Source organism: Anabas testudineus, chromosome 12 (genome assembly GCF_900324465.2).
Source record: "Anabas testudineus chromosome 12, fAnaTes1.2, whole genome shotgun sequence".
Taxonomy (NCBI): Eukaryota; Metazoa; Chordata; class Actinopteri; order Anabantiformes; family Anabantidae; genus Anabas; species Anabas testudineus.
The window spans coordinates 5,005,439-5,293,796 of NC_046621.1; the positions used below are offsets into that span (position 1 = coordinate 5,005,439).

General features: G+C 38.8%; 11 protein-coding genes across 14 annotated transcripts; 10 read left to right on the forward strand and 1 right to left on the reverse strand.

The window, feature by feature from the left end:
* Positions 1–322: 322 nt before the first annotated feature.
* lamc3 (laminin, gamma 3) lies at positions 323–90,029 on the forward strand. 2 transcript variants are annotated; one of them, XM_026356470.1, is made up of 29 exons: positions 323–412; positions 506–895; positions 7,409–7,716; positions 20,779–20,909; positions 23,229–23,395; positions 38,289–38,477; positions 39,512–39,629; positions 42,440–42,538; positions 43,235–43,371; positions 44,057–44,176; positions 50,845–51,043; positions 59,492–59,601; positions 62,503–62,730; positions 74,850–75,038; positions 75,342–75,587; positions 76,721–76,874; positions 76,971–77,113; positions 77,250–77,428; positions 80,717–80,897; positions 81,960–82,198; positions 83,248–83,324; positions 83,614–83,748; positions 85,182–85,386; positions 85,841–85,984; positions 86,278–86,380; positions 86,921–87,120; positions 87,420–87,560; positions 87,673–87,772; positions 88,152–90,029. In XM_026356470.1, the coding sequence occupies exons 2-29, from the start codon at positions 508–510 to the stop codon at positions 88,376–88,378; spliced, it is 4,857 nt and encodes a 1,618-aa protein (XP_026212255.1). In that variant the 5' UTR covers positions 323–412; positions 506–507; the 3' UTR covers positions 88,379–90,029. The 2 variants fall into 2 exon arrangements, with proteins under 2 accessions (XP_026212255.1, XP_026212256.1); XM_026356471.1 differs by lacking the exon at positions 323–412 and having other exon boundaries at positions 422–895.
* A 14,897-nt stretch (positions 90,030–104,926) lies between these two features.
* Positions 104,927–116,351, forward strand: aif1l (allograft inflammatory factor 1-like). Its single transcript, XM_026356034.1, has 6 exons — positions 104,927–105,076; positions 105,258–105,319; positions 107,154–107,220; positions 111,013–111,054; positions 111,749–111,911; positions 114,886–116,351. The coding sequence occupies exons 1-6, from the start codon at positions 105,052–105,054 to the stop codon at positions 114,971–114,973; spliced, it is 447 nt and encodes a 148-aa protein (XP_026211819.1). The 5' UTR covers positions 104,927–105,051; the 3' UTR covers positions 114,974–116,351.
* Positions 116,352–119,639: 3,288 nt separating this feature from the next.
* Positions 119,640–129,743, forward strand: LOC113158635 (5'-AMP-activated protein kinase catalytic subunit alpha-1). Its single transcript, XM_026354682.1, has 9 exons — positions 119,640–119,736; positions 121,572–121,713; positions 123,871–123,964; positions 124,258–124,402; positions 125,223–125,310; positions 125,443–125,667; positions 125,782–126,301; positions 126,454–126,580; positions 127,444–129,743. Exons 1-9 carry the CDS (start codon positions 119,640–119,642, stop codon positions 127,725–127,727), a joined length of 1,722 nt encoding a protein of 573 aa, XP_026210467.1. The 3' UTR covers positions 127,728–129,743.
* A 1,263-nt stretch (positions 129,744–131,006) lies between these two features.
* Positions 131,007–140,328, forward strand: LOC113158636 (tetratricopeptide repeat protein 33-like). Of its 2 annotated transcripts, none has more exons than XM_026354683.1 (5): positions 131,007–131,110; positions 131,544–131,771; positions 135,168–135,249; positions 137,835–137,966; positions 139,957–140,328. In XM_026354683.1, exons 2-5 carry the CDS (start codon positions 131,545–131,547, stop codon positions 140,326–140,328), a joined length of 813 nt encoding a protein of 270 aa, XP_026210468.1. In that variant the 5' UTR covers positions 131,007–131,110; position 131,544. The 2 variants fall into 2 exon arrangements, with proteins under 2 accessions (XP_026210468.1, XP_026210469.1); XM_026354684.1 differs by having other exon boundaries at positions 131,011–131,106.
* A 15,184-nt stretch (positions 140,329–155,512) lies between these two features.
* LOC113159493 (5'-AMP-activated protein kinase catalytic subunit alpha-1-like) lies at positions 155,513–158,962 on the forward strand. Its single transcript, XM_026356215.1, has 5 exons — positions 155,513–155,620; positions 155,753–155,977; positions 156,092–156,611; positions 156,764–156,890; positions 157,761–158,962. The coding sequence occupies exons 1-5, from the start codon at positions 155,544–155,546 to the stop codon at positions 158,042–158,044; spliced, it is 1,233 nt and encodes a 410-aa protein (XP_026212000.1). The 5' UTR covers positions 155,513–155,543; the 3' UTR covers positions 158,045–158,962.
* A 2,383-nt stretch (positions 158,963–161,345) lies between these two features.
* LOC113159746 (tetratricopeptide repeat protein 33-like) lies at positions 161,346–170,999 on the forward strand. 2 transcript variants are annotated; one of them, XM_026356623.1, is made up of 5 exons: positions 161,346–161,423; positions 161,860–162,087; positions 165,486–165,567; positions 168,066–168,197; positions 170,190–170,999. In XM_026356623.1, exons 2-5 carry the CDS (start codon positions 161,861–161,863, stop codon positions 170,559–170,561), a joined length of 813 nt encoding a protein of 270 aa, XP_026212408.1. In that variant the 5' UTR covers positions 161,346–161,423; position 161,860; the 3' UTR covers positions 170,562–170,999. The 2 variants fall into 2 exon arrangements, with proteins under 2 accessions (XP_026212408.1, XP_026212409.1); XM_026356624.1 differs by having other exon boundaries at positions 161,352–161,419.
* A 2,450-nt stretch (positions 171,000–173,449) lies between these two features.
* On the reverse strand, positions 173,450–177,711 carry LOC113159391 (prostaglandin E2 receptor EP4 subtype-like). The gene is made up of 2 exons (XM_026356051.1): positions 176,540–177,711; positions 173,450–175,815 (listed from the first exon to the last, which is right to left on the reverse strand). Exons 1-2 carry the CDS (start codon positions 177,311–177,313, stop codon positions 175,240–175,242), a joined length of 1,350 nt encoding a protein of 449 aa, XP_026211836.1. The 5' UTR covers positions 177,314–177,711; the 3' UTR covers positions 173,450–175,239.
* Positions 177,712–204,468: 26,757 nt separating this feature from the next.
* map1b (microtubule-associated protein 1B) lies at positions 204,469–222,055 on the forward strand. The gene is made up of 7 exons (XM_026356441.1): positions 204,469–204,845; positions 206,774–206,875; positions 212,775–212,857; positions 213,453–213,593; positions 213,838–219,097; positions 219,193–219,431; positions 219,699–222,055. Exons 1-7 carry the CDS (start codon positions 204,662–204,664, stop codon positions 219,852–219,854), a joined length of 6,165 nt encoding a protein of 2,054 aa, XP_026212226.1. The 5' UTR covers positions 204,469–204,661; the 3' UTR covers positions 219,855–222,055.
* Positions 222,056–225,068: 3,013 nt separating this feature from the next.
* Positions 225,069–228,390, forward strand: ptcd2 (pentatricopeptide repeat domain 2). Its single transcript, XM_026353926.1, has 10 exons — positions 225,069–225,198; positions 225,655–225,747; positions 226,388–226,517; positions 226,615–226,732; positions 226,831–226,909; positions 227,000–227,091; positions 227,188–227,301; positions 227,385–227,459; positions 227,550–227,663; positions 227,743–228,390. Exons 1-10 carry the CDS (start codon positions 225,069–225,071, stop codon positions 227,965–227,967), a joined length of 1,170 nt encoding a protein of 389 aa, XP_026209711.1. The 3' UTR covers positions 227,968–228,390.
* A 363-nt stretch (positions 228,391–228,753) lies between these two features.
* Positions 228,754–235,779, forward strand: cacfd1 (calcium channel flower domain containing 1). Its single transcript, XM_026356571.1, has 5 exons — positions 228,754–229,279; positions 231,275–231,347; positions 232,371–232,496; positions 232,720–232,827; positions 233,236–235,779. Exons 1-5 carry the CDS (start codon positions 229,171–229,173, stop codon positions 233,324–233,326), a joined length of 507 nt encoding a protein of 168 aa, XP_026212356.1. The 5' UTR covers positions 228,754–229,170; the 3' UTR covers positions 233,327–235,779.
* Positions 235,780–237,715: 1,936 nt separating this feature from the next.
* Positions 237,716–275,300, forward strand: si:dkey-34e4.1 (carboxyl-terminal PDZ ligand of neuronal nitric oxide synthase protein). The gene is made up of 11 exons (XM_026356722.1): positions 237,716–238,319; positions 239,110–239,181; positions 254,958–255,050; positions 255,252–255,310; positions 256,415–256,523; positions 257,413–257,554; positions 258,736–258,905; positions 261,223–261,384; positions 262,432–262,636; positions 263,932–264,238; positions 273,542–275,300. Exons 1-11 carry the CDS (start codon positions 238,215–238,217, stop codon positions 274,104–274,106), a joined length of 1,989 nt encoding a protein of 662 aa, XP_026212507.1. The 5' UTR covers positions 237,716–238,214; the 3' UTR covers positions 274,107–275,300.
* Positions 275,301–288,358: the final 13,058 nt, after the last annotated feature.

Below are 288,358 nucleotides of genomic sequence, written 5' to 3' on the forward strand. Positions count from 1 at the left end.
GCTGTGGGGCCTACTGCCATGTACATTCATCATTATATCGATGATTTTGTGTATTTCTATTAATGGTGAATGCGGGTGCTTTAGTTGTCACTACCTCATGCCCAGATGTGTAACAGTCTCACAGGAGTTTATTTTACCCAGTTCTGTTGTACAGCTGAAGCTAATGGTGGTGTGGTGCTTCTATTGACCAGCAGGTGGAGAAGTTTTATGGACTGTTGATCTTCCAGCCCCCACCCCTGTCCCTCCTCTGTCTGTGTCATGCTGCCCCTGATGAAAGGAATTCCTGCACAAACTTCATTCTACTCCACAGAGGGAGAACATATGTTGGAGACCTAGCAGAAGCAGAACAGATAGGGTAGAGAAACAAAGCTCTGAGCCTGGACGTATTCTGTTGCTGGATTATTTCTCTCAAGTCAGTGTCTTCATGTGTTTGCATCTGCCCATCAAAGTACACGACTGTGAAAGTTTGTATTTGATGTGTAAATGTGATTGTAACCGCTTGTAGGCATGGATACACCATTTGCTGTGAGCCCTCTTCTCTTCGCCCTTCTACTCTCCCTCCATCTGCACCACCACCTCCTTGTTTGGGCCGCAATGGACTCCTGCTATGATGATGAGGGAGCCCCAAGCCGTTGCATGCCCAAGTTTGAGAACATTGCCTTCAATCGTACTGTGGAGGTATCAAATGTGTGCGGTTCCCCACCTGAGGACTACTGCATGCAGACTGGCTCAACACGCTCTTGCCACTACTGTGATGCATCAGACACTGATCTGAGCCATAATGCCAGCCTCCTGACAGACTTCCACAGGAATGAGGAACCCACATGGTGGCAGAGCCAATCCATGTACTACGGTATCCAGCATCCTAATTCTGTCAACCTCACCCTCCACTTGGGTAAGAGCACATCAGAACATCCTTTGTTCAGTCTGAATCCCACAGTTCTTGAATTTGACTTTGTGCACAGGGTCTCTGTTCCTATGGTGTTGAATATGATGTCCTATTTCATTTTAAAGTGCCTAAAAGCTTGTCATGTGCACTGCATTTGCTGTGTCCGGGATTGGAATATGAATACCAGTAATAGATTTAGCATCCTGATTGTAGATGGATCCCACTGTTAAGAACCTGGTGATGAGATTTCACAGCTATAACTTGCTATGCTTTTGTCACACCAGAGCGATTTAAGAATCGTCTTTTTTTACTTATATTCTGTGCCATCTATATCCTGATAGATTCCTCTGTGTACTGCAGGTCCATTGATGTGGAGCTCTTTAATAGAAAACAGCTGTCCCTAACAACACATGATTTGTATTACTCAGTTGTAACTGTGAGTTATCTTACTACAATACGGCCCAGGCATGGCTTGAAGATGTGTGTGAGTGCATAGCCACAAGGGCATGTCTGGGAATTTGGTTGGATTTAAAGTGGATAAGAAGGACACACAGTTGCATCTGACATGCCTAGATAGCAACTGAGTGATGGCAGAGTGCTGGCCCACATTTATTTTCATGCAGCCCACATAGTGCCATGGAGTATTGGTAATGAACCCATCCAATCCAGTCACAACTCAAGCCGATGAGGCTTTTTATAGCCTGATTTGGGCCAGAACTTGACTAGAGAACAGCCATGACACACAGCAACATAGCAACATGGCTCCAGCATGATTTGAGCCCGACCATGGCCACAAATCAACCTATATGTGTAAATTTAGCTAAAACATCTACATTCCACATCACATCACATCATAAATTGAATAATATTTTCTAATTTACATTCAGTGTTTTCGTTTCAGCAAATGACAAGTGGAGGTTACTTCAACAGTCCTGTAGAACTGACTCGAAATAAACAGAGGCAACTTAATATTTTCAGAGAAATTCAGATAATGAGAAACCTGCAGAAGGGCCCCAAGTTTGGTAAGAGTTAGTCTAGGACCAGGAAACGAGGCCCAGCTGTCCTTAGCTAAGCATTTACATAAAATGCATTTGGAATTCAAACGATACACTTCTTTTCCAGGGAGGTAAATTTCATTACCCTCCTAGCCAGAGTCAGTTTTGCATAGCCAGGGACTTGGTCAGCAGGTCTTCTGCCACGTGAAATTATTAAGATTTTTCCTTCACCTTGGTGAAACTTCACCTCACATAACTTTTGCCAAGAAATCCCTCTGAAACAACACTCTGCACAGCTTTGGGAGATTTTCAAATGTGTTATTACAAATTCTGTCAAAGTCACACAAAAGATTACAGCTGCATTTTCTAAAACACACACACACACACACACACACCTACACACACAAAATAGCACTTGACAAACATGGCTAAATGTTAGTTTTGTGTCTACTATCACAAACTGGGTTACGATTATGGAAAATAAATGTCTGTCATTTATGTTTAGTAGCAAAATAACACTCACCACATGATACAGTACTGTATTTAACTGTGCAGGACTTTTCCAATGCTAGTACAGTAGCATTAGGACTCCCTCATTCACACACTTTTCCTCTGAGAAAATGCATTTAGCTTACTTTGTGTTCACTGCAAACTTTTCTGTATTTGAAAACACTGTTCACTTTATAAAATGTTATAAAAACCAGCTTGAGACCCATGACCATCCAGCGAAAAACTGCTGAAATAAGCAACAGGCTGCATTTGTCATAATTAACGAATTAAACTGTGGCGATTAATGTTACGAAGCATTAAGACAAAACTTTCTATGAAATCACCTCCCACACTATCCACTTATTTACTGAGCTGTGTTTGGTTGAGTATATTGTAGTTTGTGTGTGTTATGTCGTTACAGAGGGTTGTTGTCAACTATGTGCATGAAGAATTTGTGGCCCACTGAAGAAAATGCCTATGGCTTCCTCTCATTTTTGAAAAAAATTAATAAATATTTTAATAGCTTTTGTAGGTACATCAAATAAATCAATCTTATTCTCAATTTTAATATACAACTGGAAAACCATTTAGTCCATCTTCTCTTTGCCTTGAATCACAATACTCTGTCTGTCTCTGCAAATGACAAATAGCATAATGTCTAAATACAAGTATCAAATCAACATAACCCATCAGTGCCAGGTGGGTTCTTTTTTTTTTACCAAGCTAGCACACCCACAACAAATTAAGAAGGAAAAGGAGAATAGAAGGTCATCTTGAATTATAAATTGACCTCTATCCGGTTTAAAAATGAATATGTACCTAGTGATTGAGAGATGTACAGCGACAGTGTGAAACTCTCCAGAGAGCTGACACTTCCCAGAGTGGAGGTAATCCATCACAGTGTGCACTATTAATTTTTCATTTTTCTTGCAGTTATGTTACTGTGTGGCAATGGGGTTGAAATTTAGTTGATTATAAACTGCTGAAGTAGTTTATTCATGTGCTGGTGGGATCTAAGGAATCAGACCTATGGAGGCCTTTGATTAACAAATCAAATTCACACCCATGGGTGTGTGAACCTGGTGACTTGACACTGTACCTGACAAGTCACCAGGTTCACTGATGTGTGCTATGATGTACTCCAATATGATAGTAGAGTATGAAGTCACCAAAATACTGTACAATGGCAAATCCTGTGAGCATTCGTTTAGAGTGGAGTTTCTGGCCACATTTCTAAATTAAGTGCAATATTTAGTGTGCTTTTAGCTCTGTTTTTGCCTCCACACACTGAGGGAAACACCTGAGCTAAGCTTAGTCATTTCCTCAGGGTTTCCGTTGTTTGAATGGATTGAAACACCAAATTGAAAACGAAAGCAATAAACTTAAAGGTCAGTTAAAGGAAACTTCAGAGTCAGGTGGATATTTATGTGTTTGCCATTAGTGTTAGCTAGTTTTATCAACAGCTAGGCTCATGTTTATATGGGCTTCAACTCAGATTACCCACTCTAACTATTTATTCTATGGATGTACAGCATCGTGCAAACACTGAGCAATGTGAGAATGCTTTTAAATATGGTTACATGAACTGTTTTTATTCAGCAATTAGTTTCTTGCAAAGTGCAGTCAAAGGAAAGAGACATGATCAAATCAGTGTTTGGTGTGAAGTGTCCTGGGTACAACTGGGCACAATCTCCCAGGATACAAGTAGCTCGATTCGAGCATCTTTTGGCCACAGTTCTTTGCACTTCTTTGGTCTGAATGGCTTCTTTCTTTTTATGTAATTCCAGACTGACTCCATGATACTAATGGGCTCTGTGGGGGGCATACCATCTGTTGCAGGACCGCTTGATCTTCTCGTGGCTAAAGTTAGTTCGTTATGACACTGGCTGTATGTTTGAGGTCCTTGTCATCCTCGGGATGGTATTTCATGATGGATAAGAATCCACTGTAAACATCTGAAATGCCTAAAATGCAGAGTTCTGTGTGTGTCGCTGTGTGTCTGTGTTGTCTTTCAGCAGTCAGTCAGGGAAGGCCGCTTGTTCAACATTAGAAATTTTCTTGACAGGTCAGATCTCCTCCCTCGTTCTCGGGAGGAGGAAAGTGGGTGCTCCCCATCAGTAAGCTCTGCTTCAAAGGAACAAGACACAGTGACGAAATGATAACAGAAGTTGAGAATGTCAGAACTTTGACCGTAGACAAATTGTTATATCACATGCTCTGAAAGCAGGAAGTGTTTTCATCAAATGGTGAACACTGATTTTCAAAAGCAACTGGATTTGGCTGAGTTTTGAGCCTTTGTTGTTTATAATCTCTGGCTATTTTTTTATGCTGCTGCAGATAAATGTGTAGTGTTGTCTGGATGGTTTGTTATTTCTCAAACAATACCAACATCCACAAGTCTCCCTCAGACTAAACTGACCTTTGCTTCTTTCTGCACTACTCTCAAACATGTTTGTCTGTGCCTCATGCTTTCGGTTTTCCTTTCTGGGCTCGGTCTTCTTCAAAGACTATGTATTCATGACATACAATTTTATGTAAGTAAATATCCTTAAATCCTGCATGCGTGACATCCCTTTGGTCCATATGAAAGCTCTGTGATCCATCTGGGTTGCCTGTGGGGGGTGTCTTCGACATTACTATTTTCTTTTGCCTCTCCAAACAAAACAAGCGCTCTCTGAAGGGAATACAGGCAAATGCTGGGATGATAAACACAGCGGTAGGATGCAGGAACACACATTGCAGCCAGGTCAGAGTGGGTCTGTGGAAGAGCAGCAAGAAAAGGGGGACTCGGGCTGCTTCAAGGGGAGTAAACAAAACATAATAAGGAAGAGGGGGGAGAAAAAAGAAAATGCTGGGTGGTTTGCTGGTATGGAATTGAGGTCAGGTTGTTCCCACAAAGACTTGGTGAGAAACACACACACACACAAATTCAAACAGCACACATTGATGTCTACATCTGGTTCTCATTCAGTGCTGTCAAAGAAAAGCAACATCCTGCCTCAGATGTAAAACAATGATAAAAGTCTGCCACAGTTGGCATGGCACTCTCGCAGCCAGATTACCGCTGCGCACACAAGACACAATTTTCTGTAAAAGAGTAATTCCTTTTATTTATTTATTTATTTTAAGATGAGGCGGAATTGGGAGATAAATCCAGTCATCCGTGTATTTGCTGATCTCAGAAATGCTCAGCTTGGAGTAAACTGATTGTAAATATTGAGTCTACAGTACTTGTGCTGAGTTTAGTCTCAGTCTGGGCACACAAGAGCAGCTGTGTTAAGTTAAGATGCATGACTCAGAATAGGTCAGACACTGTGGTTCTGCAGCTACTTGCTTTTACTCTTAAAGTCGTCTGTGTCCCAAAGACTCAGACAAAGTATTAAATACATCAAGTGTGTACTCCTGAAAGAGGATGAATCACGATTCATTAAACATTATGCATTAAAAAGATACAAATATCCTTTGCAATTAGTCTTTATTTCATCACAGGGGATATCGGCGAATGTTTCATCTTCTGCCTCTTTTATGCTTTTTGCCTCAGTCCCAGCAGGGCTGATTTCACCTCATGCAGCGAGTAAATGAAAGCTAAATGATCTTAGGGCTCTTAAAGGAAAGATACCATTAGAGATTGTTGCAGAGACAAGAGACCAAGATGCCTGGTTCTGATTTGGCAGAGAAAAGCAACAGATGTCATTATTGCTCTGCTAGAGGATGGCATCCTTCTATGAATCTGCAGAGTGGCTGAGGCTTGGTATCTAATGATGTAGAAAAAAATCCCCAAGAGCGCAATGAAGAAGCCTGTTAGGAGAGTTTCTACATGTTACTTCGTCCTCTGGTCTCAGTATGACTTCAGTTTGTGTCTGCCCAGTTAATCCCCCTTCAAGTTGCACACAATTTGGCAGATTCTGACTGTGTGTTCAGACTCAGGAAGTATAACTGTGCAAGTCTCCCTGATATGGCTCCGAGATTATTGATTGTAGAGTTCACAGTGACTAGACAATAGAAAGAATGACACCACTCAAAAAGAAGCACAGAATTTCCATTTGCTTTGAGATTAAAAAAGAAGTTGTAAACTTTCCTACAAAACCAAAGAAATGCACCTGAGTTCTCCACACAGGATAAAATATGAAGAACAAGTAATTTTTGCTCATTAATTCAAAGCATCTGAGGATGCAAAATGCAAAAATGAATGTGCAATATGCAAAAGTGCATTCTTCCCTAACCTTTCCTCTCATTTAATTAAACATGTACTTTAGAGACTCCTGCCTCAACTTATTATGCACCTTCAGAAAGTACTTTACAGAAATGTCTTCTGTTAAAGTGCAACATCTATTACAGCACAACTTGGTTGGATCTGCTTAATCCTCCAACTCAAATGTAAATCTGGGTATATCTCCATATTTGTTCTGGATCCTCAAGGTGCACAGATTGTGCTCTGAAACCTGTTTGCCTTTATTATAGATTGAAGTCGAATCACTGTTTTAGGGTGAATACAACTCTATGAAACGTTTTACTTATGTTCTCTCTTTCTCCTTACAACATCATCATATATCTATGGCTCAGTTATTAAAAACTTTGTCATACTTTGACCTCATTTTACTCATTCACTTTCTTTTGATCACGTTGCTTTTGTGCGATATACTAGACACGTTTTATTTTTTTATTTCTGTGAGTGTGCATCCACTGGCCTATTCTATTGTACAATAAATTAGAAAAAAAACATGTTTGTCTCTTTTCCTTTGACCTGTGTTTCACTTCTTAGGGCCCCATTATGATCTGAATAATGAGAAAATAATCCTGGGTATTCTTTTACTTCTGCAGGAATGACCTAGAGGCCCAGGATATTAAGATCATCCTCCATTGTTTTTGTACTCTGTATAATGCAATTATGTCATTTTTTATTTGCTCTCAGGCTGTAAAATATCACCCCTTGTTATTTGTCTCTTACATAATCTGTGTAACTACAGTGGATCTCATTTTAACAGCAATTCTTTCAACTATTCCATTCAAAGCTAATAATACATGTTTTCCATAGGGAAGGCCTTTGAGATAACCTATATACGGCTGAAATTCTACACCAGTCGGCCAGAGAGCTTCGCCATCTACAAGCGTACAGAGGAGGATGGGCCCTGGGTCCCTTACCAGTATTACAGTGCCTCTTGTAAAAAGACCTATAGGAAGGAAGCTAAGGGCTACATTCGCCCAGGAGATGATGATGAGAGGACAGCTTTATGTACAGATGAGTTCAGCGATATCTCCCCCCTCACCGGGGGAAACGTGGCTTTCTCCACCCTGGAGGGACGACCCAGTGCGTACAACTTTGACCAAAGTGTTTTATTACAGGTGAGAGTGCATTTTGTTTTGTGTACATTAGCTGTTTTTTTTTCAAATCCTGGTTGACACGTTTATTCCTGGCTTCACCTTTTGTCTTCTACTTCTCGAATTGAAGATCCCAACTAGAAAAACAACATCACGATAAACTAAAAAACTTAAAGAAAAAAAATGTTTCTTGAAGAGACAAATGTTTCAAATACATTATACATGAAAAAAACTTGTTTACTTGTTTGATGCCTGTAGTTTGCTTCTCTTAACTGCATTAATCTCAAAGGCATGATGACAATCCATAATGGATGGCAGATCCTGCTAGTTTTGACTTTGCCAAGATTTATTTTTCCATTTTTAACAAAAGGGCATATTACTCTCTTCTGTACATTTCATTTCATAGATGACGACTGTAACAGCGCTATGTAAACCTACGTTTATAACACAATGTGATGCTCCTAGTCACCAACTCAAACATCAAAACTCCTCCGTTCCCCTAGACTTTCACACAATCAAACATACCATACAGTAGCTCTACGCATATATATGCATGCTTTCAAGCCTTTTTCAAAGCATCTGAGGGAAATGTTGATTAACATTAATGAAGCCTTGAGAGGGCTGTGCTGAATTAATGGCAGCCTCTTGAGGGGAAGTCTAGGGGTGGGCACAGTAGAGAATGGCTAAAAATAAGCAAATTAAGTACTTAACGCAGCCACTCCTTTCTTTTGACAAGTGTGTGAGCGTGCACATGCACATGTACCATACACTATTGACTCGTCAGTGCTATTTAAGCTGAAAAGCCATTAGACACTTGTCATGTGTCATTATTAATTACTGAGGATCTTAACTGTCATGTGCGTACACTAGTGGTTTTAGTTGCCATTATGGGAAATCAAGAAGTTTTGTATGCAACAGTATTTCTAGGTCTCAGCGTTGCTTCTGGCAACATATTAATAACGTAAAGGCATCCTGTCTTGTGCTTCAAGTCACTGTCACATTAAGGCAAATTTACAGTCCTTCCTTATACTTTACTTGTGTACTTTGAGTGCCTAAAATATTACAATAGAGGATATTGTTGGATAAAGAAATTGAAAACATAGTAAATGACCAATTTTCGGTATTGTGATCTGTTTTATAACATTCTGCAACTTGGCTGATGTGTTTGTTCAAAGCAATTTGAGAAATGTCATTAATGTGGAACTGTGTTTCTCTCAAAAAATTAATATAAATTAGTAGCACAAATACAATTTCTATTAAACATGGTTGCCAGTATTGTGCAAGTTCACAATCCCGAACAAAGAGCTAGCTCAAAGTTTAGTTTAAGCATTAGCAGTTTCTGTGATTGATACAGACCATTCCCAATACACTGTATGGTTGCTGAACTCCTCCTACACTCGGCACACATCAAGTGAATGGTGGTAGAGCAGTAGGAGGAGGAAGCTCTGGCGGGCTGATGGGATTGTAGGGGCGCACAGTGAGTAACGAAGCCTTTGCCGCTCATTCTCACCCTGCAAGTGAATGACATTCATATTCTGATAACTGATTAATTCAGTTCACTGAAAAATTTTAAATGTTCAATGAACAGCAGTCTTTTAGCACATTCATGCTCAACGCTGATGCTTAACTAACTGCAGCCTATCAGGGGGAACTGCGTTGCCAAGCAGATGCATCAGCGATAATACAGAAAAGTCTTTCTGTCAGTCTGATTGAAGAAACGGCAAATATAATTGAACCTATACCGAAAGGACATGATAAACAAATCCAACTCAAATTCTGATGTGTTGCTAATTAGTAAAAGTCTATCACCTTTATTCACACATGTGAATAACATATGAACCCTCTCACTGGTCGAGTACAATTCTGCTGTCTCTCATATTTTCTATTTTTATTCACCGTCTCTACAACAACACCAACGACAACAACGTTCCTACACTGGAACTGGACGTATCGCCAACAATAATGTTCAGTTATTTCAAGGGGAGGTTTATGTTGCTGAGATCAGGGCGCAGTCATCTCCCCACCGTAAGCAAAATGCTCCTGAAGACAATGATAATGATAACATATTCTTCTGTCTGAGCTTTCTCTTAAAATGTAGTGTGGAAATAGGACTCAAGACTACCACCTCTGTAAGGAAAGCTGTCCTCCTCCACATCATTAAATAAGAAGAGTAAGGGTGTCTTTTGGAGGATATGTGGAGGATATGTAGTGTAACCCTGCATAATCATAACCTCTCCCACCTTGCAAACTTAATAGAGTAAGAATAAGGGAATTTTGGGGAGAATGTGATGCTCAGCATGCCGGTGTATTTGCTTTTTACTATATATGACAGTTGTAAATCAGTTTAAAGATAGCAAACCCATACCCATTATTCCTTTCCAACTCATGCTTGATGTTTTGTATCTCATCTATGAGATCAGTAAAAAGATGCTGAAACCTGACTCTAGGCAAAGACGTGTTTTTTACTGGTGTATTTGAATAATATTTCATTCATTTCACTAAACAAAACATCTCATTTGTGGATAAAAGTCGTTTTATAAGGGTAAGGTTTAAAATAAAATGCTGGCATTTTGAATGAAATAAATTAAAAGAAATATAGAGTACATCGGCTGATTCTAATGGTTTATTTAATAGAAATTAGAATTTGTAGTGACACCATCATGTTTAAGAATAATTCACACAGGATTAGATTTGTCTCCTAAGATTTAGAAGTCCAAAGAAACTACTCCATCTGTACTGCAAGGACAACACGAAAAGGAAAGTGCATGAAAACACAAATTTCGGAGGTTTAGCAGTAACCATTTAAAACGCCTTCAAGAATGGCTTCTTGGATATTTCAAGGATCTTCTCTCTCCACCCCATTATTTCGTGATTCATCCCTTTTCTTCCTGCTCAGTGTGTATTACATTGCTTTACCTCCTACGCTGGTAGTCTACATTTTATTATTATTTTTTTTCTGCATGAGAGCAGTTTTAAAGTGCTTACAAGAAGGGGTAGCTGCAGTCTGGTTTTCTGGTTCAGATATTATTAAACTGTCCTTTTCTGATTAATCCCTCCACCCTACCCTGTTACCACTGTTGCTATTTCATCCTCTCCATCCATCTGTTATATAATTCTGGACTGTAGCAGACTGGGATAATAGCAAGCTAAGAGTCTAGGTTTGTACAACACTTGGGATTGAGTCTAGTCTCCTGAAATTTTATGCAGTGAACATTATTATTTTTAGTTGGATATGTGTGCCCCATGCATTAACAGAAAGAGAGAAAAAAACTCTTTCCGTGAAAGGATTGTGCGGCATTAAGGAATTAAGGGTCTAAGGATTATATGAAGCATTTATGGCAAGACACAGGTAGTCTGAGAGTCCACAATGGTGTGGTTGAAAGAAAGGGCATTGTGGTTGAGGTGGTGCACATTTTAATCTCCAGTGGCCTGGGTTCAGTTCATGTAAGAGAAACTATTCTGTTGGCAAACTTATTTTATTATGTTTTTTGTCAGAAATTGTACCTATTATTCATAAACACCAAGCTTAACTTAAGTTGCAGTATTTTATTGCTCAAACTCACATAATTCAGTGGAGGTCACATGTTTTCCTGTGCTCTCAGCATAATGAATTCATTCCAGTGCATCTGTATCCTGGAAAGGTGTTAAACAAGAGAGACATGTTTGATCTTTAAGCATCTGGATCAGGGAGTCATATAATCTCATTATGAGGTTAAATCACCTTGTGCCGTGCAGTGTATTTTTATTCTGCCTTGTAAGGTGTTATCACACCTTGCTTGTGAGTTAAAATTACAATAATAAAAAAAAGTTATTAATGTTCTGTATACTAATTATCAAAGTGTTTCAGCCACACTAATGGAGTAGCTCTTGGGATGGCAGTGTTGGTCATTTGTTCCACTTCAATGGGTCAGAAATATTTTAACAGCTAGTGTGGATATTGCTAAGAAATGTGGTACAGACATTCATGGTTCAGAGAATGAGAATGAATTCCAAACTGTTTTCTTAGATGAACTCCAGAAAATATTTAGGGGAATTAGGACCAGACATAGTTCTTTCAAACATGTAGCACAAAACTACAGAGATTTATCATGTGGGTGAGCTGCTGCAGACATTTGCATTCTTTCATTAAGCACTGCTACAGTATGTAATGTCTAGAAACAGCTGTACAGACTTTAGCTTTCCCCTAACTATTCAGTTGTGGGCTTTAGGTTTCATCATGATGCATAGCTTAGATTGTATTGATCAACTGACTTTTCTTCTAGTGCCACCAAAAGGGTACAAGAATGGTTTTGAGTGAAATGTTTGTTGTTTGATTGATTGAAAATTTGTCTAACTCTTAGTTAGTTATCGACTAAATATGTGCAAAAATATCATTCCATCAACGGTGCTTCTGCTTAGTGCTACTTAATAAATGTTAATGTGCTAAGCGAACATTATACATAGTAATCCTGCTTAACAGCAAGTTGGTATTGTAATAGTTAACATGTAAACATGTTGCTGCTGACACCAACAGTGAACTTTTCACTAGACGGTTGGTTTTACTTTTAATTAATACTTTTATTAATACATAACCTTTATTTATTTATAAAATATTGAACTCAAGAATCAGACAGACACCAACAGTCCATCCATAACAATTATAACAATAACCATAACACAGATTTTCATAAGGTTTTATGGTTGTGCAGATTCAGATTAGAGTTTTCTGTTTTTCTGTTGTTCCAATATAACACCCTTTTGACTCAATTTATCGAACCGCCTTTGTTTTCTTAACTTAAGAAGACTGGTGTGTGTTTGTTTAAGACTCTGATTCCCAGGTGTGTCCGCCCACAGCTCCAGTTTGTACCTGCCTCTCCTTAGTCCAGGTCACCATCACAGTTTTCGTACTGAATAAGGAACAGAGTGCGTTTTATTTTGGCATCTGTTCTCAGACAATTTCACTGTAATCATTGCTGCTGACCAACTAAAGAGAAAAACCTACAGTATCAATTAATGCATTAGTCAGTGAGAATGAGAAAAGCTTAATCGTCTTTTTAAAAATGCCTTGTATGCATGTATCGGTCAATGCTAGCCTAATGTATTCAGTTCTGCCCTTAAATACCATGGCAAAGTGTAAGTTATTATTAACCTATTGAACCTATTGAACTTTTCCATGCTTTGTTTTTATGGGTAAGGCCATGTAAAGACATGAGGGCTTTGTATGTGAGGGTGTTAGGCATTATTTACACTAAAACATGACTACTAATGGTGTTGCTGGCTGTATTTCAGTATGCTGTGGATGATATCGACCCGCTGATTATAAAGCTGTGGGGGATCAATATAAGCCAAGAATACATAGATTGGGTGGCAAATCTCTCAACAGACTTGCCAAATGCCCTCTCTCTTCCACTCCACTTCTCCCTCTCTCTTTCCTCTTAAACATCAAGATGAGTAGACCCATAATTGAGTGTGATCTGTTCTCCCATTAGAATAAAAGGCAGATCAATTGTGCCATTTCTTTCTTTAAATCTCTCATTCCCCCTCTATTTTAAGGGTGATGGCACAGATGGGTATAGTGAGCAGAGACAAAAACACACTGGCTATCCTCTTTGATGCAAAAACAAAGCCGTGAGAAAGCAAAAGAGAAGTATTTTCCACACAGTGCATCATCTAAATAAATAGGGCATACACTTCTTTAATAGTGACATACTGGTTCCCACTCGAGCTACAAAACTGGAAAACAAGAAGAAAACATGGAGCTCAATTCAAAAGGGAAGAGGATGAGATCAACACAAATATAATCCCCACAACAGCACTATAAGATGAAGGGCATAAAAGTGGGGGTGAAAGGGCAACAGGGAGGGAAGTAAATTTGTTTTAAATTAAACCTTTTACACAAATCAAAAAATCCTCATACTGTAGTGGATAGTTTAGTTCTTTTCACAACAATAATCACCTGAGAAACAGTACTACTGTATTGTGGAGTGAGTGCAGGTTAGACAAACAATAAAATAGTTAAAACATATCAAACAGATGGTACAGTCCCTTGATCAAGTATATTGGTGTCCAGGATTTATTTTCCATTTGAAAGACTGGAATACATCAGCCACTGTTGATACAGTTAGTTTATCTCTTTCTATAGTGCTGTAAATTGCACCTGTTTGAAGAAGTTTAGTTTATCAGTCTATATGTGGTCATGCTGCTCTATCCATCACTCATTGAAACTGCTCTAGCTCTGTCCTATTACACTTTGGTAGTTTAGAGAGCCAGGACTTTCAACAATAATTTTAAAAAAAGGACAAGAGCATTTTACATTGGAATGAGGACTTTACAAATGCCTTTGTTCTGCTTATTGCACTTAAAACAGCAACATTTATTTTTAAACCCAGCTTCTTAGCAAAGATCCAGCGTCACACTAACACTAATGTAAGCAAAAAGTATTGCTTTAAGATATTACTTCCTTTGTGAAATGTCAAGGGGTTGTTAATGCTTCTAAGTTTTTTTTGGAGAGCATCTAGGACATAGAACTGGGTTCTGGGTATTGGGGGTTTGGCAACAGTTTATTAACACAAAACCTGAGGTTCCCACATCATGCACTAGAGCTAGCTCACATTTGGCTTAACATTTTTGCTGAGTAGCATCAGTAGACATATAGACTCTACATAAATAATAGACTTTAAATTAGTCAACTTACTAGATGTATTGGAATGTCATTCATATAAATATACAGAAAAATAAGGGTTCAAGTACTTTTCCCTGTGGCATGCCACAACTGCAATTAGCATTTTTTAAAAGTGAACATACTGACTCCTTCCATGGTGATAGGATTCAAACTATTACAATAAAACTGAGCTTTTGTAGTTTTCAAAGTAAGATTTGAAAAGCAAAAAATGAATGAAAAGCATTTTTTATACTTCTTTAATGTCATCTCTGTGAGAAATGCCGTTTCTGAACAATTCCTAGAAAACACATGATGGTAATAAATGCAGGGGGATATAAGTGTCACATTTTAGCACCTTTTAGCAACTGTCTTCTCTGTCCACTCTTGCTGTTGCTGTTATGAGTTGACCTTTTCCCATGTTGAATTCAGGTAAAGGAGCGGAAGCACTCTGATTCCCTGGGGTTAGATTATTCCTCAGAATGCAAACCCTGTAGTGCTCTTGCTTAAGTGGAGGAGATGCAGGAAAAGAATCAGTGTTACAAATTTAATCACTGATTGATTTCTATGAAAACACATCTATAAAACAAGCTTTAGTGTCTGACTTTGTGAATGCCATTGCTCAGGCAGAATGTGTTTTTGATAAGGTTGATGTAATCAGAGTAAATGCCCCAAGCAATTACTGCTCAGTTTCTTCTAAATTGTTTGTAACAGTATTGCATTGCATTGCATTTCTATAGACATAAGCATTGAACCAGCTAATGCAGAAAGTCATAGTATCATAGGTAGAAATGAGGCCATGGCTTACTGTACACTGTACTAGAAAGGACATAGGATGTGCCAAAGTCATAGGCTGTTAATGTAATATTAATACAATCACATAACATACAATCAATATAATGTGTTCTTCTTCTTCTACATTAGGCTATATTTATTTTTACTATGCATATTGATTGTCTTTAGCAAACTCAGATTAAGTAGTAGTGGCAACACTGTAGTGTGTTGTCAAGTCCACCAGGTTGAAACTGGACCACCACCACAGGTAAAATCTAATTCTCTGGGAAACACTGGAAAATATTCATTGGCAGGCAGTGATGAGTTACTTAGAACTTAGAACTCTATCCCTAGAAATCACATTTATCAATTGGCTTTTCTTGTGGGAACATAACGATTGGCCATTTGTGTCAAGGGTTAAAACCCACTTACACAGAGATTGTCAGCAGAGCATGAAATGATACCTGTTCCTCTCTGTGGCATGTCAGTGTGCCAGTTCCTCTGCATATGGTTCATACCGGGCTATGCATATTTCATGAGGCTTAAACCATGAATTGCATCTTGCCTGTTTTATTAGCATTTTAATCCCTTTACAGATTTGCCGCTCGTGCCTCAGCTGAGGCAGTGTGACGTTTCAATATAGAGACTTCACACTTTTCATTTGCTGCTTTTAAAGTACATTTATCTTCATGTCAATTTTGAGAGGTAAAGCAAAATTGCTCCGAAAAAAGAAAAACATGAATCCACAGACATTTTTTTTTTCTCATGTACTGTACATTTCAGCTGCATGAATATTATTTAGTTATAGTAGTGATGCGTTGTGTTCATTGGCAAATCATATTTGTTTGCAATAAACAACACTTACCTTGTAACACAGCATTTAGATGTTTTCTCTAAAGTAATGGCTTACTTCAAAGGGGGTTCTGTTGTCAAGTTTGTAAAGCTTTCTTTTTTCAATAATCACACAGAAGATGAAAGCTGCTGTATGAATTCAAATTTAATTTGTTCAGTCATCCATTAAAAGGGTTTGTGTGTCTCCCCTGCCACCAGTCCATCCTCACTCTCTCTCTTTCTCCCTCTCTTTGTCGCTCTCTCTCTAGAAAGCTGTGTGGCAAATTGAAGCTCCAGCACTGAATGACAATAAGTAAAAGGGGAAAAATACATATTGAGGGCACAGTGAACTTAAGCAATTAAATTAAAAAGTTATTAACTTTGGAATGAGGGACACTGCTCTCTCTGCTGCCACTGCCTGCAGCCAGAAGCTTCAGAGTTCAAGGAAACTTACTGAAACAGAAACAGGAAAGGGGAGAAGGGAAGACGACAGACAGACGTGTAGGGAAAAAAGAGGTAGAGACAGACAGCGGGAAACAGATGAAAGATTGTAGATTGAGAGTAAAGGTTATAAGCCCCTAAGCAAAGATGTCCTCTAAAACGATGTTTGATATCATCCAAATGGTGTGGGCTGATACATGTCTAATTGTGAACCTGCTTATTTGATCATTGATCATTACCACAGTATTGTCTTAAGCAAAGGACTGGCTAGTTGCCACTCTCAACGCCTTGGCCAATACCTAAGTCAGCATAATTGTACCATTGTAAGCCCATATTCCAAGGGAGTGAGAATCAAAGTTAATTAAGCTTTTGCTGTGGTTTGCACAAATAGTAAGTAATGGGCTGACTGCTAATTAACCCTAAGAAACTGCTTCCTTTCAATGCAGTAAGTGATATTTGGAACTATGTCTCCTTTTCCTTACACAATTAGCACTGTTTCACCAAGCATAACTAATAACTCTTCCATATGATAATGGTCTTGTACTGTATGATAAATGGAAGTGAGTATTTGCTTTTATGATGTGCAAGAATTTTGAAATGCTTACAATGCAGTAAAACATTTGATCATCTGTGTCTTTAATGGCATAAGCGGTGCTAGCTGAAACAATCGCTTGTCAATGTCAGTACCAGTGTCTCTAATAAGTAGAGATATGAATCCCAAGCATTTTGTTAGTAATTATCATCTGTTTATGCTAATAATTTATTTGATAATTTAAATTATTTCCATGTTGCATATTGGTAACACTGAATTTTATTTGAAATATGGTGACATAAAAAACAAAACAAGTCTTTAATAGACTAGAAAAACACATAGCAATAAATAGCAGACCAAATGTAACTACTGCACAGTTGGACATTTTACTTTTATAAATACAGACCTACAGAGAATACAAAAAATATAATTCTCTGTACTTTACCTTTGTTTCTAAAACGCTTTTGTAATTGTTCTGCACAAAGCAATCTTGCTGTTTTGGCAAACTTTATTTGGCAGGCATAATGTCTACTGAGGACACAGTTTAGTCATGATAAATAAATCCATCACTCACCATACAGAAGGAGAAATTGTCAACATACTGTAAACTGGTTATTCTACAACACGGCAAAGGTCAACGACATCTGCACGAAAACAGCTGCTAGGTGTTTCCATTTATGTAATTTGATAGACCAGATTTTGTCCACAGGAGCATGAATTTTAATTATCAAGAGATTTTTAAAGTAGGCTTTGAGGTAACATTACACTAGATAGGATAAGTGTAGATGTACATCATGGATTATAACGCAGCAGCAAGGACTGACAAATCGTAATGAAAGGGAATATATGAATGAATGAATATGAGGACATTTAGTTAGCGTGGCCCCATGGATCAGCTCCATTATCCAGCCTTTCAGGCAATATCAAGGCCGATATCTGCTAATAATATTGAATTAGTGCATACCCAGTTAAAAGATAACTTAATGTATCTATTGTCATACTAGATCATACTGTTATCCCTCATTTTCAACATTCATTTTCTACCTTGCTGAGTTTTTGTAGGTTTTTCATCTTAAACCTCGCAGCCCCTCTCATAAACCATGGATGAAAATCATGTCATGTCCAGTTAGTGTAGCGCAAAATGAAAAATGGGCATCGGTTTTCACTGGCAACTGCAGTGCATCAGGGTCATTCATTGTCGTCCAAACCCCATTAGCCAGTAGGGCCATGTCAAGCAGGGGCAGAGTCGATAAGGAAGCGCTGGAACAATAGCGTGCCAGCCAACTGCACTCTATTGTTGAACACTGTGGAAACACTTAGAAGAAAATAGCAGTTCTACAGCTTTTAGTGGGCTGGGAATGTACAGAACAGTATAATAACGGCATCCTTTTTAAAAGGGCAGAGGGAGAAAAGGCAACGTAAAGTCGGAGCACATTTGATTTGAAAGGAAGTGGGATGAGTTGATGAGCATCTTCTCTCTTTAAAAACATTTTAATTAGCAAAATCTTATACACACTGCCAATGATTGCTCACTGTGCTCTGATCTTCTTATTAGGCTTACTTACAAAGCTAACCTGCTGAAATCCAGTAGTCACGCTGACACTACCCTTGCAAGAGTTAAACCAATCGGGAACACGTGTGCAGCATATTCACACCAGATGTTTCAAAAAGGGTTACGACCTCTTGATACCTCAGCAGTGTGTCTGACCACACACAGGTGGTCTGAATCCCCAAAACCTTGTGATGGTCACATTGACAGAGCAGGAAAGCCCCTAAGAAGCACCTCTTTTAAAAGATTTTTCAGTTCTAAACTTTTGCTGCACTTCTGCTTAACATATTTTAGAGAGATGTGTCATCCTAGTTATACAGTATTTTTTACTACTAACCCATTTAGTAATTTTTCTCACTTACAAAGCAAAGAGGTAAAGTGACTGTTCTGAAAAGACTTAAATCAGCTACAAAACAGTGACCTTTTTATTCATGTTTTTTTTTCTCCCTCACTCTTTCTCACATTCTTGTTTGCTTATTGCTTGGTAATGGAAAAAAAAACAATATGTGAGCATAGCAAAATAGCAGTATTCCTAAATGGGTTCCCTGGTTTTGATTTCCACATTAACAGCAGTAACTTTTACAAAAACATAAACATGACTGTTTGTACACTGTGATTGAAAATCTGCCTCAACCAAGGTACCTGCCTGGGGGAGGGAAATCAATCTCTATCAGGACTACAGTATGAACCTAACTCAAAGTTAGACTCTGTGAGGCTGTGTTCAGGCCCATCTAATTGCTTTCATGCTCACATTTTTAATGTTTATTTCATTTTTAATTTTGACCCTGTGGTGTTGAGAGATGAAAAGTGAAGAAATCACCACACATCACTGCAATCCATCCAAACGCAGTAGAGATACTGATATGAAACCAATACCCTCACCTCATACAGGTGCTAAAAGAAAAGTCAGTGAGCAGGATTCTTCCTCTGGGGAACTGAAATGTCTGTATGATGTAGTAAATATGTTATGCTTTAGAAAATACTAAGATATGATATGTTAGAGTATACACGGCTTGTTCTTAATGGACTGAAGAAGGCTAAATCTGGTTTTATCTGATAGATGTTATCTTATTTACTAGAGAGACTCGGGCTTTGTCCAGAGAGACATTGTAACACAGCCATTTGCAGTACAACAAGGCAGGTGCTACAGGCAGGAGTTGGTTTACAGAGACATCTTTGGTCATGACAATGTCAAGGGAGACAGCTGAAACATGGAATTGACATAACAAAATAGTCTGAATGAGCGTTTGCATGCACTGGATTGGCCAACGCAGTGGTTTGCTAGATGACAAAATGTCTCTTTGCATTCCCCACATGATGTGCTTCTCTGTTATAATGAATGAGATAGGCTGTATTTTCTTCTCACATGTAAACATGAAAATCTGTGTGAATTAGTCGTAACTGGAGCACCTGAGAAAGACATGAATGAATGAAATCATCACACTTTTTTAGTCTGAAGCCCATCCGATCTTTTTCTTTCCCATTGCCACACTTCAAAGATACCTCTAGAGAGAAGCTTCAAAATGTACAGCATTACAGGCTTTGTCAGGACTGCCACAGAGTCCCAGACTCGCCAAGAAAGTTTATCTCTTGCTATTTGTTTTAAAGTTGGTTCTGTTCACGGGTAACAGATTCCACATGTCATGTGTTCTCCTTTTACCTGGCCTCACTTTTATCTTCCACCCCCTATTGCACTTCCCGTTTGCTTTTCCTCTATCTGTGTTGTCCCTCTTCACTTTCCTTTCTCACTCTTGCTTCATCGTTGGCTTTACCTCTGCAGTGGGCTCAAACAGAAGAGTTTAAATCATATCAGGCATGGGAGCTTTGCAAGGTGCTATCCGTTATACAGAAGGGGTGCTGCAGTATTGTCTCTTCTCTTATGTTTTGTTTGTTCGTTTCATATCGTGACTTTTATCTCCATTCACACCTTTAATTCTTTAACCCTCCATCTGATATTAACTCAGCTTTCTTACACCGTTCTCATCATTCCCCCATTAGCTCTGATCTCTCCCCTACTGTTACACCATCACCCTGGTATCCTTTCGTTAATCAACCAACTCACTGTTCAAACTTTTTCTTTTCTCTGCTCTGTCAACTTTTGCTGTCTTACAAATTCTTTCTGCACTTGTCTCTCTTAACTAAAGCCCAGTTTCTGCTCTTTTCTTTCTTGCTTCCTGCCTGCTCCCTTCAGCCAACAGACTGCCCCACTCTGGTTCTCTTTCATTACACTTTTCAAAAGTGAGTGATATCAAAATGTGTTATCTAACATCTCTCTCACCCTGTTGGTTCTTTCGTCTTACCTACTTTTTTTTTCTTTTCCAGGAATGGGTGACAGCCACTGACCTGCTCATCTCTTTGGACAGGCTTAACACCTTTGGAGATGAGTTCTTCAAGGACGCTAAAGTGTTGCGCTCGTACTTCTATGCCATCTCTGATTTCTCTGTGGGTGGCAGGTAAGAGACACCTGAAAATGTGTCCTCCAGAATAATGTCACCTTGGATAGTCTTGTATAGCTAACAGCCTTTCTGAAATGTTAAAAAAAAAAAAAGATGAAAAAGATTCACTTTGGAGTTTAACCTTGAGCTTTGTCCCCTGAAACTCTGGCAGAAATGTAAGCTTAAAATGTCTTAAAATCTCTGTGGTGTCTAATGTTTTTGCGCTTTTTTGGTGTTTTTCATTAAATAAATCTATAATGTCCTCTCCCAAACATGACAGAAGCCCAGTCCTGCCTCCTACAAGATGTATTTATATTATACTAACTGGCTCTGCCTAATATGTGTTGGAGGAAACACAATAACTGCCTGAGGAAGTAGGGGTGGGAGGTGGTTGACTGGGCTTAGAAAGCACAGATTTTAGAACCCATAGCTTTTAACACTGTTTTGGTTAGAGAAAGATCATGGCTTTGATTAAATGTTAGAAAAATATATTGTGTCATATCGGTTGTCTCCAGGCAACATAGTAGATACTCTGGCCCTTATTATGTTAAATGATAGAAACATCCAGACACTTTCTTAGAAAGTATAATGTACATTTGTTGTTGTATGTCTGTGTGTGTCAGCCCTGAAATACAGTGGCGATCTGTCCAAGGGGATTGACTTGGGCACCTGAAGGAGGAGAAGCTGTTAAGATAATGAATGGATGTACATTTGTTGCATATGTTTTTGCACCATATAAAACATAGAAAGGTCATAAAACTCTTTCTAACAAGTTCAAGTCATGATTGCATTTACATAGAAGAAGCATCCACCAAAGGTTCAGTCTTTATAAACAGAGATAGGTGACGGTTCTAACTATCTTCCTCTCTCATACTAGACCAAAAAAAAAAAACTTTAAAAACTTTAAAAACTGATAAATATCAGTGTGTCAAGATGCTATCAGATGAAAATAAACCATGAAAATAAACTAAAATCCCCTCATCCTCCTTGCACTTTTGGTTTATTACTCACAGTAATGAGAGAGGACATGGCGCCTAGGACCAGGCTGCACCTTGGCACTGCATCGAGAAGTGGACGATTAGGTGGTTGAGATGAAGCTTTCAAAGGAATATAAACTTGATCTGACACCTGTCATAAACACTTAGGATCACTGCAGCAGCATGACAAATTATCCACCAATGTCACAACACCTGAGGGAGAGACCCACATGACAGCATGTTAGCCTTGTACCAGCTTTCTCTTCAAGTACACATGCCTTTACACCTCAGTGCTACACCTCAGCAAGTTGGCCAGATTTTAGTCACTGATGCTATGAAAGACTCGTAGTAATTTTTCCACAGCGTGTCAACGTAAATGCAAGGTAAACTGTGATGTGCTAGAACTGCGGTAGCAACAATCCACATACTCATTTTACACATCTTTTCATTCTGGTGTATCATGAAGCCTCTGTATATTGAACATCACCTCTTGAACTCCACATATGCCCTGTGCAGTCACTCCCCACTCCAACATATTCAGTTAGAATTATCTCTAAGCAGCTCACGTCTGCTCCAGCGGAGAGTTCTGATATGTGGATTTGGAGCTACCAGATTGTTGTCGTCTCAACAACAACAGAAATAACTGTGTCTGAGCCTCCAGCAAGCATACGACTGGATGCAGGACAGCTGGCTAAATTTGACAGAGCATGCCACTCAGCGACAACTCCCTATCCCCTATCATAGCCCCCTGACAAAACTAGCTACATTGCTGTATCTGCCAATCTGCCTTTGTGGGAAATTATAGACTTTCCACATGCAGGGAGAAAGGAAATTGGCAGATATTAACAATCCTGTCATGAAAGTTTAATTAATAAGTTCTGTTTATCTAACAAATATTGAGGGGAGTATTTTGCCTTACAAATTGCATACATGCAAACATTTGGAGATGATCTGCACACATGAACAGATATTGTATTAACAGTATAGGCATATGATGATCAGATTTATTACATTTGCTCATACTAACACTGTACTTATTGATACTATACATGCTGGTTATTGTTTCTCATGGTCTGGGGCAGTGTAAACATTTTATCAGAGTGCAGTTACTCAGGAGGAATGAAAACTCCACCTAATTTCAGTCTATGTTTAAAACCATGAAAGATAATAGAAAGTGACAACTCCTTACGGTGAAAATACCTTCTCACTTTCCCTCTTCTCAGCCTTCAACTCCATTCACTCTGTGCATAACTACCTCCACAGTTGAGTCAGCAAGGAAAAACAGAGAGAGAGAGAGAGAGAGTAGAGGAGAAGTTGTACTTGCAGCCTTTACATAACTATCTGTCTATGTTTCCCTCAGATGTAAGTGTAACGGTCACGCCAGTGAGTGTGTTGAAGGGGAACATGGTGGCCTGGTCTGTTCCTGCCAACATCACACAGTGGGAGCCGACTGCCAGAGATGTCACCCCTTTTACCAGGACAGACCCTGGGCCAGGGCCACTGGGGATTCTGCCAACGAATGTCTGAGTGAGTAGCTGGGCTTTGGGCCGCTGTCACAAATCTACTGAGTGCAGCTTTCTGCAAAACCCACAGGGCAGTTCCAAATTCAAGTGACAACCTCAGGTTGTCAATGATCAGTGTACCACCTTTCATCATGTGCAGATTTTGGAAAAAAAAAGTTTTTACAATCTGAATCAGCACAGCAGCGAATTTCACTGCTTCTCATTATGCTGAGAATTTAATTGTGCTGAACTCAGCTTCACACAGCATTTAAATATTTTTCTGCCACCACTCTTTGGGTTTCACTTTTTGAACAAAAACTCAATTATTTTATGGCTTCATTACACAAGCTAATGATTTAAAATGCCCAATTTGAAAATAATAATGCTCACAGGTATGATAATCACAGCTCCCTGGCCCATCTGTGGATATTTAAACCTTCTCATATGTTCATAGGCACCCCCTCTTTAGTGCGTCAGTATTAGTACAATTGTTATCATGTTTGGCTCATCACACTTCACATTTATTTAATGCTGTGTCTCAGATGATTGTAATTGGTTGAGGGATAAAAAGCATAAAGGAGAGTGATTATCCCAATTATTTTTTAGTTTTTTTGAATTCTATTAAGCAGCTAGCTTGTTTTAATTACTCTTACTCGTGGTTCCAAGCAGATGGTGTCTTAAATAGATTACTGCACCCAACTTGAAAATGAATACAAATGAATGTTCACTGTAATTGCCACAGTTTTATTTACAGGTAAATACAATAAATTTATTTGGAACCAAAAAAACTGCAAAATCAGTCTCTGCACTGTATGTAATGTATTTATACTGTTACTTTATCCATGTTTCTTAACTCTCAAGAGATAAAACAATGTTAAGATCCCACCTCTGTGCTGTCTTCATGCCAACAAACAGAGTTGTCTAAGACGTGAAACATTTGTGGACTTGAAGGGGCTGACTGCCTTTTTTATACACGCAAAATCAAAGTTGGTTCAAGAAGCAGCAGCAGCACCATTTGCAGTTGCGAGTCTGCTTTGGCTGTATGTAATTTTAGACTACACCGAAGTAAGGTAAGATGAGTAAGATACATTTTGATAATATACAGGCCTATGTAGATCTAATCGAATAGAGAGAACACGATCTGTGACTTTGCAGGAACTAAGGAAAAAAGCAAAAATGATGTGTGTTGTTATTTATATCACACCATTACTTGCATTATTACTTATTTTCTTGCACAATCTGGGGCATTTTTGATGACTTATAAAACTATGTCACCTGTTTTTGAACAATTTAAATTGCCTATATCAAAACAAACCAGACACAGAAATAGGCATTTTGAGAGAGAGAGAGAGAGATGAGTATGAAAGTATTGTCTGGCCACATGTTTACTGTACTGCTGTATTAATGATTGGTTACCAGGGTAACACGTTCTACTCTTTTTTGTAGTCTCAACCCTCCTAGTAATCTCAAGGATCAAAAGGTGTGAGATTAGTATTTGTGTAACCAGCATCTGCTGCGTATTGCTTCTGACCTTGTATTATGAAAAAAAGCTGAAAAAGTATGGATTTGTGTAACTTGGTCACAGCAATGTTCAAAACACCTTTCAGCAAAAGAGTTTTATTTTAGACTTATAGGCTTATTTTATTTTGATCAATAAATCAGCATTATGGAAATGAAAGTGTGTAAAACACTAAAAATTATAGAAATCTTTGGCTTTTATAGTAGAAACAGTAAAAATTAAATTATTAGTGAATAGAGCTTTTAAAGCAGCAGTATAGTCAGTGCTATGTCATTTTCATAATGGATGTGGTTAGCATTGAGACACTTACACTTACACTTTCAATCTGATGAAAACTGACATTTCAGTTGGACATGACTAAGTCCTGCTCACAGCGCTGCACATATGCTCTGTATATACTAGGCTTGGCTTAAAAGAGTCCCCACTCTGGGGAGGAGTGGAGCAGAGTGGTTCTGTACGGCTTGAAGACTTAAGCACATCTTTTTGTCTTTGCTATAATATTTAACAGACCTATTTTTCAGGGTGCATTAGAAAATGTTTTCAGCAACAAATCCCACCCCCAACCCCTTCTGCTCTCTCACTCCTAGTGTCTGCTAAGGCTAATGAAAAATCCTACTTGCCTACACTGATTGTTACTGACGTAAAAAGAAAAACATATTTTGCAGAACATGCTCACAGAAAAGATAAAAATCGTAATTGCTGTATTAAAGAATGTAATGAGTTAAATAAAAAAGAATTTTAACCTTTAAAATTAACCACAGTACAGAACCAGACAGAGATACTGTAGTAATGTAAGACGACATACGTACATACATCATTTACAAACACTTCAACCATCAACTCTAACTATTGTGGCACCAAAGAGACATTTTGAAATGTGGTGCTCAGTCAATATGTGGGCAGTGGAGTAATGTTGGCTGTTCACTGTGACTGCTACCACTGCTCATAGAAGCTGACAATTTCAGCAAATCTGGCAAAAATGTCAAGTGTCTCTTTCAAGCAATATCGTAGTAAATGATCTCTTAGAAGAATAAATTGTAACAGACTCATGACCTTTTAAGGCTTCGGAAACCATGAAACCAACTCTAAGAAAACAATTAAGATAAAACCTGAACTTTAGAAAATAAAAACAAAATCACATACAGTTAATAAACATCTTATTTTTGCACACAAAGATTTAGAAGAGACATAAACGTGATTCTTTCAGTATTCATTATTTTTGCTATGACTAGAGCTTTTAATTTATCTTGATGTTGGAAATCTTTTTTTTTTTTTTTTTCAGTTTCCCATATGATCCTAAAATAGGTATGTAAAAATATGCAAAGGATTGTGCAAGAGTTTGCAGTTTGTGTGTGTATGTGTGAGTATCAGAGGTGCAATAGGATGTCACTGTTGTCATGATTCTCCCCCTCTGAGACTGATATCATTAGTTGTTGGTTTGATGTTGTCATGAGCTTAGCTTGAGGCTGTTCCAGTAGATAGACACTTTAAATCCTTTAAATCCACTGATTTAATGTTGAAGGCTACCAGGAGACTGTGATCATTTTTGTGAATATCAATAGCATGCTTCGTAATACTGTAGATGTCAGATATGAGATATTTATCATCTAAACCTCCTGATGTAGTACTCAGACTGATATAGGAAGATATATAAGTGGAATTAAGCCTTAAATCTCTTTAAGCCCTTTTTGTAGTGTTTTGTTTTCTTCACATTCTTGTTAGTAATTTAGGACAATACACTTGATCTAGTACTGCTCCGGCTACTCCAGCTCTCTCCCACAAATCCAATGGCATGAATGTGTTAAGCTGATGGATGGACGACCTACCACTGAACCCTAATTGCCAAACCTGCCAGCCACCTTATTGCAAAACCTTATATTAGGCAAAACCTAACTAATAAGAAACAGTCAATACAGAATGTCATTTAGTGTCATTAATCAGCTGTTCAAGATTATGAAATAACAGGTTTTGTGCCAGATCATTCTCTAACTTATTGCTCTGACAAGATTGCTAATATTTCTGCACGGTGGACTAACACTGCACATGTCTTGGGGAATTGAATATTTTCCCTGCATTATTTTTTGGGTGATTTGTGAAGTTTATGACATAAAAAAACATCTTTTCCTGTTGATCTCTCTCTAAGCTCTGTCAGTTTTCTACTCTCAGCATGCACTGCAATTATGATGTTTCTCCAGAAATCCATTTGTGTATAAAGATATGTGGAATATATTGAACATAGTTGTCAGTGAGGTGCAAAGTAGCATTTACTCATTTCTTTATTTTTCAACCTGTACATATTTTTAGTTTAAAACTGGAATGATAGAATTAGACACCACTTCATCATCGGTTCATTCAAACCATAACCACTGAAGTATGCACATTGTGTACTATACTGATCATCTGCTACCACACTGCATTTCCATCTTGAGCAGTGATATAAATCTGAAATCTTCTGTTTTCTTCCAAAAATGCTAATTGGCACCTGTCAACATCATCCCACTTCATTTCCTGCTGAGCCCTTTTCCACCTCAACTGTCACATGGTTGAGTCCACATGATCTGCATTATAATTGCACTCCATGTATTGAAGTGCAATTTTGTGTGAACTCAGCTACCTGTGAGTCACAAGAAGTCAAGATAGAAAGTACACTGTGGGGGATAAGGCCTTTACTTAGACAAGAGTATATTCAGTGAAACACCGGTCACTTTATCAGACACACCGTATCATCTAATGCAATCCAAAACAGCAGCTCTGTCATGATTTCCACTATTAAAAGATTATAATTTATTATTTATTTAAATAAGTTGAAAATATTAGACACCTTATAGAAAAATTATCACCTTTATGACAACTTCAACAAAAACTGATGAAATTAGTGTGCCTAATTAATTGGTCAGAGTATATGGAGTTGGTAAATGGTTTGCACCCAAGCAGATAAAGCACCGAGCATTGCACTACAAGATCCAAAACCCACAGTAACAACCTTGCTACAGCTCACCTGTTTGTACATTTAATATATTCTCTGGTAGAAAATGAAGGAAATTGGGATTAGAAATCTTCTGTGTAATATAAGGTTTTAACTGCAAGATAATAAGGAAATTGACCAAAACCATTTGCACATTGTATACACTATAAAACAGATACTGCACTAGACTTTAAATCATTATCTAATCTGTTATCATTAGTGGAAAAAGGCCTAGTTACAAAGTTCAGGCTGTTTTAAAGCTTATAATCATTTGTTCTTGAGGTTTTGTGGCTTAAATAATAAGCTGAATTAATGGCCTGCTAAGCATAAATCAAATGTGTTAAATCAGTTAATGAGGAATTAAGAATTAATTAAGAAAATGTGTTATCATGTTAGCATTCTTCCCATCGTGGACTGTATTTGAATTAAAATGCTTCATATACACTTTGAGTTTAATCAGTGTTAAATAGTAGTATCTTATCTCTTTTTATACTCATGATGAAGACAATACATCATTACTTGGTTAGTTATCACTGGTACGTCTGCAGCAAAAGCTGCCATGATGCTGTTACGTGAGTAAACTATCCTAACACTTCCACAAACCAGATCAATGAAAGTAACTATTCTTCTGAAGTGGACAACACTGTTGATGGACATTTGGCTTTTTGGAAGTCCTATTTTCAAAACAATCTAAATGGCTAAATAGAGAGAGGTCTTGTCTGTAACAGTCTGCAAAAGGTCATATAAATATATATATGCAACATGATTCCTCATAGCGGCTGGTGTTCTGCTCGTTTGGCTGGACCGACATCTCATTCATCCAGCAATTTAGATATAAAAATTAGTAAAATTATTGTGCCTGCAGGAATTGTGGGCCATCTCTGCAGTGTGTTCTGCAAAAGCACTAAGAAACTGGTCATAGTCATGAGACAATAGAATGGTGCATTGCATCATCTCTCACACAGGTGAGGTGCAGTGGCAACCTCCTTTGGCCTGATGCAGAGTTTGCTAAATTTATTGTCTGACTAATTAAATCAAGAAAGGTTAGTGTAACTTGATAGGTTCATAATTTTCAAAGGTCTTAAACAGGTCATGAGTTTAATAATTTAAAAGACAATGTCATTTGGGGTGTATACTCACATGAAAACGGGGCTCTTGTTTGCACAGTTGCTCTCCAACACTGTTGTGGGCACTGTGGTTCAATCTACAGTCAAACCAGGCAAACACTGTGTGGTCATCACGGCTGAATGCCAGACCTGCACAGTGTTTATTATTGTTTATACCCATATTTTTTAAATAACAATATGTGTCAATGCACTGTAAAATAGACCATTTATTCTCAATAAAACAAAAATGACTTATGTATTTTTAAAAATAATAAAGTGAAAAGCTTAATAAGCAGACACTAAACTGTATGTTTATTTGTAGTTAAACAGTAGCAGAAGTGGTGCTACTTTTAATTATTCTACTCATTGGATACTCGTGTGTAATGAGGAGAGGTTTGCCTTCCTTCCCTTTCTTCTTAATGTAATCAACGTTCCCTCCATCATCGGAAGTAACATCTGCAGACAGACAGACAGCCAGATCACCTATCAAGAGCATGGTATTGGAGGTGTTGAAGTTGTAAGATACAGTAGTGTCCAAATTATAAGATAACCAGTTATTGCTACAGCCAGCACAGTGGTGTAAATGTGAAATATCTCTGCACAGATCCATTACTGCGACGGCAGCCATAAACATGTATACATACATATAACATATTAATTTGTCTGTCGGCCTCAGTGCCTGTTGGGGATCTTTGGGAGTGACTTCCGTTTCCGCTTCTCGGAGGACGCGCGTGTGTTTTTTCGTCTGAGAACAACAGCGGGATTTTTAAACTCTACACAACATTTCTTCTACATTTCTACAACTCAGGTACGTTTAAGATGACTAATATTCAGCTTGTTCAGTGTGTGGAGTGCAGGATGTTTAGACCGTCTTCCTCCGTCGTTAGCGATAATTTTACCTGTGACAGGTGTGTGCTAGTTAGCACTCTGACGGAGAAGATATCAGCGTTAGAGGAGCGCATCCAGACTTTAGAGAGGGTTAGAGAGAGTGAGAGTAGTCGTATTTCTTTAGAAGACAGTCTGGGTGCCGCGGGCGGAGATAGCCAGTCCCCGACTCCGGCATTAGAGCCCTCACAGCGGGGCGAGTGGGTGACGACTCGGCGGCATACTCGCGCAGCCAAAGCTAAGGCTAAGGCTAAAGCTAGCCCACCGGAGCACACCACCCCCGCGCTTCACGTGTCCAACAGGTTTGCCCCCCTCAGTGATCCACCCGCTGAGAAACCTGGAAGAACTCTGGTTATAGGAGACTCGATCATGAGACACGTGAAATTAGCCAGACCTTTAGGGGCTCCAGCGGCTGTGGTCAGGTGTATCCCGGGGGCCAGGGTACCGGACATTGAAGGCAATCTTAGGGCCTTAGGACAGCATAGCTTTTCAAAGATAGTGATACATGCCGGAGCTAACGATATACGCCTTCGTCAGTCTGAGGTTACCAAGAATAACTTTAAAGAGGTGTTTAAATTAGCGAAGGCGATGTCCGAAGTGGTAATCTTCTCTGGCCCCCTCCCAATGAGACGAGGTGACATAACCTACAGCAGGTTATGGTCGCTGAACCGCTGGATGTCCAGGTGGTGCTCCGAAAACAACGTGGGCTTCATAGATAATTGGAGTACTTTTGAGGGCAAACCTGGCCTGTTAGGGCGGGACGGTGTCCATCCCACTCGGGAAGGTGCTGCTCTCATTTCTTGCAGTATAGCTCATAGTCTAAGATCAGGCCTAGCTAGTCGCTGACTACCCAGAGTCCAGGCCAGGGAGCAGACAAACAGGCTAAACCAAGTGTCTGCTAGCTGCACAGAGTCGTCACTCAGGGTTCAACATATTGAGACTGTGTCTGTTCCTCGAGCTAAACAAAAAGCTAGAAAAACCCAGAAAGTATGTTTTAATAATTTAATTAACATACAGACCTCAAATTCAGAGCACACTGATTGTGCAGCCAGCACCTCTGATCTGAAGTTAGGACTGTTAAATATTAGATCTCTTACATCTAAAGCTCTTACTGTTAATGAAACTATCACAGATCAGGAGTTTGATATACTCTGTTTAACAGAAACCTGGATTAAACAGGACGAGTATGTAGCTTTAAATGAAGCAACTCCTCCTGGATACAGCTACATTCACCAGCCTCGTCTGACTGGTAGAGGAGGAGGTGTCGCAGTTATTTACAATGATAATCTGACTATCGTACAAAAACATGTACACAAATTTAAAGCTTTTGAATGTCTTTATAGTAACATAACAAGTATAGATACAAATATAAAGTCTGCTCAGCCGATCCCGCTAATTATCATTTACAGACCCCCAGGGCCCTACTCTGAATTTCTTTGTGAATTTGCAGATTTCCTTTCTAACCTAGTTGTTTCTGTAGACAAAGCGTTAATTGCTGGAGATTTTAATATTCACTTTGAGAATCCAGAAGACCCTCTGAGAACAGCATTTATGTCCATATTGGACTCGCTAGGAGTAGATCAGTGTGTAGTAGGACCCACTCATAAAGCGGGTCACACCTTAGATTTAATAATATCATTCGGTTTAAGTATAAGAAATTTACTTACGCTCCCACTGTCTGAAGTTATCTCAGACCACTATCTTGTTTCAACTACAGTGTGTCATATTAACAATGTATACTCAGCGCCGCGCTATCGCATTAAACGTACATTTACATCAACTACCGCACAGAGCTTTATTAGTAATCTTCCAGAGTTATCAACTTTGATTGGATCACCGTCTGACACCACAGAACTAGACCAGGCGACTGAATATCTCGAGTCGTCATTACGTTATACCTTAGATAAAGTAGCTCCAGTTAAAAGAAAAGTCATTAGAGATAAGAAACTTGCTCCTTGGTATAACGATGACACGCGCGTCTTAAAACAGACTACTCGAAAGTTAGAACGTAAATGGCGCCAAACTAAACTGTTAGTATTCCAGATAGCGTGGAAGGAGAGCATCCTGAACTATAAAAAAGCTCTTAGTGCAGCTAGATCAACGTATCTCTCCACTCTCATAGAAAACAACAAAAACAACCCTAGATTTTTATTTAATACAGTAGCCAAATTAACTAGAAAGAAAACTACTGCAGATATCTCCACAACAACGTTGTGCAGTAGTGAGGACTTCATGAACTTTTTCAATAACAAAATTGTAAATATAAGGCAGAAAATTCAAGCTTTAAAACCAGACAATTTAGTTGACGCAGGTGACGAGCTAACCTCAGCAGATCAGTACCTAGATTACTTTACTCCTCTTGAAGAGAATGAACTAATTTCACTCATCTCTTCTGCAAAATCTTCAACCTGTACATTAGACCCTATACCGACACACTTTCTAAAACAGATAGTGCCAGAAATAATAGAACCCCTGCTGACAATCATAAATTCCTCACTCAGCTGTGGGTATGTCCCAAAGTGTTTTAAATTAGCAGTTATTAAACCGCTAATCAAGAAACCTGATCTCGACCCTTGTCAGCTGTCAAATTACAGGCCGATATCAAACCTCCCCTTTATCTCAAAGATTCTCGAAAAGATAGTAGCTGGGCAGCTATCCTCGTATCTTCATAGAAATAACATACATGAACTCTATCAGTCAGGATTTAGGCCTCATCACAGCACAGAGACGGCCCTTGTTAAAGTAGTAAATGACCTCCTATTGGCCTCTGATCAGGGTAGTGTCTCTTTGCTTGTGCTACTCGACCTCAGTGCAGCTTTTGACACCATTGACCATAGTATTCTCCTTCACAGACTAGAAAATGTTGTTGGAATTAGGGGAACGGCCCTCTCCTGGCTTAGGTCCTATTTGACTGATCGTTATCAGTATGTAGATCTAAATGGCGATTACTCCACATGCTCTCCAGTGGAGTTTGGTGTTCCACAGGGTTCAGTTTTAGGCCCCCTGCTTTTTTCCCTCTACATGCTTCCTCTGGGCAACATTATCCGTAAACATGGTATTAACTTTCATTGTTATGCTGACGACACACAGTTATATGTTTCATCAAAACCAGATGAGATCAAACTGCTTAATAAAGTTGAGCAATGTGTAAAGGATATACGAGACTGGATGCTAATTAACTTCCTTCTGCTAAATCCTGATAAGACAGAAGTACTAGTTATAGGATCATCTGCAGCTAGAAGCAAGATGTTAGACCACACCGTAACTCTAGATGGCCTTTCCGTTACATCTAGTGCAACAGTCAAAGACCTTGGTGTGATTCTAGATTCCAGTCTTTCATTTGAAGCTCATGTAGATAATGTCACCAGGACAGCTTTCTTTCACCTCAGAAATATTGCCAAGATAAGGAATATTTTGTCACTAAATGATGCAGAAAAATTAGTCCATGCTTTCATCACCTCTAGGTTGGACTACTGTAATGCCTTACTGTCTGGCTGTTCAACCAGGTGCATAAACAAGCTTCAGTTAGTTCAGAATGCAGCAGCGAGAGTCCTCACTCGAACCAGAAGATACGATCACATCACGCCTATCTTATCTACACTTCATTGGCTCCCCGTGAAATTTCGCATTGATTTTAAAATACTACTTTTGACATTTAAAGCATTAAATGGTCTTGCGCCGCATTATCTAAGTGAACTGCTAGTGTCTTATGATCCACCACGCCTACTTCGCTCAAAGGATGCTGGCTGCCTGTCAGTACCTCGTATCCTAAAAACTACAGCTGGGGGCAGAGCTTTTTCTTACAAAGCCCCAAAGTTATGGAATAGCCTTCCAAATAGCGTTCGGGACTCAGACACAGTCTCAGTGTTTAAGTCTAGGCTGAAAACCTACCTATTTAGTCAAGCATTTGAGTAAATAGATCTGGGAAGGACTCATGGACGTAGAGCATTATGGTGAACTGGTATGTTTAGATGCTGTCTTCCCAACTCTCACTGATCACTCGGGTTTGTTGATGGTGAAGTGTTTGGTTGCTCTACATCCCAGTGCGCCCTCATGTCTGTGTTTCCTTCTGGCCCACCCGTTTAGTTAGGCTGTCATAATTAGTCCTGCCGGAGTCCCTGCTGCACTACACTAAATATACATTCACCTCAAACTTTATCTGACTGTGAATACAACTAACTGCAATCTCTCCTCTTCTCTCTCTGTCCCTCTCCCTCTCTCTTTTCCCTCTTCCTGTCTCTCTGTCGAGCTACACGTCATTCCACCCTTTGCCCTCTGGACCTGTCTGACTCGTCCTGATGCCCAACTTCTGGCTGGAGATCTCGTCGCCTGGATCCACCGTTTGCCCTTTGGGATGCGTTTGGAGACTGGATTGGTCACAAGCTACTATGATGTCGGTCCCGGCCTCGGCGGACGTCGGAAGCTGTTTCTTGGAGCTCTCGACTCAACGCTCGATAGTCCAAGAATGGAACTAGTCTGCCTGCAATAACTAACTGGACTCCATATTAACTTAAAAGACTTTAACTGTTATACTGGACTGCTGCCTACACAGCATGTAATCACCCATATGAGGATGGGTTCCCTGTTGAGTCTGGTTCCTCTCAAGGTTTCTTCCTGTTGCCTTCTCAGGGAGTTTTTCCTTGCCACTGTCGCCCTCGGCTTGCTCATCAGGGACAATCACATTATTATGACTCATACACATACACTGTTCATGTACTGTTCTTTGGTTGTGTAAAGCTGCTTTGTGACAATGTCAATTGTAAAAAGCGCTCTACAAATAAAATTGAATTGAATTGAATTGAATTGTTTAAGTGGCCTTACTGACCTTTGAAAATGACCAAATGGCCTTGCCCTTCAAATGATTAAATGTATGGTTTGTTTAGGACATACTTCACATAAAACAGTGTACTTATCCCTTAGTTAATGTAGCTTGTTTTATTCAGAGGGTTTCATTGACCCCTAGTCCAGAACGCTCAGATACATTAACATGCATTACAACCATACATTAAGCTTTGATTTTGCATATCACTGCCATAACATACTGCAATAAGATTTTAGTCAAGGCTTTGAGGGGCTGTGCCATTAAAAGCACTGTAGACAAAGAACATGGATTTCACTGTGTGTCCGGGCTAATCATTATTAAACAAAGCCCCAAGGAACAATATGGGGGCAACGTCCATGTCTGTGTGGGCATGATATGCAAATTTAAGAGTCCTTGGAAGCCCTCGGCAGGAGTCTGAAATGCAGCACCAGCCTTTCAAGAAAGGTTAGTGCAGCCAGCTCATAGTCACTGAAAGCACTGGGGCATCCCTTTTCTGCACAGAGACAATGTAAGGGGATTTTTTTCGGTAGTGGAGTCGTCCAATTAGAGTTCAATTGTACTGAATCTCTAGTAAAGGGTAATTCAGGATCCTTGGTTTCCTGACAATTGTTACCAAACAACCCACATGTGACACAGGATCATGCATTTGTGATTGTTCATACCAGGCTGATGTGACAAGTTGTTGCCATAAGCACCACCTCCATCTCCTAGAAAAGGCTTTACTGACACAATTTTTATTTGCATAATAATTTATGAGAGAAAGGTTCCTATGCTCTCAAAAAGTACCTGTGAGCGGAAGTATGGCCACCTTGCTGTATCGTGTTAGAGACTGCTGAAGTGGCTAGAGGATGTACAATTACACCATCTTTGCTCCTGTAGTGCTGTAGCTCGGCTTAAGACTAAAATTAAAACTGCAATTCCATTCACATCATACTTACCTCTACCAGACACTGTATAAAGCAATGCAGTAAAATCTTTTTTTATATATATTTCAACCCTGTGCTCCATTAGCTTGCATTTTACAAAAACCATTGCTTTCTAATTTGAGGAACATTAAATTTATGACTGAAAAGGCTGCAAATCATCACCAAAATACTATTTCATGTTTTATTATAAATGATATGTATTGAAATTCTGTAGCTTCTTCTCCAAGGTAGAAATTCATGATGAATAGCATCTGAGTAGGTATCTTCATCAATCAAAGGAAAGAGGTATTTGTGCACTCATACTCAATGTGCAGCTAGTGTAGTTCTACCTCCACAATGGCAGTGATGCACAGCCTGTGTGGTCCCCAGGACAGGACTGAGGAACGCAGTCTGTGGAAGAGGAGTTTGTGGGCGGGCAGATCCATAAATGTAGTCAAGATGGCCAGACACAAGCTGTGCAGAGGTCTTTGTGGTGGAGCAGTTGAAAAACAGCTTTAAGTGATTTGTTCTGTCTCACTTCCCCTCTGCCATACTGTATGCGAGCACTGCTTGTAGCAATCTTCATCCCACAAACACAACCTTCTGAACTGTTGCACACTCTTACCTAGATAGAAAACATGCTGCAGCATTTTAACATGCTTATCTTAATGTGTTTAATGGCTTCATGCCTTTCTTTCAAGACATGTGGTTGACACAGCCAATGTGGCATCAACATCAAAGACTGCAAATGTAAAACATTTAAAAAATATATGTAGCTATAAAAAAACACATTTGGGGCTTGAGCTAAAATAATTATACTCCTATTAACTATACCTACTTTTTAGAGTAGGTTAGGAAATGGAAAAACTAAATAAAAAGCAGAAAAACAAAACATGATGAAGATAATGAAATGGGAGAAAAAAGCTATTAAAACATTAGCAAATACTTTTGAACTTGCTGAGAGGGATAAACAGCCAGATGTTCATTTAGCCCTGCAGCTTATTTCAAAATAAGAACCATAAAAATCATAATTAAGCCAACCCATTTTCCTTCACTTCATGCATGAAGTAGCTTTTGACATAATCTATTGAAAGACCTGAATATATCATTTTGAGATAATTATTAATTGAACAATTATAGATTTCTCAAGTAAACCAGTATACATAATGGATTACATCAAATTTGTAAGATACTGTTAGAGTCAGCATTGATTTGTACTAAAAAAAAAACAAAAGGGGGACACGTCAGAGGCTCAGGCTGTTGTTGACAGTGCTGCCACCTGGCTATCAGCTAGCCTGACCAGCAGTGGCAGCACCACTAGCTGGCACAATAAAGTGGATGGGAGCTGACAAGTGGAGCTGACTGGTCGTGTTTAAGCTCTGGTTGCCCAACAGTGCCAATCAGGACTGAGTCATGCTGCAGCGACTTTCTATATGGAGTGTCAGTTTTTGTCAGATTCTATTGCCCCATGGGCAGAGAGATTGCAGATGTGATAACAAGTGGCTTACCATTTATCAAACAATGCGTGCTGTATTGAAAAGGCCAGTCTTAGCAGTTCAGAGGCTGTTGTTCAGGATCTTCTCATTCCGGCCCTTGAACCATCAATTTCAATACAAATGCTTAAAGCCCCACTAATCAATATTTTTGTATCAACACTGGATGAAATGACTGAGTGTAAGATTTCAGAGAATACTCACCCGTCACTGCAGCTCTCTTCAGCTCATAGTTTTAGTTTCTGCTTAGCAGTTTAGTGTTTTGATTTACTGTCACTGCTTCTGTCCACATAAAATTTCTACTGAAAGGTTCTGACAAAGCCACTTTACATAAAAACTAATGAATTATTTTATAACATAGCACCAGTACAGTAGGTAAAACTATTGACATTGCATTAGCCCTAGACCAGATGCCTCACACAGACAGTAAACTGGCTGTCCAAGAAAACTAATTACAAGTTATACCTTATTATACATTATTCGTAAGTATGTTCTGTGAGAAGTAAAACTCAAACTATAATGTGCAGGACCACACAAGATAATATAAGGGGAGTCTCAGTTGTAAAGGATGCAGGTTTTGTTAAGACTGTGTGAACCCAGATTTACTTACAGCAAATATTTTTATGCAACATTAGACGTTGGAGCAGAATCAAAAGTTTGTACAATGTTGAATTTTAACTGTTGTCTATTTTCGTATCCTTGAAATAAGTAACACTGCGGAGACTCCTTATTAACAAGAAAAAATAATCATATAGTCATTGCCAACACAACAGAGAGCTTGATTCATAATAAAATGGGCAATTTCACCTAAATCCCCCCTCAGGGCAACTGGTAAACTAAGGAGGGATTTGATGTGAGGGGTATGAGAGCTGTGATGGTGTGTTATCAGCTGAGTAATTTGCTCTTGTATAAACATGAATTACTGTTATCTAAGTGCCCCCTGACAGCTGACTGGCTCCTCATTAGGCCTGTGTGAAATGAGATTAGTAAAGAACCTCTAAATTATGATCCAATCCCATAACACATAATCTCTCATATATATATACCCTCCCCTTGTCTCTCTGCTTTTACTTCGGGCCTTCCCTCTTTTTACCTTGTTGCCTCCTCTGCCTACTTCCTCCCCTGTGGCTGCTCGTTTCTCGTTCTCCGTATGTCTCCTTGTCTCCTACTTGACCTCTCGCTCTTTCTCTTTCTTGTTTTTTTTTTTTTTTTCTCACTTGCAGAGTGTAACTGTAGTGGGAGATCAGACGAGTGTGTGTTTGACATGGAGCAGTACCGGAGCACCGGCAGTGGGGGGCGCTGTGTGAGCTGCAGAGACAACACTGATGGGCCCCATTGTGAGCGCTGCAGAGAAAATCACTACAGGAGATCTCCTGAAGAGCCCTGCCTGCCCTGCAACTGTAATATCTATGGTAAATCCTTAATTGTTTTGCTAATAACTTAAGAACCCTAATTATAATCCATGTCAATATAATTACTCACCACTTTTATTTTCCATGGTAAGAACAAATTTAATTATGGTTAAATTAGAAGGCTGTATTGGCACAATAAAGCACCATAAGCAAGATTTAGCTACAGACAAAAAATGATTCAAAGGATTAATTGTTGCAAATTTTATGGCCAAATGTTTTTAAATCATTAATAACACTGCATTAATATTTAGTCCAACCCATCAACTACTCAGCTGCAAAACCTTGCCTAAGAGTGTGATCTTCTGCGATTTATAATACATACTGTACAGTCTTGTTCATCTCATGTCTTGCACACCTCATCAGATTTAAACTTGCCTTAGTTTCCCAAATGACCATTAAAGAAATCCATGACTTTACTCATCCCTGCTGTTGTAAATTGATCCAGTTGACTCACTGAGCGCTATCAATGGAATGACTCATTAAACACAGTCTGCTTTCTGGTGATGGGACGTTCAGTGTTTGGGCTCCTAATTAAACCATCGTGTGGGTAAAGAGAGAGAACCAGAGGGAGAGATGAGCAAATACATCAGCTATCGTTTCTTTATGTTCCCTAAATAGCATAAGGTGGTTGCAAAGAGCTATTGGAGTCCATTATATTGATCAAAGGTCAAAGCAGAATCCATCAGCCTTCATTTTTCTCTTTTGTCCACAATACCTCAGATGGTCTTTTCTCTCCATTAACTAAAGCTACAGTATGTCAGCTACAGTGTGGTTACAAGGTTATATCCCACTCTTCCTGGCTCATCTCTGGAGTTTTTGAACAACAGTCCAGTAATAGGTATTCAGTTATCCCCTTCATGACAAATTATTGATCCATTTCATGTAATAACTCATAATCTTCATTGAAAAACTTTTTCCCCCCAACTTTTCTTGAAAATACTCCCTTTTTTCTACTTCTTTCTGTCTACCCTTTACATTCTCTTTTCTTTTTTTTTAAATTTTCTTCTGCACCATCCATCTGCTGTCCCTCCCAGGCTCAGTGAGTCTGCAGTGTGATGTAGAAGGAAGGTGTGCGTGTCGAGTTGGTGTGACGGGGGAGAAGTGTGACACATGTCGGGCTGGCTTTCACTCGCTCGGCCCTGGTGGCTGCAGGTGAGCAACGTGCATAGTCATGAACATGGTACGCAGACATACTGACACAAAAGACTGCATTTAAGAAGAAATAAAATAATAAATAAAGGTGTGTGTATTTATAGGGGAAAAATATGAAATAAACACACAGACTTCAACTAAACATACTCAGACTTTTAACATAGTTTAATATAGTTGAACAAATCATGCCTGTTTTGGGGTTACAATCCAATTTCCCCCGGACTAATTTTATCTAAACTACAAAGCAAGTGTAAACAAGAGGATTTACATTCCTCTATGTGACACCACTGTGAATTAGTGACCTTCTTATCAGTGAGTACCAGGGCGTGCCAAATACAGTATCAAGCTGCTAACAACCCTTCTTGCAAGCAAGCTAACCCGAAGCACTGTCGAAACATGAACTCTGGATAAATCAATATTTCGCTTTAATCCATGTTTAACATAGTTGTTGAAATTTGGATTTTGGTTGGTATACACTTTTATATGCTGTATTATTATTATTATTATTATTATAATCATGATTTGCATTTAATTAACGTAGATTTATTCAATTGTATCTGACTGACAGTAGAACAGTGTTGAGTAAATAGATATATGACCATGACCCCATACTGCAACTTAAATGTATAAGCAATATGTCTCATCAGTAGCATATTCATATTATGTTAAATAAATGTCTAACTCAGATAAAGCTGCATTGCTAATCTCAATTTTTTTCAATAGGGTCAAAGGTAAATTTTACTTCTGTTCTTTTTTGTTTCTACTGAGATTGACATTTGTCAAATAACCACAACTTTTGGCATAAAATATCTCTTGCTGCACAAGGTCATTATTATGGTTTGACAGCCAACCATCCTGATTAACAAGAGATGAAGATCTCAAGTCCTCTTATAGTCAAAACAGAGATTATGCTTCATCTCTAGTCACATTGCCATGATGACTAGATCTAGGCTTGCTTGACTTAGAAAACTTGAGAGCTTTTGGTGTCGTTTCAGCCAATTTAGAGAAGGAGTTGGTGCTATAAGCTAATTCCACTAATTCCAGTAGTTCGCTTCATTTAAGAGATTGCATGATTTAGCATGTAGGATGCCTCCACTTACTTAAAGAGATATTGTATAATGTATCTTGCAGAGACAAGCTAATCAGTGTTTGGGAAAAGATTTCACAGTTGTCAGATTGATGGATGATTACAGTTGTTCTCTATTAATTGAGGTGGCGCCCTGAATGAGAACAAAAACACTGAAATATTGCTTATTCTATATTTGTACTTGTGCTCTGATTTCCATTGTTTCAGTATGCCACAGGAATGAGCTCAGCAGGTTAGATTGATTTTAGGAAAGCAGAGTTGCTTTCATTCCTAAAAGTCACAATCACAGTCTGTTTGTTCTTCTGCATCCTTTGTTGCATCGTGACGCTACACTGGACTGATGCATACATTTGGATGATGAAAAGCAAATTCAAAAAAGGTGTGGGCATATGAACCTGCATTTAAATGTAAACTATAATGTGTGTTAGAGTGTGTGCATGTTTGAATTTATATTCATAAGAAGTCCACCCTAGCTCTGCCTGACCCTCTCTACCTGCTAAGAGAATGCTAAGTTGTCACGGTGCTGAATAGCATATCAATGACTGCTTGGTGTTAATATTATTTCTAGCACTGCTGAACTATTGATACTGTGACAACAGATAGTGGAATGACTGTTAAACAGAAAAAACAGACATTTCTACTATAGCTTGGACACTGTAGATGAAAGTTTTTCTTTTGTTTTTGTTACGTATATTCTTAGTGTATGGAACAAATGCTTATAATAAATACAAACGACTACATGTATGTATGTGAAAGAGGTCATTCGTTGTGATGTATCCACAGAGAATAATTACACTCTGCCGTCTCTTTCATATATTGAATTTTTAACCTCGCTTTGGTTATTATTCTGATTTTGTGACCTGAAACTATTTAGGTTCAGTCTCAACATTCTCGTCAGTCTTATTTCAAGCTGCAGCAGACAGCTGTTCTCAGCAAACATGCTACAAGGCTATTCGACCCTCTTGAGTCACATCAATTTTCAAATGTGAAAATATGAAAGAACTATTACTTATGAAGGTTTTGGTAATAGTAAATGTGTAAATGAAATGTGTTCAATAGTATCAGACATGCACATGCCAGCCTGCATGCACACACTGCTGTCTCTCATTCATGCTGGAAAATCAGGCGGTTGAGCAGAGGTGTGAATTACTCAGACCACTGGAGCAGAAACAAATAGAGGCGGATTGCCTTGGGATAATTGAATTATTTGTAATAGCACCTCATTAAAAACTAGGTTCTGTGTTACAGCTTCAAACAGAGGTGATCAATCAATGAAGTTGATCAAAACACATTTCACATAATTCAGCTCACTCCTGATCCAAACTCTCACTTTCTATTATCGAGGCTGCTTACACAGCCTTTAAATCTTGTTTGTTAAATTGTTTGCTAAATCAGGCATCTTTGTGACAATCTGTAAGAAGAAGAGCTTCTGAATCAGTGCAGTAATACACTGACAAGGTTAATATTTTTTAGAGAGACCCAGGTTCAAGCCCCGACACAAATATCTGTGATGTTCAAGTGTCCTTGAGCAAGACACCCCACTGGGTCCAGACATGCTGTTGTGTAGCTGACCATCTGTGATGTGTGGGGGCAAGCACATAGAGAATATCCTTGTGGAGATCAGTCATGTTATCACATTAACTTGTCCTTGTCTTTAAGACAACTTTCCCATAAACTGCAGTGGATTCAAATCTTTCATCCTAACGTCACCTTTCATCTGTAGGCCGTGTGAGTGCGACTCCAGTGGGAGTGTGGACGACTGCTCGCCTCTGGATGGACGCTGCCACTGTAGGCCAAATGTGGAGGGACAGAGCTGTGACAGGTGTGTTAGAAACTCATTGCTCACATCACACGCGCGTACACATGACCTATGGTTACTAAGGCAACAGTTTTGCTGTAAAAGAGGACAACTGAAGCCCTTATCCTGTTTGGTGGAACACAATAATAAAATAAAAACTACTCCAACTTTTGAGGTGAGCTGAGACTTTGACTTCTTGGACAGTGCACATGTTAAAATGTGCCAATAACCAAGTCTCTGCTTCTCACTGTCTGTTTTTATTTTGTTCCCCTGGGATGCAGGATCAAACGAAGATAAACTCGCTGTGACATTAGCAATACACACAGCCCCAGGTCTCCAGCTATTGAATAATTCTGTGTTCCCAGTTTGTTGACTTTTTTTTGCTGATTTCACGGCTCACTGAGCAGGCCCCTCTCCTGTGTAATGCGACTAGTGCAGTGGCTGATCTTTAGCGGTGTTCCTGTCCCACCCATATGCCAGCTATTGTCTGTAGGTGAGACCTCAGGATTTTTGTAGCTGAGTTCCAATTTGTTCCTTCCTTACTGCGGTCTGCAGCCACTAGCACCCCCGTCTGCTGCACTGAAAACAACTTAAAGAGATTAGCGAGAACAACGCTACAGCAAGGATGTGGTAAATAGCAGCAATCAAGCGTAGTGTGCAGCATCTGCATGTTAATAACTTTTTATGCATGGGGGTGTGTATGTGTGTGTGTACCTACAGATGCAAGCCAGGTTTTTTTAACCTTCAGCAAGTAAACCCAGCAGGCTGCCAACCATGTTTCTGCTTTGGTCACTCTCTGGCCTGCTCCTCATCCAGTCACTGTGCAGCTGTCAACATAACGTCTGACTTCACTGAAGGTATCGTCTCAGCCTCTCCAGCTGTTAATATTGTGCCATGGTTACCATGGGATTAGTATTAATATTATATAATAATAATATGGATTAGGTTATTATTGAGTAACAACATTACTAATGATTCTTTGTGACAAATAATGATAATAATGATAATGACATACATAATTATGCTCTTATTTGTTATTTTTCATTTCCCTTAACTACTGTGTAGTTTAATATACAATTATCTATTGTTAATTGTATATTGTACTACATTTATATATTTTTACACCTATTAGGAAGTTGTTTTAATCTAGTCAGAGACAGCAGTTTTAAATAAGTCTTTCAGTTTAACTCATTTACCCAGGCAACACTACAGGAAACACAACTAAACACCACAGAAATACATTGAATTTGACGTGTTTGTGTTTTCTATATTTGCATATTTTCTGTAATTACAGTGTTGAGCTCTAAAGGCAGCCACATAAAATAAATAGTAAAGTAAATAGTCAAGTAAAATAAATAACAGAAAATCCATCTAATGCAAAATAATATGATTATTATAATAATATTATAATAAAAGGTTCCCTGTAAGACCATATTTAAACTCTTTGTGCAATCTTATGTTGATCGTATTGTATATATGCTGACCTTTGTGAAAGAAGGAAATATCTATGATTCATGTATGAAAATCTTCTTTTACCTTCAGGTCAGGATGGCTGGTTGGGAGAGTTCTCTGGAGGACAGCAGGACCACCTGCAGTGGAAGGAAGGGGAAGTCTACTTGTTACCTCTTAGCGAGGAAGACACTGGCTTCTACAAAGCACCTGGTGAGTCAGAAAGGAAAATAACAGACATTTTAACTGATGTCTGATTTTTGCTTGGTTGGGTCAGATAGGTGGGTGACAGCCCCCAGAGTGTTTTAGTATTGTTGATAGCTATAATGTAATAAATCCACCAGTTGTAGGTGTGGAACATATGTAAACAATATTAGTGTTAGTGGAGCATTAGTAATACCCATGACTTGTTCTTGTTGTTTTCTTAGCAAGATAAATCGATATCTTTGGAAGTAATACAGCCATTATTCTGACACAATTTCCACCAATCCCTTATCAGAGCCATTAGAAGATAAGGGAATAAGCTGGCCCAGCTACAGGACTTAGGGCCCATTTCTATCAGCCGCCCCAGCAGCAAAGGCCTGATGGAATTGGATGTCTTGGCCATGCTGGAGCAGGAACAAAGTGAAAATTGGCTTGGTTTCCTCTTGTCTCCACTAAGTCAGTTCTAGGCATCAACTCACAGCTCCTCTGGCCACCATGCAGTCTGCAGCCAGAAGCAAAACAGGAGCAATCCCATTAACTCTGCATCGTGGAGGATCACAGAGAACAACTCCATTTGGAGGCATCTTTTTTTAGAAAGCTGAAACGCTCGCAGCAGAAGGAGGATGCGACAAAGCCTGGTGGTCAAGCATAATTTGTAGAATGTCATTACGGATGCGTTGATAAGTCATGGATGTGGACACAGTTTGTGTGCATGTCATGTTTGCTTAAGTCCTTAATGGATGCTTTCATGCATATGTGTGTCTGTGTTTGGGTTTAATTATAACTGTACATACAGTAGTTAATACTGTTTTTAAAAGTTTCCTTCTTCTTTCCCATGGTCTGTCATGACGTCTCTGTAGACCACAACACACAGATTATTGGCCTAACTGGCCGAGAGCAGCTTTATGGCAGCTTGCTTATCTGCTTCTCGCAGTGCTTGTTTATGTTGTTTTTCCACATAGTAAATGCACAAATCTATTGCCTTGCCGTCCCTATTAATGATCTCATTTTCTCTTGCCTTTTTCGTAGTGTTGCTTGTGTACAGTTACTTTAAAGATTAGAGTAGAGCAGCAGCAGCTTTGGATGAAGCTCTGGAATTCTCTCTCACGTTGCCAGTGTCTCTGCTCTTTTTACTTTTAATTTGCTTAAAATCCTCCACTATGTTCTTCAACAAAGTACGAGATAATTCTGAGTGACAACTCCACGTCTGACATCACACAAAATGCAATTTCTGTGATTCCCATAAATATATTTGTCGCTATAGTTTGTCAAGGGCCTCAGCTGTCACAGAGAAGACGAGGATTCAATCAGAATGGATTTTTTTTTTTATTGAGTTGGTAAAGCAAAAGAGGGGAGTTTGCGATTTGCATAGCTTACCCAGCTCCAGAAATATCAGCCGATGCTTGGATGAGGACAAGACATCACAGATTCTCGTCTGACAAGGCGTTGTTGAATGGGAAAGAGCGAGTTTCAGAAAGTGTGAAAGTGAAAGGGAAAGATGGCAAACATGGCACCCTGGCTGGTCAGGAAGCTGGAAGAGCTCCTTTTTCACTACAATTCTTCCAAACATTATCTCCTTTCATACTTGGAGTGTAAATGTAAATGTGTGTATTTGCTCGGTGAGACTCTTTCTCTGAAGCATGTGAATCTCCTCCTGATCCTGGACATCTGCTTGACGGTTGACACAGGCAGAGTTCAAGTTCCCGTGGTGACTCAACAGACTGAACACTTGAACACAGCTGCCAGGAACTATCATAGACAAACATGAAGTACCTCCCTAAATAGTTGCTTTGACTTGCCTCCAACAGACATGGTCACCACTTGAATCTGCTGGACAGTAACTGTGCCTCTCTTGGCTGAGTAGCATTTTACGCTGAAGGGGACATCATCTAACATAAGTCCTTACAGCCATCTGTTGAGAAGCTTGCAGTGTTGATCCTGTTCATATCTGTAACACAGGCCAACCTGCTAAGCCTGAAGCAGTGGAAAGACTGAAAGAAAAGAGGAAAGAAGGGAGAAAAGGCAGAATGTTAATGAAATAACTCTCTACTTGAAGGCAAAAGAGCACTGTATGACTGAACCGTGTGTTCAGCAGAGGAGTGAACAATACATGTGAGCCCCTGCAGGCTATCTGTCACTCTGATTCAAGCAGCAGTTGCAGCTAAAAGCCTCACACGACCTGAGTGCTACCTGCACACAGACCTGTATTTAAACCAGCCTAGTGGCCTTGGTTACTAGAAGTAAGCAAAACAGAAAAGAGATGTTTTTTGGAGAAGACAGTTAGACAATAATATGGGTACAGAGAAAGAAAAGCACAGAGCAGAGGGAAAGTCACTTAGACGCTTGTACACACATTTTGGCTGACAATTGTGAATAGGATTTGTGCATGACAACTGATGGGAACAAGTTGGACTGTGCATGTTCCAGTCTGGATTAGGTAGCGGTGTCAGTTGGCAGATGCAGTCACACACTGTGTGATATTTAAGCTTCTTTTTTTTATCTTTAAATCCAGCCAATACTTGTGGGTTGTTGTTCAGTGTGTTTTCTCCTGTATGCATCATACAAATTGTTGTCCAAGTGCTCTGTGTATTTTGGATATTTGTGTGGTCATTATTCAATTAATTGTACCATATGAGGCTAATGGCACACACATTGAGACTTGTTTGCAAGTCTGCTTGCGTTCTCTCCACTGTGCACCTCACCAATTGCTGTGTGAACAAAATTTTTGGACACTCTCCTGCCAATTCCAAAGAAAAGAAAGGGGGGAGTGAGCAGATTTTAGCTGAACTCTGTAGGCCTTACATGAACAACATATGAAGAACAACATACGATGGTAAATCATTGGAGTCGCAGGGATTAGTACCAGTCTGCATGTGATGTGTTTTGCTTTAAATATGCCCTATAAATATCTATGAAATTTTCTGCCTTCCATGAAATCGAAATCTTGTTTCATGTATTGGACCCATAGGCATTGCAGTTCAGAGCTGCACTCTTTAAAAGTTTAAAGTTTGTCCATCCAGCCTTTGCCATCAGACAGTCTGCATGGTGGTCGATGTTAGAGGCTCAGTGGGACTAGTGTTTGTGCAAGGCGGCAGTGATGGAATTGAAATAGAGTTGATTTAATTTGGTTGGAACAAAGTCGAACCCCTGCCAATTGATTGTGAGCTCCTCCGCCATTCCCCAAAAGTTATACGGGCATCTATCACTTGTGATGGCGGGTTTATGTGTTCCTGGCAGAGTTTCAACAGTGGCAAAATACATGGACTTCAAATCATTCTGACTCACACTGTCATAGAAACATTATGGAAATACAGTGGAACAAACTAAGGCTTTGGTTTCTTTCTATTCTATATCTTTAAGTTGTTGATTCAAATACATGCATTGTTTATTATTGGACTATCATGTCCTTGCAGGAGTTTTTATATTGTCAAATAATCTGTTGACAATTCTTTGCCGTCAGTAAATTTGCCTGTGACTTCCCTGACCCCGAAGTGACATTTTAAAATAGCTTGTTTTGTCTGACCGGCAGCCCTAAACCAAAGATATTCAGTGCACCATGTGTCAAACAATAAATCTTTTTACTGCAGACACTCATACCAGAATGTTTGGTATGTTTGACCAAAGGAATGCTTTGACATTTACGGAAATGCCTTACTCTTTGCCTTCATGTCAGGAATTTGAGTCTCAGCATTCAGTAGCAGTCATATATGTGCAGCGTGCACACCGCGGTATTTAAAGATTTCTAAATATTTTAATTCCTTAATTCTGAGATGAAATAATGAACATAAATTCACATCTATACAAGGACAGCAGATCACCTTTTTTTTTTCTACCACTGCTACAATTGGGAATAATTATGCTTTGGTACTTTTACTGGCAAAGAACGAGGAACTGATGCAAATCAGACCCCAGCAAAAATAATCTTCAATGTGATACATCTGAAACATAATCAAAACCATAAGGGAACACATCATAGGAGAGACTATTAGCTTAATCAAACTTAAGTCACACTTACTGGGCTCATTACCCACCGTTATGCAAGGAATCTGCAGTATATTCCATATTAATCATTTCAAAAGTAATATCTGTTGACTTTTAATTTCTGTGAACGCGGGTTTCTTACATTCGTCATTATTACAGTGCATCATTCCCCAAATATAGTTAAATGTGTCATTTCTTTTCCCCAGCAACAGTGGCTCTGCCTAGACTGTTTTTATTTATACACCTAATGCAACAATTATAGTCTGCTGAAAGATTTTATTCTGTTCAGCACAGCTTGAGTAGTGTGTCTAAGTGTAGAAGTCAAATTTTATAAAGTGGAAAATATACAGCAACGCACACAGGAGAGTACAGGGATGATGTTTTGCAAAAAATGTCTATAGGTGTTTTGCACAGAGGTACTTTATACGTGCAGCTCAGAAACTGACTTAACGCATTAAAATGTAATGAGAAGACATAAAAAAACACACAATAAATAAATTAAAAAGGTTATACTTTATTTATTTTCATATACAGTATACTCAGTTTATTTCCCAGATCTTTATACATTAAATAATTTATTGATTTACTATTTTTTTCGAGATTACTCAAATCTGTCTCGCCAACATTAATAATAGGTTATGCCTCTGAATTTCTTTAAGACAAAAGACATAACTTACCAACATATTTATTCTACAATCTTATTTATTGTTTTGTGCATGAAAATAACAGTAGAAATTATAGTTAACACTATTAACACACCTAAAGTAGAGTAATGTGGTAACTCTGTACATGCACACAGTGCAAGGATCTCTACCAGTCCCCTATAGCAGCTCTTGCAGCACTTTTTTTTAGCAGCAGTGGAAGCAGCAGTGGAATATATATGGGTTTTTTTTTTTTGCAAGAGATTTGCATTTTTGAATCATTTCAACTTTCAAACTGTGGTGGTGATAGATTCTACATTATGGATACTGTAGGGGAACATGCTGACACATTTTATTAAACACAAACATGCTTTTCTGCACTGACCACATCATTTTGGAGTTGTTGTATGTTGTTGTATACATCTACATATTTTCACGACCCATTACTTGTTGCACGACTGGTCATTTCAGTCAGGCCTCTTACCTCTCACATGTGGGTTGTTATTCCACTGTGTGAGAGGCATTCCTTTTTAATTGGTGATGGATTTAAGTTAAGCTTCTTTTCTTGCCAGACAGATTTTTTTTTTTAATGCATCAATATGTATTGATTCTGAAACTACATTGAGATGTGTGATAGCTCATTTCACTTCAGAGAGTGTTTTCCTTCACTGGTGATGATTAGTGGTTGTTAAACCTTTCCCCCTGCTGCTGATTGGCTGTAATTATCTATTTCTGTTGATCTGTGAAGTCACATTGACATGAATGATACCTTATTGGCCTGAGAGCAGAAAGTGCTATTGATTAGTAATTTAATGGAAGTCATTTTCCTTTTATCACTGCCTGTTTTTGGTTTCCCTCAAATACTAATCCCATCTAATTCAGATTCTGAATTCATTCATGCATCCCCACAAAAAATGGTAATTGTTTAAAAGCTACCAACTATGATCATATCAAATGTTGCTAAAAAAAAAAAGGTGCAAAAGCTTCACATTTGCGTAAAGGTTAGCACATCAACACAAAGCAGTGGCGCTTTAACAATGTGTCACTTCACTTTTTTAAAAACGTAAATCTAACAAGTGCCACTGCCGCTGGAAAAAAAAAAAAAAAAAAGTTGGAAAAATACAGTATGAATAGTTTTGTGAAGGAATTCATTGGACCAGGAAATTAATGAATTGGAATCTAATTTTAACCTTACTGAACTGCCAATTACATATTTTACTTAAAAAATAATAATGTGTTACTTAAACTAATTACTTTAACACATCACTGAGTAATACATTACAACCAGCAGCTAAAACCCTCAATCTAGTGTGTCAGAAATTAGGTTTTTAAGGTTAGATGAAACCACTGATTTATATGGCTCCATCTGACACAAGGAGGACCCTCACATCATCTACTTACCGTAAGTCCTTAGCCCTTCCAGCCCCCAGAGGAGCTCAGGATGTACTTCACACACGATTACACCTAAAAAGGAGACAACCAAGCATTCAACAAGTCAGCCTTGCCCACTTACTCACCCAAAGCTGGGGGAGAATGGCAGCAAAGTTGTTTACATCCAATAATGGAGCATGTGGTGTTTACATTTTTATATTTCCATATTGAGAGAAGATGAAATGTCTGAAGAAAGACATGTCAGAAGAAATGTCTGCATATGTTCATGTATCAAAAGTACAAAAGTACAATTTGTGTGTTTTCCCTTTGGCCATTTTAAGGGCTGGTAGCAGAGAGAGGAAATATCTAGTGGTGGCTAATCTTTGAAGTCCTGTTAATGTACTGTAATGAGCCAGAGATGAGAGGGAGGATAATTGCACACTATATACTTCTGCAGAGCTCCATGTGGGCTGTGATGTTGTACCCCTCTGCCCTCACTTACAGTGTACTCACACGGGCTGAAAGAGTATTTCCAATTGTACACAAAATCAAATGCTAATTCTTTTTCTACAGCAATACATACACAGTTCAGTCTCAGTTTTTGGAGAGTTGGCTCAGACTTCAGAATGATAAATAATAAAGCTGACTCCACTCACCTCTCTAACCTTTTGCCCCCTGTGGTAGAGAAATTCCTGGGTCACCAAGTGTACAGCTATGGGCAGCCTCTCTTCATCACCTTCACTTCTGAGACCCCTGAGCTGCTCCCCAACCACATCACCGTGCTCCTCCAAGGCTCAGGAATCACCTTATCTGCTGATCTTTCACCCCAAACTGTGTTTGACCATGACCCCGGCCTCACACCGCGGCACTCCTTCATTGTCAGGTACAAAGATGCATGCATGCAGCTGTCAGTTTGTGAATCTGTGCACATGATGTTGTCTTTTTTATTTTAATGTTGAACTCAAGTGTCTCTGGAAAATACCAAAGTGTTTGTCTGAATGTCTGAATTAGAATGAATGTTTTTCCTTCTATTTATGCCTCCCTTTTGCCTCCTTACAATATATACTGTCCACAGAGTACAAACTATAGTTGACTTGTTGTCATGGTTCCAGCAGGATGCTAGGATATGAATGTAGTGATAAGCCAGCTCCCCATGCACTGGCTGTCATGTAGATCTGGCAGGTACAGAGTACCTCTTTTGCATTTTATACATTTAGCAGATGGTCTCACCTGGAGTGACATCAAATATGTGGAAAGTCACAGAGAGACTGTTGCTTGTCCTTGGTCATATTTACTCTCAACTGATGACGTTCTTGTGAAAATAAAATTACAGTGAATTAGATGAGGACAACAATTGTAAATATACAACAATTAGGGTCTAATGAATTCAGAAAAGCCTCTGAAATATTGTGAGTGGAGAGAAGGGGATATGTGGAAATTCTTCAACAGGTAAAACTTGACTGATGTTCCCACTGAAGTGGGGAGGGCACTCCACTATAAGACTCCAGAAAGCAGACGAGGGGGGTCCGGATGGCAGGATGACCAGGTCAAAGCAGGGAAAAGAGAGCTAAGTGGATTATAGTGACAGCATGCAGAGAGCTAGATGGGTAGGTGAGTCCATGGCCTGCAGGTGCAGGATGTGATGAGTGGTCCCTTTGCAGCCTAATGCACCAGGACCAGGACTTTAAATTGGATACAAACAGCCACAGTCAGAGGATGAAATGAAACATTATTGATCTGGATGAGGAAAACTGTGGAAGAAGCAAAAAAATATAGTAGCACTAACTTTATAAAAAGAAAATGGACATGTAAACATCGGAGATGTAAATAAATGTGCATTGCATTGTTCAGATGTGAACAGATGAGTTTTATTAGCGTTATCATACTAACGGTTTTCACCATATTTGTTGGGCACATTAGGGTTAAGCTTGAATCGTGTTAAGCTTGACTGTAGACATGAAACTGGTAAGCTGAAGTTAGAGAACAACTCAAAATTATTTGCAACTGGCTGAAAGAAAGAGTGTTTTAGTTGTTTTTCTAACAGCTGTTTATCATTTCCAACCCTTTTTACATTTACAGTGGTAAGAAGAAGTATGTGACCTTTTGGCATTTTGTGGTTTTCTGCATTAATTGGTCTTAAAAGTGATCTGATCTTTATCTAAGCCAGGAGTATTACCAAATATGATGCCTAAAATAATAACACCAAAAACATTCTGATCTTCTGTCTTTATTGAGAACAACCATAAAAACCTCACAATGATAGTGGAAAAAGTATGTGAACCCTTGGAATTACTTCCTCTACCTGTGGTTTAGATCTGCACATTGTTCTTCCTGCAGAACTGTTTTAGCTCTGTCATATTCTTTGTGTGTGTGTGACTCTGTTAAAGTAATTTCATAGCATTGCTTGTTTAATGTTTTATCTACTGTAGACTCATGAACACAGATGTTAGCCACTTCCAATGATGACTTCAAATCTTTTGTTTTCACCAGGGGTTACTTCTTTACCTCATTAATGAAGGTGCTCGTGGGGTCATTTTGACTGGTCGCCCACTTCTGTGTGGCCACAGTCCCAAAGTGTCATTCATTTCATTTGTGGTGAATTTCTGTTGAGCTGACCACCTTCGTGTGGCTATGTCTGCGTGTGTCTGTGCAAATAAAACTTTGTATGCATTTGGCATGGATAGCTACAGCCCACATGCCAGGGTTTGACTCAGTGATTTTCAAAGCTAATGGCAAAGTTAAGTTCAAAATAAATATTTTGTTCATATCATTTTTTTTTTTCTGTGAATCTATGAGTTAAAACATGTCTGACCTTCCACACCACTTTGCTTTTTCAACAGATGCATTTGTTAAATGTCTGAGTAGTTTCACTCATTTAGTACAACGCAAGCTGTACTGTAGCCTCCCACACCTACATTTGTAGTTATTAAGCAGGAGTCACATCACATTTACATTATCTCCACGTGTACAGAACAATATACAGAACTATAAACTCACAGTACAGTTATAATATTTAAGCCTAACAAATCTTAGTATTTTTTTTTTTGTTGTTGTTTGTTTTTTTGATCTTGCAGGTAGGCATACTGTGTTTTTATTATAACGCAATGTCACCTACAGCTCTTTAAATACTGCAGCAATCAGAACTTGGGTATTATGATAAGATGACAGCAATCAAAATCAAGCTGCGCCACAGTTCCTGTCGTACAGAGCTGATAGTGTTTACATTACTTGTAGCTGGCAGTCTGCTTTATTTGTGGCTTGGTGTCTGCTGTTACATTACATTAAGTTGTACATGTGTCAGCTGTAATTGTCTGCTTTGTAGATGGTTGATTAGCATCTCAACAAACTGTCTTGTACCAGCCTGCATTCTGTTTTTCACTGCATCATAACCCTGATTTTGTGTTACAAGTACGTTGTATGTTGAGACAGTTATTGGTTTATTTTTTAGACCATTGTTAAGTTAACAGGTAGTTTTACTTGTTTCCAATTTTATAACAGTACAGACATTCCCTTACGTGTTGTACTGTTTATTGAAAATGTATTTACTTAAATTACATCTTCTTAAATCACTTCTGAAGTATGTGATTGTGGACAAAATCCACAGTCCTTATCATTTGTTATAATGTGTTCCAACAGTAAGCAATAGATAATACATAATGAGGTTTCAGCAGTCTAAATTTGGTAAAGTACTGTGTGTTGGGTGTGTGTCTCTCTTTTTGTTCTCTCTGAGCCATGTTGGAGGGATGTTAACACTTGAGGAAGACAATCCTTTAAAGAAACCCTCTTGATTTGTTTGATTTAGTCAAAAGTATTAACTTTGATTTAACTAGAAAAGCATTTTTCCCACATTGACTTATGCTAAGCTATTGTCTCAAGCTAAGTGGAAAAAAAAAACTTCAGGCTTTTAATTTGAGGTGTTCATAGTATTTGCCCTGTCAGTATACTGCACCAGAAAGTCAGAACATGTAGTTACTTCCTTAGGGAACAACTCTACTCACACTTCTGATGATCCTCTGTGTTCTCAGAACTGTGCAATTTGTTGTTGCTATTGACTTTCAGCTATTTGTAGGACTGTGCCACCATCACTTCTCTGCTGGAAATCTTCTACCGGATCTTTCATCTCACATTAGACTTCAAATTGTTCTACTGGCACCACTTTTCTTTCTACCAAGACTCCTGCAGACCCTTTTCCTTTTGCCCTTCATGGTAAAATGGTCAGTCTGGAGATGGGGGTGACTGGAGGAGGTGGACTGGATCTGAAGAGGTGAACCCTGGTGTGAAGATCTGTGGGTAAGCGGCAGTGTAATCAGTCGCATTTGTTGTGGAGAGATCTCATTAGGCCCCTCAACCTGGGGGAGTGGGTGCAGCTGGCCTGGTCTCCATATAGAACCTGTTAAGAAACAGGCTTAAGTCATTCACTCTATTTTTATTCTCTTCCCCCACTTGGCTTGGTGTCTTGTAGCCAGTAATCCTTCTCATCCCACTCAGCACCTCCTTCATACTGTTTTGTTGCAATTTGTCTTCAATTCTGGCCCTGTGTTTCTATCTTTAATTCTCCTTTTCAGCACCCGCAAACCAACTTCCTCCCCGCAGCTAGCCCTGGAAGCCCTCTTCTTCCCTAAGAAGGGATTTAATTTTCTTTGTTTTGAAGGATTTGTTTATAGTGAACCAAAGAAAAAGGGAAACTGTCAATGCCATTGAAGGGCCCACATAGAAATTGACATATTAGTCAGCTGGCACACCCTGTAATGTCACCCTTGTTTGCTCCAGAGTATGTTCCAGTCTGTAGCTTAAAACACCCCTGCAGAGCTTCCACATTCGTCTGAGCTCGCACCGTTGTCGCACCGCACATTGTCATTAACAATCAGCAGCTGGCTGCAGCTGAAATGAATCTTAAAAAAACATTGGCATGCTAATGTCTGGAAAAGTTAAAATATTAGTGGTTGTGGCATTCTGGCAGCTCTAGTTCAGATGGGAGATGATTCAAGTATACGAAGAGCTGGCCAGTATTCTCAGTGAGGAATGGTCTGACTTGATTGATGTTGCATGGAGGAAATCTGCCAGATCAGTTTTGGTTGTGATGAAGGCTTCACATAGCAGTTGGCCGTGTAGAATCACAAAATGATTGTTCTCAGTTTGGGCAAGAGGCAGTATACTTGTACTGCTGTCTGTGCTGATGGAAAACAGATTCTGACAAAGGGCAGGTGAGTTTTTTAAAAATTGGTTTTAAATGTGGTTCGTAAAAGCAACAGTGCCCATTTCAACTAAAGCATAAAGTGATTAGAAAGACAGGCAGAGTGTGCTGCCAAGACAATGGTGATGTGATAGAATAAAACTATATTTGCATCACTGTGGAAGATATCAGATTGTGTACAATAACTTGAATTAGATGAAGATGGGATAATGTTTTATGACAAAATGATGCAGAAAACCACAAAATTCCAAAAGGTTCACATACTTTTTCTTGCCACTGTTATATTACAAACAGCTTAGGCAAACAAGAGACCACTGTAATATAATCAGTATCTCAGGTTTTATCCTTTGTAGGTGTATGTATTGGTGAAATAAGCAGCTTTGTTTTTATTTTTTGTGAACTGCTGACAATATTTCTCCTAAATTCCAAATAAAGCTATTGTTATTTAGACCACACATTTAAAGGAAATGACAACACATCAAAATAACAAAAATGACGCAGAGCACCAACCACTGCTTTCATGCCTTTTAGCTGCGCTCCACCAGTTTTTTTACATTGCTGTATGTAATTTGCGTATGTATGAGCTGCATGTAAAGTCTCATCATTTGTAGTTTGTTTGTTGTACCATCAGACACCAGTTACAGTGCAGTGCAACAGTGAACGATGTAATTCAGATGATTTATGACTTTAGCTCGGGTTAGATGCTGCCTTTTGGTGAACAACAACTTGATGTAGTGCCTGTGTGCAGCATCCTGAGGTTGCCAGGTTTAGTGCAATGGGAACTGTTAACACAGACCATTTCTAAAGCTTTGTTTGGTATATGTGGTAAATGGCAACCTGTACAGCACTGAATATGCCTCTGTACTGTATTTTGCCCGGTCAACCGTTTGATACAATGTCAGGAAATACCCCACATATTCACACATTTATGTACTGTAAATAATAATCACACATCCACCTCTCATTTAGCAGATATTTCCACCTACGTAGGTGTTCATTAGTGACTAATATCAGTTGATGAGGAGCTCTTGGCTGCACCATTACTTCCCATGAATCATCCACTTGGTTCAGCCTGGTTTCTGAGTCATAATAGGACACCTTTTATATGGGCTCCACCAGAGAATCCAGCCCCTGAACTGAGACATAGCTTGTGCTTTCTGTCCCCTCTAATACTGTCTCTGGTGTGTGCACACAAGTAACGAGTTTCCCCTTAGCAGCAAGAGCTCTAGTTGAAGAGATCTTTGGTTGCCTCTCTGAAATGCAATGGAGCTTGGGGGGGGGGGGGGACAAACTGTCATTAAGTGTTCCTCTCTGGAGAAGATCTCTACAGATCTCATTACACTTCTCAGGTACATGCGCAGATGCACCTCACTGCATATGCTATATCATTCTACATCATACTCCCTCAGTGTCTTCTTGCCTCTCTCACACAGTCATGCTAAAATGTGAAGAATTCGTGCAAGGTTGCACACAAACACATTAATCCATGTGGCCATCTGGCAATTTGATTTGCCACAATAAGATGCAGCATAAAAATAATCATGTTTCAAAAACTGTTTTGCTGAAGGCACTTGGAAGCATAAATAAACATGATTAGAAACATACACTCCACATCTCTCTTGACTGACAGCATCCACATTCATAGCTTGTAAATAAGTTAACCTGTTAAGTGGCTGTGTGTTCCCACCTGGTGCAAAGATCATTTCAAAATCTGATGAAGGAGAAATGTATGGAAGCTCTGGGATTCAAGCAGAGGAGCTTGATGAGGGGAGGAGGTGAATGGCTTATATAAGGTAGCATCCCCTCTTCTCTCAGATGTTCCTTCTGTTCACTTTCTGTTCCCTTGAAAACAGTAGGCGGGGAGGTTTTATTGCTTAGCTGTATATGTGCTACATCTGCAGCATGTAAAGTATAGTATTTATGCCACAAGGCACCCCGCAGATGCTGAGCCACTTTTTACAATTGACTTATAGATATTCTACATACAGTAAGTCAGAGTGTTCTGTGGTAAAAAAGCAAAAAAAGGGTTTCTTGAATCTCATGTGAATGCCTTTAAAAGGTACGAGCCAGTTCTCAGCAGTGAGCAGAGTGCTAATAGAGGTGTGGGCATGTGGTCCATCTGGCACTGGGTTCATTTCTGTCATGTTTTGAAAATCTATCATCTTTGATCATAGATCAGGGCCAACAAACTATATTAAACAGAGAGCTGACTTTGCTGCCAAAAAGAGAAAAAAATATGTAGCCACAGGTGATTGAGCAAAGCAAGTAGAAATATAGAGTTACTATGTGTAAACCTATTATTTATTTATGATTTATTTATTTATGATCCCTATAGTCCCAGGCCAAAAACTGCTTCCTTGTACAACTTGCATTCACGAGATTTTCATCAGGAAAACGAACAAAAAACTTGTTCATAAAGGTCAAGGGTCAAAATGAAAAAAAAAAAAGCAACTATTAAGTGAACACCCTCCAGTCATTAAGGACATTGCAGCATGGTAACTCATTCTTCTCTTAAGGACCAGAGTGATTGATAATTAGACTGATGCTGACATTTATAATTACTATGTAATCATATTAATGGACAGACTGATTTAGTCTGATCTGCTAAAATTTGCTATTAGTAGATGCAAATATGCAAATAATGTGTAACTAATTTATGTTTTAATTGTTTGCTTTTTCACTTTTATGCCTTCTTATCCTCACAGTATCAGTATCAGTATCAGTTCTCTGTTCCTCTTTCCCTTCCCTCACATGTCATTTATATCTTGCTCTCTTGGTCACCTTGTATCTTTATCTCTGCTCTTTGTGTGTGTGTGTGTGTGTGTGTGTGTGTGTGTGTGTGTGTGTGTGTGTGTGTGTGTTTTGGACTTTTCTCTCCTGATGATCTGCTCTCATCCTCAGCGGAGCCGGCTTAATTACAGTGTGGCTCTCCGCGCTCTGCTTGGTGCTGATTAAAAGGGACACTGATGCTCCATAGGGAAAGCATGACTGGGAGTTTGTTCACTTTCATGCACACTCTGCTTATCGCTGTCTGACCAGCTCCATTACTATGGCTTTGAGGCCCAGTTTGTAATTGCCTCTCTTTATTACTGTGCCTACATGTCAGGCCAGGGAACAAGGACCCACCGCATCAATGGAGAGTCTGTGTGGCAAGCCAGGAATACACACACTCACACACTCTCATGTGTACAGTGTAAATGTTAAAATAAAGCATTGTGAACTTGTATGAAAGTGAAAGTTGACCTAATAAAACGGAGGCTATTGAACACTCACTTATTAAAAGGCCTGCCTTAGGTTGATATGGTTTAAAAAGGTTTTATATGTCATTCTTTGAAAGTTTCTGACAGTAATTGCAAGGTTCATAGATTATAACTGAGTAACACTTATTAATAAGTTGCCCTTTATTAATGTGATTTATAAGTTATAACAGTGGCTTTTATTAACAGGAAAACAAGAGCCTTCACCCATAATAGTGATTCTGTTAGGCTGTATAGTGATGCTTTGTCTGCCAACAACAGAAAGTTTATCTAAGGATTATTGGAATTAAATATCCATTACATTCCCATTTTGCTGCATTAAAAGTTAAACTTCACCAAAGGTAATGCTGTGCATTATTATTGGAACATGAATGCCACATTTTATTGAATCTCATCTAATAGTTGTGGAGGAACTTCACTCAAAAAGTACTTATTAATGGTATGGCACCATTTGTATTCATACTAATAAGAACATGTTACCTGTAATTTTACTGTACAACTGCACACGAATACTTCCCCATAAAGACTTCCCGACGGCTGCTCTGCGCCGCTGGGACCTTCACAATAGTTGGAGATTTTTTTGTAAAACAACATCACCTGTGTGGAGCTGACACAGCACCTGTCATCAAGATGGAAAGAGTGCATGATACCTGGAGTACAACAGGCAGATGTCAGCTGTGCAGCCCGGCTTTTCAGAACATCCTTCAGCAGATGGCAAAGCTCAGTGATCAAGACCCTGAATATGTGTTGAAGTCAGCATATTTATTTATACACTGTATGTTCCTAATGTGGATAGTGATTAAAATACTTACACAGAACACCTCCCGCTGTTTATAATTCCTCCACAGAAGCATTTACCTACTGTCTTTTTCTATTACAGGCTTCATGAACAAGAGACAAGATTTAACCCTTCTTTGTCGGCCTTTGCGTTCCAACATCTCCTTTACAACCTGACTTCTATGAGAATAAGCAACGCTGGAGGACACAACTGTAAGTGTGCATACAGTAGCATATATATTAATGTCTGTTGCCTCTCACTCATCCTGCTATTGTGAATTTAGAAACACTGAAGGTTAAGCAAAGCTCCATACTTCCACACAATCCCCCATGTAAGGCCAATGAGTGACTCAGTCATGCGACAGAGTTCAAATTATAGTCGATAAAAGAACATTGCAAAAGCAGTTTTCTCTCTTGATGTTGATAATCAGACAGAAAAATGGGAGAGTACCGTATATTTAATCTCAGCAAATCATCTAAATGATATCACCAATGTCTACAGCAGCAGGCTGAATTAATTTAATGCACAAAATATCCTCTCGTGACTGGTTGACTCTGGTTTGTTATGCTTATGGGGCCAATTCACAAGTTGGTCTTCAATCCATCAAACAAAACAAAATGAAACAGAACAAGGTCTCATTGTTCTAGTAATTGACTCACCAACCTCACACACCTCTCACAGTTTGCGCTGTGACAGGCATTATGGCTGCCTTTCTCTGTGTCAGTCAGCAGCCATAATCTTCTATCACTGTACTAAAGACATTAACTTATTGATTTATCGTGTGTGTACGAGTGTACACGTAAAGTGTACTACCAAAAAAGTATAACTAAAACAATGTCAGTGTTTGTATTCAGGGAACTGTTCTGAATGTGGCTCACAAAAAACAGGACATTTATTCCCACATGTTGGTGACTAGCTGTTGAAATCCTCCTGTTATTTTGATCATGTCTTTCCACTCTTTCTATCTGATCGTCTGCACTACAGTACAGGCTGCATCTGAGAAGCATTACGGTGGATTAGAGCAAGACAGAACAGCTGTCCAAAATCACCAGCTCTCTCACACTTCCACCATTTTAATTAGTTGCTCATTGCAGGAATTGTGACACACACACTTTCAGTTCTAGATGCACTTGTACACAAATGACTGGCACATTAGTTTGTGCAGACAGGAGCACAGTCGTGTATATTCCATCAAACCGCTTTTTGTAGCCACCCACCCACATGAACGTGCAAACAAAGTCAAGCAAACAGCTATACACTGCATCTATTGCACGTCACAGGGGAGAAACTCTTAATGATTTTTGTAAGGTCTCAAAATCATTCTCAAACAGTGTTAGAAGTGTCTTATTGCTGCAGGCTGTGAGGCAAACTTTAATATCAAAATCCCATAAAGCTATCCTCTCATCTTCCTCCACTCTCCCTCTCACATTTTCCTTCACTCCTTACATTTTTATCTTATAACAGAATACCATCATTATTTTAATGACTTTATTTGTCTTTATGTAAAAGCAGGTTTTGGCAGCAGTGATGGTAAAGGCTGCATAACTTGAATTCTGAACAGAGACCATAGCCACATTGTACGTTTATGAGAAATCAATTGCTTAATGGCTTAACGTACACGTACCTAAAGAGACCTAAATTGTTGAATTCCTGGGTCTGTAGTGAGCAATTCAAGGGAAATAAAATCTGGACTGGTCTGACAAGGAACTTGCACAGTATGACCTAAAATGAAGCGCTTGTAATTAACTAAAATATAGGTTTGATTGTCTGAAAAGGGGTTTAATTGCACATTTTCCCCATTGAATGAGCTAATAGAATTCAGGAGGTAAAGGAGAGTAAAGGGTAGAGGCTAAGGCAACTAGTGGAGAGGGAAGAGGACAGGCTTGCCTACTGATTATCCTTCAGAGGTGCAAATGAACTGGATTTCATCACCGCTGAAGGAATGGCTGGATCATGACGTGTTATAAGTCAAGGTCTACCCTCTTCCCTAGTCCTTCCACTTTCTCACTCCCCACTGTTTCTTCCACTTAGATTTTCTTCATTATGCTGCCACTCACACTTGGTTTATTTGTTATCTGACAAAGCTACAGTATGTAGTCATACGTGCACATCATATTCTGCCTGTCTGTCCTCCCCTCTATTTATGTGTCTGTCAGTCTGGTGTGCCGTCATGGACCAGGAACAAAAGTAATTTTGTGTTCGGTGGCTGTGGTTTAGAGAATAAAGGGTGAAAGGAATTCAGTTCGGGATGGCCTTCTTCCATCACTATTCATGAGAGGAGAGAAGAATCCTGAAACCCACAGGACCTGCACGTCAGACATACCTCCACCAAGTCACCTGTCTCCTTTTCTTCTCATCTTGCTCTGCTGCAGTGATTTATTCATTTGCTATATCAAAGATTCCCTGGGTGACGAGTGTACGTGTGTGGGCGCATGTGAGCCCACACGCGTGTGCAAGTGAGCATTAAGTGTGGCATTTATGGACATGTGGGTGGATGAATCTGTTATTGTGTGTGCTTGTTTGTATGGCTATCATAGTGAGGACCAGCATGAATTTTTAACCTTTGGAGTGAGGACATGTTTGCAAAATGAGGACATTTTAGCCGGCCCTCACAATGAGAAGGGTGTTTAAAGAGCAATTTTGGGATTAAGACAAAATTTTAGGGTTAGGGTTTGAATTAGGTTTTGGTTAGGGTAAAAAAAAATTAGGATCAGGCAGTACATAAAATAAAAATAAATATAGAGTAGATTAGCATGACCTACACGACAGTAGGGGCTAGGGAATGAATTATGTCAATGAGTGTCCTCACGCTGACTGTCGTACAAAAATATGTGTGTATAGTGTAAACTGTAAACACAGGGTAGAACCTGTAATGAGACAAGGAGGGAGGGACAGCACTTTAGCAAATGTTAGTAACCGCCTGCTAAACAAGATACAGATGCATAAACATACATGTACACTTAATGCATATGCCTCTCATTCCAGAGAAAAGCAGATGTCCCAAAAGCTTAGACTGACCTCTGAGGCCACAATTATCAGTATACTGCTGACTTCTGCAAGCATCAGTTGTATGACAAATGCTCTTTTCATCTTTTCTTCTCGTTTGTCTCCAGACACATCACAGCTTGCGGGGGTAACCCTCACTTCAGCTGTCATCTCGTCTAGTCCAGCTAACCACCCTGCTCCATGGGTGGAAACTTGTTCCTGTCCCCTGGGTTTTGCAGGCCAGTTTTGTGAGCAATGTGCCCCAGGATTCACCCGGAAAGTCCCTGGCAGAGGGCCGCTCTCAGCATGTGTGCCGTGCAATTGCCATCAGCATGGATCCTGTCATCCAGAGACAGGTAATAAATGAAACATGTAAAGTACATTTGACTTGTGCATATTGAAATATTATTCTAATGACAAATTTGCAAAATGTCAAGAAGGCATGATGACTTTGGTCCTACTTCACTGACAATCAATCAGCAATATTTCTGTTTCAGTGATTTCACTGAGGTAGAAAAGACCAAAAGAAATCATAAATCAAGTGCAGAACATTTTATATTTAAAGGGGCATGTGTGAAAGCCAATTGACTAGTCACAGGGATTGTGCCACAGCTTGTGAAAACATATGTGCAGTATGTTCTGTGACTTTTGAGGACTGCTGCACATAAACAGAAATATTTCAAGTATAAGTTAAGTTATAAAGAAATGTGTCCAGGATTGCTCCCTTTAGAGCAATACCGTTATTTGAATGCCCAAATTCTCCGTGTGTACATTTATCCAAGATATAGTTTATGACATGTATGCTTCTTCCCAATAACAAATGTAAAATATTCTACATTCAGCGTGAAAACTAAACACCAGTCAGTAAAAAGTATTCAACACTTGATACTTACTGATGATAATACATTTGCATCACAGCACTGTGTAACAGATATATTGATAAACTGTTATAGTGTATAGTATTTGTAACACAACAAACTCCGTAAACATGGTAATATTCCCATCTCTCTCATTCATATAGAACAAGTAGCTGCATCAATTTTGACTATTATTTTAGTAGTCAGTCTCTGGCATGTCCCAGCTTTATGGAAGTGCAACTAAATCACTGGAGTATTTTCATAAGAAGGAAAGTAAACTGAAACTGTATGTGATCTAAGCAGCAAAAGAAAAACAAGCCTTTATTGCCACTTAATGTACAGTACCTTGAGTACCATTAGACAGTTTCCACAAATGTGTTTAAAAAGCTGTTCACGTCATAAGCCACTTCTCAATAATGTCACCGTCAGCACTGGTTTTGGCAACATGCTTTGCTTATTGTTAAACAAAACAATTTGCATAGTTTTATAGAATGTATCCTGAAGAATTCACCCAGTCTTGAATGAGATGAGGGATCATCACAGGTTGTTGGGACGTTGTGCCTCTGTCATTGTGCTTCTGAGAAAGGAGAGTTAACAGAAAAAGATCCAGGCTGTTTGTCTGAAGCATCTTTCTGTCTTTCCAGAACTGACATTCAGTCATCATCGCGTCAAGGGAATGTAACTCAGTTATCTCGATGGGAACATTAAGCTATCACTCAAACTGGAGGCTGGAACTGGATGGTTTTACTGATACAGCAGTATTCTCATTTCACACAACTAATCTTTATAACAACAGTTAAACTGGAAGTGTGTATTTAATGCACCTGACAATGTTTATGGGATAATAAGTGCAGCTGCAGTATCCTTTCAGATTCATATCCTAAACTCAACATCCCATAAATGACGTAAAGTAAAACAGCAGCTGTTGGGTGTATAAACAAACCAACTTCCATGTAATTATTTATATGTGTCTGTGAGGGTATATGCTCTTTCTTTATTTCTCCCTGAGTCTTTTCCACACTATCTCACTCTCACAGCTTTAAACAAGTTTCTCCATCTTACCAAGAGCAGACAACTATCCTGTCTATGGTCCCACCCCCCATCTTTTATCTTTCCTCAATCTCTCTCTTCCTCTCCATCTCCCTCTCCTTCCTTCGACTTAAACTCTCAGAGATCTGACCTAGTTAGGAGATGCCTGAAGCTTTGGCTGAGAGTGTGTGTTATGTTTGTGACTATGTGTGTGTTTATATAGCGGTGTGCATCTGTCTGAGGTCCGGAAGCAAGTCTGGTATCACTGCCTGCCTGCCTCCCCCCTAATTAGACTTGTTAACCACCTCTTGGCTAATGATGTCTAATTTGCTTGCAGATTTCCTGTGTCTCTTACGTCTCTTCTCAATCTGAATGTCTTTCTTTCTTTCACACGTACATGCACACACGCACTTGTTCTCTTTGGTTCCCCAGACTCCCTAGTCACCCTCTTGCTGTCTTCTTTGTACTTCTTTCTATTTGCAAGAATGGCACCTGCTCTCCCCAGTCACCTTGACTTTGTTTTTTTGTCCTTGACTTTCTTCTGTGCAGACTCCTCATAAGTTTCCTCTCACTGTATGCCAGCCTGTAATTGACAAATGTATTTCCCTTATCTTAGAAGTGCACTTTTTATACAATGTGCAATTTGTTCATGCTTTTCTGTAACTTTATACAACAAAGAAACCAGGTAGTATTAAAGTTGTGGTATAGGAACAAGGAAGAAATCGAGCTAGAATGAGCCTTTCTCTCTTTTAAATGGTTTATGATTGAATGTCATCTTCCAAGAGCCTGCTGGCTTGTCTTCAAAAGAGAAGAAGTAGGGCTTGACGAGCAGCAAGATGGACCACGTTCTTTTGCCTCTTCTCATTTATTTATTTTGATTTTTACTACTACTACCATTTACTGTCATTACTCTTTGTTACTATGGTTCTTATTAATATTATTGTTGATAAAACTACTATTGTATATCAAGCATATTGAGTTCAGGCTTGGCATCCGCTTTATATTTACCCAGTTCTAAGTTTTTAAGGCCTATTAGTTTGGTTATTGTATGATGCTGGTTTACGAACCAGCCCGAATTTCTCATATTAACAGGATGGGATGGAGGAATGTTTGTTAAGTAGATGGAAGTTATAACAGCTTTTAGGGTTAACGCCTGTGTGCTATGGACACTCATGGTTCTGGTTCTTGTTCAGAAGAGTTACTGACTTCTCTATCTGTTGGATATGCGTGTCTTTGTGAGTTTGTAAAAATACGTAAAGTGCAGGCCCACCTGCAACAACTTTTATCCAGGAAATGCATCTGTATCTGTTTTAAGGAGATACCCCAACTTAGCACACTTTACAACACTCCAGTGTTATTGGCCTGCATTTATGGCCCTAAATGGAATAATGGTTTATTTATGGCCAAATTATTTGCTGCCTTCCCTAAACTAGAGAATCCCTATATAATAATGGGGATAATAATAACCTTGTTCAAGACTCACTATTGGATAGCTCGTCAAACAAGCCCTTCTCTCTTTCCAGATCTACTAAGAACCTACACACCCTTGCTCTCCAATTTGGCCTCACAGACCCATGTAGACATACATTTCCAACAACTAAAACCTTCTCCTTCCCCCGAGGACATGGCTCAGAGCCTGGGGAGACCCATTACTTTGACTGAAGTACACAAATACCCAACTTCCAATATGTATAATGAGGCTTTTGCTCTTCATCACTTACCAGACACCTTACCAGACACCACTGCAACCTCAAAGAGATGCATCTTGATATTGTACTGTCTTTTCTGGTCAGAACTTACTTTTCGTTTCTACAGAACCATAGGCGGCGGGTAAAACCACTTGGGAGAATAGCCTGGAAGTCAGACTAAGTGAACAGCAGTGGGACTCTGCACTGTCCATAGTAAACTCATCCTCTATTTGTGCCAGCCACAGGCTAATTCAATGTAAGATCCTCCACAGAATCTAATGACTGGCTGATGTGGTCTCTCTCTGCCTAATCAGGGGCATATGGTCTGGGAATGCCCTAAGCTGACTATATTCTGGTCTGCGATCTTTGACACACTCGGGAAAGCATATACCTGTGCTATCGACCCCAATTCTCTATCTGTAATCTTTGGTATCCCCCCTAGCACTGATCTACCAAAAATAGTGATATGAGCCGTAGCCTTTGCTACTCTCGTAGCCTGCAGATTAATTTTCCATTTGCATTTTTCCCGGACCTTCCCGTTGGATCGGGAAGGTCCTCTATAACCTGAGTTTGGAAAAGCTGAGGTTTTCACTTAAAGGCTCTATTAGGAACACCCTGGGACCCTTTCATACAGTTGGCATACGATTTTTTTCTCCCAGTCTGCAGTTCTGGTAAATATTTGCATTCTATGTAAATTACTATGTGGTTGTTATGGTTATTAGGTTGGTTCACCTGTCTTTGTCAGGAGTTAGTTGGTAGCCGCTGAGGTTGCTGAGGTATCTCTGAGTGATATTTGTACACCAGCCAGTAGGTCTTCAACACACGTCTGGTTTTACTTTCTGGATGTAACAGTAGCTCAGTGACTCATTCTGTCCTCTCTACTGGATCCAAGATTTGTTACAGTGTTGGAGGTTTTGCCCCTGGGATCAGTGGCGGCATTGCTCGGCATGAATATACTCTAGGCTGATGCAGAATAGGACAGGTACAACACAATATTGTTGCGCTTCCCTGCTGATCTGAAGAGCAGTCATCGAACTGAGACGACTGTGGTGGTGGAGATTTACACTGAAATCTCTGCCTGAAATGTTTACAGCCACAAATAGGGTCCCCTCTGGAGGTATTAGAACGTCAAAGCAAATCGATAAGTTTTTGCTATACACCAAAAGACATTTGAGTTTAAGATCAAACGATGGATATGAAATGAAAGTGAAGAATTTCCCCTTTTTTGATGTTTTGTACATATCGGTATTTTAAACAAGACAGAAGGTAGTAGCTATTGTATCAGATCGTTAAAAGTTTCAGTGAGCAAAAATATTAGAAATTGTGACCTTTTTCTTCAATACTAACTAGTTCTAAATGACAGCTCTTGGTTTTAGTTCTGGGTTTTGTCTGTGAAATCTTTGAGGAAAACAGAGGTATTGTATAAATACTGGGCATAGCCATTTGAACAGGCCTTAGAAATACAGAAGCCTTTCTACAAGATGCAAACCCCTCATCAGAAGCAGAAATCGGAAAGCCAGGTTGTACACGAGCCACAAAAGTGTAATGTGCTGATGAAACCAAGATGTGACCAAACCATACAAACTCATCATGGTGAACAAAGAGAAGCTAGGGTGATGGTTTGGTTTGGTTTGGTTTGGTTTGGGCTTGCCTGGCTGCTTGAGGAACAGGATTACTAATCTTTACTGATTTAATCTTTCATGATGAAAGCAGCATAATGAATTCAGAGGTGTACAGAAACCTTTTGTTTGCAAATTTACACAGAAATGCATAAAAAACTCGGAGAGGAGTGGATCAAAACAAATATTTAAAACACACCACCAACTAAACATACAACACAGGCTATCACAAATTAGTGGTGTCAGTGAGTCACAGGCTTGATGCAGCTATTGCAAACAAGAAGTTTCCAACCAAATATTGTGTCGTATTGACTTTAATTTACTTGTTATTTCAGTACTTTCAGAAAGGACTGTACATAACCACAGCTTGTTTGCCTTAACGGGTGAATAGACATGTTTGCGATATTACGGACAATATGTAGTGTACTGAGTGAAAGGGAGCTAGTTTAGGTCAAGGAGAACTATCAAAGTAGGTTGATTAGATATACCCCATTCATCATTTGTCACTGGGAGGGAAGAACAACCTGCTGTTTCTCTTTGAAAATCTTAGTTGCTGTGTAATTACCTAACGACTTGTATCATCATGCAGGGTGTGCCCACAGAAAGAATTGGAATGGAGTTCAATGGCTGCCGAGGGAAGCTGCAGCCAATGGTGCTTCATAATCATGATTTATTAACGCTCTCTGAGTTGTGTCGGTTCTGTTTGCTGTAGCACAACACAACAGATTGGAAATGTTAATATTTGTGGTGGAATGAGCATTTTGTGATTCCTTTCGAGCTTTTCTGCTGCAGGGCTGATGAAGTCTAACATATGTTGAGGCAGAAAAAAATGTGTGCATTGCATGTGTTTCCACAGTTTTGGGAACGCTTTGATCGGTGTCCCACTGGACTTAACATGCTTCTATACGGTATGTAAACTGTGTTAATTGCATGCACATAATCCATTAAATTGCACAGAGGCTATCATTTGTGAGCTCAAGGGAAGATGAGGAGGAAGGAGAGAGATGATTGTAATGTATAGAGAGGCGGGAGGCACTCAATTTTCTCTGCAGCCCACACTGCAGGGGAGTGCTCATTAATCACCTAAACAAATGAAACACATGATGCTCTTGATACTATAGTGTCTGCTAGATATTGAACATTAGGGTGCTGTATTAGAGCTGCTCTGTTATCCCTGCTTTCAAATAGACCGTGTTAGCCCACCATGGTGCAAAACACTTAGATTTACTGTACATCTTCAGGAAACATGGCTATGTAAGTAAGGTTGTCTGTGTCTGAGCAAAAGAGAGCTCTCTGCTGCTTTAATTTTGACAATTTGTTTTTAGCTTGTAGCAAAGCTTTAGGATTTGCAAAATCATTCTGTTGGTTGGTTCACCACAAACCCACTACGTCTTTTTGATTGAGTGACTCTTGTGTTATAAACATTGTTATAAATATTTATAACACAAATGAGTCCATTTCTAAGTGACCCCAAACTTTTGAACTGGAGTGTATGTGTGAACCTTGACTCAGGTGGCGGTTACATGGAGTAAGCAAACTGTTTTTGGCTGCTTTGCAGTGCTTGACTATGTCATTTCTTGCTGTGATGACAAAATTGCTTGATGAGAAATAAATGTTTAACCCAAATCAGAAGACTGATAGTTAGATATTGTTATTTTACAAGTGTCTAATAGATAATATGAGACAGTGAATGTGTCTATTCAGCCCTCAGGCTATACATAGCAAGTCATATCTATCCTAGTCTTCTGTTTACATTTTACTGTATATCATCACAGCGTTGTGGAGGATAATGTGCTTTCAATGATAACGTGCGTCAGTTATTCTGTAAAAGACAATATGTAGTTAAGCTGTTGAGATGTAGACATCTGTTTTTATGCACAGGATACTTTCTCATTTTCATTTATCTTAGCAATTTACCAGGCTGCTCCTTGTCTAAACTAATTTCATCAGGAGAAAGGTTGAAACCTTTTCAAATCAAGGATCTCGGACAGTGTGACTAGAAAACAAGGCAGGCAGAGCGAGTGTGCACATTGTTTATGTTTCTTTTTATTTTTGTGAATAATAAATGTGCTGGTTGTGCAGAGATAAGTATAAAGCATGCTGAATATATACTATAGAAATGACATGGTAAGAGTCATTCTAACTGACTATATCTATCTTTTTTTTTTCTTTTCACTCCTTTTTTCCTCTCAGTGTCGCTCCTTATATCCCATCATGCTGATACAGACCAGGCATTTCAGGGCTTAGCCTGCAACAAATACAGCCCACCAGAGAGATTAAGGCGTTGAATAAGCCAGTGCTAGAGCCAGCTTCGCTCTCCATCAGTTTTTCTGACTCAACTTTTTCCAATAGATTTTTCTAACTAATAACCTTGGAGAAATGAAGATGGCATTTAAACAGACATTTGGAAAATGCACACCCTAGCTTCCTCTGTCTCATTCTAAAGTGGCCTTTTGTTGGTAAACACTGACTCATAGGATCCTCCCTTCTAACCTGGCATTGTAATGAGTATTGTGAAGCACAGCATGTTTAGCCATTTCTTCATTTATATCCTAATTGATGCACTGGGACAGGTACTCTGAGTGATGGCCTTTATTTGGCCGACTCCAGTGTATTTCGCTGCAGGAGCCCCTGGTGGTCTGTTCTCCTTCATAGATCAAGACCAAAAAAAGCTTCGGTATCCTGACCTCCTCCACCACACTGCATTGGGTGTGACATTTAGCTATGCAAAACCCATTGTGCATTATTCAAAAATTTGGCCCTGCACAAATGTCAAAGTGAGAAACAAGCATATGCTGTTACAAAACAGAACAGAAAGACCTTATTTATTCTTGGGATTGTAGAGCAGATGCATATGCTGCATCCAAGAACTTGTCTTCAGCAGATTGTAGCCAGCTATAGCTCGTCCTGGTTATAGTTACCACATGTTTTTACCAAAGTGGTAAAAACCTAACCCTATATTTAATCATTTGGCAGAGGCTTTTATACAAAGCAACTTACAAGGTATAAGAAAAAGGCAGGATAAGCATAAGGAGGTCTTGGACTGGAGGGATTCAAACCCCAATCTTCCGCATGGTGGGCAGCAAAGTAGCCTCTACACTATGCAGCTGCTTGGAGTTAATGGTCAAACTGCAGAGTATTGGTGAATAGGTACCCACTGACAGAAAGATAATTTGAAACATCTTTCACTTTGACATCATGGGGTATTTTCTGTAGAATTTTGAGGAATATAATACATTTAATCCATTTTGGTATAAAGCTGTAACATAACATAAGTGTAGAAAAAGTTAAGCACTGTGAATACTTTCTGGATACACTATACATATATATAGTCTCTTTATTAGAAAGCCTCTGTTGGCAAAAGTGACAGATATTGTGTGCTGAGCTCATGGGATCGCCGGTGTCACTACATTAAATCATCTTGAAATCATGCATACAAATCTCTGTGGCAGCCCAGCCAGTAGATGAAAGTTGAAATGCTTCATGGTAGACAGGTCAAATTTTACCTTCTGGTGACACTAAATGAAAAGTCTGGGTATCACCAAAAGATTAATTCTCTGGGCACCAAAAATATCTAAGTTTCATGTTGAAACATCGCTGTTGACATTTCAGCGAAAGTGGCAGACAGACAGACTGACTCATGTTGACTTCCCCTAGCTTGTCCAGTTGAAAAAGAAAGTAAAAGTAAAGAGTAAAGTAAAGTATTTCCCTATGTCATGGCGCATGTGAAATTTAAAGTCCCAGAGAAAGTCTCAAACAATCAATTTAGGATCATTTTTAGCAGGTTGATCAGCTTTTGAACAGTAAAATGTTACTAACATTTAACCCAGAGCTCTGTTTTCACATCCCTGATTCTCCAGGGCCTTGACCATAACAATTTGGCTCACAGCCTCTACACACAAAAGGGGGGTGGATGTATTTATTTTCCATAGTCACAGTATATACTTCCTTAGTCATCTGTATTGTGCATATTATGTTTGGGGGGTGGACAACATATACAACCCCCCCGTCTTTTCCTCCCTCTCTCTTCTGCAGCCGTCCACTCATTCAGAGCTCACTCACAAACCACATCTGCAGCAGCAGGCGCTGGCAGCATATCTGTATTAAATTAGAAAGCAACATCGCCATCAAACACTCCTGCTGCAGATTTTCCCAACTTCCACCCTGGAGGACTTGGAGTTACAGACAAAAATTTCTTTCTGTGTCGCTCTCTTTCTGTTGTTTCTGTTTCCTTCACTCCTTCATTAAAACAGGGTGTTCACATGCATTAGTAAATAGATTTCTATGGCCCAAAGCTTTTTAATGTTCCAGTGGGCTACGGAGACTGGTCTGCTGGAAAAAACACAAGGTCTTGAAAAGCTCATGTTTTGACATTAGATCTTTGTTTGTTTATGCAAAAAAGAAAGTAAAAATGTAACATAGTTTTAGTCTAGAATTATTTCGTGAAGAAAATCTTTTAACATAATTGGTCAGTTGGTCAAATAAGTCACACAGTTACATGTTGCTTTCAAGTCATGCGACTTGTTTTACTTTCATTTCTCGGCTCGCACGTTATTGCCCTACTCCATTTCGAAAGACCTCCCAGGATGGCACAGAATGGCGTCTACTGATCCTTAGAAACTGTTTGGTTAGTAAATAAATCTGGAGATCTTGAAGGCAAGAAAGCAATAGCAAAAGTAAGACGGCTCTGATCCTATCTTGTACATACTTATTAAAATCCATTTCTCCTTGAATTTCCTTGCCTACTTTGCTAACCCATATCCATCTGATGTTCAAGCTATTACAAGCTGCTGCAAACAATAGTAGCCACTATCTTTGGAAAAGCTACTCATCATACTTTGTTTGAGAGGAATAATAAATGACACGTAAGTAAAAATACACTGAACGAGAGAGAAATGTAGAAAAGGGGGGGAAAGCAAAACCACCGGTCTTTCATTCATTCTGTAGTGCCTGTTTATGCTACTCCAGCTATGATACAGGGATGTATTTTAATGTATTCCTATCCTCCACAAGTGGCTACCTTAATGAAGTGCATTAGTCCTGGATTTGTGTGTATTTCTGTAGAGAAAGTAGAAAGAGTAGCACTGTGGAGGGATGAGGTACACAGTGGTAGAACAGAGCTCTTTGGAGTGTGATGTGTATACGATTGAGGGCTCCTCTTCAAAAACAAAAAAAAAACTAAAAAAACTTGTTTCTCATGCAGAAATATTGCCTTGCCATCACAGAACAGAAAAGCTGAGTTCAGGCAGAGAGCGGAGCGCTGAAGTGCAGAGCTCCATAGCTGAACGAGGAAGAGTGCAAGAGGGTGAGAGCAGAATACTGTGTGAATTCTGTCAAAGGACTCGAAGTGTGCAGCTCCGCAGGGAGCTTCGCAGTAATCTCAATTCATTAAGGCTCAATGAACGGCCAAAGATTCATTGATAAAATTATTCTGCACGGATGTTGTGGAGTAATGGTAATTAGCATGACGATATATCGTGTGAGGAGCGATCCTGCCATTCAGCAACAGTTTGTGATGCATGCCGTTAGCTTTTCCGAGGAGCTGATGGAATGAAAATAGTGTCGAGGAGGCCCTCGGTGGCTCTGCTGCCTCATATCACGCTCAGTCATCTTCACACTCAGTAAAGTCAGCACATTTGTGCTACCATTAAATTTACTATGGCTCATTGGGGATTGGCACTGCACACCATCAGTGTCATTGTAATGCCTTGTGAAATTCAAGAAAGATTCAGTTCTTTATGTTAGGAACAATCATTATTACCAAATACTCTGTTTAAATGACGGGCATTACATGCTTGGAAGTCATGTATTATTCACCTCACCTCGTCGAAGAACTAATGATTTTTACCCAGAAGTCTACACTTCATCAGACAATGGGATAATTGTTCCCTCTAATGGCTGTGTGATCAATTTAGCTTTGCAGCCGTTATTCTATCTCATATACTTGACTTACAGTTCCGAAGTTAACAGGGCTTTATTTAGTGGTGGGAGACCTTGGTTGCAGTGACCCCATAACTAAATGCACGAATTTCTTTCCTCCAATATTCAGCGATGTGAGCTGATTTAAAATTTACACAGAGCTTCTCACTGAATAACACCATGGGCTATGAGGGAGTGATGAGAAATTTTAATGAGGATACTGTAAAATCACATGCCCGCAGATTATTTGCTATGGATCGAGATCTTATTGGTGTCCTCTAGAAAATCAGTGCAATTATTGTTATCAGCCCATGCTGAAGTCATTTGAAAAACTGTCAAATGTTAAACATGATTCAAATTATGAAGCTCTCTGATACTCAGCTCAGTGAATCCTAAAAGCAAAGCATCAAGCACTACAGTAGGAATGCTAAATGTCTTCTTGCAGCTATATACAGCGGCACAAAAGCTGCTATTGTTTTGCAACAAATTACAATTTTTATTAAAATTTTATGAATGTCTGCTCGTTGTGATCTTGTGATGAATTTCACATTGTAAGCATCCTAGAAGTAGCTTTTTTCTTCATGGTTAACACTTATTACTATGTGTTGCTCTGTAATCTTTCGTCAGTCAGTTATTAGATTTAAATGCAACTTTATATCACTGTTTCATTACAGGAGTTGCTGTGCAGCAAGCACAGCAGAGGTTCTGAGGGTGTATCTGATGATCTCAGCCTATGACGTTAAAGCCACTGCAGGTCACTGAACTGCAGTCATACAGTTCACTCAGACATTCGTCACTGCTGTGGATCATTTATTTCTTCTCATCATGTCATATAATACTGACTGTATTTGGAGTTTGACATAATAAGAACCGAAAACCTGCTCAATAAACTAGTAGAATTCATCTAGTATTCGGTCTTTATATGTGCGAACACATGTTGCACATGAACAAATCCTTTCAAGTGGTTTGAAGCTCTGAGTTGTTTTTCTAAGGCTTTCGAAACAACAGTTGGTTTTTAGGACGTCACAGAGTTGGTAATCTCCCCCACTTGGTCTGGGAATTGCTTTACTTCTTGAAGGTCTTTCGGACTGCATTTGGCTCTTATATTTCCCAAAGCAATTATAGCCAGGGTGAATATAGTTGTCTCCGGCTCTCCACAGTGGGCTGTGGGGAATGTTTTCTTAGCAGATTGGGCTATGAAGTGGATTATTTGTGAGCAGTGGCTGGTGGGAGTTATGGTCAGAGACACAGCACACTCTGCTGGCGATGGGGAAAACATCACCACTGTTTGCACCTGAGTCAAACGCAAAGTGTGAAAGACAGTGACGTCTGTGAGCTGGTTACACTCATCTCTCTGTTTCAGGTGTGTGCGAGTGCTCGGACTTCACCACCGGGATGACCTGTGAGCATTGCCTGGACGGTTACTATGGTAACGCTTTGATTGGCACACCTGCTGATTGTCAGCCTTGCCCTTGCCCCGACCGCAGCAGCTGTGCCCAAATTGTAGAGACAGGACAGGTGGTCTGTACCAACTGTCCTACTGGACAGACAGGTGAGATAAACCACTGACAATGTAAAATATATTTCTTATGGCACCAGACAATCAGTAATGAGCTTCATGTCGAAAATAAAAAGATAAGAACATTTCTACAAGACAGTTTGAAAGATTGAAAAGACCGATAGTTTAAAGCAGCTGTTTTATACGAGCTGTCGTGCTACAATGAGAACTGAGAATCACACATCCCATAAGAGTTTTTAATTTAGAGTCAGAACTGACATGAGAATAACCTCAAGTGTTCTTGCTCGGATGTCCATCTAATTCCTGCCCACCACTTTCACTTTTCCCGTTGTGTAGGGATGCGCTGTCAGATGTGTGAAGATGGTTACTATGGTGATCCCCTGGGACAATCCGGGGCGGTTCAACCGTGTGAGAGGTGCGACTGCAATGGCAACGTGGACTTCAACGCCTTGGGAATATGTGATCACATCACTGGGCGATGTCTGAAGTGCCTGGGATACACAGAGGGTGACCACTGCCAATATTGCCAGCAGGGTTTCTACGGCAATGCCTTAAACCAGACAGCTGGCCAGAAGTGCAAGCGTGAGTAACTAAGGAGGGAGATGGCTGGAACACTGGTTGATTAATTTATTACTATATTTATAATTCATTACAACAAATGGTAGAACAGGAGATTTTATTTCTGTAAGAAAATGTTCAAGTCCTCCTGGACTCAAAACTATATTTTGCTTTGTGGTACTCGGTTGTTTGACCTTCACTGTGCAGAATGATAGACCACACGCGCAGCATTTGGTGCTAGAAGACTATTTTCATATTCATCTGCTGAAGAGAAAAAATACATTTCTCTATACTATAGATGTGTGCATACAGTATGACAAATATTTTCTTCCTTCCAGCTAGTTTGGAAGCCAATCCTGGCCCATTATGTAACTTACACAAGTATGATATGAAAACTTGAAGTCTGCAGTGCACATACTGTTCTCACAGAATGGACTCATAGGAGACTTCTTCTGTTTGGCAGTTAAAAGTTTTGAAACTAAAACAATTCGCAAATTAATGAACTCTGTTTTATATAATTAGGGATAACAACTTAAGTATTTCTTATGTATGTGTGAAGGGAGTCTTTAAGAATTCTCACTCAATAATATGATATAAGAAAATCTGTTCTGTTTAACACAGAATAGGTGGAGTCAGGTTGGAGTACATGGTCTTGACTTAAGAATTTAAAGAAATGCCTAAGATAATGCATTCAAATAGAGTTCGCTAGATGTAGGAGTTGAGATTCAACAGGAATGAACTCTTCAGTCAGGAGTCAAAAGCTATAAATGCGGTGAACCAGTGGCTGTGAATCAAAACAGGGATAAAGGAAAGAGCCTTTTGGACTGTGAGAATTAAAAGTGGTCTAAGTAAATGAAATTCAAATAAAGTTACAAAAGGCTGACAGAGACCCAGATAGTAATAGCCCAGAGTATGTTCACTCTTTGATTTTCCTGTATTACTTCTGTTCCACTTCTGTTGAACTTCTTTACAGAACAATGTCAGGGACGATCCTCGAATCTCCCTGGTACTGCCTGTCTTTTTCCTTCCACTTTCCCTCAAGCGCTTTTGGGATCAAATCAATAAAAAGTCCTTCATGTTGAAGTGATACAAGGGTGAAATTTCAGCTGTCAGAAATGTAATGTTGTGTTTGTTTTAATAATGAAATTCTTCTTTAGCCTGCAGCTGCAATCCTGCTGGAACCTCTGGTCATGTAAATGACTGCCATCCTCAGACAGGAAATTGCCAGTGCCTCCGTCATGTAACTGGAAGAGATTGCAGCCATTGTGAAGCTGGCTTCTTTAACCTTCAGCCAGGTGTAGGGTGTGAAAGGTGCACAGATTTATGATAGATATACATATGAAGATTTTATATCTAAGCTTACAAACTGAATCTATTACTAAGATGTTACTTTCCTGCATTTCTTAGGTGCAAATGCAACCCAATCGGCTCAGCATCCCCCGCATGTCATCCAGTCACAGGGCAGTGTGTGTGTCATGCAGGTGTGGAGGGGACACTCTGTGATTCGTGCCGTGTGGGCTTCTTTGGATTCTCATCGCGAGGTTGCAGAGGTGCAGGACTTTACTTCAGGCATCCCTACTGCACTCTGGACCATCCTTTAATCCTCTAATACTCCCTCTAATACAGGTCACACATGAAGCCATTTCTAACTCTTCACATGTTTTTTCTTTCTGTGTTCTCTCTCAGCCTGCAACTGTGACCCCATGGGCTCCATTTCCATGCAGTGTCACAGTAACGGCACCTGCCAATGTCGCCAGGGCTTTGTGGGCTACAAGTGTGACAAATGTGAGTTAAACTATTTCCACAACAGAGCCACACACCAGTGTGAAGAGTGCCCAGTATGCTACGGCCTTGTGAAGAAACGGGTGAGTTTAAAGTTGGTTGTGCGTGTTTGTATGAGAACTGTCTTTCTGGGACATCAAAATCGGACCTTTTTGTTGTCATCACACCACGATTTGCTAAGCAAACCCTTGCCTATGTATACATCAGGCAGATGTTATTGGCAGCATTGTTGCTTAAAAAACTAAATACATGGCTCTACTAATTTTTTAACAGCAAAATTAATAGTTACAAGACTCATTACATTTCTTTCATCACTAAGCTCAGCTTTGTCAAATGTGTATTTAAACAAACAACAAGAAGCCTCCAGTTCTGCACATCCCATCACCAATATAGAACATGTCAAATTTTGAAAGGAGACATAGTGTTTCAGCAAGCAGCCAGCCTATATTTTAGTATTTATTGACAATCAGCAGGTAGCTTAACACTAGATCCGGTGACTGCACACAGCAGCGCTTCCATCCTCAAACCCATCCTCACCAATGACCTCTGAATATAATGAAGGTCTGATGGAAGCAATACAACTGGCTTATGTTAGCAAGACAGCTTAGGAGACACAACACAAATGCACAGCAACTTTGGGAAAACCATGAGTCACTGCTTCTTATTTTTTGGAAGAGGCAAGCATTATTTTTATTTGTTGTGTTTCTATCCACCTATTGAACTTCACACGTCTGCCTTTTTTGGTCTCCTCTAATTCCAGAGGGAAATATGTGCTAAATATTTCCACCAGCTAGTTACAAACTGTGTTGTTTAGTGTTGGATAGTGTGCTGCCGGAGCTTTTTCTCTGAAAGCAGCTTTAGTGAAAACAGGAGTTTAGGGGTTTTGAGTTAACCAAAAGGTCTTTTTAACAACCCCTTTAACATACTGATGTTACATAATGCAAAATTGTAAATACAGAAATAATGATGATAGCTACATTAATAAAGTATTTTATAGGCAGTGTTGCCTCCTTTACACACTGCAAAGTACTATTAAACAATGAACGCATCACATTTAAAGCTTATTTTACTATACACATGTAGCTGACAATGATTGTCATTATTAATTCTCTTTTGTGTGATTTGAATAAAAACATAGTCTATAAAATGCCACAAAGTCCTCTTTTAAAAGTCCATCACATGTAACTTATTATTATGAGACACTACATTTTTAGTTTCATTTGAGGATGTTTTTACTGTGACTTTCCTAAGCTGCTGTAACACCGGGATTCCCCCCACAGAGATCAATGAAGTGTTATCTTATCTTATAGAGCAGAAGGTGTAAGAAAAGCAGCTAATCTTTCCATTTGAGAAGTTAGAACAAGTCACTGTTTGCTATTTTGTATTCATACATGACTGTAATGATTAAAAGCGCAGGTTTTCTCATCACCTCATTAAACCTGATTTCAGCACTAATGTTTCTGCAGCACTTGACGCCCAGTGTCCCTGTCAGTGCTCCTCCTGCCTTATTGTTTTCCCTGTAGGTTTCCCACAGGTGGGGATGGGCAGAGACAACTAGCTTGATGACATTCACCTGGGCAGACTGGGCCTAGGTCATTTAAGATGGTTGTTTATTCTGACATTCAGTTGTTCTCTCTCACCACTTAAATCACTGGATTGCACAGTGCAGACACAGTTACTTAGTGAATTCTAACTTACTTTAAAAAAATATTGTTTAAATTACTTTATAACTTGTGTGGTCTTACACTTAACTACTGCTGAGAAAGTCACTTAAAGTTTTCCCTCTGAAAAAAATATCACATTCAAATCAAACGTCAGTATCTTAAAATTACTGCAGAATGTAGACTACCTGAGTAATGTCCATATGACCGTGCTTTGAATTTTTATTCTCTTCATCTTTCTCCATTTTTATCTTTATTCTCCTCTGGGGATATTAATGCCTGTGCTGCGTATTTTGTGACACATATTCATGTAAATGTTTTGCAAATGAACCTCCAGTATATACTGTCTTATGTCTTGGCTCTTGTGATTGTGAAGTGCAGTTTGTTCTTTAAATAGCACAGTCCCCCAAGCAGATCCTGCCTTTGTAGACTCCCCTTGACAGGCATATGTCTCCTTTGTATTGGTAGATTGCAAGTAAACAGTGGATGTTCAGTGAAACAGAAAGAGACATTTGCCCTAATGATCTCCTGAACAGCTTCCCTCCGTCCCTATAGATTTGTTGCAACCCACGTCCATATGCTAAGGTGCTCTGTCCCTGAATTCATCTTCTGAGACCAATCCAATACTGCCGGCATGTTCTGTCTTCTCTCTGTACATATTCTTGTTCTATCTAAAGTGGCTGTGTGTTCTCTTCGGACCGGCTTGTACCTGTGTGAATGCATGCTGTGATTTCCACAGTGTTAGCAATTCAGTGAACATCCCAAGCCTTGTCTGCTCTGAACACCTGCAATTACTCTCACAGTCCTCAGTCTCCCCCAGCTCTCCCTTACCGCCTCTCCCGCTCTCTATCTTTCTGCTCACATTTTCCTCTGGCTTACACACAGGAAGGATAAAGACTAACGAGCACAAAGAGAAGAAGGTTGAAAAAGACAGAGACGTGTGATCGATGTTCAAAGAAGATATTAAAAAGAAACTCGAAAGCAGTGAAATAAAGAATGGAATAAAATAATGAAAAAGATAAATGTTACCTGTTCCATGTAGGAATGAATCACTGCAGTGATTTAAATTTTTTTATATATGTATTTTTGTGAAGCATACGTTATGCATTACATGGTCAAAATGGCTGGACTGAAGATGTTTGCTCAGCAACTTAAACAATAAACAATCTCACATATTTCTGCAACAGAAACACACAACACACGTGCAGTAGGTGCAACATACCTGCTGGTTTGAAAAAAAAAAAAAAGTGTGATCACAGACAACTCTCCTAAAAGGTCTGGACTCGACCATTAAACTGCCAAAGTCAACAAATTGGTGCCAATCACAGAACCTTTATTTCATTTTCAGACCTTAAAATTCTTTAAGACGTTCTATGTAGTTATGTCCTGAAACGCTTGCCTGAACCACATGCCATACAGACAACAGTGGACTGTAAGTGGATGCAGATGGGAAAATTGTATTCTACCCATATCATATTGTTGATATTCATTTATTCATTGCTTTTGTTGAAATAGTATATTTTTGATGTTATGGTGTACCCAAAATCTGAGTCCTATTTCAGTTCCTGTGTCCGACTGAATACAGAAAGATCTGGATGGATAGATATTTTGTTCTGATATTTGTAGGTAGTCACAGCCCTTTGTTTTTTGGTCTCGCAAAATTTGTATTCTCATTGACACCATAAGTCATAAATCTTGGTGCTATTACAGGCAGAAAAGCTGAGGACTCGCCTGCAGGATTTGGAGAAGCTGCTGGCTCATTTTGATTGCCGAGGTAGATTTGGGAAGGAGCACCACCTGCTGAAGTATCACATGGCCAGACTTTATGAGCATGAGCACCAGAGGGAGGATAGTCTACCCAATGCTCTGGAGGATTTTCTGGCCTTCCAAGGTAACAGCAGCCAGAAGCCAAGATAATTCCACTTGGCCTGTCAGTCCTTTTAATGTTTCCTCTGTGGTCATGACATCTGAAGAGACACTTGGCAGCCTTTGCTTTGTGAAACATGAATCTCCTTTATGTGCCATTGTAACTATTGTGTCACATTTTGGCTGTGAGATGATAACATGCCATATCAGCGCATGCAATACCAGCCAGCATGGCTAAGAAATTTGACACCGCCCCCGGCGTTCTGCAAATGGGCTGTTGCTCTGTCTGTGTCTCCTCAGTGTGACGCTGTTACAGAAACAACACAACAAAGCGATTAAATCAGGAAGCAGGCAACAATACAAACCTCTCCCAATTACTTTAACACAATGCTGATATATCCTCATTATCTTTGGAGGGGAAAGGGCTTACAGGCTCAGCTGCACAGGCCAAATGGAGACAAATCATAACAATATAGAACAAGGCACCATGTGACCAACTTAATCCCTATTTATATGACAGGCGGTGCATCTCTAATCCCTGGTTTATGATGATTATAGTTGCAATCAGGATAACAGTTGTCTAACAATCCCTTCCCTACACCCACATACTTCTACACACATAGTTACCAGCACTGCTTTTTCAGACACTGGGTGGCCTAGTAATGATTTAATGAGTATGTGGGAGCAACAGACTTACTATGTGGACACACAGAGGCAGAACAGCAGACACTGGGGCTCACAAACTTGATATATCTCATTTAAAAAGGCACAAGGACAAAGAAACCAGCACAGCGAGATCCAGGTGCATTGTTAGTTTGCTCTAGATTAGCTACTGTATACATTCATTTGGATCAAAAACCCGCTCAGAATATAAAATGAGACTGACAAAAGTGTTACCATCTGGACAGAAGTTTTAGTTTTACTGACTGGGGAAAGGATGAGCGTCTGAATTCACTCCCTCAGTGAGAGAGGTGTTTTAAAATACAGCATACTAGCTACAAAGAGTTGGGAGAATAATATTCTTGGTGAAGTAATCCATGAAGGTCTTAATGTGATTTTATTTGCTTTGTGCTCTTTGTTCTTTCAGAGGCACGGGAGGCCTTCATAAAACAATTTTCCTTGCTGGAAGCTTCTGCAGGCACACTCTTAGCCCAGCTGTATGGTATTACCAATGCTTTGAACTGCAGCATCAGCATGACAGAGAAAGAGGGGAAGGAGAAGGATGAAGGGAGCAGAGGTGTGTGTCAAACCTTCACAGACACCGTGTTCAAGATCAGAGCGTCTCAGAAACAGCTAAAGCAGGCAACAGTGGACCTGGACAACATGGTAGGTGAATAAAACATATCTTATTCTCAAGTTCATGTTAATGGTTTTTCACTGTTTTGGATAGCATTTTTATTTTCTTCTTCTTTTTATGGGATGCTCTAGTTGGTAGAGAGTCTTTGTAGAGATACACAAAGATCCCTTAGAGCAAAAGATTATTGTACCCCCCCTTTATATCACCACCACTTTCTTACTGAGTGGGAAACTCCTGCCTCCAAATGAAAATACAAAGAATGTTTGACAGACGCTAAAATTAACAACTTGTACTTCACCCATCATGACACTTTTCACCGCCTCTTCCCAACGCTTGCAGGAATCTATTATGGACACTGCTGTTTGGTTATGTTATGTTGGTTTGTGGCGAAGAGAGAGAAGTAGTTTCAGGATATATAGCTCTCTATTTCTGATTGTGTGTCTGTGTGCGTGTAGAAATACCTTCATAGCCTTTATCACTTGGGCAAGCCTCAAGTAGCAGCAATTTAATTCCATATTAATAAGCAGAATGAAGGGAAAAATGCCAGTGTGGCAATTGTTGATTCAGTTTTCTCATTTCTATTTGCATTTTTTCTAAATTAAATGTCACTTGGGGAAGGATTTTGCACTTGACTGTATACATATTACATTTATCAGGACAAAACTTAAGGGGATTTATTCTGTGGAAGGCTTTTCCACATGTCCCGCTTTTTGGACTTGTATTATTTAAGCGGAGAAGTTTAATAGATTAGTTTTATTGTTTGCAGATTTAAAACAAACCTCCAGACCACCATTTAGAAGCAGATTCATGAGTGTTTTTGGACTGCACCCAGGTTTTTCTAACAGCTTTCACATAGACCCAATATTCTCTGAGCAATCAGCGCTCAGTCTAAAAAGACTCTCCAGTCAGCCGTAGTGTGAAAAATCCCTTAATTATTAGATTTAGACTTCAGCTCATATGATTTAATTAAACTTGTCAAAACAGTTTGAACTCTCTTCAACGCCAGACTTGGATTTTTTTTCCTGTCTCAGATCTGCTCAGCATGTTGCTTTCCCTCTCTATATTTTTCACTTCACAGATCATTCCTTTTGAGGTGGTGTCAGGACCTAACAAGTGGAACATTATGGTCAATGACTCACAGTTCCTCATGAAAAGGTGAGTCATGTCAGTGATCTTTTAGTGGCCAATTAGGAGGAAAGACTGTAGTAATTTGTCGAAATTGCTTTATTTCTTTTAGTTTGTCCAGTTAGATGAACCAATGCCCTCTGGTACAGGGGTATGCAGCTATATTATGTGGTAGTTACAGAAATTTGGACTGAAGAGCCAGTGAGGGAAAGTCATTGGTGCTGAAGTCCAGTTCATCTCTCCTCTAGCTCTCTATTATGGTCTGTTGTTCTACGTTACTCACCTCCCCTCTTTGTCTTCCTTTCTTCCTGCCTTGTAGCCACAGAGAAATGGCAAATGACATCGAGGCCATAGCCAGCAGGGCAGTGAGAGCCTCAAACCAGACCTTGAGTTTCCTGATGGATCTACTGCAGGACAACTCCACAGAGGAGTATATCAGCAACCTAACGGAGCAGTGAGCACAAAAAATGAACCCAAACACACGCCCACACAGACAAGCACTAGCAGAAAGAATGTCTCCCATTCACATAAAGCATACTGTATTGCAAAATCCCAACAAGCTGCTTGACTCCCTGGATTATTGTGCTTTTGAAGTATGTTTCTAACAAAGTGCACCTATCCCTGTATTACAGCTCAAGTTTCTCTTCACTGCAGCCTTTTAAAGCACATTGGAGTTTAAGAGTAAGACATTTAGCCACAGGGGGACAGCTTCTCTCCCACTGTAAGCCTATTGCTTTCTTGGATTTGCCGCACGCTCACTGCATCTCCTAGCGTGTGATTGCTCTGAGGATTATCCTGAATTCTAGACAGAATGATGCAAAAAGCCCTCCAGTGGCCACGATGAGTGCAAGAAGCGAAAAACTCAAAATTGATTACCCCCTTCTAACAGTAGTCAGCTCGGTTCAGGGGAGCTCTGTTAATCTTTGGAGGAGTGCTGTACAACAGAGTGTGTATGTATATGTGTGTGTGTGTGTGTGTGTGTGTGTGTGTACAGTATGTGTGCATTTGTGTCACTTTATAGAATGTGAACTGAGCAGTTTATGCACAGATGGGCAGCATAAAATTGCAATCCCCGCACATATTTCCCCATGTGTTGGTACTTAAGCAGATCAGATGCTTTTTATAGGCAGAACAGCTACAGAATCAGAGAAATGACAACAGTGACACAAGCAGTCACCAACAATAGGCTTGTCTTACTGGCCTCAGATAAGATCAGTGTCTTCAACAGTACTTGAGACTCTTGTTTTTATTAATCCTAACACTTAAAACAACTAATGTTTACTTTTTATGAACAATCTTGGTTTTGAAAGGCACGTTATGTATGTACAGGGCTGGTTGCAGTAGCCATATTTCAAGTATTAAAGGTACATTCAGTATTCTACCAATGGTAAATTACGTACTGTGAAAATGTGAATTATTTTTAGGAGAACAGAAGAACTGCAAGTGCCTGTGCAAACAGGAGTTGTAAAAGCAGGAATGACACATGCTGTGATTTTATGTATCTGTTCTGCTGAAGCAAAACAGATTGAATATCATTATACATGCGGATTTGAGAATATGGCACTTTAACATCTCCAGCACCTGCATAACACCCTTCATAAATTCATCATGCCTTCGTTACACAGTGTTGCCTTCTCTTACTCATCTTTACTCACTAATAGGCCCACATTGTCTTGGTCGCGGATTTATTTATATTAACTTCAAAATGGCACAGCACAGGCATTTGCATGTGGGAGTCTAATGGGTCCACAGCACAGTATCTTTCTTCATCTGAACACTAATAAAAATGAACAGACGACAACGTGATATTAACACATTAAAAAGTGGCTATTACATTATTTTTTACTGCATTTTATCTGTTTTGTTTCTCTACTTATTTCACCTCAGAATAACGCAAATGCAGCAGCAGAAGGAGAATCTGACAGTGCAGGTGAATGATACCGTTGCCACACAGCTGGACCTGGAGGAGGAAGTTACTGGTTTAAAACTTGCCCTGGGTAACATCACTTCATCCTTACATCAGCTGGCTCTGACAGATGCCACCCCATCACCACAGCCTAACCAAACACACCCAACCAACCATACAACGGAGGTCAGTTTGGACACCTGTGAGGTGAAACTGGAATTAGTTACAATATCAACCAATCATTTAGTCCAATTAATGTTGGAATGAGAGTCGCCTATTTCATATAAGCAACCACTCCAGATCATTTAACTAGGCTCATTTAGACATGCAAGCACCTCTTATTTTTTCTCAAGAGTGGGCCGTTAACTCCACTCCATTTTATTTTCTTGATTTAACATTTGGCAAGCAAAGGGGGACAGTGAGTAGGCACAGGAGAGATGATTCTGGCAGCATTTGCTGCTCATGGGGGTATGTGTTGTTCAAGAGCAGAGTCTCTGAGCAGACAAAATACTGGAAAATGTCATAGAAATAGTTTAATGTGCCTTAGGTGAATAAAGGTTTTGCAAAAGTAATAGAGAAAGCAAAATGAGGAGGTTTTAACTAAAGCACTGATTGTGTGTGTGTTCTGCTTCCTGTTTAGTCGGGTGAGGACCTGCTGAAACAGACAAAGAAGCTGGACCGTCAAATTCAGATTAAGGATGACCTCCTCAGCAAGATCAGAGATAGAACGGAGGCTCAAAAACAGGACGCCAACGAGAAGATGGAGATGGTGGAAAACAGTGAGGTGACTATGTTCACTAAAGTTGCTGGATTATGATTATATGCGTTGAATGTGTTGAACATTATACCTGCTAATATAAGAATATGAGCATTACCTTTGAGTGCATGTCAGCATGCCAATGTTAGCGTTCAGCTCAAAGCACCACTCACTAAACTCCTATGGCTGTAGACAACCTTAACTCCTGTATCTGCCATCCTGCCACCAGTTTACACAACATTAAATATGTGATAATGCAATCTTTGTGTGCACTTGGCTCCAACTTAGTCATGTTTTCATCTGTATATCTCTTCCTAAAGCTACGATCTCATGCTCAAGCAGCAAAAGTTGTGGCTTTGTCATCCGTGGTGACAGGGAAAGAGGTGGAATCAGATGCCATCAGCCTGCACAGAGAATTAGAAAGTGAGTTTTTCTTTCTTTCCCTTCTTTCTGTTGTCTTGTTTATCTTCTTCAGTCCTTTGCTGTCTGCCTTGCATTATTGTTTTTGTTGAGCAGCCAAGTGAATTATTCTTCTCAAATTGAAATGTCAAGCCCTGAGACTGAAAATAAACGTCTAATAAAGAGCTACAGATTCAAGTATTACTATAATAAATGTGTCATCAACATTGTGATGATTTGACCCAGTTGTCATGCATTAAATGGAGCAGCAGCATATGTGGAAAATGTGATGAAGTGGAATGTTTTGGAAATTTTGCAGCATCAACTTCATGAATGAAATGTTGACTGTTTATGATTCATGACGAGGATCTTAAGTAGTTTTGCCTGCTCAGACATTCATTCAAATAGTACAACAGACTGGAGCAGATTGAGTAGATGATATCAGATAATGAAAATGCCTAACATTCAGTGAGTAGCTTAACAATGATCCATCTGAATTTAACTTGTTTATAATTCTAAAGAACCTTCATCTAACAATCTACTTTTGCCCCAATCTCCACTTAGATATGGTGAAAGAGTGGCCCCGTCAGCAGGCCCAGATCAAGGCTGCAATAAAGAAGGAGAGACCTCTGGAGGAAAAGGTTCTGGGTGATGTGAGGAAAAAGGTTTCACAAATTCAGAAGATGTTAAAACCAGCTTTGGAAAACTCCACACTCTCCAACACCACAAAAGAGGCAGAACAAGCAGCACATGCTGTGGCAAAGGTGTGTGTTTGTTGTTGTGACAGGTCAGGTTCATGGTCCCCAGAGGAAGCTCTTTGTACAATCCCACTAGTTACAATTAAGTTTGTCTGTGAACAGATTATTTATCCAATAAAATCTCTTCACATCTAAAGAATTAATACACAGATACAGTCATTCATGGTGAATTACCCCAACAACTGTTGCCATATCCTGACATTTGGTCATTCCTAACCCTCTTAGGATGAACTATAATAAATAGTTATGCCTTATCCTGCCTCATTTGGTTGTCTTCTCTTTTTCCCTTATCACTTTGTGTGCAGGAATCCAAGGCTATTCTGACCCAGGCCAAACATACCAGAACTGCATCTGCTCACCTTAGCACCCATATAGATTCTGCTTTGCAGCTGCTGACTGAGCAGGAGATGGTAACTGACAGCGCAAACTCCCAAATCACCTCAGAGGTACTAAACACAGACATATACATATTTGAACAGCAGAATCTATGTTTATTGATCTGTACTTTGTGGGTAAGTCTTAAAGGATTATTTCTAGAGTATCCCTTGTTATTTCCAGCCCGAGTTGACTCTGACTAACATAAAGGAAGACATGGAAGCAGCCAAGCTCCAATTAGAAGCCTATTCTGTTACACTAACGGAGCTAATCAGCAAGATTGGTAAGTACTGCTAATCATAAGGCCCGGCAGGATTTTCCTGTGGATATATTTCAGTGTACTAAAATAATTTAAGTATGTATTTCTAGTATCCAGTGTGAACTTGTATCACCTGACACAGTCATTCAGACCCATTTCCTGTATAATATATTGTACAATTAGTAGCATTAAGAAGAAAGGCAGAGAACAGGCTCTTTCTGGTCAATATGTTTGGGATGATAATGATCAAATCACTGTCATTAGGCCATGAGGCAGACTGATCCACCATTTGAATAACTGATCTAGGACTGGTATTTACAAACCACAATCTGAAGAACACAAACTCTTGAAGCCCCTGCCTCTTCATTCTCCATCTGTCATCTCTCTTTCATGTTCGGTCCAGATGGGAACGTGCCGCTGGAGCGCTTTGACCGCATCTTGAATGAGACAGCCCGTCGTCTGAGCATGCTTCGCGGGAGTGTGGAAAGCCCAACACTGGGCTCAAAAATCCAAAAGCTGCATTTGGCTGCTAAGGAACAACACAGCCGGCTGTCCCTCATCGAACAGGACTTACAGGAGATCACAGAGGAGAGAGACAGTCTCAGGGACATTGCCTTAAACTTGCCTTAGTCCTGCCCCCAGGCCACAGGAGCGGGCAAAGGCTAGATACCACAGAGGACTGGGGTGAAGTCACTGATAAGACATTTGAACATCAGAAGGGAGGATTTTGTTAATAAAATGGTCTGTTTTCGGTTTTTTTTATTTAGCTACAGAAAAGTCAGTGATATCCTTCCACTTTCTTCTATTCTTCTCTTTTTCCAACTTCAGCCCAGAGGTACAATTTATTTTATCGCCCCAGTACGCTGACACACACACACACACACATTTTCACCAAACAGCAGTCTCCTCCACTGTCTCCCATGATTTACATATAATCTTCCTTCCCCTTCTTTTCGTTTCTGTTCTGTTCTCACAGTCTCTTTACACCAACAGCATCCAAACTTTAATTTCACTATGAATAACAACCAGCCATTCTGAACTGCTGGAGTGCACTGTCAAGTTTAAAATAATGCTGATTTCCCTTTGTGGGGGTATAAGGTGTGTCTGAGTGCTCCTCCAGACTGGCACATTCATTTACACTTGAGTTATTTTTCATCACTCTAGCTTAATTAACAATTAGTCCTCTTGGCCTCGGTGGGATTCAGGTCAGGCTTCAACAGAATACAGCCCGTGTTCAGGATTCTTACATCACCTACCTCTCTGTTTTTGTGGTTCCTCCTTTTTTTTCCTCTGACACCCAGTGTGTGAGAATCATGATTGGTCACCTTTTGTCTGTCAGTACCAAAATATAAAAGCAAATGATGTTTTTATAGCATGTACATGGCAGAACACATGAAGTGATGGTATACCCAAATTATCTAAGAGACACATCTTGTGTTCTTATGAATGCTGAAAAACTGATCAGGAATCAGATTACTAACTAGCAGTTACACATCTACATCTACGTATAGCAATTTACCATGTTTTGGCTGTGTAAAGCCTCCATATACAAACCATTACTCAATAAAGTATGCTCGAAAGGGTAATTCTGCATAATGTAATTTTGAATGGACACTATTGTATGGCAATGCAATATACAATGGACATGGAGGAGGTATTCACAGCTCATACAAAGCTTAATATGATAAATCATGGTACAACATCAAGAACACCCAGAAAGCAGCAATAATAAAATCACGATTCAATTCTAGGAAGATGTCCTTGCTGTTTGTGAATTTTTATTTTTCAGAGTTGAATTTGGCAGTCAGCACTGACAGTACAAAATGGTAAAGTACACTCATCTCTTGTATACTTACAAAATAGTGCACTGTCAAACTGAAAATCAGCAGTATGCATATTTTGTACATGCAGAAAAGTACATAAAAACTAAATTAAATGTTTTGAAAACCATATTCTCTGGATAGAAGTACAATGATACGATATCCAATATTTAAATTAATTTATATTTTGGTTTATAAATTGTAAGCTTATTCTGAATTTCAGGCTTGTAATATGTTCCAAAAAAGTCAGAACAGGGTCAACAAAAGACTGGAAACATGTAATGCTAAAGAAAAAATAAAAATATCCAACTTTTCTTTTAATTCCACTTACTAGCAGTTAAATTATTGTGGTCAGTATCCTCTTTCTGTACTATACTGTCTTGAAATAGCACAAATACTATAGTACACAGTATGCTGCGTTGGACATTGGTTGGTAGAGCCTTACACAAATTAAATATTTTATGACATTTGTGGTCAGCTTTTTACTTTTGACACACCATGAATGAAATGTGCACATCCTCTATATTAGATTTTATTTATTTCTTTGCTACAAGGTCAAAGTAACAGCTGGGTCTCTGTTGAACTCTCTACTGAGAAAATCAATTTTGATTTCAGCAAAACTCTGGTAAAATATCACCTTTACAAATGTGGACTGATATCCGAATTTTGACAGCATCGCAGAGAACATGGCAATCCACAGCACGAATAAATGCAGCTCAAAGTTTTAGGAATTAAAAAAATTCAGTTATTGTCAGTTTGTTTAGCAGCTAAGTAGAGATCTGTGTCATCGTTATATGACTGTTGAGAGCTACAGTTATTACAGTATTCATATTTGTAGCGCAATAACCATCCTCAGGTAGAAGAAAGGACCAAAGGATGTGGTCGAAAACAGTTCCCATTGCAGTAATAAGTCATCATCTGCTCTCATCTACGTTAAAAGCAGCAGCAGGGGACACCTCATTACCGTATTCTCTGCCCTGAGTAATGTGCACACACTGTTTTAAGTTGGCCTTTACTCAGGATGGGTGTCAGTTTGCAGTTTTCCCCTTTACTCAGATATTCTTTTTTTACAACTGAGTGGACACACCACCTGCTGGATTGCTATTGATCTCGGCTTTCAGTTTTCAGACTGGTTTCAGATGTCAGCAACACATCACACATAAAGTGGTTGTGCTCCCAGTTATTTTAAATACGTAGAGATCATTGTGAGTTGTGGTACAGGAAAAAGATTTCAACAAATTTCATTAATTAGGCAATACATTACAAAACTGGAGAAAGACATTTTGTCACTCAAAAAAAAAAAAAACACCCTTTTTTCATCATATCTGTTTCCTGCGGTTCTCAGTAAAGTTAAAAAAGGCAGGTAAACATAAAACCGACCAAAGAACTCTCTGAAGTAAATGTGTTTGTCACAGTGAATCACACATATTTGACAAGAGAGTTTGCTGCTGTGAACTGAAAATTCAACAAGAGAGAGGAGAGCATCACAGGAACAGTGGCATGATCAAACTTCTTTTCAACAGCAAAAGAAACCTTCGTCTTCTTCCGTGCACCTTCTTCCACCTGTAATATGTGTATTTCATTGTTCCTTCCTGCTAACTTTCTTTGATAAACACCACTCCATCATGGCTGAGTTGGTCTGAATTAAATTTTAACTATGTACACACACTTTCCAGAGAAGATAAGTTTGGTTGTTTGCTTGAATGATACAGATATACAGTAGATAGAAGTACATTCAATAACAGGCTTAAAGGTTGACCACCACTTGAGCTATAGAATATTTATTTTGCATGTATGTTTTTGTATAGTGTTGTTATTAGTGCACTGCTAAAATGATAAGTCCAATTTACCACTCCATATTCATTTTTTGTGAAACAATAAGCAGCATTTTGTCCATTGTTAGCTCCTTGAGTCTCTGACTGATTTCTAAAGTTTCCTAGTAACTCAGTTTAAAACTAGGAAGGTTGCATATAACTGACTGACTGGACATGGCAACATATGCAGCTTACATTAGAGCAGATGAACACTTTTTAATCAGCCCTACACTTCTGTTTTTCTCACTCTGCCTCATCATACTGAGTTATCTAAAATGCGCTGCCATGGTTGGTATGCTCTGATTTAAATATCACTGTGTAAGAGTGGGGTTTAGCAGACAGTCAATTCAAATATTGAACTTATATGAATTGATAAAAATGCAATCCCAAACCTTTATTGAATCAGTCCCTGCAGAATAGCACTCTATCCCTTTATAATCCTGATTTACACAAGCATGATTCTTCTCTAAAGTTTGGTTCTGCTAGGAAAGTTCATCCTCCAGAGAAAGGCCATAAAAGAGACTAACCATAAGCAGAAAAGTGACATGTTTTAGGCCGATAATGTTAAATTGGCTGGGGAGGATATAGTGCATTTTGTTAAGAAGTTATTCTGATCCAAGAAGAACTGTTGCCCAATGTGGGAGTTCAGTGAAGCCGATAGCCAGACAGAAGCTGGCACTGAACCTTAGATGCTGCACGGTTCCTGGTGGGGTGGTAATCACCAGCTGCTCCTTGACATCTATAGGATGTCAAATTCCTCTCTTTGTATGTCGAGATGCATGCTGACAGTCATGTGTTGGATATCATTCACACAGCAACCATGTGCTGAGGATAGATTATCAGAACAAAACCCCTGTGCCTTATTAATTCCCTCTCAAGAAAAACACATCAATGTCAAATTAGCTGTTTTAAAATCCAAAATAAAACAAAAAAAGAGAGCTCAAATTCATGGCATTGGTCTGAGCTGGAAACACAAGTGCAAATCCTTAACATCAAAGATAGCTACTGACACACCCCCCCCCCCTACTGCGCCGCTCGGCCCACTTCACAGCTACTCATTAAATGAATTGAGAAAAGGAAACTAAATAAGTTTTTGCCCACCCAAAAATATCCTCTCTTTTGCTGTGGCCCCCATGTACTTTCAGAAAAACAGGATCCTAGATTCCTCATCTCTTTTATTTGCTTTGGTATCAGTCAGTCAAGCTGTTTATATGAGTATGTTGTAAGTATGGTGCATGGATTAAATGCGCTCACAACAAGGGGAGAACTAAATGTCAGACCACAGGTTGAAAAATCCTGCACAAATAATAGATGTGTGCTGAATGTGTGACTCACTGTTCACTTCTCAAATCAACATTAATGTAGAAATATATTTTAAGCAAGGTGTTTGGTATATGTTTGATTCTTGCTGCGCCTTTACTCATGAGACATAATACTAAAAATACTACAATATGCCCCATTTTCTATGAGACTGCACAGCATCAGTAAGCAAACTGCACTAAATCACCCATGTTTAATTACCGTCTGCTGCTAAAAAACTGAACCACAATGCTATATACATGTGCTGTCTGAACTGAAGCAAAGTGACTGTCATTAAAACATGGCAATTGTCACTACAGATCCAATAATTTTGTGTTGGAGCTGTCTCATTAATGCTTGTTTTAAATGAAGGAGAAGTCAGACTGCAGCGTGACAGGACTGAAAATGAATGTGCTTCCAGCATTGCAACAAGTGGAATCACTCAACTTATAACTATAAAGAAAAAGGTTTTGCATGATGAAATAATTGTAACCTCATTTACAATCACACCTCATGCCTCAAGTCCTGTTGCATTTCCCACTGAAGAACATACTGTGGGTGCTGTTGGGAATTGTTAAGCTTTAATAAAAAAACAGAGTGAAACCATGAGAACGGATGTGTGTGTTTGTGTCTTTAATTTAAAGTGCACATGTTAAAAAGAACTGATAGATGTAAGAGGGTTTAGATTAGAATAGTAAAGACAAATACATATTTTGAAGTAAGCAAGCCACCGGCTCCTATAGTGCTAAGGTGATTTATGTATAAAAGACTAAAAAGCAGAAGTTTTTGGCTCACACATTTAAACCTATACATTGTCCACTTAGAGAAATGACTAACAAACTTTCTATTATGAAGTGGTTTTAATCACATTCCTCTTAAGCATTTATCAAAAATTCACCAGAAAATGTAATTGCGTGAAATTGTCTCTACCTGTTTGGCCTGAGACCACTTTCAGGTCTCTAGAGAGCTGTCACGTTGTCTTAGACAGAGCTCACTGGACAAAAGATATGGTTTTAAATAATGTTTGAAGAAAAAAATGCTCAAGCCGATTATAGGCAGGCAGACAATAGAGTAAAGGTACAGAGACTATCAGAGCTCTTATCACGTTTTCTCTTTCTCTCCTATTTAATGGAAGTCATTTTACCTCTGCAGGATCACTTTATCAAAACTAAGGGAGATCATGGATGTCACTAAGAGTAAAAGATTTTTCTCATTTTTTTGTAAGATCAGTCATGCAAATGTAATTGTGCTTGGGAGAGATTCACTTGCATGATTGTGACTTGAAGAAAGAAGAAAGAACTCTCGGAGGTGGCACTGCTTTTTTAGTCCTGGTTTAACCCACTCTGCAGGAGTTTCTGTGAGCTAAAATACATTTAAAGAAGCCTCAGAACCACAAGTACCTGCTGGGCAGAGATGAGTCATGGCTGCTAATTAAAACATATAAGAAATCTTTTAGGTTGGAAGGTAGATAAACGCTTGATATATACTAATACCCTAAAGACTGTTGTGAAAGAGCTGCTTCCTTCTTATTTTACAATGCTGTTGCCCACATTATCATTTCTTTGTAGAAATTAATTAATTTTGGTGTGTAGCCTATTCTGTGAAGTTTTTAAAAGTAGATTTATCTTCGTGATTGTGATCTGTTTAAATCACAAGTACTGCAGTGACTGCTGATGACCTGACAACCCCTTCAGCCACTGATTTCTATTATGTACATCAGTGTGTGTTAATAGCGACATTTACACTTTTGTTTTTGTATATTCTTTGAATGCTTCTCTTTTGACTTCACCACCTGCTCACCTAAACAGAGGCTGAAAAGGCCAAACGTTATCTGTGGTTTAGAAGAAAGAGCCATGCTAGCCTCTATTTATTGTTTTGTTGCACTTCTTCTGGTTTGTTTTAATCATGTTTATCTTGTATGGAATCCAGTTTTTGGTTGTGCCGTGTTGAACTCTTGACAGGATGTATAACTAGGTAAAAAACTAACACTAATAAAACTAACAGGAATAATAATGTTAACATGAGGATAGAGGGGTGACACAGTGGTGTGGTGATTAGCACTGTCACCTCACTGCAAGAGGCATCCACTATCTGTGTGGAGTTTGCATGTTCTCCCCATGTCTGCCTGTGTTTTCTTCAGCTACTCTGGGTTTCTCCTGCCATCTAAAGTCATGCAGTTAGGTTAACTGGTGATTCTAAATTGCCCACAGGTCTGAATACGAATGTGAGTGATTGTCTGTCTCTACATTTCAATATATGTCTGTGATAGACTGGCAACCTGTCCAAGGTGTACCCCACCTCTCGCCCAATGGCAGCTGGGATAGGCTCCAGCACTCCTGTGATCCTTAAGAGGAAGAGCCGTTACGATGATGGATGGACGGATAAGAAATGAGATGAGAATGCTTTAAATTAAAAGTCAGAGTCATTGAATATTCACGGACCCTTTGTCAAAATGGTTAAATGATCTTATTGACCAGGTGCAGCAGATTGTGTCATATATGCAAATTGATATTATATGTGGTTAAAAAACGAAATAACATTTTGCGTCAAAGCAATAGTCCCTCCACAGTGAGGCGGCTGGATGGTCCCCAGTTAAAGTAAATTATTAATTGCAAAAAAAAACTAGTACTTAACATGTCCAATGTTGAATTAAATCAAAGGTCAAATATATATGTGTATATTTGAGGACAGAGGTCTAATTCAGTGCAGTTTGGCACAGTAGGTCTTTCTCTGTTTTACTTTCTTTGAGTTACACTAAGAACTTTTCCTTTTTCACAATTCAACATTCTGATATTATTGCTCTGTTTCTGTAAAACAACCACAAGATATAATATGTTTTCGGAGAATTGAACCCAGTAGGAAAATAAACATAAACATTACACTAAAGTGTAGATGAGGCCATGTGCTGCTCCGTGGGACATGAGAACTTCTAACAGAAATGTATCTGTCTTATAAATATGAAGTAAAGCTTGTCGCACCGCATGATAAAAGTATACTGCTATGTGTCAAGAGAGGTCAAACACAATAAAATTGCACAATTATCACAAACACCACACATCAGTACGTCATTAGACACCCTGAGGAAAGAACTGTCAGTGTCAGTGCTGGAGTGCAGGCTGGGCCCTGACTAGAATTTATCAGCTGCATTATTTTTTGCTTGAGGGTTTATTCACCAAAATCTGTCCTCAATTACAGCTGCTGATATCTCACCATGGAGATAGTTCTGTGAGAAAACAATGGAGATGAAAAAGAAAAATAATCCACTGACCTCAGAACTGTTTCTTTGGTAGAACAAACGCTCTGATTTCAGTCCTCACCTTAGTGTATATTTCTTGATTATAAAATTATCTGCACCTTTAGACAGACGTGCGATGCAAAACATAGTGCAGCAGCATTCAGTCTGATGTGACCAAACATCTCCTATGCATTGCAAATTGGAGCATTTTGATTGAACAAAATGATAATGAGTCACGTCAGAAACAACTGTGTTTCATGTTTCTGTTAAGGAAGGGGGAAAAAGAAAAGAAACACAAAGAACAGAAACGGAAGCTGTTTTGCTCCTATACAGGTACATGCAGTTTCCGTTATCAGGTGTTTTTCAGCTTGTCAGAGGGACCTGTGTAGCCTCAATAACTCGGTTTTGAGAAAAACAGCCTGTTCTGAGCTCTACCTGAAAAAGATAAAAGCACAACTGGATCATTGTGTGTTTTATGCAACTAACAGGTATTTTTGTAGCAGTGGTTTATTGTGATCAGGGGCTTGTTTGTATGTTGTCTTTTTATGTCCTGTACAGCCTACTGCAGACAGATCATTCTTATTTTTCAGTGTATTAAAATAATATTAAAATAATCTCGTGTCAGCTCTATTTGTGATCGTCTTAAAGCTGTAAAGGAGTTGAGTCATTCAAAGTGTTAATTTTGTTGTTCTGACAAAGCTCAAGATTTTGCAGTGAAGTTAAACAGCAATTAAAATTAAAGCTGCTGTTATTAATATTTTAAAGCCTATAAAGCATTTTTGCCTATCTAACCCACATTTTTCGGTTTTAATAAACAGTTTATACCTATATATATATATATAAAATAAAACTGCCTGTGGTGTAATGCTTTCCAAGCACCAAACCACAGACAGACACAGTTAGTAACAAGCAGGTGAACACAGTGGAGCATTTAGCAGCTAAAAAACACCATCTCCATTTAAAAGGTGAGAGGATCTATAGTGTTGATATGTTGTTTCCGCTCCAAGTAGCTCTTGCTTAATGCCAGTTTTAAATTACAATATTTAATCTCAGCTAAACACAAGGAAACAGATGTAAAGTCTGGGTACCTGTAAGTAATACAAAATAAAAGAACAAAGCATATACCTGCACAACCTCTAGAAAAGACGTCTATGTGTTATGTCACCGTTTAAAGTCCTTCACAAGGTCTTTATCTCTTTGCTGATGTGCATACAACAAGAAGAAGAAGAAGAAGAAGAAGAACCTTAACAAATACAACCTTAAGTTTAAAAATTGAATTGTTGGTATATTTCATTGTATGGTAGGAGAATGATTGGCCTTCCTTTCTCCGACTCTGCTGTGCCCTGACATGTACTCTAGCTGCTTGGACACAAGGCAAATAAAGAAAAGATAGACATGAGGTGAATAAAAAGGGTAATACGCACTTCAAACACCACTTCCCACTAATCCCTACATGCTCTCAACCTTCACACAGTGAAAGTATACCGCTGACACCTGGACACTGACACTACCCACTCAGCTAGGCTTTCCAGAGCGGCAGCAAAAGACTAGAAAGGGAGGAGATTATTCACTCAGGAAGAAAGAGACAGGAGTCTGCAGCTGTCTGCACTTTTGCCCGACATGTGTCCTTTTTCACAGATACAAATCCTTTTTAACATTTACATTTACATTTAGTCATTTGGCAGAAGCTTTTATCCAAAGCAACTTAAAAGGTACAAGGCAAAGTTAGGGTAAGCATAAGGAGGTCGTGCCTAAGGACCCCTACTGGAGATAGGCCACAATTGGGATTCAAACCCCAGCATCAAACCTGACATGCAGGGTGGCGATGTTACCACTACACTATCCAGACGGTCTCCTACCTAATCATGTATAAGGAAAATCTTGAAAATCCTGAAAATCCTTTGACTTATTTTCCAATAAGTTGGTGAATTAATATCTGGCATCGTAGTTTCTCTACTGGAAGAAAGCACAGTCTGTGGATAGCGTTGGGTGCACATGAAGCGTTCGGTTTTCAATGGCAGTAGTGACGTGTGTCATTTTTAGTCATGAACATAGACTTTAGGAACTAAAATAATGCCTCTTTCTGGTTGAATTCTTTTAAGGGCAACTTTATTGATATTCAGCTTGCTTCCTGCTTGTTCTACTTTGGGAAGTACATAGTCGAATTGCTTTTCCACAAGTTAAGATGATGTCTTCTTGAACATTTTATAAACCGCTATAATCATATAGGGGTTTTAATATATCTGTTTTTGGTAGCCTTTAATCAAAGCATAATCCCAACACTATAATGTTCACTGGGGCTGAAGTGAAGTCTTCACCATCTTGCCAAACTGAATGAAGAGCAGGGCAGGGCTGCTAATGTTACACTGATAGCTTCCACTACCATTGGCCACATACAGTACAGTAGGCTCTACGTCACACCATGGATGTATTACAAGAACACAGTAAATCTTTTGTTTGTGAACATATATTTATGTAACCTGTAGTCACACAAAATACTTTTACTAGCTACTTTTTTTGTATTACAAGAGGACAGGTTTAAAGTGTTTATTACAAACCACAGCCTAAGAGAACGTCTGCACTTAGAAACAATAGTCACAGATACAGGGAACAGTTTTTTATGACTATGCTTATTTAAGTTGGTACAGAGACATTTCAAAGTACAGTGCTCTTACAAAGCACACAGACATTTACACTCACAGTCTTGAAAAGCCTTAAGGTTGCGCTGTTGTCATTGCCTTTTTACTCTGTTTAATGCTTTGGATACTCTTTGCTCTCTATGCTTTATGTGCTGTACTTGTTGAACAAATTCATACAAGCACATACAAGGTCAGCTTGGCTGTTGTGATTATGGCAAACATCTAGATGACGCACAGCAAAGGTAACACTAGTGGAGTGTATACTCAAGGTCACAAATTGAAATACTTTCATCTGAGCACGACTCAGAAATAAGGACTAAAGATACTAGGAAATTGTGTCTCCTGTGTCCTGTGCTACAAGGGTGACTAGCCTGGGTTAGATCACCATTTCCCAGCCTTGCTCCAAAAATAAGCCCTGTTGTGTTTACTGTGGGCATGGTCCTCTTTACTGACTCCTGATCTGATACCGGTTTGCCTCAGGTGTCCCTAACAGAAGATCATGTTCATGAAAACATTGCTCCGAGGTTCACTGAGGCACACACGCCGGCTGCACCAAGATAAGGTTGCAAAAAGGGGTTTACTCACAAACGGTTGTGAGAAGGATCACAAGACTGACCTCAGTTAGCTGCAGCAATACCGATTTTGTAAAGAGCTATGATGGTGCGAAGAGAGCCGAGCACAAAATACAACTTTTAATTTACAGGTCAATTCTTTAGTCTGGCACTCAACAAGAGTCACAAGCTTTTGGGATGTGACCAGAACACTGCGCACATGAGCAGATAAAATGAGATTCTTCCAGAGGGTGGCTGATTTCATCCTGCTTGATAGGGTGAAGGGTTCAGTCATACAAGAAGCCCTCAGGGTCCAGCTGCTGCTTCTTCACGCCGATCCTCATTTATCCATTTGTTCACAAATGTGTCTGAACATATAAGAGTTGTAGCTGTATTTAACAAGAACTCAGGGATGTTTCCGTTGTCCTCATGTGTGTAGAACACCCACAAAAGCATCTCCCACATGGGAATTGCTGTCAAAGAGCTAGAAAAATGAGTTTTCTAAGGCAAAGAAGGAGACGTTATAAATGATGTTGAACCAGAATAAACAATTATTATTTAGTAGTTGACATTATGCAGTTTTCAAGGCGCTCATGTGCCTGTTATTGTGACTTTTACCTGGACAAACCACAAGAAGATAGATGGATGGATTGGTATTTTAGAATATGGAGGTTAAGTGTCAGAACCTTGTTTGCTCATTTGTCATTATTTCATGGTTTAATTATGTAAAAGGATTATGTGATCCAATAAAAAATCAAGTCAATTTATATTTCCAACTCCAATAATCACCTTTAAGCAGTGCATCCGTCATTGTTTGGCAGTTAATTGCAATCCAATAAAGAAACACCTAGAGAAAAGGCCTATTTGTTAATTACCTACATGATTTACTGATGGTGAATTATTTAATGAACCGGACATAGCTAATGATATAATGTGATATTGTGTCAAATATTATATGCATTATATCTTTTGACAAATCAAATCAGTCACTTTTGATTGTCTGGTTATATTGTTGTTAATATGTAAACATCAGCAGATGTTTAATAAGACATGCTTGTGATTTTCTTGAGGTGTAATTATTGAAGTTTCCACATGTTCGTCGACTCTGTGGCTGCTTAAGAGTTTGAGCTGTGAAAAAATGTAATAGCTGAGAACAAATGTCTATCACAGAGACCCTTGAAGAATTTAGCTGCTCTTTCCTGACATTCATCTTTGTAAGCTCTGCATTAGTCTTTGTGATCTCTTAGTGATCCACGTCTCCTGCTCTATCAAGTTCATATGAATTAGCTGACTGCAGATTTATCTTGTCTTGATTCACTTCACGATTAACTCTGCTTTTGTGATGCCAATATCACTGACTTTTATTCGAACGTTTACCCCCTCTGTGTTCAGCATGCAGCAGCAATCATATATAACTGCACATTAATCTACCAGGGTCCCACCTTTAGACACCTATGACAGATAAAGGGGTGACACTCGGGTGAGTATAACATGTTTAATTGAGCATCAATTTGTATTCACAATAAAAATGAGGGTAAATTGCTCATCCATGTTTTGTATTCCTCTGTGTTACAGTGATTTCTGTTTTACTAATGTCATTCTTTGCTATAATTTTTGTAACTGACTTCCCTTACCGTCTGCTTTTGAAGCGACAAACTGCATGGAAAATAGAAATGGCCCCACAGTCATAGAGGCAACAGCAGTGTGAATCAACGCTGCCCTCATGTGGTGCAATTGGCTATCGATACTAAGAAAACAACAACAACAAAAGGACAAAAAGGACAAAAAAAAAATTGGTTTTGTTCCAAAATGCCTAACTGAGATTTGATATGCATGGTTTTTGTGTGCTATGTATGTATGCTTTAGCGAAAATTTAAAAAATAAATGCTACTATACTGTCTTCTTCTTGAGGACATCCTGTGCAGCCTCCGCTCACCTGCTGTACTATTGTCTCACCTCATCAGAACTTAGGGAAACGCACATACTACCCTCCCTTTGCATCCACTCCTTGTGTTCTCCACCACCCTCCTTCCTCTCACTTTCTACATCCTGATAAAACCTTTTCTCACCTCTCTTCCCCACAGCCATTCACCAAGGACTGTGGCTCCCACACTGAGAATAAGTTTGACAGCCTTCAAGGATGCAATTACCCTCTAACCCTTCACCTAATTCACTTACAACCTCCCTTTTTACCCAGTGATTCTGAATTAACATCTCTTCACATCTGAACAGGTGTGTAAAATCTAATTTCCACCACCATACCTGATACCTGTCCTCCTAACCTTCTCCTGTGTCCCCTGCAATCAGACCATCAAGTCTGCTTGTTCTAACCTTCATAGTATCAAACTGCAGACATTTCTATTTCTGCACGCATTTGAATAACAAATCAAAGCAATCTTCTCATCCTGTTGGACCGGATGTGTCTGTTCAGTCCTTTCACACTGCTGGAGCGCTTCACTTCTCTGTGGCCCTGAGTCTTAATTCCCTTTGAGACTTTGACCCAGCAGATGTTCATTGTTGACCTGAGGATATCAGTGAAGTTTCAAAGGGCAAAAACAAGTGGATTGGAAATCTCAGTCGTGGTGGAACTTGTCTTGCACTGTGGCCTAAGCTTTGGGTTGATATAATTTATTAATACATGAATCACCGTCATGAAAAGCTTTGAGAAGCTCCTGCTTGTGGGACATTACTTGCACTATACACTGTATTTAGATATTGTTAATATCATTTATTATAATACAATACATAAATTATCTTTAGTGTACCTGTATTTTCTTTATGTGTCACTTCAATTCTCCCAAGAAACAATGCAGCATACACTGATTCCACATTTTCTCCATTTGTCCCAGAGATCTCATTGAAATTAATTTTTGTTTTTGAATGAATAAAGTCTAAGAAGAATAGTGTAGAGATACTTGTCAGCAACATGTGCTACAAAACAAAAAGAAAACATCTGTAGGCCGCCCATTTTCAAGCATCACAAAAACAAAAGATGCTGAAATCACTGGGAGGGTGACACATTATCTATATTTTGAAAGCGCTTTGCAGTCTGTTTGAGTTAGTAGCAGACTGTGGTCCTTCCGAGGTCATAATTTATTTAAAACCAGCCCTATGATCTACTACTGAATTAATGAATGGAAGAAACTGTATGTGCAAGCTCTTAGAGTACAGACTTTCAGATGCAGGATGTGAAAGAAGTCTGTAGTCTTCTTTCCATTCAGCTACACTGATATAAAAAAACAAGAATGTGGAGACTCAAAGTGTCTCTGGTAATAAAAATCAAAACACTATGACAAACTGAGTAAACTGACTTTCAAGTACAAACCCGTAGGACACTCATAGCAGGTTTTGTCATTTATGTGCATTTTATTTTTGGCTGTGTAGCCTCAGTGACAAAGGTTACACCTCAGTGCCTGTTTTCTGACAGACTATAGTAAATGCATCATCATACGAATGTCTTCATAATTACAAGCAGATGATTATGACTATGACAGACTATGGTTGCGTGATACTAACCTGCTTTCTAAGAACAGTTGTGCGGCCTCAGATCGTTTGTATTCTGTGTGTGGATTCACAAAAGCAAAACCACTTACAGAAAACCTTTTGCTCTTTTAATTATAATATCAGTGTTGGTATGTGTGAGTCTCATATTACTCCTGAATTATTATATGTAAATTGCTGCCAACTAATTAATCAGGAGAAAAAAAAAAATTCTCTTTAATAACATTTATACCCTAAAACTGTGAATTAAAAGCAACAAGTGAAGCTTATCTGAAAAGGGCTATTAGGGAAGAATAGCCAACAGTTACACTCTAAAATACTTTCACAATGCCTACATTATTGAACAATTAATGAACTTGACACCCCTTAAGACACTAGAGTGCCATTACAAAAAAGAAAAAAAAAATCCAATCCAATAAACTTAAAAAAGAGCCTGCATAGATATGAGTTCCCCTGGCAGTGCTCAGTGGGTCTAAACTCTAAATTACATTTAGACAGCCACTTGGTGTATGTGGCTTTGCATCACTTCTTTCTGCATTGCTTCAGGGCTAAAACAAACAAAACTATGATGTACATACAGCTGCTGGTGGTATAATACTGACGCTTTTTCAATGTTTAGTATATTTCCCTTCTAACCTTGTGAACTTCATGCTACAGCTCTGCAGTATTCACTGGAGTGTGTAAGCTCCAGGCTTCAGCCATTAAACAAAAATGACAACTTATGACCAGTAGATGGGGACAAACTACTCTGAAGTATCAACACCACAACGTTTTCAGTGGGAAGAAATGATCACACAACACTACTGCTACAACTATTTCTTAATAGGGGGATGAGAACCCTAAATTTTTTCATTACACATTTCATTTTCATATGATTTGCTCGTTAATGGAAGCAGACACACGATGCTTCAAGTTGCACACATTGGTCCATGAATGTGGATGATGCGTAAAATTGCGCAATTCTTAAAAGCGACAACCTGAAATCACACCCTTGGATGGGGAGCTTCACATCGTGTTCATGTGCATCTTGTTTCATTTTTCTTGATGTGACATGAACTTAAATAGATAAATCCTCAAAGTAGCAGGTGGACTGTGGCTGTCTTATCTTTGTTGTTTTGAAATGTAATTCTGTGGTGGCTTAAATTCACAGGAAATGTCCTCTGTTACGTCGATTCCAACATCACTGCTGATATCACATTGGTCACACCCTCAGTGTGTGCAGTTTCATCATGCACCACATGATGGTAAGCGCGAGTTGGAAGCGTCACAGTTTACTCCAAGACCATCATTCACTGATGAGGACTGTGTGTTTGCACAATGACAGCGGAATATGAATGCTCCAACCTTCATAATAAGAGCTTAGACTTAGAATAAAACTGTTGCAAAGCATGCAAGAACACAAAGGATTTCAACATGTAAAGTAAGAATAAAAATAAGATCCAAACAACATTAATCAAAATAGATAAAAAGACAACCCATAAATTGTGATCAGAAATTTAAAATTACAATAGCAAATTAGAAGTAAAATATGGTTTTAGCTATTATGTAATAAATGTGGGGTATGAAGTATAAATTCACTTATTACAGTAGCAGCTATTCACTAGGTTGTTGCCTATAGAATTGGATGCTGAATGCAAGAGTAAGAGGTGCACATTGTGTTGTTCGTGTCTACCATATGAAATATTCATGCTATGGTGTGTATGTTTTATTTGTTTATTTACAAATTACAACAATCCAAGGTGCAACACAATCCAATCATTTGTTTCAAATGTGTCTATTAAGCAAGCAATTTATCCAAAAGTTGGATAAAACACATATAACAGATGATCGCAAGAAACGTTCTATCAATAGTCTGTCTTCTTTCTCTGGGAATGAAGTCTGAGTAATTTACAAATCACTCACTTCATCAGGAAAAACTCTGGAATTTTTTGTAAATTTGACATTGTCTATCACTGCAAAGTGAAAATCTTGGATTTTGCACTGTCAGTCAAAGAAAATAGTAATTTAAAGACATAATCTTGGGCTGTATAGGAAACTCGAACTGCATTTTATTCAGTAAAGTCTTGATCAAGTAATCAAAAAATACTTGCAAGATGAGTTGACAATAAAAAGATTTGTTAGACGCAGTCCGTTTATTCATATTTAATGTTCCTACATTACTTCAGGGTATATGATTTACTTGATAATATGCATGAACACAGGCCAGTGCACTCAGTTTCCATTCATACAAAGGGGAATCTGTGATCCGTGTAGTTTATTTTGAAATGCCTGACCGGATGTCCTGCTCCTTATTGTGTCCGTCTTGACACCGGTGCCGAGTGGCCCGCACTGAGTCCAATCTCTAACAGAGAATAGAGGATCACCCCGGCGGACAGTGGCGGTAGCCTGCTGGCTCGGATATTTTTTTCAGTTTCGGGATTTATAAATCACAGATACATTCCGGGATGCCTTCCAGTCAAAATGTCCAAGGTAATAAAATATGCGATAGCGGGCTGTCTGTTTTAATTTCCCGGGCATCTGCTTGTGTCCGTCGCTAGCTAACGTTACAGTTAGAGTCCGTACAATAGCATCGGGAGGCCGCTCAAGCTAAACATGTGTCGAAATCAGCCAGCTAGCTGTTAAAATAACGTTTCCTTTTATTATCCTACAGGTGGGAAAGCCTTTGGACTGTTAAAAGAGCAGCAAAAGCAGAAATTGGAAGAAATAAACAAGGTAGGCACGTTGTGTTTCTAAGCGTCCAGCGTCTCTAATGGCACCTCAGGGAGTTTCAGTTTAATTAGCACGTATTCACTTGACTTGGCAGTGGCCTTGTTTTTGAATACAGCAGTGGTGCTTCAGCCCAGACACAGTCAAGTGTCTCACTAGCTGTGCAAATAATACATTCCCTGAAATGCCTTACACTAGTACCATATTGCTGTTAACTATAATCGTGCTGTTGGTGGATTTTATTGATTTTCTCCTGCAGACTTGTTGAATAACCACATGCCAAGGGACTATGAGTATTTCCCTTTGACCTCCTGATCATATCGATCTGTTTGAAATGCAATTGAAGCATGTTTTGTGGCTGCTCTGCTGTCCACGCCTGGCTCTCTTCAGGTGTCTGAATGAGCTCTTTGTCTAACATTGGGCCTCGTTTTGTCAGATAACTCCACACTAGCTCCCTCAGATTAACTAGATGTCTGTATAATCTCTTGTTTCCCTCCTTTACTTTGGCTGGCCGCCTGTCATCAGCTCCCTACTGCGGCCACATGAAAACCAGGTCAGCTGGGAGCGACTGTGACATTTCTGTTCCCACAGAGATTTATTTAGTGTTTTGATAACCTTCAATTGTTCATTAAAGAAAAGGGAAGAGATGTGGCTACTGATTTCTATGGTAGAAGAAATGTGATTGAATGCAGGGGTTTTGTGCAACAACAGTAATTTCTTTGCGTTTTATTTACATGCACAGGTCAATACTGTGTGAAGAAAAGCATATTGGATAAATACTTTAGAGCTGTTTTAGATTTTCCTTCATATTAGTATATATTAAAATGTAGGATAAGATTGTAAGACACCAGCTGAGGCTCTGTTTTACAATGTTTGTAATTTTAATGGACAAGTAATCAGTTTATTGACAAAAGAATTCAATGATAACCATGGAGCAAAGCCAGTTTCGGCTGATGCTATGATGGCTCAATGCAGGTATTAGCCTGCATGCTAGCTAGAAATTGTTAAGAAACTGAAGTACATAAAGGCCAAAGATATGATTTGAAACTGTGTTAAAATAGAACACATTTCCTGTTCTGCCCAGAACAAATTCTGACATTTTACATACAAAACACCAGCTAATCTAGATAGACATACTCTGGATTTGTCCTCTGTATTATCAAACATTCTTTAGAGATGCTGACAGAGATAGCATTCGTTGTAATACTGGCACTGCACTTGTTCAAATATATGTCCGTACTTGCAAGATACACTGACTTTGGAAGGACATTCCTGTGTGTGGAGGTTGCAGTGGTGATTCAGCTGAGTCAGGCGTCCCTACTAAACACCCAGTTGTGGTGTTTATCCTCATCACCCTTAATTACAAGCGTGTCATACACATAGAGGTCAGTGCAGAGAGCAGCCTCACTCTCTGTCTTTCTTTCTCTCCCTTCTTTCCATGAGGATTGAAACTGACTCCTACACAGCAGATTGCGTCATTATAATTTCATTAGAATAGCTCCCTTCAGGCTCTTTTCTTTACACCCTTGTGAGGTGCTCCACTTAATGAAAACAGTTATAAGTGATGACAAGGGAAGAGAACTTCTTATGTTCTAGTGAATCATCAATCTCAAGTTGGGGTTTTTGACACATCTGACGGGACACAATCAGCCTAATGTACTTAATGATCTAATCTGTGTGTGGGCTTCATTCCTGTTTGATTTTATAACAATATTAGGGTTTTTCTGGAAAGTTTTGGAAATGGGCTCATGAATGTTTAACAGGTTCCAGTTTCATTTAAAGCAAGTAAGACCTGTTTTGACCCCCCCCCCCCCCCCCCTCCCCCTTTTCTCCTTCTCAGGAATACATGGAAGACCAGAAATACAGGGATGAAGACGACCTGCCAGAAAAATTAGAAAGTTTGAAAAGTAAGCAAATGCATTCCTTGTGTAACTATGTGCTGTTAGGTACGTGTCTTTTCTAGGGTGTTTCCCTGCTTCCCGACTTTTGTCTTACCCTTGTTTATTTGTTTGCAGTCTACAAACATAAGTCTTCAGCATTTTGTTTTTCTCTGTGGGAACGACAGACTGCTGTGATTTCTAAGAGGTTTGCAAGGCCAAGTCCTCAGTGGCCTTACAGGAATGTGCTGGGGCGTTCCTGTGCTTATTGTTACAACATTCAGAACTTTGCTGGGTAAACTCAGAGCTCCTGGGAGTAGAACAACTTTGCAGCTAGAAGCAAATTACAAGACTAAAAATGCATGATTTACTAAAGAGCTCCTTTCAGCTATTATACATGTATGCAGAGTATTTTGTTTTATTTTTTGTCCATGTGATTCTTTTCTCTCTGACATTTTTCAGAAAGAATAACACAAGGCATTTTATTCTAAAAGGGGCCATATGCTATGTCTTGAATTGAGAAACATAGTCCAATGTCCTAATTACCATTTTTGCTTCCTGGAGGAAATGGAACAGTAATGTATAAACAGAAAGGACTGTCCCAGAAACCGTCCCAGTGACTGAGTATTTAGTATTTAAAGCACCAAACAAATCATATCAATAAAATCTGTGACCTAAATAAATGTTAACAAATACTGCAGGTACAATACAAATTTACAGTAGCTATAGATTTGATCATTCTAATTTTAATAGTTAAAAGACAAGTGACCATGCTTGTCATTGAAAGATTCAGTAAAAGTCACAATTTAACAAATGTTTTTATTAAGGTGTTGTTTAAACTTTGAATTATCACAGTTTGAAAGCTTTATTGTAGGACATTAACACATGCGGTCTCATTTTAGGGCCAGTGAGCAGTAATGCTGCATTTCTCATTGAAGAAGTAGAGCAGTTATTTTAAAAGATCAGCTAGTAACTACATTACAAATAACAAGAAATATATCATAGGTTTACTCTGCACTGTTTAATGTTTTATGTAACACGTTGCAATGATGGGGAATGTTATTAATTATGTAATTGATTAGTCAAAGGAGAGAATGTGTATTACCAAACTATTTAGATATGTATTTAATATTTTCAGTTATTATATAAGTACAACATGTGCTTAAGTAAAGTTCATAGTTTCTGTGATGTAGTATAATGTAGTACACTGTAGTATAATTGTTGTTTTTCCATGTGTTGAGTCTTGAAGCCAAAATCTGCCAAATGACTACAGCTCACTATACCTGTGTCATGTTGTAATAGAGAGTGACCATTTCTGGATAATTTCTGTTGTGTTGGCAGCAGGGTTATGTGTTTCTATTAGTCATTAGTAGCTTATTTTTTAGTTGTCAGTCTCTAAACACATAAAGGAGAAAGGGAAATTAAGTTGTTTTTAGGATGAACATAAATTACTGAAGCTTCAATCTGCTGTTACCATTATGGTCTAATAAAGCAAGGGAAGAATTTCTCTACCACCGATTTGTGGTAGAGAAAGTAAATCATCCACCACAACTACACTGCCCTTCCCAAAAAAGAGGCACTAATATTTTATTAGACCGCCTTTAGTTTGATTTCAGCATGCATTCGCTGTGGCATTGTTTCAGTAAGCTTCTGCAATGTCACAACATCTATTCTCGTCCAGAGTTGCATTATTCTTCACCAAGATCTTGTACTGATGATGGGAGAGTTGCACTGCTGCACAAAGTCTTCTCCAGCACACTCCAAAGATTCTAAATAGGGTTAAGGTCTGGAGTCTTTGGTTGTCAATCCATGTGTATCCCTGAACCACTCATAGTTGGTGACAGAAATAAGAAGCTACTCATTGCATCAGTTAGGGGTAAATAACTTGTTGCCAGATTAAAAATAATCATCCATTCACTAATTATCTAATGGGAGGCTCTTGCCTATTTGCTTAAATCAAGGAGGTTTTTGAATGGCTAGTGTATTTTATCAGCGAGGTTCTTTTTACAGTGGAAAAGCCTTTTTAAATTACAGCTAGGTGGTTTATAAACTTACGGCACTATCGGTCACAAAGAACTGTGGGTCAAGAAGAGAAACTAAAGACTTAAGATTTGTTCAGTGAAGACATTTTCCGTGGCTGCAGATGATCAACAGGCTGCACTGCAACAAGTGGCCCAGTCCTCAGAGTTTACGAACAGGGTTAGCATTGTCCTGCTTCACTCTCCACGGGTGCACACACAGTTCCCTCTCTCTTTTCCTCCCAATACACACATAGAGCTGCCATTGTGGGACAGAAATAGCAAGTGTAATCAGACTAAAGTGGTCTTCTAGAGAAGGGACTCTGGTGAAATTTAGGCAGAAGCAGGCAAATGCCTGCTTTTAGTACTTCATAACAGCTGCCACTTCAGTAGTATTTAAGTTGTGAACTTGTAAATGAAAGTATAGTAGTTGATGCTTCCGGTAAATGAAAAGCGGCTTATGATTTTGAAACTGCATTGATCAGACAACAATAATACAGGTAATCTTTCAGCTATTCTCACTTATATAAATTGTATTCATGACTCTAAAAGTTATGATTCAAATGAGTCAATACAGCAAAACTAAAAATAAAGTTAGATAGTTAAAATATGTTTTGTTTGTTTGTTTGTTTTTGTTTTTGTTTTGTTTTTTCTATTTGGTAGAACTGAGAAAGCTCTGTCACCCTGCTCCCAGTCTTTATGCTATATTAAACTGTCTCCTGGCTCCAGCTTTGTATAAATTCAATTCAATGTTATTTGTATAGTGCAAAATCACATCAGAAGTCATCTTTACTGTGTTTAAGGTTAAGACCCTACAAAATATAACTAACTGGTTAACTGTAAAACAACATTGTCAGCAGTGGAGAGGAAAAGAGGAGAAGTAGCAGACAGATTACAGACTACACAAGATTTGTATCAACAATCTCTTTTTCTATTTTTCTGTCTGTTGTCTAGATCCCAAAATTCGGTATTTAAATCTCTTTTGTTGCTAATCCAGATGCAGCTTTTGTTTGTAACAATTATTAGAAAAATAAAATTACGAAATCAACAAACATCTGGGAAGCACTGACTAAAGTGGAATATTTATATCAATGCACGTGTGATATCATTCATACTTAGTGTTGTACCATCTAATGATGAGTATTTAATGTCATGCTATTTGCAAATTATATTTGAAATATTCTTTACTATGAACCCTGCAAATTCCCTGTTAATGATTCACTGCTTGTTGTGTACAGCACACTTTGATGTTTACTTTAGTGATGGTAAAATGCCAAATACTGCTTCTTCAGCTAAAACGCATAACTGTGTAGCTATAAAGTTAATGTAGATATAAAAACTGGCAAAGCATAGTGTTACTGACGGAAAACTATTGTGAGTTTTACAATTTTAACCTCAAGCATATTTATCCTCCCTCTTGATTGCTGTGTGTATAGTTGTCGTTTGACTTCCTGGCCCTCTCATTTTTAATCTATCCCAAACTATTTGTGTCAGCACCACTCAGCTGCCTTCTGCCTGCTTTCTGCTGACATACATGCAAAACACACACAGACTAAAACACACCTGTCATTATCAGCTGCTTGTGTCTTTCTTTTTGCTGGGTCAGCTGTCGGCAGAGTGTAAGACAGTGAGATCAGCACTGTGTGTGTGTGTGTGTGTGTGTGTGTCAACTCTCTTGCTGATAGGTAATATGCCAGCAGTGGATTGGTGTTTGTTAAAATATTATTATAATATGTGTGGTGTGTGAGCTGAGAATGAATTACGGAAAGCTAGTAATGATCTCCTGTGTATATTTGTTTTGCAGATAAATATGCTGAGTTTGACCTGAATGACCAAGGAGAGATTGGTGAGTAAGAGGCACTAAAACAACAACTGCAGCTCAGATAACAACTGTCTGCCGCAGCATGTGCAGTGTCAACAGGGGGAACAGTAATTAATACTGTGTTTGTGTGAACACATGGTTTGAACAGGCTCGTGTGTCATGTTTGTGTCTAGTATGTAAAGTGAGACCATGATGTACATCGGTGTGAAAGGCCCATAGCTGTTTAGCACTGTGAGGTGAACTTCACGGTAGTAGTCAGATAGCAGATGATTTACGGTTGACGACATGGCTCTGGGGATGGTAATTTTTATTTTACTAGAGGCATCGGCTTCAAATTGGCAGACGCCTTGTAGAAAATCTCACAATGTCAGTAGAGGATCACCAAATCTATCAATTTATAGAGGGGAAGGAAATAAATATAATTTCAATATACTTTACTACTACTACAGGAAACAGGATTCATTTGGAGGGTTTTATATATTTAACACGATTTGAAAAAGGTTTCTGTGGTTCCTGTCAAAAACAAAAATAATAAATCTGGGTAGAAAAGTTTTTTTACTTGAATTGCTTTGTTAAGATCAAATTGCTTTTAGTTGCTTGTCTTTCCCTTTTCAAGTGATGTTTGTGTGAAATACAGACTTGAACTGATAAATAAATACAAGTGACCACATTGTCCTACCTACTCATGGATCTGCTGTTCAACTGTACTTTCTCTCAGATCTCATGGGTCTCAAGCGGATGATGGAGAAGCTGGGTGTGCCCAAGACCCACTTGGAGCTGAAAAAAATGATTGTTGAAGTGACGGGCGGCAGCAGCAACACCATCAACTACAGAGATTTTGTCAAGATGATGCTGGGAAAGCGTTCAGCTGTGCTCAAACTGTAAGTAAAGCTTTGTCTGTGTGTGTATACGGGCTAATTGAAACCTTTTCTATACTTGCCATATAAACTATCTGCTGGTGCATTGCTTGTTAGCATGAATTTTGTGCTGTGTCAGCCAGTTGTTGTATCCATCAGCAGCATGTTAATCGCTGTGACGACAAAATACAACTCTGTAGCCTATCCATGGTCAACACATCTTTATCCTTAGCTGGGATCATGTGCTTAGGTAACTGATTACAGGCTGATTAACCACTGTCAGTCACACAGGACTGACAGAAGCCCCCAAACTCACCAGATTCTCAACCAAATTCATCTTTAACAATACAAATAATTTCTCATACATACATTGTTTCTTAACGGTGGATAAGGCGGGATATTTCCTGCTCTTGTGAAATGGGTTAGTGTAGCCAGCGTAAGCCTTTTAAAGCAGCCTTGTTCTGACTGCAGGAGCCAATGTGTATTGGCTGCTGCATGTCAGCACTGCTCAACTAAGCTGGCTGGACCTTTTAGCAGACAAATCCCATAATCCTAACAACACCAAGCAGACTAAATGCATAATTTTCCTCCTTTCTCAGCCATTTCTCCAAAGTACATTACATAGTCCCACAGCTTCTATTTATAAATTAAATAGTGTCATTTCCTCCCTGCCTCTCTCATCCACTTAGGAGCATTTTAATAAGTAAATCTCTGTTTTCCAGATTTTGTTGTTGACAAAGTCTAATCAGAGGCTGAAATCTCATTTGATGAGGTTAATATTTTCTAAAAGTTAGTATCACATGTTTTGTGAAACCTGCAGAAAGTGTTGTTTTTAAGTATTTTGCTTGTTCTACTTTTTTTAAACCCTAACTGGCGGCCTCATGCCCTTTAAACTCTAATAACTGTGAACGCCTCTGTCGCGTGCTGTTGCTTTTGTCTCCAGAGAGAGAAGAGAAAGGAAGAGGTTGAGGGGAGATAACCGCTTTACAATAGTGTTGTTCAGAACATTTGGCAGTACAACAATTGATTTAGTTGCAATTAGAGGAAAATGATTAAGTTCTGGCTCCACAATTGGGTTGTTTGTGAAAGGTCTTTAAAGAAAGTCACATTTGGGCAACACACAAGTGCAGAAACAGTCAACCATAAAGATGTGGAATGACAGATTAGCTTTGATAATAAATAGCAACAGCTCTATGGAGTCTTGACTACTAAACTGCTGTTTGTTTTTAAGCTTAACACAAAATAAAATCAATAATGTCATTTAAACATGTCATTCAGTCGGAGGGAAGCAGAGGAGGTAACGTGGTCATTGTTATAAAATTGCTTACGTTTGGTTACTGCCCTACAAATGGTACATAATCATAAATATACCGTAATATATAAACCTTAAATAATAAATTATTAATAAATATAAATTTCTTCATTTTACATTGTACATCCTCACACTTTCTGATTATTTCCAGGTTTTTATTGTAATCAGTAGTAGCTGACTGATAGCTGACTGATGGCTGTCAGTGGTGAAGTGTCTGACTGCATCCAGCTCTGAGGAGCAGAGGAGGAATCGGTAGTGTGAAGACAGTGATTGGCAGAGAGATGTGAACAAGTTTGAGTTGCTAAGTGCCGTCATTGGGATCATTACTCCTTATGGGCTTAGTGGAGCTTTGCAGAGTTTTCCAAAAAAGGAAATTAAAGACGGGCATTCGCTCGGAATAGCTCCTGTCAGATCCTTCACTCTACTGCGTACAGACTAAACCACTATTCCCCTTAGTCCCTTTGTGGTTTCTCTTCATTCCATTCATTTCACTTGCTGCTTAGCTGCTGTGCTCATGACTGTGGGTCTCTGAGGAAGGATAGTCAGGTGTTTGGAGAGACAGTCAACTATCCAATGTTTACACTATTCCAACTTTTTGTCTTCTTAAGTTACATTAAACTTTGTTTATGCATCGCTCCTTGGTGCTAAAAGAACATTGCAGAACATCCTGTTTCTCATTTGGGAATAGTTGTTATGTTTCCCGTGTGCTAGTAAATACACTGCTCGTCCAAAAAAAAGTCACCACCAGGATTTAACTAAGCAAATAGATAAGAGCCTCCCGTTGGATAATTACTGCATGGATGATTATGTTTCAGCTGCCAACAAGTAATTTGTTATGTGCCCAAAGAATGAGGTCAGCTGACTACCTGAATATACTGAATGGCCAGGTTATTCCATCAATGGATTTTTTTTCTTCCCTGATGTCACGGACATATTCCAAGATAACAGTGTCAGCATTCATCAGGCTCAAATTGTGAAAGAGCATGACACCTCATTTTTACACATGGATTGGCCAGACCCAGAGTACAGACCGTAACACGATTGAGAATCTTTGGGACATGCTGGAGAAGACTCTGTGCAGCAGACTGACTCTCCCATCATCAATACACAATCTATCTTGAAAAATTAATGCAGCTCTGGAAGGAAATAAATGTTGTGACATTGCAGAAGCTTATCAAAACAATGCCAATGCATGCCGTAATCAAAGCTAAAGGTGGTTCAATTAAATTGTTTTTTTGGGACAGGCAGTGTAGATCGGTTTGGGGTTTATGGGCAGTTGAACAAACAAGCTATTTGTAGACATCAACCAGCTGTGAATTAATATAAAAAACATTCTTCCAACAGTGAAGTAAGTTGAAGGGAGCGTCATGATTTGGGCTCCTTTGCTGTCATTCTTGTGACTGTATCTAAGCAACACTGCAGCATAAACTTATCTAACCAAGTTTTGCATATTTTATTAGATTATTTGTTGTTGAAGGACACAATCACATAATTTCCTTAAATCAGTTTTCCCATTCGTCTTAACTTCCAAATATCGATGTTGGTATCAGACTCAGAAATCAAGCAACAATAATAAACCATGCACATAAAATTTTTAGTGGTTGGTCTATATTATGTGTTGTTTATTTTGAAACACTGACCATGTGTTTTACTTTTTTGGATATTTTATGATTCTTCTCTCCTCAGAGTCCTGATCTTTGAAGACAAAGCCAATGGCTCTCCCTGCAAACCAGAAGGGCCCCCTCCAAAGCGGGACATTGCTAGCCTGCCTTAAGTGTAGATGTCAGCCTCCGGACTGCTAGTGGAGCAAAGGGACCAACAGTGGTTGCATTGAACTGACCCCCTTTTCCTAACGTGGAGTGTCGTATTAGTTTGGGACCAGTGATTGAGGATGTCATGTTGTGAATATATGGTGTGTGTGCGAGGTGTTTGTATTTTGGAGAACTGGGCCCATAACTCACTAAATGATGTTTGACTGTGAATATTATTATTCATCTTTTTTCCTTAATTATAATGTAGCATTGATAGTTGTAAACGGCTTCATAAATTAAATTTTGTACTAAATGTATTATGGTTGTATTTTAAGGGAAGACTCGAGTCCTTCATTTTAACAGTGTGAGAGTAGGATGTTTTTCCAGAAGCACAAGCAAAAGAAGCATTTTTGTTTATCACATTTTTGTTCTATCCTCAGTGGTCCTGCATAGATTCCTGCCAAGCTAATCATGGTCACCATCTTGCTTTAGATCAGGTGCCAGAGATTACGGCCTCGGCCCATTTCCACTGGGCTGAAATACTCATCTGGAATCTGTTGAAAGAAGGATAAGATATTGTGACTGTGGGACTTTCAGTTTCAGTATGTGGCCTGAGGAACAGCAAATTTGACTGAGTTTTAGATCTATAAAGTTAAGCACATGTTCATTTTGGAAGGAGTGTGATTTACAGGCACAGAAGCAGAACTAATGTACATAATAGGCTACACACAGTACAATCATATTCTTTCCAAGTGCCTCAACATGCAGATACTGTAGAGCTTAAACACAGATTGATGAAGAAGAGGGTGCACACACATGTTCAGTTCAAGTCTTCTTAGCTTAGTAATTCCACAAAACCATGAAAGATGTTCTTTGACATTTAATAAGACAGTTGAATAATGTTTGTTGAATTATATTCATAGTGTGTTTGTTCTGGATTTCCGCAAAATGCTGAGTGTGTGAGTGAGTTCACAAGATGTGGATTTGTGAGTGTAGTTTGTGTTTTCTTACCATTATTATTTTTTTAAGTTTCACTTTGTCATGGATTCATCTCCCCTTCTGTTTTTTCACCAGCCATATATTTCTGTGTAACTGGGTTCTTTGTCCTGTGAATGATGTGATTTGTGCCTCAGTGTTTGTCTCTCCAGTTCAAAGTTTCTGTAATTCACACAATTTACTGTGAAATAAGTTCTTGTAGTAGTTTTAACACGCATAACATTTCTTCTGTCTGATTAGGTATATTACATCTTTTAGTGTTCAGATGCACACTGTTTGCAGACACCAAAGGAATTAAAAACCTTCTTACACTCACCTGTTAAGTTTTGTTTATTGCAGTAAAAGTATTGTTTAACTGTAAAGTACCACATTTTGAATTAAAAAGATTTTTGGTTTGATAAGTTAGATGTCGAGTAGTATTTCACTGTGGTTGTATGAAAATGTTTTTTCACTAGAGATCCAGTGTTTAGTACACATTCTCACTATTATGTTTATGTTAAGAGGTGACATACCACATTGATAGAGAGAGTGATTAAAAACTGTAATCTTATTAACTGCAGGGCTCTAACAAATTCTCCCCAGTTATAATAATTGGATATCCATCAAACTACCAAGGTTTTAATAAATAATCCATCTGTCATTAAAGAGCACACTGTAATCTATGTGTAGTACACGCTGTCTCTTGCTCATTCCAAAAAAAGTTGGAACAAATAACTTCAAAAAGTTTTGAGACTTTATTTGTTTTTAGAAACATGAGTGGTCAACAGAATTGCAACTCGTGAAAACAGATTAGAAACACTCAAACGTGTTTTTGCTTATAGTCAGTACCCCTTCTTTAAATTCCCATGAGTGTTTAATAATAAATGTCATCATAGCAGATCTCAATATTAAGCAAATACCACCTCAAGTTAACAACAACTTTTTTCACTGTGCAGTTATTTAACAAAAATGAAAAAACATGCAGTACCGATGCCCACGCAAGTAAAAGCCATGATTTAATAGCTTGTGGAGCCACTTTAGCAGCAATAGCTCAAAGTAATTCTTTCTAGTAGAACTAGTTTCACATCATTGTGGATGAATTTTGGGCCATTCTCTTCACAACATTGCTTCAGTTCATTGTGTTTTTTCTGGCATTCACATATGCACTGCTCTCTCTAGGTAACCCTGTTCTTAGTGAGCCACAGCCTCAATGCTGATTACCTGCATCAGGTGTGTACAGCCAATCAGAAACTGTAAGTGCAGGAATGGTTGCAAAAGAAGCAGGGCTATGGTTGTCCCGGTCTAGGCTATTCCAGAATCGTAATTATCTTATTTTACAGACAATCTGATGAAGATATATTGTCTGCCTCACACAGTTATCCCGTTGCATGACCTAATATCACCCAAGTTTTAGCTGTGGGACAAATGGCCTCACATTTGTCTCTGGTAGAGATAAGACATCCCAAGCTGCAAAACAAACCCCAATCAACACCCCTACACTACTGTACTTGACAGTGCATGTGAGGGGTTTCTGATGAAATGCTGTCATGGGTTTGAGGTGTAGCTCAGAAACCTCTGCTTTCAATCTGCACGCCTGCAATAATCAATTAATCAAGGGCTGCAACTTACCATCTTAAATCCTTTGGAAGCAGTAAGCGGGTACTTGATAATGCCCACATGTTTTTTTTTTTTAAAGTAAATAATAGCACAGTGGAAAAATTTTATCCGAGATTGTATTTTCCTAAACTAAGACATCATTTTTATTATGTTTTTGCACAAAAAAACAGAATTAAAAGGGAGGTACTAACTTGTGCAACTGACTGTGAAGGTAAAATCGCTGCATTAGCAACGTTGCAGTTGAAGAAAGTTTTACATGATCATCCTCTTTTTTTTTGTTCATGAGAATAATCAGTGTGTGTGAGAAGAAGAAGAATCATCAGCTGTCATACATTACTGAATGTTTTCATTCTATTTTCAACTGTTCATGTGTAATATATATGCAGCTTTATGCATACATGCTGTTGAGCAATAAAATGTTTTCATTAAAAACAACTGCAAGTGTGAACAATCCTTTAAATTGGCTTGATTGTGTAATCTTTTTTTTTTTTAATGCTATTTTCATGCTTGTTTAGATTTCAGCATGTGCTCAGGACACTTTATGATTTATGTGGATTAATTAGTAGCAATTGCTGAATCTAGACCATTGATTTAAAAGGTATGGCATGGCAATGACTACTAGATAACATGGAAATAATGAATGTAACACTGCCCTGGATCATAAAGCAGGGCTTTGTCCTCTTTCTAATCAGGTATCTGCTCTCTTGCAGACACTGCCATCTACTGGGCATGCAAAGTCATGACATAAGAATTTTGACTTATAATAAAGTTGTAATCCAAGTTCAAACAGCAGCAAATTCCTTCCAAGTATAATTAAAACCCATTTAAAAATAGTATCACAATTTAATTTACTTGTCAAAAAGACTAGTGCTACTATTGCAGTTTGTGCTGCCAGGGGCCCAGTGATGGAACAAGTACTCAGATTCTTTATGTGATCTATAAACATGACATATTTACTAGGTTTTAAGTAAACACCCTTTAACTAAAATGTTGCTTAGGTAAAAATGCAAAAATATCAGCTCAAAAATACTTAAAGTACTAAAAGTTAAAGCACCCTTTATTCAGATTGGCTCTGTTCACATCAATGAGTATATTATTGGATTGCAATTACTGATGGGGTAATATGTCCATCACTTTAATGTTACAACAGATTATTTACACCTTAGACTGTTTGATGAAATTTACTGAATACATTCTGTGCATGGATCACTTCTAATAACTTATGATTCACTGTGTGTCATTGTTTCCTTATAGTTTGCCTTTGGTGGTATTACAGACATAACCCTTTTTATTATGAGTAAGGTGCAGATGGATAATCTACGACAGCATCTTAAACAACTTTTCCCATTTGGGTTGGAACTGCAAACCCACCTTTAACCTTTGACCTATAGTAAATGCAAAAACGTTGTAACTATACAATTATATACTTACAAACCAGGGAAGTAGCTCTCGTCAAACTAAGCTGCTCATTCAAAACTAACTTGAAGAACACTGTTCCTGACTCTTGATGCACAGTAATGATGAGTGATTGTTGGAACTAACAGAACTAAACACACCTGATGATATGGTTTACACTGTAATGAACTTTCTGAGGATTTATTGTGTTCTAAAACAGGGAAACATACATGTTTCCTTTATTTATTAAACCTTACATCATTGTAACCTGCATACAGTGCACACAAACAGCAGAACATACATATGAGCGAACAATGAAAAAGTAATGAGATCATCCCGTTATTGTTCACAATGTGTCTATGAGGCTTAAAATTAAGAAACATCATTAGCACTGGACAGTAAGGTCAAAATGCTTTTTACGTTTTACTTCTACTACTTCTAGAAAAGGCTCATGCAAGCAGAAGGGAGAGCATAAAAAGATGAGCGCATCAAATGCTAGGGGACATGTGTGACTGGTTTAGAAGTTTACAGAGGGCAGTTGAAGGCAACGCGGTGCGTCACCGACGCTCTCTGACGAATCACGCCGGAGCCGGGGCCCCTCCCACCCGGAGGCGCTGGTGTAACGTTAGAGGCGAACACAACGGAGTTCGGTCCGTCTCTGCCCGCAGCTAGGTAGCCCCGCAGCAAGGCCACTGCGGGAAGATGGCGACGGAAAAAACAAAACATGAAGGAAGAGTTAAAATTGGACATTACATTCTCGGAGACACGCTCGGAGTCGGGACGTTTGGAAAGGTTAAAGGTGTGTTCGACCGCCTTGACGTTTGCGCATCCTGCCAACGGAAAGATGGTGGCAACGGGAGGTTTTAGCTTAGCTGCTAATTTAGTCTGCTCGCAAAGCTAACTTGTCGCAGCGCCAGAAAAAGGTAGCACACTTGTTGTGCGCCTCGTTTGTGATTAACGTGACGTTTTTTGAGCTGTAGCTGCAGTTGCCGGCATTATAGTACGAGTTCATGACATGAACCGCTAGGTGCAGTTTAGTTAGCCACATATATTTAAGTTAGCCTCGGCTGCGTTGTGAGCTAGCCAAAGAGCCACAAGTCGCTTGTCAAGACAGACACCGGGAAGTAAACGCTGTTGACGGGTATTCACGCTAGCTGGGCTCAAATTAATGAGGGGCAGTTGTTATCCCTATTTAGTTCGTTTCTTCTCTTTCCAATATGTACTTACTTAATATATGTAAATGCTGCTGCTTAGCACAGTGCCTAATCTTAACTTTGCATTCCTAATGAGTGGTTTGCTATCCGATTGAAGAGACAGTAACTAATGCTCTTATATGAGTAAGAGGGAGTTGGATAAAACCAGGAGAATCTACGCCCAGTTAGCCCATAGGGCGGTATGTCAAAACCCTGCTCCGTTTGCATCAGCACGTATTACACAAAAATGCCTACTGGATTTTATACATGTTATGTATTTGCTTAGATTTTCTGTCAGATGTGCATTTGTTGAAGGCAAAAAGCTCTTCTGTAGGCTGTTTTCTGTTTCGCCATAGTCCTTTATCCCAGGAGCAGATGATTAAGTTCTTTTATGCCCAGATGAAGTGAACCAACCAGGCACTCTCCAGAACAGCCAGTTGGTTTGTTTACAGTCGGTTAATTCCCAGTATGAGTCATGTTTCTGCACTCAGTTTTCTTGTTGTTGAAAGAAAGTAGACCACAGTTCATTGGATTTTTGGCTGTGTGATTATGGTCTGGATTACTGGAGACAAGGTTAATAGTTTACTACCAGCACAACTGGAAAATCAATAGCAGCTTTTTAGTAAACTCCTATGTGCAAACATACAATTTCCACCATTCATTCAGATAGTATAGTTATTTCCTGTCCATGGAAGATTTGTTAGCACACTAGTCTGTTGGCATATCACAGTTGTGAAATCTTTGCAATGTCACTTGCGTTGGTGGCTGGTTATTGTCACTTAAACTGAATAACTAAAGGTTTTGTGTTAGTAAAACCTACCAGAAACTAGTGGCAAACCACATTCAAAAGATACAGTGCTTTGAATTTTGCATTAATACTTAAACTGTGTTTAAAAAGTCCATATTTCAACTATTACTAGGGATATTCTGTTCAAGTATTTTGGCCTTGAACCTTACCTGAGTCATAAATATTGCGCATCTGCCTGTTTTCATTTACTTAAAGGTGTATAGGACAGCTGTAGCATACTTACTGACACTGTTTTTATCACAATTTATTCCAAAAAAAGAATCTACAATCTTAAAATATTAATATAATATAAATTAAAGTTTAACTAGGAGACTGAAATTGACAGTGAATACAATGTGTTTACTGGACTTGTACAGGACACGCAAATAGGCAACTGTTTGCTAACAAGCTCACCATAACAATTTTATAAGATAATAATATGTTGGTGTTTTGGTTAGATCTTGTTCATTCCACGCCCAAGTGGCAAAAATATCAGTTTAGGAGGGTTTAAAGAATTAATGTTTTTCTTAGTTTATGAAAACTTGCAGTTTTTACAGGTCTTTCTATTTTTTAGTGCTAGTAATTTGACCATGTTTTTCAGATCCTAGGTTGTAAAGGTATTATTGACATGCTCTCATTCTGTTTATTCTGCAGTGGGTCAACATGAGCTGACTAAGCACCAAGTTGCAGTGAAGATCTTGAACCGGCAGAAGATCCGTAGTTTGGACGTGGTGGGAAAGATCCGTAGAGAGATCCAAAACCTCAAGCTTTTCAGGCACCCTCACATAATTAAACTGTAAGTCCTAGATTACACCCTGCTTGCTGCTCTGTAATCCCCCTGCCGCCACATTAATGCCACCCACTGAGCTATTTCCAGGCTTTAATGGTGTGCTTTAAAATTCATCCATTTAGGGCGATATCTGTCTGACCCAATCTCCTCTCCCATAAGCAGTTTGCTCATTTTACATTATTGCCTGTTTTGTTTATCCCCTCTGTTGACCTTTCATTTTAATGTACAAATGTGTTTTATCATTGTCTTTGGTCATGTCTTTCTCTGTGAACTCTTCTTCCTCAATTGAGCATTTACTAAATATGAATTCACTATGTATTCATTTCACAAAAAGATAGTTCTCACTTTTTTTTCTCAGTAAACATCTGTTCTTCTTTTTTAAATTGTTAATAGCATTGTTGACATCTGCATAAGCTGATGCAGATAGACTAATATGATTAATCAGTCATTGTTAAACTTTAAAATGTATTAACTGATTGTGATACCAATAAATATGCAGTTGTTGCTTTACAACTGTGTCAGGCACCAGTGGCTAGAAGCTTGACATGAACACCACAATTGGAGCAAAAATGTCATGGTGGCACAGTGTTGCTAAAAGATTCTCTAATCTCAAAATATAATGAGAAAATAACAGAGGTACTTCCTGCATGGTATGTAGGGGTCATTGACTGACCAGGAGGTGTAGATAATTGCCTGAAATACCTGCATCATGTCACGCATGCACAAGAATGTAAACTCTATCTTGTTTGTGAGAGGGAATAGGAGAGGTTCCCTGTAATGGTTTAAACTATCATTTTCAGTTATTATTGTGAATGAATAACTGGAGTCTCTGCAGCCTGCCTGTTTTCCTTTTTTTTTTTTTTTTTTTTTTTTCCGCCTTAACACAGCAACAGCGCTTTTATATAAACGTAAAAGTTCTAAATGCTATGCTACGTATTAGCTACTGCGCAGTAGTGCTTGTTTTATTTAGTTTTATGTATCGCATTAATATCTATTACAGAAGTATCAAATCAAATGTACTACTGAAATATGTGGAGTTAGGAATTAAAAGGCAGATGTTGCAGGAGTAACTAATATTACCATAAGGAGCTTATGTGATACCATGAATACTTCTAGTTTAGCACTTTGGGACAATGGGTGTTTTCTTTCTTTTAATATTATAAATACTCAATAGGTACTAATAGGTTTGATTTGTTTTGTTTTTCTAAGGCAGAGCTATAGTGGCCAGTTTTATTAATTAGTGAAGACAATTGGAGCAGCATAGTACAGTTTTTTTTCTGGTTGTTTGTAGCAATTGGTACACATGAGGTGATTAATGAGTCAGCTTCTGTCACATCTGCAGAAACTTGGGTAATTTGAACTTTGAGTCACAGTTGTTGCTATAGACAGCACCACCATTTTAGTTTTTACTTTTAAACTAACATGGTTGTTTTGTAATGAATGGCTGATGCTACTGAGCGGAAGATAAGACTTAATGGTCCCTCATCTCAGCACTCTCACATTGTTTTTGTTATACTACTTTACAGTACTTTAAAGCTAATGGATATAGAGCTGCAGAGGGTATAATGTGTTGTCTGTGTTGCTTAGAGAAATTCCAGTTGTTCTGTTTGCTTATTCTGCCGCTTGATGTTCAATATGACAATTTCAGGGAGAAAAAGGCTTATTTGGAAGCAGCTAGTGTGGTCTAAATACATGTAGGTATGATAGATGTCAATATGGATGCAAGAATTTCACACTGAGCCTCGGTCTGAAAGGGTAGACGATTACTAAATATGATAATTCTCTCAATATAAATGACACAATGGATGAAGAGAAATCTCAGGTATCATTAGACGTATTTAATGATATTTGCTATGGTATTTGTTGTTTTAAAATGAAGAATAGTTGCAATAAGTTGCACATTATATTATCAAACACAGTGATACACAAAAGCCAGTCTGGCAGTGTGACCACCTTATTGGCCAAGGACGAAATCGGGTTGGACCATACATAAGCATCATGGACTGAGATGGTTTGGTGCTGTTCTAGTGAAACATAGAGAACAAAATGTATTTTCATCATTGACTTGACTTTTGTTCTTTTCTTTTGTACAAATGCCATTATTTATATGAAAGTATTGTAATACCAGCTACTTGACTTGAAACTTTGTGTTGATTACAACAGGTATCAGGTTATTAGCACCCCAACAGATATCTTCATGGTAATGGAGTATGTCTCAGGAGGCGAGCTCTTCGACTACATCTGCAAAAATGGAAAGGTAAGACACTTTAATGCACTTGTAATGTGGTATAATGGTATCATTATTTTTTTTCAATCTTTCCATCCTATCATTTGGAGTAGATGACATATCTTTTATATTTAGTGAGTTTAAAAGAGGACAGAAGTACATGATGTGCTCTGTGAAAGCTTTGAACTGTGTGTACCAAAAACCACAAAACAGAGGCTTGGAAAAATATCAAAACACAACACCAAGTGCTGCTTAGTCAGCCGTGATGTGATAACTGAGTCACAGTGAAGATCACACCTAATGTATAATTTCTGCTTTGACAGCTGGATGAAAAGGAGAGTCGTCGGTTGTTCCAGCAGATTATTTCAGCAGTAGACTACTGCCACAGACACATGGTGGTGCACCGAGACCTCAAGCCTGAAAATGTGCTGCTTGATGCACACATGAATGCCAAGATTGCTGACTTTGGTAAGTATGTGTCCCTCATAACAGGTGACAGTATCATAATGTGAAAAGTATGGACACAGTTCCAGAAAAAGTTGTACAATGAGCAGGTTTGATGACTTATAATCACAGATGAGATCAATAACAGTTTAAAAATCAGCTTTCACATTGTTTAACATGTTTTGAGATTCAAGGAGTACACACACTGACTTGTGGTGACAAGCCAAATGTAAACATAACTGTTTATTTACAAGAAAACATAGCAGGTTACCTTCAATCCTAAGTCTTGTTAAGGACACCAGCATAACTTGTTTTCACACTCAGAATGTCACCCTATAATAGTCATGCAAAGTGCTGCAGGGTGTTTTGTCTTAATTTGTTGTTTCGGATCACCTGTCCAATTTAGCATACTTTTTTTTATACTCTTTTAAAACCTATGTGGAACTTTTTGGGCTTGTTAATATTTAGTTCCTGCTATGTGTTATTTTTCTCTGACTGATTCATATTCTTGTTGTAAGTGAATAAGGCATTTGCATCTTGCTGGGTTGATGTGCTCGAGCCACAGTGGCTGTCAAAGTTAAAATAAACAAGGCATTATGGGAACAATTTGAAATATTGCTGTCTAAATTCCACAAGTTTTCACTTTAGACAACACTTAGTTGTCCATGCTGTGGATAAATGTTTTAGCAAGAGACTTTAAAAAATTTATGCCAGAACCTGCTATAAAACCTCAACCCAAGCCATGCCCCCACAATGTATTTTACTGAAGTAATATACATAATAGGTTAATCTGTAGTATGCACATGTTTTAAATACACAAGTGTTAATGATGTCAAATCTGCAGGTTTATCAAACATGATGTCAGATGGAGAGTTCCTGCGAACAAGCTGTGGTTCTCCAAACTATGCTGCTCCTGAGGTTATTTCAGGAAGGTAATAATTTTTTCCGTTATTGAATATTGACATTTACTGTGATCATTTTATTATGATAGTGGATGTTGGTGACTAGACAAAACAGTAAAATGTGCCTTCCTGATACAATTGTTTCTTCCTACTCATTGTCAGGTTATATGCTGGTCCAGAGGTAGATATCTGGAGCAGTGGTGTCATTCTCTATGCCTTGTTGTGTGGGACACTTCCCTTTGATGATGACCATGTGCCAACACTATTCAAAAAGATCTGCGATGGAATATTTTTCACCCCGCAGTATCTGAACCCTTCAGTAATAAGCCTCCTTAAACACATGCTGCAGGTGGACCCTATGAAAAGAGCCACCATCAAAGAAATCAGGTGAATAGACGAGATTGATTATGAAGCCAAACTCTTTGTTTTTTCTTCTTGTCTGAATTACAGGGCATATTGTAAAACTAGTCTTATTGAAACTGACACTTTATCTTCCCACAGAGAGGATGAGTGGTTCAAACAGGACCTACCCAAGTACTTGTTCCCTGAGGACCCATCTTACAGCAACAACATGATTGATGATGAAGCCTTGAAGGAAGTATGTGAGAAGTTTGAGTGCACAGAGGAGGAGGTCCTGGCCTGCATATATAGTCGCAACCATCAGGATCCATTGGCCGTCGCCTACCACCTCATTATTGACAATCGTCGCATCATGAGTGAAGCCAAGGATTTCTACTTGGCATCCAGTCCCCCTGACTCTTTTCTAGACGACCAGCACCTGACCTCATCTGGTGCAGCTGTGGCCGGTATTATCAAGCCTCACCCTGAGCGTGTACCCTTCCTCGTGGCTGAGACTCCTCCCAGGCCTCGCCACACTTTAGACGAATTGAACCCCCAGAAGTCTAAGCACCAAGGTGTAAGAAGGGCCAAGTGGCACCTCGGAATCCGGAGTCAGAGTAGACCCAATGATATCATGTCAGAAGTGTGCCGTGCCATGAAACAGCTGGATTATGAGTGGAAGGTAAGAAAGAACTGGAGAGGTCATAAAATAGTCCTAAGAAGGTGTTTCATGTAGTGCATAAGGTTAAAATTACAATAATGTTATTGAACTGTAAATGAACGTGACACCTAACTATATTTGTGAATTTACTTATCCACCCTTCATAACTCCAGGTGGTGAATCCATATTATTTACGTGTGAGAAGGAAGAACCCTATTACTGGGATGCAAACCAAGATGAGCCTTCAACTGTACCAGGTGGACAGTAGAACCTACCTCCTTGACTTCCGTAGCATAGACGGTAAGTTTTATTTACACAGTTATGTATCAATTGCATATTACTGTTATTACATATTGTGTTGTCATCAAACTGATCTCATACCATTACACAGATTTCTGTTGTATAAATCCTGAATTCAGCTCCCTGTATCTAGGTTGTGTTTACTTGGATTCTGTCCTGTAGCACACTGCGTCAATGCAGACTTAATAAATGATTGGCTCAGGGCTCGGCTTTTGCCCACTCTGTGTAGGTCTGCAGCGGTTCCTCAAAGGGAAGTATGAGATAAGAGTGTTGTTATGGTCCATTAATGCAGCACAGGAATGCTGTATACAGGGTATGAGGCTAACTTTTCACTTGGGCTTACGTCAAAGTCAGCCATGGTATTTATGTTTAGCTGTAGTTGTAACTGACTGCTTCAAAGCTGCATCATTAAAATCACAAGCTGACTGCTGAGCAATGCTGAATAATTTATAACTCGTTAAGGTGTTATATAGAGTTTCAGTTGTGTTCAAAAAATTAATTAACTTAATTAAACAGTATCGCATAGGATCAGATTTAATAGTTTTTAATGGTCATACGGGTTAAAGAATGAGGGGAAAAACGGTAAGGACACAGTCAGGCAGTTATTTAAGTTCAAGTTTAAGTACATGAATTTATCAACATTTATGTGAGATTTTACTCCAGCTTTGAAATAATTAATTATTACCTAGTAATTAGCATAATTACTAGTGACATGATTAGAAATTTAGCTGACCTGGATCAGGATAGGTGTCAGAAAAGTGATTGATAGATCACCCAATGAAAAAACAACTTTGTAGGTCTAAGGAGACGAACTGACTGTATGTGACTTGAGTAGAAAACATGTTGTTTCTTCTGTTATTCAGATGACATGTTGGAGACAAAATCTGGAACTGCTACCCCTCTCCGCTCTGGGTCTGTGGGCAACTACCGCACCACTATAAAGAATGATGTAGATGGAACAGATGCTCCATCTGCTTCAAGCACTGTGCACCCACCCAAGGCTGCAGAAGGCTCTTTAGCTTCGTCTTTGACCTCATCCGTCGACTCAACAGGAGGGGGGGACAATGCGTCTGTCCCTCGACCAGGAAGCCACACCATCGAGTTCTTTGAGATGTGCGCAAATCTTATTAAACTACTTGCACGATAGCTTGCAAAACAATCGCTAGCCTTTTTTCCTCTCCGAGTGTCTTTATAGCAATAAGCATGCAACGATTCATGGCTCAGTTCATCCCGCCTGAGGATGAAGTGATTGTTCCATGGCACTGATCCAGGTTGGCGTTCCCTAAACTGAAGGGAAGCATACTGACTTGACAGGGGTTGAAAGGGGTTATTGGGAAGACGAACGACCAGCTACTTGTTAGCTAGGACAGAACAATGTTTAGGAGGGGGTTTTGCAATTTCCTAATCAATTTAATAGCAAATGTCCACATTCCACCATACATGTAAGTGAGTACACTGAATTTTCTGTACTGTAGCCAGTGAGCACTGTTGTCCAGTACAGACGAGGAAGTTATTGCCTGTAGAGAAGGAAGCCACTAGCTGAGGGGTTGAGTATTTGAGTGGCAGTCATATAGGATGTGGGAAGCACTTTTGCACAAGTTTCTTTTATTTCCTGCTGCTCGTTAATTCTCTCAGTGGGGATCAGAGAAGTGGTGCAGATGTATTGGCGCTATAGCTTGGGTTGTCATGCCTGTCACATTCATTGGACTCTGAATAAGTGCAATGATCCCTGTATTTCTGTCTTGTGTCAGAGACAAAATAATGCTTCATCATTGTTTGGTTTTCTTTCTTTCTTTTTTTTTTTTTTTTTTGTGTGAATCTGAGTTGTCATAGACTAAATTTTCATGGTTTTGTCCTTGTTGTAAAAATCTGTTTGACTTTGTCTGTCCCCTACATTTTTATATATAAAGACATGAATATATTTATCAGTGCGTTAAGTAGACGGAGTGTTGGTTCTATTGGAAATTCATTTTCTTTTGTTTTCTTTTTGCATTAAGATCTATTGCTGGATGGTATATATTTTTCTTTTGTACTGTCTGGTTTTTAAATCAATATCACTGTTTTGTTTTTTTCAATCACAATTACACTGATACTTGATTGTCTTTCCAGATAAATATAGCCTGCTTTTACCATTTAAGGGTATTTTGCCATGACAGTAAAAATTTAGAAATATCACTTTGAGTGTCGCATATTAAAATGACAATTTAAGTTTGACTATTTGTTGTATGTTCTCTATTTCTAGTTTTTGTTAGATTAATGATTAGATTTTCAGATTACTAAGTGAAATGCCTTTTGTCTACATTTGATTTGTAAATGCCAATCCACGTATAGGCCTCAGGGCAGAATTTGAAAATGAATAGTAGCAGTTACCATGCAGTGCATGAACAATGTCTGTTGGCAGGTGAATACATGTTTGGATGTGTTTGTGTTTTGGTTTCCGATACATTCCCCTGAAGGTCTTGAGAAAAGTTTTAATTATGTTTAAACCTGAAACAAACTTGTCAGCTTGGAATTGTAAAGTTCTGCTGTTGAAATCTGATGAAAGGCAAAAAGCTGAACTTACAAGCTCACAAAGTCATTGATATGTGTCTAATCCCAAGTATAATGCATCACCTTCTGTTTCCTGTTCACAGTCTTGAAGTTTTCACTTCTTTGGCTGCCTTACTATCAGTACTGTCAATCATTCAGTAAAAAAAATCAGAATTATTGATACCTTTTGCAGTTTTAAGGGTTAAATTCTACATATGACTTTGTTAGTGTTGTTAATTTACAATTTGTTAGTTACAAAAAAATCTGATTATTGTGTTGGCATTAAAGAAAAAATTTAAATTGCTGCAAAATGTAAAATAAACATCTGATTATGTTGTTGCCAAACTATTGTAGACATCATTAGCTATTAGTTTTTAATTAATTGCAACAGGAAAACCAAACCAAACCTAAACGTACAGTTGAGTGGTTTCTTATTTCATCATCAGCAAGTTTATTTTTATTGTGTGATGTCTGGGTTTCCTGTTTTAGCTTTCCACAGCTTTAAAAAAAATCTAAATGATCTCATTTGTATAAACCATTATACATTTCAAAGTTGTTTCACAACAAAATTGTTAGGAGTGACAATAATTGTGATCATTTTATTTCTTTTGCTGTCCTATGGGACAGGATTTGGACTGAAATATTTAGTTGATATTTGAACATTATGTCTCAGTTTTAAACTAGAGTCTGTGACATATAGTGATAATACTAAAGAAATACAATGTGGTCTATGAAAGATATTGTAAAACGAAACATTTATAGTTTGAAGGAGCAGTTACAAGAAATTATTTTCCATGACTCGTGTTGGGTTTTGTCCGAAAGATTGTGTGACCTTTTGACAGCTTATGAAGTAGTTTCCTAGTGGACTGTTAGCAGGTAAAGTCAGCCTGTTTGAACTGCTTCAAATAAATATTGTTCTATTTTTTTTGGTGTGTAAAGGGACCTTACCAGAATGACCAGTGTAAATCTGAACGGACAGTGTTGAAATCATTTGTATAAACAACTGCCTAATAAACTGCTAAATTGCACACAATTCTGTTAACGCCTCTCTGTGTCTCGAGTGTCTTGATGCCTTGACGAAAAAATAAGCATCAATAACAAGAAATATAAAACCAGTAATAACATTAGTCACACAAAAAACAGTACTAAGGAAACTATTATTACTTGTACTGCATATACTCAGTGTACTGTAAATGTGTAATCTGATATAAATGTAATGTGAAACTAATGGTCATTTTACATGTGACATTCAAATTCACAGCCTGGCCCACAAAATTTCAATTTAGTGCTTGCAATGCAAATGCTGGATATAAAGTGAATATTGACATTTATGATTAATTACGATTTATTATTATCTAAATAGCCGTCGATATATTTCTGTTGATTGCCATTTTAATAGACTGTAATCGATGTTATGTCAAACGTTGTTAAATTGGGATGATTCATATCTGTGGTGTCATCTAGTGGAATAGCATGTGGTCATGCTCACATTAATCCCCTCAACTTTTCAATTTTTAAGTTGCTTTTAACGATATTTCCGAGAAACAACAATGAAACTTTAACAAATATTCTATTTAGATGAATCACATTCTCATTAATTAACGTTCAATTTACAAAGCACGGTTCGTGTCTCTTTAAGAAACGATGTAAACATTTACAGAGTTTCCGGGTCACGGTACATTCAAGCAATGTCGGTAAAATGGAAAAGAGCGAACACAATAATTCAAATAATTGAATAATTAAAAGTCGGAGTGCCATCCACCACTTCTCTCCATCTAGGACATATAATCGCCGTCACCATTTTACAATATCTTCTACTCTGTATTAGAAGGCACAGAGTGGCATGGACATTTTTACGCATTGATGTGTGTTTTTCCCACTCGGTTGTCATTAGGATTTAAGTGTTCCACTTGAACGCAGCATCCAAGGCCATCAACTATGGTTAACCATTAGCTCTCGTTAGCTCGGTGCTGTGTTGTTAACGGAAAGCCGTAGCGGTCTGTGCGTATACATTTCCTTCCAATGTCTTAAAATAACATTATGGGATATGCTGTTTTAAGAATAAATTCAAATACACATCATAATGTTTGTGTGCAAATACACTGAGGTGTCAACAGTTTGCACAAATGCTAGCTAAGATACCATAGCTAACATTTGCTAACTAGCTATTTGGCGTCGTTGTTTTGTATTTGTTGACTGTAACGTTAATTAGTCTCAGAGTTGTTGTTGTTGTTGTTGTTGTTGTTAGATAAGGCCTAGACAACCAGCTATATGTTGTGCACCTAAATAAGGCAAACAACTAGATACTTGTAGCTGACATGCTAAAATGTCACGTTTAGCTAGTTTTCTGATATTTCAAAATAAAAGTCTTTAATCAGCTGATAGGATTTGAGTGACTGCTCGCACCTACTAACGCGCTTCCTTTCCCCTAAAGGATGGCTTCATTTGGCTGGAAGAGGAAAGTTGGTGAGAAGGTGTCAAAGTCAGTGGTGCAGCAGTTTGAGGCTGAGGAGGAGAAGTCTGAAAAAGATGACGGACGTGTAGAGGAGGAGGTGGACTGGCTGCACGCCATCAAACGACGGCGGGAGATGCTTCTGGAGGACTGTGCTGCCAAGAGCAAGAGGCTGGAAGATGAAGGTGCGCTGCTGGCTGAGCAAGGCAGGTGAGAGAAGGTGTTCAGACCAGTCAGTCCTCTGTGCGTGTTGCATCACGCCACCATGAACTTTAAAAACAACGCACAGGAACATACAAACACCTATTATGTCAGGTTTGTAACATATTCATTCTTCCAGGAGCTGTTAGTTGTTATGTTGGTGGAGGGATCAAAGCTTCTGCTGATTATAATTCAGTCAATTGAAAATGCAGTGCCCTGTTAAATCCCCTACATTGAACATTTGCTCAGTTGCTGCTTTGACAATAATGACTTCAGCTGAACAAACAACACTTGATACATAGGCTCCTATTTTCTTCTAAAGGGCACCGTCTATTATCTGTGCCAGTTTTTAGCAAGCAGGATTACAGCTTCAGTCATATTTTATTCACTTATGTTGATGGGTTCCTGTCTGTGTGCTACCTGATTCTTATTGTGGATTAATGGTTAGAATAACAGGCTTACTTCAACCTTTTATGAATAATACTCAGACATATTGTTCAGTGAAATTTATTACCAAAGCCAGATCTGCAACATTTTTTCTTCTCTCATCTTAATTCCAGTTTTTACTTGCAATGGCTAATGTAATAGGTACATTATAGATGAAAGGAGCTTGACTTTACCAGTATTTTGTGACATTAGAAATTCTCCAGAGGAGGGCACCATTGTACAGAGCACACAGACTCATTTCGCACAGCGTGTAATAACTACTTTAATTCTAAAGAGTAGCTTATCTGTAGATCTGGTGAATATTAAGAGGACATCCTGGAATGTGTTGAATGTGCCAATAAGTGATAGTCGCAGAAAGAGTTGCAGATAAAGAGTTACCTTACATTATATTCTTTACACAGATGTTAGGAAACAAAATAAGCATTCATCAGGACCTGCATATATATTTCATTTTAATTTAGCCACATAAAACCCAGTAGTAGTCCAGAAGATGTAATTTAGTATGTATGTAATTTTTCTTTGTAAATGATTATAATTGTACACAATCTGCAATGAGAAAGTGAATGTCGCAGTTAATATAATCCGATACTGTTTGTAATTTTACCAGGGTCACGAGTCACTGTTAAATACTGTGTCGTGTCATGTCATGTCATGTATCTGCTCAATTATCAAGGTTTACCAAGCACAGTTAATATTTAGCTAAATTTGTCCTGGGTGGTGTCAATTTATAACCTACTTGAGTCATTGTTACATGAATGGGCTTGGTGACACTTTTATATCTGTACTTCACAGGTAAAAACTAAATGAAAAATGTCAGCGAATGAGTGATAACTAATGGATTTCCTAAAACAAGTAAAAAAGTAAATTTACAATGTGGAAGGGGTATGTATTTGTAAATCTAGGTTCATTCTGAGCCACAGCCAACCTTACCAAGACTTTGGCAAGACTCAACAAAACAAAATGACAGGTCTGACATTCACTCAAGACATTAATGTGAAATCTTCCAAACTGGAAAAAAACATAGCTGTTTTGGAAACATCACATTGCTTAAAAAGACTAAGGTGAAAAAATGGGCAGCGCACTTGTAATATTACACCTTACTTTATATTTTGAGTGGATTTTTGGAAAGCATCAAGTCAAATTAAACAATCCGCATAGTTTTCTAATTTGTCTAACTTTCAGTCCAACTTTTAAGCTTGAAAGATGTAATCTGGCATTGGAGGCTATTTAAAATGTTCAGTGTTCTCTGAAGGTTTGTACGTTTGTGCTTTTGTCAGTTTACTGATTTAGTGTTGTTAGCAAACCATGCGTTGCTTCCTTTTTTGGACAGCGGCATGTGAAATAGTCATAATGTTTTAATACTCAGCTGTTTTTAACTCAAACACATGCTCTCAAATTGTTTTCATATTTGTTTTCTAGTTATTAAAACTAAATATGACTATGTACTAATAGTATAATGTGTAAGTGTTAGCAGCCTTCTATTGTCTTTACTTTCTAGTATTTTAGCTCTCCAGCTCCATGTCGTGCATTACTTATTGCCTAATTTCTCCTTTGCTTCATGTATTGGTATGATTTCCACACTGCTCAAGTTCCATTTCCTCACTCTTCTGTCTAACTGTAATAGACCTGTGGCCTATGTTTGCCAAACTTCAACTTAGTTCTGGCTGTGATCCAAATTCAGTGCTAATGATCTTGTTGTGTGATTTTAATTTTTTAATGTTTTTTTTTTTTTTTTTTGGGTGGTTGATGTCTGTCTTCAAGGCAGATGTCAAATGTACTGCAGTATTTCACCTCATAATCTTCCCAAACCTTTGTCTTGATCAGGAAATTATTCTTGAGTCAATATTGACTAGAGGAGGAGAGCGTCATCGTGAGCAGGAACACGTCTATTCAGTGTACCAAAAAGTGAGAATCGGCTTGTCAAAACTCCAAAGATTTATAAACCCTCATAAACAAATCTATGTAAAATACATCGGTAGACTGAAAGTGGTGACAGCTGATTGCAGTGAGGCTTTAGTGACACTTGCAGTTATGTGTCTTCTGCCCAATTTTATGCAAATCTCATTTACTTTTCTCCTTTCCTGTCTGAAAACAAACTGGCAGCCCACATTTGTGCCTCGTTAGCTCAGATAAGACCCTAACTACATTTCAGGTTCGCCTGTGAAAAGGTTGATTTACAAACTGTCTATTCAACTCAATGAACCTGTGTGTGTATTTACTTAACCTGCAGTAAATCTTGTGCTGCCATTCTGTTAGGCAGGTGTTGTGGAGTATGTTTGCAGCATAGTAGCTCCAAGAAGCCTGTGTAGTCACTTGTCTTTTTCTTTAACAAGCCAATTAAAGTTGCATTTAATAAATATTGAAATGCACAAAAGCACAGGGAGGAGTTATAGTAACCATAAAATATGGCTCAACATGTGACTCATGTTTCATAAACGTCTCCCAGCTTTCGAGAAGTTGTATGCAAGAATGGAAAAGGCATGATGGGGCAGCTTTACAATAACACTTGTCTATAACAAGCATCAACAGCAATTACCAGGAAAAAATATTACTGATACCAACTAAACAAATATGTTGCCCTATTTTAGGTTACATAACATACAGTATGTTCAGTGTAAGGGAGTAAACAATTAAACATGGTATCCATTTTCACTGTGGTGTGTGTGGTGTTTTATGCACCAGTTTTAGTATTACACACACCAAAGACATGTTTAATCTAGTGTAGTGCACCATGTCTGTGTGGGACGTAAAAAGCTAAGTCATAGCCACCAAACATTCATTTGCTATAAGTAATTTTGATGCAAAGCTATTTAATGGTGCACAACACTGTTCAGATTTCCCACTATAAAGTGCACCTGTAATAGCTAGGTTGTGGTTTATTTTTTAAGATCCATTATTTCTTCCCTTTTCTCAGGTGGATTGATTAAGTGATCAAATTGCAATATGTGTTTTCTGTAGGCACTGGGAGGCCATTAAGAAGTGGGATGAGGCCATTCATCTGACTCCAGACAACCCACTGCTGTACGAGATGAAGTCTCAGGTATATTCTACATTATATTCTACTGTTTATTCTATCCTAATTAACACTGTACTCCAGTAGCAGCATTGTTCCAGTCACGATGGGAAGAGAGTATGATCAGATTCATAATTTCCCAATTCTTTGCCTTTGTCAAAATCTACATTACCCTTAATGCAGACTTTAGGTTATCTAGTTAAATTGACTTGAGTCCACAGTGTGTGTCTTTAAAGTGATGCAGTCCAAACATCTGCCTTTAGAGTTTGAGGGTGTATCTTTACACCAGGGTTGGATAATACTGTTAATCTCACAACAGATTTCAGAATAATCTGAATATATTAAGAAAATCATAACCAGTATGCAGTAAATTGGTCATTTGCAGTAACTTGTTTTGCAGGTTGAAACTTTAAGTTAAGTGAACAGATTCCATGTATGTCCTTTGGCTTGGGGGTGCTACTGACCACAACAAACTGCGAATGTACTTCTACAATTGTTTGCTTGTGTACTGTGTGTGTGCATGTGTTTATCAGCCAGCATGGCCACGTAACATCCTCTTTCAGCTGCCACTATGGTATGCTGTTAAGTCTGATAAGTGATATCAGCACTTGGATGACACCATTGAAAGTCTGCAGCGTGTTTCCAAAAGCTTTGTTGTTACCTAAGCTTAATTTCCGTTTTTGTTTTTTTTTATTTTTATTTATTTTTTTCTCGTCCTTTTTTTCTTGTCACTTTCACTTCATCTCCCTTTGGGTCAGGTTGCCTCTTTTTTATGTCTCTTATTCTTCATTCATCCCTCAGCTGCTGCTTCTCTTCTAAAAGAAACCTCCTCTTTTCTAAGTCGGAGGAAGTAGACAAACAAATGGAGCTCTCTCCATTTACTGCAACTAACACAATCAAATCTATCCTTCTAGCCATAACCATTTACATCACATGCCTAATATAATATTATCCATTATGGGATATTTGAGAAGGAAATCGTTAGAGGACCAAGCCTGTAAGACACCAACACAAAATAGTTTTAGCCTCACGCCACGACTGTCTTGAAGTATGACATAAGCACAAATGTCTGCTTTTGGTTTGAGTCTGCTCAAATGTGGGTAACTACACATGTATAGCACATCTTGCTTATTTGTGATCATTATCAGTGCTGATGTTATTCACAGTCATTAGCTGGCTCCCATCAAATCCCCATTACTGGCCCAGATGACGGGCACGGTTATACTGACGCTGGTCATTTACTTCCCCTCATTGCGTTTCTTCCTGTTTAACTAAATCAGCTTTTGCCTAATATGTGCAGTCTCCTGTCTGTCTGTTTGTCTGTTGTAGAATTTAGTGTGGTCTGGAGGAAATTGGCTCCATTTTTAAAACTATCACCACTTCACCTTGGCCTAAATAAATGATTTCATTGTAAAGGGGAGCTTGCTGATAGTTAAAAGTGTCTCTGACTTGATTTTGTGGTCCAGCCTAGAGGTTAACAAGAGAATAACTTTGCTTTTTCTCTCAGTGTTTTTTGCATTTTTTGCATCATTGTGAAATCTCCCTTCGTTATGAACCAGTAGCTCATCACTCGAGGCGCCTGTGTGTCGAATACACTTTACATGTGCTTTCCAAGAATACATGTTTAACAATATATATATATATATGTGTGTGTGTGTATATATATATATATATATATATATATATATATATATTATATATATAATAGATATATATATATAATCTATGTCTGTATATATGTGTATATATCTATATCTCTAGATCTATTATATGTATATACTGCTGTCTACTGTCTGCTGTCTCTGTCACTATCTATGTCTGTCTCTGTCTCTCTCTATGTCTGTCCTGCTCTGTCTCTCTCTCTCTACTGTCTCTCTCTCTCTCTCTCTGTCTCGCGCTCGTGTCTCTCTCTCTCCTATCTCTCGCTCTGTTCTACCTGTGTATCTCTCTATCTCCTCTTCTCCTCGCTAGTCTCTGTTCTCTCTCGCTGTGCTCGTGCCCCGCTGCTGTGCTCCCCCCCGGCTTATTATCTTTGCTGGCAGAAAATTTGTCGTACCTGTGTATGTGATGCTTGGAGTGACATAGGAGCCATTCAGTGTTTCAGGATTCATTTTACAACACTAGTCCCAGGTGGAAAACTAGCTTGTAACCAGTAGTTTTTGAACCCCCTGAGAAAAACATTTTCCTCAAATTAATTCCTCAGAATGTTACGCAACTAAACAGACAATGGTATTAGCTCTTGACAGCTATTTCCAACACAACACAAAAATTAAAAGAATCTATGTAAACTACTGCATTTATTGGCTTAGTGTCTGAGTAAATATGATTACAAGACTATCCAAGGTTGAAGAGGGTAATGAGCTCAGTATTTTATTGTTATTTCTGTACATTAGGTCTAATAGTTACATCACCAGAACAACTAATTCAATAAAAACTATATTAGCTATTATAACTATAGATATTGAATTTACAATGAAACAAGAAAACACCAGAACATAAGGGAAAAGTAGAAATTAAAAAATCTTACTATTTAAGTATTTGGACATTTGCCCGAGTCGAGCATTGACTTAAGATAGATTGAAAGTGTTTAACCATTTGTGGTCTCTCCACAGGTACTGACCATACTGCATGAAGTGTTCCCAGCCGTGAAGGCAGCAGAGATGGCTGTGAAGTTCCGACCCCTGTGGTGGGAAGGCTGGCAGACTCTGGGTCGGGCCCAACTCAACCTGGGAGAGGTGGATCTGGTAAGTATGGCTTGGAATACACTCCAAATGAAAAGAAATTACAGTATACCACAGCATGCTAACAAAACAAATATAAGTACAAATGGAGGAATTGGTGAGAAGACAGCAGAACCTAAACAAATCATAGGATGTTGTACTTAGGTGATCAAGGTCATGCTCACTGCAGTTATTGAAATAAATCCATAGATTGATAGCTTTGAAAAACATTGACTGTGTTAATGTTCCAATATTAAAGCTGGCTCATGGCTACTACCCTATATACTGTGTCAACATTCATCCAGCAGTGTTGCGTAACAGTTCATGGCATCCCCAGAAAATGAGTGATAATCTTCACTGGAATCTTCAAATTTGAATATATGATTTTACAATAAACTATACGTCATTTATTCCTGTTTACTACTTCTTGCAAACGTCTTGGCACTGAGATGAAGTGCCTCTTTCAAAGCACACCTTGCTGCCCGCGGCTTGACGATTGCTTAAATTACCCCAGAACACGCTGGCACCTGTTGATGTATTAAACCTGTGGATCACAGCTACACTGTTCACCCATTTAAAACCAAGCAAACATGTCAAATGTGTGTTGCTCCTACATGTCCTAGAGCAAGAGACCTGTCCTACGGCACCAAAAACAACAATGGGAAGTGTTGAAAGTTACTTGAGCTTAAACTAAACCAAATATGGACACACCTCTTTCTATAATGAAGCCACTGAAAGGAAGGGGAAAAAAACGCAAATCTATTTTTAGCAAGGCTTGTTCAGTCAAGTATTAGAGTTTTGTATGCGTCAACATGTTTCACTAATGCCTGCTTGTGCAAATGTGAGTTCAGTGATTTCCCTTTTTTTTCTTCTTCTTCTTCTTCACTCCTCTGTCTCACTCAAGGAAAATAAAAAGGCACTATTTTCTTAATCTTTAAAAAAATATTGGCACTGATTACATTGCAGCATGACAGCTCTGTCCAAATTTATCTTCTCTATATTATTGTTGTTAAATTCATTTCCCAGCAAAGCCGGTCAGCCTGTCTACAGTGGCATTTTGTCTGTTGAAGGATTACTTTCAAAATAAAGACTTGATGATACTTGATATGCTCTTTTCGGGCACAGACAGTTTAATTTTAAATTTTCTGGTCATTTAACACTTGATGTTTAATGCATCATTGACACTTGCACAAGATGACTTAATTACAGATTGCCCACAAAGATCATATTTGAGGGCTGACACCTCGTTGCCTCATATATGATCGATGATCCAGCCAGTGTTAAAAAGCAAAAGACAAATTTGTCAAAGCAAATGGACATTATTTCTCGAAAATAATTTTTGACTCTGACCTCCATCAGAGTTAATTACTAAACTCATCAATCATCTCAAATAGAATGCAGAGGCGGATTTCACCAACAGCAAATGGTTACAGCTGAAGCGTGACATCAGATCTCTTTAATGATTGGTGGCGTTTGAATCTGTTCAGTGGAACAGTTTTTAATATTGATTTGGATGGTCAGCTAAGACATATTGATGACTTCTTAATGAAATCATAAATCGGTCTACAGTACAACATGAAGCAAGTGCTCGTTAACATACGGATGATGCATCAGCCTGCTTAGTCAGTTGCACCAGTAGCACTGTTATATTGTTCATCTGTGAGAATGAAGGTGAAGCCACAAATAGACCTGAAAAAAATTTGGGTTCAATATTCAGCTGGTAGGAGATCATGAACTTCCTTTTACAGAGCGCTTAAAAGCTAGCTTGGGACAACCAAAGCTGATGTGTAGATTTTGATGTAACATTACATAGACAGCAAAGCTAGATTAATGTGTCTACACGAAGTTGCTGTTACAGTGGAGACGTGTGTTTGCTCTGAGACTGTGCTGTAGTTGATATCAAGCAGAGAAAAATCAAAATGATTATTGAATCTAAACTTATGGCAGCATTCCCTTTAAGCCCTTGTGTCTACTACAAATCCTTTTAAAGCTCTTGTTGGTACTGTCTCTACAGGCTGTGAGGTCTTTCCAGGTTGCGATCCATCTCTGCCCATCAGAGTGCACTCTGTGGCAGGAAGACCTGGAGTGGGCACAGCGGTTAAAGAAGCAGCAGTTAGCAACCAAAGAAAAGATTCAGCAAGAGGAAGAGACAAAGAAACAGATCCTTAATGCCCCTGAGCTTGAGCAGGACTATGATTTTGAGTCTGACGAGGTGTTGGCGGCCTGTGTGGCCGTTGCAGAGCGACAGATACATTATGAGGAGCTGAGGAAGACCACTGTGGTCATGGACGCTGAGGGGAATATAAAAACTGTCACTGGGGACGAGGGATCAGAGGACACAGCAACGCCATCAAAGGAACAGTTTGTCAAAGCAAGAGGACTTTGAACTGGTCCACCTTGAATCTGTTTATCCTGGGCCCATTTGGATTGAATGGTTTAGAACCAGAGAGCATGTTTATGCGTTTCATCTCACTGTGAACATTTATTTTTAAATTATAGGAGTGTTTCCTTGGAATAAAATAGTAGAGTTTTGACTAATAAAAAAGTGGCTGGTTGATATTGGCAGTCATTCCATTTAGATTTGATGTACAAATACAAAATAAAAACATATATTGCAGTTATCCTTAGGATAAAGCAACAAAAAGCAGTGGCTATACAATTCAGAGAACCTGTTGCCTTTATCAGTCAAAACACACACCACATCTGATTGCTGATTGTTGGTGAGCTGTGAGGTGTCAATATGCATCAGTGTTTTGTAAAACAGGTTGTTGCTCTAAGGACGCATTCATGCTCAATAAACTCTTATCAAATGTGAATCAAAATGTGTCATAGTTTTGTTGCTGTTGTTGTTTCTGTTGCCTGCAGCTTCGTTTCCCAGCACAAAGAGCAAAAGTACATTTTTAGTTTTGCATTTAAAAGCCACTGCACACGGAAACACTCGAGCAAGCACCTGGTTTCAGACAGGCCTGCAGAACAAACCACGTCATTCAGCTGTTGTGGGCAAACAACACTGATGCAAAGGAAGACAAAACCTTAAACCACAGGCTACTGAGTGCTCTGTCTCTTGTATAACAGTATTAGATACATTACTTAATTTTTACTAGTAAATTTCTTCAAAACTTGACAACAACAACTGTGACCATTAATTTCAATTTAGCAGTTTGTGCATCTCAGTGTTCTAGTGCAATGTCAATATATAATTAATTTATTTCCTATAAAAGTGTGTATGTTATTAGAAGTAGCACTAGAAAGGTAATGGTCTATATTAATCACTAAGAAATTTGATATGAACAAACTCACTGAAAAGCAAACAGGACTCATCATGTACATAGAAACATAACTTACAAGGTTGCTACACATTATAAATGAGCTTAAGTGCTACCCCCAACTTTTTAACTAGGTCTATGTGACCCGAAACAAAGGAGAACAAATATCTACAAATTGATCTAAGTTAAATACAAATATAAAACAAAAAGGCTGGATTACATAAGTAGTCGCACCTTGTCTGTGCCACACCCAAATCATTGCTGGTGCAGCTGTTGTTATTAGAAGTTGCATAATAAGATAAACGGAGGTCACCTGTGTATAATCAGGGTGTGCCAGTGATTTTAGGTTAAATACACATCTATGTTTACTGAATTGAATCGAATGTCTTTTTCTTGGTCAAAACATCAACTTGTGAAACAAATCTGTGACAAATAATTTTATTTGAGATCCGGACACAGTCAGAATATCTGTGGAAGTCGAAGGTCTGACTGGGACTGGGAAACAGGTGCTCTAATGTCCAAGAGACTGAATTCAAATTAAGTCAAGTAAATGTGACATGTTCTTCTCTTAATTGGTGGGTCCAATTACGTTCTGCCAACTGCGATGTCCCTCCCACCATCTTGAAGTTTGTCCTGGCCAATCGGGCAGGATTGAATGACATTGAAGGTTCATCAGCTGATGTTGTTCACCTGGGATTTCCTGGCCTATGTGGTCTTTTGTTCGCTCCCTCCCTACAGCTTATATCCACATGGCACTGGCATCCACATGAACCCTTGCATGCACCAGCTTCTCATATTCTTTAACCCAGCTTGTAAGATGTGCAGTTTCTTAAGATATTGGTGTCTGTAAAAACTTAACAGGTGTAAGCACCAGTGTGCAGTTACAGACAGACGCGCTGTGACGGCCATAGACAGACAAAGGTTTAGGTTGGTAGGGATGAGGATATCGCCTTCTTTCAGCCAGTTTGATTGTCTACAGGGTATGAGGCTAACTTTTTCACTTGGGGCTTACGTCAAAGTCAGCCATGGTCTTTATGTTTAGCTGTAGTTGTAACTGACTGCTCCAAGCTGCATCATTAAATCACAAGCTGACTGCTGGCATGCTGAATAATTTATAACTCGTTAAGGTGTTATATGAGTTTCAGTTGTGTTCAAAAAAATTATTAACTTAATTAAACAGGTATCGCAATAGGATCAGATTAATAGTTTTTAATGGTCATACGGGTTGTTAAAGAATGAGGGGAAAAACGTAAGACACAGTCAGGCAGTTATTAGTTCAAGTTTAGTACCTGAATTATCACATTTATGTGAGATTTTACTCCACTTTGAAATAATTAATTATACCTAGTAATTAGCATAATTACTAGGACCATGATTCGAAAATTTAGCTGAACTGGATCAGGTAGGTGTCAGAAAATGATTGATAGATCACCCAATGAAAAAACAACTTTGTAGGTCTAAGGAGACGAACTGGACTGTATGTGATTGAGTAGAAAAACTGTTGTTCTTCTGTTATTCAGATGACATGTGGGGGAACAAAATCTGGAACCTGCTACCCTCTCCGCTCTGGGTCTGTGGGCAACTACCGCACCACTTATAAGAATGATGTAGATGGACATGCTCCATCTGCTTCAAGCACTGTGCACCCACCCAAGGCTGCGAGGCTCTTTGCTTCGTCTTTGACCCATCCGTCGACCTCAACAGGAGGGGGGGACAATGCGTCGGTCCTCGACCAGGAGCCACACCATCGAGTTCGTTGAGATGTGCGAAATCTTTTAAACTACTTGCACGATAGCTTGCAAAACAATCGCTAGCCTTTTTTTCCTCTCCGAGTGTCTTTATAGCCAATAGCATGCAAACGATTCATGGCTCCGTCATCCCGCTGAGGATGAAGTGATTGTTCCAGGCATATTCTCCAGGTTGGCGTTCCAACTGAAGGGAAAGCATACTGACTTGACAGGGGTTGAAAGGGGTTATTGGAAGACGAACGACCAGCTACTTGTTATCTAGGACAGAACAATGTTTAGGCTGGGGTTTGCAATTTCCTAATCAATTTAATAGCAAATGTTCCACATTCCCCCATACATGTAGTGAGTACACTGAATTTTCTGTACTGTAGCCAGTGAGCACTGTTGTCCAGTACGACGAGGAAGTTATTGCCTGTAGAGAGAAGGAAGCCACTAGTGAGGGGTGAGTATTTGAGTGGCAGTCATATAGGATGTGGGAAGCACTTTTGCACAAGTTTCTTTTATTCCTGCTGCTCGTTATTCTTCAGTGGGGATCAGAGAAGTGGTGCAGATGTATTGGCGCTATAGCTTGGGTTGTCATGCCTGTCACATTCATTGGACTCTGAATAAGTGCAATGATCCCTGTATTTCTGTCTTGTGTCAGAGACCAAATAATGCTTCATCATTGTTTGTTTTCTTTCTTTCTTTTTTTTTTTTTTTGTGTGAATCTGAGTTGTTATAGACTAAATTTTCCTGGTTTTGTCCTTTTGTAAAAATCTGTTTGGACTTTGTCTTCCCTACATTTTATATGATAAAGGACATGATATAGTTTTCAGTGCGTAAGTAGACGGAGTGGTGGTTTCTATTGGAATTCATTTTCTTTTGTTTTCTTTTTGCATTAAGATCTATTGCGGATTGGTATATATTTTCTTTTGTACTGTCTGGTTTTTAAATACATATCACTGTTTTGTTTTTTTCAATCACAATTACACTGATACTTGATTGTTTTCCAGATAAATATTAGCCGCTTTACATTTAAGGGTATTTTGCCATGACAGTAAAAATTAGAAAATATCACTTTGAGTTGTCGCATATTAAATGACAATTAAGTTGACTATTTGTTGTATGTTCTCTTTTCTAGTTTTTGTTAGATTATGATTAGATTTTCAGATTACTAGTGAAATGCCTTTGTCACATTTGTTGAGAGCCCATTCCACGTATAGGCCTCAGGGCAGAATTTGAAAATGATAGTAGCAGTTACCATGCCGTGCATGAACCGTCTGTTGGCCAGTTGAATACATGTTTGGATGTGTTTGGTTTTGGTTTCCGATACTTCCCCTGAGGTCTGAGAAGTTTTAATTGATGTTTACCTGACAACCTTGTCAGATTGGTTGTAAGTTTGCTGTTGAATCTGGGGCAAAACGTGCATTACCGCTCACAGTCCTGTGTTGTGTCTCATCCCCCCGTTTGCGCTCCCCTTCTGTTTCCTGTTCACAGTCTTGAAGTTTTCCTTCTTTGGCGCCTTCCTTCCGTCTGTCTCCTTCACGTTCCGTTTGTCCTTTTGCCGTTGGGTTTTCTTCCCTACTGCTTTGTTGTGTTTGTTCTTTTCCCTTTGTTGTTCTCTGTTGTGTGGCCTTAATTTTTCTTGCTGCCTGTTAAACATCGATTATGTTGTTGCCAAACTATTGTAGACATCATTAGCTATTAGTTTTTAATTAATTGCAACAGGAAACCAAACCAAACCTAACGTACAGTTGGAGTGGTTTCTTATTTTCATCACAGCAAGTTATTTTTTGTGTGATGTCTGGGTTTCCTGTTAGCTTTCCACAGCTTTAAAAAAAATCTAAATGATCTCATTTGTTAAACACCATATACCTTTCACAGTGTTTCACAACAAAATGTTTAGGAGTGACAATAATTGTGATCATTTTATTTCTTTTGCTGTCCTATGGGACAGGTTTGGACTGAAATATTTAGTTGATATTGAACATTATGTCTCAGTTTTAAACTAGAGTCTGTGACATATAGTGATAATTACTAAAGAAATACAATGTGGTCTATGAAAGATATTGTAAACGAAACATTTTTGTTGAAGGAGCAGTTACAAGAAATTATTTTCCATGACCGTGGTTGGGTTTTGTCCGAAAGATTGTGACCTTTGGAAGCTTATGAAGTGTTCCTAGTGGACTGTTAGCAGTTAAATGTCAGCCTGTTTGAACTGCTTTCAAATAAATTTGTTCTATTTTTTTTGGTGTTGTGTAAAGGGACCTTCCCAATGACCAGTGTAAATTGAACGGACCGTGATGAAACTCATTGTATCAACAACTGCCTAATAAACTGCTAAATTGCCACACAATTCTGTTAAGCCTCTCTGTGTTCCAGTGTCCTTGATGCCTTGACGAAAAAAATAAGCATCAATAACAAGAAATATAAAACCAGTAATAACTAGTCACACAAAAACAGTACTAAGGAAACATATTACTTGTACTGCATTATACTCAGTGTACTGTAAATGTGTAATCTGATTAAATGTAATGTGAACTAATGGTCTTTACATGTGACATTCAATTCAAGCCTGGCCACAAAATTTCAATTTAGTGCTTGCAATGCAATGCCTGGATATAAAGTGAATATGACATTTATGATTAATTACGAATTATTATTATCTAAATAGCCGGCGCATTTTCTGTGATTGCCATTTTAATGACTGTAATGATGTTAGGAACGTTTGTTAAATTGGGTGATTCATACTGTGGTGTCACTAGTGGAATGCATGTGGTCATGCTCACATTATCCCCTCCACTTTTCAATTTTTAAGTTGCTTTTAACGATTTCCGAGAAACAACAATGAAACTTTAAAATATTCTATTTAGATGAATTTCACATTCCATAATTAACGTTCAATTTACAAAGCACGGTTCGTGTCTCTTTAGAAACGATGTGATGTAACATTTACAGAGTTTCCGGGTCACGGTACATTCAAGCATTCGGTTTAAAATGGAAAAGAGCGAACACAATAATTTATAATTGAATAATTAAAAGTCGGAGTGCCATCCACCACTTCTCTCCATCTAGGACATATAATCGCCGTCCATTTACAATATCTTCTACTCTGTATTAGAAGGCACAGAGTGGCGAGGACATTTTTACGCATTGATGTGTGTTTTCCACTCGGTGTGTCATTAGGATTTAAGTGTTCCCACTTGAACGCCCGCATCCAAGGCCATCAACTATGTGTTAACCATAGCTCTCGTTAGCTCGGTTGCTGTGTGTTAACGGAAAGCCAGTAGCGGTTCTGTGCGTATACATTTCCTTCCAAGTCTTAAAATAACTTATCGGGTATATTGCTGTTTTAAGAATAATTCAATACACATCATATGTTGTGTGCAAATACACTGAGGTGTCAACAGTTTGCACAATGCTAGCTAAGATACCATAGCTAACATTGCTAACTAGCTATTTGGCGTCGTTGTTTTGTATTTGTTGACTGTAACGTTCAGTAGTCTCGAGATTGTTGTTGTTGTTGTTGTTTGTGTTTAGATAAGGCCAGACAACCAGCTATTTTGTGCACCTAAATAAGGCAACAACAGATACTTGTAGCTGACTGCTAAAAGGTCCGTTTAGCTAGTTTCTGATATTTCAAAATAAGTCTTTAATCAGCTGATAGGATTGAGTGACTGCTCGCACCTACTAACGCGCTTCCTTTCCCTAAGGATGGCTTCATTTGGCTGGAGAGGAAGGAAAGTTGGTGAGAAGGTGTCAAAGTCAGTGGTGCAGCAGTTTGAGGCTGAGGAGGAGAAGTCTGAAAAAGATGCCGACTTGTAGAGGAGGAGGGGACTGGCTGCACGCCATCAAACGACGGCGGGAGATGCGTTCTGGAGGAATGCTGCACAAGAGCAAGAGGCTGGAAGTGAAGGTGCGCTGCTGCTGAGCAAGGCAGGTGAGAGAAGGTTGTCAGACCAGTCCTCCTCGTGCGTGTTGCATCACGCACCATGAACTTTTAAAAACAACGCACAGGAAACATACAAACACCTATTATGTCAGGTTTGTGAACCTATTCATTCTTCCAGGAGCTGTTAGTTTGTTATGTTGGGGAGGGATCAACGCTTCTGCTGATTATAATTCAGTCAATTGAAAAATGCAGTGCCCTGTTAAATCCCCTACATTGAACATTTTTGCTCGTTGCTGCTTTGACAATAATGACTCAGCTGAACAAACAACAACTTGATACATAGGCTCCTATTTTCTTCTAAAGGGCACCGTCTCTATATCTGTTGCCAGTTTTAGCAAGCCGGATACAGCTTCCGTCATATTTTATTCACTTATGTTGATGGGTTCCTGTCTGTGTGCTACCTATATCTTATTGTGGATATGGTTAGATAACAGGCTTACTTTAACCTTTTATGAATAATATCAGACAATTGTTCAGTGATGAAATTTATTACCCAAAGCCAGATCTGCTAAACATTTTTTTCTTCTCTCATCTTAATTCCAGTTTTTACTTGCAAGGCAATTAATAGGTAAATTATAGATGAAAGGAGCTGCTTTACCCTATTTTGTGACATTGAAATTTCCAGGAGGAGGGCACCATGTACAGAGCACACGGATCATTTCGCACAGCGTTTTGTAATAACTACTTTAATTCTAAAGGAGTGCTTATCTGTAGATCTGGTGAATATTAAGAGGACATCCTGGAATGTGTTGGTGCCAATAAGTGATAGTCGCAGAAGAGTTGCAGATAAAGAGTACCTTACTTATATTCTTTACCAGATGTTGGAAACAAAAATAAGCATATCAGGCCTGCATATATATTTCATTTTCATTTAGCCACATAAAACCCAGTAGTAGTCCAAGAAGATTAATTTAGTATGTATGTAATTTTCTTTGTAAATGATTATAATTGTACCAATCTGCAATGAGAAAGTGAAAGTCGCAGTTAATATAATCCGATATGTTTGTAATTTTACCAGGGTAGAGTCACTGTTAATACTGTGGTCGTGTCATGTCATGTCATGTATCTGCCTCAATTATCAAGGTTTACAAGCACAGTTATATTTAGCTATTTGTCCTGGGTGGTGTCAATTTATAACCTACTTGAGTCATTGTTACATGAATGGGGTTGGTGACACTTTTATATCTTTACTTCACAGGTAAAAACTAAATGAAAAAGTAGCAGAATGAGTGTACTAAATGGATTTCCTAAAACAAGTAAAAAAGTAAATTTACAATGTGGAAGGGTATGTATTTGTAAATCTAGTTCTTCTGAGCCACCGCAACCTACCAAGACTTTGGCAAGACTCAAACAAAACAAAATGACAGGTCTGACATTCACTCAAGACATTAATGTGAAATCTTTCCAAACTGGAAAAAAACATAGCTGTTTTGGAACATCCACATTGCTTAAAAGGACTAAGGTGAAAAAAAATGGCAGCGCACTTGTAATATTACACTTACTTTATATTTGAGGGATTTTTGGAAAGCATCAAGTCAAATTAAACAATCCGCCAGTTTTCTAATTTGTTAACTTTCAGTCCAACTTTTTAAGCTTGAAAGATGTAATCTGGCATTGGAGCTATTTAAAATGTTCAGTGTTCTCTGAAGGTTTGTTCGTTTGTGCTTTGTCAGTTTACTGATTTAGTGTTGTTAGCAAAACCATGCCGTTGCTTCCTTTTTTGGACCGCGGCATGTGAAATAGTCATAATGTTTTAATACTCAGCTGTTTTTAACTCAAACACATGCCTCTAAATTGTTTTCATTTTGTTTTCTAGTTATTAAACTAATATACATTGTACTAATAGTATAATGTGTAAGTGTTAGCAGCCTTTCTATTGTCTTTACTTTCTAGTATTTTAGCTCTCCAGCCCATGTCGTGCATTATTATTGCCTAATTTCTCCTTTTGCTTCATTATTGGTATGATTTCCACAATGCTCAAGTTCCATTTCCTCACTCTTCTGTCAACTGTTAATAGACCTGTGGTGCCTATGTTTGCCAAACTTCAATTAGTCTGGCTGTGATCCAAATTCAGTGCTAAGATCTTGTTGTGTGATTTTAATTTTTAATGTTTTTTTTTTTTTTTTGGTGTGTTGATGTCTGTCTTCAAGGCCGATGCAATTTACTCAGTATTTCACCTCATATCTCCCAAACCTTTGTCTGATCAGGAAATTATTCTTGAGTCACTATTGACTAGAGGAGGAGAGCGTCATCGTGAGCAGGAACACGTCTATTCAGTGTACCAAAAAGTGAAACGGCTTGTCAACCTCCAAAGATTTATAACCCTCATAAACAATCTATGTAAAATACATCGGTAGGACTGAAAGTTGTGACAGCTGATTGCGTGAGGCTTAGTGACATTGCGTATTGTCTTCTGCCCAATTTTATGCAAATCTCATTTATTTTTCTCCTTTCCTGTCGAAAACAAACTGGCAGCCCCCATTTGTGCCTCTTAGCTCAGATAAGACCCAACTACATTTCAGGTTCGCCTGTGAAAGGTTGATTTACAAACTGTCTATTCAACTCAAGGACCCTGTGTGTGTATTTACTAACCTGCAGTAAATCTTGTGCTGCCATTTGTAGGCAGGTGTTGTGGAGTATGTTGCAGCATGTCGTCCAAGAAAGCCGTGTGTAGTCACTTGTCCTTTTTTCTTAACAAGCCAATTAAAGTTGCATTTAATAAATATTGATGCACAAAAAGCACAGGCGGAGTTATAGTAACCATAAAATCTGGCTCAACATGTGACTCCATGTTTCATAAACGTCTCCCAGCTTTCGAGAAGTTGTATGCAAGAATGCAAAAAGGCAATGGTAGGAGACAGCGGCTCACGTTAGGATGGCGGCTCATGACTACTTAGGCACATACATTATCACTAGCACATATGCCATCGAAAACTATTGACATAAAAAAAACTTATAACGAAGATACAGAGACTACAATGATGCTTCCTATTTTAGGTTACATAAATACAGTATGTTCAGTGTAGGGAGTAAACAATTAAATTGATCCACTTTCACTGTGGTGTGTGTGGTGTTTTATGCACAGTTTTAGTATTTACCCCACACCAAGGACAGTTTAATCTAGTGTAGTGCACCATGTTGCTGTGTGGACGTAAAAAGCTAAGTCATAGCCACCAAACATTCATTGCTATAAGTAATTTTGATGCAAAAAGCTATTTAATGGTGCACAACACTGTTCAGATTTCCCACTATAAAGTGCACCTGTAATAGCTAGGGTGTGGTTTTTTTTTAAGATCCATTCATTCTTCCCTTTGCTCGGTGGATTGATTAAGTGATCAAATTGCCATATGTGTTTTCTGTAGGACTGGGAGCCATTAAGAAGTGGGATGAGGCCCATTCATCTGACTCCAGACAACCCACTGCTGTCACGAGCTGAAGTCTCAGGTAATTCTACATTATATTCTACTGTTTATTATATCCAATTAACACTGTACTCCAGTTAGCGCATTGTTCCAGTCACGATGGGAAGAGAGTATGATCAGTATTCATAATTCCCACATTCTTTGCCTTTGTCAAAATCTACATTCCCCTTAATGCAGACTTTGGGTTATCTAGTTAAATTGACTTGAGTCCACAGTGTGTGTCTTTAAAGTGATGCAGTCCAAAAAATCTGCCTTTAGAGTTTGAGGGTGATCTTACCACAGGTTGGATATACTGTTAATCTCACAACAGATTTCAGAATATCTGAATATATTAAGAAAATCATAACCAGTATGCAGTAAATTGGTCATTTGCAGTAACTTGTTTTGCAGGTTGAAACTTTAAGTTAAGTGAACAGATTCATGTATGTCCTTGGCGTTTGGGTGCTACTGACCACAACAAACTGCGAAGTACTCTACAATTGTTTGCTTGTGTACGGTGTGTGCATGTTGTTTATCAGCCGCATGGCCACGTAACATCCTCTTTCAGCTGCCCTATGGTATGCTGTTTAAGTCTGATAAGTGATATCAGCAACTGGATGACACCATTGAAAGTCTGAAGCGTGTTTCCAAAGCTTTTGTTACCTAAGCTTAATTTCGTTTTTGTTTTTTTTTTATTTTTATTTATTTTTTTCTCGTCCTTTTTTCTTGTCACTTTCAACTTCATCTCCCTTTGGGTCCGGTTGCCTCTTTTTTAGTCTCTTATTCTTCATTCATCCCTAGCTGCTGCTTCTCTTCTAAAAGAAACCTCTCTTTTCTAGTCGGAGGACAGTAGACAAACAAAATGGAGCTCTCTCCATTTACTGCAACTAACACTAATCAAATCATTCCTTCTAGCCATAACCAGTTACATCACATGCCTAATATAAATATTATCCATTATGGATATTTGGAAGGAAATCGTTAGAGGACCAAGCCTGTAAGCACACCAACACAAAAATATTTTAGGCTCACGCCCCGATGTCTTGAAGTATGACATAAGCCACAACATGTCTGCTTTTGGTTTGAGTCTGCTCAAATGTGGGTAACTACACATGTTAGCAATCTTGCTTATTTGTGATCATTATCCGTGCTGATGTTATTCACAGTCATTAGCTGGCTCCCATCAAATCCCCCTTACTGGCCCAGATGACGGGCACGGTTATACTGACGCTGGTCATTTACTTCCCCTCATTGCGTTTCTTCTGTTTAACTAAATCAGCTTTTGCCTACATGTGCAGTCTCCTGTCGTCTTTGTCTGTTGTCGTTGTGTTAGTGTGGTCGTGGGATTGGCTCCCTTTTTCCCTACTCACCCCTTCCCCTTGGCCTAATACTGTTTCCTTGTAGGGGAGCTTGCTGATAGTTTAAAAGTGTCTCTGACTGATTTTGTGGTTCCAGCTAGAGGTTAACAAGGAGAACTACTTGCTTTTTCTCTCAGTGTTTTTTGCCTTTTTTGCATCATTGTGAAATCTCCCTTCGTTATGAACCAGTAGCTCATCACTCGAGGCGCCTGTGTGTCGAATACACTTTCATGTGCTTTCCAAGAATACATGTTAACTAATAAAGATATGGTGTGTGGTTATATATATATACTATAATATATAGTTTATTATTATATTATATATATATATATATATAATATATATATTGTATATGTATTATATGTGCTATATTATATATAGTTATATCTATCTGTTATGTACCTTACTAAGTATATGTATCTTTGTTGGAGACTATTAGGGATGTATATGTATTCTATGATGTAGATGTATATATGCTATGTATAGATGCTGATGTATATGGATATATATTATATATGTATAATATCTAGATATATAATATTGTATATTACATATGTGTATATATATATTGATAATATAGTATATATGTGAAGTATATATCTATATGCTCATATATATATTCTTATATTTGTATTACATATGTGCATACAAGATGCTGTGATACCAACAGGATTATTATATTGCTGCAGAAAATTTGTACGTACTGTTTTTGATGCTTGGAGTGAATAGGAGCATTCAGTGTTCGCGATTCATTTACAACACTAGTCCCAGTGGAAAAAGCTTTAACAGTGTTTTTAACCCCCTGGAAAAACATTTTCCTCAAATTATATTCCTCAGATGTTACGCAACTAAAACGACAATGGGTATTAGCTCTTGACAGCTATTTCCCAACACAACACAAAAATTAAAAGATCTATGTAAACTACTGCATTTATATTGGCTTATGTCTGAGTAAATTGATTACAAGACATCCAAGGTTGAAGAGGGTACTGAGCTCAGTATTTTATTGTTATTTTCTGTACATTTGGTCTATATAGTTACTCACCAGAACAACTAATTCATAACAAAATCATGTAGCTATTATAAACTATAGATATTGATTTACAATGACACAGAAAACACCAGAAACATAGGGAAAAGTAGAAATTAAAAAATCTACTAGTTAGTATTTGGACATTTGCCCCGAGCTCGCTTGCTTAAGATAGATGAAGTGTTTCAACCTTGTTGTCTCTCCACAGGTCTGACCATACTGCATGAAGGTGTTCCCAGCCGTGAAGGCAGCAGATGGCTGTGAAGTTCCGACCCTGTGGTGGGAGGCTGGCAGACTCTGGGTCGGGCCCAACTCAAACCTGGGAGGAGGTGGATCTGGTAAGTATGGCTTGGAATACCCTCAAATGAAAAGGAATATACAGTTATTCCACAGCATGCTAACAAAACAATATAAGTACAATGGGGATTGGTGGAAGACAGCAGAACCTAACAAATCATAGGATTTGTACTTAGGTGATCAAGGTCATGCTCACTGCAGTTATTGAAAAAAATCCCTAGTATTGCTAGTTTGAAAAAACTGACTGTGTTAATGTTCCAATATAAAGCTGGCTCATGGCTACTACCCTATATACTGTGTCAACATTCAATCCAGCCGTGTTGCGTAACAGTTCATGGCAATCCCCCGAAAATGAGTGCTAATACTTCACTGGAAGTGATCAATTTGAATATGATTTTACAATAACATACGTCATTTATTCCTGTTTATACTTGTGCAACGTCTTGGCACTGAGATGAAGTGCCTCTTTCAAAGCACACCTTGCTGCCCGCGGCTTGACGATTGCTTAATTACCCCAGACACACGCTGGGCACCTGTTGATGTATTAAACCGTGGTCACAGGCTACCACTGTTCACCCATTTAAAACCAAGCAAACTGTCAAATGTGTGTTGCTCCTACATTTCCTAGGCAAGAGACCTGTCCTACGGCAACCAAAAAACAACAATGGGAAGTGTTTGAAAGTTACTTGAGCTAAACTAAACCCAAAAAATAGACCCACCCTTTCTATATGAAGCCCACTGAAAAGGAAGGGGAAAAAAAAAACGCAAATCTATTTTTAGCAAGGCTTGTTCAGTCAAGTATTAGAGTTTTGTTAGCGTCACAAATGTTTCCTAATGCCGCCTGTGCAAATGTGAGTTCAGTGATTTCCCTTTTTTTTCTTCTTCTTCTTCTTCACTCCTCTGTCTCACTCAAGGAAAATTAAAAAGGCACTATTTTCTTATCTTTAAAAAATATTGGCACTGATTACATTGCCCATGACAGCTCTGTCCAAAATTTTCTTCTCTATTTGATTGTTGTTAAATTCATTCCCAGCAAAAGCCGTCAGCCTGTCTACCGTGGCATTTTGTCTGTTGAAGGATTACTTTCAAATAAAGACATGATGATACTTGATATGCTCTTTTCGGGCACAGACAGTTTAATTTTAAATTTTCTGGTCATTTAACACTTGAGTTTAATGCATCCTTGACACTTGCACAAGATGCTTTAATTACAGATTGCCCACAAGATCTCATTTGAGGGGCTGACACTCGTGTGCCTCATATATGATCGATGATCCAGCCAGTGTTAAAAAGCAAAAGACAAATTTTGTCAACAGCAAATGGACATTATTTCTCGAAAATAATTTTTGACTCTGACCTCCATCAGGTTAATTACTAAACTCACCAATCATCTCAAATAGAATGCAGAGGCGGATTTCACCAACAGCAAATGGTTACAGCTGAGCGTGACATCAGTCTCTTTATGATTGGCGTTTGAATCTGTTCAGTGGGAACAGTTTTTATATGATTTGGATGGTCAGCTAAGACATATTGATGACTCTTAATGAAATCATAAAAGGTCTACAGTACACATGAAGCAAGTGTCGTACTCTACGGTGATGCATCAGCCCTGCTAGTCAGTTGCACCAGTGCACTGTTATATTGTTCATCTGTGAGAAGTGAAGGTGAGAAGCCACAAAAGACCTGAAAAAAAATTTGGGTTCTGCAATTCAGCTGGATAGGAGATCAGAATCTTTTGGTAAGTATGTGTCCCTCATAACAGGTGACAGTATCATAATGTGAAAAGTATGGACACAGTTCCAGAAAAAGTTGTACAATGAGCAGGTTTGATGACTTATAATCACAGATGAGATCAATAACAGTTTAAAAATCAGCTTTCACATTGTTTAACATGTTTTGAGATTCAAGGAGTACACACACTGACTTGTGGTGACAAGCCAAATGTAACATAACTGTTTATTTACAAGAAACATAGCAGGTTACCTTCAATCCTAAGTCTTGTTAAGGACACCAGCATAACTTGTTTTCACACTCAGAATGTCACCCTATAATAGTCATGCAAAGTGCTGCAGGGTGTTTTGTCTTAATTTGTTGTTTCGGATAACCTGTCCAATTTAGCATACTTTTTTTTATACTCTTTTAAAACCTATGTGGAACTTTTTGGGCTTGTTAATATTTAGTTCCTGCTATGTGTTATTTTTCTCTGACTGATTCATATTCTTGTTGTAAGTGAATAAGGCATTTGCATCTTGCTGGGTTGATGTGCTCGAGCCACAGTGGCTGTCAAAGTTAAAATAAACAAGGCATTATGGGAACAATTTGAAATATTATTGCTGTCTAAATTCCACAAGTTTTCACTTTAGACAACACTTAGTTGTCCATGCTGTGGATAAATGTTTTAGCAAGAGACTTTAAAAAATTTACGCCAGAACCTGCTATAAAACCTCAACCCAAGCCATGCCCCCACAATGTATTTTACTGAAGTAATATACATAATAGGTTAATCTGTAGTATGCACATGTTTTAAATACACAAGTGTTAATGATGTCAAATCTGCAGGTTTATCAAACATGATGTCAGATGGAGAGTTCCTGCGAACAAGCTGTGGTTCTCCAAACTATGCTGCTCCTGAGGTTATTTCAGGAAGGTAATAATTTTTTCCGTTATTGAATATTGACTTTTACTGTGATCATTTTATTATGATAGTGGATGTTGGTGACTAGACAAAACAGTAAAATGTGCCTTCCTGATACAATTGTTTCTTCCTACTCATTGTCAGGTTATATGCTGGTCCAGAGGTAGATATCTGGAGCAGTGGTGTCATTCTCTATGCCTTGTTGTGTGGGACACTTCCCTTTGATGATGACCATGTGCCAACACTATTCAAAAAGATCTGCGATGGAATATTTTTCACCCCGCAGTATCTGAACCCTTCAGTAATAAGCCTCCTTAAACACATGCTGCAGGTGGACCCTATGAAAAGAGCCACCATCAAAGAAATCAGGTGAATAGACGAGATTGATTATGAAGCCAAACTCTTTGTTTTTTCTTCTTGTCTGAATTACAGGGCATATTGTAAATCTAGTCTTATTGAAACTGACACTTTATCTTCCCACAGAGAGGATGAGTGGTTCAAACAGGACCTACCCAAGTACTTGTTCCCTGAGGACCCATCTTACAGCAACAACATGATTGATGATGAAGCCTTGAAGGAAGTATGTGAGAAGTTTGAGTGCACAGAGGAGGAGGTCCTGGCCTGCATATATAGTCGCAACCATCAGGATCCATTGGCCGTCGCCTACCACCTCATTATTGACAATCGTCGCATCATGAGTGAAGCCAAGGATTTCTACTTGGCATCCAGTCCCCCTGACTCTTTTCTAGACGACCAGCACCTGACCTCATCTGGTGCAGCTGTGGCCGGTATTATCAAGCCTCACCCTGAGCGTGTACCCTTCCTCGTGGCTGAGACTCCTCCCAGGCCTCGCCACACTTTAGACGAATTGAACCCCCAGAAGTCTAAGCACCAAGGTGTAAGAAGGGCCAAGTGGCACCTCGGAATCCGGAGTCAGAGTAGACCCAATGATATCATGTCAGAAGTGTGCCGTGCCATGAAACAGCTGGATTATGAGTGGAAGGTAAGAAAGAACTGGAGAGGTCATAAAATAGTCCTAAGAAGGTGTTTCATGTAGTGCATAAGGTTAAAATTACAATAATGTTATTGAACTGTAAATGAACGTGACACCTAACTATATTTGTGAATTTACTTATCCACCCTTCATAACTCCAGGTGGTGAATCCATATTATTTACGTGTGAGAAGGAAGAACCCTATTACTGGGATGCAAACCAAGATGAGCCTTCAACTGTACCAGGTGGACAGTAGAACCTACCTCCTTGACTTCCGTAGCATAGACGGTAAGTTTTATTTACACAGTTATGTATCAATTGCATATTACTGTTATTACATATTGTGTTGTCATCAAACTGATCTCATACCATTACACAGATTTCTGTTGTATAAATCCTGAATTCAGCTCCCTGTATCTAGGTTGTGTTTACTTGGATTCTGTCCTGTAGCACACTGCGTCAATGCAGACTTAATAAATGATTGGCTCAGGGCTCAGGGCTCGGCTTTTGCCCACTCTGTGTAGGTCTGCAGCGGTTCCTCAAAGGGAAGTATGAGATAAGAGTGTTGTTATGGTCCATTAATGCAGCACAGGAATGCTGTATACAGGGTATGAGGCTAACTTTTCAATTGGGCTTACGTCAAAGTCAGCCATGGTATTTATGTTTAGCTGTAGTTGTAACTGACTGCTTCAAAGCTGCATCATTAAAATCACAAGCTGACTGCTGAGCAATGCTGAATAATTTATAACTCGTTAAGGTGTTATATAGAGTTTCAGTTGTGTTCAAAAAATTAATTAACTTAATTAAACAGTATCGCATAGGATCAGATTTAATAGTTTTTAATGGTCATACGGGTTAAAGAATGAGGGGAAAAACGGTAAGGACACAGTCAGGCAGTTATTTAAGTTCAAGTTTAAGTACATGAATTTATCAACATTTATGTGAGATTTTACTCCAGCTTTGAAATAATTAATTATTACCTAGTAATTAGCATAATTACTAGTGACATGATTAGAAATTTAGCTGACCTGGATCAGGATAGGTGTCAGAAAAGTGATTGATAGATCACCCAGTGAAAAAACAACTTTGTAGGTCTAAGGAGACGAACTGACTGTATGTGACTTGAGTAGAAAACATGTTGTTTCTTCTGTTATTCAGATGACATGTTGGAGACAAAATCTGGAACTGCTACCCCTCTCCGCTCTGGGTCTGTGGGCAACTACCGCACCACTATAAAGAATGATGTAGATGGAACAGATGCTCCATCTGCTTCAAGCACTGTGCACCCACCCAAGGCTGCAGAAGGCTCTTTAGCTTCCTCTTTGACCTCATCCGTCGACTCAACAGGAGGGGGGGACAATGCGTCTGTCCCTCGACCAGGAAGCCACACCATCGAGTTCTTTGAGATGTGCGCAAATCTTATTAAACTACTTGCACGATAGCTTGCAAAACAATCGCTAGCCTTTTTTCCTCTCCGAGTGTCTTTATAGCAATAAGCATGCAACGATTCATGGCTCAGTTCATCCCGCCTGAGGATGAAGTGATTGTTCCATGGCACTGATCCAGGTTGGCGTTCCCTAAACTGAAGGGAAGCATACTGACTTGACAGGGGTTGAAAGGGGTTATTGGGAAGACGAACGACCAGCTACTTGTTAGCTAGGACAGAACAATGTTTAGGAGGGGGTTTTGCAATTTCCTAATCAATTTAATAGCAAATGTCCACATTCCACCATACATGTAAGTGAGTACACTGAATTTTCTGTACTGTAGCCAGTGAGCACTGTTGTCCAGTACAGACGAGGAAGTTATTGCCTGTAGAGAAGGAAGCCACTAGCTGAGGGGTTGAGTATTTGAGTGGCAGTCATATAGGATGTGGGAAGCACTTTTGCACAAGTTTCTTTTATTTCCTGCTGCTCGTTAATTCTCTCAGTGGGGATCAGAGAAGTGGTGCAGATGTATTGGCGCTATAGCTTGGGTTGTCATGCCTGTCACATTCATTGGACTCTGAATAAGTGCAATGATCCCTGTATTTCTGTCTTGTGTCAGAGACAAAATAATGCTTCATCATTGTTTGGTTTTCTTTCTTTCTTTTTTTTTTTTTTTTTTGTGTGAATCTGAGTTGTCATAGACTAAATTTTCATGGTTTTGTCCTTGTTGTAAAAATCTGTTTGACTTTGTCTGTCCCCTACATTTTTATATATAAAGACATGAATATATTTATCAGTGCGTTAAGTAGACGGAGTGTTGGTTCTATTGGAAATTCATTTTCTTTTGTTTTCTTTTTGCATTAAGATCTATTGCTGGATGGTATATATTTTTCTTTTGTACTGTCTGGTTTTTAAATCAATATCACTGTTTTGTTTTTTCAATCACAATTACACTGATACTTGATTGTCTTTCCAGATAAATATAGCCTGCTTTTACCATTTAAGGGTATTTTGCCATGACAGTAAAAATTTAGAAATATCACTTTGAGTGTCGCATATTAAAATGACAATTTAAGTTTGACTATTTGTTGTATGTTCTCTATTTCTAGTTTTTGTTAGATTAATGATTAGATTTTCAGATTACTAAGTGAAATGCCTTTTGTCTACATTTGATTTGTAAATGCCAATCCACGTATAGGCCTCAGGGCAGAATTTGAAAATGAATAGTAGCAGTTACCATGCAGTGCATGAACAATGTCTGTTGGCAGGTGAATACATGTTTGGATGTGTTTGTGTTTTGGTTTCCGATACATTCCCCTGAAGGTCTTGAGAAAAGTTTTAATTATGTTTAAACCTGAAACAAACTTGTCAGCTTGGAATTGTAAAGTTCTGCTGTTGAAATCTGATGAAAGGCAAAAAGCTGAACTTACAAGCTCACAAAGTCATTGATATGTGTCTAATCCCAAGTATAATGCATCACCTTCTGTTTCCTGTTCACAGTCTTGAAGTTTTCACTTCTTTGGCTGCCTTACTATCAGTACTGTCAATCATTCAGTAAAAAAAATCAGAATTATTGATACCTTTTGCAGTTTTAAGGGTTAAATTCTACATATGACTTTGTTAGTGTTGTTAATTTACAATTTGTTAGTTACAAAAAAATCTGATTATTGTGTTGGCATTAAAGAAAAAATTTAAATTGCTGCAAAATGTAAAATAAACATCTGATTATGTTGTTGCCAAACTATTGTAGACATCATTAGCTATTAGTTTTTAATTAATTGCAACAGGAAAACCAAACCAAACCTAAACGTACAGTTGAGTGGTTTCTTATTTCATCATCAGCAAGTTTATTTTTATTGTGTGATGTCTGGGTTTCCTGTTTTAGCTTTCCACAGCTTTAAAAAAAATCTAAATGATCTCATTTGTATAAACCATTATACATTTCAAAGTTGTTTCACAACAAAATTGTTAGGAGTGACAATAATTGTGATCATTTTATTTCTTTTGCTGTCCTATGGGACAGGTTTGGACTGAAATATTTAGTTGATATTTGAACATTATGTCTCAGTTTTAAACTAGAGTCTGTGACATATAGTGATAATACTAAAGAAATACAATGTGGTCTATGAAAGATATTGTAAAACGAAACATTTTTAGTTTGAAGGAGCAGTTACAAGAAATTATTTTCCATGACTCGTGTTGGGTTTTGTCCGAAAGATTGTGACCTTTTGACAGCTTATGAAGTAGTTTCCTAGTGGACTGTTAGCAGGTAAAGTCAGCCTGTTTGAACTGCTTCAAATAAATATTGTTCTATTTTTTTTGGTGTGTAAAGGGACCTTACCAGAATGACCAGTGTAAATCTGAACGGACAGTGTTGAAATCATTTGTATAAACAACTGCCTAATAAACTGCTAAATTGCACACAATTCTGTTAAAGCCTCTCTGTGTCTCCAGTGTCTTGATGCCTTGACGAAAAAATAAGCATCAATAACAAGAAATATAAAACCAGTAATAACATTAGTCACACAAAAAACAGTACTAAGGAAACTATTATTACTTGTACTGCATATACTCAGTGTACTGTAAATGTGTAATCTGATATAAATGTAATGTGAAACTAATGGTCATTTTACATGTGACATTCAAATTCACAGCCTGGCCCACAAAATTTCAATTTAGTGCTTGCAATGCAAATGCTGGATATAAAGTGAATATTGACATTTATGATTAATTACGATTTATTATTATCTAAATAGCCGTCGATATATTTCTGTTGATTGCCATTTTAATAGACTGTAATCGATGTTATGTCAAACGTTGTTAAATTGGGATGATTCATATCTGTGGTGTCATCTAGTGGAATAGCATGTGGTCATGCTCACATTAATCCCCTCAACTTTTCAATTTTTAAGTTGCTTTTAACGATATTTCCGAGAAACAACAATGAAACTTTAACAAATATTATATTTAGATGAATCACATTCTCATTAATTAACGTTCAATTTACAAAGCACGGTTCGTGTCTCTTTAAGAAACGATGTAAACATTTACAGAGTTTCCGGGTCACGGCACATTCAAGCAATGTCGGTAAAATGGAAAAGAGCGAACACAATAATTCAAATAATTGAATAATTAAAAGTCGGAGTGCCATCCACCACTTCTCTCCATCTAGGACATATAATCGCCGTCACCATTTTACAATATCTTCTACTCTGTATTAGAAGGCACAGAGTGGCATGGACATTTTTACGCATTGATGTGTGTTTTTCCCACTCGGTTGTCATTAGGATTTAAGTGTTCCACTTGAACGCAGCATCCAAGGCCATCAAATATGGTTAACCATTAGCTCTCGTTAGCTCGGTGCTGTGTTGTTAACGGAAAGCCGTAGCGGTCTGTGCGTATACATTTCCTTCCAATGTCTTAAAATAACATTATGGGATATGCTGTTTTAAGAATAAATTCAAATACACATCATAATGTTTGTGTGCAAATACACTGAGGTGTCAACAGTTTGCACAAATGCTAGCTAAGATACCATAGCTAACATTTGCTAACTAGCTATTTGGCGTCGTTGTTTTGTATTTGTTGACTGTAACGTTAATTAGTCTCAGAGTTGTTGTTGTTGTTGTTGTTGTTGTTGTTAGATAAGGCCTAGACAACCAGCTATATGTTGTGCACCTAAATAAGGCAAACAACTAGATACTTGTAGCTGACATGCTAAAATGTCACGTTTAGCTAGTTTTCTGATATTTCAAAATAAAAGTCTTTAATCAGCTGATAGGATTTGAGTGACTGCTCGCACCTACTAACGCGCTTCCTTTCCCCTAAAGGATGGCTTCATTTGGCTGGAAGAGGAAAGTTGGTGAGAAGGTGTCAAAGTCAGTGGTGCAGCAGTTTGAGGCTGAGGAGGAGAAGTCTGAAAAAGATGACGGACGTGTAGAGGAGGAGGTGGACTGGCTGCACGCCATCAAACGACGGCGGGAGATGCTTCTGGAGGACTGTGCTGCCAAGAGCAAGAGGCTGGAAGATGAAGGTGCGCTGCTGGCTGAGCAAGGCAGGTGAGAGAAGGTGTTCAGACCAGTCAGTCCTCTGTGCGTGTTGCATCACGCCACCATGAACTTTAAAAACAACGCACAGGAACATACAAACACCTATTATGTCAGGTTTGTAACATATTCATTCTTCCAGGAGCTGTTAGTTGTTATGTTGGTGGAGGGATCAAAGCTTCTGCTGATTATAATTCAGTCAATTGAAAAATGCAGTGCCCTGTTAAATCCCCTACATTGAACATTTGCTCAGTTGCTGCTTTGACAATAATGACTTCAGCTGAACAAACAACACTTGATACATAGGCTCCTATTTTCTTCTAAAGGGCACCGTCTATTATCTGTGCCAGTTTTTAGCAAGCAGGATTACAGCTTCAGTCTTATTTTATTCACTTATGTTGATGGGTTCCTGTCTGTGTGCTACCTGATTCTTATTGTGGATTAATGGTTAGAATAACAGGCTTACTTCAACCTTTTATGAATAATACTCAGACATATTGTTCAGTGAAATTTATTACCAAAGCCAGATCTGCAACATTTTTTCTTCTCTCATCTTAATTCCAGTTTTTACTTGCAATGGCTAATGTAATAGGTACATTATAGATGAAAGGAGCTTGACTTTACCAGTATTTTGTGACATTAGAAATTCTCCAGAGGAGGGCACCATTGTACAGAGCACACAGACTCATTTCGCACAGCGTGTAATAACTACTTTAATTCTAAAGAGTAGCTTATCTGTAGATCTGGTGAATATTAAGAGGACATCCTGGAATGTGTTCAATGTGCCAATAAGTGATAGTCGCAGAAAGAGTTGCAGATAAAGAGTTACCTTACATTATATTCTTTACACAGATGTTAGGAAACAAAATAAGCATTCATCAGGACCTGCATATATATTTCATTTTAATTTAGCCACATAAAACCCAGTAGTAGTCCAGAAGATGTAATTTAGTATGTATGTAATTTTTCTTTGTAAATGATTATAATTGTACACAATCTGCAATGAGAAAGTGAATGTCGCAGTTAATATAATCCGATACTGTTTGTAATTTTACCAGGGTCACGAGTCACTGTTAAATACTGTGTCGTGTCATGTCATGTCATGTATCTGCTCAATTATCAAGGTTTACCAAGCACAGTTAATATTTAGCTAAATTTGTCCTGGGTGGTGTCAATTTATAACCTACTTGAGTCATTGTTACATGAATGGGCTTGGTGACACTTTTATATCTGTACTTCACAGGTAAAAACTAAATGAAAAATGTCAGCGAATGAGTGATAACTAATGGATTTCCTAAAACAAGTAAAAAAGTAAATTTACAATGTGGAAGGGGTATGTATTTGTAAATCTAGGTTCATTCTGAGCCACAGCCAACCTTACCAAGACTTTGGCAAGACTCAACAAAACAAAATGACAGGTCTGACATTCACTCAAGACATTAATGTGAAATCTTCCAAACTGGAAAAAAACATAGCTGTTTTGGAAACATCACATTGCTTAAAAAGACTAAGGTGAAAAAATGGGCAGCGCACTTGTAATATTACACCTTACTTTATATTTTGAGTGGATTTTTGGAAAGCATCAAGTCAAATTAAACAATCCGCATAGTTTTCTAATTTGTCTAACTTTCAGTCCAACTTTTTAAGCTTGAAAGATGTAATCTGGCATTGGAGGCTATTTAAAATGTTCAGTGTTCTCTGAAGGTTTGTACGTTTTGTGCTTTTGTCAGTTTACTGATTTAGTGTTGTTAGCAAACCATGCGTTGCTTCCTTTTTTTGGACAGCGGCATGTGAAATAGTCATAATGTTTTAATACTCAGCTGTTTTTAACTCAAACACATGCTCTCAAATTGTTTTCATATTTGTTTTCTAGTTATTAAAACTAAATATGACTATGTACTAATAGTATAATGTGTAAGTGTTAGCAGCCTTCTATTGTCTTTACTTTCTAGTATTTTAGCTCTCCAGCTCCATGTCGTGCATTACTTATTGCCTAATTTCTCCTTTGCTTCATGTATTGGTATGATTTCCACACTGCTCAAGTTCCATTTCCTCACTCTTCTGTCTAACTGTAATAGACCTGTGGCCTATGTTTGCCAAACTTCAACTTAGTTCTGGCTGTGATCCAAATTCAGTGCTAATGATCTTGTTGTGTGATTTTAATTTTTTAATGTTTTTTTTTTTTTTTTGGGTGGTTGATGTCTGTCTTCAAGGCAGATGTCAAATGTACTGCAGTATTTCACCTCATAATCTTCCCAAACCTTTGTCTTGATCAGGAAATTATTCTTGAGTCAATATTGACTAGAGGAGGAGAGCGTCATCGTGAGCAGGAACACGTCTATTCAGTGTACCAAAAAGTGAGAATCGGCTTGTCAAAACTCCAAAGATTTATAAACCCTCATAAACAAATCTATGTAAAATACATCGGTAGACTGAAAGTGGTGACAGCTGATTGCAGTGAGGCTTTAGTGACACTTGCAGTTATGTGTCTTCTGCCCAATTTTATGCAAATCTCATTTACTTTTCTCCTTTCCTGTCTGAAAACAAACTGGCAGCCCACATTTGTGCCTCGTTAGCTCAGATAAGACCCTAACTACATTTCAGGTTCGCCTGTGAAAAGGTTGATTTACAAACTGTCTATTCAACTCAATGAACCTGTGTGTGTATTTACTTAACCTGCAGTAAATCTTGTGCTGCCATTCTGTTAGGCAGGTGTTGTGGAGTATGTTTGCAGCATAGTAGCTCCAAGAAGCCTGTGTAGTCACTTGTCTTTTTCTTTAACAAGCCAATTAAAGTTGCATTTAATAAATATTGAAATGCACAAAAGCACAGGGAGGAGTTATAGTAACCATAAAATATGGCTCAACATGTGACTCATGTTTCATAAACGTCTCCCAGCTTTCGAGAAGTTGTATGCAAGAATGGAAAAGGCATGATGGGGCAGCTTTACAATAACACTTGTCTATAACAAGCATCAACAGCAATTACCAGGAAAAAATATTACTGATACCAACTAAACAAATATGTTGCCCTATTTTAGGTTACATAACATACAGTATGTTCAGTGTAAGGGAGTAAACAATTAAACATGGTATCCATTTTCACTGTGGTGTGTGTGGTGTTTTATGCACCAGTTTTAGTATTACACACACCAAAGACATGTTTAATCTAGTGTAGTGCACCATGTCTGTGTGGGACGTAAAAAGCTAAGTCATAGCCACCAAACATTCATTTGCTATAAGTAATTTTGATGCAAAGCTATTTAATGGTGCACAACACTGTTCAGATTTCCCACTATAAAGTGCACCTGTAATAGCTAGGTTGTGGTTTATTTTTTAAGATCCATTATTTCTTCCCTTTTCTCAGGTGGATTGATTAAGTGATCAAATTGCAATATGTGTTTTCTGTAGGCACTGGGAGGCCATTAAGAAGTGGGATGAGGCCATTCATCTGACTCCAGACAACCCACTGCTGTACGAGATGAAGTCTCAGGTATATTCTACATTATATTCTACTGTTTATTCTATCCTAATTAACACTGTACTCCAGTAGCAGCATTGTTCCAGTCACGATGGGAAGAGAGTATGATCAGATTCATAATTTCCCAAATTCTTTGCCTTTGTCAAAATCTACATTACCCTTAATGCAGACTTTAGGTTATCTAGTTAAATTGACTTGAGTCCACAGTGTGTGTCTTTAAAGTGATGCAGTCCAAACATCTGCCTTTAGAGTTTGAGGGTGTATCTTTACACCAGGGTTGGATAATACTGTTAATCTCACAACAGATTTCAGAATAATCTGAATATATTAAGAAAATCATAACCAGTATGCAGTAAATTGGTCATTTGCAGTAACTTGTTTTGCAGGTCGAAACTTTAAGTTAAGTGAACAGATTCCATGTATGTCCTTTGGCTTGGGGGTGCTACTGACCACAACAAACTGCGAATGTACTTCTACAATTGTTTGCTTGTGTACTGTGTGTGTGCATGTGTTTATCAGCCAGCATGGCCACGTAACATCCTCTTTCAGCTGCCACTATGGTATGCTGTTAAGTCTGATAAGTGATATCAGCACTTGGATGACACCATTGAAAGTCTGCAGCGTGTTTCCAAAAGCTTTGTTGTTACCTAAGCTTAATTTCCGTTTTTGTTTTTTTTTATTTTTATTTTTTTTTTTCTCGTCCTTTTTTTCTTGTCACTTTCACTTCATCTCCCTTTGGGTCAGGTTGCCTCTTTTTTATGTCTCTTATTCTTCATTCATCCCTCAGCTGCTGCTTCTCTTCTAAAAGAAACCTCCTCTTTTCTAAGTCGGAGGAAGTAGACAAACAAATGGAGCTCTCTCCATTTACTGCAACTAACACAATCAAATCTATCCTTCTAGCCATAACCATTTACATCACATGCCTAATATAATATTATCCATTATGGGATATTTGAGAAGGAAATCGTTAGAGGACCAAGCCTGTAAGACACCAACACAAAATAGTTTTAGCCTCACGCCACGACTGTCTTGAAGTATGACATAAGCACAAATGTCTGCTTTTGGTTTGAGTCTGCTCAAATGTGGGTAACTACACATGTATAGCACATCTTGCTTATTTGTGATCATTATCAGTGTTGATGTTATTCACAGTCATTAGCTGGCTCCCATCAAATCCCCATTACTGGCCCAGATGACGGGCACGGTTATACTGACGCTGGTCATTTACTTCCCCTCATTGCGTTTCTTCCTGTTTAACTAAATCAGCTTTTGCCTAATATGTGCAGTCTCCTGTCTGTCTGTTTGTCTGTTGTAGAATTTAGTGTGGTCTGGAGGAAATTGGCTCCATTTTTAAAACTATCACCACTTCACCTTGGCCTAAATAAATGATTTCATTGTAAGTGTCTCTGACTTGATTTTGTGGTCCAGCCTAGAGGTTAACAAGAGAATAACTTTGCTTTTTCTCTCAGTGTTTTTTGCATTTTTTGCATCATTGTGAAATCTCCCTTCGTTATGAACCAGTAGCTCATCACTCGAGGCGCCTGTGTGTCGAATACACTTTACATGTGCTTTCCAAGAATACATGTTTAACAATATATATATATATATATATGTGTGTGTGTGTGTATATATATATATATATATATATATATATATATATATATATATATATATATATATATATATATATATGTATATGTATATGTATGTATGTATATATATATATATATGTATATATATATGTATATGTATATATGTATATATATGTATATATATGTATATGTATATATATGTATATGTATATATATATATATATATATATATATATATATATATATATATATATATATATATATATATGTATATGTATATATATATATATGTGATAGTGAAAAGATGCTGTGATACCAACAGGATTATTATATTTGCTGCAGAAAATTTGTACGTACCTGTGTATGTGATGCTTGGAGTGACATAGGAGCCATTCAGTGTTTCAGCGATTCATTTTACAACACTAGTCCCAGGTGGAAAACTAGCTTGTAACCAGTAGTTTTTGAACCCCCTGAGAAAAACATTTTCCTCAAATTATATTCCTCAGAATGTTACGCAACTAAACAGACAATGGTATTAGCTCTTGACAGCTATTTCCAACACAACACAAAAATTAAAAGAATCTATGTAAACTACTGCATTTATTGGCTTAGTGTCTGAGTAAAATATGATTACAAGACTATCCAAGGTTGAAGAGGGTAATGAGCTCAGTATTTTATTGTTATTTTCTGTACATTATGGTCTAATAGTTACATCACCAGAACAACTAATTCAATAAAAACTATATTAGCTATTATAACTATAGATATTGAATTTACAATGAAACAAGAAAACACCAGAACATAAGGGAAAAGTAGAAATTAAAAAATCTTACTATTTAAGTATTTGGACATTTGCCCGAGTCGAGCATTGACTTAAGATAGATTGAAAGTGTTTAACCATTTGTGGTCTCTCCACAGGTACTGACCATACTGCATGAAGTGTTCCCAGCCGTGAAGGCAGCAGAGATGGCTGTGAAGTTCCGACCCCTGTGGTGGGAAGGCTGGCAGACTCTGGGTCGGGCCCAACTCAACCTGGGAGAGGTGGATCTGGTAAGTATGGCTTGGAATACACTCCAAATGAAAAGAAATTACAGTATACCACAGCATGCTAACAAAACAAATATAAGTACAAATGGAGGAATTGGTGAGAAGACAGCAGAACCTAAACAAATCATAGCATGTTGTACTTAGGTGATCAAGGTCATGCTCACTGCAGTTATTGAAATAAATCCATAGATTGATAGCTTTGAAAAACATTGACTGTGTTAATGTTCCAATATTAAAGCTGGCTCATGGCTACTACCCTATATACTGTGTCAACATTCATCCAGCAGTGTTGCGTAACAGTTCATGGCATCCCCAGAAAATGAGTGATAATCTTCACTGGAATCTTCAAATTTGAATATATGATTTTACAATAAACTATACGTCATTTATTCCTGTTTACTACTTCTTGCAAACGTCTTGGCACTGAGATGAAGTGCCTCTTTCAAAGCACACCTTGCTGCCCGCGGCTTGACGATTGCTTAAATTACCCCAGAACACGCTGGCACCTGTTGATGTATTAAACCTGTGGATCACAGCTACACTGTTCACCCATTTAAAACCAAGCAAACATGTCAAATGTGTGTTGCTCCTACATGTCCTAGAGCAAGAGACCTGTCCTACGGCACCAAAAACAACAATGGGAAGTGTTGAAAGTTACTTGAGCTTAAACTAAACCAAATATGGACACACCTCTTTCTATAATGAAGCCACTGAAAAGGAAGGGGAAAAAAACGCAAATCTATTTTTAGCAAGGCTTGTTCAGTCAAGTATTAGAGTTTTGTATGCGTCAACATGTTTCACTAATGCCTGCTTGTGCAAATGTGAGTTCAGTGATTTCCCTTTTTTTTCTTCTTCTTCTTCTTCACTCCTCTGTCTCACTCAAGGAAAATAAAAAGGCACTATTTTCTTAATCTTTAAAAAAATATTGGCACTGATTACATTGCAGCATGACAGCTCTGTCCAAATTTATCTTCTCTATATTATTGTTGTTAAATTCATTTCCCAGCAAAGCCGGTCAGCCTGTCTACAGTGGCATTTTGTCTGTTGAAGGATTACTTTCAAAATAAAGACTTGATGATACTTGATATGCTCTTTCGGGCACAGACAGTTTAATTTTAAATTTTCTGGTCATTTAACACTTGATGTTTAATGCATCATTGACACTTGCACAAGATGACTTTAATTACAGATTGCCCACAAAGATCATATTTGAGGGCTGACACCTCGTTGCCTCATATATGATCGATGATCCAGCCAGTGTTAAAAAGCAAAAGACAAATTTGTCAAAGCAAATGGATTTTTATTTCTCGAAAATAATTTTTGACTCTGACCTCCATCAGAGTTAATTACTAAACTCATCAATCATCTCAAATAGAATGCAGAGGCGGATTTCACCAACAGCAAATGGTTACAGCTGAAGCGTGACATCACTCAACTTTAATGATGGGTGGCGTTTGAATCTGTTCAGTGGAACAGTTTTTAATATTGATTTGGATGGTCAGCTAAGACATATTGATGACTTCTTAATGAAATCATAAATCGGTCTACAGTACAACATGAAGCAAGTGCTCGTTAACATATGGATGATGCATCAGCCTGCTTAGTCAGTTGCACCAGTAGCACTGTTATATTGTTCATCTGTGAGAATGAAGGTGAAGCCACAAATAGACCTGAAAAAAAATTGGGTTCAATATTCAGCTGGTAGGAGATCATGAACTTCCTTTTACAGAGCGCTTAAAAGCTAGCTTGGGACAACCAAAGCTGATGTGTAGATTTTGATGTAACATTACATAGACAGCAAAGCTAGATTAATGTGTCTACACGAAGTTGCTGTTACAGTGGAGACGTGTGTTTGCTCTGAGACTGTGCTGTAGTTGATATCAAGCAGAGAAAAATCAAAATGATTATTGAATCTAAACTTATGGCAGCATTCCCTTTAAGCCCTTGTGTCTACTATAAATCCTTTTAAAGCTCTTGTTGGTACTGTCTCTACAGGCTGTGAGGTCTTTCCAGGTTGCGATCCATCTCTGCCCATCAGAGTGCACTCTGTGGCAGGAAGACCTGGAGTGGGCACAGCGGTTAAAGAAGCAGCAGTTAGCAACCAAAGAAAAGATTCAGCAAGAGGAAGAGACAAAGAAACAGATCCTTAATGCCCCTGAGCTTGAGCAGGACTATGATTTTGAGTCTGACGAGGTGTTGGCGGCCTGTGTGGCCGTTGCAGAGCGACAGATACATTATGAGGAGCTGAGGAAGACCACTGTGGTCATGGACGCTGAGGGGAATATAAAAACTGTCACTGGGGACGAGGGATCAGAGGACACAGCAACGCCATCAAAGGAACAGTTTGTCAAAGCAAGAGGACTTTGAACTGGTCTCACCTTGAATCTGTTTATCCTGGGCCCATTTGGATTGAATGGTTTAAGAACCAGAGAGCATGTTTATGCTGTTTCATCTCACTGTGAACATTTATTTTTAAATTATAGGAGTGTTTCCTTGGAATAAAATAGTAGAGTTTTGACTAATAAAAAAGTGGCTGGTTGATATTGGCAGTCATTCCATTTAGATTTGATGTACAAATACAAAATAAAAACATATATTGCAGTTATCCTTAGGATAAAGCAACAAAAAGCAGTGGCTATACAATTCAGAGAACCTGTTGCCTTTATCAGTCAAAACACACCACCACATCTGATGCTGATTGTTGGTGAGCTGTGAGGTGTCAATATGCATCAGTGTTTGTAAAACAGGTTGTTGCTCTAAGGACGCATTCATGCTCAATAAACTCTTATCAAATGTGAATCAAAATGTGTCATAGTTTTGTTGCTGTTGTTGTTTCTGTTGCCTGCAGCTTCGTTTTCCCAGCACAAAGAGCAAAATTACATTTTTAGTTTTGCCTTTAAAAGCCACTGCACACGGAAACACTCGAGCAAGCACCTGGTTTCAGACAGGCCTGCAGAACAAACCACGTCATTCAGCTGTTGTGGCAAACAACACGAGTGATGCAAAGGAAGACAAAACCTTAAACCACAGGCTACTGAGTGCTCTGTCTCTTGTATAACAGTTATAGATACATTACTTAATTTTTACTAGTAAATTTCTTCAAAACTTGACAACAACAACTGTGACCATTAATTTCAATTTAGCAGTTTGTGCATCTCAATGTTCTAGTGCAATGTCAATATATAATTAATTTATTTCCTATAAAAGTGTGTATGTTATTAGAAGTAGCACTAGAAAGGTAATGGTTTATATTAATCACTAAAGAAATTTGATATGAACAAACTCACTGAAAAGCAAACAGGACTCATCATGTACATAGAAACATAACTTACAAGGTTGCTACACATTATAAATGAGCTTAAGTGCTACCCCCACTTTTTAACTAGGTCTATGTGACCGAAACAAAGAGAACAAATATCTACAAATTGATCTAAGTTAAATACAAATATAAAACAAAAAGGCTGGATTACATAAGTAGTCGCACCCTTGTCTGTGCCACACCCAAATCATTGCTGGTGCAGCTGTTGTTATTAGAAGTTGCATAATAAGATAAACGGAGGTCACCTGTGTATAATCAGGGTGTGCCAAGTGATTTTAGGTTAAATACACATCTATGTTTACTGAATTGAATCGAATGTTTTTTTCTTGGTCAACATCACTTGTGAAACAAATCTGTGACAAATAATTTTATTTGAGATCCGGACACAGTCAGAATATCTGTGGAAGTCGAAGGTCTGACTGGGACTGGGAAACAGGTGCTCTAATGTCCAAGAGACTGAATTCAAATTAAGTCAAGTAAATGTGACATGTTCTTCTCTTAATTGGTGGGTCCAATTACGTTCTGCCAACTGCGATGTCCCTCCCACCATCTTGAAGTTTGTCCTGGCCAATCGGGCAGGATTGAATGACATGGAAGGTTCATCAGCTGATGTTGTTCACCTGGGATTTCCTGGCCCATGTGGTCTTTTGTTCGCTCCCTCCCTACAGCTTATATCCACATGGCACTGGGATCCACATGAACCCTTGCATGCACCAGCTTCTCATATTCTTTAACCCAGCTTGTAAGATGTGCAGTTTCTTAAGATATTGGTGTCTGTAAAAACTTAACAGGTGTAAGCACCAGTGTGCAGTTACAGACAGATGCGCTGTGACGGCCATAGACAGACAAAGGTATAGGTTTGGTAGGGATGAGGATATCGCCTTCTTTCAGCCAGTTTGATTTTAGCAAGCCTAAATTGGTCATCTTGTAAGCTCAAGCTGGAATATTAATAACAGAGAGCCTCAAGTCCTTGTGATAATATCTGGACTATTAGCTGCATCTTCTAGTGTCTGCATAGGTTAATCATTACCTTAATAACTTAACCATAATACTAAACAGGTCACCTTAAAATAAACAATGCCTGTGATAAAAATAGTACTTACACTACTGTTTTATCTTATCCGCTGTTAGCACTATGCTAAAAGCCACATTGTGAACACTTGCTGTATTTAAGTGGCATCTTTCAGTGACCAGTTGTTTTCACAGGCTCCTAATTGCAGGAGTTTAAATCTCTAAAACAGCCTGTCACGTACACTAGAGTGTATCATTGGTGTCAACTGAGGGGAGGAGGAAAGTGGAATTTCCAAGAATAATATTTTTTTTCCTCTGTTCAATCTGTTTTGTCAATCACTATTTCCTGGCCCCTGAGAAACTCTAGAGCTTTAACAGATTTGTTGGCCCGAAGTCGCAGCTCTCTTTAACAGCTTATTGTTCTCAGAGGGAGATTTTACAACTCGCGGAAGCTTTCGCACACCCCTTATGTTGGATCTGGAAATCTTGAGGGGGAGAGAAATTATCTCTCTGCAGGTGCACGGGTTCATGCAATCTAAACTCGATGTTAGCTAGAAATTTGCTGGAGCCATCAGCGCTTCTGTAGAAGAAGATGGAAATGATTAAAGGTGACCTGTATTTTCCTGGAGTATTACAGTGAAATGCTGGCAAAAGGAAATGTTATTGCTGGGCATTTGAACTCCAGTTAGGATCTGTTTGAGCAATCTAGATCTATTTTTCCACAGAAATTAATTATACAGTCTACCATCAGACAATTTCACAGACAATTCATTAGTGTTTTCATTACTAAGATTAAGATTTACAGCATTCCTTTGCGCATCATTCTTCACTAGGTTTGGATGAATACACACAGTTACTCTCATACAGTACGGACATGCTGTAACTTGTTATTAACTATTTGCAAAACAGACATGTAAATTCTTCATTTATGAGGATATTTCATTTTTATTTTCAGTTGATGTGTTAACAGAAGAGTCTAAATTTAGTAGTTATTTCAACACTGGCTTTTTCCACACACAAAAAATGGCATTGAAATATTAACATGTTTATATAAATTTTACAGCAACTACAACATGTTAAAAGTCATGTTAAATCAATAACCCTCAGATATTCATCAGACAAAGAACATAGTAATGTCTTCAGTTTTCATTCCCCTTCTTCACTGCTTTGTAAAGTCTGATAAAATGTCAATCAATAATTACATTATGGTAAAATAAGATGGTAAAATACATTAAGGCAGGTATACACTGTGAGATTTTAGGCTGCCTCAAACAAAAGATCATCAAACGCAGTGATATCTTTGGTCCTGGCTCAACAAGCGGTGGTCATCGGTGCATTTGAACGTGACACATGACTTTGTTTACGATGCAGATGGATCACGCACATTGAAGCTGTTTTATTTATTAATATTGAGTTGCGTCATAGCCTCTGATTCAGTGGGGTGTTAAAATTACACAGTCTACACACTGCACATGAAAGTTAATGTAGTACCCAAGTTCATTAGATCCATGTCACACATTGTTGCTTACAATAAACTTATAAGATGAAGTCTTACAGTCTGTAGGCGCCTTTACTGTTTTACATAGCATTTGCTTTATGAATTATCATCTACTCCAGTTGAATGCAGCTGTGCACCCTACTTGACACCAGCCAGTCATACTACAACCTGACACATAATGGAAATATTAATATTAGCATTTGGGAGGGGGGAAAAACTGATGCATCAGTCTAAGTTTCCTAATAAACTTAACACCTTTTATTTTTAAAAAGCTTCAGTACAGATAAGGTCCTTTAGCTGAGTAACAGAGAGCAAATGTTTATGGCTGTCTTTGTTTAAACATGTCAAATGTATAGTCACTGTTTAAAGTACACTTACTATGTCATTACACTAACCTTAATATCTTAATTGTGCTCTTTAAGAAAGAATTTAAACATTTTAATCAATCCAAAAAAAGCCTGTAGATATAGAATTTTGTATTTTACAGAGCGGGAGGACCATCTCCATCACTCCATGTTTAATGAACACATTTCTTTAGGAGGCCGCCTCACAAAAGCCACAGTATAGCTGCCTTTAAAAAAACAAAATACAGGGAATGGTATGATTTTAGCTTTGTAGTTCAAGCTGCTGTGAACCGGTTTGGCCAGATAGTTTACAAATGATTCTATGTACCAAAAGAAAGAAGAACTATGAACTTATTCATCTTATACAGATTAAAAAAATGGCTCCAAATGATCTGAACCTTCTCACAGAGAAGACAATAACGTACAATATCATACCTAGAATAAATTAACATCGTTAAACACTGTTCACATTTACAGTCACTGCAGGTTGCCAAAAGAAAAAAAGAAACAGGCACAGCCTGTCAGTGGTTTTAGAATAGAAAAGTGCAATTAAAAGTGCTCCTCTACAATCCCATGTAGTTCTATGGTTTTGTTTATAACTGTTTTGATTGTGCTGAAATGTTTTTTTATGATATTGTGTTTGTGATTAGGTTCTGATTGAGGAATAATATACACTCAATGTGTGGTTAATTAACACATCTGTCACATGTCATTTCATTATCTACAGATTGGAGGATGATTCAGTCTTCAGAAGCTTTTTCTTAACTATCACATCTTTGCAGTGCTTTCATTAGTTCCTATAGTTCTGTTGTAGTTGTTGTTCTTGTGACCGCCTTATTATAGGGATTAATGCTTTTTAGATCATGCTGACCATTATATGCATTTCTCCTGCATGCTGCCAGTCTTGTCTGGGAAGGTCACATGTAGAGGCTGCTCTTTGAGGCACACTGAAGGGTCTTTTAGTGGCCTGTCTGGTGCTGTGTCCTCTGTATCGCTCTGTGAAAGTCCCCTCTGATGCCCCCCGACCTCCTGCAGCCCTTGCGATATCTGTAGAGTGGTCGGGCTGGGGCCATCCTGTGTTGCTGCTTGAAATGGCCCCAGCCTCTCAGTGTTACTCCCAGATGGACACAGGAAGGTCTGCGAAGTGCACACCAGTTCCCGGAGTTCATGTGACATGAGTGATGGGGAATCCTGAGAGATGATGGAGGAGCAGAGGTGGCCATCGGCACAGCGGAACTGCCCGCCACCCCTTCGCCCCTGCCCGCCCATTTTGCAGAACAGACACTTAATTTTCTCCATAAGCTTGAGGACCACTGTCTTTCTGAGAATGTAGATCCAAGGGTCTAAGATGGGGTTGATGGAGGCCATACGGATGGCCAGTAGGTCTTTATTCAACCCAAAAAGTTCTTCTTTCTGGTTTCTGTACAGCTGGTTGACAAAAATCCTCAACTGAAAAGAGAAAACATCACATAAATACATTTAGGTACTTCACATATTGGAGAAACTATCTAAGGTTTTGCTTTTACAGGCCAACACTTGTCTAAACGTCATTTACAGGACTTAAATTAGTGTTTATTTACTATAATTCTGCACAGTTTAAAACTGCCAAAGATAAATAGACACTGTAGGAGAGTAACATCTGCAGTGCAGGGACTGTTTTATTGCTCACTATCATTCATTATAAGTCAGTGGGTTTCCCCAGAGTCTCATAAAAATGTTTTCACAAAGTAAGAAGTACAAGAGCCTATTTGACATTTCATCAATTAGAATTTGCCAGTGGTCGTTTCAGAAATGTCTTTCAGACATGCTTCTTATGGAAGAGATGGGGGAAATCCACGAACGCTGTTCAGAACAGAACAGAACCACCTTGACCATCTGAACCTGGAACACAAAGTTCACGTTTATTAACCACTGACTCTCCGTTTGTTTTTATGGTTTCATTCCTGTATTCAGGCAAAACTTATTTTGGTCTTCTCTTGGTCAAAAGAACGCACAATATTATTTATTCCAAATTAAATTTGGTTCTATTTAATTTTGTTTAAATTAATTTTCGGTTATTTTCTGTATTCTTTCTCATGCTGACTCATTTGTCCAGTGTCACATCCTTACGCCTACACAATCTTGCACACACAGTGGGGGCAAAATGTAATTAACTCCCTTTTTCAGTACTCACCACTAACGGTATGGAACAGATGAGAACTACGGCAGAGGTAGCAATGAGCAGGATAACCATCTGGATCTCTGCCCCAGCCAATCGTCCGAAACTCCGTCTGCGCCGGAGTTCAGCGATGCGCCGCTGATCAGTGCCCAAAGACGTGCGGCGGATGAAGCGCTTGTGCATGAGGATGAGGGCTCCGCATACCATCACGTTGCATATGACAGTGGCCAGAATGATGAATGAATTCACACCTGCGTACATCAGATTGAAGGTCATAACTGTAGTATGGTTGTTTTGCCAGTCGATGAAACACCAGGTTCCCGGCTTCTGACGCGTCACCTGGCCGAGTCCCAGACTAGGCAGCGCGCAAAACAAGAAGTTGGAAAGATATATGACTAAAAGAGTCAGCGCAGCAAGTTTTTGGTTGATATACTCGTTGTAGAAATATGCGTGGTTTATTGCCAAATATCTTTCCACTGACATTGCAAACACGATGCTGAGCTGGACCAAGAAGAAGAAGAGCAGGATGAATCCGGAGTACTGGCACAGTGGCTCACCTCCCGGCCAAGAGCCCTTCACATAGGTGGCGATGGTGACAGGGCTGGCCAGCATGGTGCCTAGGAGGTCTGTCACTGCCAAGCCACATACAAGTGTGTAAAAAGTTGTCTCCTTTTGTTCCTTTCGTGATATTCGTAGAACGACTATAGCAATGACATTCCCCACCACCCCGAAAATGAACATAATTGACGGGATGGTGGGCGGTGGAAACGATACTGCCGTGGTGTTCATGCCTGCAGTGACTTTCACTGTTTCTCACAAAACAAAGCTTCCCCTTTCGCTTCCGAAGTAGTGACACTTTCAAATAATGCGTACTCCCCAGTGTCTCCAAAAGTAACCAAATCCATTGTTTCCGAAAGTCTCTTTTACGCACAGAAATAAAACTCCATAATCCGCCAGGTTCTTCATGAAAACATGATCAGTCCACAGGAGGAAGTTGAGACTCTGGTGGGACTGGTTTGCAAACGATGCTGTGAAGCGGTGAGCTGCGCCTCACGTTGTTAACACACTCTTAACTGACAGGGAAGTTTCATCTTGGGTCACAGAGCGCAGCTCCTCCTCTACGTTGCTTGTAGCCAGTGAGCTGAGAGCGCAGCAAGACACCGGGAGAACAACCACCAGAGTGACACCGCAAGTGCACTCAAGTTTAGAGTTCAGGTTTCAGTTCCTCATCACCACATCAACGAATTCACCCATGAGTGGGTGACTGGTCCCGTGGCGTCTGATGTCATCCTGTGTTTAAATAAATATCCATGCATGTAAAAAAGTTTGAGATACAATCTAATGAACCGTTTCCATACAGTGGAAAACAGCTAAGCACGTTTATTCAATGAAGGACTGAGGCACAATTCTGACGTATTTCCCTCGACTCTGGCTATAATTAGAAGGATTTGTCACATTTTGTAAATGGAATTAGCTCAGGTGATTCATTTGACACAGTTGATTGATAAACATAATATTGTTGATATAGTCTACAAATGGAAACTGATTGCATAAATCTGTGATGGGTCAAAAGGGTGAAATGTAAAATCGTATTTAGGGAAGTACTGTACTTAAATATTAGAGGTGCTCTATTTGTGTGTTTCCATTCCACTCCAATTAAATTGCAGTAAACAGATTCATTCTTTGTGGCTTTAATGGGTAAACAATCATTTTACTTATATACTGGTTTAATTTACTGTACAGCTTTCTGATCATAAGTTTTTACACCTGCAAAGTAAATCAACAAGGGATTCTGGCACTCTCCTTGGTTATATTCTGTCTGTTGCTTGTTATTGTCTGCTCACCCCAACCAGTCATGGCAGATGGCCACCCACCCTAACCTGCTTCTGAAACTATGCTATGAAACCTACAAGTCAGCATAGTGATAGTGGGAGATGACAGTGATAAGTGACCTAGTACATTTAGCATTTCACACAGTCATCTCATAAAGGTTAGAAATGTGTGAACACACCTATCCTCATGTAAATATGCTTTTTAACACCTCCTAACCACTTGCTCAATTTTCCACCGAGTCTCATCAAATAGGAAAAGTTGCAGAGAGACGCCTCTGTCAGCTTCAAGTTAAACCAAAAAAGTTTTACAGAAGCATTTAGTGAAGAAACACAACTTAAAAAAACAAACATTTGTTCATTTTCAGTTGATGCCGTTATATTTTATGCTATATGTCACTGGAGGCTTTTTAAAAATGTTGCCATCATTCTGTTTTGCTTGGAGAAAATCACATTGTGTTCACCAACAACATCTGCCACAGATAAGTATCTAAATGTTTGTTAGGTCACAGGAAGTTGATAGTCTGATTCAAACAGCGAGTGACTAACGAATGAATTCTGTTATTTATGGCCTGTAAACAAGATGTTTTAGAGCAGGATGTTAGTGTTGGTACTCTATTACAAAGTGGTGGAGAGATCTGAGGTGTGTGCTGCAAACGTGTCATGTACTCCGCCAATACATCGAGGACAGCTTCACAGAGCTCCCACTTCCTGTGACCCTGTGGTGTGGTTTTCACTCTAGATGAGCTAAGATAAAGAGAACACACACCTCTGACAAGTGCTTAACCTTGCTATAAATATTAAATACAATAAAGTACAATGTGAAAGGTAGGCTACTTTTAACAAATAGCAGCCTATTTTAGTGAAATGTAATAAAATGTGGTTTGTTCGGTAATGTGCTCATTCTGCAGTAACTGCAATTGGATATTTTGCAATATTTTAAGTTGGTGAAAAAAACAATGTTGTCTGTAACATTTTTGGATAATTATGTGTCTGCAACGACAGATATTGCATTATGCATGGTTTCCACACTTAACGTTGCTGCGTTAGTGAGTGTTGTAATTTCTGATTGTGGTCTTTTATAGTTAGCCAGATCTAAGAATATTTTATTTCTACACTTTCATCTTCAGGAATTTCTAGGCTTGTGTCACATGTTTTTACTGTGATTTATGATAAAATGAATTTATTAGAAATAAAAACAGGTCAAAATCATGTCCCAGTGTGACAAGCAACCAAGAATTGCAGCTCTCCCTGATGATCCAGCCAGAGAACCATTATCCTAACTGTTTCTTTCTCTCGAGGATCGCTGGAGTGCTGGAGCCTGTCCCAGCTGTCATTGGCCGACACATAGAGACAGATAACTATTCATACTCACATTCACACCTATGGGCAATTTCGAGACTGTCACTGATGCTGAGTAGCTTCAAAAAGCCAGTCTGAACTAAAATTACTGGATTGAGGTATTTATGTCTCTTCAAACCAGTCAAGTTGCACTTTACATGAAGTTTGTGACAAATGCAAGGAAATTCCCCTCTGGCATTTCTGAAATATAATCGGATGGATGTGAGAGGAGAAAATTCACATTTTTGACTCTTTCAGTTCACCTTTTAACTACTTTCCATATTATGTTTCCATATTTGACTTTAATGTACGTTCAACCTCTACATCAGATCAGCTTTTGCAGACATAAAGTGCCTTTAAGGTGATAAATCAGATATGTTAATGAAGCATAGATGAACGAGCACAGATGGTGGTGATGGTTTGCCACAGTTGTTCACACAGTTCCCGTTAAAGTATCATCCTCGTCTTCTTCTGGACGCCCTGTTCTCAAGAAAATGCTGAGTTTTATTTACATTCTCAAAAAGGACCTTCTTATTTGTTTGCAGCACTGGCAAATGCAATAAAGTAGTGTCAATGACCACTTTATTAGATACACCTGTACAATCGTTTCCAATTCAATACAAGCTTTGCAACAAATTCTGCCTATATGAAGTTTCTGATGTTTTGTGTTTGTTGATATTGTTGCACATACATTAATTCAATAATGTGTTTAGTATTGAAGGAAATGTACAAGGCATGGTGCCTACACAGAAGTGCAAGTTACCCACGCTGTGTGCACTACAACAGCCCCACACCATAAGCTACCTCTGCACAGTGATAACAAGCTGGATGGTTCCTCTCATTTTCAGCCTGTAAAACCTGGTGTCCATGATTTCCATACTCATAGTTACTCATAGTTTTCACTATTTACCCACCCGTTTATTTCTGAACTACAATTGTTTATTCTTTCTATAAAAAGATTCCTTCCATATTAGTGATGGGGGCAAAATCCACATTCTTTACTCAGTATAAAAATAGTTCAGCTAAATTCCAAACTTACAGTGTTTTAGTTTCTTTTTGTTGTTGTTGTTTATGAACTGCCATAGGGAGAGAAAATTGAATTTAGTACTAAAAAAGATCATGAACACAACTTTAAACACACTGTGTTACACCTCTCGGTTTATGAACAGGAAGAATACTTACTGCTAACTGTTTAATGTGCATTTGAGCGTGTGATTATTAATTTATATAGACTGTTTAACATACACTGTAGCCTGCTAATGTGTGGTGTAGATCTGAGTTTAAACCTGTGCAAGTAAAGATATGAGATTTTATGCCATGTTATAAATTCACCTTATTCCTATTGAAGACTATATCTATCTATACTATATTTTTATGATGTTTTTCATTTTTCACTGGTCTATTTAAAAAAAAAAAAGCATTTTACATTTACCTTATTCCCCAAACATAATGGCCAAGTAGTGCAGTCTGGTTTACACTTAATGTGGCTTTGGCACAGTGATAGAGTGGCAACACAATATTTAACTCACAGCATGGTGGCTGGCAGGAGAGAGAAACTGTAAACACCCAGAGGTGCAAAACCAAAATGCAAAACATGAAGAATGATGTAAGCTCATCGACATGTCTGCTGCGGCTCTTTCAAGAATAAGTAAAGTATTTGGGATGGTGTCAAATCTTTACATTGTGCCAGCATAGAGAGTTCAGATTTACACCTATGGATCGTTAGAATAAACTTTACCTTAAGCAAACCTTTCCTGTATTAGCTACTTGATAGTGTTGGGTGATACATGGATGACCAGAATATGACCTGTGGATAGTTTCAACATCTTGTGGGTGGATGCAGCCAGATCCAATTAGGTTACCAGTCATGTAGCTAGCTGGGAAATATGGGAGAGGGAAAAAGGTCATCACACACCACAACCTGAGTGGTGCCCCAACCAGTCAGGCTGGTTGAAGGTACCCTAAACAGTGCAGATGTATTTACAGTATACTGCAGATTTAGCGAACCAACTGATAAAATGGGCACATATAATATTCCCTGGAGTAAGTCAGATAGACAGATTATACTGAACAGTATGTTTTTTCCTATGCAGGGGCACAAGAGTTTATCCTTGTGTAAAATGTGTTTACAGTGCAAACAAAATTAACGAATGAAACACGATATTCAAACATAAAAGCTGAAAGATAGTTCATCAGGACCGAACGGTTCCTCTTTCTGGTCCATTCCCAGTGACGGAAAATCATAAATCCTCAGTATAGCACAGTTAGTGCATTCCTGTTTCATGATACATTTATTGTTATTCCCAGAAGTGGGTGATCTGAAGACCTCCATCTGTTAGGAGGGCAAGACACATTTTCAATAAAAGTAGTCATGGTGCAGTAATATATTCTTCAGAAGTTTAAACACATCTGGGACAAACTTTATCAAGAATCACTCATCAGAATACTGGAGATAACGTATGAGCAGAGATATTGTTATTGCTGTAAGGACTCTACGGGAAACACAAACCACATTTTTAAAGGAATAAGTAGGGATTTTTTTAAAAACGCAATTAAGGAAAATCTGTGATTTGTTAAATCACTTAAACATTTGCATTTCTGGATACAGTGGCAGACAGTGTTAAGTGACAACAGCTTTCCATGTGGCTATATTCATCACAGCAGCATGAAGGTTTCTCATGCAATACCGCCTCAGGCCTTAAAGGTCACCACATTTAACAATTGACTGAGATTTCCCTGAATCTTGAACAGTATTACGTTCTGTAATATAATGTTTTAACTCTCATATCGATTGAGGGGTGAGCCACAACTCATCTGATCTCACCTCCTTGCACCTGTTTACCAGTTTACCTTCAAACTGTGGAATCATTCAGAATGAATGTGAACGTGTATTTAAACTAATGCTTTATTCATTGAACTTGCACAAAAAAAAACCCAGGAGCTATAACATATAGACGAGAAATTCTGATTGCAAGTTAAACACAAAATAAGCAAAGTCCCATCCTGGGAAAACCAGAGTAATGTTGGAATTCCCCTAAGAAACTATCCTCAGTCCCTCTCCCCATCTCAACAACACAGGTCCACTTTGTGGAGTCGGTTCATGTGGCAAAACCTCTGAGTCCCTGGCATGGCAGCCTCCCTAAGGGATCAACTGAAAACATCATTTACAGCATTTATTGACTCTTGAATCTCAGTTCGAGACCACGAGTAACATTTATTGAGGGATTTGCAGATAAAGAGAAAATCAATTATGATTTTATGTTTCCAGATGCAGGATATCTGTGTGCTCCTGTTTGAGTGTGATTGTGCCAGTGAATATCTTCTCTCTGTTTCTCTCCTACAAGTACAGATCTGAGTTATGCTGTTTATTTTACTGTTGTGGTTTATGAGTATGCTTTTTTGCTCTCACAGAGTGTTGAGTGTCAGTTTGAGAGGCTTATTAAAGCTCAAAGATACTCTTTGTTCTAAATAAGGGAACAGACCGCTGAAAGGCAAGTCTCGATTTGTCCGGACTCCCCTGTCAATTCTTGCATGCCTTGAATTCAATTTGAAAACAGTAATGATTGTAAACAACGAGGCTGCACTCTGAAGCTGCCAGTAAACCCAAAGAAGACTAGCCATGTGTACGGCTGTGGCTGTTTGTGTGTTTGCTCTAGAGAAAGTCCAGCTGATCACACATCCCACACAATCTTCCCATGCTGTTGTCGGGAAGGAGTAAACCCCTTGGGGAACCAGGTTACTCCCTCAATTCTGTAAAATGGCTTTGGGTTAGAGGTGGAACTGTTGAGATGAGAATTTATTCTGGATTTAACCACAATAAACATTAAGAGATTAAAAGGGAATCCCGTGTGATATAACAGATGAAAAAGAATGGAAGTTGCTCAGCTGGCCGCAGCGTCTTAACAAAACACTTATCTTCAATGTCAGTGCTTTGCTTTGGACAACAAGTTTATATCTGTGTTTTTTTGTGTATTTGTCAGCAGCTAAAACTCCTCCGACAATAAAAACTAGTGGAAAAACTGTGAAAAAGACAGAATATAGCTATAATACAATTGAAAAAGAGGTGAGTGAGCCTTCGGTAGAGTGTAAGAGTGACACCAAACAGACAGGTGCCTCAAGCGCTGTAATCACGCAAACCAGTCTGCAATAATCTGAGTCACTTGCTGGGGTTTGCTTGGAGTGATATAGTCTGCTTGCAGCAGAAACAAAGGACCTGTGTCCTCTACACGCCACACGTGTCCACCCTCACCAGCTGGAAACCATCCAGGTGACAATGCTGTGTCCCGTTGTGGTCCAAAGTCAACAACGAAGGCTCGTGCTTCTCTCTAGGTGTGCACTTCTACCTTCCCAACTCCACTGCTAGCCTCTAAACGCTAGATGATGTCATATATATACATAAACATAAGGAAGAAAGCGATCCCAGCAAGCGCCCACGTCTTCCTGTCACCTCTTCAACACAGATAGCGTGAGTTGGCAAAAGCAGAGGAGCAGCTGCAGCTGGCTGCCGCCCAACAGGTGCCATCCTACAATGCGTTTACCACGTTAATTCATAATATGCATGTACTGAGCAATGACGCAGGAATATAAATCTCCATTGGTGCATCAGAAATAAAACAAGTTGCCTGATTTAAAGTGACATCAGATCACAAGGGGTCACTTGAGACCCTAAGCAAAGATTGTGTGTGTGTGGGAGCGTGGGCACACAGGCTCAACTGTGTGCGCCAATGGGAAAATCCTACTGTACTGTGACCACACCAGAAGAACAGTGACATTGTCCATGTAAGATAATTGCTATATATAGATCATTTTTCTGATTAATGATGCTCTAAAATGGATTTTTAAAGAGATGGGAAACCAGTGCAATGAAGCCAAGATTGCTGTGGCATGTGAGAAACCATGAAGGACATAAAAGAGTGCACAGTTTTCTCTGTGTTAATAAGACACACTTAGAAATATATACATTACTAGACTTATTTCTTTACATGTTTCTCAAGATTCAAGTTAAAGTTCAAGTTAACATTCATTATGGATGTTAGAAGTTGATAAGAACTTTCTTTCGTCTTTTCAGAGTTACGTTTTAAAATAGTTTTGGACATTAATTCCTTTACAGTCTGTAAGTTTAGTTTAGTAACCTAACAGTCATCCACTGATAAAAATACCCACAGATAAAAATGCATCTGCTTTTAATAAAATGAAGAGAGGTAGAAGCTATGGTGAGCTGTCTTAGTGAGCAGTCAAGTGACATTAGTAACGTCCATGAGTCAGCAAAACGAACATGCAAAAACAATTTGTGATCAGTGTGTCTACAGGGAAGGTTCAATTAAATACACAGTAATTCTTGGATGTTTTGCGCAAATGTTGAAAAATTCTTTGCATACTTTGTAGGAGTTATGTATTTAGATACCTTCACATCAACACAGAGAAAAAAATGCTTCCCATTATTGCTGCTCTTGCATTGCAGAAACAAGTATGCAGTTTCTTAAAATAAAAGGTTAATGAGTAATCCACAGACGTCTGCTGTCAACTCAGAATCCCACGGCTACATCTTCATTATTGAATTAATACTAGTTGAGTATCTAACTTAAGAAGAAACACTTGGAAAACTGTGATGTTAATGTGTAACCGTGACTTTGTGTGAACAGAAGAATGTCCTCCCTAAGTCTGTTATTTTACTAATAATTTATCCATGAAGCAGGAGTGGTGGAGAAATGGTTCATTACTCCCGCCTCCCAGTTAGGAGGTCATGGCTCTGTGTGGAGTTTTCTACATGCATGCGTGGGTTTTTAGTTTAATTGTCAACTCTAAATTACTGTAGCTTTGGTAAAAAAAACTATAACATGAGATTATCAGTTTCTTTCATACGTGTCTTAATTACAGGAACAGAACCAAATGTAGTTAGTTACTCCCATCCCTGAACCGATGTAACGTTTCTGAGGCATGACTCATCGCCTCACAGCACTTACTCTGAACATAGTGTATGTTCTGTACTATCTTGGCAACACGTGCTGAAAACAAAGACCACTGAGTTTTATCTTTGCCTGCTGCAGGATGAAGAAGCTGTGCGTGTTTATGTGTGTGCGAGTGTTTCAAGACAAGACCCAGCAGTTCTGAAGGATGCAAACCAATCTGTCACACATCGGACCCATCACTTGTTGTTTGGGAGAAGAGGACTTCCTGGAGAACGGGAAATATCTGACAAGCACTGAGCTTTATCTGGCCTTTTCCTTTCTGACTGTTCTCTTGCTTTAACATATTGTTTTTAATAATTCCCAAAGTTTCCCTTCTCAATCAGTACATTCATGAAGAGCCTCAGACACTTATGACTATCATTATGTTCATCAGTCCGACACTCAGGTGCGGTTTTAACATAAGCTTTAGAGGAACAAGTCTGAACAGTAACAAACTATTTCCCTGTGGCAGAAGAGCAAACATCAAGTACTTCATGTCTCACAGCTTTCTCAGTCTTTGTGTATGTGTGAAATGGAGTAAGAGACAGAGATGGGGACATGCACAATATAATTACTAAATTAAGATGAATGCCAAAGCCTTTTATGTGTCTTTCATCCTATACACAAACAGAGCTTGTACTTTACCTAGGGTGACCCAAAATCACCTACAGGTTTCTGCAGACTATGTGAGCAGTTGACCCTTTCTGACCTCACTGTTTACACTGTTAATGCGTGGGCATCATTTTGCATGGCGCTCTGCATGACTAATGAGCAACGAAGCGTATTGCTTTAAGCAAATATGTCAGAGGAAAATGACAGTCAAATCGAATGTAAACATAATATTTGTAGAATAATATAGTATCTTCCTAAAGGTAAACAGCAAAGTACCCATCACACGAGTATCTGATGGCGGGCACTGGTCACTTGACGAGTCCCATAACTTTCAGTGCCTGTAAAAAAAACAAAAAAAACACACGCAATATGAACACTGAATACAACTGAAACACGTGCAAACAACTACAACTACACAGAAAAAACTTACGTTACTCAGTGTAGCTAACATCTAAAACAACAATTCAATAATTGGTTTTTCAATAAGCATTGATACCACTGGAGATAATGCCACAAACTAATTTTTAAAATATACTGAGGCATAAAGAATTTCTCAAGGCCCTAAGTTGAAAGCAAAACACAAACACTAAAAGGATTTTCCCACTAGTATTCAGGTGCTAATTTATAGTTAACTGCATGACTGATGACAGCAAACAGTGTGTGTATTATTCATCCGAGTTGATCAGCAGATGTTATTTCCGAGAAAGATTTACTGACTTTGGTTTCATATCGCAGTTTAATGAGACTATGATTAGTCTTGAACAGCGGGTGCTGGCGTCTGATTTGGTACCACAGTGCCACACCTGTCCTGTTCTGCATACCTTGACAATACACGGACTCTTTTGATGGCGGTTGTACTACAAATCTCTGCACAACATACCAGTTTAACTATTGTGTATGCAAATGTGCATGTTTGTATGCAAATGTGCATGTTTGTATGCAGATGGACATGTCTAAACATTTTTGTTTGGTCCATGTTCTCTGGCAGTTTTGTTGATGAGATTTAGATAAACATCTGAGATCTGCGTGCACACTCCCACTCGCTCCAACACTCAGCAACTACTCCTGAAATGTTTTCTTAGTGCTACTTTCTACCACTTTATCCTTCAGGCATTCTACTGGTTTCAAAACAAAATATAATAAGTGCAGCTACTAACAGAGACACAAAGAAACCTTTGTCTAAATAAACTGGCTCTCAGACTCATCTGCATGCCAGCTATACCTCGGAAAATAATGACTTTAATTTCAGATTCTTCCCTTGTGTTTCCTCAGGCGCTTGTCTTTTCACAGATTCATCAGCCAGCAAATAAAAATAACAATTTTATTGGAAAGCAAGCCTTATAAAAGCAACGCTATCAAAGTGATCTAAGGAAGAATGATGAGCCATGCCTAATTAAAAAAACAACAATAATGTGGGACTAAAGTGTTTTTTTGCTTAAAGTGCACACGTGACTAAGTGATACCTTTTTATTGACAGGTCATTAAGAAAATTATTTATTTATTATCCTTCTTTCCTGTTCGTAATCTTGTTCTGCTTCTATCTTTACCCACATCCACACTCCTACTTCCTCAAGCCCTGGTGCTTTCCAGCAACTGCCATTCTCCATCTAGCCACCAGATGCCTCTAGGTTTCCCTTCAATTCCAGTCACCTGACCCTCCCACTCACACACCTGTCCACCTGTCCCTCATTTCCTCACCTTTGCCACACCGCAGAACGTGTGCCTATCATACTGTGGACTCCACTAAAGTTATTCTAACTATATTGGGGCAGTATGAATCCTTCACACGAACACAAAGCACAAAGCAACTACATGCACAACGACTCAAATGATGCAGCGATTGTCTAGTCTACACATCAGTAAAAAGCGCACCTTGGCCGTCTCTTACACATGGGCGCCACTCTTTGTAATGTCCTACCCCCAGTGTTTAATACCTGCCTGTGACACCTTCTTTCTGCTCGGTCATTGAACGTGTGTCCTTTATGCTGTGGCATTCTGGCCACTTGCCCATTATCTGTTTTGTCCTGCCTGGGTGCCTGTAAGTCTTTCTACATTTTATTTCTTCACTGCAACGCCTGTGCTTGCATTAATGTCCTCTTAAAAAATTAAATTTTGACACTGTTATTAAACATTTTAGCTAGTGAAGTCACGGCTGACCTGTCCAGGGTGTATCCTGCCTCTCATCCAATGACAGCTGGGATTGGCTCCAGCAGTTAGGATAATGGATGGATGGATGGATGGAAGTCACACTTGAACTCACAACTATGTTTATTTGTACTAACACTGGCTCAGTTGTGATATCTGAAGCTGTAGTGATGACAAACATAGTAATATATATACTGTATTTATACAGCAGACAGGTGAACTGGAATCTGTGTCCTAACGGTGACCCTGCCTAAAATGACAGAGTTTAACCTCTGGTGAACATGAGTATGCAGTTCAAAATTCCATAGAGATCTGGTCACAAGTTTTCCACGTTTTCCGCATACCTTTACATGAACCAAACTACTGACAAATGAAATTTAGATAACATCCTGAAAACACAGGAAGTAAATGACATTGTCATTGAGAATATAAAAACAGTGAAGTGAAGATTTCCTTCAAAACATTTCTAAAACCAAATAAGATGCACAAAAGATTTCTTGTTCACTTTTTAAAATTGCATTTACTTGCTGATGTGGCTGATCAGTCAAAGTGGAAATGAAAACATTTAGCAAAGTAATCATGACATGTGACTTAAGCATACACTGAAGAAATGAAACATCAAGTATGGACCACTGAGGAGCCTGGAACATTCCCTAAATTAATACATGCAAATCAGACAAATGCCACATTTCCACATTTAATATTTTTCTATCATTTGAAGTTTGACTTGTGATCTATTAGTTGTCGTCATTATGTTTTCTGCATCTTCTGCAGCAGTTTAATGGCAGCTCAGTGAGAATCCCTTAACCTGTATATCTCAACATATAATAGTATCCTCATAATAGTAGTGGTTAGACTTTGTTTCTACTTTGTTATTTTATCTCAATCAACGCATGTAAACAAATTTAATAGTATTAAATAATTTGTTATATTTAACAGCTAATCACTACATTTGTCTGGCATTTTCTCCAGCACAGTAACGCTGCCAGCTAATAGCTGGACTGAAACCTGTTGATGCAGCTCCTGAAGTGAAATCACTGAGTTAGTGATAATACTCTGCAGGTTTATCACAATTTTTTATGTAAATAAACATAGATTAGTGCAGCTTTTCAAATGATTGCAATAGTAGCCATGCTTATGTATGCTAAACAAGTAATTTTAGGTATTAATGAAACTTGAAAATAAATAGTTGCCATGTGATCCATGCTGGAAAATCATCATAAACCAGCTTGTTTTGTCAATGTCTTCCTTCCTTCAACATTCACTATTTAATGTCAATAATGGTGTGAGCATGTGTGCACGTGTGAAAGTGTGTGTGTTTTTTGGGGACAGGATGTCTGTATAATAAGATTTGCCCGCATTGGCTTCGAAATGTGTGTGTATTTTAAAAAGGGGAAAAAGTTAACATCACCTTTTTATGACTCTCTGACCTTACATCCTAAAACACAGGTATGATTCCTGTCCATCTGCTCCACTGTTGACATGAAAGACATCCATCGTTGACACCCCATCAAATAAAAGGAAAAGGACATAAGTAAAAACTAAGGAGAACATTATGCTACAGAGTCTGTCTGTGGGGACTTTGTCCTATCAATCCCTCACTATTTTCCAGCTTAATGCTAGTTAAACAGACTCCAGGAGTAGGGTATAAAATGCTTATTCCCCAGAACTGATAACTGATTTCAGTGGAACTTGGTCAAACAGAGGTTAAATAAAACAAGCATTGCACATCTTTTTCAAAGTGCTGATTAACTAATTTCATGCTGATTCAGGGAAACAATTCATGCATTATTCACTTTTACGGCACAAGCCATCAAATCTGAGGCTATTATCAGTAAAAATTGGGAGGAAAAAAGTTCAGGGCAGTAAATGATAGATAAAGGAGATCAAGTGAAAATTTGAGAAGGCATATTACAAATCAGTCTTCGTTGATATTTGGCTGAATTCAACTGAGCTTTACAGGAAAGAACAGAAAAATAGTTTACTTCGTGTAAGGAGGGAAATATTGGCAATGGCAACCATAATTTGATCTTTTGTGAAGAAATTTAAAAGAACTAAAATGAGAGCCTAAACAAAACATTAACAGGTGACTGATGTTACAATGCTCCATAGAGGTGACTGCAAAGTGACTGTGAGTGATGGGTCCATGTAATAGAAGTGTGGTATAATGTGTGTTTTTATTTCATGAACAAAATAAAATATAAGAGATGTCACGGCCTTACAGCCATCCTTTACACCCCGACACACCGAGCTCCAGCTGTGCTGTAAAAGATACAGTGCAACGTCACTCAATACAGATGTGTGTCCTTTCTAGAGTGGCCTACAAGCAGGGTGATAAAACATTTGCAGAGGAAGACAAAGCACTTCCTGTTCACTGAGGGCAGCTTGCACAGGCTGCTTCCTGAATGTCACACCAGCTCGGCCAAGAGGAGTGCAAAGCCGACAGGAACACAAGATGAAAGGAAGGGTCAATCATCTGTCTTCATCATGAAGCTGTCAAGTGGAAAACAAGCACTGAATTTATGGACTCAAAGTGAGAGTGTACAAGAAAGTGAGTCTGTTGTTTGCAAACAAATATTAATATGCTCCTCTGCCAACTGTGTCTCAACTGCATGTGCAATACGGGTGGCACTTGGCTGACTTCCAGTCATTTCATGTTGGAGTGAACGTGTACCGAACCTACCTGCTCACACTTCTATACAGTTTTTTACTGAGACTGTAAAATAAAAAAAACACAGCTGATCAGTCTTCCATCCCTCTTGAACCCCATGGCTTTTCCCCTTATTTATCATTCACATAACTGCACAAAGTAATACTACTTCAGCACTTTTGGCCAGCGTGTTGATCAGTTGGGTTTGGTGTCAAAAGTCGCTGGTTCTGGCTTTCCGGAAAGGCTGATTAAGATATGTAGCGTAAGGTACAAGGTTAATAAAAACACACAGCGTGCCCAACTTAACAGGCACATTGTTAATGTTATTAAGTAACTAGTGTCTTTCCTGTTATGACAAGTTCTACATCTGCTCAGTACAAAAAGAAAACAGGCAGACGCACAGCATCATTTCAGTTTTTTTAGTATTAAAGACCATTTTATGGTGGAAGGAACTTGAGGAAAATGTCAAAAGAAATTAATGTTCACCCCAGACTTTAACCAAATAATGATTGAGAGAAATTTTGTTATTTCTTCAATCTGGTCCCTGCAGCTTCCTAATTAGGACAGGTGGAGTGAATCAGCCGACTGATCACAGTCAGGCTTTCAAATCCCCCTTTTGTTCTCTCTAGTTGCACAAAAGCTTAAAACACTTTGCTGTATTAGGGCAGATTTCAAATGTTTAGATGCGTGGTACCCTGTATCTGGAAGCCACAGCTGTGCATGGTGCTAGATAAGAATTTTATGACATGAAATCAAGTGTCTGGAGCTGAACACTTAATACCAATACTGTCATGCAGACTTAAATCATTTGTTCATCTTAAGATGACACTGATTGTCACATAGAAAATGTCATCTGGTGAACTTTCCCATGCTCTACTTACTTTATCACCAATAAATCCTACAAGAGAAACTGGACTGTGCCATGATTTTTATTTCCCGGCAGTCTGGGGATGTGGTACATTCCAAGGCACTGAGATGTGGTTTGGGAATGGATCTCGACCACATTACTTCTCGTTTTGCTGATAGAATATGACATAGTTTAGACTCATTTAAACACTCGCACACGTCAACAATAAGCAGCTGATATTTCTGCAAATTCATTTTCCCATTCTTAAGATTGTTGACGTCATGTTATCACCAGTGAGTTCCACTGCTTCAGTCCACTATCACCAAAATGAATCTAAACCTATGTTTGAACTGAAAGTTTATGGATGATCCCATTACAAAATGCTGAAGTCGTAAACAAAATTAGGCAAAACTTGCTATTGACTAACCAGTATTAGCAAACAAGGCTTTTTAGCAAGAGTACAGTGGAAAGAACTGCCTCTGGTGGGCTCCAACAGATAAACCTGACTTTATAAATGCTGCAAACCAGTACCAAGTATCACGATCCATCCCTGCCCCAGTCATTGATATAAACAATGAAATATTAGTGGAACAAGTCATCTTCAAGTTAGTATAACGTATTTTTGGTCTGAATTATTCAATACTTCCTCAGTCTGACAATCAAAAATCTAATTTCATGGTGGCTGCTTGTGCTGATATCCGTTTTAGACACAGTCCTGCACACGAGGTAATTAGCAGCAGCGATCTAATCACAACACCACATTATTTACTGTAACATATTACTTGGAGCTGCTGAAGTGCTGAAATGTTTCAGGTGGTTAAGATGCCAATAGGTGAAGCTGATCAGCTGTAGCTTGGAGGAAAAAGTAAGACTTTGAGTTCAGGAGGGGACAGAGAGAACTAGAGAGGATATAACAATTTGTACCAGAGACATAACGGCAAGAGGAGCAGAAATGAGTGCGTGGATCACTAGTCTCAGGTAAATTGAGAGAACCTGAGTCAGTGTATTAACCGAAAAAGTTAAAGTAAAGTAGGAACTTGGGAAAATTACCTTCCTAGTCTTAGTAATCACTGTATCAGAAAACATTCCTGTTTTCTTTCTCGAGTACTATGGAAATCTCCCCAATGACTGCTCTGTTGTTTCTCATTTAGGCAGATTTGCTGATTGCTTGCTGAGAAATATACTTTGATTGCACTGGAGGTTGTCAGTGGGGAAAACAAAGATTTTTACGCAGTACTTTGTTCTGCGGTGTGTATTAGTCTTACAACACTGGAACGTTGCATCAAGCCTTTTATGATCATATTTTTGTGCTTTTAAGATCCAGGTCAGTCACAATAAAATGCCTCGTCTCTCTTTTTCCAGATAATATCTGAATGCATGATCCATTACAGCTGTAATATAAGTTGTTGTGTTTACAATTAGATTGGATCAACTTTGTTGGGTAAATGTGGAGCAGTAGTTTTTTTTATAGTAATTAAACCTGTGGAAAAAAGAATATAACAGAAATCTGAAGAAAAACATTTCTGGGATGTGATTACAAGCTTCTTGTTACCACACTAGCATCTGGGTAATAGTTCTTTCTTATTTGGACTGAGGAAAGAGAGGAAAAAAAGCCTTAGGAAAATCCCACTATCACCAATAAAATGAATGAATGACGCCTTTTTTAAAGTGCTGTATGAACAAATGGACGACAAACACACATTTACAAACAACTGTTGCATTTAGCGACAAGTCATAAGAACAGATTTAAACATAAGGTTGAAAATTGTCCTGCGTAATTCTCAACTATTTTGTTCCAACCAACCAGACCTGCTTTAAAAACATGTCCATGTAGCATGCAAAATCATGGTACAGGTGGATTTCGTTATCTTTCAGACATATCTAAGGAAGCCATTTGCAGTTTTTAGTTAAACTAAGCTATCCCCTACTGATTGTGTATGAACTTTCACAAAGTCAGACTTTACTTTTATTAAATACTTGGCAGTAAAAAAGGCAGTGCTGCCATTATGTATTAAAGCATAAGTAGCACATATAATCAGAAATGTATTGTATTTAAAGTTAACATTATAAGGGATTGAATTACGACTGATGACTCCTGAGCTGCTGTTCTCTGTTTCTGTGGCAAAGGAGCCAGAGCCAAAGCCACATCGCACTTGGAATCACCCTGGCCTGACTATGTCTGTGACCAAGATTCAAACTCTGTTGTGGGAGTTGCTGAAGACAAATGCTTTCCCAGAGAAAGTGAGGACATTCGATCCCTCTCTAATTCCACGGGGGTGAGCATGTCTGTAAGCATGTACGGTATGTATGTCAAAAAATGTGTCATCATTGCTTCATTTGCACCACAACCCTACCTCATCTCTGAGGAGTTAAAATCTGTGTGGGATCACTTCTGGGGATTGTCAGATCAACATTTGATTCCATGCCTGCAGTTGTCAAAAGCTGTTGAAGGCTGTCTGCGATGTGTAATGCCTCGGGAATGACATATCAGGAGACAGCTGTATTGTTGCACCTGCACATCTTTTAACAAACTCCTACTGTGCACTCTACAATGTGCTATCTCCACACACTAAAAACACAAAACCATTGCCAAATAGTGGTTTCCAAAACCATTTTATCTGGTGGGAAAGTGCAGAAACACATGCAGCTTCTTCAAAGCAGTGATGGATCCAGAGATCCAGAGAACTGAGTGGCATTAATGCATGAAGTGATCATTTCTAGACACTAATCAGCAAATCAGGAATAGGACAAAGTATCAGAAATTAGGATTACGTTGAAAAGATGCAGTAGACTATTGTTTTGATACCTTTTATAGCAGTGGTCATCATCCAGTTAATTGTACATCCTGGTGTTTCTAGGCAATTTCTCACCACAGGGATAATATGGGTGTATGAAATGGTTTTGTCAAGCTACAAATAAACTAAACCAACCTTTTGTAACAAGAAATACTAGTAATTCATGATGTATCCTTGCTCAGTTTGTCTAAGGGAGACTAGTTGATATGTGAGAGACGTGAGATTAGCCAATATGGTGACTCTTGTTGAGTAACTTGATAAACAGCACAAAGCAGCCCACTTGTCCCATGTGACCATAATGTACATGGTCAATTTATTTTGCTCTGATGATTAAAAAAAAAAAAAAAAACATTTCAAAAACATTCCCAAGGATATCTGTCCCTTGGCCTTTTAAAAGCTGGCCTTACTTGGTTTTGTAAACACTTGGATCAAAAACCCCTGAGGAGGATCAGTACAGTAACAAGCTGGCATTGCCACTGGCAGAAGACAATGACACTAGCCAGATGTGACCACTGCTGCCACACGGACAGGAATACATTCCACAGACACACCAGGTCTGTGCTGAGATGGTGGAGAAGGAGAAACATGAGAGAAGGCAGACAAACAGAGATTGAACTTTTGACATTAAAGAAAATAATGAAGGCTTACAGGAAGGCCATGTGGCACATTAAAAACTCTCAATTAAAGCTGTACATGCAAAACACACTGTGAGACACAAACATTAAGGACACAAAGGTTATTTTGTCTGTATTTTACAGGGAGCATTAGGCCTCAGGGTAAGAAGAGAGGCTGGTACAAGCCTGCGGGGGCAGTGCTATGATCTGGGGTTGCTGCAGTTGCTCAGGTCTAGGTTCACCAGAGTTATGTTCCCAGAGAATGAGGTCAGCTGACTACCTGAAGATACTGAATGACCGGTTTATTCCTTTAATGGATTTTTTTCCCTGATGACATGGACATATTCCTAGATGACATTGTCAGGATTCGTCAGGCTCAAACTGTGAAAGAGTGGTTCAGGGAGCATGACACATATTTTTCACATGTATTGACCAATTATTTATTTATAATGGCAACAAACCAAATGAAAAATGTTTAGATTTAAACAGTGTGACATTAGCCTGTTTTGTTTCTGTTTTGCATCTGTTTTGCTACCTCCATTAGTTATTCATCTAGTAATAAAACTCTCAAAGCATAATGATTTAACTACAACAAAACAGCTACAGTCAAAATCTGTTCTACCTTTTACATGCAATGGAATATGTGGTATTTACTAATCTGAACTGAATAAAGCTCAGGTGAAATCCAGCACATAAACTTTGAGTGGACACATTTTTGAACAGGTCTAACTGATGTTTTAATGTATTATGTTTATCATAAATACATTTACAGATTTCTACTCTGTTATGAAGGAGTGGCTGATAATGTGTTGAAAAGTTAAACTAGGCATTGTGCAGTAGAATCTCTGACAGTAGGAAAATATGAGAAAATGGGGCAAGCTGAGGAAGAAGGGGTCAATCCCGTGGGTTAGCTTTCTGTGTGGAGTTTGAATGTCCTCTTCATGTTTGTTTGAGTTTCCTCTAGTTACTCTACTCTTAACAGGACAAGCGGTACAGGTAATAGACTGATGACTGAATAGGAGACTTGGATTGTCAGTGATCTCTGCACAGTAGTTCTGTGTATTACTGTTAAATATAATATTTAGAGTGGTGCAAGATTTGTCCACATATCTCTTACCTGCTTCGATTTCTGCATTTCAGTATTAATTATCTAAGATTATACTCACTGAAAATGACTCTCTGTCTAGTTGTTGCCTGGTACATGTGTACCGGCAGTGCAGGATAAACAGAAAAGTTTGCTAACACTTGTTAACAGTCCTTGTTGTCTTATGTTTGTTTATGTCTCTTAATTAACCTTTTAAACAGTTCCAGTAAATGCTCTTTACTAGACAGAACCTTTACTCTACAGTTATCTCCAGCATCAAAATGTTACTTCAGTGTTGACCCAGATGTTAGACACGCATAAACATGATGACACTGCATAAACAAGAAACAGAGACACCATCGGGCTTGTATGATTGTATCTATGAATGCCAAACAAGGCCGTAAGAATTACTGTATATGGAGTTTGCATTGTATCAAGCAATCAGCAACTGCATGGAGTGAATCATAAATTCATGTGTGTTACAGCATGTTAGGACTCAGGTTTGTCTCCCTTAACATGTATCAGACTTAAAAAATGTAAATAACAAGGATGAGAACTGGAATTTAATGATGTCTGTAATCATTAAACAAATGTTTGGCCATAAATTGACGATGAACAATGTGATAAATTAAAAAAATCTACCACATGCAAATCATAGTGCATGGTAGCATGGAGGAAGACAGTGTACTCCAAAATAAACACTGCTATATGCCTAAGCTAAGTTTTGCCAAAGAGCACCTTGACACCACACAACACTGCTGGGGGAATGTTTTGTGGACTAATTACATGAGGGTTAAATTGTTTTGGAAGAACATGCCACACTGCACATGGCATAAAAGGGGCACTGCATATCAACGTGAAAACATCATCCTTGAGAATTTGGCAGCTCCCCTGTATCACGGGGAAAGTGGATTCCCAAATTTATCAGTATAATGTCAGCGTGGCTCTCCCCCAGCTGAGGCTCAGTAGAAGCAGGATGATGAAGAAAGATAATGACCCTAAACTTACAAAAATCTACTACTTTAACAAAAGAGGGGGGGTTTTACTTTCACTTAACTTTTCCACAGGCACCGTGAACGTTAAATGGGAGTGTTTAATAAAGATGCCAAAAATGATAATTGTGTGTTATTAGTGTAGGCACATTGTGTTTATGTTCACTTGTGACTTAGCACATTTAATGCCAGGTTAAGCCGCACATGGCATTAACCAGCACCTCTCAAAAACTGTTTTAATAAATACTGAATATTATAACCTTCGTGACAGCTGGACATATTACAGAGCTGTGCTGTTAGACTGCTTTCTTTTCTAATAAAACTATCAGCTGACTGAATAGTGCACTTACAAATGAGCAAATTAGCAGGCAGAACTATACATATAGTAAATCAGTTCATGTTTATTTTATTTTGATGACCCGCAGCTGTTACCATAGTAGTAGTAATACAACGTAGTAGTCTCTCTGCTGCCTATCTGAACTGCTTCAGCAGGTCACGATGAAGACAACTAAAAGAATGTTTGAGTGTGTGTGAGCTTTGGATGAACATCAGTCAACCCGTTGGTGGATAATATGCAGCTGGGGAGTCAGATAAGAACTGATTGGGCATTTAAACTGACAGGAACCAGAACAAAGACCCACTGAACAGAGAACAGCACAACACAGGCATGAGATAGATTCTTCTGTACCGAACTGCACAGGACAACATGTTGCAACACAGTAACTCACATTTAAATCACAGACACAAGGCGTTTGCTTGTAAATGCCTGTAAACTGGAGAACGCCTTGTGTTCATTCATGACTTGAATGAAGGAGAGTCACAGTGAGAACTCGTTGACCTCGTTAAATTACAGGGACAAAAGTAAACGTGTTTTTATTGAATTTATTTCATTTCACATTAATCAACATTTCTCTAAATGTGCCAGTGTTACAACAAATGTTCCCTTTGCAGCCATTAAAATATGAAAATGAACACACAGCTAAACAAGACAAAACATTCCCTTTATTAGTCTCAAAGCTTCACATTTTATACTAATTAATAAACATGATGTTTTGCAGCAGGTTTTCTGGCAGTGCCCAGTTATATCTTCGAGTGCTGCAGTGTGATGTTGCTTGAGAGAACATGCAGTCACAGTGTTTTCCTCTGGTTTACTTACATCGCTAAGCAGAGTTGGCTCGATTAGCTGCTCCAGCACCCTCTGAGATGTCGGGAAGAGCGCTGCCGTGTGTGACAGTGTCCTGCAGGTGCCAACTATTTGCAATAAATGTTGACAGAGGACTTAATGCAACCCACTGTTATCTTAATGTCCTTGCTGAAATGGAAACACTTGGCATACAAAGCAGAGGGCAGTTAATTCCTTACCTCCTCATCCAAAACTTAATCATCAGCAGTGAATGCATAATTTACTTCCATTAAGGTTAGTTCAGCATAAAGACAGGACATAAAACTACAGTACATACTAAATAGGGAGTGCTGGTTAGCAGATTCTGTTACTTTTGACCACATCTCTCTGTTGTTTACAGCCTTATTCTAAGCTTAGTTAACCTGCTGCTGGCTGAAGCTTCATATATACCAGATTTTCTCACTCTTACTACGTTGGCATTGGTGCTTTCTTCTAGCACATGGCAAGCAGATTTGTTCCCAGCTGTTCCCAAAGTATTTGTATAACTCTCAAAAGTTTAACCTTAAGCTAAAAGTAAATTCTAAATTAGCCACTTGTATAAATAACATCATCCTTCAAATGTCTCGTAAAGACAGATATACAAAAGCAAAGAGTTTGCCCCAGTAACTCATATTTCCATTTCTATTTGCACCACAGCTTCCAAACTTTCAAAGAATTGTGTATCTCACAATTCAGCACAGTCTATGAGCCCACACCAGTCCAGTTGATGGCAGTAGAGCACGTTTAGTATGATGGTTTTAGAGCCAGTTTCATGTTCAGCACATTAACGTGCAGCAGCACTAACACTTGAATAGTTGACACTGATCAAGTCACATCAGACTAGAAGATGATTTGTGCTCCTGCCTTTTTTTTACACATGTATGTTTGCTCCCCACAGTGATCAAGGCATGGTACTCGTGAACACTGCAAGTGCAGGTATTTGCACAGACCGACGCACGCAAATGACATTTCTTCAGGTCATAGCTCCACAGCTCCACTCTCTGGTTGTATCTTTATTACTTCTACAAAAAGTCAAATAATAAGCACGCTGACTTTGCAGTTATCCCCTTTTAAATTACTTCTGTGGAGAAAGAGCTGACACACAGTTGGCTGATCATAAAAGCCTGGAGTGGTACAAAAACAAGACCTCCTTTGTGCCATCTGCAATTCTCTCCCCTGTGTACGACTTTCAAGTGTGGACAAGTTTGAATGCTTTGATAGAGAATCAGAGCAAGTACATGTTGTAATGATTAAGGTGTCGCCAGGGTCAAGCCAGTGATGTAATGTTGACTCAGAGATGAAGCACAGAGAAAGTAAGTTAAGCTCTTGAGGGCTGGAGTCAAATGTTTTTCTATTGGTTTTCCTCTGACAGGATTAGCAGGAAGCCATCTACCTGTGAGGAAGGCGGCACCACGAGAAGGATGTTTATTTAACAACTTATACTGCTCACACACAAGATTAGGTGGGTCACAAAGTGTTTAGAATAACCAATGAAATTTTATTATATTTCAGTCATTTATAATTGAATACAATAACATTGTTGTTGGTTTATTTAACCAACAACAAAAAAGCTTGTCATGGAAAATCCTTGCATGGCACCTATCCCATCAGTCACATACATTCTGAAAGGGACAGATGATTCTTTGTGATTCCTCTCATCCTGCTAACCATCTTTTTAACCTCCTCTCTTTTTGTAGATCTGAACAAGCTAGTAAGCATAAAAAGCATCAGCATCATGAATATTTTTGGACAGCATCCAAAAATATTCAAGATACAAGATTATTTACAGTCGATCTTTAATCTTAGAGAGAGCATAATACTAACTTCTCTGGGAACAAGGTGTCAAAGACATAATAATCTATATGAAAATAGAATACTAATGTAAATATTAAAAAAAAAACAATACCATGTTTAAATCTGTACATAGTACACAGTAGTGAAATAATAGGCCTGTGTGCAAAGAAAGTAGCAGTTAATAGACCATAAAGTGTCCCAGTGGTACAGCACTAAAGTAAAGCCAATACATATACATACATAAGTAATATAAACACTAACTGAGGCTAATTAATAAATGATTGCCACTTTCTCTAGTGTCTCTGATACTAGAGGACCAGACTGTCAGTGTATTGCCACAAGAGGGGGCTGTCACCTTAGAAAAGCCTCCTGCGCTGTCATCTGCTTGAACTGAACAGCTGCAGCTAAACTCTAAACTTTCACACTCCAAACTTTCTATATATGTATATATATACAGTACTGTGCAAAAGTTTGTGTTTTTACTGAGCAACCCATGAAGCTTTAGGCAATTATTCACCTGTCAATGCACTTGTCGTTTATTGAAACCTCTTCGGCGTCTGGATGTTGCTCTGCTTCCTTTAAATTAGGGATAATGCCTCCTGGGATCGTTACCAAAAGTCCATCTCACCATAGAGCCATTAATACCTTTCCTTTCTCAAATCTCTGCAGGAGATCACTTAGTAAAGTGCAGATATGAGAGGCTAAAAGGAGGCTGTCGATTTAGCAGTGACTCCGTCATCCTTCACGTATTAATACCAGCCTAAAACAGCCTTTACATCAAGCTTTATTCTAAACTAACAAACATAACAAAAATGTTTCTAGTATCTAAGTAGTGCAACCTAAAAGAGAGAGATGTGTGTAAGATGAGAATAATATGTTATTTTGTCGGTACATGTTATGCAATTGATATCATCAATACAAGTCTAGTTAAAATCTAGGCAGCCATGTTCTATGAACAGCAGCTGTTCAAAGCACGCCCAATAGGATTCATCTGGTTCCGACAGGCACACACACACACACACACACACACACACACACATCTTTGCTGTGCGCAGTTTGTCTTTGTGAGCCATATCCAGAAAACAGGTCAGACCATATTTTTTTCTGCCTGAGGCTTATTATTATTTTTTCTCAGGGCACAACAGTGGAGAGAATATCCCCCATAAATCAGAAAAGTAAATCACAGTTTAATGTACTGAACATGTTTGAATACTGAGCATATTTACACTTCATCACTGAGTGTGTAAAATTATCTGTGTCCTCACATTAACTTTGATTGATTGAACTCTGTTTCACTTCCCCTCTGTCCTCCCTCTCCCTATTTCTGTGTCTCTCAGTCAATTGACTATTTACACACACACACACACACATTGATGCACACCCAGCAGAGTGACACACTGGTGTTGTCAGCTCAGCGGGGTGCAGACTGGCCCAGGAAAATGCCACAGAGCAACCAGACAGTAGAGACAGAGAGACGCCGTGATGGTGGAGAGTAGTCTGTGCACCTGTGTGCTCCTCTCTAGGGTATTATTTGGTCTTTGATTCATTAATCAATGCAGCATCTACAATAGAAAACCAGTTTGTTAGAGATGGGCACTAATTGTTGAACGCGTATTACATTTTTCACAGAATTTCACCATACCCGTACCAGTATCTCTGTGGTGACCCATGAAATGTAGGACAAAAGAATTGCTGTTGTATTCAGAAAGTAACGTCCTAATTTAATTCACTGAATAACAGTTCTTACCACGTCTAACTATTGTAGTTCAGACACTCATAATGTGATATCTGTGACATAGGGCTGGATTACATATTGACCTTTCTCAAGGTGACCAGATATACTTGTCAAACACATGGCGCCTGTTGGCACTCATATGACTTCCTGGGACACTTCAATAAAATGTTGCACCTGTGCTTTTCCTGCTGTCGTGATTTAAATGTGTAACGTGCAGTATGCAATATTGCAAATTATACAAATCCTCTAATCAATATGCACTGTATAATGTTTCCAACATTGTGAACATCATGTGCCATCTCTGCACAGGAGGAGCCTGTGAGTTGCAGCCAGTCAAAAAATATTTTACCCACAAACCCACTGTCTCTCTGTGGCAATAAAGTCTTAATTGTGACCCTGTGCCAAGTCAGGGCAGATGGTTGTCTCCATGCCAATAAATCATGAACATAAACCTTTTTCATATCAGATGTTATTATGTTGCTTTGCATGTACTTGTCGTCACTGCATTAGATTTGGGAATATATTACGTCTCGCTTACAGCATAATTGTATTTATGACTTTACTTTCATGGAAATAGAGTTTAAAAAAAGGAACCCCTTTTCCAAGTAGTCAAGAAACATTTGGAGATAACAAATTAAACTAAATTCAGTCTGTGTTATACAGTGCTTTTATATATTTTAGAGATCTGAGACATCGCAGGACTTGACGTTTTGTAAGACCCATAAGGATTTAAGGTTTTTGAATTATTAAATTCCTTCCATGTTCACTTGTGAAGTGCATGTCGATACACAGACACAAATGTATGTGTGTAAGCAAAATCTTTGCATCCTTATCCATCAGACGTCCTGCTGAAAACAACACACAGACATCCATCACATCATCTGGGGGACTTTTGGTAGCAGCCTGTTGTATTTTTAATGCCTTCCTTCTATCCAAGCTGTGTATAATGAATGTTTGATACAACCTCTCATGGCCTTAAGAGAATATGTCCAAGCCCAGCCCAACAGACCACAAATGCCCTGAAATATTCACATCTAGTAGCTGCTGAGTGGACTCCTGCACCTAATAGTGTTTTCAAGTCAATAGTACACCTGCAGTGACCCCATCCATGGCACCGAATCCCATCAATGAGGCTTGCCAGAGGCAATTCCAGTGTGAAAGTCAGGGTTTGCTTTTGTGTGTGTGCATGCCGATGTGCATCCTGTTCTGTATGTGTCAAATGTTTGTTCTTGCAGCAGCCAGCTAAAGCTCTGAAGTCTGTGAGCTTTCTCGAAGGGCAACATTTCAACTGCTACATTCTTCTCTTAGGGAAAACTGAGCATATTTTATGTTCACATTATAAGATACAATAGCTTGGTAATGACTGCCACCTACATCGAACATGTACACATGCTTCACACACACACTTTCTTTTCTAATAAAATGTGACAGACTGTAAACCTGTGATCTCAATTCTTTTCATTTGTTTGTCATTTGTAGTTGTCGGTGCTTAACCCTCTTCTGATGCGGTATTTCTTTGATATGAAAACTTCTTCAAGGAGGGTTTTTCCAAGTAAAACTCCCTGCTAGAGTGTTAGCAGCCATCCTGAGTGGCTTGATATTGTGATCAGACATTGATATCTATGTATGTCCAACATTTCTTCATGTAGAGGATACTGACAGGGTTCGAAGTCATATAGGGCTAAATGAAAAAAAATCTTGTATGTATGTATCTTGGAACGTATATTGTACTGTAGCTACATGGTTTACATGAGAGAAGAGATGAGGTAGTGTGACAGTTGAAACACTAAGGCTTTATATATATAATATGAATATAAGCAGATGATTTAATCTATTTATCATCAAAAAAGTCAAGTCAACAAAAAATCATCTGTGATAAACAAGATTGAACTGATGAAGCGCTGTTGGAGCAGCACGACAGTACAGAATATCTCCTTAATAAAGTGCAGCTATATTTGAGAAATAATAATAAGTCTGACACTTTCAGACAAAATAAAATGCAAACATGATCTAGAATGCATGTAAATTATTGCAGAAAAACAGTTGTAGGCCTCATGTTTGATTTTGTTTTAGGTTGGAAATTTAAAAATAGTATCCAGTACCTGTATCAACTGCAGATACTGAGACTTAACTACAGACCCCTCAATAGCTTTTAAAATACAGAAAAGCTGACTGTGGTATTGGATGAAGTGGTTGGGAAGCTTTTAGAAAGGTTTCACTGAACATTGGATAATACATATCAAAGCTGTTGTTGTCTGGCTAGTGTAAAATATTATTTTTTGCAACAAGTCAAAGATGAATTTGCACAATGCAACACAAAGCAACAAATCTGACTGACTTCCGGAGGTGTTTGATTCGTTGCGGATGACATCAGCTGTGGAGTGAGTGTGCGAAAAAACCCCGGCGCCCTCTTCTCTTCCCGGTTACCGAATATGACACATTGTCTGCTGGTATAAAAAGGTAGGGCCACTCCTACCACGGCTCCACTTGTATGTCTGGAGACCACTCCGGTGCTCTGCAGCCAATAAAGGGAGGAGGCTGCTGTTGGGATCCTGCGCGCCTACAGGAGACAGAGAGACAGAGGAGAGGATGGCAACCCTTGTCGAGTCTGCAGATATGGAGACTTTAGGTGGTCAAAGCAACACAGGGGCATCTCCGACAACCTCCAGCCCCTCGCATCACTTCAATGACAGTAAATTCTACCTGCTGGTCGTTATCGGGGAGATCATAACGGAGGATCACCTAAAGTGTGCCATTGCGGACATAGAGAAAGGTAAGATGGAGCATTGTGATGTGGGTGTAGACCACCGAGGGAACTTAACATCATCTTAACAACTTGATCAGAGATGTAAATCTTTAAAGTTCGTGGCTTATGGGGGCTCTTGATGCACCTGTTTGTAACGCCGAACTTTACGCACGATGCGAATTACGCAGTTGAACCTTGTTTGTTGTGAAACTATCGCAGCGAAGTGATGTGGTTCATAATGTGGTTTCAGAACAGCCCCTCCCAGCGATGGCTAAATAGTCACTCTCTTACAAGCCACAGGTTCTGCAGCTTTTCCGTGCAGTGTTTTTAGTTTAATTTTTTCTGTTAAAGGAGGCCCATTTGTTATCATCCACACACGCAGGCCAGCTCCTCTAACAGAACACACAGCAGTGATTCAGCATTAAACCCGCACTATGCGTCAATAATGTAGGATATCGCATTTCTTTGGCTCCAGTGCAGCTGCGTTTTTCTCCCGCAGCACTTTGCCAGCTTTAGTTGACGTGCGTCAAGCTTTTGTGTTGGGAGAGCAGAGGGTCTCTCAATTCATAGTCAGGAAAAGGCAGATGGCTTTAAAACAGCTCTTTCGCTGTTCGTGTTGCTGTAAAAGAAAGGCTGCCTCCACTGAGCAATCGAGATAAACACATTCTGTGGCTGAGAGACTAGAATGATTGCTCGTCTGTGATAACGGAATAGAAGCGCATGAATTTCCTGTCTGCTCTGTGTCATTTCTCCATCATCATCATCATCCTGCATCCTCTCATCCCACACCGGCTAGTGGGCGTGGCTCAGTCCGCACTGCGGTCCCTACGGAAAGCCACAAGGACCGATCTTCAAAATGAGCAGGGCGTTTTAAAAATGCTACAGCTGCTGCTGTGGCCTGAGACAGGGGAGGCTAGAGGGGAATATGGCGCAGTTGCTATGTGCTTGTCAATTGAAGTAGAGTTAGGAAAGTGAGGAACGGTTAAAAATGCTTATTTAGAAAAATAAAACTGATTTAAAGAGTTATTATTGTGGGTCACCTTCATCCACTCAGTAGACTTTAACCTGTCTGAATCATAGTTTGATTTATTTATATTTCTAGGTTATTGTTTGGGCCATAACATAAGATAAGACATAAGACATTAGGATTTAAAGTTTAATTCACTTTCTCTGTAAGGTCTAGGAGCATCCTATAATACCATCTTTCACAGCAGCCGAGTTTTCTGAGCTCTTTTTGTTCAAGTTAAAACTTAAGTTAAGTTTTTTGCTGAATATTAACTTTCTGATTGTATTTATATAATCTATTTTGTATTACCATATAGATACTGTGTAATAGACATGCAACATTATTCTCACGCCTTCAGTCCATTTGTAATTGGACAAAGAGAAAATAAGATGTTATCATCTTCACCTCTGTTATTTGAGCCTTGGTGCCACACCCTTTGTTAAGTCCAACACTCTTTTTAGTAAAATAAATGATTTCCTTCATGGAAATCACTTCATCCTGTTGTAAGTCATTTTGCATCTATTCCCAGTTCATGTCATCACCTAACTTTGCAGAGGCCTTCATTAGCTCCTCATTCAGCATAATTACAGTGACAGGATGATGCCACCATGACTCAGCTCAGTGGAGGGCCCATGGCAAAACAGAAACAGGGCTATAGATATTTCCTATTATAGATTTCTTTTCTCATGCCAAAACAGTAACAAGTCTATACATGTTAACTCCAAGATTTTTCCAATGAACCAGACTCAAAAGATCAGTGAGATACAGTAGATGTGTGGGTGAGACTGCGCATTTGCAAAGTTGCCAAGTTGTCTGTGAAACGTCTGCTGTACAGTATCTATTGATTCATTTTCAGACAGCAGAACATCTTTTTTTCCACTGGTGTCTTTCCATGTCCTTGCTCTTTTGCTTTTTCTTCTTGATTTTTGTGTTTTTGTTTATCTTGCAGGGATCCGCTCATGGGACACCAACCTTATCGACTGCAACTTGGACCAGGAACTCAAGCTGTTTGTCTCCAGACACTCAGCTCGTTTCTCTGCAGATGTTAGGGGTAAGAAGATGGTCAACTTTTTCTCGGATAACCTTCTAATATGTGCATTGGGTAGCAGAAGTTTTGTTGTGGCTGACAGAGATGGTTTTAATCTAAAATTATTAAATTTAAACGTTTAATGATAAAACATGACAAATAAGCAACTATAATTTTAAAAATATACATTACATACAAGAGTTTATAGAAAATTGCTATTTTTACTAGACAAACTTAAATTCTATAAAATGTTTTAATGAGACAGGGCAGTAAATGACATTTAAAGAAGAAGAAGAAGAATCAGCGAATAATTCAAACCCAGAAAATTTAGCGCAAGTAAAACAGAGCTGAGTTTAAAATACAGATATCTTAGATTACCTAACTTTATTACTAGTAATTGTGTTTTGGTCCATTCCACTACTGCTTTTCAAACCCTGTCACATCCTTGCAGCGGTGGGAGAGGTTTTATTACTGTCTTTGGAAACGCCCTCTAAGCATTTGGTTACATAGTGCTTTTGTAGCTGAATCATTTGCAAGGTGAAGGAGCAGCTTCATAAAGATGGAACAGCTCCAGGATGGCAGGATGTCGTCTGTCAGTGGGCAGTATGGCCTTGACGGTCAGCAGCAGTCTGCTTGGCTCTGCTCCATACAGGGCCAACCAGCAGGGCTTCATACATCACAATAGACAAGCAGCACAAACAACTGCTGCTTCAGACAGTAAATCAGATGTATACAGTGCATTCCTGTATCAAATCTTAGAAATGCATACAGATGTGATCAGATAAACTGACCGTAAAACATTATGATTAAACTGTGGCAGCATTTAAAGGGACTCCAAGTCCCTGCTCCCTTTCATCCCACCTTGTTTTTACCATTTTCCCATCCTCCGTTCTTCCTCCTGTGTGCTGTTGCCTTGCAACCCTGTACTAGATGAACAGTTGATTTGGGAGTAATTAGCAGTGTAGAATCCCCAGTGGCAACTGTCTGTGAAAATAAAGAAGGGAGGAGAACAGAGAGGTGAGGGCGGAGAAGGCCTGAAAGAGGGATAAAAAGCAAACAAGGGAGCAAAGGAGGGGGATGAGGTGGGAGAACATGCAGTAGGTTAGGAGGAAAGAATAGGACAAAAATAGATGTCAGTAATAAAAAAGAGGTAATGCAATTCTGATCAGTACTCTGAGAATAAATGTGGTAAAAGCAGTGAAACTGCAACAGTGCTGCACTGTTATTTTCCTATGCCTCGGGCTTTTTGTTAAGTCTCTTCCTCAAGGGGAGATTTTTTTATTGTCTTATGAGCCTTTACTACATGAACTGCTTTATAAAGGGGTTAAATAAAAACTACATTTTTTGCCTTAACACTGACAGGCTCTTATGTTACATTATCGGGAGCTGTCGTTACTATTACTAATTTAGTTGCAGAGAGTAACAGTACTATGTAGAAACTGAAACAAAAAGTATAAAATGATATGTTAAGATTATATACTGGCTTATTTCCTAGTGGATGGTTGTTACCTTTGGACAGAACTCGCTATTTTCCCTCATCTTTATACGAAGCTAAGCTAAATAACTTTTGACTGCAGTACTATATTTACTAGAAAGATGTGGTAGTAGGCAATCTTCCCATTTAGCTCTCAGCAAGAAAGTGTATTACCGAAAAGTGCTAAAGCAAGTGTAAAGGTCAAGGGAGCTGATCCACTGCTGAGGTTACTCATCAGTCCTTACACAGAAACCAGTAGGTGATGTCGTGACTAAGGAGGATAAATGTAATTATCTATTATCTATCACATTATGTTAGCGCACAGGAAGTCTGAACCCTACTCTCAGGAGTAGGAACAGCAAAAAGGGGACAGATAGAGAGTCTCCCTGATGGATATATGATACTCCTGGCCATATATAGATTTCCCAGCACTCTACATTCAGTGCAGACAGTGCTGAAGCATAAAAAGCCAAAGTTAAAAGGCTGCCTCCAAACCACAAATCCATTAAAGTTCCTTACTTATGAGATTGCTGAGGACAACGTTGCAGCTTATGATCAATAGTAATTAAGAATTGCGTTGACTTACAATAATACATTAGTCAGGGATAAAGTAGTTTCAGATATTGTTAACATGTTTTAAAAATACAGCCTCTTTAGATTACATTACAGACATTATAATATTAGCAATTATTGTCTTTTCCCTGCCATGCTGTTGTTTGGTTTGACAGGTTCATTCCTAAAGATGAATTAGGAAGTTTACAGCTAAATGTTATTGATACAATGACACATGTGACTGTTCTGTGGGTCAGTCAGCTTAATAGCCGTAGCAGTGCCATTAGCTCCATGTCCAGACAAGTTATGCATGCTGGTTTGCTTTTTTATCCAGTTGTGCAGCGACATGGGAACATGACACTGAAAATTGTGCTCAGGGGGCCACATCTTTGCTGATGAAGGTCATTGAGGTCATTCATTCTGTTGTGTGCAGAAAAAGAAATGACGAGGAAGGAGAAGGTCGTTGACACATACAGGGGTTTCACCTGAGCATGATGAAATTAAAGTCCTTACATCTGAGGTATTTTGTGGTGCTGAAAGAAAGGGGCACTGAATTTAGTTGTTCCATTGATCTATTTTTGGTGCAGTGCCATCCACATCAATGTTCCCCTGTCTGGTTCAGTCTGTGGCAGCCAGGCTATACTGGTCTTTCCCTTTCTATTCAGCCAGAAGGAGAATGCTCAGTGATGCATTTGACATTACCTTGCCTCCCACTGAGACAAAGCCTCATTGGACGTTAAAGATTTTTATATCGACCAAGGTAATTGTCAGGGTCAAGAAAGCTCCAGTGCATGATGTGTCATTTTCAGACGAGGTTGCTTAGGCACACAGCAATTTGGCATGGGTGTTGGTGGTGTAATTGGTGGCTGTCTTGCGCTGTACGGCTGTATTTGGTGTATCATCACATAGAAGGGCGTTACCTGAAGATAGAGACAAAGGACAACAAGATGCTTTTCTATTGCATTAGCAGTTACAGATGGCTTGTATATAGTAGCATGTACAGGATGAACATGACTGATGGTAGTGATTGATTGTTGTCTCATTTCACAGACCACTGACTGTTTCCTTAATTAGTTGTTCTTATAGGAGCTCTAGTCATCAGTTTAAGACTGCTGCCTCTACAGAACAAAGCAGTGCCGCTGGTTTCTTCCAGCGTCAACTGGGATTCATGTTATACTGCTACTAGATCAACGCAGATCTCATTTCGAGTGGTTAGTAAAATGCACATGGGAGGACGACGTAATAGAAAAATCAGACTAAGGCATAACATTTTAGTCATCTTTCACCAACTAAATTGGATTTAGATAGTGAAGAGCTGCATAAATATCAAATGCAATAAGCATTTATTTTTAAATAAACTAACAAAATATTCATCAGCACATGATTGCTGCAAGTGCTATGCTGATAAGACATATCCTTCGTATGTTTTTATCTTAAAACTAAAGTAGCAGAAGGTACATTCACTGTTGTTAACATTTTGTTGATTCATGTGAAATAACTTGTACAGATAAAATAAAATAAATTCACTTGAAAAATATGTCTGCAGAAATATATATTCAGAAAAAGGGAAATACACACATCCAACTCTCTTCTTCCACACAACAAAGAAGAAGAAGAAAAAGGTAATACCCTTTTGTCATTTCAGCATCTGTCAAGATATTGAATTTAGGAAAGCTCAATATTAAAGTCACACTTACTTTTTCTTTCAGACAAAGGACTCCCTAAAACAAATGGATAGCAATATTGTAGTGCCATGGAGTCATTATTTCTACCTTCACTGAACTCCCCAGGTTATTAGAGGCTAATAGTCATAGCCACCCGACTATTAACAGCAGTGAATGAAAGATATTTTCCATATGGAGTGACAGTCCTTTGGGAGGAAGCAGTGCAGTTAATGGCTGTATGTTCCATGATGAGAATCTGCTATATGAAATATGTATGATAGAATCGTCCGAGCAGCCAGAAAGCTCCTGCAGTATCTGTCTTTGATAGTATATTTCCGAATTTAAAGCGTGTAAGACACTGCTCCATGAATTTTACAGGGAACATTAATTTCTATTCAATGACAGCATTTCCTTTGCTTTTACCAGAGGAAACTGGTCTACATAAAATAAATAAATGAATTAAACTTGTCTTTTTCATCAGATGGCTAAACGGGAGTTTATTGATTCATGAGTTTTAAAAGAAATAAAATAACAAGGAGAAACAAAGATATTTAATGGGACTGAGAGTGAAGTGTGATGAGTTACTGTAGGGTGAATAATGATGCTTGTTCAGTCAGCTGAGCCAGAGGATAAACCCCCCGAAAACATACAGATACACACTGTCGGATCAAAATCATTATCATAATCGATCGCCCAGAACCTAGGATGATTGATTTTGAGCCTGTCACACGCCACTGTTCATTTTCTCAGTGCTCTGTCTTATGAAGGGGGATGTTGCTTTTGGCAGACTGTGGCAGACTAAACTGTTTTTAGCCCCCATTATACAGTGACCGAACAATTATTGGGTCTTTCAGTGAAACATCTACATTTTAGTCCTCTCATTGGAACTCAGTCCAGCTAGAGAAGTCAAGTAAACATTAAATGATTAGTCAGTTAACTGATTGACTGATTGTTGGGGAATTCACTGCAATTTTCAGCAATTTGAACCAGATTAATAATTTCTGCAATTCCTTTACAAAAAAAAAAAATCCTCCTTGAAGCCTGTCATACATTAATATTCTTGGTTATGTTAGTCTTTTATGAATGGGCTTTAGATTAAATGTTTAAACGTCTACATCATCTTTAGTTCTGGGATATTGTGATGCACAACTGATCCTTTTTTTAGTTTTCTTCATAAAGCTTCTGTAACTACTTAAAAGCTCCCATAGCTCACTTTTTCTATTATAACAGTGACTCAGCTGAACATTTTAGCATCATGTGGATTTATCAGCCACAATCCAGTGTGCAGAGATGGAAGAGACTGAAGTATAAAACACAACAGACCATAAAATCTATTGCATTCATTTCTGCAAGTGGCTGAAATTAATGTTACATGTAGTGTCTGTTAAATAAGACTGTTTCATACAGAATGAATGAAAATAATATCAAACTAAAAAAGAAATTAAGCGCATTACTGCTGCATGAAAACTAGAGGCATGGCTTGTAGTTAAGCTAGATTATGTCTTATAACAAAGGATAATGGAGTAGAAATTAAATCTTGAAACAGGTTTGAATGCTGTGGAGTACGTAGGGCGTGTTATATTTCCCTGTCTAGAGATTTCATCTATCTTAGTGATAAAGAGCTCTACTCCTGAAGAGACCATTAACATTTACACAGTCATATTGCCCCTGCCAGATCATCTGTATTTGATGAATTAGCTCATATATTTGCTGAGCCCTGTCCCTTATTGGAAGCAGAAGAGGTGCAATTCATTCTAAATGGATCAATATTTTATCTAATTGTAATAGAAGGAATGGTGAAAATGTGAAAGACAAAGGTGAATGCTACAGTATGTGTTGTCTTCATGACTTTTGTTTGTGGCTTTGTGTTTTAGTAATAAGGTTTCAATAGGTTGAAAGTCATAAATAAAGGATTTTCCACATGCTTGTTATATGTTTTCAAGCAAAGCACATTTTGATAAATTGTCTGTCTTTTTGTTGTTATTCTATAGAATCTCAGAAATTAGGGAATTCTGCTCCTTTCAAAACCTGTATCAATTAATAATGAAATAGAATACATATTTATTATTTGTTGTGACACACCAGTTAAACATGTGACATTGAAATTACTCGAATCAAAAAATATCAACAAGATGACATAAGAAAAAAACAATCGTACTCAAACTCATTAAGTGAAATTAAGTAACTGTGATTTTTTTTTTTTTCATTTGCATTTTTCTTTTCTTGTCTACAGGGCAGAGAATTCTTCACCATAAAAGTAATGTCTTGGAGACAGTGGTACTTATCAACCCTTCAGATGAAGCAGTCAGCACTGAGGTAAAATGCTTTGCAACCTGCTGCTGGTTGTTGTAAACTGGGGCAATCATGAATCTCAGGGACAAAACTAACATCTCATTTACAGTACCACTAGAATGACACCTACCAGCCTTTCATCTTTTGAAAGGCTGCCACAGATGGCACAAGAATTTTTCTTGTGTCACTGCTTCTTATCAGTCTTCCTTTCACACCCTAACATGTCTGTAGTCAAACTGTGCATTAATAATATCTCACAGCACAGCAGGATTGACCTGGTCAGCCGCCCACAACAGCTGATGTTGCTGCAGTAGAAAAAAAGACTTACAAAGAGCAGGAGAGTCAGAGAGATAGAAAAACTTGGAATGGACAACAAAAGAACAAGCTGGTTAATTAGCTAATGGATTTGAGTGACACTAAATCATTAAGCGGATTGCTGCAGCAGTAAGTCTTTGTATCCCCTGTCTCTGTAGCAAATATTGATATTATTTTTTTAAAACATTTCCAATAAATAAATCACTTGTTTCTTTTTTGTCCCAAATATGACATCTGCTCCTAACCAAAGTAAGTGGTATGTTTTTGTATATAATAATTTTCTTTTTTTTTTTTTTATTTCAAGGTTCGTTTGATGATCTCAGACACTGCTAGACACAAGCTTTTGGTTCTGTCTGGACAATGCTCTGAAAACACTGGGGAGCTGATTCTTCAGTCTGGATCTTTCTCTTTCTTCAATTTCATAGACATATTCACTGACCAAGAGGTGAGCATGTTTAAGAATTTAAGCATATTGTTCCCAAAAAACAAATAGAAAAAAATTAGATACTTTGATAAATACAGCTTTTTATGTTAAGAAAACATTATTTTGAACAAATTAAAATGCTTTTATATTGTCACATAGCTAGTTTGTACACATGCAGAAGATGATGCCATAGCTTTATTCATTTATTATTTACTTTTTACAGAATGTTAAAAGTTAAAAGTCACTTAATTTTTCCCATGTCTAGATTGGTGAACTGCTCAGCACCATTCACCCAGCAAACAAAGCCAACCTTACACTCGCCTGCCCTGAACAAGGTGACTGGAAAAATTCTAACTTAGACAAACACAACCTGCAGGACTTCATTAATATGAAACTGAACTCTGCACTTATACTCCCTGAAATGGAGGGCCTTTCTGAGTTCACAGAGTATTTATCTGAATCAGTAGAGATCCCGTCGCCTTTTGACATGTTAGAACCACCGACCTCAGGTGGGTTCCTCAAACTCTCCAAACCGTGCTGTTACATTTTCCCCGGTGGTCGTGGTGACTCTGCTCTCTTTGCTGTAAATGGCTTCAACATGCTGATTAATGGCGGCTCAGACAGAAAGTCATGTTTCTGGAAGCTGGTGAGACATCTGGACCGAGTAGACTCAATCCTTCTGACCCACATTGGTGATGACAATCTACCAGGCATCAATAGCATGCTGCAGAGGAAGATTGCAGAGCTTGAGGAGGAACAATCACAGGGTTCAACAGCTAACAGTGACTGGGTGAAGAACATGATTTCTCCAGATATTGGTGTTGTGTTTGTGAATCTTCCTGAAAACCTGGTTAACCCTGAGCCTAATTACAGAGTGCACAGGAATGTCGAGGAAGCAGCATTCACTCAGCAGTTCCTCAACAAGCTAAATTTGAGGACAGAGTCTTTGCAAAGGCCTGTTGGGAACACCATAGAACCCATAATACTTTTTCAAAAGATGGGCGTTGGGAAACTTGAGATGTATGTGCTTAATCCATCAAAGAACAGCAAGGAGATGCAGCACTTTATGAAGCAGTGGACAGGTAGTGAAAAAGACACTGCTTCCATTCTGCTGCCAAATGGAAAAGAATCTGAGTTTCCCATCTCTTACCTAACTTCTGTCTCTTCACTCATTGTGTGGCACCCTGCAAATCCCTCAGATAAGGTGGTGCGTGTTCTCTTTCCTGGAAATGCCACCCAGCATCACATCTTTGAAGGATTAGAAAAGTTAAAGCACTTGGACTTCTTGAAGCAGCCGGTTGTCACTCAAAAAGCAATGTCGCCTAATATGCCGTCAACACCAACACTAAAGCAAGCTAAGATGAAACACAGAACAGACAGCAAAGAGAGCCTGAAGTCTACCCCAAAGCCATCACCAAGCAAAAGCATCAGGAAGGATTCAAGGGAGGAAGCATTGGAAAAAGCAAAGACAGCTATAGAATCAACTCATGAAAAAACACAGAAGGTAGAGAAAAAAGAAAAGGTTCCACTGAAAAAGGAAAAAGCGAAAGTACCTGAGAAAGAATCAAAAGCAAAGGCAGAACAAACAGCCCAAAATGAAACTCCAGAAAAAAAGAAGTCTGAAACAAAACCCAAAGTTGAAAAGGAAAAGATAACTAAGAAGGAGACCAAAGTGTCCATAGAAAAGAAAAAGGAGGTGAAAAAAGAAGTAGCAAAGAAAGATGAGATGCCCAAACAAGAAAACAAAAAAGATGAAAAAGTAAAAAAGGAAGAGGTGAAGAAAATTACAAAAAAGGACATCAGAAGAGACTCGCCAATGAAGGAAAGGAAGGAAGAAAAGAAAGAGCAGAAGAAGGATGTCAAAAAACCATCTAAAGACATAAAAAAGACTGTGGGTGAGGAAAAGGCTCTCAAACCAAAACCCCTGAAAAAAGATGATGCCTCAAAGAAAGATGCAGGAACGCCATCAAAGTTAAAAGAGAAAGCAAAGCCAAAGATGACAAAGAAGGAGACAAAGGTAGATAGTGGCAAACCTTTAGCTACTGCTACTGCTACTGCTGCTGCTGCTGCAGCGGCGGCTGCTGCTGTTGTTGCTGCTGCTGTTGTAGAGGATGCAGAAGCAGAACGATCTTTGATGTCCTCACCAGAAGATCTCACTAAGGACTTTGAAGAGCTCAGGACTGAAGAGCTGATAGAGGATGATGCAACTGTGCAACAAAATAAGGAAGAAGAGGCAGTGGTGGTCCACCATGAAGAATTAATACAACATGAAGAATTAATACAGACCAAAGAGTCACCTGAGGCATTGGAGTCGGTGGATGAGGGGATAACCACAACAGAGGCTGAAGGATACAGCGGAGAGACTCCAGAGGAACAAATTCTTAAGGGAAAACTCAATGGAAGTGCAAGTGAGAAGTTTGAAGATGAGGGCACTGTAATGGAAGAGACATCAGAGGGAGGAGATTATGAAGAAAAAGGAGAAACAGAAGAGGTTTATGAACCACAGAGACTGGAATCAGATAAAGAGAAATTCACTCCCACTGAAAATAAACCTCAAGACATACAGGATGAAGTCAAACCAACAGATCGTGCTGAGGATGACGATGATATGACTAATAAAAATATAGAACTTCAGCTTAGAAGTGAAAGAGACACAGTGAAAGAGAATCTGTTTGTATCAGCCTCACCCAAAGTGTCCTCACCTGTTTCTCCAGCTGCATCTATTCATGATGAAATGATTCCAGTTGCCTTTGAGAGCTCAACAGCCTCAGATGAGGAGAACAGAGATGAAGCTCCTGAGGATTACACTCTCAACTCGGGTCACACTCAGTCCACCATGGAGATCTCCAGCGTGCCTACTCCCATTGATGAGATGTTAACTCCAAGGGACGTTATGAGTGATGAAATCACCAATGATGAGACTGAATCTCCTCTACAGGATGTGGGCAGGTTTGAGGCACCAGCATCTGTATGTTACGACAGAAAGAAGCTCTCTCCACTTCAGGATATGCCAGGTTTAGATCACTCTCAAAGTGAGGCCACAGATGGCCAGGACTACAACCACTCTGCATCCACAATATCTCCACCTTCACCTCTAGAAGAAGATAAATTCTATAAGACAATTTCATCTGCAGGTAAAGATGAAGGGTTTGATACAGCTCAAGAGAAGCATGAAACAGACTCCACTAGACTAAGTTCGACTTCCACAACATCACCTCTTGTTCGTTCTCCCTCAGTGGACCGAAAAGAAACATTGGATTCTCCATCGTTGTTTGCTGCTCCAATAGAACTGTCCACCACACTGGCAGGATACACCAGAGCAACAGCTGATTTATCCATCAGTCCAGATGACAAGACACTGGAAGGAACTAACTCTCCTCAGTCCTCTGGTCACACACCTTACTATCAATCACCAGTAGATGAAAAAGCAGGAGCTCTTCCACCTGTCTCAGATGACCATGGAAAGGGTCCAGTAATTGTGGAGGTCACAAGTGATAAAGAGGATTCTTCTAGCAGAGTTACCCCAGAGCCTGATGAGTCAATACCAGAAAGTTTCTCCTCTGTAGAGAGGGCAATGTTGTCTCCAAAAAGCCCATCTCCAACTGAGCCTGATTCTCCATCAAAGAAGGAAACGTCACCCTTTGACATTGACCAGAAGAAAACTGGAGAAAACAGCCATCCGATTTTATTCTCACCACCAGCCACTAAACATGAAGCAGACAGCATCCCTTTCACTGCTTTCAAAGAAGAAAGTAAAATGTCCATTTCAGAGGGTTCTACATCAGACAAGTCTGGGACCCCTCTGGAAGAAGTCGTGGCAGAAGACACATTTTCACATTTAGCTTCAGCATCCACAGCCTCTCTGGCCACCAGCTCATTTCCAGAGCCCACCACTGATTCTCCTTCCCTTCATGCTGAGGTAGGCTCTCCTCACTCAACAGAAGTAGATGACTCTTTATCTGTTTCTGTGGTTCAGACTCCGACCACCTTCCAGGAAGCTGAAGGATCTGCGTCCAAGGAAGATAGTCCCAGGCCCATGTCAATATCACCAGACACCTCACCAAAGACAAAAAGCCGGGCACCAATGCATGACACAAAATCCCCCGAGCACTCTACCATGTCTATAGAGTTTGGCCAAGAGTCCCCTGACCACTCCTTAGCCCTGGACTTTAGTAAGCAATCCCCAGAGCACCCATTTGTAGGAGCCAGCTCACGCACTACAGAGAATGGCCCAACTGAGGTTGACTACAGTCCTTCCTATGGAAATGAGGCAAGACCATCTGGAGAGCCTAGCTCTGCAGTGGAAAAGCCTTTGTTTTTTGAAGAGAGTGATTCAGTCCGTGCAACCTCTGCAACCCCATCAGATGCATCTCAGTCCACACCTTCTGTTACAACTCCATGCCAAATGACAGATTTACCACATACTGTGACTGAGCAGACAGATAAGTCACCAGTCACTCCCAAGGCCTCCTCTCTCACCCACTCTCCCCAATCCAATGAACCTTCCCCTGTGCTAGAAGCCTCCCCATTTAAAGACAGCAGCAGCCCAATTTCACCAACTATGGAGAGTATTGCTAATAAATTGGACACACAGCAGAAGTATGACAAATCACCCTCACCTCCCAAAGCTATTTCTCCATCATCTTTTTTAACCTTGTCAAAAGAAGAGACACTTTCGCCAGCAGCGGAGACTAATCCTTTTAAATGTGACAAATCTACGCCTGAGGCAAAATCCCCTTTGAGCCCCAAAGTTCCCTCTCCATCATATCTACCCCTCTCTTCTGATCTGTGTAATTACAATTCTGCATGTGGCTCCAAGGACCCAGATTCTACTAAGAGGAGCCCCTCTGCTCCATCTAAGACAGATGTTGACCTCTGCCTTGTCACTTCATGTGAGTACCGTCACCCCAAGACAGAATTATCCCCGTCTTTCATCAACCCTAACCCACTAGAATACTTTGTCAATGAAGAGAATGCCCTGGAAGAAGAAAAGCCTCTTGCCAAGTTGGGAGGAGGGCCCCCACCTCCAGGTGGAAAGCTTTCTGTCAGGCAATGTGAAGAGACTCCACCCACATCCATCAGTGAATCTGCCCCTTCCCAGACAGATTCAGATGTTCCACCGGGGACAGAGGAGTGTCCCTCCATCACAGCAGATGCTAACATTGACTCTGAAGACGACTCTGAGACTCTGCCTACTGACAGAACACTGACATACAGACATGCTGATCCTCCTCCAGTGGCACTCAGGGACTCTGCTCCATCCTCAGGTCACCATGATGTTTGCATGGTGGACCCAGAAGCCCTCAAGGCTGAAGAAAACCTCCACAATGCTAATACAGATGTGGAAGAAAAGCCCAAGAAGAAAAAGCTCTCAAAAAAGACCTCGTCACCAGCAAGGAAGAGTGGTTTATCAAAAGTCAAGGACACAAAGACTGCTTCTCCAAAGAAGAGCGTTGGAGAAGGGAAAGATGCCAAAAATGCAACTAATACCTCTGCTTCCAGAGGTGTAAAAACTGCAACATCAGGTGAATACAGGTTACAGTGTCATCATTTTATAATAATCACTTTACTACTTCACATAGTTCTTATCTAAGAGGAATGTGTTTGTTTGTTTTTTCAGGTACAGGTAGTGGAAAAATATCAGGTGGAGCATCTCTGCCCAACTGTCCTCCTATGTACATGGATCTGGTTTACATACCCAATCACTGCAGTGCTAAAAATGTGGATGCTGAATTCTTTAAGCGAGTGCGCTCCTCTTACTATGTGGTTAGTGGCAATGATCAGACAGCTCAGGAACCCAGTAGGGCTGTTCTTGATGCTCTGCTGGAAGGAAAGGCCCAATGGGGAAACAACATGCAGGTAAACAGTAGTTCATTTGGCTCTTTTGTCATGTTCTTCATTTGGTTTTATGTGAAGAAAGCAAAGAGATATTGTTTTTTATCACAAGTTTTGGTGTGCTGAAGATAAAGTTGAGATTTTACAAATATACACAATGGAATTTGGCTCTATTTTTGTTTCTCTTTTAATACCAAGATATAGAAATATAGTTTTTGGTTGATTTCATTGTTACGTTTTGATGTATTGATACATGAATTTACCAAATTCTCTCCTCTCCTCTATTGCCAGGTCACCCTGATTCCAACCCATGACACTGATGTGATGAGAGAGTGGTACCAGGACACCCACGACAAACAGCAAGAGCTGAACATCATGGTTCTAGCCAGCAGCAGCACTGTTGTCATGCAAGATGAGTCCTTCCCAGCTTGTAAGATAGAGATGTAAGCCTGTTTGGCAAGAGATGTGTGGATCAGAAGGCCTAGTGACTGATAATGACAAGGATCATTATTTGAGCAAGAAAACAAATCCATGTAGCATAGAACCTAAGTAGATACAAACACTGATTGCTTTTGCTAAAATAATTCTTCTTCAGACTAAAACACAAACATAAAACATAAATATCAGCAATGAGACACTGGGACACTACAAATTGGTTTGGTGGTCCCAAGAAAAGAGTGTTTACTGTATGTACCTTGACATTGTCACAGAGTTATCTTACTTTTAGGTATAAACTGAGGAAATAAGAACCCCAAAACCAGCCTCTAGACACATCCAATTATGCTAACTTCTTTACATTTCCAGTACATTTCAGGTAATAGTGTTAATACGTTTATTCTGAATCCCCAGATAAAATACGAGATCTTTTTATCAATTTAACTGCTGCCAAGCGACGAGACAACGGCTGTTATCCACACCAAAGGATAGAGCAACAAGTATTCTGTTACTGCCTTAGGGAGAGTCAAAATGAATGTAGAACTGGCAAAGAACTGGTGCAACTTGCAGAAGCGTAGGTCGGCAACCATAGATGCCAAAGGTTAATTCAGACTGGATGGGACTGTTAAGTGGTTTCATAGTTGAATGATGGCAAAAATAAATGAACTTGAAAGTATACTCAACACTGATTAACATTAAAACGATGCCAGACTTCATATTCACCATGGCCAACACAGTGTCTCAACCACTGTGAAACTGTACTTCATGTTTAAGTTGGATTGAAATGGATCTCTTTTTGTCTACTTTATGTTGCTGCTGATGTATGAATATTGATTTATTACATTACATTTAAAATATTATGCTTGATTGTTCAAGATAGCCTTTTACACTGTGCAACTGAAAGTTGCTTCAGAACGCTCTCCATTGTCACACGTGTAAGACCGTATCATTTTCCACAATGTTAATGCTTTTTAGAGAATTCCTTTTTATTTCAGATATTTTTATTTACATATTTTAAGTTCTTTTAAAAAGATAAAATCAGATCTTAGTGCTATTTCCTGTTTTTATGTAGTCACTGAGTGATAGGGGAGCTAGCCTTTTCCCAATGTAAAACTGGTGAAGCAGGATATTTTCATAAACTTTAAAATGTCTTGTTTTTCTAAAGCATTGTATTATAATTATAAATAGCTTGAGACATGCATGAGTTATGATACATTGGGATTTTTTCTCTTTTTTTAATAGGGATTTTGCTCAGACTTGCATTAAGAACAACAGGGCTATAGACTGTAGGCTAAATAAATGTAAGGAGCATTTTATGATTTTTGCTAATTGTGCCATGACATTGTATCCTACAGTAACTCTAGCAGTTGCCCATGGCACAGTATCACTTTAAAACTTGATTCTGGATGCAGCACAGTGTAGATCTTCAGGTTAATGTGAGTATTTAGGGAGGCTGATAACCTCTTATGATGTAAGAGTTTGTCCTCTTCAGCCAGGGTGAAAAGGAAACAGCTTCCAGTAGAGGCGAAGCCTTGACAGGAGCACCATCAGAGGGTGAGAGAGTGAGCGACTTGTGTGTTTTAGATGAAAGTATGTAAAACAAAACTAGACACTTTAAACACAAACATGACACATACCAAACTAGCAGCACAGACCGCAGACTTCGACAGGCCAGCTTTTGGAGAGACATTCAACAAATTACAACTTGATAATTACAGACTTTGGTACTTGGAGCAAATCAGTCAACTCACCAAGCTCACTGGGTATTTCTGAAATGATGTCAGGTGTTCATGATTGTTCATTATAGAGCAGTTTTCCTGCACAGGAGCCGCAAACAAACACCATGACCCAAACTACAAACTCTGAACTGACATTTCTCCTGACCTGACATTTCTCTTTTCTGTCTTCTTTCTCTGCACTTCTTCTTCTATTTCTCTCTGTCTGTTTCTCTCTGAATCCAGTTCTCTCTGCCTTTTTCTCATCACCTTTCTCTTGGGAGAACTTTAATAATGTTTGTCTGCAGTTGTGAGGTATTTGTCTTGTGATCTTGCATCTTTTATTGCCCTTTTCCCGAACTCATATGTAACCTATAGCAATTAGTTTCAAGTGAAAGTATTCATTAGCGCTTTCTGATGTTTGTGTGCAATATTTCCTCTACCCATATGTTGAACCTGATGTAAGAGGAACCACTACGAAGAACAAACATTCAAAAACAACCACAATAAAATCTGTTGTGAAAAAGAAAGAGTTGTTTCTTTGTAGTTCTTTTTAATGCATTGTGTCATTGTGTCTAATACACAACTTAAACGATTGTCCGTTTTGTTTGAATCCACCCATTTTTCATGTGAGCAAAAGTATTTAAAATAGATTAAAGTAAATAAGACTTATATAGAACATCTTGTCTAGTCTAAAACCTTCCACTTCTTGCCCCTGACAGACGTTTATGTTGTTTTGGTTCATTATCTTGCTACAGAATGAAGGATCTTCCAATCAGTTTGTTTGCATCTGTCTTTAAATGGACAAACAAAATGTTTCCATAGAGTTCTGAGTTAAATTTGCTGCTGCCATGAAGTCTTGTGCAAACAGTAAATTGTGATACCTTCACTCCTGCCCTGTGGAGGTTGTTGCTAATGTCAGTAACAGTTGTTTTATGGTCTTGCTTTACAGCTCTCACAATGTTTCTGTCATCAACTGCTGTTGTAATAAAAAAAATCCTTTTTGCTTTATTCATGTTGAGGAAATGGTTAAAGGGTTAAAAGAAGTGGCACATCCTTTAATAAAATAATATATAAACTGGCTGCAGGTAGCACTGGCTTGAAGCCTGGATTGTGCTAATGCAGATCATCACAAATTAAAATATGTAAAAAGTGAACATATAAATGTCCAATGAGAAGTTAGAGCATATTTAGCTCCTCGTGTGGGTAAATAAATCAAGAACATCAGTAAGGAACCACCAGTCCACGTCTGATATCTACCAGCAAGCAAACATTGATATGAGCTAATCTCTTAAAACCATTTTAGCAAATATACTGCATAAAAGTAATGCTTAGGCTTTTCCTTCAAATATAATATATTCAAATTATGCAAATGAGAGCGTATCAATACAATGTGTCCAAACAAGACAAGTAGCCTTAGGATTTGGTAGATAATCAGTCACTGAGTGAATTGCAAGCATATGTATTGTGAGTCTCAGAAGCTAACCCATTTAACTGTCTTTGAAGGACAGTGCCTTTGTAACAGTGGCACACAGACATTAATAAGTACCAGCTGTTTTTAGCTGTGCCAAGACTGTTTCAGTAGCAACATATATTAATGATGATGAGACACCCCAGGCACTTTCCAAAACGAAAGGGAAGTGCACACAGGGACAAATCAAAGAAGATGTAATAGCTACTATCTGTTGGCAGAACCTGTCCGATTGTCAAGGGAAATTAGACTCAGAGTGCTAAAACAGACCTCCTACAAACATGTTGCTATTTTATTATTTGAGCCACTTCAATGAGCTGCCGTTATCAACCTGTAGCTATAGATGATGTATATGCAGGAGAAACTGTTTATGCATGCATGTGCAGAGAGAGATTGAGAGAGTGAGAGAGAAACCCATAGAGACCCATACACCTTGCAGGATACCATAAATTATCCAAGGCCTTGTTTCTGATTGGCTGAACAAACAATCTCAGCTGGATGGGCTGAGATCTTGTTGCCAAGGCAACAGAGGGGAACCTCCCTGTCCCAGCCCTATTTTCTTTGTTTGAGATCATCTATCTTAGGAGTTCACTTAAGAAGCACCTTAATCACTGAAATTCTTTTTTTCTATATAGCTTACTGTTCTAAACAGCTGCAGGTTTAGCAGTTATGCATCCACACAAGTCTGCCCACTGCTTGTAGGGGTGACTCACATCATCCCACTATTATCTGCAAAATAAAACACATCAGAATTTTAACAAAATATCACGCATGGAGCCAAGGTGAATCTAGAAAGTAATTCATTTTAGTGTTCAATTTTAAATTTATGGCTCCATCATGTCCTTCACAGAGAAAATGCATCAGCCCTTGGACATAAGTCCTTGGTTATATAATACTGTAGGTCAATGGGTACACTACCTAGTTTCAGTATTTGGTGCTCAGTGAATTCTTCGATACTGAAGAGGTTAAAGTGTAAATTACTGTATAAATTGTGTAACAGTTCTATTTTCTAAAATGCTGTTTTTAACTAAGAAGGTGTTTAAATGTCCAATGAATGACACCAGGATGTTTTGTGTTGTACAAAGGTTCAGTATTAAGTTCAAAAATGGGGACAGAAGATTTTTCTTTTATTTATATTTAAAATATATTTTTTTTAAATAAATATCATGTTAAAAGGTATAAATGAAGATGCATTTACTTTCCCACATATCAATGTAATTATGAAGGTTTACATTCTCTAAGTCCTGTGACATTTTTAACACAGTTAGATCCATTCAAAAAGACAATAGTTGAATGACAATTAGCAGATTGTCATAAATAATCTGCAACTAACTTGATAATAGAATTAAATGTTACAGTAGTTTTTTTTTTTTTAGCAACAGCACGTTTTAAATGTAAGGTGATGCATTTAATAAGTCCTCCTTGGACTAAGCCAGGGTTAGTCCAAATAAAAAAGTATGAGCAGATAATATAGTATAGTATAATAGTATGTGTCTATATATAGAGATAACTGTGAGTTTTATTTTTTAATATAAATGGCATTCATATATGACAGAATAATTAATAATGGGTGTGATATCATATTATTGTGTGATACTTTTTCTTATTAGAGTGGGTTTTAGTGGTTCTTGAACGCATCAGATGTATTCAAAGTGCAGTGCAACAGCACCACCTGTAGGTTAAAACGCCCTTTGCTGCTGCTGGAGCGACCACGAATAAAACCTTTTTAAAAATTCATCCTATTTCTGGAGCAGCTTAACAATTAAAATCTCAGTGTACGTGAGTAGAAATTAATTACAATAACATTAAACATGTAGATTTCAAACACCCTGCACAGTGCGCTTCCATATTGGACGATACCAACTGCAAACTGTGTTTTACAAATATTAAAATAAATTGCTAAATAGATTGTCCATTTGTTTTAACACGTATAAGGTGATATCGCGTTTATATTTTTATCATCTATTCGGTGGGTGGGGGGCAATTAGCGTTTTTAACAGCTATAATGAGTCAGTGAACACACCCTTTGTTTCCATGTACATGGTACAGTCAGTGGAGACGATGGCGCTGGGCAGCTTCGCTAAATGTTGTCGGTCATTGCTCCGTGAACCCTCTAAAAGAGCGTTTTTGGGTGTTTTACAGCCAGGTTTGATTGAAAGCTGCTTTGGAGGTAAGAAAAACTAAAGTATTCAATATGTGTCTTTTAAAATAGGGGTTTCAGTGAGAACGGGTTGGCTTATATACGGAGGAACCCAAACCTCACACGTGTGTAAAGTTACTGTAACCTTGGATTTAACTACCTGACTTTAAAATGCTTTGTACAGTTCATGCAAGTGTGAATGAACTCTTAACAAATCCAGGGTCATGCCAAAATAATTTACCTCTAAGCTCAACATGTCAGTGTTTTGACAGCAGAAGACATTATAAAGTGTTAATTTGGGCTTCAGTTGATATTTCCAACCTTCCTTTTCCCTGTTCAAATTGATTTTATACTTAAATAAACGTAGCTATTTTAATTAACTATTTTAAATGTTTGCATTGATGCTTTTACTTAAAACATGTGACTACTTCTTGCACCACTGCTTCCAGTTTATATTGGCACCTGAAACAACTGTTTTCTCTGCAGCTAAGAGGCATCTGTTGTCAGAGGATGTTATCAAACTTCAAGACTTCCAGCAAAGGAAGCTGGCTGTGGCTCATCTGCTCAATGGATCCGAAGGTGAATTATCACTGGTGCTGAAGTAATTGATGTGAATCGGTAACATATTCATGACATTGATAATGTTTCTGTCAGAGTCAGCCTTGATGATGATGTAAATAAATAAGAGGAGACGTTACAATGCCTTAATGATTCTAAATGTTGTTTGACAAAAGAGTTTAACCATGTGTTCAACCACATCCCTTTTTCTTAGTTGTGTTTTTTTTTTTTTTAGTATTCTTATCTAGTTTATGAGCAGATGAATGAAACAGCTTTCAAATTACTTAATACAAAACTGGGTAATCTGTGACACCTTCTGATGTGTAGGTGCGTCGCCAAAGTATACTTAGCCAAGCACATTAATGCTATTGGTCAGAGAGAGCGCTATCTGAGACTGATAAACTAGAGGTCAGTTTCTCTTGCTGAACTACTCCTGTACCCGTTTATTCTTCTATCGCGACTAGGGTGCGACATTACCCACACACACTCTGAAAACGCAAACGCTGCCCCTTTCTTATACAGGAATGAGATCTGAAGGCATGGACTCCCTTAGACTAAATAGTGACGTTTTGTAAAGGCCATGTTAATAATTCATCCACAGATTATGCTGCATAGATCTGGTGATGTTCAACAAAAAGTCATGTTTTTTCTAATTCTACAGGGAATTACATTGAGTTATTCAGTAAAAAGCTACAAAGGAATGAGCTGATATTGAGAGATGAGCTGAAGCTTCTCCTTCACCTATGCCAGTCTACAGGTGACATGGAGATCGCCAATGAGGCTATATATAGGTACAGTACAGTTTGATTCACAGTTTCTATGCTTCACAAGAAACTTATATGGAAATGGTATTTGAATTTTAAATGTCCTTTCATTTGCACTCACAAGATATCACAAAGAGAACAGAAACATGGCGTTTGGAGAGTTTAAGTTTGGCCCTGTCTTCATGAGGCTGTGCTATGAGTTTGGCCTGGAGGAGATGGCTGCTGCTGCAATTACAGATGAGGTAAAATATTACATCAATTACTTCTGACTACTGACAGCATGTGTTAAATTGTAATGCATTTTTTGAACTGACTCATTTCCTCTACCTTGTCTAAACAGAAAATGGCAGGATTTTTTAACGACGCAACCTCCTTTAACATTGCCATAGACATGTTATTCACAAAACATTCTTTTGAAAGTAAGTGGCAGATCTTTGACATACTTTCTAGTGTTTTAGTTTTCTAAATTAATAAAATGTATATAATATTACACACCTTCTGTTCTACAGATGCTCTGGAGGTAGTAAGAACCATGAGGAACCAACGTGTACCATTCAGCAAAGACACACTGACGCTGGCAACTGGCACCTGCTATAAACTGGTAACATTTAACTGAACTGATTTACAATATTAATTTTGTGATGTGTTTAATTGTGTGTGTGTTGTTTGAATTGATGTTGATAATTCTGTCGGTCAGAACACAGCAGAGGCGTACAGGATCAGCACAGCTCTGATAGAGGAGGCACAGGTCAAAGATCACTTCATCCCCAGACATGCTTACTGCTTTGCTATAGGATTAGCACTTAAACAGGTTAGTTGTATTTCTTTCTACATTTTATTCAATGGAAATTGTGTAGAATATCCTCAATACTGTGTTTCCTTTTTTTGTTCTAGGGTGATGTTACAAAAGCGCAGTCATTGTATTCACAAATTCTTAATGCAGACGACAGAATTTGCCAAAATTTGAAAGTAAGTGTGCATCACGTGTCGCCACTGTAGTATATATATTTGTTGTTGTTATTGCTCATTAATGTTTTTTTTATATTTCTTGTGATTTAGGTCATTATAGTAATAATGTCGGGGGAAATGACTGACGCCATTTCTATCTTGTCTGCCGCCTCGTTCACTAAAAGCTCTTCTTTTGTGAAAAAAACTGAATTTTCTCAGGAGGTGGTGAGTAAACATCTGATTGTTTTCTCAAGGACACAGACTCTACTTGTCCTAGGCTCACTGGCCCCTTGACTTGTTTCAGATGGATTTGCTGCATTTGCGGAGTGAGGGCGGACCATTCATGAAGGAAGTGGAGCAGCTAGTGAAAACGCTTGAACAAGCTGGCCAGGTGGTTCAGCAGACCATAGACGACATGTTGTGCCACACAACCATTGGGAACAGAAGAAAACAGCCACTAGGAATGTGGCGTAGGAAGAATAGCCAAAGGACTAAGAGGCCAATACAGTCCACACTGCTTTCAGAGTGATAGTTGGTTACTTGAACACTCAGTATATCTAGAGGTGCAACTGACTCATAATTTCCTACCTTCCCTTAAATACAGATACACTCGGGTCTGTCCAGATTGGACTTTGATTCTGTAATTTGTTGTCCGTCTACAAAATGTGATTGAAAAGGGTCACAGTCCCTGTCCCTGTGCAGCAGATTTTTCAGTGCAAGTCTATTTAACAGAAAGGTGCTGTAGAAAATGAGGGGCATGTATTTCTTTTGAATGATTTAGGCTGAATGTGTATATAAAGGTGTGAATGAATGATTAAAGATCAACCAGATATTTAATCATAAAAATGTTTCTTTGTTTTACTTTCATGTGTATGATGCAAGGGAAATAATTTTTAGCCACATGTAATTCCTTATCCATTCCTAAAATCAATGCTGAGTGAAAATCTAATATCTCTTATTTACTAAATATACTCTTAACATGTGTGATATGATGCAAAATGCTAAATATATTCACAATAAAATGTTTTATTACAGTTTGCTAGTTTTGGGGCTCCATGTTTTTAACAAATATATTAAAAACCTGGTGCTTATCTTCTCAGATGTAGAGTCCCAAAACCTGATGCCACATCTGGAAAGTCATGATTTCTATTAATATTAAAACCAGCATTATTGGAGCTGCATCTGAACACTTTAATACGTCTGTATATGGAGTTTAAACAATGTGTGATAACCCCAAACACGATTATCGAAACTCTCCCCGCATGTAAACAAACCCTGACGCACATAAAATATCTCCCACAATGCACCGCTCGCATCTGCTGAGCAGCCAGTGAGAAGAACAACGGAGCAGCAACGTGAACCCAAACAAACCGAGTGGATAGTTTGCAATTATAAACCAAAAGAAAGGGAGTTTATGGTAGCTTTAGTTCATGTATACTATTGCCAAACGTTTGAGGACGGATGCGGTGATATCCACTCCATGCGGCAGCTGGTGGCGGTGCTTTTTAGCATGTGCTAGCCGGTTAGCTGATACTCACTGACTGGGTAAGCTGTGTGGAAACATCAGGCAGCTGAGTCCAGCGCGAACAGGAAAGGGACAGAAATTAAAAACTACTTCACAGTTTTAATAAAGACAGGTTTGACTAAAAGGGGGACGAAGTAAGTAAGCAGTTAGTGACATTTGTAAGTAGTTGTCGTGGGTAGCTTCAGCTAACTTAGCTAGGAAAACACAATGAGCACTGAGGAGACTGCAGCGTCCACTCCAGCCGCCCCGGAGGATGATGGAATGACATGGTGGTACCGATGGCTCTGCAAAATAGCTGGGGTTTTAGGAGGAATATGTAAGTTGTCAAAGTCTTGATAAGTGCATAATTAGAAGTGTACAATTAAATGCATGCTCATGAATGTAAATATTGAATGTGCTGTGTACTAATGGTAACCTTACTTTTTTCTGTGACATTCCTGTTTTCTTGTCTTGTCAGCATATTAGTTGAACTTTCTCGTGTGGACTCATACAAAATTGCATCAGATACTACTTGGGAAATCTTGTGTTTGTCTTGTGTGTGTAAACCTAATTTCAGTTGCTCAGCCAGGCAAGACAAAAGCTTTGTCACAGCCCTTTGTCGCCTCACTGCAGCAGCCACTGCTGGGCACCGCCTGTTTGCCTGCCTTGCTCATTTCATTTCAACAGCTTGTTATTCTTAATTTTACTTGATATAATAAGAACCCCCCTCCACACACACACACACACACACACACACAGTCCACAGCAGGTAACAGGAGTGATTTTTGTAATGCTGGCTTTGTAGTTTTCCAGCAGCATTGCAGCCCTCCTGCCTCTGCCTCCTTCACAGTGACACCAGAGTCACAGTGTCTGTATCACGTTAACTACCTGGGTCACTGCATATTCAATGGGATCTGTATTATTAAGGAGGTTGGATGCTCTAAAGGAGCAGGATATGCTACATAGTTTAGACACTGTTTGTGTGTGACACTGTTGGCTTGTATGTCCTAACAGTTCACATAGAGACAAGGTATGTATGGAAATTCAGGCTGAAACATCTGGACTGTGTTGACTCTCCAGAAGATTTTTCTGCTTTGATGGATTGTGTAAGAGCTGGTAATCAAAAGTTTTAGAGCACTATATTTTCCAATTTGGCTGAATTCAAAACAAGACATCACTCAGAAATACCACAATATTATAAATACTGGCTGTTCGCAATTGAAACTACTCAGTAGGTACACACCTAAATAAGTCAATATATCAGTTAGTGAATATGTACGTATATGTATGATTGATCTGTTATGATAAAAGTTTCTCTAATATTTTTAACTGTAGGACAAAATAAACTATCTGACTTGGACTCAGGGGTCAGAGTGGACATGCACTAACTGCTTACTGGAGATGCAGTTTACATTTTTTATCGTTTCATGAATTTTATTTAATAAACAATTAAGAACTATGTATCTCTGAGCTTCATGTTGCCAGATTAACTGACCCAAAACCCCAAAAGCTAACATGTCCTCATATGTATTTATATATGTTAAATAAATCATAAACACACTATTTTATATGGTTGGTTTCTTTGTTAGTGTGAATACGACTCATAGGTTTTTTAATACTTCTTGGTGTGACGCATTTGTTAGATTTTACTGCTGATGTGTTAATTGCTTTAGCGAACACATCTACAATATGTGATTTTACCAAATCACACATTAATTCAGAGCCTATTATAAATTCCCACATGTGTAGCATATAGATTCTGCACAACCTATGTTATACTACAGCATGTAAGTTTTTTAGACATTGGATAAACCATATAGGCATGAAAGAGCTACAGTTATGTGTAATAAAGATATAAACAAAAATGATTACAATGGCAAAAGTTAAAAATGTCTTCTACCAAATGATAACCAGCATTATCAATAAATAAATGTAGTATAAAAAAAGTATAAAAAGTGTGTGGTCATTAGTTTTTCAAACTTAATGTGGAAAATCATTTTGCAGGTCAAGCTTGTTTCATTGTTGTTTTTTACATCTAGATATTGATGCCTGCTTTTATAACTTTAGCCACTGTTCCTTTAAAGATATAATTGTCTTTAAAGACAATGATTTTCTTAAAAGTTGTTTTTGTCCTCACATACTGTTCATGCGTCATGCATTATTATTATGTTGTGAATTTAGTATATTGTTTCCATTCCTTTCGCCATAGGACCAACAAAACTGGATCTCTTACCAGCCACATCCATAGCTTTAAAATCTATTTTACTCTCATACGTCTTTGTCTAATAACCGATTTTTTTGCTCTGTCTTTTCTTTTGTCCAAATCTTGCAGCCTGTGCCATCTCAGGAGTGTGGAACTGTGTCACTGTGAACCCCCTAAACATTGCTGCTGGAGTGTGGATGGTGTAAGTATATACATTTGTTATATTTCCTTGTAGCATTTATATGTTTACTATATTTATTAGATATTTTTAATAACAAATGAAAATAAAACAATAGACATCCTTTAAAAACATCTAATTTGTGTGAAGTGTTGCCTTAAACAACCTGATTCAAACCTGATGGTTTTACACTAACTGAACACATAAACTATCATTAAGTGGCAGTAGGTAATAGTGTCATAGAGATCAACCAATCCACTCCCCCCATCACTGTTTATACTTCACCTAGACCTACATCCTCGTCATGAACACTGTCTCAGTAGTTAGGTAGGTTGTGAGTCAGCCATAACGATGTCTTTCAGCAGCTGATGTAGTTTGAAGCCTCAGTGCCAGAGGAGTGGAAGTCCAGGAGCACATTCACATATTGTTTTGATAGTGATATTGACAGACTGCAGATTTTGACACTCTCTCTAAACAATCTTTAGTTACAGTTGTTGAGCCACTACAACTTTGTATTTCATTATTAACACTGTATTTGGAACAATATTGAAGCTACGACCTATATTCATACAGTACATACTAAAGACACTAGATGTTGTCAAATCTTTCACATTTCTCACATTGTACCTTTAAACTGATAAACTTGCATTAGCAAACACATTGTGCCATTGGAATACAGGACTAATAATGTATGCTGACAAAGGCCATCTGTATCCCTGTAATGTAGATTAGAAAACTGCAATTCCAGCTACAATAGTCATTTGCAGCATTAACAGTATCTACATTGTATTTTTGATCAGTTGTAAAATCTGCTTAGTTCCGGCCTCCCAGTTTGTTTTATGTGATTGATGTAAATTGAACACTTGGTTTAAGAAACTGTAAACATGAGTGCCACAGCCCAATTTGAATACCTTTACTGATGTCAGCTCCCTCCTGTGTTTAAATTTGTCCACATCATGCATCATTTGAGCCACAGCTGTACAGTTTTTGATTGTAGTGCAGAGGATGACTTGCTGCTGTGTTTGTGTCCTCTCCTCCTGTCTCAAGGTTGAATGCCTTTGTGCTGTTCCTATGCGAGGTCCCGTTCTGTTGCCAGTTCATAGAGTTTGCTAATGCAGTAGCAGCCCGTGCAGACAAACTCAAACCCTGGCAGAAATCCTTCTTCTATTGTGGGTAAGAACACTACCATATGCATTGTACATGGTCTGTGTCACTGGAGACTGTACTTCACTATATGAAAAATTTAATTTTTAGAATGTGAATTTCTGATAGTTATTAACATTGCATAAGCTGTTGGACATGCTTTAGTAGATGTGTTTTTACATGTACAGTATGTACATCATATGATTTACTTTTCTTTCTCCTTTTGGCTGTTTCTTTGCTGGCTGATTTTCAGGATGGCTCTGTTTCCCATATTCTTGAGTTTCTCCTTTACAACCTTGTTTGGAAATGCCATTGCCTTTGCTACAGGAGTTCTGTACGGGCTTGCATCTTTAGGCAAAAAGTAAGTCTGTTGTCAAGAAAAATGCAGCTATTATAAAAAAAAATAAAATCAGTATCTAGTTGAATAAAAGCTGTACAGTACATGTTGTAATTATTTATATCTCATAATGTCCCACCCATAAAAACACTTCTCTAAAATGTCATATTAATGTCAATATTAAAACAGACTCCCATATTAACAACTGTATGTCTTAATCAAGATTCAAAAGTTCTCACAATCCTAATGAGCCTCCTTATTCATGCAAACTGATTTTTGATAACACCAGCTGGGTAATAACCTTTCAATTAACATTGTCTTCTTTTGTCACACCTGCCTTTTCTTTATTCCAATCCACCTCTCCCTCATCATAACTTTTTATTACCCCGCTTCTCTTCGCGTCCTTTCTTCTCCCTTTTCTTCTTCACACAGGGGTGATGCAGTGACTTATGCCAGACTGCAGCATCAGAAACAAGGGGATGAAGAGAGGATGACAGGGACGACAAATGGAGCTCCAGAATAAGGCGTCTGCTTTCCACCCTCACTTCTTACTCATGATTTTGTTTTCTATCTGACCTCCATACATCCTGCCTTCTCTTCCATCCACCTTCCTTCACTACAGTTTCTGTCACTACATAACAATGATAGGTTTATTTATAGACTCTTTACTGCTGCATCCTTGTGGTCCTGACCTAATAGTATCCAAACAGATTGATTGATTGATTCAGTCCATTGTTGGCTACCTGATGTGTAAATGAGATCTCTCACTGAGTTGATACATTTAGATTGAAAGTTTTGTTTTTATGTTTTTAATTTCTTATTATAGGTTTATTTATTATGTTTTTCCCTTTGTTATAAGTTGCTGCTGTCAGTTGTAAACCCTGTTTTTGCAGGAAAAATAGGAGGTAAACCTTTGTAGCCCAGGATCCTTTCAGGAACACGAATAGGATTGTAAAATGTACATAATTGACTTCAGGTTATTTACTATGACTGTAAGGCTGTGGTTCAGGGTTGTCTGACCACAGTGAGGACAGTCCCTTAACATGACTGAGTTCGAGGTGGTGAGTTTTCAGCGAGCGACATGGACCATCTGTATGTAATAAGATTAATCTCCCTCAAGCAGCAAATGTACTTGAAAGTATGAACAAGTTTTTACACCTGATACTATTGTGCAGGAAGTAATTTAAAACTGCAGGAGGAGTCCTCAAAAGGCTCTTGCTCCCCTGGGAAACGGCCTAATAGCTTAGAAAATCTTTTCATTATTGCATTAATTGCATTTGCTAATCGGTATAACGATGACTACAGCTAGTAAACAGGTTCTGTTCCATTTATAATGGGATCATGTTAAACCTGGGTTAATGTAGACTGAACAAACATGATAATTTATGAAGAATAATATCTCACTGTGTCTTTGTTAGAATTATTATTTGATTTTATTAACGCACTAGGTTGCTTGGTTTTATTTGAGGTGAAAAGGGCTTGCCGACAGTTTTATTGAAAGAATCTCCCTGAAGTGTTTTCATGTCTAACAGTCTTCTAACCATCCTCTTAATAGTAAGTCAGACATGCTATTTGCAGGCAATTGGACCTGTCTGTTACCTTTCATCCAATTATCTGTTATTATAGTAGTTTTTTATAGTTTTAGGAAATTGTGTAATTTACACATCAAAAGGGAAATCTCAAGCAAACCATGTTGAAGACGTGAAACTGGATTTTAAGATTTTCAATAGATCAAGCATTTAGTTTATGTGTGTGCGTGTGTGTGTGTAAAATCCAGAAATCAACAAAAAACTAAAAGAGGTGCATAATACAAATTACAGGTCTGGAGTATGAGTTGAGTGAATTTTATATTGCAGTGTTAACTCCTGCTGTGCACATACAACTCCGAACTGCAGCCTGAATGTGTTAGTGAACATGCATTAGGGATATTTTTAACCTTGGTGAATGTATCTGGTGTACCCAAAGATAGAGGCCGTTTATGTTTTTTATGTTAAAGTTGGTTTAAGATCAAAATGAAGGCGATTGTGATAAAGCTTACGATGCATGGGTTAGATTGTTGACATATGAAGCCATGTGTTGAAGCAGCACGTAACTAAGTTGTGATAAATGTGGTCCATTATGTAAAAAATTATGAAAATCTAAAATCTGTGCTTTTCTTTCTTTGCTGTTCTTTTTCAAATGTTGCCGTTTTGCTTAATTTCGAAAATCCGTCACTGAAGATCTGCTCTGTCTTAATTAGTGCATTACTCTACTGAAACATTTTAATGAGGGAAAGTGTCTTGATTCAGGGACTAATTGGTCTGTATCTCAAACAATCATCAGAGCCATGGTTTGCCTTTGTCACTCAACTGAGGTATGCAGTGGTCAGCAATTTTACTGTTTTGTGTTGTTTTCTTGCCTTGCCTCTGTTGTGTTATTGGTGATAAGGATGCTTTTAGAGTATCTGTTTACATGTACCTCTTACAGCTGCTTCTATCTCACTGGCTGGTCAGCGACTGGGTGGATTTTTCACACTTAACCACCAGCTCTCAGGTATCCTGCTTAATGCACAGCGTACAAGTACAGTTAACAAAGTAGTTTATACATAGGTCATAGATGTATGGTAGCTAGAAAAAGCATGACTCTATGAAATAACTATCATTTGAGCCATTGGAAAGGCATTTAAAATGTGCACAAGCAGTGCTCACAAGTGATTAAACACTAAACACACACACACCAGCAATATACTACAGTCAGACACAACAGTTTTAAAGCTGTGAAAAACACAAAAACACTGCTTCCTGTTTCCACAGTATCCAACCATTCTTTTATTTTATTTTTTTCTTTACTGGTGGACATGCATCCAAAAGTCATGTGTTTACTAAATCTGCAGGTCTTGAGTGTGTCTTGCTGTAAGGGTTATGTGTATAATGTGTGTTGTGATGTGCATCCTAAACTTGTGTTTAATTAGTGAATTAAACAAACTTGCTACTATTATCCTTATGTTGACTTTTTATGTTTTCAATATCTACCGATGTGCTATAACTGGAAATGAGATGATTCTCTGTGAGGTTGCAGGTTCCCACATCACGATAATTCTCTCTTAAATCATAAGAGTATGCTCACATTGTTGTGAGTGTAAACTTGAAATAATGTGCCTTTAAAAACTAACGCACCTGTGATTTGTGCACTGAACTGGCCTCTTTGGAGCTTTGAAAATCTGCAAATGAAAAGGTGATTTTTTTTTTTTTTTAGCTTTTAAATACCACTCATTGGCACTCAACCTAATGTGACCCAGAGTCTTTGTTATTGTGATTAAGCCACTTCAGAGGGACTCCCTTTCAGTGGTGTGTTTTCAATATTCTGTCCTTCAGTACATGAAACAGTGTTTGTGACATGAATGCCTCTTGAAACCAGATCTGTGATTACTGGAACTGGTTTCTAATGCAGGAAAAAGCCTTGAAGATTCAAATAAAGCATTTCATTTACTTTATTTGTATTTGTACAAAGGACACAACTAGTCCTTCAGCTTTAATTAAAACTTGGAGCTTTTTTTGGCGTATATATTTGTTACTCTGACTAGATTTAGATTATTGTGAAATGTTTATTTTTAAGCATGTAAAGGCTACAGAGGAACTATGCATTTAAGACAAAATAAGACATGGAATTAAAGTCTAATCATGCAGCACGTAAACGTTTGTCACAGAAACGCAGACATAAGATGATTTAGTTGTGGCACTCGACTGCCCTTTTCTCACATTAATAGATCTTAGTTTATTTGTTCAAGTGTATCCACTGACTGGAAAATGCTAAATGGCCAAGTATAGATAAAGATGTTTCCTTTTATATCCATTATTTATCTTTCAAGTCACATGGAAAGATGGAAGATGTCTTTGTAAAGCCTGTCTTTTAGAGTAAGCAACCAACAGAGGGCACCATGGCATAATTTCAAAAGCCAGCTTTTAGGTAACTGTCATGTAATGTATACTCACCAGTGCTGCCTGTATGGAAACTGAACCTGTGATGCAGGAATCAACACTTCACTGTTTCCACTTTATGACCAGTAAACAACCATTTAGGGTCTAAAAAGAGCCGTTATGTTGCAGACACTAAAACAATTCATCATGTAAGTAATAATGGCCATTTAGTGACTGAACTCTCGTTATCTGCTCGTAGACTCACTGGGCTCCTGTGGGAAAACTCCAAGGATGATGAAAACGACTAAATGAGATGTGTGTAATGAATCTTGGCTTTTTTATCAGCTTCCTGGCTCTACAGTGCAAAATACAACGTGTGGGATGTCTTTTATGTTGAGAAAAATAGCCTGAAGCTTGTGGCCTTCTGTGGAATCACTGCATGCATATAAATACATATAAATAGACTGGACTACAGAAGTACAGGTTACAGAAGTCCTCAGGGCATAAAAAGACTCAATGAAGTCTTTGTTAAAATGAATAAATACATAAATTGTCTTTGAGATATCAAATAAATATCGGTATCTATTGGATAAATGTATACTGTCAATCTTTATCAGTATATTATTGCATTATAGGTGCTTTAGTACTTCTGTTTTGGTAAACTTTAGTTTATTGAACTGCACTTATTCATTAATTCACTGTATGTGATTTGTCTTAATGTGAAAAGTGGTAACTGTGGCTGCCGTATTCCTTATCTTCTAATGCATATTTGAGTAAAACAACAAAAACTTGTGTGTACTGCTGTCACTCCTTGGAAATACTTTAAATCTAGTTAAGTAAAAGTTAAAATAGCAGATTATTGAGTGGTTGAATTAAGTTAAGTACAATAACATTTTAACCTTATAAGTAACTAGAGAAACCAAGGTCTCACCCTGCTGACATGTCTTTCATTTTCCTGTGTAGTCCTTCCTTGACATCACCACCTTCAGTTCCCAGGAACAGCCTGTAGAGTAGGATCAACTGTGCGTCTCCTGAGGGGAGTAACTGTCTGCTGGATTTCCTCCCAGCACCGGGTTGCATCATGCCTGGGAACTTTGCTCCATTGAGGGACTCGCTTTGTGCATTGTGGAGGGAGACAGACGGGTGCAGGGTTGCCACCAGCAGGACGGGATTCAGACGCACATACCCACAGTGAGCAGGCAAACGATTTCACCTGCGGAGGGAACCGCGGCTTCTTTGCGCTGGATTCGCCCTCTGGACGTCTTGTTCGTTTTGTTTTTTTGAAGGGTATCTGGAATGAAATCCTGAAGTGTCTCGGTGACACGCTCGGTCCCTCCTGAGGACGGGATCTTTGAAGCTGAAAGCGACAACAATGGACTGCGTTTCCACGGCGAACTCCCACTTGGAGCCGCGCTGTTCACACACATGGGATTGTAGCGTTCCCAGCGCAGTGGCCATTTGTGCGTTTAGTTGTTAAAAAAAAAAAAGGTGTTTGCTGTGTAGTTGGAGCCCGTGATGCCCGCTAGGAACAGGTACAACCTGGTGGATGATGTGGCGGACTCGAGGGTGCCACTTCACAACGAGGAGGCTTATCAGCATGGGATTTATTTCCAAGCCAAGGTGAAATAAAACGACATCTCCTTTTTTATTATGACACTTTTAAGACACAGTACCTAGAGCTGTGCCACCCAGTGGATGGTGTGTTGTTTTGGAGCAGGTGCACAGACTGGATCCTTGCAGCTGGGATTCATCATGAAGTTTGAACACATGGTCCTTGAACGCACACGTTTCTTTGTGTGGTTCACAACACGCTTCAAAAACACATTTCTAAGGTGTTAAGTGTCTGAATGCAGAGCACACCAGAGTTTACATATCATATACAGCCTTAAGAAAAAGAAACGCTGTGAGATTTGGAATAAATACATGTTATTAAGTACATGGCACCAATAGATAATGCTCACAAGCTATTTATAGTAGTCAAAATAGTAGTATTGAGTAAATTGAAATGTGTGCCAGCCACAAAGATCTCATTAATAAGGCATACTTTATTCAATAAACACATTTTGTCCTAAATAGAAAAGCACGAGAATGTTTTACCAAACATTTTCTCATTCACATTAAATCACTGGGCATCACTGTAAACTGTATCTTGGACAGAAGTTAGGAGGTTTTTGCCTTTTTAAAAGTTTTTTAAAAATAGTTCAGTGGTCTCCCCAGGGCCAATATTGGAGCCTTGTTTCTTTAGGGGCACTTTAGTAAATGCTGCACGCTCAGCGCAGGTGTCTGTCACAGCACATAGTGAGATTGACTGTGAAATAGAAACAGACGTGAATAAATAGATGTGATTGTGGAAGTTTAATACTACAGCTCCGTTAGACACGATCTCTGACCCTGATGTTCTTCTCTACAGTACGTGGGGAGTCTTGATGTGCCTCGGCCCAACAGTCGCATGGAGATTGTGGCAGCCATGAGGAGAATCAGGGTAAGACGAAAACATAATATCAAGTGTGTTCAAGACAAGAAGCAAACACACACACATCCTCATGATGAAAAACTGTCTTTGCAATAGCGTAATGGCATGTCGCACACAGTCCTAAGAGTGCTCTGCTGTCAGAGGGATGTATATTGTATTGTAGTGACGCATGTACTGGCTGGACAACAGATCACGACTTCTGAAGTGTGAAGGCAATGCAGGCAGAAAAGGCAGGAAAAAAACCCAATATGACAGGTGGACGTTTGGCTGAATAGTAGATTGCCCTTTCTAAATGTATTTGTGAGAGTTGAAGGGCACAGTGTGTGTGTGTGTGCATGTGTGTGTGTGTGTGTGTGTGTGTGTGTGTGTGCTATTGCTGAACCCCAGACTGTCGTTTTTTGTTGCACTTTGTTGAACTGAAAACTTAAATCAACCTTTTTATATAAAGCTTATGTTTGTTCTCATTCTCACAGTGAATTAACTTCCTACCTCCTGATGTTTCTTACACTGTTTTGATTTCTTTAGTGTTAAGAAGTGGGCTTGTGCATGTGTCACACTGTGTGTTTCAAAGAGCAGTTTAGGAGTGTGTGTGGATGGGCTAACAGTGTAGATAGCTTCTGTTATTTCCTGTGATTCCCAAAGTGACAGATCAATAATGTTGTAAGGTAGAGATCATCAGGGTGATACACTACAGGATGATGTAGAGAATAAAATAGGAGCAGGTACAGGCATGCAAAGATGCAAATAAACACAAAAAGAATACATACAAGTTGTATGGATCATACATTGTGGGCATTTACTGTGTATGTTACCTTGAAGTCTAGAACAGCTTGAATTGATGACGAATGAGTTAGTGCACTATAGCTGTAACTATAAATATCTAACCAGATCTTTATTACTGGAGCAGCTTTAGTATGTTTACACACGTTTGACAGACTAGATGTGGTGTGTCAGTCAAATAACTATCTTAGTAGTAGTGCCTTTACACAGCTATAACATAAAAGTGGCCATCGTCATCTACTGTTCATATCAGACCAACTGAGGCTGTAGCAGCGAAACCCACGACAGTGTTGAACTGAGCGGGGGTTTCTTTTATTGTTTTATTCAGCTTTTTATTGCTGGCAGAAGATTGTAACTCGTAAGATCATGTAATTTTTGACAGAAGCTTAAAAGTACATATTATAGAATTGCTAATGGACCTGCTGTTTGTGCTGCCTCCGGTTTCAAACACATGTTCAAGTACAGACTGTATTTTTGTGCCAGCTGCTTCTTTTTTTGGGCGAACCCTCTCACACTGTGCCTACGCTGTGCGAATGCAAACATGAGTGCTTTAGAGGGCAGACGCTAGCATTTAGAAATGGTTTCCAAGTCAAATGTAATTAGCTTTGTGTAGATGGATATTGACTGGCCTTCCTGACTTCCTCTCATGTCTTTTCAAAAAAAGCAAAGGCCTTGTCTTTAATTTAAGAGCACAACCCCTCAGGCAACGTACTCCACAGAGTTGAGTGTGATTAAAGAGAGTGAGGAATGAACTGATGGCAGTGGGAGAAAGACTTGGGATGGAGTCCTGGAATCGAGAGGGCTTGTGCAGCGGCTGGCAGAGCCATAACCATTTCATCTCCCTTGGCTAATTTCTTTCGTTTCAGTTTCATGTGAGAAAACATGAGTAAACATGAGGTGGAGCGAGGGAGAGCAGATAACACAGCCCTGATCCCTCTGGAGCAGTGCATGTGGGTTTGACAGAGCTAGTTGAGTCAAGTCTTCAGCCGATTTCCAAACACACAGACACACACACACACACACACACCTGCCATTCCCACAGTGAGAGGGAGAAAAGACATAATCTTGGGTCCCGTGGATCTTTTCAGCGTAGCTTTTTGTTAAACCTCCTCCCATTATGGCTGACTAGTCCGACTGTGCTGATTTATAAGAATTTGTTTCATTCAGTTTGACCAGTGGCATAGAAACGACCTCAGCGGTGTGCAAGTGCGTGTTTGTGTGTGGGAATGTGTGTGTGCGCTCCATAATAGGAAGTCCTGTTGCATTTTAACGAACTCTCCAATTGATTAACGAGGCAGACTGACAAAAGCTGGTGTTGCTGCACCCACATGGAGAGTTTAGGTTGAGTCATCCACAGCTCACTGCCTCAGAAAAGAACACGTTCATATACTGGAGTTTCATTAAGGAGGAAACACGCTCTATTTACAAGAGGCCACTGTCTCTGTACAAAAGCAAAACAAGTTTAAGGCTGTTCTGTCCACCTCACCCGTGTCTATGCTTCTGTCATTCCCCTCTTTTACTCCTTCATTTCCAACCCCCCTCCCTCCACTGTTGTTTTCCTTCCATCCCCTCACTCTCCTCCTACCAAAATAGACTCTCTCAATTTAGCCCATCTCTGGCTATCTACTCAGTGCTGACAGGAATAGATTTTTAGGCTGAGGGCAAGCTGTGCATGCTTCCCTTTGAATTTTGATCGGCTCTAATGGGATTTTAAGCCTCCCTCACATGTCCGTCAGGATGCTGCCTCCTTCCTCAGGCTGCCAAAAGTCTCCCTGGAAATTTCATGGCTCAATTTTCTCTGCATTTGTCCCTGCGTTTGTCTGGAACATCTGGTGAAGAAGACCTCAGTCTACTCTGTGATAAAGGAGGAAAACTATGTTTTTTGGTTGCTGTAATTTGAGTAAGGGTCCACTGAGTGTGAGTCCTATGAGAGATCCCTGTACTGTCAAGACTCAGTCAGGAACAGATGTTTGACTGCTGAGAGAGATGGGAAAACATGCACTTCAGGCCTTTCAGAGAGTGCAACATGCATTTTTACATTTAGTTTTACTTAGCAGCATTTTGGGTCACTGTGCTTTAGATTTTACTCAAACTACAGACTGAAAAAACACTTGGATAATTGTAAATACTGGCATACAAGTATTGGCTATTTCCAACAGCGGTCTGGGCTCGAGGAGTCTGTCAACAAAAACCCATGAGATTTTAGCAACTGCCAAATCATCAAGCACGATTAAGGCGCCCGTGTTGCAAAGCATGTTTGTTAATTAACCATCTTGTTTCTTTTCTTCATGCTCAAATGTCCATCTGTCAATCATCCATGCAGCTCTGTGGAAGCATTCATTTGATCTGGCTGTTTCTTTCTTTCACTCTCAGGTCTTTATGGTCAGATTTTGGCAGCTTCTCATGACAAATGCTTACCCATGTCCTAAGGCTGCAGAGCACACAAGACACACACAGATTACAGACAACATCTCACATATTATACATATGTGTGACACAAATAAATGAGGCATTTCACTCTCCTAAGGTAAATTAAACAAAGATGGTCAAACAACACAAGCGTGCATGACTGATCAGGAGTCAGAACCCAACATAAACAATTCCTAACTATCAATGAATGTTTGTGTTACAGTTGCACCCCCGCATGTCCCAGAAAACTGGGAAAAACGAGAGCACAGTTTAATTCCAGGGGGGTTTCTGATCTATAGCAGAGTGGGGTTGCTTGGTCTGGCGTTGTTCTTTGTGCACCTGCATTTGCGAATATGGGATAAGCGGTATTTAGGGAGGCATGACACATAATGGGCAGCATTGTTTTCCTTTTGTAATTATGCAAGCCTAATGGCAGATGTACAAGAGCATAGTAGGTGACCTATATGTGTAATGGATTAGATGCAGTCTTAGCTTTGAAAGAGTGCAGTTGCCCTTTGTTTAACTAAACCCTGAGAAAAGGGAGGGGTCCACTTTTTTTCACTGAACAATCTGTTTCAAATGCATCACAGTCCAAAACAAAAGTACTGTATACTCCATCAGGACCAAAACCCTTCAGCCGCAAGAGCAGCTTCGTTCCAGCTGCTGTTGGCATTAACAGGCCCAGCTCTCGCACTGACACAGAGTCTTATGTGTCACATTAAGACAACTTCTGTATTGTTGCCCATTGCACCCTCATTATCTTGTTACTTTATTCACTCGTCTAATCTCTGTGCATATCTCTCCTGGTCTATGAATTTTGTGGTACTTTTTTGTATACCCAGTTTTGCACCACATCACTAAGACAAATTCCTTTTATGTGCAGTAAATTTAATTCTTATACTTATACTCCCACCTTGTACATTCTGGCTCTCTCTTCCCTTAATGTTCAGCACTAATAACACAGTTTTCTATGGGTCAATGGCACAAATTCCACTCAATACTCCCCATGCGCATATTCACCAATCGAGGTTATTCCTTATTGTAATGTATTGTTTTTCCCCATTCAAATGCTGGTGTAATCAAGGCCTTAGAAATTTGAGTTTAAAACATGATGCTTCACATTGGAACTGAGCCACACTCTCACCAGACCCTGAATCACTAAAACAGCTCCACAGTGAGATGATTTTCTCCTCAGGCTTTAAACTTTAAAATGTACAAGTGGTCACAGATGTGCTCTTGAGTTCATGTGTAATTGTGCATTTGTTTATTTCTTGTTTTATTTTGCTGTACTATCTGCTTTTCTTACACTGGTGTATGGGGTAGTTAGGTTTACAAAAGTGACAGCAGGTCTTTGCTCACATGGATGGACAGACAGGTGGTGAGTGGTCCCTGCATCCACTACGTACGTTATGCCACACACATACACAATCACACAGGCCTCTGCTTTTATCATGTACCCTAAGGCAATCCCATGTCTTTCAGTTCAACAATTAGTCAAGTCGTATACTCTGATCTCCTCACGCTCGAGCAGAACAAGCCCCACCAGCTACAAAGTCAATCTTGCTGTAGAGCCTAAAGGCACATTTTCCTCATAGACTTTCACTGACCATTGCTGTCTGCAGTCTCTGCACGCAAAGTTGGGATAATAGGCCTTTAGATTTTCTGAATCCACTGTTATATAATAATTTTGGTTTCAAAAAATAACACAGCACAGATTTTCATAGACTTATTTGACTAAGTTTTGAGAAAAAGTCGCTTACAAGGTGAAAATTCAAATACCACATTGATAAAGGGGGTTTCCAAACAGGTCAGCTGACAGTGTTATTTGTGGGTCAGCAACTTCAAGCTTATTCTTATCTTACTGTGCAAACGCCGCTGTGGAGATAATATCCAGAAACTCATCTGAATTGAACTGTGCCTGCTGTAAAGCCTCCTGTAGGTAATCTCATGTACAAACAACCAAAAGTCAACAAACCAGTGACTGAACAAGGGAGTGTCTGTATGTGTGCATGTATTAGCTCAGTATTTTTGGGTGTGTGGTAGTGCAGTGTGATTAATTGCAATTGCAATCTCAATGCCAGTCTGTGTGATTTTGTGGTCAAGTGTCTGGTGTACATAACTTACTGGTGTTTTTTTCTATCACAATAGTTTTTTGCATGTTTTATGATAATAAAATAATTAAAATCATGAATCTGTACATTCTTCTTGACAACCAAACAGGCTTAGATATAGAATATCATTTGGTTATTATATCACAATAGCAGATCAGACTGTTACGCTCAATAATCACAGTATGACTTATCACCGCATGTCTTCACCTGCATATCTACAGTCATGTGAGTGAATACGCATCAGAGTGCTCATATGTCCTTAGGTTTGTTCAGATTACTGCATGAAACCTGTAAAGGCTCAAGAGTCTTACATGTGTATTACAATATGATGCAATCCAGTACAACAGTAGAACCTTTAGCTTCAAAAAATGACCACAGTGATGATTCAGCACCCGTGAGACACAGCCGGTCTCTGTGCAGTTTCCCTATCTCAGCACGATGACAGAAAAACAGCTGTGCACAGATTTCTCATTTGTTGGTTATTTCAAATCAGATATACTTGGGTGATCACCAGACCACTCAGTACTTTGGTTTCATTCAGAGGTAGTGTCATTATCTGTATCTGCTCCTCACCTCACAGGCCATGATAAGACCCGTGAGTTGGTGTGTTTTCATTTCACAGCTCCTTTTTTGCCAGTCACTGTGTTCGTATTTGGTTTAGGTTATTCTCTGTTTTGCAAATTCAGTTTGGTCGACCTGATTGTCTCGGCAGCACTATTAGATTTGTTCAATTGGATGGTTTGCCTCAGTTCGTCTTTTGATGAATGGCACTGTTGTGCTCTCACACCACCTCGCTATTATTCTGCAGATTTGAATTAACTACTCAGTTTAGGCTGCTCCTCAGGTCTCCTTGGCAACGAGTTCTGTCTCAAAAACATGTCAACTCGTCTTCAGGTTTGGGATTAGCTCAAAGTTTAATATGGATGTAGAGACTAACATTGTACAACTGGTCATGACTAGAGGAATGTGTTGACTGTTTCACAGGGAAAGGACAGGCTAAGCGCTGTAGTTTATTCATATTCAAACAAATTAAATCTAACATTTTACCAGAATCTCATTCTGCCTGTTACTGTATAAACATGTGTCAGGTTTGTTGTGCTGTTGTGGAAGTTGTGCTTCCCTGCCTGGGAGCATTCTTTCTTAGCATGAGTAGGCAGATAAACAGGGCCTATTGTATTATGGTATCGTTTGTTGGATAATGATTGAGGAAAGTGCTGCAGGCTTTTGAGCTGGCAGATAGACTGCCCTACTTCTAAATGTGATTTGGAGTTTGTGTGTGTGTGTGTGTGTGTGTGTGTGTATTCATCTCACTTCTCTCATCCTGTTCCAGCGCACTACATAGAAAGCCTCAAGGTCTCATTCTCTCGCCCTTATCGCTCAACCTCCCCCGCACTCTGATTCTCTTTTTGTTTCACTACCTCCATCTTGCTTTCATTGTACCTAAACGTATTCTGCATTCTTCCCTCTCTTTTCTCAGTTCTTTGTAGGTTTAAACATGGAGGAATCCCATGAGAATTAAAAGCTCTGAGCACAAGTTGATATTAAACTGCCACTCGCCCTGGTAATGATGTCAGAAAGTTATTATACTTGTAGTTGTGTAACTCGTAACATTTTCTTAGTCACTGTTTGGATTGATTTAAAATCCTTTATCAAAGGATATAAGGAAACCATGTCATTTGAGAGCTAACACGTCAGCTGACCCTTTACTGGAGCTGACCTGGATGTGTTTGTTTTGTTGGTATCATGAAAAGTTAGATTGATTTCTGAGTAATTCTGTAGGTTATTTAAATATATTGAATTATATTGCAGATGGAGTCTCAGCTAACAGTGACAGCCTGTCCATGTCAAAAGATAACAAAATAAGCTTACAAGCAGCCCTAACACTACAACACTTTCTGTTAGGGGACATGAATGTGGGCTATAGCTTACATAGAGACACGTCAATATCTGTCATTGGTGTCAGTCCACAGTTCTCCTCCAGACTGAAGTATGGATCAAGTATGGATAAACATCTGTACATGTTGTACAGATTTTTAGGTCTCCAGAAGATGAAATATTCTGACATTAGTGATCCAGCTGCGCCGTGAGGTTAACTTTTAGGGTTTTGAGTGAAAAGTCTCGTTGATTTTCAGGGACAGTTTACTAAAAATCTAAAAATTACCGTTTTGACTTTCTGTTGTTGCTAATATTGTGATTTTATCTGTTAAGTGTGTTTGATGAATGCTTAAGAACTCAAGACTTGTCAATGAGGTTGTGTTTTGTTCTTTATTCTGCGGAGAGCACAATGGTTGCTCCTTGTTAATCTGTAATTGGGTAAATGATGTGAGCAAACTGCTGCTGCTCACTCTGAGGACTGCTTTAACGCTGCCATCGACTAACAAGATAGATTCTCTGCTGTCCAAATGACAAAGCTATTGTCACTGTCACTCAGATTAACAGCATCTTCATCTCACAACATGTCCCTGCCTGTCGAACTCTGCCCGGTCATTAATTTTTGCCACTTAGACAGCATGGGTTCTTTAAAATATAAAACACAACCAAATATCTGTTTTCATCGATTGATCAGATAGAAAGGGAGCAGAGCTCTTGTGCTGTGTGATTTAATTAAGTACTGTTTATATAACATACTGCTCTGCAGTGAAAGTTGGAGAAACTGTTTTGCTGCATTCATTGTTATCTTCACTTGCATCAACCCATCAGGGCAGAAAAACTGAATGGATAATAAGAGAGGAAACATCCTGCAAGCCGTCTAATCATATGCACTGGGGGCATTAGCATATTTTTGGAGCAGAATCTCAATTTCCCAAACTCTGTACTTTTTTCATGTTGGCTTGTGCTTCCTTTGAATAATGTGATCCCAATTGGATTTCAGTCTAATCTTTGCCTTTGACTGGTCTGCTTTCCTCCTTTATGTCGGTGTGTGTTTTGGGGGGTTGGCTTCTCAGATCTGTCTTTCTATGTTATTGTATCTCGTCTCTCTGTGCTGTCACCTAAACAGGTACATCAGACACGTACGTGTGCATGAGTACATGTGTTTTCCCAACATAATTCTGACTCTGTTATCCTAGATAATATGTGAAAAAGTTGAGTTATGGCAACTGAACTTCTTTCATGTTCAGATGAAATGTTACATTGCAAATGCATTCATCACTCATCCAAGTAGGACCTCTGGGTAACATAACAAAGATAGCACTGTAATCATCGTGGTTATCACACTACATACTGCAAAGCGCTTATCTCCAGACTGTCCTTTGATGCTGCAGAAAACACACTCGGTTTTTGGAGCTGTTTTATTCTAATCAGCTGTGGTGTACTCAAAGAGCCTCAGCGAGGACCACCAACTGGAAATGCTAAATTAGCTACTTGATACATTTAATTAACTGAATGCAAGCCAAATCTAATCCACTTGATACACTCAGATGTAGATATTTTGTGATTTAGGCATTTCTCTTAGATGTAAATTCATATTTACTGCATAAAGAAGCAATTAGGGGGTGTAGTATAGTATAGACAGCAGTAAGTAGATTAAAACTCACTGTCATCAGTCAGAGACATGTGGTGGCAAAGGTTTAAGCTGCTAATGATTGAGTTGTATGAAAGCTCTCACACACTCTTAAAGCCTCGTCCAAGGGGCAGTTTGAGCCATGTTTACATGTGAAGACACAGATGGTGCCCCTGATTCATAGCCCATGTTGCCCCTCTAAAACAGGGTTTGCATTCGGCTTTAAACCTGCTATTGTTTGATTTACTTGTATCTCATGTGCTTAATCATGCTGCCTTTGCCTTTTCTTAGTCTCCTCTTTTCTTTCTCATCACGGACCTCTTTAATGGCAGCTGTAGACCCTCCAGTGTCCATTCACACTTTCTGATTTGCTAACATGTAGAGCTTCGAATCTGTTTGCCTGTATATTCAGGTTAATTCTACACACAAGCTTATCTTAACTGATTTTATCATTAGAACCTTTTTTTGCCTTAGAAAATGAATAAGATAATCCTCTACCCTGCAAATAACTGCAAAAAATTGTGTCCATTGGAGTTCTGCAGATTTGAGCTCTTCAAAGATCCTGTTTTGTCAGACCCACAGTCCATGACTCAAATATATTTAATTTGGATTTGTTTTTGGCAGAAAAAAAGATTACTAAAGGATTACTAGATGCATTGATCTAAATGGTTTGAAACCTTGAGTAGTATTGACAAGTTCTTGTGACTGGTGATAAATTAGACAAAAAAAACCTTCAAAGTGCAGAATCTGCTCCGGTCCTAGCTACATGATATCATGTTGACTAAACCTTGTAGCTGTGTTTGTATGTCTGTGATGTATATACAATATCTGTGGTGGATGCCCCCCCACACTGACTACTTAGGGGATTTAAGGGTCTGACAGCATTCATCCTAGTAATCCTATTACTCTGACTGCTGCTTTGCTTTGACTGTTGCACTGGACAGAGCAACACTCAGCATCTCTGTATAACTGTGGTCCCTGTGGTAACATCTTGCTGCAGGATTCTCTATTGCCCCAGTGGCTAACTGTATCCGTCTGCCTGTCAGCCTTTGTACATTTAGTCACACTATTTACTTTGAAGTTTGATTGATCTGTGAAAAATGTTCATGAACTAATATGCACAAAATCACTGTGTCCAAAAATATGTATTTATTGTAATACTGTACATACCCCGAATGAATACGAAATGATATCCAAATAGCCAATGAAAAACTAAATGCTATCTAAGTATTTTAAAGTCCTAGAAAGCCATGTCACTGTTGGTGGATTACAGCTGTCAGCCTGTCTTAAGTGTGAAAGGTGTAGGTGTAGTTCTGATGTTCCTCCATCTCTCCAGAAGTAAAAACATGCCTGCTCGATTCCTTTTTTTAAAAACATGTTGAGGCCCATCTGGGTGTTTTTGTCTGAAACACAGATTGGATTATTACTCACATGATATTAGTGTGACCTCACTTTGAATTTGGGTTTTTGTAAGTTATGAAATAATGTAAATAATAACATCACCTCCTAGTGCACCTTCTGCCCGTATGTTATTGAGAGTGAGTGTTTGGTACGCTCAAGTTTTTCTTTTGTATTTCCTCCATGTCCCATGTGACTAACCCTGAGTAGCTGCCGTCTGTGCTGTGGGACTTGCTGTCCTTTCACTGAGCCTGTCAGCAAGTCACTCAGGCGTGGATCCCTTCTCACTGCAAGGGCGCAGACACTCACGGAGTGCCTGCCTGGGCCCGCATCAGAGCTTAGCTGTTTTCTCTGACAAGCCTGCTTCAAGTGTTGTTGATTCGTCTCTAGAGGTATGGGTTGACTCATTCTGCATCACCTTCACATCGCAGATTTCATCCATTGCAGCTTTCTTTCTGAAATTGCCAGCTTAATTTGATATGGAAGGACATTACTGTGATCAATCAAGGGAAACACATAATCTGTCTTAATGGCTGCCCAGAGATGGTGGGCTTTCCCTCTTTCTGTGCACATGTATCACCATAGGTCATGATTTAGAGATTCTGTCAGCCACTATCACTCGCAGTGTTTAGTTATGAAAATCATTTAGCCAGAAAAGTCACAGCTGTAGCTCCCAGATGTAGTTGGTGTAGTGTTAATGCCAGCTGCGGTCGCTCATCTGTGTTTCACAATTTTATCATTAAAATCAAGAATAAACATGTTAGAAAAGAGACATGAAATCAAACCTAATCAAAGTCTACTTGGAAAAAAAAGTGTGTTTCATAAGCATCCCAGTAAATTTACACACACAAATTAATGTATTTTCAGCTTTTATCCCTGCTGTCAAACCAGCTCTTTAAGGGGCTGTTTTCTGTTAGCGCCCTTTCTCCCACAGGACCAGACTGACGCTGCTCACTGGAGTCTAATCTATGATATCTTCACCGAGGTGGAAGCTACTCATAGAAGCATAAACAAACATTGGAAATTATCTGAATGCACTTTTTATTGGAGTTTATTATCTAGATCTAATATCTTATTCCTAATGTCTTTCTTACACATGTAGCGGCGCAGTCAGTGTGTGCAACTATTAATTCCCCTGCGTCTCTGATCTAGGCCAAGGTCAGCGTCCATGGTGACTGTGTCTCATAATTGCTCTCTCATAAGCACCGCTACTGACTAATGATGAGATGTGCCAGTTCACTCAGGAGGTTTGAGCCTTTATACGCCTGGGAGTCACTCGGTCCTCCCTGTTTGGCCATGAGGCTGACAGTCCTGTCAGGAAAACATCGCTCACAGGGACAGAGAGTAGTTGAGCAGCGGAGATAAAAGCTCCACTTCTGATGGGACATTGTAAGAAGCTGGTGTTAGATGACTGTCAAAACATGTAATTTCCCTATAAAAATAATAACATGCAGTCGGAGTGAAACATAAAATGTTGTTTTTAAATTTTTGCTTTGATATTCAAAGAAAGTGGGAGAAGAGCTTTTTCTTTTTCATGTTTAATGTTTTGCCGCTGTTGTGTTTCTCAGCTCGATTCATCTCCCAACAATCAGCTCTTTGTGAACCAAAGAGGGGAAAAAAGCTGTGAAATTCCTTGGAACTCCCCAAATCCTGGGAATTGTAATGAAGCAGTTGCTAGGTTGCAATCTATAGGGCCTATTGTGGACTCCTGTATGGATTCAGTGGTACTACAGGGAGCATCAGTGACCCACAATGCACTCCGCATTCCACTGCTTTTCAGGATTGTAGAGACGGGGGAGGGATGCCCATACTTTCTTAGTTCATGATTGGGTTTGCAAAATCTATTATATACATGAACAGCAGGGGAAAAAACAAATTTGTTTTTTTATTACTTTTCCAACACAAATCTGACATTGGACTTTAAAGCTTGAGCCAAATAACATTGCAGCAAAACACAACTGTAGGATTCAGTGACCTTCTATTAAGTAGTTGTTGACAGGAGCCGTGAGATATATTTACAGTATCTGCAGTAAAATTACTTCCATGACTTTGAGCCTTGTTCCTTCAGTGCACTCCACCTAGGAAAGAGAATGTTAAAATCATAACACTGGAGTTCATTGTGTCCCCTGGTATGTCCTTCACAGTTTGCTCTGAGACTCCAGCCTCTTTATCCCTTGTGGTTTGTGGACAGAGGAAGATCTTGATCTGTATCTCAAGTTTTTATTTTATTTATGAGCGGGGTGTGATCCACTGTCTGGGGTCCAGTGGAGAGATTAGCAATCATATTCGTTCCTGTTTAATACACTGAAAATATGTGTAAATTACGATGTAGAGATGTAGATTACTTCAGAAATTGGCGTTTTGAACTTAATCAGCTCTACATTAATCTAGATAAAAAGTTAAGTATCACTAACCAGTATAACTAGCCAATAGTTTCTGAGGCAAAATGTCAACCTGAGCTGCAGGAAAGGTCAGGGGGATGCAATTTGTTGCATAGTCTGTGAAGACTGATGTGTCTGACGGCTTAAATGCACACACCCAGACTGAGAAAGAGTGTGCTTGAAATAAATGCTCTCCCTCGGCTTTCGGCTTGAACACTGCTGTACAGTGGCACTGCAACACTTTTTGAGACAAATCCTTGAAGAGAACTTAAAGCCCATGTCCTTTGCATGTCTGTTCAACCCATGTATTAGTCATACACTTTACAATTCATGCATTATTCCTAGAGTCTGTCTTCCTAAATTTCTCAAACATAATTATAAAGTTTCAGAATCCGTAACAGTGGACTAAAATAACCTAAGCTCTTCTCTGGAATATTTTAATGCCTGGCTTAAAGTTTCCTAACTTGACATGCTGAAGCTAAGGGGGAAGTTGTGTTATGAAATTTTGTTTGTTCTGCTGTTGCTACCAGAAAAACCACAACAATGCAAGTACATTAAAAGCCTAAATAATTCAGAACAATTTGCACTTAAGCAAAGAAAATATAAAAATTTCATACTTTGGATGAAGTTGTAAAATCCCACTTTGCTTCACCAGAACACTGGCACAAACTGTGAATTATAAAAGAGCTGTGTGTGTGTGTGTGTGTGTGTGACTTTCCTGACGCAGATGTGTGAGTAAAGGTAATTGCCTGAATGTTCAGGTGTGTGTTTAGCACAGTTTGTAGGTGGTTAACATGAAATGCACTGGCACACGTAGTTTTATGACAAGTGTTACCAAGCTGGAAAGTCTGGTGCACATTATGTTTAGCTACCAGTGTCACTGTCACACAGTCCCAGCTGTTTATTTTCAGTATTTGGAAGTAAAAGTATTGAAAACTGTTTGAAAAGTTGTCATTCATTTAGTTATGTTTGTCTGATAGCATCTTGCTTCCTTTCGTCAGTTTTGGGGCTGAAAATCATTCCATTACGAGCCCCACAACTCACGTTTATTCTTAATATTTTCATACTGCAATAGAAATAAGTGAAACTCAGCACGTGACTTCACACTCGAACACATTTCCTTCATCTCACTTTGCAGCATGATCTTGATCGTTTTACCATTCCTCCTCTTGAAACCCTTGCTGCTTGCTTTCTGTCTCGGTTGCGTGTGTCCTCCTCTCTCTGAAGCTATTCTCTATTTAATCAGCTCTCTCAGGACTCAGTTCTGTATAATTAGAGACCATAACTTTAATCACCATGGATCCAGAGCAGGAAGAGCAGGGCATTACAGTATGCACAAGCAGGAAATTAGCATGACAGAAATTATGGAAACGTAGAAATTAATTTGACAAAATTGGCTTCATTTATATTTACTTATCAGTCTGTGCAGGTACTCACAGTAATGACGTATCCTTCATTCACACAAAACAGATACAAACCAAACTATCTCAAAATCTTGACTTTTTCAGATAATTGTTCCATGGCAGCATTACAGTATGCAGCTGGATTAAAAGGTCAAAGTTTGCAGGAGGTCCTTACGTAACAACTGCTGTCTCTTCACCTCCGAATCTTCTGTCTCCTCCCATCTTCTCTGTTTTTCAGTCTTGCCCTTGTCTCGTCTCCATGCTGAAATTCATTTTGCCTGTAAAATTTTTATTCCCTTCTTGTCTCCCTTTATTTATTCATCTGGATGAAAACCATTCACTTTTTGTTACATGTATATTAACAGTTAGCAGACTGTGGTAAACAACAAACTGGACGTTTATAGTTTTCTTGAAAACTCTTCCAGCTCCAGTGGGATGTGCTTTTACTTTATTCCCAGCAGCAGATTGTTTAGATATTGTCTAGACCTTTGCTGTTTATGCCAATAATTATTACAAAATGTGATTTCAAAAATGTATTTTAGATTTATATCTTTGACTGAGTTTGTTACACAAATGGAAAACATTGTTTTGGGCTTGGTATGTGGCAGTTAATGGTTATTTATAGTAATTTAGTGGAATATATATGTATATAATAATAAAATCAAATGTTAAAGGCCATGATATGACATTGAAGAACTAGAGGAGACTAGATGGGCCATAATTGATAGTTTAAAATAACAATTCATCAAATGGCAGGGAAAGATTACATTTAAAGCTTTAAATTAACTTATCTGGAAATAAAAATCAAGTCATTCCTTTGTGTATTACATGATTAACCAGAAAGCACCCACATTGCTGGTATATATGGCAACAGTTCAAAGGTGAAACACCTGTTTTTTGTATGAATGGACCTGAGAGTCATTGATAGCTGCTTGCTAACAAGAGTTGAACCCTGCTTCATGTTTTAAAGTGACAGTGATTGGAGTTGACAGGGCAGACTTACCAAGTTCCTCAGCACAGAGCCTGGCCAGCTGATGAGGTGGAAACGCGTTAGTCACTCGGTGCACACACAGCTGTTGTGTACCACTCAGCAAACAGAATGGAGACAAGCCTTTATCCTGGGCTTTTTATTTCATTTAGCTGGTGTAGATTATGTTTTCTGTCCCTCAGATATGGTTCGGCTGTACATGACCACGCTGTATAACATGATACTTATCAGCCATGTGACCACTGCTCAGGAAATATTTGAAGATTGATGATTTCAAATTGACAGTTTAATCCTATTAATCCATATAACAAGAGTCAGGAAAAAAAAAGAAAACTGTGAGCTGTGACCTATTGGATGCTGATGCTCATTACATTCAAGTAGTTTTTCCAGTGTCCTTCTCTTTTTACTTAATGGCTGTGGAGAAGTTTTTTTTTTTTTGGCTCGGCTGCGTATATTCAACAGAGTTTATTAGAGCTCTTAATGTGAGCTGCCAAGATATTAAAGATGAAGATGTATTAAAATGCACTGCAGATCATGTTCTAATGCTGATGAATTGTTCCCACTTATGCCCTTAGTCCTGTCGGCATGCCAAATGCAGCAAGACGTACACTTCGGTCGTACTCATTACAGTGAAGAAGCACATGAGTGATATGTTAATGTGGGTTGTGCCATATGAAACAAAAATAGTTACTCAAATTAAAAGTTGAATGACAAAAAGTTGATGTTGTCTGAGTTCTTCTGTTGACATCCAGACACTGGATCGCAGGTTGCTTCAGCTTCTTCTTATATATTTCTTTTAATCTGCTTTTCTAGTATGAATTCAAGGCCAAGAACATAAAGAAGAAGAAGGTCAGCATTGTTGTGTCTGTGGACGGCGTGAAGGTGATGCTGAGGAAGAAACAGAAGGTAGGTGACCAATAAAAATACAGAAGAAATGAGACATTAATGAACCGTTTTGTAATGGAGTCAGTGCATAAACTTCAGTATTTAAATAAAAAAGATGTATTTCAGCTTTAAAAGGGAAATAGTTGGTAATAATTCACAAATACCATATTTGATATGAAATGCTTTGTCAGTGCTTAATCACGATCATCATTTGACACACAGAGAAAAGAATGGACGTGGGATGAGAGCAAGATGCAAATCATGCATGATCCAATATACAGGTTAGTGACACCTAAAATAGATATGTAGTACGTGCTTGTAGATGTGGAACACATGTCAAAGAACAGACACAACAACAACATTTCACTGTCTTTGCTGCTTTTTACATGCACCCCCAGGATTAAACTGCCTTTGTATGCCACTTGTTCTTGTCCAAGCTAATAACTAGAGTGAAGAAAAGATAATAAAATCATTCATTATACTACTGTATCTCTATATTTGTTCCCAAAGAGAATATTTAATTAGTGCCTCAACATCCCATCCATCACCTTTCCTGTTAGCCTAGTCATCCTGGAATCTGTCAACCAATCATCAACGGACCTATTAAGCTGCCAGTCACTGCTAAACCAACTCAGAGCAATTAAAGTGGAAAGTGTCAAAATAATAATACTTGTCAGCTGCTGAGAAATGAAGTAAAATATTTAAATAGAAATTGAGAGTAGATACAAAAACATTCTGGCTGTAGCTCCTAGGGGCAATCTATTTATGGAAATATTAGAAATTGAGTTTTATAAATTCTAGGCAGCCACTTAAAAGTGTAGTAACATTAAACATCTGGCATCCATTTGGTGTGCACTTTAGATATTTTAGTGTGTGTTTGTAAATTATGCATCTATCTGTGGGAGGATCACATTTGGCAAAGCCACACCTCATCAAGGACCGTTTGCATTTAGCATAATTATTCTTGCTTGCATTTCTGTGTGTGCGTGTGTGTGTGTGTGTGTGTGTGTGTGTGTGTTTGCGCAGTGGGCATATACAGCACTCTCTCTACCATCTGACTCTCAGAGGTAGGTGGTCATAATTCGTTTGCCCGATTCCCACGGGATACATTTTATAGCAGTGGAGCTGCAGATGGAGATGCAGGTCTGACCTCAGGTCTGCCAATAAACTGCAGAGAGTGTGGATGTGGGTTTGCTGGCAATGAGAGAACCACACAGCATAGCATACTTGAGCAGGGCTAGACATATATGCCTATACAGTAATGTTGAGGCAAGTATATGTATAAAGCAAACTGTAAATATTTCCCATCTATATATATATCTAATAAAAAATCATCTTCACCACTTTAAGAATTGTGTAACTTTTATTGGTAATTTAAATTTCAGGATTTTCTACGTGTCCCATGACTCCCAGGACCTAAAGATCTTCAGCTACATTGCAAGAGATGGCTCCAGTAATTCCTTCAGGTGTAATGTCTTCAAATCAAAGAAAAAGGTACAGCAAAAATCATTCAAGCTTCTCCTCACTGTAGAAAGCATTTCCAGTTGACTGTTTGATTAATATCAAGCTCGAGTCAGCAGAAGACTAGCATATAGCTGAGCATAAAGACTGGAAATGGCATAAAGGTTGTAGTCTTATAGAGGAATATGTGGTGTGGTAGTGGTGTCATCCAAATGCTCCTTTGTAGCTAGACTTACTGTTTGCCCCTTTTCCAGCTAACCTCAATCTCTCTCTCCTCTACTTTAAGTTACTGAAAATAAATCCAACATTCAGGGAGTCAGACAGAGAAAGATCTGTCATAGATGAGGATGAGATGCTCATTTTGCAGCTACAGCAGCAACAGCATCATTAGGCTGTAATCTGATGCAACCATGAGATAAAGCATGTTGCATTTTGAGTACCACTAATATCACTGCCGTCAGGGCATGCAGGTTTTCTCATGTCTGTCACTTACCTGTGGCTGGGGGTTGTTTGTGTTCTGTATTATGCAGTCTTATCTTTTATTCAACAATTAATTTCCTGATTTTTGTCAGCTTAGTTAATCAATTTTGGTTTTAAGTTTAATCTTACAATCAATTTCCCGTGGCTTAGTTAATATCCTCTTGCTTAGGACTGCAGATAGCCCACAAGGAACACAGAACAGATGTATTTGAGACTGGATATTGCCCCATAGACATAGCATTATTAGTTTCTGAAATGGGGGTATTCAACTGTGGACAGGGACAACAGAGAGGGTGCATGTGTTCAGCCCATCCAGACTACAGCAGGTGATTTTGCTCTGGTGTTTGCTGCAGTAAAACAATGCATATACTTGGCTTATTACTGAATAATTCTCCTCTAAATATTGACTTTTCACCTTCATCTCCCACGCTTTCCCTGTCAGACACAGGCAATGCGTATTGTGCGAACAGTAGGTCAGGCCTTTGAGGTGTGCCATAAGCTCAGTCTGCAGCATGCTGAGCAGGATGCAGACGGACAGGCAGATGGAGAGAGTCACAAGTCGACAGAGGAGCCCAGCAGTAATGGTGAGTTACTGTTGTCTCCCATCTCACTACTTTTGTTTTATTATTGCAAATACAGCTACACAAATTACACATTTTAAATTATTCAGGACAACAAAAAAATGTAGAAAACGTGAAATGTGTGATTTGTGAAATTTACACCAATGTTTACAGACAAACAGATGTGTGAAGCTGTGTTTGGGCGCAGCAGTGCTGTGAGTTAAAAGCTGACATGACACTGAAATTATTATAATTATGCTTTTAAAATTAGCAGTAGCACTGTCTACCACGTTCACCACTGTAGTTTATTTATGCGCTAGCGTGCTTTAATTAGCACTTTAACACACTAGTGTAACACTATATAAAGTTGGGCAAAGTGACATTTTACCCTGCAGGCAGTTCATTACAAATAATGAACGGAGGTTTGAAGGATTTGATGCATTTTTAAAACACAGTTCAATGAAAGAACACAGTATCTTATACCACCATAAAAATAACATAAGGAAATGTGACAGTACAGTGGATAAGGATGCAAAAACAAACACCAACCAGCCAAAACCAAATGTTTCATAATTGAATACAATAAAATGCAAACAGGAAGTGTTGTGCTTACTTTATTTTATGAATGTTTTATGAAGTGAGTATAAGTGAGTAGCCCAAAAGCAGTAATACAACCTTCTCCACAGAATTACATATAAACAATATTACTAGAAAACATGATGTTTATGAGCTTTTCTTGGTGATTTTAGTTGAAGGATGAGCATGTTTGACCTGACTAAATCTCGACCTTAACCCTGTTTAGCTTGATTACATGCCTCTTTATGGCCTAAATGGAACTATTAGACTTCACTACCTCATTAATTTAGCAAAGCGATCCACCCGTAACAGCACAGATGTCCTGTTACACTGGAAAGTCAACAGGGGACAACACGAAGCTAATCTGGATCTCAGTGTTCCCGGAGGCCTCGCGCTGTGTTTATTTCTCATGGAGTGGAGGGTAGTGATTACAACCATTCCTATGATTATGTCAACCGTCACTGAACAACACAAAACAGTGATTTCCAGTGTTACTAGTCATGAGTGTAATTTCAACAAATTACAAACTACATAAACATTGCATCAATGTAATTGAGAGCTGAGATGTACAAAGCATTTTCTATAAAACTAAAGCCTGGAGACGATGCCTTTTGAATCTTCCTCTATAGGTTGTAAATCAACGGGGACAGATCGAAGCGAGGAGGATGAGGAGAATAAACACGGAGGAAGACGAGGAGAAGGCCCCTCAACCAGTGCTTCACTGTGTGAAAAGGCAGTCGGGGAAATTCTGCAGAGTCTGGCTGAACTGAACATGGTCAAACCTGGACAGACCATTATAGTAAGACACACACACACACACACACACACACACACACACACACACACACATTAGCCTTATTTGCTAACATTAGCACCAGTTTCTCTTGTTACTTTTCATGCATTGTATTTTTACGTGTGCTGAGTCACTGGTTGCTCCCACACTATATAATTTTTTTCCTACTTTATATAAAATCCGTAAAGTCACCCTTTAAACTATAGCATCCTCTTTCCTGTGACAGTATCTCGTTTCATGGTCGTCAGAGAGGGAAATTATTAACACCACATTTATATTACTCTTTATTTCCCAAAAGGTTGCAGTGAAGCCTCCCTCTTTATTACTGACTCTGGCAATAGGGCTGAAGCAGCAGCAGCATCCACATTTTATGATTGCAGGTTTTTTTTGCTCCCGACAGTTTTTGTCTTTGTAGGTACAGGACATTGGCTCAGCTCTCTTGATTCATTAGTTTGGCTTTAGTGGTGTTTTGATGCTATTATCTGGGCATAGCGCTGCCAAACGGCTCATTGAACTAAGTAGAGTAGTTGAAGTAAGTGTAGAATGGTGCTTTGTCATTTGCTGCACTACCTGACCAGTTCATTGACTGCAGCTCTCTGTGAGTAATTACTGCTCCAGCTTGGCATTAGATAATGCAGGAATAAAATGGCGTGGTCTCTCTTATAATAAAAATATTACACTTTGCTTCACTGTGGTAAAAAGCAGTTGTTCAATGCTTGTGAAGTAAGGAACTGAATTATATTTCACTAATATTTTGAGAGTGACATGATGAAAGGATACAAACCTGAACGCGTCAGAGTATCATGATGTGTTCCTTTGGATTTGTCACCAGAGCAAGTGTGTTAGACACAGCTGTTATCATGCTGCTAAAAGGGAGAGAGAGAGTGGTGTTGAAGTGGGGAACCTGAAAATCCGTGCTGGCTGAGAAAAAGGGACACCTAATCCCAGAAACCCAGTCTGTTCCCTTTGATTTCTGAGAAACACCACCATAATCCCATGAGGGGTTCATAAACATCTGCTCCATGGAGATAAGCAAGAAGCAGGAAAGTAAAGAGAGGCGGGAAAAGATAAAGGGAAGAATAATGAAATAATCACGATAATGGAAAGAGGCTAGATAAAAGATACAGACTGCACAAGACGATTGTTTTATTAGTGGTCGCAAACAGATCAAACACCTCCAAGACGATCTGAAGTGTGGAATAGATGCAGAAAATACACCTTTTAAAATCAAATTTGGAGGCTTCGATCCGCTCATTAGTTGAATTTGGTCCACATACCTATCACAAATTCTTTCTTGCTTTGTCTTTTGCAGTTCATCCCAAAAATATTAAATTGATACATGACAAAAAAAGGCAGAATATTTGTTAACATGCTTCTGTATCTGCAACTTTAACTCATACTTTATAAAGAAACATTTGGGATTATTTTCCAATGCTACCTCCAGTTACAAATGTGGATTTATAATGATTCACAAACACAATAAACACACTACATTCATTGTTTAGATGATTTTGATTGATTTCTGATTTTAAATGCCCGATAGAGAGCTTATCTAAAATAGAATTCTGATTTTATAATGCCAAGGTAAAACCTATTCGATCATTCTCATTTGTCTACACTGAGGAAGCATCATTTAAATACCTCTGGTTCCTTTTGAATACTTTACAGGGAGCTGCTTTGCCCTCTGGTGGCTGATTGTTAGAGTTGCAATATACCATGTACCACTTATCAAAGAAAGTCAATTTGCATGACAGCAAGAGCAATTTGTGATACATCTATGTGCTTTCTCACTGAAGCTATCTACAAACACTGACCCCATCTCATTAACTAGATCCAGAAACTAGTGCTCTGTCTGTACTGTGTGAGAGAGTGGGGTGAAGCAGAAAGCTGCTTGGGGAACATACTGTTTCTTTAGAAAACATTTATGTAAAACTAGATCATTTGGAAAATCATCTAAAAATCCACAGAGGAAGGAGCCTGAGAGAGGCAAATGGAGAAAGAAGAAGAGGCTGTGTGTTACAGTAATGAGCTTTGAGATTATTCCAGTTCTGGAGTAGAGTTTCAGCAGGGCTCCCAGGGGCTCCGGATCAGTGGGTCGCTGTCTTGGTCTCAGATGACTGTTTGATTTTTATCCCATTGGTTCATTAATTGCATTCATCTGGTGTCCAAGGCCTAAAAATAACTCCTACTACACAGCGAGGGGAGAAAAACGGGCATTACTGTGGATGCTGAGGCGCAGCATTGAAAATCATTGTAGTGCAGTGTACCATCATTTGAATGTAAGTGTGTTTGTGTTATATTCTGTGTCTGTTTCTGCCACTAGGACTTCAATCAAAGGTCTCTCTTTACCGTGACATCCAAAGATATAACTCCCAGCAGTCCTTGCTCTTCATCTCTCACTCCGCTGGCATCACAGCACTACCTGCAGCTTCTTCAGCAGCAGCTGCAGCAGCAACAGCAGCACACACAGGTGGCCGTCGCACAGGTAAGAACCAGACTTATTATACCAATATACTGCTTCTCTGTTTGGAGAGGAGATCAACTGAATATTATATAAGGGGTGTCCAACATATCTTCTCAATAGCTCTGTTTTGTCCCTCTAAATCTAAAAATATGTGTGTTAATGTAGTATGACTCAAAAGGAGTAGACATGTAAATACTGGCTAAAGGTTTAAGTACCTCAACAGACCCCCTGGCTGACCGTGTTGTCCTCACAAATTAAGTTTGCCTCATTTGCCTCCCTTTGCACCTCATTTCATTCTCCCATGGCACAGTCAGTTGATCTCTACAGTTTTTGAAAACCTCATGCCTACCTGGACTTGACAGCTTTAACTGGCTTCATGCTGATTCGTGGATTTACTCCATTTAATATTGTGCATTTTTGGGTGACTGACTAATTAAGTGGTCAATTAAGTTGTTTGCTGAACTGTTTCAATTTAATTTCAGTCACTTAATCGAACATAATGTATGTATAAAATGTGAATTATTTCATGAACTGGTGTAGTAATACTTTCTTTCATTAAGGCCACACAAGCAACTTATGCAGAAGCCTTGTCACGATATTGACATTTAAGCAGTAGTGCCCACACTTTTAATTAGCTTGAGGCTAATACACACCCAAGGGGATTATTTCATCTTAAGTAAGCACAAAAGAAACAAGTATGGGTGATATGAGTTTTGACGGGCTGTGTATTGTGTTTCTCTCCCACTAGAGGGCAGCACAAACCCACACATGGTTATTGCAACTGCACAAACATTTGTAACAATCAAGCTTTAAAACATTATCTGTAAACTGCAGCGCAAATGCATATTTATTTAAGCATTTTATGTCGGACTCAGTTGATTGCACTACCTCAGGTAATGATGAAGTCATTATTACTTTCAGTTTCAGTTTTGCTAGTGTCTCAATGAGTTGGGAAGTGAGACAGGATAAAGAACTAATTAAACAAGTATATAGCATCTAGGTTTGCCGTGGATATTAAATCAGGCCTGCTGACACACAGATACACCTTGCTTCTTGTTGCCACTACAGGTGCAGCTGTTGAAGGATCAGATGGCAGCAGAGACTGCTGCCCGAATGGAGGCTCAGGCCCGTGTCCACCAGCTGCTGCTCCAGAACAGGGATTTGCTGCAGCACTTGGCTCTGCTTGTGCAGCAGCTGAAAGACCTAGAAGCTCGCTCCCCAAAAGCTACAGAACCAGGGCAACCACAACAGGAACCTCAAGCTAATGGACACAGTAAGTGACTCAGGAGGTGCCTGATGGTATAATCCCTCAGAAAAGCCCATGTCAGGTCAGATTCCCTGTGTGCTACAGTCATCATTGCCCACTCCCCTGGTGACCTGGGGATGATGCAGACAGTCATGACAAACTATGATCCTTCACTGGCTTCCTGTCTGCAGACATCATCAGTTGTGTTTGATGAGGCAGAAGCACAGCTGTCAGGTACTGAACCCCGCTCTGCAGGTGAACACAAGTGCTTTTCCCCATGTGCCACCTGGGCGTCCTTACAAAGAGCATTTAACTTGTTAAATGATTAAAATGATAAAGAGCGAAGAGGAAACAGAAATAGAAATAGAGTGAGTGAGTTATTTTGTTTTCTGATTAATTTTGAGAAGACTGGTGTTTTAGAAAAGCAACTTTGAATTTTCATGTCCATAAACAAATGTTCTCCAAATTAGTCAACAATTTTCAACTCACATTCTACGGTGTTAGTTTAGGGAGTTCATGCATGAATAGCATAAAATCTTTCTAAGCATATCATCTAAACTGATGTACATACATGTACTCCTCCAATTAGAACCATTGTAAAACAAGTGGAAAATTGATGATGTTGTCCTCTAATGTGTATTCTAGTTACAAGATGATAACAAACCTGAGGCTGTACTTTATAGTGGTGCTTTTAACTAATATGTTTAATGTGGTTATAAAGACAATTCTATATAAAAAGATAGGTGATATAAATGTTTCTCTACTGTTTAATTTAGTCCACTGCTGTGGAAATTATGAGTTTAATGTTAATTTAACAATATTTGGTTGTTAACCAAAATATTGGACAAACAGTGTAGTAATTGTTGAGGTTATAACCCAGGCATTTAATATAAAGAGCCCCTCTTCAAGCCCACACACTAAGCTCTGTAAAACAGTAATACCTATACAGTATATAATTTATTCCTCAGTAAGAGTTTTGATAGTTTTAACTATTACTTTGCAAAGTTTACACAAAAGCCCAAAGAAAGATTTACAGCAGCTAAAAGATGGATCAGTCTGCTACAGACGCACACTGAGCAGAGTGTGTGTGTACGTATTGAATTGTGTGAATGTGTGCATCAGCGTGTGCTTGTTTGTATGTTTTAAAACTGACAGGGTTTCAGTGCTGGTATCAGACTGATGCTAATCTTGCTAATCTTAAACACTGCTCCCTTTCACAGCCAAGCATTTACAGATCTTTGTAAAGATTTAAGTGGATTGACTCTTCATGTGGTCTCTACTTGTTGTTTTAGCATTTTCTTCTTCTGTGTTTTCTGTTCCAGATCCATCATGCAGCTCAGTTTCTACATCAGCAAAGTCTCTGTCTCTAAATCTGAAGAATCACTACAGCCAGACCTTGGACCAGCTCATCTCCACCACATCTGCGTGGTCATGCCAAACCTCACCCCTCTCCCCCACCCAGGTGGACTGTGCTGAGTCCTACCTGAACCTGCTCAACTTGGAGAACAGAGGCAAACCTGCTGGATCAGTAAACGGAGACCTGGACCTCTTCGGCAGGGCCAACACAGAGAACTCCTGCAATGAGATTGTCCCATTTACACTGAGAAACTCTGCCAACATGGATGAAAAGTAAGACACACAGAGAGGAAAATTATATTTGTTCGTACTGTACCAACAAACAAAAACAAGGGAGCAGTTTGAAGTAACAGAAGCAGTTATTTAGTTTTACATCGAAAAGAATGGTTAAACATAAAAAATGGGAAAAACACACTCAGCTTTTAGTGAAATATCAGTATAATAATTGATAGAGAAACATGTTGATGTTGACATCCAGTAATTCTAAGTGACCATTCAGTTTGTGTCGGAGATAACCAGGTTACACAGGGACATACACACCCTGTAGCTTTTAATGTTATTAGTGAAGAACAGCTCAGCTCAGCAGAAACAGCCTTCAGCTAATCAGGGGATTACAGAACACAGGGTGAAAGGGCCTGAGGTTAGACAAACAAAGAAGCGATCAGGTTTGAGTTTGAAAGTGGGAATCAGAGAGGCACATGAGAGAGAAGAGGAAACATGGAAACTCCATCCACTTTTAATCCATCCCAGTATTTCCCATTTCAGCTACTACAGCTGCCACCGTCTCTATTTTGAGAAGCTATTAATGCATGCATTAAGAGAGTAAAGACAGTAAATGGAGTAATTTGCTTTGGAATAATTTATGATGAATGTGTTTTGCTTTTAAGAGATGTTTGAGGTTTTCTTTCTGGCATTTTTATCTAGTGAAGTGCTTTTCTCTACTGTACTCTCCCTACTTATGCTCTGGCACACAGCACAGTTATGCACAAGCAGCCTTGAATACATATATGGAGCCACAGCATGTAATTACTTTTAATGAGCTTTTAATCTCCTTTAAGCCATCGCAAAGACCATCTATAGTTAAAAAAAATTATATAACTAAAGAACAAGCAGAGTTTCAAATCACTTTAGCCCTTCTTCTTTTATTTCCCTCCTTCTCTTCCTCATTCTCATCCTTGCTGCTTTTTCTCTCTGAAGGCAAAATCCATAAGGAACTTTACATTAGCAATGATTTCAAAACAGATAATGAGAAAATTGGGTTAGCAGTATTTGGCATGCTTGTGGATGTTGTAATGTTTGTGTGTCTGCGTTGTGGTTCTGTGTAATGTGTGTGTTTGTCATTGTGCAGCTTAGACAGATTCACATCTGGTGGTTTCCTGCTACACAGACATCCAGCCGAACCCACCTCCCATCGCTTCACAAGTTGAAACCATAATCTTCTACCTACCCTGTTGGAAGATTTTTGGCAAAAGTTGGGGAGGAAAAAAGGGATGTTCGAACCTTTTCCAAAAAGAGACATCCATTATAAACAATAGTTCCATCTGGTAGTCAGTTGTGTTGTGGTTTTCTTTCTATTTGTAATTATGTAACAACCACTAGGTCTTTTTTTGTTTACCACTCTTCTTCCTGAGCTTCTCTGCCCCAACACATTTCTCCTCTCTGTCTCAGAACATTTAAAAAAAATGATGCAGTAGTTTAAAAACATACCACCAGGGTATTTTATGTTCTGTCTCTGAAGTGACTTCCAACTCTCTGTCTGCTGCTCCCTCCTCTATTGGCTTTTGTTTGCCTCCTCTCCTAAGTGACGCCGTCTTTATCTAAATAGAAAATCATAAAATTTTATGATGGGCTTATACACAAATGGTATATAACAAAAAATGAAAAGTCAGGTTATTGCTGCACACATGAAAAGTACATACTGACAATTATTTTCCAGAAATCCTGCAAAGAAGGACAACTTAGCTGTAGCTGGTGATGTGAAAACAGCTTTGACTTTTGCTTGTTTAAAATTGCATGTGACCTAATAATAGCTTATATGACCCAAATATATCTTTTTATTTCACTAAAGCATATGAAAAAATAAGATTTGGAGAACCGGAAGCAATGGCTTCACTGTGTTATTCTGTTTCCTCCATCAAACCCCTTTGCATTACCTTAGGTGCAGTCAAACTCCTATATCTGCCATCCCCCACTGCACGGTAAATTTTATTGCTCCCATTTGCTTGTGTTTTCTGGATTCCTCCAGTGAATCAATATTTACACCCTTAGTGGCCTTATTTTATGTTCTACAGACAGATACTCCCCTGCCATCCCCTCTTACCATCTTGTTCTCGTTCTCCTACTTTTCCTCATTGTGCCTCAGATGACCTCTCCTTCCCAGGTCTAGTGCTGCTCGAGTGGAGTGATGGAATGCGCCCACTTCACATTATTAGTGCAGTTTAGCTTTAAATCACACCAGCGTTATTGCCCAGCGTGAACCACAGACTTGTGTTTCCCAGCTGGCCCACTCACTCTAGTACTATATGATCATTGTGTATGGTGTGTTGACATATACTGTACTGAACACTGTATCTAACCATGTAGTGAGTCATGTTTTACACAACAGAAAAATTCAAGTAGGATCAAAACAGGATGTAGTAGTTGACGTAAAATGCTCTTTTTGGGCAACAGTTCTAAATGTGTTATTTCCAACATTTTGAATCATCAACCTCTTTATGTGACACACATGAAAACAACTCTATGAGTCTGCAGCCCTGCTACCAGCCCTGTGAGGCTGCACTTACGCATAGTTTTAAGCTAAAAATTAATGTTTCCTATATGTTCATACTAACAATACTGTAGTTTCTTCCTTTGAAAATATGTGCACAGGTAGGTGCAGGCCAACGGGAGCTTCAGTGCAAGTCCATTGAACTCTAATGGTGCTAGTGCACCATTAGATACCACAATGTCTGATATTGAATATAGTGTGTTATCAATGTATTGTATATAAGAAAATGAGAAATAGTCTCAGACCCCATCCCCAATGCAGGTAGGATCGCTAAAAAGATGTAATGAATAAAACATGGTGTATTGAAGACTTTTGCTCAGCATGTTTTAATTTCAAAGGGTCAACAATAATAATACTAACATGCTGATGCTAAGCAGGTGCAGTGCTTACAATTTCCTAATTAGCATCAGATGCTAATGGGAATGTGATGAGATGTTTGGATGTGTGGTTGTATTGGCCAAATTTAAACTGTTTTAAATTCATCCCAAGGGGAACATGAATATGTGAATGCTTCTAATAGTATTAACCAACCACGCCAACCTCATGGTGGCACTAGATCAAAAGTCAGGGATCACAAGTCCATCAAGTACTGTAGATTTTATAATATACAGCAAACACTGACCAGAAGTTACTAGTATTTGTCTTGTTGGAGCCGTGAATATCGCTACCTTACAAATGTCACTAGAGGAAAAGAAAGCGTATCATCAAACTCATCCTCTGGGAAACACAAATGTCTGCACAACATTTGATGTCAAGTGTTGGTCAAAGAACTTGAACATGCCCACACAGAGCAAAAACATCACATGTGGTGACCAGCTTACTGTATATGAGCACCCAACTATGTTTTAGTAACAAGTGACTCATGTTTTCCTCTGGCACAGTATACGCTGCACTGCCTTACTGTACACGCCTTCTCTCTGACAGTATTGTATGTAGCATAATCACATTTCCTGACCTATCTTGTGATCTCCCGTTCCTCGCTGTACTTTATTTTTCTGATTTTGTTTCCTCTTCATCATCAGCATTATCGTCTGTGTCAGAGTTGTACCGGCAGCCTCGCTGGTCCGTAATTTAATTGCAGTGATGTGATGGGAGTGTAATGGATGATGTTTCCAGGCATTTGGGTGGAGCTGGTTCTGTCAGCTGGATTTACACACAGCTAGACAATGCTGTTCAGCGATTTAGGTGTTTTAGTGGTTTGTGGCATAATCTCTTCTTGTGTCAGACTGAGTGATACCTGGAGGGCTGAAAAGCCGGCCTCTCAGTCCCTGAATAATGTTTTACAGGAACTCTGTCAGACAGGGTTGCTCTTGGCTCTTTACAATACAATTGCTTGAATTTTGAAAAGTTTGGCAGACACTTAGCGGACTCTTCCGTTCATCCTCATTAAAGATTAAAGATTCCACGCTGACATCTCACACACGCTCAGATGGATGATGTGTGTTAATCTTTACAAAAGCAAGACACTTTAACAAAGGCCCAGCGTCCTTTCTAAGTTAAACCTCCTACTTGTTCTCTGTTCTTGCTTTGTGTCTCTCTCTGCCTCAAATAAAAACATGTTTTAATGATTCATTTTACTTATCTCTACCTGTTGATGAACAGAGCTCCAACTGGTTGTTGATATTTTTCATGCTATCTCCTGATTGCCTGCTTTTCTCTCATTATTGAGCAATGAAGTAAATAAGCTTACTGAGCTGATGAGTCACATGCACTGCAGACGCCATGGGGGGTTTGTTTTAACATCTAAAACACCTCTGCTGCTTGGGTCTCTATATTTATTTTGATTAGGCTTTAGGTTAGGTTTAATTAGCCCAGGAGTATGAAAGCCTCCACATCTCATGTGTATTTCTTTGCTTGTGCATCTTTTTATCCACTAATGCTAATTTCATCTTATCCCTCTACTGGCATTATCCCAAAAGATAGATGCTATTAAATGGTCACCTTTTATTATGAATTAATAAAATATGAAGTCCTGAAGTAGGTTGTCATGTTGACAATGACTTTATACTACAGCCTCAAATCACAAAATGATAGTCTCCACAACATACAGCACACTCTATCTTTACACCATAAATTTGGAGAAGAGGACAACCTTGACAAGATGGATTCCTGAAACAGACATTCTATATTTATACAGAGTAGACATATAGCAGCACTAGAATTATGAAAAAACACAATAATAACATTAGGTCTACACATACAAACACGTAATCAGTCGTAGTTATTGTAATACCTTAAATGTTATTGGAAACATTTACTTAACATTACGAAACATTACTCCCACAGCGAAAGCAGCAAAATGTAAACAGTAAGAAAAAAATAAAATGCGACTCCCTGTTGAAAAGTCCACTCACACACTCAGTTACTCAGAGTTCAGGGATGGAAAATCTTTACAGTGAACACCAAAGTGTAAAGTCAAAATAAGTGGTGGTGGAACAACCACGTTATATTATCCACGTTATATTCTTGTCATAACGTACAAAATTACTGATGTGAACTTTTAAGTCGTCTAGTGTTGCTCCCTTACATAACTCCCTGATCCTCCGTAGTCTAACTGTCGCCTCTTTTTGGTACAGGTGCGAGGACCCGCTCCTACTCTTCCTCTTTCTCATCTAACCATCCCTAATTTTCCTGTCAGTCTACTAAAACAAACAAACTGACCCCACAGAATAACACCCAACCAGCAGCCCCTGCCTTAAACCCACATGCGTTCCATCATCCTGTCCCCATCTCTGTTCCTCTCATCGTTTGCTGCACCAGCCTGCCGCTCCCTAGGAGCCTGGGGAGCTCTGTGCCACCGTCCCTTCCTCTCCTCCTTCTCCTTCTCTTCTCCTCTCTGCCCCTTCTTCTCCCTCTATGTGAGTATTACTCATGATAACAAGCATGTGGCACGAGTGTCTGTGGCACTAGCATGGGAGTGGGCATGTGCTGGATGATCAGTGTGGGTGTTAGCTGACTTGTGTGTAGGTCTCACAAGTGATTTCACTGCTAATGACTGCATAATAATCTCCATTTACATGCGGATGTGGTTCTGCAAATTTATAACCACATTAGCATTAAGGAAATCAGTGAGTCACACATGTCTTATGCACGGTAGGGCCGTCTGTGTGTTTTCTGCACTTTTGCCGGACTGTGAGTGCTTGTTTTGTCTCTTACATTTTTGCCAGACAAGGAGAAATATTCTTGTCAAGATTCAGTATTATTTTGTCAGTGGAGGATCAGCCTGAGCAGTAAAACTGTCAGTGCAGAAACAGAAGGGAAGAGTACACTTCCATGTTCCTGTCTTGACTTCACTGACTGTGTTATGGTGGTATTTGTGTTATATTTCAGTGTGTTTTTTGTCACATGCATGTTTTGCTTTACTCAATCCTACCAAATTGCCATGTTCCAAATGGAAAATGTAATAAACCCAGCCCCAGGCATACAGCATCAGAGGACTCTCATACTGTAATGTTGTGTGTTTGACCAGCAGCCAGTATGAAACATAAGGAAATAAACTCGCTGGATCTTCTGGCTGGTAACAACAAACAAAAATAATCTTGAAATCCTATTATTCACAAGCAGAAAAATAAATCAAAAGACAAACAACAAATAAAGATCCTATAAAGAGGACAACTTTGAGTCTTACTTTAAAAATGAAAACCTAATGACTTACATAACATGGTGGATTACTTGCTAGTCTCTGCAAGTCTTTCATTTCTCATGAAACTGAAATCAGTGGCTGCCCAACTGTTAGGAATTTAGCTATTCTTCTTTAGCATTAACATGAAGTATATGTAAGCTGCCATAAGTGGTCCAACTTGAGCAAGCTCCTAATAATCTAGAGGCTTATGCTTATGCCCAGAGAGCTTATGCTTTTTTAATGCTCACTGAAAGATTTGAGTACTGTGGGCCAAATCTTTGGGAAAAGTCTGATCCCAGTTCATAGCTTTTCTGGTCTTTGCACATAAGAGAGGAATTTGCTGTTGAAATATGTTTGAGTGCAAATAACTTCGCTTTGACAGAATATTTGGGTTTTAAAAGTTCTGTGGACTATAAGCAACTTAAAATCACAGCTTTGTAGCCAAAGAAAGTAAGAGAAATAATAAATAAATGTAGATCTTAAAACTCAGTTTGTTAGTCCTCTATCATCTTCTTTGTCACAGAGATGATACAAATGTTGGTTACCAAAATTTCACAAATATATTATGAATAATATATGAAATTGATGTTCTGTAGGGAAGACAGAATTTCTTATTAAAATAGACTGGAGGAAAAAAGGGCTGAAGGGAAAAGACACCAGCAACTCAAATTTATGGCAGGTAGGTTAAATAGAGCAAGATAAATGGAGAAACAAAGGTGAAGCAATAAATGGAGAAGTAGGCAAATGGAAAAGAAAAAACACACAAGAGGGAGATGGAGCAGTGCGGCAGAGAGGCGAATCAATGTGACAGAAAAGAGGAGTGCTGAGTCAAAGTTATGATAATGAGAACAGGGAGGGAGAGAGGCAGACTGCTTCTTTATCCTGATGCAAATTCATCTCCACCACTTGGCAACACACAAATTCAGAAAATACCACATGAAGCCACAGCAGAATCAAACTTTAAATTGTACTCTTTTTCTGTACAAACCACAAAGATTACTCCAAAATGTCTTTGGGGACAGTATTTTAGAAAAATATTTTTAGAAACTTTTCTGCCAGCAGAGCAGTGTCTCTCAGGGGTGTTTTTAATTATTCTGTGGGCAGTGGACATTCATGGTACAGACAAGAATAGCAGTTCTAGTTTATCAGTGCCACTTCATTATCACAGACCCCTGATTAGGCTACGAACATGGATTGGACTCCTCTGGTATTGTTTCGACCTTACTTGACAGGCTGGTGTTCCTCAAGGTTCATTCCAGGGGCCCATTGTTTTCTGCCCGTACATGCTGCTGTTAGGTTCCATCATCTGCAGTTATCTGTTATCTGCAGGGTCAATATGCCAAAAGAGAGAGCCTTGTCTCACATCTTAACACACACTTTTTTAGAATTACATCCAGGGGGTCATCCTTGATAGTAATTTAAAATTTAAAGCTTATTTGAAACTCAACCAAACTGTCATTTTATCATTTAAATAACAAAAATTATTATAAAACTATTTCCCTTATTGGATAGCTGTGAAAAAACATATTCATTACCAGCTGACTTGATTAATGTCATTCCCTTTTCACTGGCTTCCCTGAAAATCTGTTCAACTATTTCAACTGAAATAGTTTACTCTCCCAGGGACCTTACCAAAACTAAATTGATTGCACACTTTATCCCTATATTAAAATCTCTCCACTGGCTGCCTTCACGTCATAGATTCCACAGAATCCATGTTCCTAATAGACCACTGCACACTGACTCCCTTACAATAACTGTAAGGGAGTCAGCTGAGAAGCTCCATTTATCTCATATGGCACTCAACTTTGTAACAGTCCAACAGAACAATTTTGAAAAATCTAAAAATTTTATTCTATAAATAGGATAAAGGCAAAGGATTCTGCATATGTATGTATATGTGTAGTTGTATCTGTGTGTTTAAATATGTACATGTGGATCCCAAGGTATCTTCTGCGAGAGCAGCTCCCCTTTTTTAAATGTTTTTAGAGATTTTCTCCTGCAATTTGAGGGTCTAAGCACAAGGGGGCTGTCATTGTAGAGCAGTTTGTAAATTCCATTGAGGCAAAGTTTAAATTTGACAATTTTTTTAGTTTTATGCAGATGTGAAGCACTTTAAAATGGTATTGTGCACAAAAAGTGGTATATAAATAAAACTGAAAGACATTTTAGGATGCTATTAATATAGAAAATGACTAACTTTATCCTTTAAGTTAGATAAAAAGTCATTTTATTAGGCGTTTATTACAGTTTATGCACATTTTCTAGCAGTCCATTGAATAGCTTTTGAAAAATTATACTCAAACCAGAAAAAAAACAGTAATACAGCTTGTGTCCTTGTAGTTAGTGAAGTTCAACTTGGCTTTTACCCTACCGTATTGTGTGCTTGTGATTTGTTATTTTGAGACATGTGTGTGTATAATTATCTCTGGAGATGGTTTTCCTGCACCATCACAACTAATTTGCTGTTACTATAGTTGTCAACACCATCCCTGTAAAGAAGCACAGACGAATCCAAATACATCAGCAAAACACATAATTTTGTTACTGCAATCAGAGTTCAACCACAGCCTGAACTCTACAGGGGAACAAATTAGCAGCCTCCAGTATAATCTAGAGAGGAATCAGGGAAGAAGTGAGGCTTGTTAGCAGGTGTGTCAGGACTCATTTTCCATGACAATGACCAGGATTTTTGCGATTGTGCGCACTGATGCTTGCCATGGCATTGCTGTGGTACTATTTGAAAGACTGCAATGTAGCTATTTCTGGTGTATGTATGTGTATGAGGAGGGGAAAGCCTGCGGCACTTTTCTCGCTTCCTTGCCCCCAATCCCTTTTCTTTGGCTCTCTTTCTTTCCCTGTCCCTCTATTTTCTCTGCAGGGGAGCTGTGGGATGTAGATAAGTCCCTAGACAGTGGAAACAACAGGGAGCCAGAGAGAAAGAGGGAGTTACTGTCTTGTGTAGCAGTAACAGCTTACATCACAGTGTGCTCAGGTTAATGGGGTATAATGTGACTGATGGAGAGGAAAACTGGCTTGAGGCTTATTTTCATACTCCTTGGTAGAGAGGAATTGTGCTTAATATGAATTAGTAAAATAAAGGTAATAAAAGTGGATGTACTGTGAATTTCTTAAAATAGTTTTTTGTCAGACTGTCCTAACCAGTCCCTCTGTTATTTATCTGCAGGTATAAACAGATTATTCCCAAACTTGATCCTCCTCCACCCTCCCTTAACCGCAAGCGGGCCAGCAGGACCTTGTCTCCGGGGTCAGAAGTCACAGCTGTGCTCTCACCTGGAGAGGTCAGTGCTAATGATGCGGCCCCTAGCCGCAGCAGCAGCGTCTCATTTCCAGACATCACCCCCAGCTCGCTGTCATCCGCTGATTTCCACTCCCTCAGCAATGGCGAGAGCAGCTCTTGTTCGGCCAGCGAGGACTCAGGAGTCCGCTCTGAGACCAAGTCGCTGTTGTCCCCCCTGCGTGACGATGATGACCTGTTTGGGGACCGTGGGACATTTTTAACAGCCTCAAGTGGGTGTGAAAGTCCCCTAGAGGAGAAACGTGAAGCCGTCCTCTCTTCCTCTGAGTTGTATCCTCCTGAGCCCCCCGCCCTCGCCTTACATCCGGACATTTATGATCACCCGCTGACCTTCTCCTCTCCTATGAATGATACCTGTCTTCACATCAGTTTCTCTGAGGATGAGCTGCTGGAGAGCAGCCAAGAAGACACTAATGTCCCACAGCGGAGTTAGGGGGATGAGCTGATGGGCCTCTGGGGACCTTTCACTCTGTTCTTCAATCAAGTTTTAATGCAATACTTACTGTCAGACCCTCATATGTTTGCACTGGGCTCCATTTTAGGACCTTTAAATATTCCGGCCACTTGTGACACAGTATAGACATAGCCAGTTAAATGAAAAATAATCTATTGCATAAATTACTAGCCAATAAACATATTTAGTATTTTTGTAAGGAGATTAATAATCCAATTTACTTTTTAGTGACTAGAATGTTAAGCAGAATTCATGTAGCAAAGTCTTGCACTGTTAAAGTTACACATAACTTATTGTAGAATTCAAAGCCAATGAGGGAACACAATTTATTTTTGCTAGTAGTGATCATTGAAACATTTTTGTATGATGCTTCTTTGTGTTGCAAATTCTTGTGGAAATACTATTTCACAGAGTGGTATAGAATGATGAGGTGAATGTTGGTGATGTTGGGAAGAGCCTTATCTTCTGTAAAGCACCTGAAGAGATGATGTGTAGAGAGAAAAGAACAAGAAAGTCAGTAAAGGGAAAAAGGTATGGATAGAAGTGAGTTGTGTTTTGGTTTATACACATCTATTTGTGGCTGTGTATTAAATCTTATGTATTATCAGCGTTGGCTGGATTTTAGAATGTTTTGTACTACTTGTATTTTGGTTTTGCCAGACATGTACGACTTAAAACAGTGCTGGAAAAATCTGCAGAAAAGCCAAAGGGGTTTTATATTCTTTGTCATGTTGATTCTGTGTGTAGCATGGTTTTATCTTTCAAAACAAAGGGATTAGTTGTAAGTTTTGAAGAACAACTGAGCAAGAAAGAGCCATGAAAGCTTTGGACTGCACCTGTCTGAGTGAGGAGTCTGTTTTCAACCAAACCCTTAGACTCAGTGGGAAGATAATTGGGCAATCACAGAAAAACTCTGAGAAAGACAGCTTGGCAGATGGATTTTCTCTTTCTGCCTCTCTATTTAAGTGTAAAATGTTGCAACACATGCAGTTTATATGTTCTTTTTGTACATGCAGCTTAATCTAAATGCTGGGAGCACTACTTTAAATTCACTGGTGTTTATCTGTAAACATAGGTTTGCAGTGATTTGCCAATTAATAAATTTTGAGTAAGAATACATTTAAATATTAAATAATGTTTGCAAAATTCAGCTCCTCCAGTATGAGGATAGACAAAACTCTCGAAAAAAAACCAAGGCCAGGCATTTTTCACTATTTTTGAACATTTAACGATGAATCAAGAAAATAATCTGATTATTAAATAATGAAATTTGTCATTAAATGTATTTAGAAAACTGAATATCTTTAGGATTGGACCTACTAACAGTAGTAAGTAGATGAATAAACATTTAAAATAATATTTTGTTTACTGCCAAGTAGTTGGCTCACTTGTTAAAATTCCACTTATTAAAAAAATGTGGAAAGGTTTTTTTAAGTAATTCTCTGTGTTTAACTGAAGTGTACTGGTGTAACGTATGACAGGTAGAAGTAACAATAGATGGACATGAGAGGGAGAGCAGCTGAGGTGTGCAGAGACAAATGTCGTAAAGGTGCAAGTGTAAAATATAATATATAATAACGTTTTACACATAGAAATGAGGCTTTTCCCAACACCACGAAAGGCGTGGAGTTATAATGGCAATAACACATGGATTAAAAAAAAGAAAAATAAAGAATAGATACACTTACTTGTGTTTTTATTTAGAGTGGGTTTCCTTTTTATGCAGAAACCTGCAAGATCATACTGTATTTGTTTTAATGTGCATGTTGACATTCAAAGGATCCTAAGAAGAAGGCAATCGCAGACCCTGTTAAATGAGGAAATGCAGCTTCCTTCACCTGTTTGGTTTGAACTGGAACAAGAATAGTCTGTCTGCCCTTTTACTCTGTTCATTAATTATGCCTCCTTACATTCACATTTGGCATTCTTTCCTACATGCGTACCATTTTCAAGGCTCATCCAGACTTTCTGTCACTTGGTCTGTTCACATGGTTTTCAAAGGGTAGCTGTTCCTTGTTGTTGTTCCAGATCCTACAAAGCTTGGTGTAGTTGCACTGCACACCTTGTCTCTGCAGTGCAAAAACCGGTGACTGACAGACTTAATGTACCCAGGGCCTTTGTGAGATGCAATAGTGAGAATGGGGAAAAGAGGAAGATCTTCAACTCTGTTATTTCCCCTGCACCGCTCTGATCTCAGGAGTGCAAACATTGCCTCTGATAAAGGCTAATTGGTGAAGTGTGTGTTTGGTGCCCATTTCTTTGTGTGTGCATCCTCTTCTTCAACTTGGAATTCCCCAAATAAATAATGCAGGTTGTTTCTTAAGCTAAGGACAGCAGAAGCTACTCCTTCCTGTCTTATTCTTTCTCTCCAGAGGGGTCACCTCCATCTGAGCCCGTTCAATACCAGGCAGCGTTTGATCTGCGATCAATCCACTGTACCTGTAAAGAGCTAGAACCCAGCTGGAGACCTGCTGTTAATCTTAGGTCTGTGACTTTACATAGCTGTTAAAAGCAGATGGACATCATCCCTCATGTGCCCATTAATGTTGCTGAAAAGTCATGAATCTTTGTGTAGATAGGGGCTGCAGGTCCATATATGATCAAAGTGCTCTGTGTGAGACTAGTGATTACAGACAGAGATGAACTCTCATGCCTGCCTATTAAAGAGCTGCCAGAGGATTAAAAAAAAAAACAGATTTAGCTTTACACGGTTATTTTAAACCCTCTTCCTAAATCATTCACAAATGCTCTAATTTGGAAATTGATATCTTGTGCTGAAATGTGAAATGTGCTGTGTTTCTAAGACAAATAAGCCATAAAGGATCTGTAAATGTTGAGTTTAGACTTACACAAAAGTAGAATGGGGAGAAGATAGAGTACATGTACCACTAGAGCGAGGGTGTCGCACTCTGGCTCATTTTTCATTTAAATGCAAATTTGAAATGTAGAAAGTCATTCCCTTGTTTGAGCCCAAATCGTTCTGAAAGCACAATTAATATCATTGTATCTGCTATTTTTTCCATACCCACAAGATCTGACAAATGCTCTGCTTCTGGACGTTCTTGTGATGAGTCAAAGATGCAGTAACTATCTCTATATTAGTATTAAGATTTCTTTACATTTTGTTTGACATATAATGCATTCATTTAAAAATGCTATTTAAAGGAAGCTTAACCACATCAATTACAATGAATTTTACCAGAATCAAATGCAGACATATGGGTAACTTAGCTCACTGTTGGTAACTGTAGGAATGATGACTTTACAGTTATTGATGTTTGGCTTTTAGCTCCATTTTGTGGCTGTGGCTACATTTAAAGGGGAACTCTTAAGGCATACTATTCAACAGCATAATATCTTTGCATGGTAAAATAAATCCTTAATCCTTATATACTAGATTTTTGCCATTTTCCCACCTTTTCTGTACCTGGTACATTATCTTTTACTCCAAAAACTGCAGCAAGTATAAAAACAGGATAGAGAGGACTGATACTGAATTAACTGCTTCTCTCCAGAAGGATGTGCCAGAACGTATGGATTAAAGTACTGATTCACCCTCAGTACCAGACTGGATCAATGTTTGTAAGTCTAGAGTCCTTTAACACATTCTCACTTTGCAGAGGTTAATGAAACTACAATGTGTTGTTCCCATTTCAGATGTTATTATAAAAAGAAAAAGGTTTTGTCATGAAATTTAATCCAAATGAATAATATCTGTATTTATTTGTTCTGCTGTGCTGGGATGTTACATCCAACAGAAATGATTGAGTGCTCCTTTCTGGAGCTGCCTTCTCTAACTGTGCCATGTCTTTACTAGGAAGACAGACATGTCAGATAAGTAAACACTGGTGTGAGCCAGACAAATGGAGCCGTGAATCACAGGAAACAATGGTGGGAGACCTGCAGCAGCTGAGAACATTTGGTATTGTCACTAAAATCTATAAAAGCGTCTTGCTTGAAGAGCCTGGGATGCACCCTTTAGGTGAAGGGTTTGTGAGGTGGCATGAGTCAGGCCATGTGGGGAGGCACAATAACCCCTGGGTTAAAATCATTTCCTTTCTACAGAATATTTTCCTCTAAGGTCAAGTGGGGAACTAATGCTCAATACTTCACCCACTACTTTAACAGCCCAAGAAGGTCAGCCAGTCTGAAAGCCAAGCAGCTTTTGTTTGAGATCTAATATAGCCTGGCCTTTTTGCAAAGCTAAATATAGCCTGGGATGACCAAGTCTGGAAAGTGATGTTTGATTTTTTATAGCTAACAGAGGTTGTCCAAAGGAAAGAAAACATTTCTTAAAGATGTTTGGTTAGTTGGCAAGAGCTCTGCTGGAGATATTGCTTCAGGGCTGCTGCTTGGCTAGTCCATTGTTTGGGTTTGGAGAAGCATAGAGGAGAAAGAGGAGGTTGGTTGAGTTGTATGACATTACTGCTGCCACCCAAAAATAATTTCAACCTCCTATTAGAATTTGATGAGAGATGATGATGTCGTTTGCAAATAAAAATGTTACTTATATTGTGTGAATAAAAATGTAAACTGTATTTTGTTGAAAGCAGAATATCCTCTTAAGATTAGGATAATTAGTGGCTATGAACAGAAAGTGAGGAATATGAAATTACACCATAATATTTTATCTGGCATCTCTGACTGAAAAGCGCTCTGGTTTCTTCCAGCTACTGAAGATCGTTGGCAGTACCCTGCAGAAGAATGAGAAGAAAGAGTGAGGAAGATTACTGCATGTTACGAGGAGTTAACATGGGGTGATGTGTTTGGCACCTCCAGGTCTTTGTGGGCATGGATGCGTGGATGTGGTGTGGTGCAGAATATTTTTTAATGTGTCTTTAAAAGCCTTGTGCTGTCTGGGGAAATTAGGGAAAACACCCTGTACTGTACTGCAGGTTTTTTCATTTGTTTTTAGAACCTTTTAACCTTCAACAGGGTACAAAACAGATGGAAACTTTAATTAATAGCTTTTTACTTCACAACACACAAACATAGGAACTAAATGTTGCACTTCACAGCCAGCAAACGTTCATGACTCATTATACAGTTTGAATTATACAAACTCTGTATTAGCGGGACCTTTATCTTTGACCTTGTCCTTTGATAAGAATCATGTTTGCTAAACATTAGGTAAATAGTGTTTCCTGCTTGTCACCAGGCACATTCAACACATGAGTGAAGAAATAAGGTTTAAAACTTGCACAATTCACATATACATTTAAATTAAAAATGCTATAATTTATCTTTTCTTTTTCTTTTTCATTTCATTTTTTGTGGACATTGACATTTAGTCAAACCAAAAAGAGATGTATTAAGTAACTTCATCCAATTCAAGTGTCTGAGCAAACACAATGTGCTTAAGCTAAAAACACACGAGGGAGTAAATCTACCATTGAATTTTAAAGTAACCCAGCAGAGCCCAGACCTGATATTTGCCAAGTGAAGAACATTTTTACTTGCTACATATTCTAATTTTAAACTCTGCAAGATCACAGGATACTGTTTTCATTAGAGGTACTTTCTGTAGAATTAGTCCTTTTGAAAACTGCCTATGGTCTTGTCTGTGGAAACCACATCATCTGTTGCCAACCCCCCTGACCTTGTTGGACAAGGCCACACCTCCTCATAAATCACAATTAAAACTCTGTCCATCTAATCTTGTTAGCTCGTTAACTGTATACTGACCTGTACTGTAATACCCTTAGAGCTCTTATGACTTAAGTAGCTTTCGCCCAGTCCACTGCACATCCACAGCCAACATTCAGCATGAGTGTGAACTAAAGAGATCATATACAGCAGTTGCAGTGTTAATGTTAAATCCCATATGTGTTAGCATCAAGTTAACTGACTAGCTAATAGTAATGTGATATTTCTGATGTTTTCAACTGCATTAGACATGATATGTTATTTTCTGTTTTAATTTGAAATGGTTGCTTTTGAACGTCTTGTGTGTATTTCAGTTTAATTTAGGAGACAACAAATAAACAGTCTGAACCTGAAACTGCTGTCTACCCCTGTCAAAACACAAATTTATTTTAATAGATTATGTTTTTCTCTAACAGCAAATCATCACAGTTTCTATCACCCATGTAATTAAATCCTCTTCCTGACAATTGAAAAATTCCACATCCATTCAATAATCCCTTTTTCTTTATGTTTTTTGACAGAGAAAGTGGACGATATTAAAGTCGTTTTGTAGTAAAAGGATTCACCACAAGCCAGGATGGTTCTGAAAGCAAAATGTTTCACAGCTCGTCTATTTAAATATCATACAGCTGGTGAAGACGCAAGAGCTGAATACGTGACACCATTAGTAGAAGGCTAATTATGAAAGGAGATTCCACCTCTACTATCCCACGTTACTGATCACTTTCAAATCTAAATAACTGCAGTAAACACACTAATATCTCCAGTCAGTTGTTTCAATGTGTGCATTTTTTTGTTTTCTGTTCTTTGTGTTAAATTGTTCACTTTAGTCAGTTTTATTAAATTCATTTTATTGATAAATACAATACGTAAAAACTTGTTTGATTGTGGGGTTTTATTTGAGCTCCACAAAGTCACATTTACTGTGACGACTGATAATTGAAAACAAGTGTGCATCTTTAAGCTGCATTGACACTGTTAAATAATACAGGAAGGGTGACAGGGTTCTGCATTAGAAGATATTGTTGCACAGGTTTGTGCACCTGTGTGTAATCTCAGCTAAATTTTGATGTTAAGCAATAACCCCTAAATTTAGCTTTTTAAATTACAGTTGTGTTTGCTTTATGTAGTGTGTATTTTGAAGTGTGGAACTTGTAGCTCACCCCTGTGATTATCTGAGCAGATGGTAGGATCCAGGTTGAGCTGTTTAAAGGTGGAACTGTGACTTACTTACCTTTAATGAAAAAACTGTTGTGCTGTATGTCCTTGGTCTGTTATTCTTTTTTTTCCTTAAATTGAATAAAACAGCATGAGGTTCTTCATTTAATAGTTGCGCGCTGTTAAACAAACCTGTTCAGCCTCAACAAGCTTGGTGATATGGTCTCAAGTCCTCAATGACAAACAATATGCAGTGAATGGCCTTTCATAAAAGAGACTGCAACACAGAACACCCAAAGGTCTAAGCTGAGAGTGCTATCTGCCTCTTTAGTTTTAGAAAATTGGGAATTATTTGTGTGTGTCTTCCTCACATAGCAAGATAGACAACTGCTGTTGTCTGCAATATGGGAGGGAACGTTTTCAAATGCATTACGAAATGAACAGAAAATGAAAGTTGAAGGTTTTTTAGCTACTGTTACATCTAAAATGTGAGATATTTCTTCTTTTTAGCCAGCTGTCAAACTTGCACAATGTTAAAACTAAAGGTTGTGTAACTTGCACTTAATCTTAGTCACTAAAAAGACTGTTTGAGTACAGTTTCACTTCCTCTTTACACTATAAGTTTGTGTTTTCACTGTATATTTACTCACAGAGAGTTTCACATTAAAAATATCCTAATAAAATCATATTATTGCTATGATAACAATCAAGTTAATAGGACACACGGGTAACAATGTGAATATTTATGGCAGATTAAGTTCTGACTGGTGCAGATTTACATTTAATGTGCCAACATGTTATCTTCCAAATATAGAGAGAACACCACACCTACCAGGGAAGAAGGAAGTGACCTGGGTGTGTGACCAGTTAAAGTGTGACAATGCTGTAACAAAATGTCCCAAACATTTACTGTTACTTTACACTTCACTTTGAATTATGCCTTTGTGAGCTTAGGGCACATACTCAATGATGAACAAAGTATATATTTTAATATTAACAATGAATTTTAATGCATAAGCAAATGCTTTGTTGTTATAAGGAAGCTACAGAAAATGATGGCAGTTTCCTATTACTACTATTTGTTTCCTCTCATAACTGAATGTGTGAATGTGACAATAGGCCAACAGTTCAACTCAGCAGCTTAAAAGCGTGTGCTAATGTTAACAGTTTTAAGGTCACTCATACGGCCAACAAATCTAGTATAAGTATTAGTAAAATGTAAATTACATTACAATACAATACTGTCCAAAGTGCTAAATGAGTCCCTACCAACTGTGTGTTTTTATGCCTCTATGCACAGGAAATTAATTGTTTATCTCGAACTCTGAGATAACCTGGTTAGATTTCGGTGACCAAAGATTAAAGGTAGTTAAAGTTCTCTGTAGCCTCATGTTACCTCACAGTGCTGTATCTCAGCATGTAAACTACAACATCACTGGTTAGTGGAGGCATACAACTGCAATGCAGTAATTCTAATTATCTAAAGTTTATTGTGAAATCTTTGAGGCATAGCTACGTGTTATGTTTAACTTTATTTTTCTGCAGTAGCTAAGTTTTGAAGGTGAAAGGACTTGCTATAAATTAGCCTAGAGTTACATGGATATCACTAGACTGCCCAGGGACTTTAGTGGCATTAGGAAAGTAATTGCAGTTCAGCCAGTTGGGGAGATATGGTTGCTTTTGGATATGAAAGATTGTTCATGCAAGTTTATTTTTTACAAGATCCCATGAGGTTCCACCAATGCATCTGCACCACACACAAATAACATATGGACACTCCACCAAAAATTTCAAAATTTCAAAATAACTAAAATAGATAAAATAATCAAATCATTCACATAGGAGCAAAGATTAGAGAAAGGTTCTAAATCAGGGCCTCAGATAACCTGAAAACCACTCAATTAAACTACCAAAGTGTGTATTAAAACTCAAGAAAAACTGATGCATCAACAATGCAATACACAGAATAGCAAACAGTCATCAAATCATACTTCTGACATTTAACATTGTTGTTCTGGTGCTTTTACTTAAGTAAAAAATATTAATACTACTTCCACCATAAAGCTGTAATTGACAGGTACAGATCAGCATTAGATATGCAGCGGTGCTGGTCTTAATTAATCATTGTGCAGACTGGCAGCTACTAACACTGAACAGTATAACAAGCATGTAAATGCTGCATGATGAAGCTTTTTAATGTTGCAAATTTATGCTCTTTATGACAGCATGAGTCAGCATTTTTAACCCTGTTCATTAAATAAGATACCTGTCGCCTCTTATCACACTCATGCCTAGTTTTAATTTAAGAGTGTGTGTGTCTGACAGTAATAATATCAGTGACACAGAGTGGTGAGTCAGGCACTATGAGCTCACTCAGCTGTGCTGTTTCAGCTCTCTCCAAATCTGATACATTTTCACACTCAATTTATTTCGTCGCATCCTCGGGAGAGATCGGATGTGACGGCAGCAGGAGGGGTATCCTTTGAAGGCAAAAATACAACTGAAGCTCCTGGTTTCTCACATCTTCAATTTCAACTCCTCCTTTTGTTCACTCCAGTGTTTCTTCTGGCTGTGTTGGATGTAGTCTGTTAATCAACTGGAGACACTGAAAACACAAACCTGTAACAAAACTGAGAAACACCTCATCACCAAAAACCCTAATTATTAATAATACATAAATATCAAATGACATACTACTTAAATGTTGTGATATTTAACAATATCAGTAACTATCTGCTATTTGTAACCCTAAATATCCCTCTACTATACAAAAAGACAACAAATAACATCAACAGCCATGTAGTTTTGAAGCTCTTTCTGGTCGTTTTGCATGTCCAGACATTTTGCTTTATCATTTGCAGCCATTGTAATCGTGTTGAATCTGTTTGTTGTCATTCTGCATCTCTTTGTCATTAGTTTTGTTTGTTTTTTTTATCATGATATACGATGTATAGTACCTCTTAAACCCACCCAGATGTAGTAATAGTGACAAGCCAAGTAGCACGTTTGCAAATGCCTGATTTATACTCAAGTATGCAAGTCTCTCTGGAGTCACACCTTCGTAAACTGATTCCTCCCATATGGGGACAAATCAGATTATTCACAGTAGTGACAAATTGATTGGAGTGATGCTGAAGCAGCATGTGCACCACTCTCTGGAGGGACACAGCGGGAAAACATCCCGTCTCATTTGCAGCACTCAATCTCATAGGTGTCAGAAGTGTGACACACACCCCCACACACACATCATGCCATAAGCACAGATATAGGCCCAAGCCAAGCAGAAGTGATTTATCTATTTATGTAAGAATGATTTATGTGTTTTAATTTGTCCCCTCTTTTCTTATAGGATGGGGTGACTGTATCATTGATGCATCTTTGTCATGTTGCCAGGCAGCAGCCACACAGCACCACATTCATTCACCATCACCACATTAAACCGCACAGCAGCAGATAATGTTCTCTTAAAGCGTTGATTAACCTCAAAGCTGTTACCGCAGCTCTGTTTTGACTGCCCAACGGTATCATCAGCCCATGGGACTCGTTCAAATAGATGACTGTGCTCTGACTGCGGCCTGTCCCTGACCTTGGAGAGTCATTTCTCTGATCTATCATCTCCTCAGAAAAAATCTCATTCCTGTTCTCTAGTCTCTTTCACCTTCATCTTATCTACAGTGCATCTACCCCTTTTTACCAATGGTAATTTTAAGCTGTCTCTCTACATATGTCCTAAATGCATCTCTACCACACCTGTTTGCTCGTCCCCACCTAGGATTACTTCATTAGATTACACTGTAATTGATGGCAACAGATGTAACCTGAAAGGTAGAACACGAAGACCTAATCTATTTACTCAAATCAACTCGCAGAGTCATTTCACCAAACAGTGCAGGCGCCAGGAGTGCTCTCAAGCACAAACACATTTCTCACGACATCTTAAAATGTCATGCCAGGACTGTTTGATGGGAATTTGGCTGTAGAATAATATTGAGAACAGTGAAATATCGTGAAAACTATTAATGGTCTGACACAAATTTAACAGTTTTTTCATTTACCTCTTAGTGGCAGAAGGAAGAAATGACCTTTTCTTTCTACAGTAACACACTCTGAAAACTTTATCTGCAAAGCTGATAAAATCTGAGTAGTATTAAAGTTGATATGAACACCTTATACCTCAGTGTTTTATGATTTCTTTTCATTGTTTGACTTAAGACTAAATAAGTGCTTTGCCCTTGTCTCATGCTTGAAGTAAAAGGCATCCAGGGGAAATATTATCCAAATTAATGGCTGAACCTCGTGAGCTTCATGTCTTCTTACAGTAGGTTACAATTAATGTTATGTTATGTTATGTTATGTTATGTTATGTTATGTTATGTTATGTTATGTTATGTTATGTTATGTTATGTTATGTTATGTTATGTTATGTTATGTTATGTTATGTATATTTATAGAAAGTATACTGTTGCATGATTAGTTGTATAGCAACATCATTTTTTGGAGACTAGATTACATGAATGCACTAGAGTTCATTAGATTTCAGCCTCCAAGGAATGCCTGTGCGTTAGTCCATGCAGAAATTCAGTTAGAATCCAAATGGTGGACTGATAACTATCCATAGAGCCAGGCCACTAAGAATGTCACAAATATTACTGTCAACATAACAGAGATATCAGCCAAGGATTACACTGACAGACATGTTTACCAGTACAAATTAATGTGATTAATCAACGTGAACACAGAAGTCGTTGGCTTCAAAGTGAGAAACTACTGGCACAAGTGCAACAGTCACGTCTGAGTCAGTGTCTGCATGCTGCATAGCCAACTGTAGCAAGTCTCCTAATCTGTTCTGAATCGAATGGGCTGTCTTACCTCACTAGCAGTCTTCTTAGATAAAGTGGAAATATCATGGGTGTTGATATGTGAAATGTTTACATACATATTTCACACCAGCAAATGCACTCCTGCAGTGGCAAGCATGTCAGATGAGTACAGTTGAAACGGTTATTAGGCTCCTTACCGAATATGCTGTCATATCACTGAAGTACAGCATTCAAATTTTAGTCATTGTGTAAATAACAGATGCTCACCACCTCCGCATCACATGTTTCAAGGAGTGCTGCTAAAATAGAAAGCCGACATAATTCATAAAGTCTTCGACACAAAATTCAATCAGAAGCTTTAGGAACAGAAGACGCTTATCTTAGAAATATGTTAGTACACGAAAAGATGAATCAGTGACAAATTGGACTCTCGAATAAACAGAAAGGGAGAGAGACGAGTGTCATCATTCACAGCAGATGAGCAGTCTCTGATGAAAGGATAACAGATAAAAACCCTGTTGTTGATCTCGCTGCATTTCTTCTGTTTTCATATCGCTCACTCTGGAAACCTTTATTCTCTTCATAGTTTGGTTATGAAAATGTGCCCAGAACAGATTGCTCTCTCTTCCTCCTCATCTGCATACAATTGCATTGTCTGAATTAAAAAAAAAAGCGGACAATAAAGTGTGTGTGTGAGAGAATGATGAGTGAGTCACATAGAGAGAATGAAAAACCCTGTGCTGTCTCTTGCTTTTTCTTTGCCTCTAAACAAATCTTGATCAGTGTTTAGCATTGTCAAGACAATTTGCCTGATAGATTTTAACCTTCTCTTATAAAATGTTCTCAGGTTTCTATTATTCAAAGACTGCAAAAAAGGAAGCTTGGTTGTGTTTTATGTGGTGCGTTAGAAATGGGTTTTGTTTTGCACTAGTGTCTGTGTGCTGCAAAACAACACAGGGATGCATGGTGCATGTCTGTGATCAAGGTCAAAGTTGTAATTTCAATTACTATAATGAACTGCAGAACAATAAAGTGCAGCCACCACACTGGGACGTCAGTGTGGATGAAAGGTTTGATTGTCAGACTGTGATTGTATCAGAGGACGAACCTGCAGCCTTGGCTGAAGGAGCATGAATGACATTTTCCACCCAATCTCTTCCTGTGTTAAGATGCCATTTATTATTTCAGTATTCTAGTGACTGCTAACAGGGTAGCCACCCACTGATATAGCATTTGGTGTTCTAATAGCTGCAACCCTCTACTGAGATACATCATGCTCTCATTAACATACATTTAGGGTTTCCACTTATTGGATCTTGTATGGAGTGTGCAATCAACATTCTACTTTATCAATGCTAGAAGACAGGAGAACATATTACATATAAAAGCCTAATGAAGTCATGCTGATTTTCAGCTTGCTTCATATGGTTCTAATTTAGCTAGTACATGTACACACTAGTACTGTGTAGCACTGTCGCCTCACACCATGAAGGACTCGGGGCGAATCCATGGGATGGCCGGGTGTCTTTGTGTGTGGAGTTTGCATGTTCTCCCTCTGTCTGCGTGGGTTCTCTCCGGGGCTTTTTCCCACCTCCAAAGACGTGTATGTTAGGTTGATGGGACATTGGGTGAGAATGCTGCTTCTCCGCTGTACCACTTTGAGATTTACCTGTTAAATGTAAAGTCCTTTACAAATAAAATTGATTATTATTCATTATTAAATGTTAACTAAGACTAAAACCTGCTTATGAGCAACCAAATGACATCATCTGGAGGAGTTCTTTAGCTCAAAGCACAGATACTTATAGGGAACAGATGAGAGAGTTGAATCTCATTCATGTACAATTACGTCTTTCCTGTATCCCTGTAACGTGGCTGGATACAGTAGATGTCCTGCGGCTACACAGCTACTCAGCTGATTGACAGCTGTGGTGGTTCCCTGCCTGACATAACTGCACCTGCTCACCTCATGTTCCCAGAGAAACGGCCACGTGGTTTTTCCTCTGTGTATGTGCAAAGTGTTCCCATCTGCTAAATATATCTAAATGTGAAAAATATATATATATGTTTTTCATCTCAAAGCATGCAAAAAATCAGAGTGACATTTAAGAGGAAGGATGTGGTTATTACATGGATGGAGCAGACAATCTTAATCCCATCTTGGAGAGCCGCAGTGACGGGGAGACCTCATGAATAACTGACATCTGTTCCTCTGATCCTCCCACAGCCTCAGGAAGCCATCACCGGCCAGAGAGACAGGAAAGCTGGAAATAAGGGAAGAGACTGATTTGCATAGCTGCTGCTTAAATGACTTGTCCTACAGATGAGTGTAATTATATTGAATCATGCCATATAACTGCATTGTGTGTGCTGGGCTTAAAGCTTTTATAGGCAATCACTGGAGAGAGTGAACCAGGAAGATATTGACAAGTTACTTTAGGTAAAGGGAAAGCTGGAAGACACATGATACCTGTTTGCATTTATTGATTCAGTTAGTCATCTGGACCTCCAGTTGAGGGATTTCCTCTGTAGAAGGACAGCACCACTCTGAAAGTGTGCTGTGGAAACCTTCTCTTTTAAAGGACACTAGGTTGTTCTTATTGTAAA

Bases quoted from the DNA above. Each gene is read 5' to 3' on its own strand.
- LOC113158635 (XM_026354682.1), top strand. From the start codon at position 119,640: ATGGCGACGGAAAAAACAAAACATGAAGGAAGAGTTAAAATTGGACAT. The intron at 123,965-124,257 runs GTAAGACACTTT...CTGCTTTGACAG, and splicing joins ACATCTGCAAAAATGGAAAG to CTGGATGAAAAGGAGAGTCG. The intron at 126,302-126,453 runs GTAAGAAAGAAC...TCATAACTCCAG, and splicing joins AGCTGGATTATGAGTGGAAG to GTGGTGAATCCATATTATTT.
- ptcd2 (XM_026353926.1), top strand. From the start codon at position 225,069: ATGGTACAGTCAGTGGAGACGATGGCGCTGGGCAGCTTCGCTAAATGT. The intron at 225,748-226,387 runs GTGAATTATCAC...CTAATTCTACAG, and splicing joins TCTGCTCAATGGATCCGAAG to GGAATTACATTGAGTTATTC. The intron at 227,664-227,742 runs GTGAGTAAACAT...GACTTGTTTCAG, and splicing joins CTGAATTTTCTCAGGAGGTG to ATGGATTTGCTGCATTTGCG.
- lamc3 (XM_026356470.1), top strand. From the start codon at position 508: ATGGATACACCATTTGCTGTGAGCCCTCTTCTCTTCGCCCTTCTACTC. The intron at 44,177-50,844 runs GTGAGTCAGAAA...CCCCTGTGGTAG, and splicing joins TGGCTTCTACAAAGCACCTG to AGAAATTCCTGGGTCACCAA. The intron at 51,044-59,491 runs GTACAAAGATGC...TTTCTATTACAG, and splicing joins CGGCACTCCTTCATTGTCAG to GCTTCATGAACAAGAGACAA.
- cacfd1 (XM_026356571.1), top strand. From the start codon at position 229,171: ATGAGCACTGAGGAGACTGCAGCGTCCACTCCAGCCGCCCCGGAGGAT. The intron at 229,280-231,274 runs GTAAGTTGTCAA...CAAATCTTGCAG, and splicing joins TGGGGTTTTAGGAGGAATAT to CCTGTGCCATCTCAGGAGTG. The intron at 232,828-233,235 runs GTAAGTCTGTTG...TTCTTCACACAG, and splicing joins CTTGCATCTTTAGGCAAAAA to GGGTGATGCAGTGACTTATG.
- aif1l (XM_026356034.1), top strand. From the start codon at position 105,052: ATGCCTTCCAGTCAAAATGTCCAAG. The intron at 105,077-105,257 runs GTAATAAAATAT...ATTATCCTACAG, and splicing joins TTCCAGTCAAAATGTCCAAG to GTGGGAAAGCCTTTGGACTG. The intron at 111,055-111,748 runs GTGAGTAAGAGG...ACTTTCTCTCAG, and splicing joins GAATGACCAAGGAGAGATTG to ATCTCATGGGTCTCAAGCGG.
- LOC113159391 (XM_026356051.1), bottom strand. From the start codon at position 177,313: ATGAACACCACGGCAGTATCGTTTCCACCGCCCACCATCCCGTCAATT. The intron at 175,816-176,539 runs GTGAGTACTGAA...TTCTCTTTTCAG, and splicing joins TCTGTTCCATACCGTTAGTG to TTGAGGATTTTTGTCAACCA.
- map1b (XM_026356441.1), top strand. From the start codon at position 204,662: ATGGCAACCCTTGTCGAGTCTGCAGATATGGAGACTTTAGGTGGTCAA. The intron at 204,846-206,773 runs GTAAGATGGAGC...TTTATCTTGCAG, and splicing joins CATTGCGGACATAGAGAAAG to GGATCCGCTCATGGGACACC. The intron at 206,876-212,774 runs GTAAGAAGATGG...TCTTGTCTACAG, and splicing joins TTTCTCTGCAGATGTTAGGG to GGCAGAGAATTCTTCACCAT.
- LOC113158636 (XM_026354683.1), top strand. From the start codon at position 131,545: ATGGCTTCATTTGGCTGGAAGAGGAAAGTTGGTGAGAAGGTGTCAAAG. The intron at 135,250-137,834 runs GTATATTCTACA...GTCTCTCCACAG, and splicing joins TGTACGAGATGAAGTCTCAG to GTACTGACCATACTGCATGA. The intron at 137,967-139,956 runs GTAAGTATGGCT...CTGTCTCTACAG, and splicing joins ACCTGGGAGAGGTGGATCTG to GCTGTGAGGTCTTTCCAGGT.
- LOC113159493 (XM_026356215.1), top strand. From the start codon at position 155,544: ATGATGTCAGATGGAGAGTTCCTGCGAACAAGCTGTGGTTCTCCAAAC. The intron at 155,621-155,752 runs GTAATAATTTTT...ACTCATTGTCAG, and splicing joins CCTGAGGTTATTTCAGGAAG to GTTATATGCTGGTCCAGAGG. The intron at 156,612-156,763 runs GTAAGAAAGAAC...TCATAACTCCAG, and splicing joins AGCTGGATTATGAGTGGAAG to GTGGTGAATCCATATTATTT.
- si:dkey-34e4.1 (XM_026356722.1), top strand. From the start codon at position 238,215: ATGCCCGCTAGGAACAGGTACAACCTGGTGGATGATGTGGCGGACTCG. The intron at 257,555-258,735 runs GTGAGTTACTGT...CTTCCTCTATAG, and splicing joins AGAGGAGCCCAGCAGTAATG to GTTGTAAATCAACGGGGACA. The intron at 262,637-263,931 runs GTAAGTGACTCA...TTTCTGTTCCAG, and splicing joins ACCTCAAGCTAATGGACACA to ATCCATCATGCAGCTCAGTT.
- LOC113159746 (XM_026356623.1), top strand. From the start codon at position 161,861: ATGGCTTCATTTGGCTGGAAGAGGAAAGTTGGTGAGAAGGTGTCAAAG. The intron at 162,088-165,485 runs GTGAGAGAAGGT...TGTTTTCTGTAG, and splicing joins CTGCTGGCTGAGCAAGGCAG to GCACTGGGAGGCCATTAAGA. The intron at 168,198-170,189 runs GTAAGTATGGCT...CTGTCTCTACAG, and splicing joins ACCTGGGAGAGGTGGATCTG to GCTGTGAGGTCTTTCCAGGT.